Source organism: Carassius gibelio, chromosome B8, assembly GCF_023724105.1.
Source record: "Carassius gibelio isolate Cgi1373 ecotype wild population from Czech Republic chromosome B8, carGib1.2-hapl.c, whole genome shotgun sequence".
In the NCBI taxonomy this organism is placed as follows: domain Eukaryota; kingdom Metazoa; phylum Chordata; class Actinopteri; order Cypriniformes; family Cyprinidae; genus Carassius; species Carassius gibelio.
This window is the reverse complement of record NC_068403.1, coordinates 12211663-12436662: the sequence shown is the minus strand read 5'-3', so window position 1 is coordinate 12436662 and position 225000 is coordinate 12211663. Positions and strand designations below refer to the sequence as shown.

Here is a 225000-nt window from a genome sequence, read left to right as displayed (position 1 = left end):
TATTTAATCAATAATAAAGTACAACAGTGATGTTGCAAAATATTTTTACAATTTTAAAATAGCTTTTTAAACTTAAAATATTTTTCAATGTAATTTATTTTTTATAATGGCAGGTTGTTTGTGGAATAATTTTTATTAAATACTTAATATTTTTCTTTAAACTGTGATGCATATTTTCATATATGATAAATAGATTCAGATATGATAAAAAAATTTTGTTTACACTTTTGAAGAACTTCAAAGAATGCATTCTTTTTGCTGAATAAGTAAAACATCTTACTGACCCCACACTTAAGAAGTGTATATAATCATAATAATAATAATAATTTATTTATTCATAAGTGTATTAAAAATTCATGGTAACACTTCAGTGTAAGACCAATTCTCACTATTAGTTGCTTATTAAAATGCCTATTATTAAGATATTGGCTGTTTATAACTACTTAAAAAAGCACATGTTCTACAAGACCATATTCTACATCCCTAATCCTACCTAACACCTAACCTTACCTGCCTAATACTAACTATTAATACGCAGCAAATTTGGAGTTCATTGAGGCAAAAGTCAAGAGTTAATGGTTTGTTAAAAAAAGTGTGAGAAAAGTGTAATATTCTCTGTTTAAATGGGCATGGCGCTTTTGGTTTAACTGCTGCCCATTTTTTGTTAAATGATATCCTTTGATAAAGAAGTATAATTGCAGATATTCCTAAAGTCTTCCAAATATTGTTTTGAGATGTGTTCTAGGTCCAAAAAAAATAAAAAAATGTAATGCAACAAAACGCTAATGCCATCGTTTTACCAACAGTGTAGTTTACTCAACCATTCAGACACTTTTCTCTCCCATTGCCTCCATCACAGACCTTTACTCAGGCTGAGATTGCAGGGAATAACTCCTTACTGATCTCAGAACAGTCATTGGTACATCACATGGTTGTGCTGTCACCCCCCCCCCCCCCACTTCTCCATCATCTAACCCTTATCCGACACCTTCTTCTGTAGATAATGTTTTATCATTCAACTCTCGCTCTCCTCCTCAGACCATGAAGCTGGAGCTGCTTCCCCCTCCTCCGTCTTTTCCGAGGAGCCGCGTATGGCTACAGTGGATCACTCTCCTTCGAGGAGCAGCAGATGGGTGGATGACAGTGGACGAGAGAGGAGAGAGAGGAGGGGGAAGGAAAGGAGGGAATCAGGGGGAAGGAGCAGAGGAAGAGAAGCGGAGGAAGGCAGCTCCCGGTCGGCAGAAAGAAGGAGAGAGCAACAGATGCGTTCACAGAGTTTACCCGGCACGCTGAGGAGCCGAGAGGGGAGACGGAGAGAAGAGAAAGATGACGACACACTGCGAGAAAGAAAGGGAGAAGAGGAACGACACCGGGGAAGGCAAAAAAGTAATAGCATTGGAGAGCGAAGGCGAAAAGTGAAGGATGCTAGTTCAGAGAGAGAGAATGGTCTCCTAACAGACCGAGAGAAAGAGAGAGGGAGTGTCAGAAGAGAAAAGAGGGATCACAACAGAACCAGCAAAACGGAGGTCACACAGCGCACACCTTTCTCCTTCCTCATGCCTTTGGACAATGACGATGATGCAGAATCGGCTCACAGCTTCTCTGAAGTCAGTGTGTCTGCAGCCAGCATCGCATTCTCGGGGACTCAGTGGCCCCTGGATGCCATCAGCCCTCTACAGGCTCCTGGATCTCCGACAACAACCCCGGGACCCTGGCTAGTCCCCAGCCCTCACAAACTCTCTCAGGTTTTAGAGGGGAAAAGGCTGAGCCAGAATAAGGGAGAACTGTGGTCCTAATGCTATTTCTTAAAGGGATAGTTCACCTAAAATCTTAACCTCATGACGTTCCAATTCAGTATGACTATTTATTATTTATGACACTTTCACACTTTTCACTTTCACGTCACTTTATAGGAATTTACTTAATTGTGCTAGTTGCACATTTTCACGTGAATGAATGGGTACTGAAGCACCAACAATGTTTCATATGACTGCTAAACTATATTCCAAGTCTTGTGAAGTCGTATTATAGCTGTTTGTGAGAAACACACAAACTGGTTCAGGCCAATTCGATTTTTGTAAATCTAGTCAACTGATTAAAAAAATGAATGATTTATGAATCTTCGCTTCTTCTCATAGAGAGCTAGAGCAGATTTCAGTGAATAAAGGTGCTGTTGAGTGAATTTTCACTGTTGAAATCCAGTCATTTTAATAGGAATCCACACCATATGTAATTTAATGGGAGGCTAAAAAGAATTCCCTTTTGTGTATTTTGCATCGACTTCAGCTGGTCATGCAAATTTGAAACCTGCTTGGTTTGAACGTGAATTTTGTGTGAGTGGTGTTTCATACAAAGGTACACCTTTGAAATATACAATATACCTTTTTTGCATGCAAAATTTTCAATAGTGTGATTATGTGAATGCACCTTAAAATGATAGTCCATAGGATAGCCACCCCCCATTATGTCATTCCAAATCTGACTTGCTTTACTTCCATTGTATAAACAAAAATTACTAAAAGAGGGAATAGGACCCGAAACTCTTTGGTTACAAGCCGAAGAAAGAAATGTATCCAGGTTTGGAATGACATAGGGGTGAGTAAATGATGACAGTTTTCATTTTTGAGTGGATTGTCCTTAAAAAATTAGATCTTGGTCTGTTTCTATCACGTGTCATATTGACTTTTTAATGTAACATTTAATGTAATTTAGTTCTCAATTCAAATGATTGCCTTTTATGATTAATATTCACTTCGATGATCCTTTTTGAAGCTTGTCTTCAAAATTTCTCCTTTTGTGTTTCATGGAAGAAAATCATACAGAGAGTCATACAGCTTTGGAACGACTTGGGTGTTACTAAATTATTATTTTTGTACTTTTAGTGGAGGTAAACTATCTCTTTAACTTTCTCTTCTCTTCTGTCTCTTTCACTCTCTCTCTCTCTCACACACACACACTATCTCTCTCATCCAGCTTCTCCAGCTCTGTCTCTATATATGTGGTTTTCAGTACACCAACACCACCCCATCTGTTTCTCTGATGTCTCAAATCCATTATCTATAAAGTACTAGAATTGTGGTATTGGTATCATCCAGACACTCCACTCTGGCCAACCAATCCTTGACTTTATCCCCATCCAGTGGCCAAGGAGAGAAAATGATCAAATGCTGCCATTATGATGTGGCTAGCATGATAGTAACAGCAAGGTATGCGTCTATGATTCATGATGTCCTTCATAGCATATGTTTTTTTTTTCTTCATATCATTGGCATTTTTATTTAGTATATTTTCCATTTATTTTCATAAGAATGCAACAAAAATTCTATTATAAAAAGGAAGATTTATTTAAGACACGGTTGCTCGGTCAGGCCCCTGAAGAGCTACATTTCTGAAAGTAAACTAGATCAAAAACTGATCTTCAGGAGCAGGACTAAGCGATTAAAGATATTTTATTAGCTGCTTGCTGTTTGTGACTGGACTGTAACCCCCTCCCCTGCTGTGTGCGCGGTGGTCTTGCTGTTAAAAGAGGGGGGAAGGAAGATAACAGAACTAAAGATAGGTTTTATTATAAGGCCAGTGAGCCGTATCAAACCTCTCCAGGTGCCTTCTGCTTCTTTAGCCAGTGTTTACCAAAAAAGAGAAACAAATACAAGTAAAAGAACATAAGACGTAGCATAGTAGAAAGTGTGCAACACTATACTGTTCTGCCTCTTTAACATCTATATCTTTGCAAGACTTGGTTCACGAGTTGGGGGAAAATATTCTGCACACGCTCTGCGAAACTTCAGCTAAGTGAGTCAAAGTGAAAGAGAGCCATTACAAGTGCCTCATGCGATATTCCTTTATACAAGACATAGACTTCCCTCAAGCTGAAAATCAGGACCCAAAGTTTTGATTTATTATTTTTTTCCCATTGTGATGTTTGTATGCTTTCCGATTCAATATTTCAGACCCATTTCATTGCCCTCAGCATTTCTGAAAAATCGCAAAAACGAGAAAACGAAGGCCTGATGGGTCCTCGTCCCAAGCCCTCCACCAATCAGCATCGAGCATCATGCAGAATCTTCATTTCAGGAATCAAAAAACAAACAATTAAAAGAAAAAAAGAAGAAAAAAAACAAGAAGAAAAAAAGGGCATTTTGATACAGGTCTTCTATGCATTTTGTAAGACTTACTGATCAAAAATTGCGGTAGGATTTTTCTACCTAAGATATGAGATTCATAATTTTGTGTACTGTTAAAATACACAGGCAGGTTGGTGAATCGAAACCGAAAATTTCAAGGAGATCCGGTGATAATCAGACATGCTGTACCACCAGCTTATGCATTGATCTTTACCTCAGAACTGTCTGAGCAATAAGTGCTATCTCTTTCTGTTCTGTGTCACACCAAGCAAAGCTCAAAGCAAGCTCATTTAAAAGCTGAGTAATAGAATTATGCACAGTAAAATCATCTGTGATAAATTAATTTGAATAAAATGCATCCCTATATACAAACACTTGATTAAAAAAAAAATCGCTATAATATTTTGAGTATTTGAATTTCATTATTCTAAAGACAGAATTTAATCCTGCAGATTTTAAAAATAGAATACAATGTGTTTTAATTTATCACTGGAGGTCTTTACTGTGCTGTACCATATCCATAAATGCTTACTTGGAAGATCACACGCAAGTTCTGTTGCCATACCTGTAAGCATTTAGTAAATTGCAATTCGATCGATCTTAAGTGTTAAGACTTTAAATCAGGGCTTATACATGAGTATTACACAGCGCTCAGCTGTACATCCGAGGTGTCATCTGAAGTTCACAGCTCTCAGAATCCTCAACCAGCCTGGGTATTGATATTGACTTTGTACCTGATTATCGCATTGGCATCAGCACGTACTGTACAGAAACTTGGATGAGCCTTGTAAATGTTTAGTTTGGGTTTATTTTTGTGAGGGGGAGATTTTTTTCCAAAAGGTTCTTATTGTAGCATTTCCCTTACTGTAGCAGATCTTACGAGAAAACAAGCTTATTGTATATAATTATAGACCCTGGACTTTATTATTATTATTATTATTATTATTATTTGTGTTCTCAATTCCCCCAATGTCTCACATATCAGAAATATAGAGCACTGTCGAGTTATCCTGAGACATGTGCAGCATTTTAAACCGAGGTGCCCACTGGCTTGATGAGAAGCTTGATATATAAAATGATTCTTATAATTCAATCTTGCATGTCAGTAGTGAGTATAATAGTTTTAATAGCACTGGCCCTTACAATGAAATTAAATGTCCCCATGGCATGATACTGTATTCCACAGCCCATGAGGCCAATTGCAATGTTTTATAGAACATCTGTTGCCAGGTTTAAATTATTCAAATTGTTGAATCTGATCTGACAGCTTGATTGCCCCCTAGTGCCCACTGTGGTATTTGCACACTGTGGCCCTCTTTTTTTATATTCCTCTTCATGACGTCTTCAACAGCATATCAAAATCAAGATTTAGAGACACAAGGACCACAAGTGTGTAGTCCTCAAAAATAAGAATTAGCATGCCCACCGAACATTTGTCCTGCTCCATATAGGTTTCCTTGTACTGGAGACCCTTAGATGTTCAGTAGTCAGAGATGTAGTCTCAAGGACGATCCAAACTCTGAGCCAACCAATATGCAGTGATGCAATGTTTTTTTTTTAAATATTATAATGTCTGCAAGGTTCCTATCAGTGCAAATGTGCCATTTAAATGCTAATCAATGATGTCATACTCTTTCCCTCTACCAAGAGAAATCCAGATGTGCGTGTGGCGCTTTTAAAATGTCAAATCACAAACCGAGTGTTTCAGCTTTGAATTTTCAACTTGAATTTGCTATATTGGCCTTGTAAGGAGTCAGCCATTGTACAGAACAAGAACACTTTTATTTGTAAAAAGGAAAGAAAAGGAGATGTTTTTATATCTATATTCTAGAAATATAGGATAGAAGGCAGCAGGGGTGTAAAGTGCTTGAGCGAGCGTACTTCATTACTAGAATTATTATTTGAAACTATAAATGTATAAAATTACATTTGTATGAAAAAAAGGCCTTTTTTTATTACGTTGTAAAATTTAATTTGTATCTTTTAAAAAAGTGTATATTTCCCTGACCACCATGACGAAAACCTGAAAGTTAAAATAGGTCATGTAAAATGTATTTGGCCATAATTATGGTCTAATTTATATGAAATGCATTGTTGAAGACTAATATGACTGAAGCGAGAAAACAGTTGGTGATGAGTTTATAAACCAGTGTTGATGTTAGAAACTAAAACTATTAAAAATCTTTTCCTTAATTGAAATGTTGTCTTGGAAACTAATCCAAATAAAAAATTTAAATACTAAAGTTACTAAAACAAATATAAACTATATAATAATAATAAAAATTATTACAATTTTGTTTTATTCTAACAAGTTTTAAATTCTAGATTGTTTGAAGTTTGTACAACAAACTTACATAAATGAGAAAATCTCCACTGTCTCGGGATTTCATCTCGTCTATTTCTAAAACTAAGAAGTTTACTTTTACTAAGTACAATGTGCAAACTTTTGTACTTGAGGAAGTTTTGACTAGATACTGTAAACCTTTGACACCGTACCCATACTTCAGTGTCATTTCTCAATGCTTTTCACACCCCTGTGTGCCAGACTGCTCGGCCCACGATAATGAAAGCAGAGGACATTCTGTTGTATAAAGGAAGTATTGAACCTCTCTGAGGCAGCCGCCCAGTCTGAATTCTTGCATCTCTTTTTCTCCATCGGTGCTGATCCTCCAACTGGCTGGCTGCAGTCACTTTTTTGCTTTCCCCCATTCAGTGCATACGGAGGTCACCACTTACAAGCCAGCGGAAAGCAGATACAGCTGTTTCAAGTGTTCAGATGGGGCTAGAAAAAAAACATTTATGTCAGCTCCTTTATAAAGGTTGTACTTCCTTTATAGCATAAGCGTCCTCTCCTTCATTTTGACTTAGCATAGACCGGACTCTCAAGTATAGAGAACGAGGAAGCAGGCAGCAGTGTGTTGCAGATTTGTACCTGCCGGGTCTGAAGCGAGACCTCGAGTAGCCGTTATTTTAGTGGCGTCCTCTGCAGGGAAGATGCTGAGTGTGTAAATAACAGTCCGTGAGGGGACACCTTGAACACAGATGTACAGGTTTTTAATTGTTGCTCTTGATATGTATGAAGATACTGTATTGTTTTTGAATGCATCAACAGGGAGTTTTGAATTATGAATAATGACTTGCAGTTACAGAATTAAACTGAATAAAACTGAAAAAAAGAGGTTGTGTTCACTCATTTCAAATCTCTGTAGCCTGGTTCCAAAGCCTAGAGAGCTACATAGGCCACAGTTTATTTTTGTTGTGTTAGCATGTTGCTAAACCAATAGTGATGCTCATGATAAGTATAAAGTACAAAAGAAAAATCCTAAAATCTCTCTCTGAGCAGCTCATTAGGTTTTAGAATAAGGCAGATGAGTGTTATATATATTAGTATTATTAGATATGGTTACTGATGATAATTTGATTTTAATGCTAGTGTCCAATAATTATCTTTAGATTCTCAGTGGTGTTTCAACATGTCGGTTTGACTCATTAATCTGCAATATATTTTCTTTTAAATTGCTATGGAAAGTACCTATCTGAAAAAAAGCTGTCAAGCTGCTTTTTTTTACAATTTTTTTTTAGCGTGAACCACGCTAATCATTAACGAAGCGTGTGCCCTCGGAATTTCAAGGCTCTGCATTTCAACAGTACTCGCACACATCACTAAACTGCTTGGGAATAAACTCCTACACATCCAATATCCAGCATCCTACATATTTACCATCTACTGCAGAAGAAAAATACCAAACTTATCTCTCAATATCACACAACACTGGGTCCTACAATAAACAAACGCAGAGGCTTAAGATCTGTTTCAGAGCATAACGTGTATTTACTCTATGTAATCAAATATAGCTACATTACTATAAGGGGCTGTTCACACAGAATTCTAAGTTCTTGAAACGCATGATGCAGGACTGTCGCACAGAATGCATTTTTGCATTTAAAAATGCAAGATGATGGGCAGTGAAATGTTTTTTACCATTTAAATTATTTCAACTTTAGTTGCATGTTTTTAGAACACTGTGTCATCTCTAAGATACTGCAAAAGATTTAAACGCAGTGGTCAAACACATCCAACTAACACATTAATGTTATGTGTTACGAGTAAACGACCCCTCGCACAACACCCTAACAAATTAAACTGTGATTTGGAACACACACATAGTGCTCCTCACATGAAGAACAAAGCTCTCAACTAGACCCAAGTTTGGTATTAGATTGCTAAGCTAACACGTCCCTTAAAATATCACAGAAATAATGTATTTAATTAGATGGAACAATGTTTATTTCTATCATCCACCATCTTAAGACATTTTTCTTATCTCACTGCAAACTAAAATGATCTAATCCCTGAAGGATACATCCAATTATGCACTGGAAATAAGGTATCTTATTAAACAGTCTGCATATGTTGCGTAAAATGCATGGGTACCACACCGCACCTTGTGTTCATTAATTTACAATGTAAATTGTATGTTACATTTCTCAGTGTAACTGCATGAATTGGAGGACAATCCAATTCAAAGAAAGTCCAAGACTCTACTGAGTCTTGCTCCAAAAGCACATACTAGCTTTCATCAAAATACATTTGAAACTTTGATTATCACACTTTTCACTTCAGAGTGCGAGCAGGCCTGTGGGAATAACAGTAGAAGGCTTCTCTCTGCCTCTCTCTCTATTCTAATTGCTCTCACTAATTATACGCTATATGCCCTACACCATGTTAACTATGAAACGGGAGGATGAACAGAGGCTTCTGTGCCTCATATTTTGCCCCAGCATATAGGGCTCAAAACTCAGATAACATTAACAATTTGGCCATTTTTGAAAAGCAGATTTTTTTGAATCCCTTGATTTCAGCATCTCTCAGCTGATTAGGAGTCAATATCTGTGAGATCACATCATCTTATTTTTAGCCTGGGAGTGCACGACAATGTACGCCTGAGAAACCAACACGTTGTTGAGGCGTGCATCTGTGCTGTTCGGGGAAGCAGAAGGGGGCTGGATGTTGAGCACCAGGGAAATGTCATGTTGACCTTTTTAATCAGCAAGCTACAGGCTGCTTCAGTTGAGACGTGGAGGGGTTTTGTCACTCACATATGAAGTATTATCAGCGATAAGTGCGAGTCGTGTACACAATATTACAGCGTCTCTGATATGTTGCATTATGCAGTTGGCCTGGATATTGTATGTGTGTCAGTGGCAGGTGGTGGACCTAAGAAATGAGGATGTTTGTAAATTCATGTCCTATTTCCAATTGCTATTTACAATTTCCAGGTTAAAGAGTTGGCTAGCATGGTTAGCATGCTTATTTCAGGTCCTGATTAGAAATACATTTGTAGTCATAATCCTAAAAAATATATTTTAAATATATATAACACATTACATTAGAGGCTAAAATGGTCAAATTAGTACATTATTTAGCAAGGTAACAGCTTAGCCTAAAAAATTAGCACATGTGCTTAATGTGCCTCATCCAAAATTGCATTTCTGAGTAGGCATTTATTTTGTATTGTGAAAGTGCTTTGCGACTATTACTGTACTAGCCTACAGTACATCTGTCATATTGTCATTGTCGTATAACCTACAGCGTCAATTATGTTGCTTCACTGCTTTTCACAGCTCCTCTCCCGCAGCCTCATGGGATAGTATAATGCGTCCACTCAATTTGCACTTGAGAATCTCACAGGAAGTCGCAATAGATTACCGGTGTACTTTTTGCTTACTGTTTTATGAATACTTTGAATAGGGACTTTTCACGTATATTAAGTATGCATATTAGTTTGCAGCCAGGCTCTTTTTTAATTATCCAGAATAAGATGTCATCATTGTATGCTATGCTTTTGATCAGGTATTGAGGAAGGCAGATATCAATTCTGTCTGGATCTAAAAGTGTCTAATGTCTCGCAATTTGCTGTGTATTCTGACAAAATTAAATTTGTACCATTTTTTCTCCATTACCAATTACCATTTTACCATTACCAATCTGTTAAGCAGTTCAACTTTTATTTGACTTCTATTGATATTATACTTCTATTACAGTACGTGTTCTACCAGTGCCTGAGCTCATTTCCTGTTCAGCAATGTCACAGCAGCTCAGGATTGAAGTGAAGTGCTTGATCAAAACTGTGCGTTATCATGCCATCAACCTTGAAGAAATCGCACTCGTCCTCTCATCTCTTTCCATCCAGACATTAATGACAGCCTTTAGTTCAAGTTTACAAATTTACATTTGTAGTTTTGGCAGGCATGGGGTGATGGAATGTGACTTTATTAGTTTTACAACCTAACTACTGGTCCATATTGAATCCTCCCTCCTGCCCTTTGTTTAATGGAGCACTGCCATTGCTTTCTAAGCGCTAATGTCACTGTCAGAACCAGACCACATAAAGCCAACACAGCTCTACAGAGCAAATATCAGAACAACTGCAAAACCAATGTGACATGTTGATGAAGCTCCTTATATAACATGCTTCTTGTGAATGAATAGTTATAGAATAGGAAATGTTCCTAAAGCATTAAAGAGGGAATCGAAGGCTCAGTGTGAGAGAACAAACGCTGTGGTTGCCCTGTGGGGAGAGAGAGGAAGAGATGGGGAGGGTTGAAAACATGACAGTAGTTTTGAAGCTCAGATCTTCACAATGTTCTCCAGCTTTTTTATGACTGGTGTCAGAGACATAAAAGAGCACGAGAGAGATGAAAAACAGGAACGAAAGATATATAAGGGGATGAAATGAAAAGGAATAGTGAAAAAGAGGATGAAATAATAGGATGGATGGATAGAAAGATGTACATATAGAGTGAAAGACAATAGATAGATAGATAGAAAGATAGATAGATAGATAGATAGATAGATAATGTGCATATATAAAGTGAAAGACAATAGATAGATAGATAGATAGATAGATAGATAGATAGATAGATAGATAGATAGATAGATAGATAGATAGATAGATAGATAGATAGATCAAAGTCCACATAGAATTATGCAGTTGAATAATTAAGGCTTCTGTGTGGGAGAGTAAGAAGTTAAATGGATTTCTCTCCATACATGTTTTTTTTTTTCCCCTCTGCAACTCTTTTCTCCTCCGCATGCACCTCTTACATAAACAGTGGATATGCTCTATATGAGCGAAGCGTGCCCAATTCGCCCGTGCTGAGCACAGACTCTCACGCGTGAACACGTTTTTCATGAACTCTCAGAAGAGGGCACCTGGAGTTAGCCAGTGACGCAGAATTCTGAGGTAAAGATTCATCCTGGACCAGGAGGTCAGCATGGAGTGGCTTTTGTTTCAAAAACCAGTGACCTGCCAACCTAGACTGCATTTTTGAGCATTATACTTACAACTTTTTTGTAGCAATGTATCACTGGGATGTCTTTGAAATAACTGCCTCCCTAGAAAGCTGACTGAGACTGGTTGTACAACACAGCAGGCACGAGATTATAATGTGTCACACTGCAATGTATCGGTGAATTAAACTGGGAAACTGTTGACAGAAGCATAATTCTACCCTTAACGTGGAATCGTACTGCCATTAATAGACAAATTAAGCCCTAATGATAAAGCAAACCACAGCATAGTGGTCTCCTTATCCTGCATGTGCTTACCACATCCCTTTCACTCATAAACAGTTCAGCTGTGACTAAGACACAGAGAGAGAAAGAGAGGGCAGGACGTGTGGGTGGAAGGAAGAAAAAAATGGATGGTTTAATGTGGGTGCTGAAAGCAGAGAGCATGAGAGTGATTCAGCACATGGAACATCCTAAAATTGCTGTAAAAGCCAAAAGCTACTTATCCCTGTTTTTTGCTGCAGCAGAAATTATAACATCAAATAAAATATTCATACTAGGCACTTACATCATCTTAAGCTCGCATTAACCGTGCAAAGCCTGTTTTTATATTAATGTAGGCTACCTGTTGCTGGCTTAAATTTAAATTTGGACTGCAGTGAATGAACAATTGCTTCAATGTGTAAAATAAATCTATGCTGGCTTGCTTTTTCTGCAGATTAAATGCATCACACAGCCTTCGGTTTGAGTCTTGAGGTACGTGTGTGTGTAGGAGGGAGAGAGCGAGAGAGAGAAACTGCACTCATTTTGGCTCAGCGCAAAGAGCAACTCTCCCGTCGAAATGAATGTTACCGCGTTCCAAAATGGCCGACCACGGGGATACAGTTTCCCCGGCATGTTCCTCTAGCGCTACACGGTCCTACTAACGTCAGAGCTTCGATTGAAAAGAAAAATATATTCTCTCTGACTCACTCAAATGAATTTAACCCCTTCATCACCCTTTACCACGGCAAGAGGCGCTGAGCATCATCGACATGCTGCGAAAATAGCGATCGAGACACATGTGGCCACTGCGGTGAAACCAAATGGCGGCGAGGGGCGGCAGGTGCAGGGCTGTCCAGGGAGCATCAGGAGGGAATGCATGCCTGTTCAACATGTGAGCAATTCATTCATGAACGAATATCTTTAGTTACTGGCATCAACACGTCTTGACATCTGTCATATTGGCTACTGGAAGACACAACCATTCGGGGTAGTTTAATTAGTTGTCATGCAACGCAGTCTCCATAAATTGGTTTAACAAATGATAATGAAAGCTGTGCTCCATCAACATGGGTGTTATTTAATGATCTCGCGCGCACTGTCTTGACACTGTGTGGACGAGCACGCGGACGCTCTATTGCGCGTCTCAGCTGTTTCGGGACCTGAGCGCCTTTGCGCTGATTGATACACAAAGCGAAATAAAACTCGACAGGCAGTGGACATCCTGCCGCAAGGATTGTATTTCCTCTCAATTCTGTTTTAGGTGATCGGGAGGAACGCGTTGCCATCAACCGCAACAGAAGATCAATCATTTGTGCGGTTTAAACTCATAAACCTTTTGCGTTGGAACGTCAAATTTGGAGATTTAATCGACTTTGGTGCTATCGCTTTGGGACGCATTCTACACATCCCCTCATTATCGCGCAGCTGTACGCGTTGGAGATGCGCGATTGTCTTCAAGGACTGGCTGGGCAATAAGTGTGAAACCGCTCGTGAGTAAACGACAAATGCGTGCATGAAACATTAATGATAGATGTAATTATTTTACATTGAGAGATTAGTCTTCAGAAATAATGGAATGAAGGCGCAAAGAAGTAGTGTGTTATGAAAAAACAAAATATTGTGTTGAACGGACTTTGCAATGAGTTGAAATGCATCATGCGTGGGAAATTTAATTCCATGTCTTTCGATGCATAATGATGAGCAATATTAATGGCTTGAATGAAGAAATCTTGGTTTTGTAATGAGGGTGCGAAGAAGAGAGAAGGGGGAACTGGGTTGTTCTGAAAGACATGCGCACACCTCCCAGAAGCTAATTTAGTATTGCAGTGGATTTATCAGAAGAACTTTGGTCTCTCTCTCTCTCTCCGTCTCCCTCTCTCTCTACCGCTCTCTCTCTCTACCTTTCCATCTCAGTCGCCCCTGGAATAGAATGACTCCTGACGAAAATGTCTCCCAAACACTTCAGTCTGAAATATGAGTCATGAATAGACGGCCAGAAAACAGCTGCAGTACTTCAACTCCACATTTGAAAGAGAAACGGAAGAGGATGCACGCCAGAGAAATGGACGAAAAGGAAATCGGCTTTTCCTGTGTAATGGATATTTGCTGACTTGGCTTTTTGCGGTGCATCCTTACCTTGGATTTGAGGTGCTGGGAATGTTCTATAATGTCTCTGTCAAATAATTTTTTGTTCACTTGCATTAACTAATGAGATTAATGAATGGCTAAATGACTGAAGTTCATTTCCGCAAACTGGCTTTGATCTCGATTCCATGATTCCTTGGTGGCAGTGGAAAAATTGCACACTTGACAGAAGAGTAGCAATGCACACATAAACACTCACACTCTCACACCAATCGTAAACAAACAAACAAATCCAATTGTTAACATTGTCATCATCTCTTGAATGTGAATACAAATTCCCAATATGGAATTTCCTCATTGCTTTCCAGTACTGTGATCTCCAAAGCTGAATTTAACTTTGGGGAATCTCCAATTAAAACCACTGACTATTTTACTCTGGTAACTCAACTCTAACTCGCAACACATTTCCATCTCTCCCCCCCACCCGCTCCACGTGGGGGGGAGAGCTTCCTCTTTTGGGGTGATCCCAGAAGCTTGTCCCGGCTGACGGTGACTGTCAGACAAGTGTCCATCAGCATGGATGCTGGGCAGGGCAGCCCAGAGAGCCCTAACCGGGCAGTGGAGTACCTACTGGAGCTTAACAACATCATCGAGAGCCAACAGAAGCTTCTGGAAACTCAACGGCGGCGCATTGAGGAGCTTGAAGTGCAGCTGGACCGGCTCAGCCAGGAGAACAAAGATCTGAGGTTGGACCGTAAGCCCTGCCCGCCCCCACCTCCACCTCCCATCCACCCGGTCCAGCCACCCACTTCCAACGCTGCAACCTCCACCAACATATATGCCAATCTGAGCCACAACAGCAGGCCCATCCCGATACCCATCCCGGCCCCGGCTCCCCCACCCCCACCTCCACCCGTGCCACCACGGGACCGGCGCGTCAATGCCAACACGCACACAAGGCTCGGCCAAAGCCTGTCAGCTGGAGCCAATGCCATGGAGCGAGAGAGGGACCGAGACAGGGAACGAGAAAAAGACGGTGTCGGTACCAGTTTGGGAAGCTCTCTGCAGAGACAGTAAGTACAGGCCTGAGGGCTCTTTTACTGCATAACTGAGGATCTACTAGAAAACAGTTTGAGTCCACAGCCTCAATGCTGGCTGTTTAATTTTAAACACCGTTTTAAAGACTGTATGTTGGTGTGTTTGCTAACTAAATAGACTATGGTTTATGTTAAAGGAATGGTTCACTTAAAAATAAAAAGTTCTGTCATTTATGTACTGTCATGGTGTTCCAAATTGCTGGTGTTCTTTTGGTCCCCACTGACTTTCATTGCATGGACAGTTGAAACATAATTCAAATTATCTTTAGTGTCCCACAGAAGAAAGTTTGTACAGGATTGGAACAACATGAGGATGTGTAGATTCTGACAGAATTTAAGTGAACTGTCCTTTAAAGCAAGTATGAGTAAACAACTGTGTGCACTGTAATATTCACTGAAACTGGACATCAATTTGAACTACACATACTTGTGGATGTTTGTACAGAGTTTTAGTTGTTTTACATCACACACACTAGTATTTTTACAGCATTTACATTACACTAGTAATATTGGTGCAGAACTAAGTATAACAATGTTGGACTTAGGAACCAAAGAACAGAAAACACCTTTCAGAGGGTATCCCCTGTTTGCACTCTGTCTGTCTTGCAAAACTGAAATTGAGTGCAACAGTCTGTCACAATAGGACCCTTTCCAGGCCATCGGACAGGCAGCTGGCTGTGCCATCGAGCCTGAGCATTACATAAGCCGACATACTCCTGTCTGGACAGAGTCGTGCTGCTGGGCCTCTGGCAGAGTGACAGGCTAATGTCATGAGAACCTGGGATTGAATTACAGTAGCATGCTAAATCTGTCACAAATGTAATATCTTTTTTGATTTTGAGTGAGATTGGACTATGCCAGTGAAGTTTTCTGTAGAACAAGGAAGCTCAAGCAAGTTTAGTTTTGTTTTACTGTAAACTAAGCTTTTAGCTAAGATTCAGATAAGCGATTTGAAGTGCACAAACAGTATATCGATCTATCTCCTTCAAACAAGACTTTGTCTAACAGACATTCAAAGATAGTCTTGCCTTTCTACATAAATTACAGTCAGATTCTTTTTTTTTTTTAATTTCGATTTCAGATTACATCCTTTTTACTACATTTTGGAATCAATTGCAGTTTAAACCGTTAAACCAATTAATTTGTGAATGGTGTGCAACTCTGTTGTGTTTGGAATGACGTTCATTTTAAACCGATGCTATTGATGTCTTGTATGGTTTTAAAACATTTTGGAGGAAAAGAAATCTGAAAAGATTTCCACAGTGAGCAAAGCTGTCAGTAGCCTCAAGACTGTCAATATCCTTCCCAGCATGTGCTGCGTCAACATGTTCCATACAGATCCAGAGAGAGAGATGGCACCGAAGTGAAGTGGGCCACTCCTTGTGCTGCTGACAGTTAAGTTGTTTGTCTCCCTCCCTGCATTGCTGAGGAATCGACCTATCCATTGCACCTCTGATCGCTACCGCGTATAGTGTGCACTTGAGCCTGCCTCATCACAGCACACGATGCATACTGATGTGTGCTTGAGCGTGTGGAGATTAACATTTGGTGGATTGGATCAGTGTTGAGCACTGCAGTACAGCATCTCCTGTAGTTTTTAAGGCAGGCGGCTGGTGTGGTGTGGAGATTCGGTTTGTGTGTATGATCGGGCCACTGTGTAGGAGAGGTTGTGATTAAAATTCAGCGCAGAGTCAGATTGTGGATCAACTTGTGTGGGAGAGCGAAGCATAGAGTCAGAGAGAGAGAGAGAGAGCAGAAGAGGCTGCAGAATGCACTGCACCCTTTTAGTGTTGCTCACTTTCTCTATTTTGTTTCTCCAATATGCACACCTCTTATTTGTTTCTCTTGCCTTCCTTTCCAGTGGAGAGCAAACTGAATGTCCTCCGTTTGCTGAGATAAATCGAGTGCTTTCTTTCTCATCTGAGACTTATTTCTTCTTTTCCTTGAGTGTAGATACCGTACTTGGCTTCTTGCATAGTAATTCTGGTTTAACTGTAGTATATGTTATGCATGGCAATTTTGATTTATACCATTGATTTGAATCTTTTGTTTCTTTTCAAAAAAGATTCGCTCAATGATTCGATCAGTCGCTATTTGCTGAGACAAAATTACATTTTGTTTTTGCTGAATAAATGCACTTATACAACTTTGTGCACAATATGGTCTTTTTGTAGTTTTAATAGAAAAAACTTAACATGATTTGAAATTAATATTAGAGAATTTCACTGTTCCTTTTGAGAGCTTTTTGGAGAAGCTTTTAGAGGGCTTACAAATTTTCTTAGTGCAGAGAGTTTTAGTGTACATGAATATAATAAATCAGGAAGCTACTGTAGGTAAACAAATTTTTTATTTTATTTTCATTTTCATGTCTACAGATGTAAAAGATGTGACAAATATGGTTTAACACCTAGCATTTTTCTTTATAAATGGGGGGGGGGGGGGGCAGATCTAAGTGGGTTTTTTCACTCCATTTTCAGCTTCTAGGTTTGACTTTTATCAAGCTATGGAAAATAACAGTATTAAGTAATTTTTTTTTTTTTGTCTTTTCAGTAATTTTTTACATTCTTATATTAAGTTTGTCCTTGTTAAAGAAGGGAAAAAAGATTCCGGTGTCACACAGAATGATCAACATGCCCTTTTGGTTGAGTTATTGTCAGTCAGTAAATCCTCATTCAACACCTTGTTTGCTCATTTTGTTCACAATTAAAATATGTTTGTTTAGTTCATTTATGAGATTCTGTCTTGAGTCTTGTTCTGACTCGAACATTATGACAATCTTTGCTGCTTGTGTTAAATCTTTGGTTGTTGTTGTTGTTGGTGTGTGTGTGTGTATATAATGTGAAGTATTTTCAACTTGTCTGCCTTGGTGTCATCTGCTGTGCCATCAGATGATTCACATGAACTCACTAGCAGTCACATAAACAGCATCTGGTAGATGTGGCCATGTGTTTACTTTACACCTGAGTAACTTTAGGGCTGCTAGCTTTCGCTTAGCATCAACTTCACCTGAAACAATGAAGTCACATGACACTGCGAGGGCAGATGGCTTGTTTTACTGATAGATTTTGGTGTTTTACAGACTTTTTTGCCATCATTTGACTGTTTTTGAATCTACTTCAGCCATATCCATCCTTTTTATTCTCTTTCTGTCTCTCTCTTTCTCTTTAGACTATTGCCAAATTTTCCAATGCCTCGTTCACCCCCTCACCAGCCCTCCCTTGGTGTTGAGCAGATGGCACACCATCATGTCATTTGCCATTTTCTTTAGGGTCTCCTCTTCTCTTTTCAACCACAAGGGTCGTTTACAGTGCCGCCTTTTTCATGTGAGCTCTTTTTTGGTTTAGATCCGTGTATCTGCTTCTATCCCATCAGACAGATGCCTGCGAATCCAAATGACCCAACTTGGGTGATCACATTCTTGCTCTCTCTCTGGTGTAATGCTTTCGGCTAATGAACAAGTGTAACTACTGCTGTGGGGGAGCTGTTGAGGTGGGATTGTTTCTCAGAATAATTAGCATGGCCGGTGTTAATTACATTTGTCCATTGAAGGTGGCAATTACTGTCGTAGACGTGAGTCTGTGAGTAATACACTGGGTGTTGGAGGACTGACTGATAGACTTTATACAATTATGATTGAATAATTGAATGTCTATGGAGAAGCCCACATGTCAGTCAAACCCATCACCTGCTGCTTTGAAAAGATAGTCTATTTTATTAGTTGTAATCAATATTGTTATTAATTCTAACCTAGTTTAAATTAAGAGTGTTTTGCCATGCACTGGTGTCAAAAAGCACAAAAAGCAGCATAATAGAAGACGTCATGTGACCTTTTCAATATTGATAACCCAGAGTAATTCCTAACAATAATATTTAGCACTGCACATTTGTAAACCCTGGATAAATTTTCTTATTTAAATATTTCTTGGGTTGATTGGTTTCTGTGCTGGGTAGCTCTGCCACTGTGAAATCTCATTGGTTTGAAGCAGAGGTCGACTGATCAGCATCGATAGTTGATTGGAGCTATCGTCAAAAATTCCAAACTCCCGCTCGAGTTGAATCCTGTGTGTTTTGATTAGGCTGGCCGCCTGCCAGACTGTTTTAAGGCTCAATTTGCATCCCTGAACAATCTCTATGGTGTGGTGTCATTATGATTATTTAACTGCTCCCGATTGAGACGGAGCGTCCCCAAACTCAAATCGTAAATATAAACTCTTATGTGATACCCCCGATAGCCAATGAGAGCAAGCAAGCTTCACCTGCCAGATGTTGCGTGCTTCTATAGCTGAAACTTGGCAGCCACCAACATGCCATGAAAACAGAGAACATCACCCATATTACTTTTTATACTTTGTTTTTCACTGTGAAATAGAAGGTGCACCAGGGGTAGCCAGCTGACAATGTTGATTGTCTTCTATTAGTTTTCTTCTCTAGGCACGTTTGATCTTGCGAGTCTCCGTGAGAACATGTCACTGTGAAATTGTTCCTACAATCCTCAAGTGTGTGGTCTCGTGGTCTGGTTGAATCGTCTAGTGTGTGCATTCTGAGGATTATGAGGTTAAAAATTGGTTGAATTGTCTTCTTGTCTGTGGTCTCCCAGGGTTTTAAAATCGGTTAATATTTGAAGATCATATATTGTGCAGCCAGCTTTAGATAATCAAGTATTCTAAAATAGAAGAAAAATTAGTATGCATACAATAATCATATTTATGTGATTTTTCTATGTATGGCTTTTGTGTGAATATTTAAAGATAGACATCTTTAAGCATGACTTTTGTAAATATAAGATGAAAAGCTTATGAAAGCTGTAGAAATATTGTTAATTTCAACATTTACCATTACTAAAGCATTTTTACATTTGAAAGGTTCTTCTGTTAACATTAGTTAATAAACTAGGAACTAACTTGAATAACAAAGCATATTTAACTTTCATTAAGTATCCATTTTAACCAGCGTGATCCAACCTAGGTATTGTTATCAGCAAAATCCACTATCCACAAATTCTGCTCCACTTTTGTTTTAAACTGTTGTTTGTTCTGTCACTTCTATTCATGACTGACATGAATTTGTAAATGAGAAAAAAAAAAGAGTCTTTGATCAGGATTTCAAGTGGTTTAAAAAAAAAAGTTGATTTGTAATCATTCAAATTAGGGTTGGGCGATGTCTTCAGATTTGGCATCAGACAATGTCTACAGTGAAACATCGCGATGGACGATGACATCGGTGGGGGGATTGGGGGAGATGTTGGCGCAACATTGTGATATCTATCAGCCATCAGCGATGGCATCGTCTATCGTCCCAACCCTAATTCAAATCATTTCTCTGCACAAGATCAACTTGTTTTTGTATTTGCTCCATTGATTTCTATGTATTCCTTACTGTATGTGTTCAAAATATAACATTACTGACACTTCCACTTTCTGTGTATCTCCATTTTTGTTTGTCTGTCTGTCTGTCACTCTTTCTTCCACTGGATCCACCACAGGCCAAAAGGAGACCCTTCCAACAAAGACAGGTCTGTGTTCACTCTTTCATTCAATCTCCATTTCTTCTCCTGTTCTTCTTCCACCTCCACAGTGCACACTTTGACTCCTGTAGTAGCTCACGCTCCATCGAATGACAGAGGCCTGTTCTATATAGGGCAGCTTGAATGCATGTGGGACATGCCATTGCTTCTAATGACTTATTGCTTCCCCGTATGAATGAGCTCTTGCATCTGGGGCAGTTTTAGCAGAAGAACGGCACCGTGAGCAAAGTGTTAGATTATGAGGGCTGAAAAGCATTTGGAAATCGAGAATTAGCATCACTTGGCTGCAAGACTCCATGTTAGCCGTTGCCATAGTGACCAGTATGCTCAGTGTGAGTATGTTAATGGTTATTGATATGCATGTCGTTTGCATTCGTTCCCATATAAGTGAATGCCAACATGGGCATCAGTGGTTAGTCAGAAGTTACATGAGCAGTAGCCCAGCTGTGTGCGTGCATTTTGCGTGTGGGAGTGTTAGTGGGTGCAGGGAAAAAGGTCAAATGGCAAGAATGTGCTGGATTTTGATATGTTGGGAATATTTTTTTTTTTGCTACAACAAAGCCGTTTTGATGCTGCGGTGGCGTTATGACGATTCCTCTCCATGGGCACGAGCCGGAGCTCTGAAGGATAAATGATTTGGTTGTCATGGCAACACCTGTAGATGAACTGGATTGCCGAAAAAGTTGCTTGTGTAATACATAACCCGTTTCTAGTGTGTGGGTGTGCGTGTAATTGTGCACCCTACACACAGCAGAAGGACACAGACAAACGGTGCTTGAGGACAAGGCCGCGGCTGTCACGTTTGACTATAATTACTCTCCGGATGCTTTTGTCCTCTGTTCATGAGTCGCTCCCCCAATGCGGATGTGAATTTAATTGTTCCTGCATTGTTAAATCGCAGTTATATGTTCTCATAAATGTGACATTGTTTATGCGTTGGGCTATGAATCATGCTTGTTTTTGTTTGTCACCGCAACATTAATGCAAGGTTGCAATAATTAATGAAAGCGCTTTGGTATTTCTGCTCAGTCTGATTTCCTGAGCCGGCGGAGGTGTCACGTGAGCATGTGCTGTTGTTCCCTGCTGCGCTGAGCATGGAAATAACTCTCAGCAGAGGTTTGCTGCGGGGCTGCCATGAGCTTCTCTCCCACCCCAGCAGCCCCTGCAGTCCGCAGTCAGCAGCAATGCATCACTCGGCCCCTGAGGGCATCAGCCGCTGCTTTCAACCATGAGCCCTAGAGCTGCGCTGCATTTTAACTGGACTTGTGATGTAATACTTTCACACTTTCTTTCGTACAGAGCATGTGAACCAGTGTATTCCAGCAGATATTCTGTTTCAATATGGAAACAAATTTTATTTAGCTATATGTATATATATATATATATATATATATATATATATATATATATATATGTGTGTGTGTGTGTGTGTATGTGTGTGTATGTATGTGTCTTTCTGTTAGAAAACATTTTCAATACTTAATTTATTAAGTCTCATTTTAGTGCAATTTTTTTTTCAGTCACCTCTGTAAAAAAAACAACAACAAAGCTATCCGAAAAAAAAACAAATAAAATACAAAAAATGAAACTGAAAAAAAAATAAGAATATAAATAAATTATTTATATATATATATATATATATATATATATATTATTTATTCTTAAATTTTTTTTATAAATTAAGTATTGAAAATGTTTTCTAGCTTTTATACAGAAAGACACATTGTTTTGCATTATGAACTTAACACCGTTAAATAGTTGTATTTTATTATTTTCATTCAGTGTTTGCTTTTCCTCACTGCTTTCTCAGTGGGAAAATATCTGCATTGCCATGTGTCTAATGTAGTTTGGATTGCTACGCAATTGGGAGCATAATCAAATGAGCCAAAGTACTGAATAAATGAACATGCGAAGGGTGTGAGAGATGCTGTGCTCTTATTCCATGAAAATCCCTGGAGCTTTTCTTAAAGCAGACTATATGTAGACGTGCAGTTTACAATTCATCCATATATCTGAAGTTTAGTTTCTGAGTGTCTCTGAGGGGTAGAATTATATTACAGCTCTTTTCATTAGTAAAGAAGCGCTCTCAGGGATTATGTTTCTTGGAACAGTTATATAGTGTATAATAGATCTGCTTCTATTGTAGAGTGACAAAACAGTTTTTTCATGAGGGTTGCTGCTGATGCTTTGTTTTGGACCAAATGTCAACTTGTGTGTTTTGTGGATTCAGCACATGATTTTTATTGTTTGTGCAAATTGTATTATCAAACATTCAGCAGAATGCAGGGCCATCTCCGAGTGGAACAGCTGGGAACACTGTCCCAGGACATGTGGTGAGGGCAGACCATTGTACAAAGTCTGTAATTTTGTCATAGTCTCATTGAATTCAAACAACGACCCAGAAGAAAAGCCCCAAGCTGCCAAATGTCATCATGTGTGTGAATTGACTTTAACTTGACATCTGTTATGTTCAGTGCAGACTTCTTTGGATTACTGGGTTTGTAAATGTGCGAAGGATGGAAGGATGGGCTCTCATACAAGATTACATTTACATGCCAATAGTCTTTGTTAAACTTGATGTCTAAATCAGGTCAGATAAACATGGCAACTTGAGCGCATTGAAACAGGATAATTATTTGAAACCCAACACCATTTGGTGGCGTTAATATACATCTACAGCCTCCAGCTGAACAGATATTCATGCAGCTATGAATTTAATATGCACTTTCATGCCTTCAGCCTCTTAGCACTCTATCAGGTCGATTACACTTTAACTGACAGACATATTTCCCATCTGAATACTGAATGAACTGAAGAAATCGACAGAAATGCAACATCAGGAAATTAAGATGGATGTTTTTTGTTCATGACTAAACTATGCAGAGTAAAACTGACAGCCCACCTGAACAGTTATGACATTTTCCACCAGCTCAAACGGAGTGTCTAGGCGATAAAAGGAAGCGGGTGCGCCAGTGAAATTGCATTGACAAGGCTGTGCAGGCATGGTGGGGCTGCCTTCCCTGACCTTAGCTAATGTGATAGCCCTCAGCTTCAGCACTGTGAGTTCACAGTCAATAGACCTTAGTCAGGTTTAATTTTACACAGAAGGAAACAAGGCTGTGAGGGACTGAAGAACACCCTCTATGACATGTCCTACTGTACAGTACCGTTCAAACGGTTGGGGTCAGATATTTTCTTAATGTTCATGAAAAAAGTCTCTTATTGACACCAAGGCTTCCTTTTTTTAATCACACATCCAGTAAAAAGTTACACTTTGTTTTTAAAATACTTAAAAATATATTTCTGTCGAATTTCCATTAGCCATTATTTCAGAAACATCACTTACACTCTAAAAAATGCTGGGTTAAAAACAACCCAATTTGGGTTATTTGGCAACCCAGCGCTGTTAATAGACAATTGAGCAGAACACATGCTGGGTTATTTAGACCCAGCTAGTTAGGATAAATATTCTTACCTAACATGTTGGGTTGTTTTAAGTAAACCGTTGTTTAAAAACTACTACTGTATATTGTGGCTTAAAATATGCTGGAAATTAAAAGCCACACACACACGGTATTACCAGTGGCAACGGCAATAATCAAAAGATAAACCTTTATTATTAAGCAAGAACACCCATTGACATTAAGAATTGAATTCATTTGGTTGAATATGGTATAGTTTACAATGTTACAGATGCTTCTCAATAAATTAGAATGTTGTGGAAAAGTTAATTTCAGTAATTTAACTCAAATTGTGAAACTCATGTATTAAATAAATTCAATGCACACAGACTGAAGTAGGTTAAGTCTTTGGTTCTTTTAATTGTGATGATTTTGGCTCACATGTAACATCTCAAATTAGAATACTTCATAACATAAATAAAAAAATACTTTTTTAGTTAACTGTGACTTTGGTTTTCAAAAAACACAATGGACCAACACCAGCAGAACATCAAATCATCACAGACTTTGGGAACTTAACTCTGAACTTCAAGCAACTTGGGCTATGAGCTTCTCCAACCTTCCTCCAGACTCTAGGACCTTGGTTTCCAAATGAAATAAAAAACTTGCTCACATCTGAAAAGAAGACTTTGGACCAATGGCAATAGTCCAGTTCTTCTTCTTAGTCCACGGAAGACGCCTCTGACGTAGTCTGTGGTTCAGCAAATTCCTTGACACGTCTGTGTGTGGTGGCTCTTGATGCCTTTTTCTTACTCACTTTTTCCTTCCTCTCAACTTTCTGTTAACATGCTTGGATACAGCACTCTGTGAACCGCCAGCTTCTTTGGCAATGAACGTTTTTGGCTTACCCTCCTTGTTAAAGGGTGTCAATGATCATCTTCTGGACAACTGTCAGATCAGCAGTCTTCCCCATGATTGTGTAGCCTAGTGAACCAAACTGAGAGACCATTTTGAAGGCTCAGGAAACCTTTGCAGGTGTTTTGAGTTGATTAGCTGATTGGCTATTTAAACATATTTGTCACCATATTTTAATTAGTTGATATTGTGAATTGGTAGGTTTTTGTTAAATGTGAGCCAAAATCATCACAATTAAAATAATCAAAGACTTAAACTGCTTCAGTTTGTGTGAGTTTAATTTATTTAACACAGGAGTTTCACAATTTGAGTTGAATTAATTAAATAAATGTACTTTTCCACAAAATTCTAATTTACTGAGATGCACCTGAAGGCCGAGAAGAGAAGTGGTCCATGAACTGAGATACTTTGAAGGACCTATCTGATAGGTAAGACTCAAACCACTGTAGTGCGGTTGCTGAGATGTCCTTTGCCAATAGGGTTAGCAGGAGTATTTGGTGGTTAACGGTGTGAAACGCAGTGGACAGATCAAGCAAAATGAGTATTGATGATTTGGAATCCGCTCTTGCCAGTCTAACGGCTATATATATATATATATATATATATATATGTATATATATATATATATGTGTATATATGTATATGTATATATATATATATGTATATATATGTATATATATATATGTATATATGTGTGTGTGTGTGTGTGTACTGCATATATTTGTGTATTTTTTAAAGACACATGTCATGTATTTATTTATATTCATATAATTTATATTATATATCAATTTATTTAATATATAAGCATAAAATTTTTCTTAAATATATACGTGTATGTATTAATATAAACATGTTAAATCTATACAGTACACTCGCATTATGTTCACAAAAACATTTATTTTGGATGTGATTAATTCCGTATTATAATGAATAAAATCAGTATACGCCATGCAAGGCAAAAGGTGTTTCCATCAGGTGAAATGACCTCTTCTAAAACAGATTGACATCTCTTCCTTGTATGATGTGTTGTGTAAAATAATATAATTTACAGCATAGTAAAGACTTTATAAATGCAATAAAATCAATACAAATCTTTATTTCACCGAAGAAGTGTACCAGATCAGCGGTGGCGGTGCAGAGAACAGCTCTCTCCTATAGAGGACTCAAAAAGCCCATACTCTGACTGTAACTCAATCAACTTCGTCGGAACCGGTTGGGTAGAAAAAAATTACCCAATAAATTGACCCCCAACAGGCTGAACCCTGCATTTTTTGGGAATGTATAAATTTTTTTTTAAACTTGCATTGCCTAATATTGTTGTGGAAACCATGGAAACTTTAATTAATCATTAATTCAAGAAAAGAAGCATAAGTTTTTTTTAAATGTAAAATTCTTTGTCACCTTTTTTTTTTTAATTATTTCATCCTTTATGATTAAAAAAAAACAAAAACTTTTGAATGGTAGTGTACCTGGGTTATTGAACATTTCCACACATTTCTAAACTGAAACATGTGTTGTGTAAATTGGAATAAACAGTATGAAATATTATAAGGTTCAGAAAACATGTTTTCATAACCATAATTATTGTTGTATTGATTTAAATTAAATTAATAGCTTAACCAAAACTTTTTATTTTTTCACTCCCCCTCACGCTATCAGTGCACTTTTTTAAAACTTAACAGCCCCAGTCCCCATTCACCATCATTAGACGGAAAAAGAGCACCCTGAACATTTTGCTAAATTACTGCTTTAATCTTTCATGGAAGAAAATCTTACAGATGGAAAGAACAGGATGTTTAGTAAATGAGCACTAAACTCATTTAATTACATTTTAAGATCATCTGATAATGTGTCTACTCTCGACCTTTAGTCTGTGCTTGCGCAATCACTGCAGGACAGAGTATTTGGCCACAGCTAGTTTGTTCAAGCAGGTCACAAAGTCACAGAAGTACTCTCTTGTTCTCTTTTTCTCTCCCTTATGGGCTTCAGTAGAAGTGTTGCTGGGGGAACGAGGTGAGTTATCGCAAATGTGTTTGTGTAAAGAACTGTGTGGGCGACAGAGAGAGAGAGAGAGAGAGAGAGAGAGAGAGGCAAAATGGAGAAGGAGAGATGCAGAAAGAAGAACAGAGGTACTAATTGAAAGAAGGAAGGAGTGAGAGAGGAGTGATGTGCAAAAAGAGAGGACAGTGGAGCTGACAGGCTAATAAAACATGCAGGGAATTACAAAGAAAATGAGCCTTCTACTCTGCTCACACATACAAACTCACACTCCCACATCCTTTCAAACACGCAGAAACCTTGACACAAAACAGCTCCATCATTTACATCAAGGGATGTCAGAAGTCTATGTCAAAAAAGCAATGTCAAAACATTTTTTAATGTTTTTGCGGCAGTGCATGTGAATGCATGTATGCTTTTTGGTTAGAATGGTGTCTTATTAATGTAACACTGTTTATGTTAACTGAACATAGGACCAAATGCGTTTCAGAGTGTTGGACTCAACGTTAATTGTGATATAATAGACCTGAAGTTTAATAAACTGATACTGACAAGAAAAACGGACAAACCTTCAACTGAGCATTTGATTAACTGGATTTTTATAATTACTTGAAGTGAGTCTCTTATGCTAAACAAGGCTGCATTTGATCGAAAATACAGTACAATAATAATACTGTGAAATATTTGTACAATTTAATGGAACTGTTTTCTGTTTTAATTTATTTTGAAATGGGCTTTATTCCTGTGATTTGCAAAGCTGCATTTATAGCAGTCATTACTCCAGTCTTCAGTGTCACATGACATCCTCAAAAACTGTGTAACCATGTAACAGTGTTAGATTCATTTTTGAATTCTTTAAATAGAAAGTTTAAAGAAAAGCATTTAATTTATATAGAGATGTTTTTTAACGTAGTACATAATGGCTTTACTGTCACTTTTTATCAATTCAGTGCTTTTTTGGTGAATAAAAGTATTTATTTAAAAACATATCCCAAATATTTGAAAGTTGTGTTGGTAAGCTTGTTTTAATAGCATATAGTTATATTTGTGTCTGTGTGTGTGGGGTATTCAAATCGAGAAAATCACAATGTTTCTTGGTAACCAAATTTTGGTATCATGACAACCCTTTTGGCATCTGAATCTATTTTCCCCCCATGCATTTTGTCTTTATGGTATTATTCTTTTTATTTACATTATTGTTTTCTCAGTCTCAGTCCATGTGATTGACAGCAGCACTGCCTGTTGAAATCAGCAGAGAGCAGTGTGCGATATCTGCTGCTGTCTGTTAGGGGCCATGTTTCCCTCGACTTACATCAGCCCTTCCAGATAGGTCCAGAGAGACTCGCAGAGAAGCACAAGATGGTAATACAGGGTTTAGCTCTTGAGGTGCTTGTTCACTGAGGGAGATGAGATGAGGCATTCTCTCTCTCTCTCTCTATTTTGCAGTAGGATGGTGCATGACAGCTGGTTTTTGAGGTGACCACACAGGCGTGATGGGGACGGACACATGGGGACAGAATGCTTTTTTTTTGTTGCTGGGCAGCAAAACTGAGTTTTTAAAGTGCGTGTGAAAGAGAGCGAAAGAGCAGTTGAGGAGATGGCTTGTTAGAGGTCATGTACCAATACAGTCCTTCCCTTGAGAATTCGACATTGCTGTGTGTGCGTGTTCGTGTCCATTTCCAGAAACTCTCCCAGCTGGATTTGCTGCTTATACAGATACTTCCCAATAAAGGAAACCACAAGCACAGAACTGATACAGAAAGCAAGTTTCTTACTGAAACAAAAAATCATATGTGATCTGAGGAAACGGATGAAATATCTGACCACAATTCAATTTAAATGGAACCGTGTAAAGTAATTATAAGGAAACTCAGGCAATGGTTATGTTTTATTCATTCTGCCCCTCAAAATCACTTAAAAGCTGAAGTGTGTAATTTTTTTAAAGAAAATACTCTTATCCCACTTAATGTGACATTTGTCAGAGGATTTTCCCTTTGAATTTTGAAGTTGTTTGTCTCTGTAGTTTTATCAAAACATTTGTTTGTGAACCTGACCAGACAAGCACAGCAACAGGCTTAGCCAATGGAGTGAGTTAGGGGTGGGGCTATCTGTTTGGGTGACCAATGGGAGTGTTCAGGAGACCTGTTTGAAAACAATCAATATTTTTGCTTTGCTTTTTGGACAATTAGACACTTCAGGTTTACCTTTGGCACCTTTAAAAAGTGTTTTTGCACATCCTATAGTGTAAAAGTCTCTCAGAGGTCCCTGTTCACACCCACAGATTCATCCCTGGCCTTTTCACCCCAGTACATACTGAGGACTCATGCCACCTGCCTACACACTTCTACATCCTTCTCTTTCAGGCCACAATATCTATCCATCCCTCTCCTTCCTTCCTTCATCCTTTCCTCATTTCCTTTACTTATACCAGTCCATATATTCCCTTTGTTTTCTTGTCTCCGTGTCTGCTTGAGCTTTGAGTGGTGTTGAAGTGTCTGTGCTGTATTTTTTCTTTCTTTCTTAATGTTTAATGTTAGCCTGACGGACTCACCACTGCCCATCAAGACTGAAGACAAAATGAACTTTGAATCAATCAATAAATACCAGAAATTATATAATATAATAGTACTCATGCAGTTGTCACAAAAAGGAAAAAAAAAGAAAGAAGTATTCATTTGGCACATGAGTGAGGAAGCATTTACATTGATTGCTCAAAATTTATCATGTTTAATGCAACATTAAATCAAAATTGAGCATATTTACAATTCTTAGTAAATGTCTCTGGTCTTATTGGGCACAATTCATCAGGGCAAAAAAAAAAAATCTGCCTAAAATTATTTTCTGTTCTGCTCATCTGGCCAAGTTTGCCTGGGCAGGGTCAAATTTGTTAACCAATCCAATTTCAGTGTGGAATGATCATATTCCTGCCCTACATTATTTCCCCATTATTCTCTGCTCGGCTTGGAAATGCTTCACATTATGGAAGTTAATTGCATTGTGAATGTCTTTTTATGTTTAAAAGAGAATGAACCCCTCTGATTGGCCAGTAGGGGTCAGTCACACATTTTTCTCCAAACAAACCCGCAGGATCATATTTGTATTGTGACGTTCATTATTAAAGCATGAGGGTAGGTGATGCACCTTGCTGTGTTGTACAGATGAGTCATTTGAATACATACATTTATTCCATTTGTTGTTTTTGGCATGACAGAACTGCATTGTGGAATAAAACCTGATGGATATTGACTTTCATACTAAACATAAGGCACTATTCACCTCTTTACATGTGGATCTGCTTAACTGTTGCTCTGAAAACTCAGTCTTGAATTCTAGTAAAAGAGAATACATAAAGCTGCAAGTGTAATATGAAACATTTATTTTCCTTTTTAATCACATTCCCACCCATATTATAGGGTAAATTATTATTTTTTTGTATAATTTTGCTTAAAGCTGGCTAGTTGAATAATAAAGTATGTAAAATGATAACACCAGATTAAAAAAGAAAAAAAAGGTATTGTGTGGATTGATTTTGTCTAGTGTAGCTTGCACAGCTCTTGGTTAAGTTGCAGTGAAGTGGAGAACAAGTCTGCCCATCACCTCGGATGTGTCTCAGTTCACTCAATAGTTCACTATGAAGTGCACAGCCTAGAAAGTAGGGGTTAACTGAAGAATTGAAACCACAAAAGATTTTGATTCTCAGTACATTCACTTAATTACTGATTCATCACCAATGGATGGGTGGAAGTTTTTTTTTTTTTTTTTTTTTTTAAAGAGATTTTGTTTTTATTTAATCTCTTTTATGCATGCAAGGGGAAAGTCCCATAAGTATCACAGAATTAACAGTTATTGGAACAAAGAATTTAAAATACCCCAATTATTATTTTCTTTTTATTATACTTATATTTGTATTGCCTGGATGCCATTTAAGTATGTTTTGCTTAAATAAAAATTCAAGGAATATTTCATTATGGCACAAATGCTGCTGTGAAGATTGCCCAATTACATTTTCTAGTGTTGCCAATAAATCCAATTAATGCGTGACCTCACAAGGTGATCATGTCATCGCTCTCCCAAAGTTTAGTGGACCCTTGCTAGCACCCGAGTTTGTGATCTTGATATAACTATTCACAGCGTAGGGAACAAGGGGGCGAAATTAGACACAGCCCTGGTCTATACACTGTAATACTCCTCCATGCAGGTAATTTGACATAACTCTGCATATAACCATCTTAATCTTCATTAAGTACTCTGCCTGACTGCACCTAACTCTCCACAGCTCGATAAGAGTTTGCATAACGCTTCATAACTCTGCATAACGCTGCCTAACCATGCCTGTACTGCTGCTGCTAAAGTGTTTGTAATGTATGCATGTGGCTGTCTTTGTTGTCTGTTATCTTTTGTTTCTTTCTTGACTTTATTTTTTCTCTCTCTTTCTCTCTCTTTCTTCCTGTGCCTATCTCTATCTTCCTCTCACTCTCACCCTCTCTCTCTCCCCTCTTCCTCTCTTTCTTTCTCTCTGTCAGGTCACCACCCTATTCCACCTGTAGTACTTCTTCTACTCGTACCAATTCTTCCACCTCCTCTACTGCTACTCCAGCTTCTACCTCTGTCCACACCAGTCTGACCGCAAACAGCCACTCCACCCACCACCAGTACTGCTGCCCCGCGCGGCTCCTTCTGCCCAAGCCGCCCTGCGCCCTCCCCCCTGCCCGGCACGCGGAGCAGGCAAGGTAAGGGCCCGAGCCCACACTTCCCCTTTCAATAACCCGCTCACCCGATCCTTCACCACCTCAGTGTCTCCCATCCCAACCGCTCACCTCTCATTTCCAACCTTTTCAGAAAGTAACGGAAAAGCTGTGCTCTCTAAACGGACTACCCATAATTCCTTAATCCAAACTGAATTCCTCCTATGCCTCCAAGAGCAAGTGAATTATGGCTTTTTGGAGATGAAGTGACCTTGCTAGTAACCTAGCGAGGTCTTGAACCCCTGTGGTCCACATCAATTTCAGTCAGTTTGCTTTTTTTTTTATTAACCAGTGAATTAATTAAAACGGAAGAGGAGCGTATTCAAATGAGCTCTGTGATAATGTGATTTTAATTTCTTAAAGGTGAAGTGTGTAATTTCTCTGCCACTAAATGGAATTGAAAAAGAATGATATTCTCCTCTTCTCCTTTGTTTGTCAAGCCTCCAATCTAATGCTGGTCCTCTTTTGCAAATGCAATTTTATGCCACTTACAGGACAGAAATGACACGCTTCCCCTTTAAATTTGCATTAGTGTCCCTCCACACACATCTCTTAATAAGACGTCTATTCAGTCACCTTGGTCTAAATTATATCCACACACTAGTCACAAATGACACATCCTTATGCATAATCCTCCACACACACCAGCATACACTCATCCTCTCATGCCTGTTCAAATGTAGTTCCACCCCCTTCATGAATCACACAGAGGCGGAGACAAAAACACACGCAGATCCCCTCCTGCCTACACATACACACACACACACACACACACACACACACCTACTGTAATACCCCTCACACTCTGCCACTGCATGATTCACACTCGTTTATTTCCTCTTCTCATCAGTTCAGTAATTTCTCCCATGATTTCATGTTGCATGTATTTGTGCAAATTGCTTTACTTTATAACTTACCTTGATAATTTAATCTAAAATATATATTATAGAGAGATAAGATGTTGTTGAATAGCCTATTGTGATTATCTAAAAACATTTTGAACTGGAATGGGAATATTATTTTTGTTTTTACTGTAGTGCATAAGTATTTATATGTGTACATCAGGGTTGATATATTAACTGGTGACATTTCAGTTTTAGGCTGGGTTTTATTGGCAGAACTGTGTTGGATGAATTCAGCTTGTACTGCAATTCTGCCCCCTGCTGGCAAAGATTGAGAAACACAAGGTTGAGTTTCGAATCCCTGCAATCTAAAGACAATTCCTGAATCTTTTAGCCAACTCAGTCAAAGTTACTTAGTGGATTTTATGATATTTGAGTGATTTTTGGAGCCCAAGCTTGTATCCTGTATATTTAAAGAAATAATGCGCTATTGAGAATTTTATTTCTAATTACAACGGATTAAACATTTCAGTTTTCAGTGATTTTAAAATTAGCTTAACTTCATACTTGATTTGCAAATGAACTATATGGATTATTTTGACAATGAGTGCTGCAGGGATGAATTAGGCCAACCCAAGAAGTAAACATCACTTCCTTGACAAAAAACCAACAGGATATTCCCATTGGCTTTTGTGTTATTGGAAAAAAGTAAGCTCTGTGACCAACAGAAGTTTGATACATTTAGTTCATCAAAACTTAATTTGTGAGCATTATCTTGAAGCCTAGATAGAATCGGTAGAAGTAAAAAGCTAAAGCCAGACTATGAACTACCGCACAGTTGCATGATTTCCATGTAACCACCTCTAAGCTTCTGACAACTCTTTCATTCCTTATTTAAAATCTACAAGTTGGAAAGTTTGATGTAGAATATTTTACAACACCATGATTATAAACACAACAAGGCTGCAAAGGCAGACTAGTTAGTAGATTAGTTTACTTACCTGTTTTGCATGAGGATGTTTAATATCCTTAACAACCTCCATGGTCCCATTTTATCCACTTGTTAGCAACCACACCTAAATATATATATATATATATATATATATATATATATATATATATATATATATATATATATATATTAAAAAAATGAAAAGGAAATCACAAGTGGGGTGTTACTGATGTTTAATATCATAACATAACTTATTACACATAACATAACATGAAAATATCTTGATCTTGCATTAACTATAGCCCTTAATTCAAGCATTTAACAATAAAACCATTTAAAAAAATTCATTGGCTTTGGGACAATGGAAACAGTAGTGAAAAATTGCTAACTTCCTTAAAATGGTTAATGATTCATTTCTGCAGCACTCTATTAGCTAATAATAATATTACTTGATGTTCTAAACCATAAAATTTTTAGGTATTGTATTTCATTACCAAGGCCATGTGGAACTCATGCATATCTGCAAATGCCAATATATAAATCGTACCCAAGGCGAAGACTACACTCATGAATATTAATTCATGAATCTGTCTTGACAGCCTAGGAAAATTACCTACCAATGTCAGTACGAGCTAATTAATATTCATGAGCACAGTTTCCTCCGGTATTGTAATTCATTTAGTGACATCACAACCCGACAATCTTCGACTCTCAACTCATTCCAGCACTCTCATTCTAATTTACAAGCAAATGACTCCAAATTTAAATCACAACAAATTACAACACAGTGAATTAATTTATATACAACCCATCCATATCTCCATTCATCCATGTCTTCTCTTTACTGTTCTAACACACTTCTCACTTCATCTGAAACTCTTTTTTTTTTACTCTTTCACTCCCTGACCGCTTCTGCCGGACCTTAGAGAGGATGAGGACGATGACATCGCCCATCAGTTCTGTTGCCCCGCCTCTGAGTGCAGTAGCCCCTCCTCTAGGTAACCAGCAGACTTGTTGGCCCCACCCCTGACAACATCCCCCAGTTTTGCCCTGCCCACTTCAACAAGACTGTATGGGGTGAACTGAACTTGTCAATCTTGTCAATCACCTGGATGCTAGACTTGAACCAAGTGCGTCTGAATCTGCAGCCTAAATGCAGATGGTCTTAATTTAACTGAAACCGATGAAACAAAATACAAAAATATCCTTTGCACTAGCATGTCATCTGCATCCTCCCACCTCTCGAAATGGACAAATATCCTGTATGTGACTGAAACAAGCGAAAGAGAATGAAACCCATTGCTGTACAGTAGTAATAAGGGGACAAACTGGAGAAGATCTGAAGTGGAAGATCAACCCAAAGAGGTGAAGGATTAAGCGATGGAAGAAAACCGAACCGATGGTCCCCTTTTCTCCACCTCCGTCTTTCCCCCGGTTCCCCCATTGTTGCAATATCAGCTTCTCTTTGTTTTCTGCTTTTGTCTTTCCTCCATGTGTTCTCTGGCCTATGTAGCTCGTCTGCCTGTGTAACTTTAGTACAGTCTGTGATGTGTTGTGTTTGTTACCACATTTAGTGTCAAAAGAAAGGATATGTGTTTTTTCCCTCCTCGGTATCATCCTCCGTTTCCCCACAGTGAGAAAAAAGATGCTTGTCTGTCGGCCCAACTGTCAAAGTTAGCTAACAGAATTAAGGATTTACAATACTTTTACATATATATCAGACCCAGCATGACAGCAGGCCTCTCTAAAGCCATATTTGAATGTGAAGCTTCACCGACCACCATTTGTCAGTTCTTTTTGATTAGCTTTCTCGACATTTTGTGTCTCTTTGTACTGTTGTTTACTGGCAGTTCTTTATCATCTTAACAATCCAAAGGCAAACCAGTCTGTGTCATCCCACTTCTACCAACTCAGACTAAAGTTTGTGACTCTGTACATACATGTAAATGTCAATGTCTGACACATAACGCAGTGCAGGACACTTTGGACAATGTTGAGGGAGAAAAAGGCGTGGTTAGCATGTTAGCCTAGCCGTGTAGGTCAAAAACAACAACAGGGTTTAAGCGGTGCTTCATAGGCTACTCAAAGTTTTTCAACCTCTGGCCTAATTCAATGAATGAATCCTCCAAAATGACACTGATTTATCCAGGTATAGTAGTGAGATATTATTATAGTGAACTTCTTACTGTACCTCAGGTATTAAAGATACAACGTAAACAAAACGTTTGGCACTATTGTAGATCACATCGCTGTGGTGGTTCCAGTAGCTAGATGTCCACAGAGTTTGACATGCTGTCACAGTTCAAAAAACGGTCCGAGATTTTTTTTGGACTAATTATTCTAAAACGTTAATGTTTTGTTTGTAATATGTAATTGAACTGACAATATCCCGAACAGTCATACGCACATAAATGAATTGCTTAAGAAAACTAACTATTACTTTAGCATTTATGATTTCAATAAGATAAGGTATTCCTTGCCTGATAAGTTAGAATTTCAACTGAAAAGGAAGCTTGAGGTCAGATGAAAAATGAATGTAAAAAGGTGATGGAAATCATTGCATGAACCAAATATCTTTCATGGGAGGTTTTGCAACAGGACTGAGAAATGCAAGAAAACACATTAGCCAAATGTGTGACTATGAAATGCCCCCGTATTTGTGACAGGATTATGACAATGACATTGTTGCCACTTGTTCAGAGACTCAATTGCATAAACTTATAATAAGAAATAAGAAAATACAGTTTCTCGAACTCTAATGCATGTTCTAAAAAGTCATTGCTCTTTTTAAACTCTTTCATGGTTGTGACTGATATTGTTTTTATTATTATTATTATTATTATTATTGTGGAAGCTTAATTGTTTTCACTTTATGTTGTACCAGCTTTTTGGATGTCTTTGTGAGCCGTTAAATATGGAAAGAATGGAGTTTGAAGGGGAAGGCTCATAATTCACTGGTTATTCCAGAGATTTGGAGTCTCTCCTCCAGTCATTGTTAACAGCAGTGTGCTGTCACTCACAGAGAGAGTGAGATGCATGGGAATTTTAAAGGAGCCTCTCGTTTCGTGGTGGAACACTTTCATCCAGGGACGTACTACAGGTGACTTTTATCAAAATAAAACTTTTGTCATATAAAGTTATAAAATATGCAAATAAATCATCATCTTATTAAATATGCAAAATCTAGGAGTTCTAAGGTGCCAAACCTTAACTTCCTGGTGCAAATTTGCTAATTAAAGTAGAAAAGATTTAACTTTTTTTTTTATAATCAACAACTCATTGATTGATACAGTGTTTCTCAGTTATTTAACACAGTATTTAATAAATAAAAACACTAACTTCATGCATCTGAATAAATATGCTGCTATTAGACAAATGCCTCATGAAATTCTATGATCTAAAAAAATGAACAGAAATATTACACTAAAAATAATAAAGAAAAAATGTAATATTGCATCCATCTGTATGCATTATGTATGCCTGTAGTACCTCCCCTCAAACCATGCTGTGATTCACATACAGTACCGCGGCTGGAAATGACACAGCTTCACTGCTAATACGGAGATGAGTGGTGGAATCTTTCGCCTGATGCGTGCAGTCAGCGTGTTCCTGTATTTAGCGCTCGCAGCAGGAATGAATGCGATGAGTCACACATGAAAGAGCCCTTCTTTACTATTTTTATTCTCTCTCTCTCTCTCTCTCTCTCTCTCTCTTTCTGTCTCTCTCTCTCTTACATGCTGTAAATACTGAAACATCTTTCCTACTCCTTTCCAAAGGAGGTGGAACATTCATTGATATCTGTATATTTCATGACTGATAATGGATATGATATGAAACATATTACATATTAAAGAATATTACTGAATATTATAAGAATGTTACTGATGATGGTGGTGATGTGGTGGTGATGATACTTCTGATGATGATGATGATGATGATGATGATGATAATGAAAGCGACTGAATAAATGCTATTATGATCCAGAATAAAATGTGGTGTTTTTTTTCTTTCTTACTTTCCACTATAAATATTGTTTCAGTTTAAAAAAATATATTTTTGTAGAGTTTTTGTTTTATGCAATTTGAAATCAAGATTTCAAAAGATATTTTGAATAATCTAAAGTTTTTATACTTACATAATTTCTTTATTTTAGGATAATAATAATAATGATAATAATAATAATTGCTCAGTCTTGCCTAAAATATACCCAACCCCATGCCATCCAAGATGTAGATGAGTTCTTCAAGGAAATTTTGCATTTTTAGCATATCACTTGCTCAGTAACGAATACTCTGCAGTGAATGGGTGCCGTCAGAATGAGAGTCCAAAAATCTGATTAAAACATCACAGTTATACAAAGTAATCCACATGACTCCAGTCCATCAATTAATGTCTGGTGAAGTTATAAAATACTCCGCTAAAATGTGAGTCATGTGAATCAATATTGGTTTCTCCAATAAAAACTTTTTCTCATCTGAATCAAGAATAAAATATATATACACAGATAAGGCAGTTAATGATGGGTTTGTTTCTTACAAACATGCAGCTTTTCACTTCACAAGACATGAATTAATGGACTAGAGTCATATGGTTTGCTTGTGTATTATTGTGATGTTTTAATCAGACGTTTCAAACTCTCTTGACGGCACCCACTCACTGCAGAGGATCCATTGGTGAGAAAGTGATGCAATGCTAAAGTTTTCCAAACCTATCCTGAATTAAAAAACAAAGTCATGTACATCTTTGATGGGAGAGTATGTTTTAAGCAAATTTTCATTTTGGAGTGAACTGTTATTTATAACAAGACAAAATACTAACAAATACTGATGTCAGGAGTTTTTTTTTTCTCCAAAGGCATTTTCTACCATTTAAAGTACATAAGTAATAGCTGCAACAGACTGCCTGCAAGCCGTGCTCCAATAACAGACGCCTTCAGATGGCAACACTTGTATATACCTCTGTTGTGGCACCTCCCACATGTTTTCAAACACCAAGCTGATTCCCGGGGTTGAACTGGCACTGCATGACATTTTAAAATGATATGTACACACATAACAAAAGTGCAGCATCATTAAGTAAAGAGCTTGGATACAGTTGAGCTCCCAGACAAATTGTGAATGTGCTTTTTTTGTGTGAGTGCAAACAGGTGCAAGATTAAGGTAGTCTCATTTTTGAGACTAGTTGAGACTAACTGTATACTATTTTAAAGAGTTAGCTTGATTGATTGATTGTACTGTGTGGATGTGCTTCAGCGTGTATTGTGTGTGTCACCTCAGCTGGACGCAAGGTCGGGTAGGGATAATTTGATTAAAGTCTTAGTGGGAGAGATGAAGGAAGTGTCAGCGCTGGAGGGGGAAGGGTGAGAACTGGAAAATACAACCTTGGGGCAATAGAAAATGAAAGGAATGGGGAAAATCGGTGAACAAAACTCTGAACAGCACTGTGGATGTAACCCAACCTGACCAGAACATTTCCTCAACAGAGGTTAGAAGGGTTTCATCAAATATAAAAATCTGTTTCAGAAAGCATCAGTGATTTATTAGATCCAGTGTTCATTTTTGAATATATTAGTATGCAAAACGAAAAAAAAAAAAAAAAAAAACTGCACCCTGGGCAAATGTGTTTATTAGGCCTCTTGAGCACATGGAGTATTAAAAACACTCTAAAAATATTATTTGTTAAAACTATTTATCCTGAGTGTATTTATCTATAATTTACTGACATTTATCTATCATTTACTATAATGGAGAGTGAACTTCAGTTAGGAATTATCAACAAAGTTCTGTACCTCTGGATTTGCTATTGCACAGTCATCAAATCTAAATCCTGTGAGGTAACTCACATCCAAGCCAATGCTGGAAAGGGCTGGAATCTCTACTAGCATAGACACAGTCAGATGATGGCTGCATGTTTACTGCTGTCACACTTGCCACTGGGATCCTGACAGACAGGACAAGCAGAAGCAGTTTTAAATGGATGTGCCGCAGTCTCAACAGTTGGGCCTCAAGCTCACAGCAGAAGGACTGGGGAGGATGGACTTTGTGGTGTGGAATATAAAGAATCCATATTGGTAGTCAAGTGTTGAAGGACATTTGCTGCGTGTATTCTCTGAAGGAGAGGGAAAAAGAAAGCAAGTGATGTTTCTTCTGCAGTGCATCTGTCCAGACTTTTGGCCCCTGTTCTGTATGCGGTTAGTAGGTCCCTTGTTCCACAGGTATGTGCTCAGAAAAACCTTACCTAATTTCACTGGTGAAGTTCACAAAGCTCAAAATACCTCTTATCTAGTGGTTGATTTTTATACATCGCATATTAAAGTTAAAGTCTATTGTGGAAATGTACAAATTACACATGTATCGACCTGTCGTTCAGTCATTCATTTATTCTATCAATCTAAAAAATATATATATATATTAAAAACTCCAACCTTCATGTAAGCCAACATTTGAAGTTTTTACATTTTGATTTTCTGGTTAAAAAATTGGTTATGAGACTTGCTTTGAATTTCTGTTCATTTTTATTCTACTTCATTGTATTCCATTTTGAATTGCAATTCTGCATCCTCTTTGCTGATGAATTTAAAAGGTTCTCAGTTCAGAATGGTGCAACCCTGCTGTGGTGGTTATGACCTGTATGCAAACTAGAGAGACAATAGTCCAGATCTCTAAGCTCATTGAACAAATGAACCCACGCCACCCTGCTGCTCTTAAGGCAGTTTCAGGACTCGAGCTTGCTTTATTTTTGTTGGTGCCATCTGCCTGTTTGTTTCTTAATTGTATGTGGGAATGATCAAGGAGAGCTCATTATTTTAGTAAACGGCTGCATGTTTTCAAGGTTTATCACTCAAGTGTCCTCTATAGCCACAGGGAAACAGATGAGCTCAGGTAGTCACTGTGTTCCATCTAAAAGCAGCATTAACCTGTACAAGCAAAACAACCGATCGTTGCAATTGATCATAAAATGAAAAATAATGTTCAGGGTTGGGGGCTGGACTGGGGTTAAAATTTGTCCCTGGACAAATCAAGGCCATCCGGCCCAAAAATTCCCCCTTGAGTGTTTTGATGGGTCATAGGGCCTTTAATTGGAGTAAATAAATTAATACATAAAACAGGAAAGAAACGAATTCTGATAGATATTACTGAATGCACGACAAATGCAACAAACTTAATAATGGATTTTGTCACATATAAAAGCACTTGACAGTAAGGCATGGATTTTGAGCTAGACTGCTGGAAAGTTACTGTTAATAAATTCTGTTATTATTTCCTCCCCCTTTTCGTTGAGCACGAAAGAATATTTTGTAGAATGTTTTTCCAAACCATTTTTGTTACCCTTGATTTCTACTGTATGGACAAAAATTTATTGAATTTCTCTAATTATATTCCACAAAAAAAAAAAAAAAAGAAATTCACAGGTTTGGAATGGCATGATGTTGAGAAAATGACAATTTTTGGTGAATCTCCCTTTAAGGACTTTATTGATTGTAAATAATAAACACCTAAATTATATAAGACACTGATATTTATGTTTAATCAGGCCCTTATTGACTTAACATTTTACTTTAATTAAAATTCATTAGAACTACATATCTGAAAAAGAAAGAAGTTCTTAGAAGTTTGCTTAGAATCCAGAATTTAGCTGACTAGTATTAGTAAGATGGTGGTCACAATAAGTAAAACCATGGTCCTCATCACCATTGTTACATGGTTTTTAAAATAAGTAAGAATAAACTGTAAAATTTGTAGTAAAAAAAAAAAAAAAAAAAAACTAAACATGATGAAACTACAAAACACCTATAAAATTAAAATATTCCCCAAAATGTAATAACAGTTAAATTTATAATAAATACATTTCTGCCACATGTAGACTATTTGTACAGTGTTAATACCTTACCATGGTGCTGAATTGACAAGTATACTTGGCTGTTTTCAGCCAGCATCACTACAGAACCTTTAATGTTCTCATATCACATGACTGTATAACAATTCTGTCTCATCTGAATGGATCAAGCGACTTGCGCTGTTTATCACTTATAAATCATGACAGAACCGCGGTGCTGCATGGTGACTGATCCCGCTCTGCTTTGATAAGTGGCTGCGGATGCATCGGATAACGCTGCTTTAAACTTTTGGAGTATTTGCTTTATGCGGTTTCGCATGTGTTGTAATTTAAAAATGGTGCCTAATATCGGGGAGTCTCCCTCGTTTCGGCGATCAGCCCGTTACTTCTGGGCCGTATGCACTCTGTCATCCTTTCCCAATAGGCACAAAGCATTATTTTCTGTTAAAAATAAAAGTGAACAGTGGTTTTTCATGTGAGCTCTGCTGTAGTCTTAGGCCCACCCTAAGTCCTCTCATTGGTTGAGATGCGTGATGACACCCATCCCAAGCCAGTATTGATCAACATCTCACCCCTCCTGTGACCCATGGTTGGTCTGTATGTGTATTGGGCCCAGTGAGCAACCAACTTTCATAATAATAAAAAAACGCATTAATGTACGATAAAATAATTGTCAGCATTAAACAACTAATGCGTTAACACAATAATAACGTGTTAACTTGCCTAGCCCTAGTATTAATATTATTAGTTGGAAACTGTCCCTATTATTATAATATTATTCATATACTATTATAGTATTTATTAATATTGTGAATAGCTTTTTTTACGTTTTCAGTTTCCGTTTTAATTGTAGTTTGTTTTACTAAATTTGTTATGTGTAATGTGTGAAAAAATTTATTTTATATTTTTAGTTTTTAATAACAGTAACAACCTTGCCATGAGCTAAACAGTATATGAATAAAATCAAATGAATTACATATATACACACACACACACACACACACAAATTTTATTGTTGGATAATCTCTCCCTCCAATGTAATGCTTAAATCTCATTCATTTGGTTGTGTATATTTAGCCTAAATATGTAGCGTGAAGACACCTTGTACCATTGTGAACAAAAAAATAATTAAAATTTTAGTCTGCTTTATGGTGTTTTAGTTATTTATGTATTTATACATTTTTGTAAATTTGATACCCAGCAACGTACTCTCCTTTACTTTCAGTGGAAAAGATCACACAAAACAGTCCCAAATCTTTCTTTTTGTGTTCCATGTAAGCTTCAGAATAACAGGAACATTACAGAATTGTAATTTTTGGATGAACTGTTCTTTGAATGCTTTTTTGTCTGTGTGTGTGATATGTTGACGGCACAGCAAGTAGAAGTAAGCAATTATTTAGTGTAAGAATTCTTCATAACATCACTTCGCTCCTTAACCCCTGAGAATCTTTCATTCTCAGCTTAGTTTCCATCAGGTTCATCTCACCACCCCCGAATCGTCATCACACACATGCTGTTCATATCTGAGCGAAAGGTGTTGCAATCTGCTGCATTTGTCAGGCAGACAGCAAACACACAAGCTACCAAAACTGAAAATGCCAGCAAGAGCCAAACCGATTCCTAGAAGCGGACTACAGAAGTCTTTTAAAATGTCACATCACACCTTTAAAATGACAAATAAATATTTTAATAAAGCGCTATACCTCATCCCTGCATATCTTCATCGCCCCGCACCGCACAAAGCCCATACACACATGCGTGTGTGAGAGTGTGTGCATGTGCACTCATGAGTGAAGTACACACGTGGAAGAGACCTGTCAAGAATGCAGCCTTTCTGCTCCTCAGAGAGAGAGAGAGAGTGAAAGAGAGCGAAAGCGAGTGAGAGAAGGAAGGAGGGGTGGTGGGTGTGAGAGACACTGGGTAGACTAGAAAAGGGGTTATTTTTTCTCCGCTTCCCTCAGCCTGAATGGGACCTCTCTGTGGCTGCGTGGCGGTAAGCTCTCGTTCGTTTGTTCACTTCTCCATCCTTCCACTCTTTGACTCACTGCATCATCGCACGTTTGTCTGTGACATTAGCGCTGACACTTAACTAAGCGGCTGCGTGGCACAGTCTTGTGATAACAGATGTGCTGTCCGCTCACCCTGAACGGGAAATATGTTGACTGTGGGCCTTTTTACCCATGACATTTTCAAATTCACATTCAGCTAATCTGGTTTGTACTCTTCAGTGCATTTGATGCATTGTTAACTATTACTTCCTATTGTCATTTAGTAAACACTGCTGTTTCTTGATGTGTAGGACAAGCAGACAGCTGACTCTCCAGAATACAGTACATAGCCCAGTGGTGATTACAGTTTGATGTGAAGGCCTACAGAAGTACAACGTATTGCCCATTAATTCATTTTCATCACAATTGTAGTATCATGTGAGGTTGGAAAGTGTTTGTTCTGGCTGCTTTTATGTAAATGTTGCTTTAAAAATAAACCCAGGAGCCTTAGGGGACAGAGTGAAGTGTCTTATGCCTGAGTGAGACAGAACTCAATAATTTACCAGTTTGGCCTGCCTTTAGGTAGCTGGGTATGTGGTCTGTTAGTGGTTAAGTCTTTGTTTCAGAAATTGATTTCATTTTTCTTTTTTTTGCCTAAAACTGATGTCTTTGTCTTTTTGGGAGAACAAAAGGCAGGAGGAAGTGAACATCTGCGCGTGTGAGAGAGGATGTGCAGCTTCAGCACTGCTGTTACTAGGGATGTCGGTTTAAAATCTTCGATGTTGTGTGATAGAAAAAAATAATAATAATATTATTAATTATGTGATTAAAAAATGTGATCGAAAATAAACACAATTAATAATACCACTGGACCTGAATTTAAAATTTGTATGTAATTTTCCTACCACCTGACCATGACAATATGAAAAAAAAATGAAGCAATATAATATACTTCTAAGGGGCTTTCATACAAAATGTGTTAAAAACACGAGACAGCACTCAGTACTAGTAAAAGAAAATGCTGTGCAATGTTATGCTAATACCATATAGTTATCAGCCAAAATTAGTCAGTCAATATTGGATTCTCTATTACAGATTAACTTTAAAAACTCAATTTAAACTTTAGCAGATATCATAACTGTAGATTTTAATGTCATTTATACAATATAATGTAAATAGCATTTAAGCGAATTGTTTTTAAGTTTATTCATATATAATTATTAGATATTAATTTTATATTTTTGTATTAATCCTTTTCTTATAAACTTCATGTTATATCATTTTAATGTGTTTTTTAATGTATAGATGTCATTTTAGATATAATTTTTATGTTATTTGGAATATTTAAATATATTTAATATCATGTATATATCTTATTTAACCCCTTAACTGTCACTCAAATTTTTGAACATTGACTTTGTAGTGCACGATCCAAACTTAAATTTTTATACTTCATGAATGAAAATATTTTGTAACATGATATTGATGTACCATTTACGTCGTAATGCAATGTCTGATTTTAAAATGGGTTTTAAAGGATGAATTTTGAGATTGTACGTTTTCAGTCGATATATAACTTCTGATGATTTCTAAAATGTGATAGAGAAAAAGGCAACAAACAAGTCTTCTTTTTTAAACAAAGGTCAAAACTCCAGTTATAATTTAGTTTTTTGAGGATGCACTCTTGTCATAAATTAATCGATTACTTTTCCTACATAATTTTTAATAAAAAAACATTGGAAAAATATATATTTAGGAGTCTTAGACCTTTCCAACAATATATAGTTTGTCAAGATTAGATTAGATTTAATTGTAATATAGTGAAGTAAATGTAGGCGTCCCACAGAGTGGACGGGTGACAGTTAACAGGTGAAGTCTATTATTTGTAAATTTATTAAGGTATCATTATTAGATATTATTCTGAGAATTGTATTATCATTACAATAATACATTTTTTTAGCTTATTGATATTTTGGTACTAATTTTAATATTTTAATATTAGTGCGTACTTTGAAAGAGAGAAAAAAATTCACCACCGAATGTAATTTGAATGAGATGTGCCCGGACAAAAATGAAAATAATGAAGAGAAAACAAAAATAGCAGAACATCAGAATTAATACTCACATTTTAAAATTAACAAAAACACTAGAAAGTATAATTGAGAGTATTCAGACACAGCTGCTATAAGAACCTGCTCTTGTTGCTGAATATTGCTACACATTTGCTTGCCCCGCCTAACTTTTTCTGATTGGTCTAATTTTTTTAGGTATGCAGAAGTTGCGCTGCATGTCAAAAGTTCAATTAAGCATCCAGTTTTTCTCAGCAAATATTGATATATGTGATTAAATGTGATTAATAGTGATATATTACATGAATATATTTTCATATCATGTGTATTCAGTGTGTTTGTTTCATAGAGCTCAGAGACTAGAAGTGGATGGTAATAGTGTAATAGCAGTGGGATTGGTACCAGCTGTGTTGTCAGAGACAAGAGGAGCATGAGGCAGGGAGATGGATGGAAAGAATGATGAATTGACACATCTAGAAATGAAGTGACAGGTTCAAAGATCCAGAGGGAGAAAAAAAAATCTGTCAAAACCATTTTAGGAGAGGAGGGGGAAGGGTGTGAGAGAGAGAGAGAAGAAAAAGAGTGAGAGGTCATGTTTTTAATAATTAATAATATAAAGAAAAGCTGCTGGCTACACACACACACATGAATGTTCAAGTGTGTGTGAGAGAAAAAAAAGAAAGTGAGTAGATTTATTAGCTGAAGAGAGCAGGTTGTTTAAGGTTGAAGATGAATTCCACCAGAATCGTCAGATTTACGGGGCGTTTCTGTGCACCCATTGGTCTCATCTAGTGACAGAAGATTAACTGTGTCTGGTAGGAGCACTTCTGGTTTCCTCAGCCGGCATGTGCAAGGCTGATGGGTAATTTAGAGCTGTGTTCTGCTGAAGCGTCCCTCTTAATGCCTCCTGACTCTCTCAGGGAAAGTAAACCCTTACAGAAAGTTGTGTGACCATATCCTGCTACAGTGATTGTGCCAAATCGTCACAAATGGTATTTCATATATACTGTGGTACTAAATGATTATCATATAGCTTATATTTGTTTTGTATGTTTATGGTGCTCCATGGTGCTAGAAAAGACCTCCATGGAAGCACAGTTGTTTTTATGTGCAATGAAATATTATTTTAATGTTTTATATTATTGCTTTTTTCCAATGGTCAAATATTTTTTTTTACAAACGTACAAATCCATAGCTGCTCACAATCCATAGTTGCTTCTTAAATAATAAACTTTATTTTAGCTTTGATCAATATTTTGAATCATTTATTTATTTACTTATTTTGTCCTTGTGTACGTTTTATTATGAGATTATTTACCATGTAAGATTTTTTTTTTTTTATATATATATATCTTGAGCCAGTTTAGTGCTTTCCAAGCAGACATTTAATGGCTGCTCTTTTATAATAAAAAATTTTATTTTATTTTATTTTATTTTATTCATTCATTGCTCTTGTTCTCCTATCACATAGTTTTGAATAATGGCAAAGACATATAAGACAATCTATAGTTTCTTGTCATGGAAGAAAAAAACCTTTAAACTTGATCAATAAATTTGTATTTGTATGTTTAAAATATATATTTTATTTCCAAATCACAACATAAACCAGAGTGATCATAATAAATATTTTAAAATTTAGATACAATTTATTCTTATTATACAGTATACAAAGTGTAATGATTATACAAATGATTTGACAGCACAATGCTAGTTGGACAACAGTAATAATTATTTCAAGTATTAAGTGAGTCAGTGATCCCAAGCTGAGTGACGGCTGTCCAAGTTTCTCGAGACACTCGTCTTCATTAACTCTAATGATAAGCGATGACTGTTTGCGGTCATTCTGCTGCGGCGTCGTGCGACTTCAAACTGTGAGGGATTTGAGAAATTGTTAACTTGCTAATACGTTTCTGCGGGGATGACTGTGTCGGATTAATCTTGTTTGGTAGACAGCAAGTGTCAGCTTGTGGTGATCATGAAAGGGAGCTAAACGCAGATTAGTGCAAGAGCACATCAAAGGGCGAGGGTGACTTCTTTCTGCACGCGGATGGAGATTATTGGGCAGTGCCTTCACTGCTGGTTTTTACTATATTACCCTAATAAATGCTGATTATATGTGTGTTTGCATGAGAATATTTGAATGTGAATGTAGTCTGTGTATAAAAAGTGTCAATGTCTGTCCTGTGTGTTTTGAGTCCAAGACAAGGTCAAATATAACCTATGACCAAAGAGGCAGCAGGAGGAATTGCATGACTGCTTAAAACAATAAACCAGGAGAAATGGAATGAATTTTAATGTTTGGCTGTACAATGGGACACAGTCTTTCTGATTGTTGTATTTCCATATCAGGATGTTTCCCCCTCAGGTGTTTTGTTCTGAGTTCACGGTGTCCTGCTCATTTGCCTTGAAGAAAAAAAGCACTGGTGACAGCAAATACAGTGACAGAGGAAATCATTAAATTATAGATGACAGAGTGAATTATCCGAGAGGTCAAGGTTTGGCTGGTTATCATTCTCTGGTTAGTCCCTGTTGGCAGATGCTGTAACTACACCGTCTGGCTACAAAGAGCATGTTTTCCATTGACCGGCATTCAAAAGTATGAATAGTTCTTAAAAATGAATTCTTCTTAACTTTCTGCTCATCAAAGAATCCTGAAAAAAATAGATTTCATGGGTTCCACAAACATAATAAAGAGCACAATTGTTTTCAACATTGATAATAAGACAAAATTTTGTGTACCAAATTAGCATTTTGTGATTTCTGAAGGATAATGTGACACTGAAGACTAGAGTAACAGCTGTTGAAAATTTTATACTGGTTAAAAAATATATATACTTGCATAATTAGCACAGCTGCTGATTTATATTTTGTGATAAGGAATGTTATGGAACGCATAAATTCAGAAGACACATCCATTTATGTGATTTCCAACAGTCAGGCCTATATTAGACATATGCACTGCAGACTAATCCTGTCCAAATAGGGCTAGATGACTTTCTGGTATTACATTTTGGGAAGAGACGTTTCATTCACATCACAGTACTAGTGTTCATGTGATCACAGTCACGTTACCCTGCAGATAGACACCAGCTGAATCACGTTGTGGTACAGTGGCGTGCAGACGTGACTGTTTGCTCTGTGTGTGTAAATAAACATTTTTGATTGGACGTGATCTGTGAGCTTTAAGCTTCAATTTCCTTGTGTCCTTATTTGGATTCTTGATTTGCTTTGAGGTTAATTTTACACCCTAATAAAGTGTAGGGAGTAATTGCTGCATAATTCATAATGGGATAATGTGATTAAAAGAGCAGCTTATTTGTTGATCAAAAAGAGCCAGTATCATACTTTTTAGTGTCAGAAACTTGTTAAAAGTTACTAGATTATAAATTGCAGCACAGTGGAAAACCGAAGCAAAAACTTTTTTAAAGTACAAAAAAAGAAAAAAAAAGAAAATGAAGGCAAGCCTTCAATGATGTATATTTTGAGCAACATGCAATTTTGTCCACCTTTAAATTTAGTACTGTGCTGGGTTACCACTCAATGCCCATCAATTTCCAATCAAATCTAGTTGAAAACCACAGATATAAATTATTTAATATTAAAAAACAAATACTAATTCATGCTGAAAGGGAATTTCAAAGGGAATAAATGATCTGAATTAATAGTGCACCCCTATAAATGAGGTCAAGTGGCTGAATGATGATGGCTGTGTTCAGCACCATGGACAGCTCCCCACCGTCCCATTCAAGTGTGTTCAACCTCTAGATGGGACAGCTTCCTGTTGTGCATGTATGTTAATGTGTTTCAATCTCCTGTGTCCTTATAATGTTAGAATGAGTGTTATTGTAACAGTACACAAACATGACTGTATGTTCCTCGGTTTTGACCTCACAGTTCGGTGTGGTTTCGAGGCAGCAGGGGGGAAAATGAACATAATTTTTTTAAAAATTTTTATTAAACAGTGATTTACTAAACAAATTGCTCTTTCTTTAAATAAATCAACTTAAAATATATTTAATTTTATTATATGTAATTAAATATATTATTATATGAAATCTAAATTATATTATATAATTAAATTTTAATTAGATTTTAAAAAATTAGAGATCTATTTCAGCTTATTCTATAAAATAGGGAGCCCCTTTAACAATACTAACAACAGATCCCAAACTTAAATGTTATTTTTTTTAATTTTTAAATATATTAATCAACACTTTACTTTATATGCAAACAAAATTATATCCAAACATGTAAATTGGACATAATACAGTTTTTAAATGAACTACTAAATTATAACATTACTATTTGTTGTTGAAATATATTTATTTTCACAGTGGCTGTCATAAATAGTTTCATAACAGATTTATTTAAGCATACATTAAATTAAGACATCACTAGGTGAAGTATAATCTGAGTATATAGTCTTAATATGTGGACACTTATGACACTGTGTCACACCAAATAAAACAGCGTCAAAATGCCATTAATTGTCTGAATTTCCTAAAAAAAAAGACAATTTGAAAGATTAAACTTTGTTTCTTATCAAAAGTAAATGTATATAAATCTGTAAGTTTCCAATTAAGTTTCACTTGTGCAGTGGTTAAAACAATGCTGTATTTGAGACCCCTGCACAAAATCTTTGGTAGAAATATGTTTAAAGTCATACCCTTAGTGAGAATCGTTGTTGAGTCTTTCTTCAAATTAGCTGTTTTATACACACCCTTCAACGGGCAAGTGTTTAGAGATTTTTGAAAATGAATGAATTCAGCAAGTATTAAACTGATCAAAATGGACATTCAAAAGTCTTTTATAATATTACAAAGCATTCCTATTTCCTGTACAGTACAGACCAAAAGTTTGCACACACCTTCTCATTCAAAGAGTTTTCTTTATTTTCATGACTATGAAAATTGTAGAGTCACACTGAAGGCATCAAGGGCTATTTGATCAAGAAGGAGAGTGATGGGGTGCTGCGCCAGATGACCTGGCCTCCACAGTCACCGGACCTGAACCCAATCCAGATGGTTTAGGGGTGAGCTGGACCGCAGACAGAAGGCAAAAGGGCCAACAAGTGCTAAGCATCTCTCGGGGAACTCCTTCAAGACTGTTGGAAGACCATTTCAGGTGTCTACCTCTTGAAGCTCTTCAACAGAATGCCAAGAGTGTGCAAAGCAGTAATCAAAGCAAAAGCTGGCTCCTTTGAAGAACCTAGAATATGACATATTTTCAGTTGTTTCACACTTTTTTGTTATGTATATAATTCCATATATAATTCCACATGTGTTAATTCATAGTTTTGATGCCTTCAGTGTGAATCTACAATTTTCATAGTCATGAAAATAAAGAAAACTCTTTGAATGAGAAGATGTGTCCAAACTTTTGGTCTGTACTTTACATGCTGTTCTTTTCAACGTTCTAATCATAAAAGAATCCTTTAAAAAAAGTTATGCATTAGAGCATTAAGCAGCACATTTATTTTCAACATTGACAATAATAATAATAGTAATAAAATGTTTCTTGATTACCAAATCATAATATTAGAATGATTTCTGAAGGATCATGTGACACTGAAGACTCATAAAAATAGAAGTTATTTAAATTGTAATAATATTTCCTTTCAAAAACAAACAAAAAACGTACTTATCTCAAACATTTTAGTAGTAAAGTACATGGTTAGCCTTAACTGAAATAATAAAGCCAAGTTTCAACTTGTTTGGATTCTCAAACTGCAGTAAATTGCACTGCATTACCCTTTTTTAAAATAAGAATACAAATTTAATAAATAAAAAAAAATCTCATTTTGACGTTAACAGTTTTGGGAATCGTTTTGACTTTTGTCCCTAAAACAAGATTAACTCTAGAGTTTATGTTTTTATTTTTATATTGTGTATGTGGTTGTGTGCTCCTAACCCCTCAGAGGTACATGAGCCCTCCCATCTTGCGCCAAGTCCTGTAAGACAGTGTGAACCTCGGTCACCAAGGCAACGCCACTCTTGACTCTGGCTCACTGCAACCCCTCCCACATCCGTTTCTCCGCAACCGTCACCAAGCAACTCTCTCCTCTCATCCCCGCCCCCTCTCGCCTTCTCTGAATCCGCCTCTTCCAGAGATAGTGACAGCATCGAGAAGGAGGGATAAAGGGTGGAAGCAGTGTGGAGAGAGATAATGATTTAAAAAAAGAGAGAAGGAGCAGTATGTTTACAAAGAAATGAGAACAAGATGGAGAGAGACAAATGATGAGTAAACAGGATTACAGTAATGGACAAAGAGAGCAAAGCCAAAATGATAAATGGTGGGAAATGGTGAATCAGGAACAAAAAGGGTTGAAAGAAAGTGGCATGCTTTATTATTTATGGATTAAGATCACGAAAACATTTCCAGGTCAACGGTCACTACGAAATCAAAAGGAAATGTAATAAATTATAAAGCAAAATTTTATAATTTGCAAAGAAAAGGTCATGACCATTTTTAAACCATTATTTTAATGACCATTATTGTTTTATTATATTAATGTTGTTTCTCTCACTAAGTCTGAATTATTTATTCAAAAATACAGTAAAAGGAGTGATAATGTGAAACATTATTACAATTTAAAATATGTGTTTTCTTTATTTTAATATAATAATAATATATCTCATTTTTATCCATGTTGAAAACAGTTGAGATGCTTAATATTTTTGTGGAAAAGGATACTTTGATTAATAGAAAATTCTAAATAACAGCATTTATTTAAAATAGAAATATTTTGTAACCATTATAAATGTCCTTTCTTGTCAAGTATATTTATAACATTAATGACAGTTTGTTTTTTGTTTTCTTTTCTGTTTATTGTTCCTTGACTTAGGCTCTTCACATGAGTTCTCAATTTCAGATTTATGCATCATTACAAACTGAAAATATGATATGAATGTGTTTTCATTAGTGTGTTCATTATGCAGAAATCTTCATCTGAATCAATGTCTGTATTCCTCTCAGCTGTTTGCACTCTGTTTGAGTCTTTCTGGTCACTCAAATGACCTAGTTAGACTTTATTAATATTGCAGTCAGCAGCACGTTGTATCGTTGTTCTTTGGGAATCGTGAAAGGGGAAATGCGAAGAGACTGACATTGACTCCTCCCACCACGGGAGGCTGATAGAGCACAGTCATGAAGCATCGCGTCTGTCCAATCATGTGGAGATTCACATCACGTGGTGCCCTGGTGACATTAAAATAGACTGAGCGCTGCATGAGTAGTAGCTCATTGCACACTGAGATGATGTATGTCTACAGTATTTCAACAAAATTTCTATCATGCAGAAGTCATCAATGTGTGCTACAGAAACATTTAACACAAGAGGAGAGTGTTCGTGGTGTTTTTTTTTCTCAGTGTGAAAGCATGAATCTTACCTGTGCATGAGCTGTGTTTGTTTTTGTAAAATTAAGCATGGCTGTATTTTTCTTGCCATTACAGGAGGTTGGGACAGAGAATATAAATGTGCAGTTGTCTAGCATGTTCAATGAGCCACAAAGAATTGATTTTAGACCCTATTTAGGGGTATTTCCTAAAAATCCATTAATTGATCTGTCAGTTATTCTTTCAGGTGCGCTACCAATCATCTTGGGCTTTTAGTGAAATCAGAAAATAAAATGCCATTCCATTCCTCATATATATCCATTGACAATTTTTGGCAGTTTATTCTCATGTCAGATGTGTATTTATGCATGTATATTTGTATGTACCAGGAGCACCTTAATAAAAACACAATAAAAAAACATTGTGTGTTTGCACACACCTAGCAAATAAAGTTAATTATTATTCTACAGTTTATAGGCCAAAACATCTCATATAAGTTGTTTACATGGACATAATTATGCAGTTAAGCTGCATAATCCAGATAATTTTGTATTTTATTTTGAAAATGAATTGCTGTTAAAATATTTTAATACATTTCTTAATGTTATTGATGGTCTTGCCATTTGTTATCATGCATTTTTGCTAATCTCATTAATTCTCATTCATGTCTTTGGAAATAACACACAAGAGTGTGATGAATGGCAAAATGTAGGTCATGGGACTTTTACAAATCTAGGCCATAATTTTAGATTCTTTTTTTAAATGTTGATGAAAAATTTAGAATTCCCCTATAATTAATTTGGGCTGGGCATGCCCACATTAAAATGAATGTCCTCTTTTGTGGACCATAATCAAAGATGATGTCCGCATGATAAAGTGGGCATAAGCTAGTTGTTTTATAAATTAACTGTGAATTTGAACTAATTATGTTTTACTATTACATGTTCTAACATTTGTTAAACCAGTGAATTTCAATAACTTTATCAGTTGTTCATGATTTACTGCAGACTTAAATGAACCGAAAATATTTTAAAATAAATTTGTAAAGATTGCCTGGAGGATTTTAATTTGTATGTCAGGTACCAAATCTTAAGAAATATATTTTAACTGTACGTATTTGAGCAATAACCAAAAAGAAATACAGCATTCTCCATGCAGAGCATAATTAGAGGAACACAAGAACCGGCCTGGATATTACTCTCTGGCTTGAGACTTCCAGGTTTATCATGACTTTATGAACCCTGAAAAGAAAAAGAGTGACACAGGAGAGATGAAGTGAACAGAACACTGAGCAGCTTGTGCTGAAGAATGAGACAGATGACAAACATGGGGAGGAGGCATCAAAATGGTGGCTAATATGGAATATGATGAATTATATAAAGCTGTCCTGAGGCCAGGGAGAGAGATGGAGACACAGATAGAGAGAGAGAAAGGAATATCACAAATCTCTCCTGTGTTTTAACATCCATGCGAAATATGGAGGCAGAGTAGGCCATTGTCAAGAAAAGAAGGCTCACGATACAGAGAAGAGACTGTTGTCACAACAGAGTGGGTTGAAAAGTCTTTCTCTGTGTGCTTCATTACAAGTCCACAGACAATAATAAAAACATTGATTAAACTTGGATGTGCAAAATAAGGAGAGAAACAGAGAGTGTGGTCTCTTGCTTATCCACACTATTAAAGGGAAATCATGATATGGATCAATGCCCCGCTCCCTCACTATTGCATGTGAGTGTTTTGACAATCTGATCAAAATAAAACGGTCATTTCAATACAATTCATTATTAAATTGTTTACTTATGTGAGGCAGCTGCAGTCAGATCTTCATCATTCAACAAATGTTTTGGTCCCACTTTATATTAATTGTCCCTATATATGTGTACTTACATAGTAAGATGTGTACATACTATGTAACCACATTGGTACACAGTATCTAGAGCAGTAATATTTCTGTAACTACACACATATAAGAAACTTCGAAATGATTTGTGTAAGTACAAATGTGTAACAGGACATATATAACTACATTTTGTAATAACAATATGTAAAAAAGTAATTGAAATGATTTGATTCATGGGGTGGAGACGGGTAGGTTTAGGGGTGGAAATGGGATCCAGGCGTATGTAAAGTTGGAGGAGTTGGTTCTCAAGTTGGTGCACCACTGTAATACCAGTGTACTTACATGATAACGCCGCAGGAATTGTCCACTTAATATGAAGTGTAACATTCTGGACATCATTCTGGACATTAGTCCTGTTACACATTTATACTTTCATTACCAAAAAGTGTAGTTACCAATTTCCTGTTACACATTTGTATTTACACATACCATTCAGTGGGTTGTTACATATGTGTAGTTACACAAACATTACAGCTCTAGATACTACATACTAGTGTGCACTTGCACTGTGGTTACATAGTATGCACACATCTAGTTACTATGTCAGTACACAGCTTTTAAGGTCACTTAATATAAAGTGGGACCTGAATGGTTTTTACTGATAATGGGGATATTTTAAGTTATGAAACTTGCTAGATGTATTAAGCATACAAAGACTTCTTCTGTGTCAAAGGATAAAAGGAAATTTGATTTCTCATGTCATGACCCCTTAAAAAGGTTCTTTATTGGCACCTGGTTCCATGAAGAACCTTGAACATATGTTAAAACTATGCACATGCATAATTTATAGTGTTACATTGTTATTTTACTTTTTACAAATGTTTTCAAACTAAAAAAAAGGTTATTTTAAGAACTGTAGCTTACACTGTATGATTCTTGTTCTACTATGGTTAAAAAACGCCCCTTTGGAACCTTTATTTTCAACAAGTGAAAGTGGCGCGAACTGAGTGATAGAATTGACCACCAGATTGACACCATATGGTTCCCCTGGACCGCACGACGAATCGAGATGTGACTCAGATTATGTCACATGACACGCTGATTGATCTTAATGGCACCGAACAGAGCCTGTCAGATGAGTCGAGCGATGATGCCTGAGGTGGGGATCTTGCTCCGCGAACAGGAAGCGGTTTGCCAAGCTCTGCTGGCAGACGCGTTTTCGCGCCCTTACTGCTGTGTCACTCTGGCTGCACGAGCCTGAAGAGATTCAGAGGTGGGGGGGGTGAGAGATGGAACGAGAGGGGAGGAGGAGGAGGGTGGCCAAGGATGAGAGAATGAGTTTCTCATCAGCTCCTCGCTAATGACAGCACATGAAATCGCAAATCATGCCTTTTAAAGCGAATCCTTCTCCGCGCGCACGCCGTGAGGGACACTGTCAGCGCTCGAGCCAAATTAGCGATCAAATGAAATAGCGCTTGCGCATCCGGACGTGTTTCTCGCAACAATGTGGTGCATCAACTGTGCGTCGGATAAGACTCCAGCGATTCTTCATAACAAGCTTGTGTATTGGTAAGATTGAATATTGTGACTTCTTTTTTGTTACACGACTGGTTGGAATATGTTATTTGTTTCCCAGTGCTAACTGGATTTTAATGAATTTGTTGTATTCGTCTATTTAAATGGCATTGTTGTGAGGCATCCCCGGAAAAACAACATACCGTAAAAAAAACCGCGCAATATGCCTGCGCACGAGTCCTCTGTCTGTGCATTGTAAATTGAAGTGCATCTTTAGCCGCAGAGAAAACGCTTGAGGCCAAAGAGTTAGAGAAGAACAATGCTAAAAACAGCCTTTAAATGATAGATTACTACGCGAATACCTGTAATGTAAGGTTTATGAGCTTGTGCAGTTGTCTCAGTTTTTAAATGCATGTTCTTGGCAATGACTTGTAGGTCACAAGTTCCCTCAACACAGTAATGTCCTCATTTGAAAACAAGTGTAGTACTGACTAATGCTTGAATCTTTTTTCTTTTCTTTTTTGAGTGCTCAACTGTACACATGACTTTTGTATATTCAAACATATATTACACTAAATGGCTGTTCTGAAGTTGGTAGGACATGTTTGAACACACTGGTGCTCCTCTAATAAGGAGGCAAAATCCAATTTTTATTTATTAAAGTCTGGTGTAAATTAACTTTAATTAGATTTTTTTTAAATGCTGGGTTAAATGCAACCCAGCGCTGAGTAAAATATGGATAAACCCAGCGATTGGGTTGTTTTCAACCCAACAGTTGAGTTAACGTTTAGCCCAACCTTCTGGGCAGTAATCCAACCGCTGGGTCAAAGCAACCCAATTGCTGGGTTTGTCCATATTTTACTCTGCGCTAGAGTTTCTGCAGCGCATCTACCTTACATTGTCAATAAGAAACCAATATTCCATGGTAAAAAGAGGTAACCTGTAATTGTTACCTTACAGTAAAGAACTATTTCTACCTGATTTTCCCCTTAAAATGAGTTTTATTGGTATATTGTTTTTAGCTTGACTCAGTCATCATTATACTGAATTTCTGACTTGAATAAACATGTTAATTTAGCCTAGAAGTCACATTTTTAGAAGCTCTTTTTCAAGTCATTAATAAAATTTTCAAGTTTATGTGTTTTTTAATACATTCTTTTCTGTTTATCTAAAATAGTACATCTACAGTAAGCACTGAATATTTAGTATTTGGCTTTTTTTTAAAGGGATTCTTACCTGTATGATGCAATTTCAAGTTTTTCCTTCTCTTTGGAGTGTTACAAGCTGTTTGTGAATAGATAAGATCACTAAAGTTGTAAAGACTGTAGTCTCAAATCCAAAGAGATATTGTGTATAAAAGTTAAGACTTGACCACGCACTACTAAAACGGCTTGTTTAAACACGCCCCCACATGTCTACATCACGATGTGGAAAAATTTGCATAACGGCAACCAAATGTTCCCCCGAAAGCAAGCATGTCAGAATTTGCTACCTTCTATTACAACAGATGGTAGCATAATTCGGAAACAAAATCTTTAATATGTACACCTGCCCAACCCTAAACCTACCCTTACAGTAGGATAAATACAGTGTTGGTAGCATAATCTGAGGATTATTTGGTAGAACACCGTGACACGACATCACAGTGTTAAGGGGCGTAACAATTCCGTTACACGCTTGAGGAATTCAGCCAATAACAAAGCACTGGATGGCTGGGCGATCAGTGTACACCTCGCTTCTCAGACCGATGAGCTTTTTAAAAAACTACACATTTCAGAAAGGTGGGGCATAGAGGAGAAACAATAATGTACAGTATGTGAAAATAATTTGCTTTTTTTTTTTTTTTTTTTTTTTTACGGTAAACCGCATAAACACATTTCATTACACCAAATGCACAAAATAATGTTCTTCTTAGCAACATCATATGACCCCTTTAGGAGTTCTTCTTTTTGGACCATTAGTCAACCAATTCACTGTAAAACCTGCAGGTGTTATGAAAGTCAAACTGTGTAATGTAACTGAGCAGAGTGCTCACTAAAAATCTTTTTAAGTAAATTTTTCTCTCTGACATGACCTAAAGTGGTGATCCCTGACTGGTCGTTTACACCAGTATATCCAATTCAGGCCAGTTTACAGACTAATTGTGACCTTGAGAAACTGCACTGACTTTTTAATTGGCCAGTCGTAGCATATTGTGTCATATTATTTTTGTTTCATTTTTGTACTGTCAATTATTTCCTTTTTCCGAATTTTGAAGACTGCATTGCTTCCTCACAAAACACCCCTGGCTGAAGGAACATGTTGTTGTTCCATATAATGTTTCAAACTTCTTGTACTATGAAGGATACAGCATCCAGTCAGATTTGAGTCTTGTCAAAAGACTTGCTAAAACTCTTTAGTATGTTGTGCAGAAATGGGCTGCGGTGTTCTCTCTAGGCTTGCTCTCCTTTTTTCAGCTGGTGGGGGGTCTTCTGAATCCGATAGTCCTCTCATGTGAGGGGTTTAAACAAGTGCTAGAGAGATTTCAGCTGTTTCACAGACTGCGAGAGTTACAATACTGTCAAAGAGGCAGCAAGAGACGGAGTATGTGAGAGAATCACTGTTCTTCAGCAAGTGTGGTGCTAGCAAGTTGGTCTCGTAGTTTTTCTTCTCACAGTCTCCATCATGATGACTGTCATCAGTAGCAATAAGGAATTATTTATTAAGCGCTTCAGCATTCTTGATGCATGATTTTAAGTGAATGTAACTAGATGAGCTGGCTGTTATTCCTGTGCAAGGCCTTCAGATTCATACTCCAACTAGGTTCTAGTCTGATTCTGTAATGAATTATACATTGATCTTATACTGAATTATTTGTTTATCTTTCAGCATTTTTTAGATTAATGAACTTTTGAACTTTGAACATAGTGGTAGTAGCCCTCCAGCAGCATGAGTTCAAAAATGCTAAAGAAATTATCTGAGCTTCAACCTTCTCTTCCTCTCTTTCTCGCTCTAATCTCCAGCTATGTATCTTATTGTACTATCAGCCCTGGTCATTTCCTGTCTGTTTTAATGCATTGGATTTGAGCCACAGCCACAATTTTCATTTGCTTTATCATGACTCACCTTAATTCAGTTTTATTTCCGACTGTGTTTAATTTTCCTATCCATGTCGCTGTGTTTACATGCATAGTATTTTTTTTTCAATCTATTCAGGTATCTAATGTATCACATTCATTCCAAAAACATTTCTGCACATATGAAAAGTGGCATTTAGTTACCATATTGGCGAGATGCTTGTGAGTCCTATCAGAGAATGAGAGTCAGCTGACTGAAGAAGTTATGCTACTCAGCATGGAACCTCACTGAATAATTGGCATGTTTTGCTTTTCTAACATGTCTGAAAATATGCCAAGAAGGCTTTTTTCTCATATTGCTAACTTAACTTGGTGAAAACAGTGTGTTGAAGCCTTGCATAGTGTTAGGGTTGGGCGATGACTTAAAATTTGGCATCGGACAATGTCTACAGTGAAATATTGTGATGGACTATGTCATCAACAGGGTCAGCGGGGGTTTGGGGGAGGTGTGCCCAAAGCATGAGTCCTTTTAAGGGAAAACAACTAACGATTCCTATCACTGTGTCTTCACCGGATGCGAGCAGTGTGACGCAAAAAAATACTATAGAACCACTGATTTATAATAGAGATTAATCATATATAGATCAGTGTATAGAACTCATTTTGATCAGTGATGCTGTCTACACTCATGCGGCGTGGCATGACACCACAAATCCCTGACAGTAAACTGCCGCCGCTTTCTTTTTATGATGTGCTGACACAAATTTCAAATGATTTTCTATGGTCGCTTTGTTAGTGTAGACAATCTTTAGCTGATGCGGCTCCACACGACAACTTTAGCGTCCGGTGTAGACACGGTGTAAGGAGAGATGACTGAGTATGATGGCAATGATTTGCAGATCTTCAGGACCACTGACAAACATATAATCTTGTAAAATGTATGTTAAGGACTGCCGCTCCATAGTATAAATAGAGTATGTGCGATCGCAAATCTCGAAAGTCATAGTGAAACTAAAACAAAAAAACTGAAAAAGATGGCATTGTTTATTGGCCTAACCCTAGTTGGGATGTACATTATATCGTCCAAACTAAAGCTATATGCAAACAGTCCTCTCTCTTACAAGTAGTGTTGGGTATTTTGACCATAAGCGAAGGTTTCAAGTTAAACCTCTTAAAGCTGCAGTAGGTAACTTTTGTAAAAATATATTTTTTACATATTTGTTAAACCTGTCATTATGTCCTGACAGTAGAATATGAGACAGATAATCTGTGAAAAAATCAAGCTCCTCTGGCTCCTCCCAGTTGTCCTATTGCCATTTGCAGAAAGCCATCCGCTCCCGGTAAGAAACAACCAATCAGAGGTCCGGTCCGTAACTTTGTTTGTGCTCAAAATGTAGAAAAATGTATATAATAAGCGAGTACACCATGAATCCGTTTTCCAAGCCGTGTTTTTAGCTTGTCCTGAATCACTAGGGTACATCTATAATAAGTGTTTATATTCGGACTAACCCAGTACCTTTGTGATTCTTCATAGACATAAACAGAGAGAAGTAGTTCCGGCTACAATGTTCTTCCGCAAGACGCAAGCAGTTCTGTTTATTAACGGATAGAGTGTCAAAAGTTCCCTACCGCAGCTATAATGATAGATTTGTTTATTACAAACATATAGAATTTTTCAATACACAAAATATTAATAGGTGGACTGGAGTTGTCAATATACTTGTGGATTATTGTGAATTTTTTTCATTCACTGCAGAGGATCCATTGGTGAGAGAGTGATTAAATGCTGTATTTTTATATGTTCTAATAAAGAGACAAACTTTTATACTGTACATTATGGATGGCCTGTGGGTAAATACATTTTCAGCAAATGTTTGGGTGAACTATTCCTTTAAGTTTCATTGTGGTCTGACTGTAGTAATTTATATAATAAGTTAAGAACTTATAATAAGTTATATGAAGGAAGAAAAATAATGGCATCTTTCAGTTTAACCATTTAAGGTTTCTAAATGTAGCCAGACACCAGGCAAATAATCTGACTAACTCTTAGGTAGGTCTCTTGAAGCATATTGGAGACTTTGCCACAGTTTTTCTGGATTGAGTGTTGAACTCCAGTCTGGATTGAACTGTCTCAGTTTGTTCTGTTTCTTCATGGCATTCCAGACAAACCGGATGATGGTGAGATCAGATCTCTGTATGGAGCACATACTGTTGTCAGACCCCATATTTAAACAAAAAAACTCACTGGATTATTACAATTAATGGCAAAATTAATATTTGGAAATGTAAACTAAAAATTTCATACTCGGATACAACAGCAAAAGATATAAATAACTGACTTAAACCCATTTTTTTTTAGCTGGTGAAAATACTAGTGTTCTAATAATTTTGGCCACCACTATATATATATATATATATATATATATATATATATATATATATATATATATATATATATATATATATGTTATATTTGCTCCTTTTGAAGTTAATATCTGGTATGGATCGAACTAGTCAAATTATTTGCCTGGCGTTTGGCTACATTTAGAAACCTCAAATGGTTAAATTGAACGATGCCATTATTTTTCTTCCTTGAACATCCGTCTTGTTCAGACAGATCTTCAGGGGTACAAAGTAGTGTGTTACTTTGTATTTTCAGCAGTCTTGCTATTTTAAGCCTAAAATGTTCACGTTGTCAGTGTTTCTTTCATCTGTGCTGCTGAAGCTGTGATCCGGTTTGGTGTAAATGACAGGCTGCTGTAGGTTGTGTAAAAAAGCGAGACCGTACAGCGATCTGTGTCGTGACAGGCAGCAGTTTCATTCTCCAACAGTGCATTCTCAAGCTGAGCCTTTAGTAATGAATGCAGAGATGATTCCCAGGGCCACTTCAGCAGTCCTGGCCTGTGGCTTTAAACAGGAAGCGCTCTGTTACTGCCAAACACTGCATTTTGAGTGAGTGCAGAAATGACGTATGCTCTCTTTGGCTTCTGACGCTCACTGCGTGATGATTTGTTGTTTGCTGAGTGTGCAAAATGAAAGCTTCCAAAGCTATATGATCCACTCCAAAAATAGTAACATTATGTTATATTTGGACGTTTAAGCAAGTAAACAAGTGTATAGTTAAAATGTATCTAATTGCAGTATAGTAATTCATATGAATAACATGCCAAATAATTATTTATGCACTTGATTTATTAGTATATTTCATTTAAAATGACTTTGATCTTGACTTTGTTCGTTAATATCCAGTTTCATGTCTAGTTTTAAAGGGATAGTTCACCCCAAAATGAATAATTTTCTTTTCATCCACAGATGAACAGTAAAGTTTGGTCACAATTCACTGTTGTTTGTGGAAAAGAGCAGCCATATTTTTGGAGCCCCTTGTTGTTACATGCAAAAAAAAACAAAAAAGGTTTTGGAATGACATGAGCATGTTCAAATAATGACAGGTTTTTCATTTTTGGGTGAACTTTCCCTTTAACAACCTCCTGCAATGACACATTCTCTCTCTGTCTCACACCTTTACCTGCATGACAACAGAGCTGCACTTGCAGTACTCTCGAGGAGATGGTGATTCAGAGACTGTATGCTAACTTTCCATTTCAGGAGGAAACCATGTGCCTCTGAGTGTGAATTAAGTCTAAATTCAGAATCCAATTTGAAAGGTGCAGAACATCTGTGTCTGCATCAGATTTAGAGCACACTAAAACATGAAATTTCTGACATAATACAGTCATCATCCTAATTAGAAATACCACCTGAACCGCTCTTAAAGCTCTTGAGTAATAGTTCACTGAAAAATTATTTCATTATTTACTTGCATGAATAATGTATGACTTATGTTATTATGTGGGTTGGTACAAGTGTCGGCTGTTTTTTTATTTGATCGTGGATCTAATGACGTAGAAGAGAGTGGAACTCCTTCTATTAGCATTTCTCTCAGAAAAGCTCGCCTGATCACATGTTGACCAGAGGAGAGTGAGACTGTGCACATCAACACATCATGTGCTTCATCGGGAAATCGTCGGCAGCGCTGCATAGGATTTGTACGAGAATGCCTCCAAATAAGTGCATTTTTGGATGTGAGGGAAAGTTTACCGTGTTCAGCTTCCCCAAGAACCCAGCGTTACATGAACAGTGGATGCAGTTTGTTTTTCCGAGGCAGCAACAGTGTAGCAAGTGCCTTTGTGTGTTCTGGTCATTTGAGTGACGACGCTGGATTTGCACATCGGTTGCTATTAAAACAAGGATCCATCCCTGTGATAAAAGACCCCATTCTTCACATTTTACAAGTATTAATTTCTACTGTACTATTGTGAAATAGAAAAGCATGGAAATGTAGATTTATAAAAAAATTTTACCCACGTGAATTTTATTTTTCTGAAAACTAACCCTTAAATATATTCAAATAAACATGTGAATGCCACGGTCAGGCCCATCGCAAGGGGGGTGAAAGGTGGTGACGTTTATAGGGGCCCATGGCTGAGGGGGGCCCCCTGTCGATTTCAATCGACTGCTCGAAACCATTGCGTCATCACGAAAGCTTATCAGTTGCACGTGTTTTAAGTCTTGCCAATGAAAACATTTAAAACAGTGCATTCAAACACAAGACGCTGAAAAACTCAACTGAAAGTTTGCGCGCCGATTTTGGTGTCTTCTTGCTCTTGAAACAACACATACATACCAAAACTCATCTTTGCGAATATCCTCTCAAAAATAGTCAATTATGTCTTAAGTGAAAGTAAACATTTGAGAAAGAAATCAGATGTCTATCATTATACCGAATGTATTTACTAGCTGCCTAATTTACTAGCTGCTGTCAGTGTCCTTAATGTTAATCCAATAAATTAAATGGGAGAAAATCATTTACAGCTCTTTACTGAATTACTTTGTAGTTTTAACAAGAATTAATCTTAAATAATGTTTTATTTATACATTAAAGACTATGCAATGCTATTTATATTTGATTATTCAGTTTCTATAAACTGGACACCTACAACCTTGAAAAAATTTGTTTGGTTTGTTTATTTGTGCTATTTTCACAATTTCAAACAGGGCCCACACGAACAGCCTGCACCAGGGCCCCGCAAACCCCAGCTCCGGCCCTGGCCACGGTTGTCTATTTTGTGGATTATAACAAACTAAAAAGGCTACAAAAATGAGTACAATGCATTACTCTCTACATCTTTAATGAAGATCTAACTCACAACATCACTTCCAACACAATGCTACTGATAGTAGACTGATATGGTGGAATTACTGTAATTCTCAGCCTGAACTAATTAAACATTATGATGAAAATCGATAGAATTGATAATAAAATAGCTCAGAGCTGTTACGCAAGCTCCCAGCTTCTGTAGCAAACACACAAGCTCCATTCCAAAACCTAGTGTGCTGCCTACGGAGAGAGCATTTTAAGACATCACATGGCTGTTCCAGAAGGTAGGCAGCTTAATTATGCCGCCTCCTACCTTGTTTTGGTCAAATTCTAAGGCAGCATTGCATATATCTTTTATAGAGAAGGCAATTCTATATCACATTGTTATGAGCTCTGTAAAATATCTATCTTAAAATGGTTGAAGCCAGCTTATATTATCATAAAAATGTTTTTCCTGATATTAATTTTTCTTTTAGTTTTTATGCTTTGGAGTATGTGTTGTTGACTTAGCAGCATACTAGCACTATTTTTTTTTTAAATTAATTATGAAAATGTTCTCCCTTGTAATAAGCACAAAACAAAGGCAACTGCATGTTTTCTTGTAGAATATAAGTTGCTTATTACTTCGCGATTATTTGATATTTTTGGTGGATTGCTTGTGGGTTGTGGTGACACACATCAATTTGTATAGATTTACAAAGAACTAGCTGAGGAAACAATTCAACATACCCTTCTATGATCAATGGCACACACATTCGGTTTATCTGTTTATCAGACATGTGGCCTTTTTTAACAGCTAGATGTTTGCAAAACATGAAAGGTTTTAGAGGTTATTGTGGAATGACTTAAACATGATAAAGAATATAAATTACTCAAAAATCATGACTCAGTCTAGCAGAGTGGCATGATTTTAAAGTACATCATTATATAATGACAGATGAATGGTATAGAAAGTGACATTAGCATAAGCCCAAGATCATTCTATTGAAAGTAAATGGCTCTTTTAGATCATAAATGTAATGGTGCTGCTTTTTATTTCTTTGCTGTTGGTTTTATAGAGCAAGCTAAAGCTGTATTAATGTCTGTATATTTGTGTTTAATTACTCATTTTATTGTGAGTAGCATGCATTTAAAAATCTGTTTTGATTAGCCCATGTGCTTCTATCTAGTGGAAGAATGAGAAGTACTGTGTTGTATTGCTAACATGATAACATTATAATCTGAAAAGTTTGCATATTATCTGAATATTAGCATTTCCTAATTTGAAAGTGTTTGGGTGGCCATTCCTGGTGGATCCAAACATGCTTTTAAACTATATTACAGAAATGCTTGCAAACGTTTTCTGTAGTAACGCTGCCAAACGCATGTAGCAGCCTGAGTGACATTCAATTAACAGCCTTTCACTGACTCGCCTGGATTTATTCCTTCCTGTCAGCATCTGCCCACGGATGTCTTCATGAAAATACATAAGCAAACAAATGCACATGCATACTCTACTCTCAGTGCACTTTAACTTTCAGAAATGGTTTCTTATCTTCTTCTATGAATAATTTATTCAATCAAATATCTATGTGAAGAATTACAGCTGAAAGCATCTGCTTAATTGAAAATGTAATTGCTTTAATGTTGATGTTTATGTTATGTTTAATGTTGCTGTCAGTATAATAAAGTTGAATGAGGACTAGGGCTGTCATCCTCCCGAAAAAATAAAAAAATTAGCCACATGAAATGTGCACTATATTCTTTGTTCACTAGTAAGCTTTTCATTCAGATATTAACCTGCAGATTGTGGCAATATTGTTCCCAAAGATTAACTAAATTAAAGCAACATGAACATTCTATTAATCAAATAATTCTGGAAAAAAACTTATCACAAAAATATTAAGCAGCACAGCATTTTTTTTATATTGATAATACAACTTCTAATAATACTGTTTCTTGAGCAGGACTGTTTCTTTATATATATTAAAATAGAAAACAGTTTCACAATCACAAAATTGCCATTTTTCTGTATTTTTGATCAAATGCAACCTTGGTGACCATAAGACACTACTTAAAAATATTTATATTAAAAAGAATGAATAGTGTGCATTATAATAGTGATCTGAACAAGGACTGAGGTGACGTGTTTGTGTGTCCCTTTGTGTGACTTTCCCTGAGAGGTGCAGACAGCACAGTTTGCTCACACACACACACATGCACCATGTGACCGGAATCCTACCACAGCTGCATATGCGTCAAGAGCAAACACACACACACACACACACACACACACACATACATGCTCATATCTAAAGTCACTGATCACCGCAGGATTGCACGGCACTATTCCTAGAAACACATTACCAAACACAAGGCCTGATGGACAGGAGAGAAAGTTTGAAGGACATTTATTGCCATGTGTGTGTGATTGAAAGAGAGAAATGCCAGAAGTACTATGCTGCCTTTTGGTGGAACAATAAATTGTGAAAATGTGTTTTGTATGACAATCATACACTGAATGTTACAGTTTGCAGCGGTATACTATTTTAGTTGATTGCTGTAGAGCCGATTCTTTTGAAGGTTTGCTGTTGCCGTGTTGGTAGTTACCAGTTCCCTGGTGTGAAGAGATTTGTTACACACAAAGAGAGGCAGAGAGTGTATGTGTGTGTGTTTTGCTACTGTACTGCTTGTAAACTGCATCAGCACTGCAGTAATTGACAGATCGTCAATGCAGTCATCAGGAAACCCACCGGCATGATTCTGCTGATCCCAGAGCAGCACTCGCGCTAATGCATGCTCGCTATCACACCGCTGCAGACATCATGTGTGAGTTTTTGTTCAACTCCTTAGCCGTGCACTTCCACCGAAAGACTAAACTCCCGCAAAGGGCACATGCCTACATGTGAGTAAAGGACTGGAAAAAATTTTAATGAATAATGGATGTTAAATTTGAGCCTATATGTGAAGATATGGGAGAAAAGTTCAGATTGATCAATGTTCCTTTTTATGGCAAATACAAATTATCTTTAAAAAGCAGGTCATTTGGTTTTTTGAAAAATATCTAAGTTGTTAATCAAATAAAGTGCATAATAAATAAATATATTGTCTCTCAAAAGAGACAGTCGATTTAGAATTGCCTTAACGAGTCATCATATTGTCGAATCTTTTGCCTGTTGTTGCTAGTATTCGTCATACATTTGCATTATCCAGAGTCTGACCTGCCCACAAACACTTCCTTAGTTAGTGTGTTTACATCATGTTGAGTAGACGCTGTGTTCAAGGATACCACAGAAATGTAATTAGAACCTTTTGTTAGACATTGTAGACATATTTTGGTTAACAAACTATCCTTTCATCAGTTAGTCACGTTAGCACTCGATCAGATCCACCATTATTGTTTTCACATTTTAGCAGCTAAACGTTAGCTGTTGGCATGATTCGATTGCATAAGTGTTTTTGTATGTCATTATTATAAGATGGAATTGGAGCACCATATTGTTTTATGTAAAGGTGCTTTGTCAATGGTAGCACTGGGTAACTGGCTCAAGGACTCCTCTCTTTAGCAATCACAACAGGCTTGGCCAGCTGACCAATCAGAGCAGAGTAGGCTTATGGAAGGGAGGGGTTTGCTTCAAACTTGTTAGCAACAAATTATTTTGAAATCATTGGCAAATGACTCTTAATATTAAATGCATATTCTGAGAAAATGACAATGTTTTCTGACCTTAGATGCATTTAAACCTTTTCTAGGGGATTCCAACACAATATTAGGACACTTTAAAATGCCTGTGACCTGCTCTTTAAGTGTCTGATAACCAATGTAAATAAGACATTTTTCATTATTATTTATGCTCTTTGTGTAAATGATCCTCGAAATTATAGGAGTAAACATAATATGCAGAATCATAATAATAAATAAATTAGAATGATGAAGTGTGTCCAGATAAATAATTTTTGTGTCCATATGCAGCAGTTTCAGATTAGCTGTTTTCAATAACTAAAAACAAATCAGCAATTGAAAAGGAATAATAAGAATAAGATAAAATGTGACTAAAGAATACAAATTAAAGATATTAAAAGACAATATACATATATAAAATGAAACCGCAAAAAGCAAAAAATGTGATTTCCTTTATTAATGCTGGCAACAGGAAGTGAGTCATCACAGTACAGTACACCTGCTTTAGGGTGAGAGGGATACTGAAGTCTGACTTACCTTTGTAAAACATTTCCTTCTTTTTTGTTTTTTCTGTCTCTCTTTCTCTCTGAGTCATCATCGAATGACTCAGTTCTTATCATTTTTTATGCCTAGCTTCTTTCGTTGACAGTATGCCACACATGCCACTGTTTTTCCCTTCCATCTCTCTCTCTCTCTCTCTCTCTCCTTTTCTCTGTGCCTCTTTCTCTCTGTATCATGTCCTCTCTCTGTTCCTCTTTCACACTCCCGCCATCTTCTCTTGTTCCTCCCTCGTTCTCCTGTATTCCGGCCAGATGGCTGAGTCCTGACTGGGCTGCATATGGGCATTTGAAATGCTAATGTTGGTTAGTGTGCTAATATGTTTGTCTACACTGATCCGTTTCAGTGCCAAGATTACAGACTTGTTTTAGTCTCAACTTGTCAACAAATAAGACCGTTGGTGGCAGTTGTTGACCTAGAGCTCACTCTTTATCTCTCTATCTTGTTTTCTCTCAGTGTGGAGGGACATCCCCAGTGTCAGGACACGGCTAGCTTTTCCGACAGCACCTGTAGTCAGGGCCCATACCTGGGCAACTCGGAGCGTTACGGGAACATCCGAAACATTCCTGGCCCTCAGGGGCCTCCAGTGGCCCCTTCAAGCCCAGCGACCCTGGCCTGGGCGCAACGGACCCGCAACCAGCCCGCCAGCCTGGCACTCCGCAAGCAAGAGGAAGAAGAGAGCAAGCGCTGCAAAGCGCTCTCTGACAGCTATGAGCTCTCCACGGACCTGCAGGACAAGAAGGTGTGGATCTGCGTTCTTCAAGAAGTTCCCATTGCGTACTTTATCTAAAAATTAACTAATTATAATATAATATAAAGTATTGTTTTTTATAGACTAAAAATCACTCATGAATCTAAAACAATCTTTAAAAAACTAAAATAAAATTGGGGAAAATGGTCAGTGATATGATGCTTTTTTGTCCTGATAATTAATTTAAACTAACAAAACATATACAAAGATTAAAATACATCTCTTTTGTGATGAGCATGTTATGTTCTAATTTATTTTTAGTGCAAAAAGCCAAAAAAATTCAGAATGGTGATAGCATAATAAAGCAAAAAAAGCTGAATTTTATGAAAAGCAAACCTCATTGAGTAGTTTAAACTTGTATTACATTTAAAAAAAAAAAAGAAGGTAAGCAGTCTTGTAAAAATATAAATACAGTATACTTTTTTTAACTTCTGATGGTTATGACATGGTGATCTTATACTGTATATAGTGTGAAAATAAATGTATATTATATTTATGTACAATAACACAAGTGTTATTATGTAAATAAAATCATGGTGTCATCTTTAAAAAGCAGTAATACTATGTTTTAATATCATTAATGAAAGGAAATCTTCAGTTTGTCAAACACTGTTGACTTTTTTGTAGTAATTTGTGCTTAATTAAGGTTTATCCTAATTCTCCGTGGCCCAAACAGCCCATAGAAAAATATACGTATTACTAAGTGTTTTTGTTTTAATGTGCATGGAGGCCATCTTACAGGCTTTAAACTACAGTCAAGCCTCAAATGTACATAATGGCCTCCGGTCATGCTAATGTGAAGCCAAACCTCCATCATCTCACATAATGAAAGATGGGATTGCACTTATGATACAGAGTGCTGTTATGCTTTCATATTAAATACTAAGGATGTCTGCATTGTGAAAATATCAGTTCATGTAGGAGTCCAACACTCCAACATCTACAGAATTACTGCTGCCCATATCTTTCTTCTTTGAGTAATAATTGAGAAAGACTGCTGTTAAATAAATATTTTCTTAGATTTCTTAAGTTTCAGGCTTAAAGAATATAGCATTTAGATGTCTTGTATATTAGGTTTAAAGAAAGCAATGCATCACTTCTTTCTCTCTCTTTTGCACTCTTTATTCAATTATAATCCATTTTCATGTCCTCTTACTGTCTTTTTGTCCATCTTCCTTTTCATCAGGTGGAGATGCTGGAGAGGAAGTATGGCGGTTACTTCCTGAGCAGACGAGCGGCTCGCACGATACAGACGGCATTCCGGCAGTATCGCATGAACAAGAACTTTCAGCGGCTGCGTAGTTCCGCCTCTGAAAGCCGAATGACTCGCCGGATCATCCTGTCAAACATGCGTTCGCAGTATTCTTTTGACGAAAGACAGCCACAGGCAATATAACAGTTTTTACATGCATAAAAGTAGAAAATTCAGCTCGACTGTGAAATCTTAATTCTGTTTTATGATGTTAACATAATTAATATAAATTCATTTTTACAATTTATGATTCTATAGGTTCAGCCCCAGATGCCCCAGCAGCAGCAAGGTCGATATACCAGCCATCACACTTCGACTCTGGGCACAGCTAGCCAGACAGGAACCACAGACTCACAGCAGGAGTCTGACTCACCTGCACACTGTCCTTCAGACAGAGAGGAGTACTCACATACAGACGACGCTTTCAACAAACAGGTGACAGATGTGTGAACCCTTCGATTAAAGTTATGTTAAAGTCAAAATGTATTTCAATACAGGTCAGATATATATAGCTGGGATAGAATACATTTAGACTCATAGCATGATTCGTAGACATCATGTACAGTATGAAAAATGGATATCCATATTAAGATTTGCTAAAGATCTCAATAGAAAAAAGTACAATTGTTTAAATATATTTTGGCGCATTGTTTAAAATATAAAAAAAAAATGACTGGTTTTACTTTATTTTTGTTGTTCATATAAATGCAGCCTAGTGAGAGTAAGAGACTCACAAAAAACATTAACTCTTTCCTCACCAAACGAAGAATTTTCAGTTATTAATAAGATGACGTTATTTATTTTAATGTATTGCATGTTCAGATATTCATACAACAATATATTCCGGGGCCAGGAAATTTGAGTGAAAACCAGCAAAAACGCTGGCGATGGCTGTGTGCTTCCTCTCTCAGGTGACATCTCTGGCTGACTCTATGGACGACACTCTGACGTGTCAGTCTGGCCGAGAGGACTCTCAGGATGGTGGTGAGGGAGGAGGAGAGGAGAGCGAGGATTTCGGCGAGTGTGTATGGAGCAGCAAACCTACCTCCCGTAGGGGGGTCATGGGGGAGCAAGAACGTCTGGGGGTCATGCACGAGGACAGCACAGCTACCTCGTACAGCGACGTCACGCTTTATATGGACGACGGCATGCCTTGTTCTCCCCTATCCATCGAGCGGGTTCCCTCCAGCACCGACACTGAGTACTGGGGCGTCAGCAGTGGGGTCGGAGGACGCGAAGACAGCCGGGATACAGAGGGCGGCGGGAGCAATAACAGCCGGCGTAGCACACCATGCACCGAATGCAGAGATTTCCGGTTGCGGGGGTCACACCTCCCCGTTCTCACCATAGAGCCGCCTAGTGACAGCTCTGTTGACATGAGCGACCGTTCGGATCGAGGCTCCCTGAGCAGACAGCTGCTTTACGAGCAGGAGCCTACGGCGGGTGGATCACCTCAAGGGACTCTCAAACACAACCCCGTCCCTCGCACGCCCAATCCCTGTGTGGCACAGGGCCAGACACGACCCCCGGGTCGCCCCATCCCTTCCCCTATTCCAACACACGTACCACACCACACAATGATGCACCACCATCACCACCCACACCTTCACCATCCGTTGCACCACCACCCTATGCCACACATTCATCACCCCTACCCAGACCCCACATCTCCCTCACCCACTCAGCCTCCACTCACGCCACTTTCTTCCTCGTCCTCCGCGCCACTGCCCACTACTGGCCTGGAGCACTCGGATGGGGACAACGACTCAATGAACTCTACCACCAACTCCAATGAGACCATCAACTGCAGCTCAGGCTCTTCGTCTAGGGACAGTCTAAGGGAACCCTTGCCTCCTCTGGGAAAACAGACCTATCAGAGAGAGAGCAGGCATAGCTGGGACTCACCCGCCTTCAACAATGACGTGGTCCAAAGGAGGCAATACCGCATTGGACTGAACCTCTTCAACAAGTAAGAGACATTCACCAAAATAGGACTGACATTTTAATAGAAATTCCCCTTTTATACACAAAAAATACTTTTTATTAAATAATAATTTTATATAAAATATTATCAAGAACATTCAATTTTGCACAAATTAGTTTTTTTTATATTTATTGTTTTATTTAATATTTATCTAACTATATTGACTATATATAATTTTTGTTCTTTATAATGATCACCAATCCCTTAAACAGTTCTGTCAGAGCAGTTTCTTTTGTTGTTTTACTAACATTAAATGACAGAGACAATGATTAAATGATTATCTACAAATCAAGACTATCTACAGCAGAGACAGCAGGTGCTGTCACTTTAAGACCGAATGCACAGATGTAATACTGACAAGCATTCAGTTACTTTCACAGCTGTTCATGTTCTCTTAAGACATATCTGACTGCATTTAAGTGAAAACTCAGCAAGACAGACATTTTGACATATTTTTGTGTTTATTTGTCCATTTAAAAGTATACCCAAAGCCCAAAGTAGCCCAAAGTGTGTTGCTCTGTCTCGGATCACATGCACAGAAAGCTGCCTGGTGCACAATGTCTCTTTTGCAGCTCAGTATGATTTTAAAAAAAAATGTTCATCAAGTATGTCCAGCAGGAAACTTTATATTACATCTTTCACATGACATGATTTTATGAGGGAAGGTTGACAGCGAAAACCAAAAACGAATCTAAAATTCTATTAATCGCACAGCCCTAGACATGAAATCATCTTTGAGAACAAGGAGAAGAACAAGCCCTACACAACTTGCATACTTTGCATATAAGAATGACCGACACTGAATATGTCTCTTACAAGTTCATACAAACATTAACCTAAAATCTTGATGTTAGAAAAGTGTATGGTTCTATTTATTGACTGATCTATCTACAGACATCTCCTCCATATGGTTTATCACACCTGTCGTATTTCATTATTAAATCTTAATATTGAAGAGAGGACAGGCCCAGTGTGATTTCTCTGAACCTCTTTTCTGACTTAATACCGGATGGATCACAGACGCTTTACGGTAGTTTTATTTGAACACATTACTCCTGTTATAAATCATGGAGAATACATAATGAAAAGTAACTGTAAGGTTTTATGATTGCAAGATTGATGTGTTATAAATCATTTAGCACCTTGGTAACTTTTTAGCAGGGTGCTTTAGAAATCTAATTCTGACGAGGAAATGGAACTGTAAGCAATCAAATGGATTTTAAGATCAAATGGCAGAGATCAATAAAAGACAATGCAGTCAAGCCAAAGACAGATGTGAACCTAAATCCAGTTGGATACAAAGAGTCAGATGTCTATACATTTTTCTGCCCTCAGGCTATTGTTGCTATATCTATTTTTCTGTATTTCAGTTGTTCACAGTTTAAATCAAATGAATCACATCCTATCTGTTATGTCATCACTCTCCCTGTCTTCCAGGAAACCAGAGAAAGGGATCCAGTATTTGATCGAGAGGAATTTTGTCTCAGACACACCTGTGGGCATCGCACGTTTCATCTTGGAGAGGAAAGGCCTGAGTAGACAGATGATTGGAGAGTTTCTGGGAAACCGACAGAAACAGTTCAACAAGGATGTGTTGGAGTTAGTAATGATGTTTTTCTGTCTTCCCACCCCAGACTGTAGCAAAGCATCCATATGCTGTTAACACCAGCTTGGAGGCATCAGAAACAGAAACCAGACACTGGCTAAAAAAATCAACACAAACATGTTGGCAGATGAATTTAGTGATCTTTATTTCTGTTCTTCTTTCTCAGCTGTGTGTTGGATGAGATGGATTTCTCAGGCATGGATCTGGATGACGCCCTGAGGAAGTTTCAGGCTCAGATTAAGGTTCAGGGGGAAGCCCAGAAGGTGGAGAGACTGGTAGAGGCCTTCAGGTAGCGTTTGCTGTCATCTCACCCTGTGCTCTTTTCTCTGCATTTCGTAGTTCCACATGAAGATCCGCTTCTTTCTTTCTAACAGTCAGAGATACTGCGTGTGCAACCCTGCACTCGTCCGCCAGTTTCAGAACCCAGACACGATCTTCATCCTGGCATTTGCCATAATCCTTCTCAACACAGACATGTACAGCCCCAACGTCAAAGCTGAGAGGAAGATGAAGCTGGAGGATTTCATTAAGAACCTTAGAGGTGATCCAAACCAAAAATGTCTTCAGATTAATATTTGGCTTCCAATAAAAGACAAGAGAGTAGTTTTCACCTTCTGTTTCTTTGTTCGTTCTCCCGCTCTTTTCTTGGGCAGGAGTGGATAATGGACAGGATATTCCCAGGGATTTGTTAGTGGGCATCTACCAGCGCATTCAGAAATGGGAACTCAGGACAAATGATGATCACGTGTCTCAAGTGCAGGCTGTGGAGAGGGTTATCGTGGGCAAGAAACCTGTGAGTCAATCCATGTTTCACTCATGCATGTCATACTTTTGGTTGAAACCCCATATTGTTGTTCAGCTTGTGGTAAAAAGGCTGTTGGATCCTAGTTTGTTTATTTGTGTGGTTTAGTGTGAGACAAACCAAGCTGTATTTTGATATGCTGTGTGTGTGCGTGCAGGTGCTTTCTCTGCCACATCGCAGGCTAGTGTGCTGTTGTCAGCTGTATGAAGTCCCTGACCCCAATCGACCCCAGCGGAGTGGAGTTCACCAGCGTGAGGTCTTCCTCTTTAATGACTTGCTGGTGGTGAGTCTTCACTTAGTGCATACTGGCCTAATTACTGTCAGAAGATATAGTAGAGAAAAAATACTCACTTTGATTTGGAGTCATGTGCACTTACTATAATTATATAATTATCTGCGAATGTATACCAGATAAATAGGCCTACTGTTTTCATAAAAAAAAAAAAAAAATAGGCATTGAGCCTATATAATATTACTGTATTTGGAGTTACATTGTACAATTTCAGACTTAATTATCTGTATTTTTAGATTTAAATTTTTATATTTAGAATTAAAACCTTATCTTCAGGATTTATAAATATATATTCAGATTCATATAGTTTCATGTACAGTATATACATATAAAATATCTCTAGTTATTACATTTTTGTTGCGATCAAGCAATTTTTGGTCCTGACTGCAGCAAAAATTACAACAAAAATAACATATTCTTTATACATACATGTTTGACCCTGGACCACAAAACCAGTCTCGAAACTGAGATTTGAATGAATAAAGAATAACTGAGATTTGAATTGAAGCTGAATAAATAAGCTTTCCATTGATGTATGGTTTATTAGGATCCGACAATATTTGGATGAGATCACTTATCTACAATATAGAACTGGATTGGTCATGATGTCATGAAAGTATCTTAGAAAATGTAAATCAATATATTGTTTTCTGTAAATGAGTAAACAAGATGATTTTTACATAATTTAGAAAGAAAAATTCTAGGCTACAAGCTCCAGTTCTCAAAAGTCCTGGGAACCAATGTTCTGTATGTTTTTTTGCCTTATTCAAGTGATTTAACATTTTTAGTTTTACACTAACCACGCATAACATTTTTTTCCTCAAAAACACAATCATGTACATACATGCTGCTCAAATATTATTATAGCCCAGTTTGGGCTGATTACAGTGAGATTAGACTTTAGCCATTTAGATGTTTATAAGCAACTGAAAAAAGCAGAAATATCAGGGCATGACAAAACTTCTCCAGGCCCCAAAAATACCCTTAGACCTCAGGGGGTTAATATCATAAAGATTTTTGCCATAAAATAAAAATCTTGTTAAACAAAAAATGTTATTAAACAAATTAAGACTATTTTATATTTTAGTTTGTTCAAAATTGCCAGTCTTGGTCTAGAGTACGGCTATTAGACACATTGAAAAAAAACATTCAGTCATATGTACCTGAGCAATTTTGTGTTAAGAGTATGTATATGTATAATGATAATAACTACCGAGCCTAACATCCCTTATGTTCCCGCCTTCAGGTAACGAAGATCTTTCAGAAGAAGAAGACGTCTGTGACGTACAGTTTCAGACAGTCTTTTCCCCTGGTGGAGATGCAGGTTCATATGTTCCAGAACTCCTGTAAGTATATTCATCCCTCCATCTGTCTGACCATCTGTCCCTCCTTCTTTATTTATACTATCACTCCATTCCAGCTCGTTTACACACTCTGCTCTCGTCCACTCCATCTCTCCGTGTTCTCTCATTACCCTTTCCTTGCTTTCATGTAGGTGGTGTTTTGGTTTCTTAGCAGTATATGAAGGAGAAAAAGATGTCTATCTGAAAATCCTCTTCCATCTATTGTGGCTGTGCTGTTAATTGGGAACGTCTGTCTTCTATTGATCTTAATCATTATTTGTTTTGCACTTGTTTTCCATTAACAGAATATCTAAACATCTTTAAAAGAAGACAAATTAGCTTGAAGTAAAATTCCACATGATTAAGAGCATATTTTTTTATTTAAATGTATCTTTCCTACCCCATTGACATGCTGAAGTACAGTACTTGTCAGAATGAGAGATCTATAACTAATTACGAGGCACAGCACATCCCTCTTTATCTGGGTCTCTCTATAATAGACTGCATTTACCCTCTATCTCTGTCCCTCTCTCGCAGACTATCCTCACGGTATCAGACTGACATCAGCGATGCCCGGCAGCGAGCGTAAGGTCCTGATTGTGTTCAATGCGCCGAGCCAGCAGGACCGAACCCGCTTTACCAGCGACCTGCGTGAGAGCGTCGCTGAGGTTCAAGATATGGAGAAATACCGCGTAGAGTGTAAGAAATCCTTTAACGTTACCCGTTGTTTTACACACGACATATCAAAAGCTTGACATTGTTTTTCTCTTTGCAAGCTGAAATTTCAGAAATGGTTCATCATGGTAATAGTCATAGGTATAGCTAATACTCTCTTCTCCGTAGCTGAGTTAGAGAAGCAGAAAGGTGTGATGCGTCCAGGGCTCTCGAGTGGAGAAGGGGGCGGGGTTGGCGGAATGAAAACTGAAGCTGTGAACGGCACTCTGGGTAGGCCCAGTCTGGATGACACGTACACAGCAGGGGAGGGGCTTAAACGAACAGCACTTAGCTCCTCACTGAGAGACCTCTCTGAGACAGGTACAACACACATTCACACAACAAACTCCTTTCTATTTAGACGACAGCTGACCGTTTAACGGAATTGTTGCATAACAATGCATTCAAAATCAGCTAATTTTAATTATGGATGCTTCATGGATTTCTGTAGACCTATTTTGTACAAAAAATGTGCCACAATGTAAATTTTTTTTTTTTCATTTCACTCAAATATGGACATTAATTGGATTCAGTACAAATAATGTAAATTATTGTTGCCTTTTTCCATTCGGGTAAATATTTTTAAATCCACCATAGTTTGATCATGAAAGGCCTCCTGGCACAATTTGGAGGTGCTGAACTTCTATAAAGAAGTACAGTTTGACAGACACTGCCCTCTAATGGCACATCATGTCCTTACATAAGGCTTCTTGGAAAAGTGTCTGGATTTGAATAATCTTTTATTTTTATTTTATTTTTATTAATATTTTTTGCTGTTAGTATGTACGCTGTCACAGTATGCAAAATTTCTGTATGCATATAATGTACAGATGCTACATTTGTTAAGATGTGCGGTATATGACAGAGCAGACCATATCCCACAATACAATGATATTGACTTTGACCTGCTAAATGCTAAATCTGCTAAATGTGTTTTTTTCTCATTCTGTGTTTGATGGGGCTGCCAAGTGTTAACATATTTTTACACAAAACAACATAAAAAATACAAAATAGCCATTTTGTAGAGGATAACTCACAGTATTAAACATAAACAAGGTTGGTCATGTGACAAACGCTACTGTTTTAAATGCTTTCTAAACACAGCCCACATCATGTTCGGTGATGTGAAGTTGAGTTTTGTTAGTAGACATGTATTTATTATAAATGGATAATTCAGGGACAAAAACCCAGTATTAAGATGTCCGAAAATGTTTTCTGAATGACCTTTGACCCTGACCTTGCTGTTCTTGGTTGGGTACAGGAAAGCGAGGCCGTAGAAACAGCGTTGGCTCTTTGGATAGTACTATAGAAGTAAGTCAGGCTGATCTGCTAACGGCTTGCAATCATAATGAAATTGAATGATCCTGTGTTTCTAAATGCATGAGACCTCTGTGTTTATTAACAATGGCTTTGCATGACTTTTTTATTGTTGTGATGAAGTTCAGCATGTTTTAATCCTTATAGTGTAAAAAACTTAATTGGTGTTTGCTTTGCATGCAGCATGTCTAATAGGTTATGCCTGGTGCTAATAACTAATGCCTTGCTCTGGTAAATGAATGGCCCCAATCAGTATCTGAGGGCTGCTTGTGTTTTAAAGGTTTAGATGCATGTTTAAATACATGTAAAATAAGTGAGGCTCTATGAAGAGGAAGCTTTACTTTGTTATCTGACTGATTTTGTGGCTTGTGAAAGTGACACTGTCATTATTAACTTTGGTAAGTAGCTTGAAGCTGTTTGTATCTAATGCTGAAAGGCTTTTTGGGTTGTTACTGTGCAGGAGATGTGAGTACAGTGATGTTTCTGCATGTACTTTTTAGTATCAAGATAAATTGTTAAAATGTGCCGTTACAAAAATTCTAGCTGAGATCAATAAGCTGATAAAATAAAAATTATATAATATAGTAAAGCAATTAAAATTACTTATTACAAATAAAATGTTTACGTTTTTAATTCTGCAAATAAATTCAGTCATAACAGTTTTTTGTTAAATAATTTAAATATTAAATATAATCTTGCAATTTTTTAAATCTGTGTTCTTTTTACACTCAACTTTGTATGTAATAGCTAAATTAACTTGCTTTAGTCTTTTTTCCGTTTATTATTATTATTATTATTATTATTATTATTAGAAAAAAGAATGGAATTTTAATATGTATTGCTTATAATATAAAAATCATTATTTTTTTATTCATTTTAATATCGGTGTATTCCTAATAAGTAACGTCCATTATTTATTTGAAAAAAGTAACTGGGGAATGCTTCTCACTTCTACTCAGATTTCCAGTGTAATGACTGTCTGGCTTTGTGTGTTTGTGCACACTGTAGGGATCCATCATTAACAGCCCTCAGCCGCATCAACGCTTGCCCATGGGGGGCACTGTTCCCAGCTGCTATGGGCTGGAAGACTACCGGCCTCACCGCCCCATCCTGAGCCCCGGAGTAGGGGTGGGGGGTGGGCCGGGGCAACTTCACAACGCCGTAGGCAATATGGGCGGGGTCCCTGGCATCAGCGATCGAGGTGGGGGGCCGGGGAGCAGTTCTGGAGGGAGCAATTCCGGTTCCTTCCTGGGCTCCCTGTTTGGGAGCAAGCGCGCCAAACCCCCTGCTCCCCTTACTCCCCCCGGGCCACATTACCCGGCCCCCGTGCCACCTCCTACTACAGGAGGGCCGCCGCCTCCGTCCCCCTCCGCCCTCAGCCAGTCAGATCCAGGTGGGCCGTCCAAGATCCAAGCGCTGCACGCTCAGTACTGTCACAACAACTTTGGCCAGCCTCCGCCCCCTTACCACCATCATCATCGGTACCATATGCAGGCCGTCACCCCTGGCCATCCACCCGCTATCCATCATATCCTACATCGAGGGTCCCTCCCACGGCGCGGGCCACCCGTGCCTTCACACACCCAGCTCCAGCAGCACCAATCCCATCATGCTATGCAGCAAGGCCGCTACGGCAATATGGCCTGCACCCCTCCGCCTCTGTCCCCGCATTCACCCAATTCCCCTATCGCCCCTTTCACCTTCTACCACATGCATCCCAATCCCATACGCCACGTACGGATGCCCGGTCCTACCGGCAAACTTCCTCTCACCCTGTCTCACTCTCAGCCCCACCCTCACGCCCACTCCCACGCTCACTCTCATACCCACAGCCATCTCGTCCATGCCCACAGCCCACACCCCTTGCTAGATCACTCCGCCCATCCAACTCACTTCGTTTTCTCACCACCCCCTCAGGCACCATCCGCTATCACCGCCCGCTACATACCCCAGGGCGCCGCCCACTACATCCCACAGTATCCACCCCTCTCTTCCATCCCACCTCCTCCACCACATTCCCCGTTACCTCCACCTTCATCCCCACATACCCCCCTCACCCCCCTCACACCTCTTACCCCACTCTCCCCGCTGGCCCCGCAACTCCCAGGACCCATGGGGGCACAGTCGGGCGGACCAGGGAGCGGAGGAGGAGGCGGAGCCAGCAACAGCAGCACGGTCGGCAGCTCCAAATCCAAACCTATCAACCGCATCAGCACGGTGGTGTGAGAGTAAGTCACAACAGAGGGCGCAGGGGGCCATTGCGGAGGAGCCGGAGTCCAGGCAAGAGGAAGCACACCATACTCAGACTCTGTTACTTCCATATCCGCTTCCCTCACGTGTAGAGCGGGAATCCTGGCCGGCTACATGCTCATTGCTAGCCTGGATGGCCTCTTGCTGTTGGCCGCCAATCAAAACAAAGGCTGTGTAACAGCATCAAATCTCCAACTGAAGATCTAAGAAGCCTAATGGAGACAATGGTGAAGCAGTTGAAGTGTATTTTAAGAGTTTGAGTTGAAATTGACATGCATCGCTGCCAAATGAATAGGTTACAGGGAGAAAGGGGGTGCCAATTTATGTCGGACGGATGACCTGGAGTTTAAGAGACCAAGTTTGACCGTACAGAAGTCAGAAGACTAAAATGGTGAACTCTTTAAACACTCAACATGGAGACGAAACCGGACCGATGAGTGCAAAATATAAAAGAAATTGACTTTTTTCATTCGTAGTCTTTTCGGTTTTCATGTGTCTCAGATGACAATCATTTCAGGGTCGGTCAGAAAATGTTTGCTTGATACATTCCTCAAAATTGTCAAATGTATTCCTCAGCGCATAAGAAGGGCCAGCATGCACTTAGGGGGATGCCAAACAATATGTTTATCACCTTAAAGAGACTTTTATTTTGCCTTGTGAGTGAAAGGACAGGGTGGGAACTGCCGAGGAAACTTGCATCACTACACAGGAAAAAGGTTGGGGGCATAATTTTGAAACTATTTGAAGAATGTTTTATATTTTATTTTGTTTTTTTGTCTCGAAGAGGCTGGGCATCCAGTTTGCAATAAGTCTGTAAAAACCTCTTTTTTGAAGGCCTCAGTGAAGTTATGATGTCATTTGCACCAAACAGAATGTGTAGAAAGAGATTTTAAATTGTTTGGTTGATATTTTGTTCTTTTGTTTTGTGGCTATTATATTAAGACAATTAAGCATACACACCTAGATGCAAAGTACACAAAAGAGTCATGACTAATAAATAGCAACCAATAATCAGGACAAAGATCAGCACCTCCTCTACCGCAGCACATCTCTTTCCCTTTTTTAGCATCACCATTTCACTATTATTTTCAACTCGTCTGCTAAAACAATCTCCCCTGACCAATGAAACATTTATATTTGGCAATTCATCACATAACCTTAGTGCCTACTGTAAAGGTTTGTCACTGGAGGTTTGAGATCAGTGTGAAACTTTCTCTGGATGACCTGTTGGAGGAGCAGGGTGTTTGTATAGAGTGTCATTGAAATTTTGAGGTGAAATCTGTATGGGCTTGGTTTTGTACAGCTTCGGCAGTCAAAATGTGTTACAGATATCTTAAATATTTAAAAAGAACATCTGGATATGGGTGATTTTAATGGGTGACTTTATTACTATTATGATGTCAAATACTACTGAATATACAGAAGAATATAATTCTTGCTATTTTTGGTGTAGAAGCTACTACTAATATAATTCATGGATATGTTTTAGCAGAGTGCCGTGCTGAGTGTTTTCTAAGAGCTTTTTTTTAGACAGACCAACAGGCTAGGTTTTTTTTTTTTTTGGTGTACAGTTACTGTTTAGCAAACTAATTGGACTGCTAATTTCAGGTAAATGTTTTGCAGCAAGTTTGTAAAACTATATTATCCACATAAAAGCTATATGATCCGTGTAAAACTCGTTGTTGCCAGAAGCCATACACACTTGAGCAACTCGCTCTTTTAATATTGTGAATTTATGCTGAGTTGCATGTGCAATGTCAGTGCCCTCTTATTTTGTTTATATGAAAAGCGTGTTTAGGGGACTTGCATTTAAATTTCTGTTTTTGCACATACACAAGTTAAAGATCATCAGTGCCTAGGATCCAAAGCTCTAATACCATCTGTGTCCCTCCAAACAGTCCCTTTCTGTGTCTTTTCTCCCTTCTTTTCAGTCCAAATGGGCTGTTCTTTCTCCATTAAGCAGAATCATACACAGTATTACGTTAACCGATGTGTTAGTTATTTGAGTTATTTTTATACTTAAAAAATGTTAACACATTTTAAAGGTCCTACAAGGATGAAGACATTTTAAATAAGATTATTAATCTCTGCTGCTAGGCCCAGACATTTATTTCTTTTTTATTTCTTTTTCATAATTTTCTTTGCCTATATGAATTATGTTGAGTCAAACTACAATACTGTTTATTCGGGTAATGGATTCCAGTACTTCAAATCTGCTAGCATTACCCATAACTGAAAACCTTAAGGCCTTTGTAGCCAAACAGGAACTCCATGTCCTTAGTCAAAATAATGAATTTAGAGGGCCATTCAATACATTTCACTTTTTTTTTCCTATGGCCAGATTTGCTTCTCTCTCATTCTAATGCTTTGCTCTTGTGCTTGTATTAAAAGTCCTGAGTGCTGGGGCATGCCGAGCTCAAATGCAAATAAAGCAGAGGTGTGTGATGTAAAAAAAAAAAAAAAAAATTCCAGTAGTTTTTGAGATGCGTGTTCTGGTTTCTGGACATGCTAATGTCTTGTGCCACCGTGCCCCATGTTGCATGTCTGCACTTAGCTGAATGATGCTGTATAAACCTGAATGTATATATTAGTTGATATAAATATGCCATATTTACTCTGCACTGGACTGGGAAATCAATATCTGGCTGGGAATGGGAACATGAAACATTGTTTACATTTTAAGGACCTGGGGGTGGGGGGCTTGGAACAAGTTGTAATTGTAAAATTGTTATCGGTATGTGTGTGTAAGAGCAGCTCCTATATTTAAAATTAATTGTATGACGTTTTATTTGTATATATGTATGAGGTTTCAATGCAGAATTAATTCAGAGAAATTATGTGATAATTTATTGCTCTCATTCTATAAAACATGTTCTTGCTGTTGGAAAGTTGTTTTTATCTATTTCTGAGTGGGCTGTGTGTTTCTCTATTTTGGTGTGTGTGTACACTATGAATGTTTGGGTTGTGTGCATCCAAGTATGAAATCAGGTAAATTAAAGATTATTATATTAAGCATACAAAATTGTTTTATTTGTCTAAAATGTTATGTTTTATAGGGTCCCAGCAATGCACTGAAATAACCACTCAAGAACTAATGCACATTACACATTGTATAATTAGGACTATTGATATCAATCAACAGGTACCATATGAGTATAGCTGTAGATTTCTACATTTTTATCTAACACCAAGACAGAAATGGCAAATTATGCTGGATAAAGTCCTCTGGTCACATACATTTGTATACTGAGAAATGGAAGTTCTCCACTAAAGTGTATTTCTGGCATGTACATTATAGTCAAGATCATGCAAAATTAGTTGAGCTGAACAAGTGGCTCTCATCACCAAACTTAAGGCCATTTTCTAAAAAATGTTCAAATTTGTATATCATTAAATAAGAATATCCCCTCTTTTTAGCTCCTTTGCTACACTTATGTCCACCACAACAGTATATCAAAAGGTACAATCTGTTTTCATTGTGAAGCTGGTTAGATATCATAGGGTTCCAGTGTGTTTTGTTTTTCCCCTTTTGCTGGTGTTTAGTACATGTCCGCACTAGGCCACATAGGCTTGTGAAAGTCACTCCTTGACTTAGGGTGATAGGGAAAATAATTACCATACATTCAAAAATTAAAAAGCACATTGTGGTTTACATTGTGCTTTTGTCATATTTGGGTCATAATGAACAGTACAGAAGAATAGTGTAAACAGACCATCACAAACAAGCAGTACAAATGTTCAGCACCGCATCTCTGTAGGAAAGTTTAACATGATTGTGTCAGCACATGTTAAGCACTTATATGATGTTGTAATTAGAGCAGTAAATTGTACAAAAGTCTTATTGATAGGATAACCCCCCCCCCCATTATTATTGTCAATGAAAATTCAAGAGTTAAGAAATTGAATCATACTTTGACTTTTGTGCAGCTGTGAGGAATGTACCAAATTAATTACATTTGTCCAATATGTATGAGCAGATTTTGATTAAGACCTGTTTGCTTGTACAGTTTGTGGTGTATGTGTTGTGCTTGTCTGTGTATCTCCAGTCAACATTCATAATCTTTTGAGTGTCTTTGTCACTCAGCCATGTGCTGTTTTCAGTTTAAAGTCAAACAGAAATCCTCGAAAGCAGATGCTTGACTTCAGAGGAGTAATAATGTCTATTGAGAAGCAATACAACGTGACATTCATTAATCAAGAAAATCCACACACTTAAAAGTACCGCCACCTGTGAACAATTACTTGACTTTTTTACAATTTGTCTTCTGAAAAACCTAAAAAACCTAAAAATCTACATTTACTTGAGAAAAAACAATAAGACTTAAAATAATGTATATTTTAAATGGGCATGAGTATAATCAATTTAAAAACAATAGATAAGTTATCTGTGAAAAGTTTTAACTAGTGTTGCTTCTCAAGTAAATTCATCTCGTTTCAGGGACTTTAAGAAATTTTAACTTCAAGTACTTGTTACAAAAAAATTTGTTGAAATTAACAAAAGCGGTAGTTGCTAGACGTTGCTCAGCCATATTAGTAATGTAGACAGATGACCCTTTAAACTGTTTTTGATCATTTCTATTTGATAATTCAGTAAAATAAATTCTCTTCCTGTTGTCCTTCCTTACCATCCTTTCAGACTGTGGTAACAGACAGAAGAGGATTATACACCTTTGTCCCATCTGGAGAGCGAGATCCATGTGCAAGTAGCTCTTGAATGGTGATCCAGTTGTCCAGTATGCGTCGGTTGCGTTTCTTGGAGCTCTTTTTCTGACTGAGCTCCAGGATTGAGGCTGGGTTCTGTCCGGACTCCGACTGGCTCTCCTTGCCCATATCCAGACCGTGTTCTCGCATATATTCCAAGCGACTTTGCATCATAAACTCTCTGCGTCTGCGCTGCTCGCGGGCTCTCAGCAGATGTTGCTTACGCTCTTCTTTGCTCCAATAGCGACCCATCTTCATTTCGCTCACTGTGTCGTCATCAGTTGTCATTCCGCTACGCTCTTCACGGATCTTCATAGCTCGGGCTTTCAAGAGCCGGTCTCGGACAGGACGTTTGGCCACATAGCGGGTCCCATCGCTTCTTATCTTCACCTTCCACTCCATGCGTGGTGATGCAGGGGGAAGTGGCAAAGGTAAGGCCAGAGATAGCTTCACTGGGCTGGGGTGAGGCAATGACCCAAAGGTGATATTCCCATGACCCTCACCATCACTGCCGCCCACTGGTGCCTCACTTTCTCCTTCCACAGCTCTATCCAAGGGTCCGGAACTCTCAGAAAGTGAGGACCCCAGATGCATGCAACTCTGGTAGCGTTCTGGAGTGAAGCAGTTAGAATGACGGCGTCGAGTGAAGTAAGGACTTGACTCCGCGCTACGACCTCCATTCCTGATATGGCCACTCACCCTAGAATCCTGTGTCACTCCTTCAGGCATGCGACGGACAGTTCCTTCTCTTGTCAGTGAGCAGAATTTCTGGTTCATAGGGCTGTTAGTCTGAAACTTCTTGTAGCTGCTTGGCGAATATGAACCGTTGAGACTTGCTCGTCCTCTTTCACTCCAGGTTGGTCGGTCCCTGTGTCTGCTTGGCAGAGGACTTGTGGACTCATCGATTTGAGAAACTGGAAGTCGATGCTCGCTCACCATAGGTGTGCTCCTGCAGCTCTCTCCCCCGGTGTTGTAAGCACTGGTGCTGTCCTTGTCCGAACGTTCCTTCTCTGGAAGTTCGTTGATGTCAGATAGCTCATGCAGTGGAGACCCCTGAGGTTCTGCAGACGCCCGGCCAGATGTTTCTTCCTCCATCAGCCAGGCTTTTAAACAGCGTTCCCTTAATTGCTGCATCTTCTGTGCTCGTAGAATATTCCGGCACTTGAACTCAAGGTGCCTCATTTCCTCTTCCAGAAGCGCCATCTCATGTGGAGTCAGATTCTCATTACTGTTCTCATCCAGAGTCTCCTCCATATTCTCAGATTCCTCTTGTGTCTCTCCTTCTTTCTGCTCCTCTTTTTGAGCCTGCTGCACTTTCTTCATCCTCTTCTCATAGCGACACTTGATTTCCAGAAGCTGCCTGTACCTATCGCATTCCTCTTCTGTCAGGCCCGGCATTATCATCCCACTGACGGGATCGTGAAGGTACCCACCACTTATGCTTCCACAGTTCAGTGAGTCTGTGCTAAGGTGGAGCTCTCGGAGAGGGAACAGTGGCGATGGCGTGTCGCTCCCTCCTCCTCCGCTCCTGCCAGGTCTAAACTTGCGCAAGCTGCCAGGTGTGTTAGTGGCATTTGTGTTGGAGGTGCTGGTCTGCTCATCACCCAGTAGGATGTCATGCTCAGAGGATTCTTCGTTCTTTGTGCTCTCATCTGTTCGGCCCACACCACTGTCGAGCTCTTGACTGTTGCTGAGGGCTGCTAAGCTGAGCATGGGTGTCTCTGGATGTAGGGTTTCCTCAGGAATGCCTGCTTGGGGTCTCTGTTGGCGGAAATGGTAAAGGCCGGACAGATGGGAAGTATTAAGGCTGTCCACACTCATCCCTACAGGTAACTCACAGTCAATCTCCTCTGGGTCCAAATGAGTGTCCGTCTAGGTGAAAGGCATAAAGGAAGGGAAGATAAAATTTAAGTAAGAGGGAATAGTTAGAGGCTGAACATCACCAGGATTGCCTTGAAATTAAAAACATGCAGTAATGCACTTCAACACTAGATGGCAATATAAACTTTTGTTGAATTGTGTGCAACATGTTCAGTTGTAAAGCAAGAATTATGAGGCCTATTATTGTTGAACCGCAATGAGGTCTTGTATTTTCATACTTACACAAACATATATATTTATTCAATTTAATGTATCTATCCACCTTATTTTTCCAGAATGAGCAGGCATGGCCATTTGTTAATTTAATGTGTCTGTCATCCGCTACCAACCATTTTTATCTGTAGAAAACAGCTTGTTTTGCTGCTTGATATTGCAAATTGGTGTTTCTTACCATATTATTTCAATTTATTATCTTTAATATGAAAACACTGGTTGGTAGCACAAACAGTTATACTCTTTACTGCATATACTCTTTTTATTCTTCTCGTTATTTTATACAGCAGCTAATGAATCAGAAGTCTTTCACAGAAAACGGCTTACTTCCACATTAAAAAATGGACTGATAGCTGGCATTTTTAACAACGTATTATGATATATTTATCACATTGAATGTACAAGTGAATTGAACATATAGATAGTAAAAAATAAATATTTCATAATCACTGAGACTTTACCAATTAAAGAATAAAACTATTTTCTTGTGAGATACTTTATAAGTGGCACTACTACTCTGACTGTTTTTGTGTTCATTTTAATTTGTGACAATTGTTATGAATCAAGATTTATTGATGAATTACATATTTATTGAAGTATTGATTTCTTTATCCTAATTAATCTTTGTCTATATAGATGGAAGCCAATAATCAATTGCAATTATCACTTGATTATATATCAGAGTTTCATAACACAGGTTGTTTTAATGGTCTGCCCGTGACATTTCTTGAGCATATCTGTCTCTCATTCATTCCTCTTGATTTAGTCAGCTTGTAAGTCAACAATCCCTTGCTGTTTCTCTATCACTGTCTCTCTTTCTCTCTCAATCTCTTCCTCTTCTGGTCTGACAGCTCCACTTGTTTCTGGTCTTCAGTTCATCATTAATCATTCTGTGTTTCTGGGAGGGTGACTGCGGATGAGAATGAGAGGTACAAAATGGCCCCTTTTTTGTTCTGATCTTGTTAGTGCTGCGCGTTGGCTGAAATGAGCTCCCTGTTTTATTCATTAGCTGACGGCTGTGCTCATGATAGATGATTTTTGCAGGCTGCACAATAACCAACAGCCATTTTTTCAATATCACCACTGGCTCCCCAGAAATTGCTGAAAAATTGACACGGTTACAAAGTCAGTAATTCAGAGTACCATATATATAGCTCTGAAATAGGTGCTCATTTAGAACAGTTCATATTTGTGTGGTGCAAGAGGTAAAATGCTGTTAAATCTGTATTAAATAAAACAATACATTTGCTTGTGCAGACAACTTTGAGATTCAGATGAATTGCTTCTGCTGGTGTTATCAATGGCGTTGAGCTACTAAACAATAAATATTAATGCACAATTAAAATTCCAGCGCTGGTTAAGGGTTTACATTTATAATTGTACAAAATGCTAATTTGCTAATTTACCCAGAGCATAAATGTGCATGTGCACAACCTCTTGGCTTAGTTTATGTCCTTGGAAACTGCTTACTGTGGAAAAAAGCATGATATCCTTCCTTACTATAGTGTACCTCTCCATTTGCCCTCTCTCTTATGCCTTCCATCAATTCCTTCAATTACTTCTGTGCATGTCTGTCTAATGGAGCACTTTTCCCCCCATTCTGTAAGCAGCTTTGTTCCCTCTCACTCTTCATCTCCTTGTGGAACAGTGTTAATGGAACTGCCACAAATCCTTGACACCCATCACTGAGAGCGATCACATGATTGAGACATTGAGTGATGTGAGACTTCTGTTTCCCTTCGTTCAGCAAAATAAGTCATTAATTTTAGGATATGCTGTCGCTGGGGACTGAGTGGGTCCATTAAACTTTGCACGTGCCTCAAAAAGCCTATTTTTGTGTGTATGTGTGTACCATTTAATTGTTCAGAGGATGTGAGATTAGGGGGGATGATTTAATGGTTTATTGTGTTTATCTTAGTGTCTGATTTTCTAAAAGGTTTCTCCTAAAAAAGACAAAATATGGTGTTATGAGAAGCCATTTGCTCCATTTTATTATATTACTGTCTAGGTCAAATAATTGATATGTAAAATACTTTTCGTTCTATTTTGTTTGCATATAAACTCATAAATGTATGTATTTTTCCTCTTTATTCTAATGGGTTTCTTTCTCTTTCACATCCATGTTATATTTTTTTACCTCTATCTCTGGTCTGGCCAGCAGTAATGAGAAGTTGGTGCTGTCCTCACGGGTCAGGATGGCCACCGCTTCCTCTCGGTTCTGCACTTCCATCCCATTTATCTAATGTGGGACAAACAGAGACTTCATTCACAGCCATGTCCAAACACTGAAGGTCAGCTCTTTTCCCAAAACAACATAACATCAAAACTTCAGCAAAAGAGTGTTTATGTGTCGACCGAGTCCTTGGTGTTAGAGTCACATCAGAAACCAGAATAAATGAACCTTTTGAGACAAAGGCAACATGACGCACTGTCTTTGCCGTTCTGTAATTATTCTCTAGAGTAATTGTGTGGGCTGTGTTAAAAGTCACACCAATTATCTGTTTATAGACTGATTGTCTCTAGAAACGCTTGACCTCCCAGATGAACATAATGACATGATGATGTCAGTTCATCAGTGGTTGTTGTTGATGTCATTTGTTTCCAGCAGCACATCTGAGCAAAAAACATACCTGTAATATCCTGTCCCCCTTCCTGATTCTTCCATCTTTTGCTGCTATGCTGTTCGGATTCACCTAAGAATAATCACTGTTTAAATATCAACTCGATAACTTGAATAACTCTGAATACTCAGAATGAGGTTGTGTTTAGCAGTAAAATATCATTCAGCCTCATGTGGTCACTCACTTCCCCAATGTAGATGCCTTGGTCTTCCTCATCGTCTGTCCGGTAACAGACTGTTAGCCCCAGTTTATCCTGCTGACTCGACTTATACAACTCCACCTCCTGACAAAGACAGAGAGGAAGAGCTGTTTATAGTGCATAGATTAAACCCCTTGGCTTTAAAGATGCACTGGGACAGAAAACCAGCTAAAGGAAATTTATGAGGTGTTATAGGTTGGGGTAATGTGTAAGGGTTACTGGTCTTCTGTTAACCCATGTAATCCCATTTTTTCCCCTTAGAGTGAATGTGTGTTATTTATATATTGTATTATTTATTTTATTATATTATTGAATCAACCAATCTGTATTTAAAATGATTTTATAATTTTGTAATTAATTATTACTATTTTTATTTCTTTTCTTTTTTTTTTTTTTTTTTTGTAGATAGTTACAATTATTATGGACTCCTCTGGGTATTTATACCACCCAGGGTTTAAAAAAATTACCAAATAAATGGGATTTAATTTGTTAAAAATATTGGTTACTCGTGCATGGTTGAATGTAAAAGGCTATTCCGATTTTTTGATTTCCCACCTCATATTCTAATTCTTCTCGTTGGTCCACCTCATGGTTGACAACAGTGAAGTAGTCATTTGGATCACTATGTTCTTGCCCCAGAGAACCACTGTGAAAAGACATGTGTTTCTTCAGCAGGTTTTCAGCATTTGTCCATCCCACAGACACACACAGATAGTAATGAGAACTGATCAAGAGGCAGAGGACAGTGAAGACGCTCACAGTTCATTCAGCAGGTATGGCTCCACCAGCTGTGCGAGGGACGGGGAGTGTGGGGGCATGGGTGATCCACTGCTCGGGTAAGACCCTCTGTCCCCATTCAGGAAGTTCTGGAAGCTGATGTCCGTCTGGGTGCCGTTGTCCACACAGTCTGTGATAGCCATGAGCCGAGCCGTGCCAGCAGCTGTACCCAATCTCCTCCTGTGACCCTTACATACCACCTGAAGTAGGAGGGGGTCATGAGGTTCCCCATCTTTGTCCTTGGACAGGTGAGATGTCCTTCTGCCTTTGAGCTGCAGACAGTGAAAAGAATTCCATTGCATGCCCATTTAAAAAAGAATGTACTTATTGGTTGTTATTGGTTGCACTTCTAAAAGTGCTGAAGCAGCACTATAGAGAGAATGAAGTGGAGAAAGAGGGAGACAGGGATAAGAAAAATGAGAGAAGGAGAGAGAGGGAAGATAAATGCATAAATAAGCAAAACTCAAGGAAGGATGTGGTTTTGCTCCTCCTTGGTGAGAAGTAACATTGCAAAGCAGCAAAAATGGCTATTGCAAGACAAGCATGAGCTCTCCATCATCCAATCATGAAAAAAGAAACAGAAAGACAAGAAACTGCAAATATATAAAATACAGATTTTATAGAAGATTCTGCTGCTTTATCATTCAGAAGTCTGGGATCTGTATGATTTTTTTATAATTAATTTATAGTTTCTTCTGTTTACCAAAGCTGCATTTATTTAATTAAACATCCAATAAAAAAAAAAAACATAAACATAATAACTGAATTTTTATCAGCCATTATTTCAGTCTTCTGTGTCACATAATCCTTCAGAAATCATTCTAATATGCTGATTTGGTTTGAATTACTTTTGAACAGTAAGGCATTGATATGTGATAAGACAAACTTCAGTCTAAGTGGAATATGTCCTACCTTTACTTCTGCATCAATGGGACGCAGATTGTTTCCCTTCTGTGGAGAAAAACAGGGCAGAACCAGATTAAAAAGGGTTAACATGGGTAGTTTTGAACAGAAATAATAACAGCTGTGTGCTGCATTGTTATATTGATTGCTAGTTCATTTTGATTAAGGGTGATATTAATCTTTATAACAGTTAATGTTTTAGCCGGCTCTTTTTATTGCACATCATTGCTTCTTGAGTACTATGACAAACTACAGAACCTCAAAAATAGTGCTTATGTATCAGGAAATTATTTTGGTTTAATTTATGTATACAATGTATTTGGTACAATCTTTTGTTTCCAATTTCTCACTAATTTTTTTTTTTTTACTTGCCACTCAGCATGTGTCAGGTATTTGTTACAGACAAGATGTTCTAGATATAGACTGTAATGGAGCTGCAATCATGGTTATGACCCAAAAAAATGTCAGCACAATTACCACAAATTATAATGATCTATGATCTATAATTATAAATCAATCCAAAATCTATTAGACACACCAGAATAGGGATATAGGTAAATTATTGTCCCATGTCTTCAAAATCAGTGACTTATGGAATTATAGCGTACTACATGTGCTGTTGTGGATGCTGGTTAATGACTTCCAAACTATTGGTTTATTAATTGTTGTTATAACGGACAGACATCTGACAGTGCAGATTTGAATTTGTGCATTGGGACAGTTCATTCAATGACGGGCCTTACGAAGGGACAGATGAGAGGTGTTTTAACCCTTAAGAATCAATACAAGGTTAATACTATACTGCAAGTACTTTTGACAACCCCTCCTCTCTCTCTGTTTCTTTAATCCTTCTCAAAGCAGTCAAGCTACAAATAGTTGACCCATAGAGACCAGGCACCTCAATCCTTATGCTGTTTGACTGAAAGTCTCTCAATGTCTAAAAGAGGTGAAACCTATTTAATTTTCATTGTGTTTGGCTTATTATTGATCCTGTCAGTGGCTTTGATTACAAATGGACTGTTTGCACACGGGATTCAGTGTTGATGGAGCAAAAGTGATATTGGCAAACATGGAAAGATTTTCTATATGTTCCCTGACTCATATAGAAAACGCTTGTTATTGTATGATTCTGTTAATGTATTAGTGTTTATGATTTCTAGACATGAGATCATAGAGAAATTACAAGCAGTTCTACATCAGAAAGCAGTGTGTTGGAAATTTCCAAACATTTGTTTTCGTGTTTTAGAGAAACAACAGAGTGTGTCGAATTGACTGTGATGGAATTTCTTCTGCATGATTAAGTTTCCTACAGAACTCATTGGGTGATTGTGCTTATCAGTTCAATACAGGAGACAGCAATTACATCACTTTAACTCCTGATACACTTCTATTGACCTTCATCCTGTACATTTGCCCCTGCGGAATAATTGCATTGCTAATGAAGGAGATTTTGAAGGCGCTCACAGATACCTCAACATCCACACCCCAACAATCCCTATCATCTCACCGTGGGACGCCTACATTAGCTCAGAGTCTGTGATCTACCAAACATGCCGCATTGATTATGCCACTTTCAAAGACATGCAGCTGGAAGCATAAAAAAATCCATTTTGTTTTGTTGTTTTTTTAGTGAAGGGGAATGTTTAACTTTCAGAAATTGTCAATCTAGTTAGTATGGGAACAAATTCAGTTTTTTTTCTTTTTTTGATTGTTTATTAGCTTTAAAAGTATTGTTCATTTTTAGTTTGATACGCAATGCAGTTATCAAACACAAGTCACGATGTAACAGAAGTAGAAACAAGTATTGTCGTCCATATTGTGACGTATATCAGATCAGCAACAGATTATTGAAAGAGGAAGAAATATAAGGCAGGGATCTGGTTGTTGATTTCCTGGAGGCAGATCTGAAACCGACTGTAAGAAAGCGAGAGGGTTAAAGCAGATTGGAAACATCCAGCACACATAAAGAGAAGCCAGGCATTTCAATGAGAAATTATGATTATTATTAGCATTCAAAGAATTATTAGCTCAAAATAATGTTTTAAAAAAATCTAATTAATGGACGAATCCTTAACAATAAGTTCAATAAGATGCATTTAAAAATAGATCGGGTGAATTTATAATTATCTTAGCTAATATTATGATATATACTTTGCAAACAAAATATATTTTGTTGGATAATTTAATGTTTGGTAAATTTAGAGGCAGTTGTCATACTACAGTCTGTACAATTTAAAATGTAATGCCACTTTTCTTGAATGATGTCAGTTCCTAGATGCCACAATATAATGAAATGTATGTTTTTTAATAGGAATTCAATCAATTGTATGTAATAGTTTCCGTTTGCAAGCAAATACCTTTTTATTGCTTTTTGTTCCTTATAGGTTAGACATTTTATCTGCTTATTGCATCTGTAACTGCTTTAATGCATCTACTTTGCCACATCTGAGTATTAACTCTGGTGTGTATCAGTGCGGCAGTATGAGCTTTTTATTGGAGTGACAGGTTATTTGTTGTTGCATTTCCACCAACGGCCTGCTAATTATAAAACAGAAACAGAGGGCTGTTTCCCACTAGATTCCCCTCCCAATAACTATTATTTTTTTTCTGACTTTCATTTTGAAATGAGCTTGCTTCTCTCAATCATCTTGACCCAGTTAAACAAAGTGTTAGAAATGCTAAACGTCTTCTCAAAGGTTCTAAGCACAGCAGTAAACTAGGTCAACTCAGTTTGAGGTTCTAAATTGTGCCTTTTACATTGTTCCCAAACTCTATTCTAGTCCTCTCTCCCTCTATCCATCACCTTCCCCTCAGGATTTCGTCTTGCTTTTGATTAGAGTTTAGAGGAGGGAAACTCTCTCTCTCTCTCTCTCTCTCTCTCTCTCTCTCTCTCCCTCTCCGCTCTGGATTGAACCTTAACCTCCATTAATCCTAAATCCTGAGCAGTGATATATGTATGTTCAGGACAGGGCAATAACAGTTTTTGCTCATACCACTGCTCCCGATCAAGGCAGGGCAAGGGTCATGCTAGAATCCAGAGAAGAATTTAACTAAAGGTTACTTGTGCCCAAAATGTCAGTCTGGGTTAGTTTTACTTTCTTCTTTTTTCCCCCATTCCTGGAGCAGGTGAAGGGTGGACCATTTTATCTTTTTTCCTTTCATGTCACTGTGTGTTTGGAGAGACCTCCTGCAGTGTAGAGGGCACACGAGTAGATTTTGTTTATTTACATCAGTGTTTTTTTTTTCTCAAGCGACTGATTTAGTGCGCTCACCTATGTGTGTGCGCGCGTCTTCGTTGTCATTATTGCATCTACGTGCGTTGCAGTGAGAAAGCATATAAGTCTTGCTTAATGACCTTAGTTGCCTTGGCAACGGCATCCCATAGAGACAAATTTGACAGGGTATGTTAGGTAGCGGCAGGAAGACTGAGAGCGCGAGAGGGAAACTCATCAGACATGTCGTGGGGTGGGGTTAGGCAGGATTACAAAAGGCAAAGCATCTGCTAAAAGGCTCATTTTGAGAGACTCAACATGCATAGAATTTTTGCTGCATTTAAACCTTATCATAAGACTAAAGCTTGGAAGCAATTAGCAGGGATGAGCGTTGCACTGCCAAATGAATATGATGGCGTTCACGGATAGCGATTCCATGTGCTCAGATATTCCAGCAGAGCCGGCTAATGTTGTCTGGTGTGAATGGTATTATTCATGCCTGCAGCAGCTTGTCCTGAGTCCAATGAAGCCTGTCAGGATGTGTCTGCTCTTCATTATCGTGTGCCCAGCCACAGAGCAGAAGAAAGAGCAAATGCCACTTACTCAGATATATACAGAGCATGACACTGATGAAAGACTGGGTGAGAATGTACAGTGTCACTATGAGAAGCAACAAGAGGTGTATTTTATTGGGGGCTTTATCTTACAGTGCCACTTAACCCTTGGCAGCTTGTTGCTTTTATAAAACATAGTGACCACATTACAATGATAAAAGACATTCAGTCAAGAAAATGACTGGTGTTTTGGTGGTTACCAACCAGGTGATTGGTTGTTGTTTTTTTTTAAAGCCCACCAATAAGTCTCCACAATATTTCAGTCCCTTGAAATGGCTCAGGTCCCTCCTTCAAGCCTGAGGGAGTTTTCACCAGTTTCATTGACGCCAGGCAGAAAATCATAAATCCAATGGCTTACCTACTGTTCAAAATTCAGGATTCAGTATGATTTTTTAAATTTTTTTAATGCATTAAATGGACAAAAGTGACGGTAAATACACTGTTACAGATTAATTCTGTTTTGAATGAGTGCTTTTGAAATGTCTTATCTTTAAAGAATCCTAAAAAAAATTATCACAGTCTCATGAATACATAAGCAGCACAAATTTTTTCAACACTAATAATAACAAGAAATGTTTCTTGAGCACCAAATCAACATATCAGAATGATTTCTGAATGATCATGCAACACTGAAGACTGGAGTAATGGCTGCTGAAAATTCAGCATTGCATCACAGATATTTAAAAATATATTAAAACCCAAAATAATTATTTTAAATAATTGTACTGTTTTTTTTTTTATCAAATAAATACAGCTTTGGTGAGCATAAGGGACTTTAAAAAACACTTAAATGTATAAATAGATGATGGGGTGAGTAAATGATGGCAGAATTTAAATTTTTGGGTGAATATACTTTTACGTTAGAATGATTTAGGAAAATGTGTAATGCCTCATGATGATGTCATCCACAGCTTGTCATGGCTCTCATGCCAATATAATTTTGCATCACATTCTAAAGCGTATTATATATGCTTCAGAATTCCTTTGCGGTAAATCCAGGGGGCTTCCAGTGTTGGTGCAGCTGATTTGACAGGGGGTTTATGGTGTCTTTCAGCTCTCTCCACTAAAAAGTGTGCAGCATTTAAAACAGGCTCACACAGAGAGGACTCTCTGTCACTGCATAAGAAACTAGTTTAGAGTAAAACCCTCTGTGAAGAGCCTCAGGCAGTGGAGGATATGGCGGAGAGAAGATCTGGAAATTGAAGTGAGATTGAAGAGATCAAGTGGGAGATCCTCTCAGTATTAGAAAAAGCTAGACTTATCCTGGCATGACATTGCGGTCTGGCGGAGAAAGCAAATTGCTCTCTGAACAAAACTACAAAGTGGCAAACTCAAGCTGTGGAGAGGATTTTAGTCAAGTGGAGTTTAAATGTTGCAGGTGAAGGAACAAAGAGGTGGCAATGCTTTTGAAATGGGTTGCATTTTGTTTGGTAGTCTTCAGAGTTTTACATATATTTTTTTAAAGAAAATAGAAGACACATTACTGTTGTTTAGTACCATAGTATGAAAATGAAGCAGGGCTATTTTAGTTAGCTACAAATCATTATTTGAAATAACGTAAACTTTAATTAAAATAAATTATATAAAAAAAAAATACTTGCTATTTGGCAAGACATCATTCCTTATTTACATTTAATTTGACCTAATGTACTAAAATACCTAAAACAAAAAATGAATATAAACCACATAGACAAAATTACAAAAATGACAAAAACATAAAATTAAAATATAACAAACAAATACATGAAAGTGAAAACATTTCAAAATATGACTAAAGATAAATATTATACTAAAATAAAAATGTTTATATGCATGTTATTTATTAATTTTAAAATCATACATTTCTCAGTTGTTTTTATTAGTTTCTTTTGTAAAAACAAAGAGACACTTTACTGTTATTCACTACATATTTTTAAGTTTTGGTTTTTACTTTTTATTTAAATGTAAATAAATTATGTAACCACCTAAAAATCACCTATAAACACCACAGCAATGTTCTAACAACCACTCTAAACCACAACCGCATTGCAACAACCCAGAACACCTAAGAATAATAGATGTGAGTTGTACATTGACTCACATTGTAATCAGAAAACATATATAAATCAGTTAAAATTTGCATATTCATGAGCATGGCCTTGCAAAAGGCTGTAATAGTTTGTTTGCACAGGTGTCATTGATACTTTAATACCTTTTGGACCCTTAGATACTTTAATTCAGGGTGACATTACACTGCAACTACATTTCATTTGTCAGCTTTAAGCTATGTGTTCAGATCCGTGTCATGCTTTTTTATTTTGCATAGTCAAAGGATCAGTTTTGCTCTGATACACACATACTCCGCTTCTGAATTCAATAAACCTTGATTTTAGCATTCCTTTCCCATCTCTTCACACAACCACAGATATTTGACACACCTGATAGGCTTTATTATTAGCAGATCTGCCCTTCTCTCATCCTGCTCCACTTTCCAGCAGTATAAATATCCCCTAGCTATCAATCATAGTCATATGACCTGTCATGTGGTGGGAAAAATGACAGAATGGAAACTTTAACACCTCACTAGTGGAAGAGATTTCTCTCTCAGTCTATTCGAAAATCTCACCGCCATGTCAATTAAAGGATGCTGAGTAGGAAGACCTTGTGCTGTTTAGGGGATTGTGGTTTTCAACACAGGATTAAATCATTAAATTGTTTGCCTAAAGCACCACCTTAATTCAAAGGCCCCTTGACACATCTTAAACCTGTTCTGTTCAGATAAACAGTTTCCAATTTGCTGGCAGATCTACAATCCCCGTAAGCTTAGCATGCATAAACCCTGGTGTCGTATGAGACAGCAGAATGTGAGTGTTTTTTATTACTAGTGGCACAAAGCAGAACTTTTTTGTTCAGTTTTAAAAAGAAAAGGAGCCTCATTCAGAAGTAAAGGACCTTGAACCCCAACATTAAGGATAGTTATTTGAGGAACACTTCACGGTTACAGATCAAGAAATGATCATCTTACACAACATTATCTATATTTTACCCAATCTTATATTGGCCATCCAAAATAATTTTCTTTTGATATTTGAAATTCCTGTTTCCATGTATCAACATCAAATGGAAACCTTTTCAAGAAGAGTTGAAGCTGTTATAGCAAAGTGAGGACAGACTCCCTGTTTACTGCCCATGCTTTTAAAAAATGAATGCTCAGTAGCTGAAGTGCTACTTTTACATTTGATATGTAGTTTATTTAACATAAAATGCTACAACTGCTACAATATAATAAACTGTTATTCACATGTTTGGGTAAAAAATGGTTTTTGAAAGGTATCTTATGCTCACAAGGCTGTATTTGTTAAGTCAAAAATATAGTGCAAACTGTAATATTGTGAAATGTTATTACAATTGAAAACAACGGCTTCTTTTCTAGTATATTATATTTTTAAATTCAATTCAATTCAATTTTATTTGTATAGCGCTCTTTACAAAATAAATCGTTACAAAGCAACTTTACAGAAAATTATGTTTCTACAATATTTAGTAGTAGCTAGTAAAATGTAATTTATTTATATTATGGCAAAGCTAAATTTTCAGCAACAATTACTGTAGTTTTCAGTGTCACATGATCCTTCATAAATCATTCTAATATTCTGATTTGATGCTTAAGACACATTTCTTACTATTGTCAATGTTAAAAATGGTTGTGCAGTTTTTTAATTTATTCATTCATTTTGTAGAAATTGTGATAGATTCTTTGATAAATAGAAGAATAGAACGCATTCTAGCTGAATACAAATATAAAATAAAAAATTACCCTAAACTTTTTAGTGGTTGCAAATGTCACATTATAAGTATTACATTCATATTTAGGTTGCATAATTAATTTGACTACCTTGGTGAAACGTTTACCTCCTAGAATGATCCTCAATAAGCACATGATGGCAAGTGCAAAGTTACAAACGAAGAGAAAATGAATTATGAACTTGGTATTCTCACCTGAAACATGATCCTGTATTGTTCCTCCGGCCTGTTCACCACACACATGTTGCAGCCCATCGTGGCTCGTGGTTTCCTGAGGGGGTGCGATTCCTCGATGCTCTTCGCTTCCTGATTCTCCGACGAAGTTGTTGATCCCTGCCGTCCAATTACAGTAATCCCTCCCTGAGATCAGAAGTTAAGACTCTGCACTCCATGAAAGGGCTTTGATGTTCTTTTCTTTGTCTGCTTCCCTCATTCAGGCCCGGCTGCTGTTTTAATTGAGGTCCAACCCGGGAAACGGGATCAGAGACGCTGCAGCATCCAGCCGTGAGAAAGTCAAGGTTTGATCGCTGATGAATGGAGCCTCTGATGTCTGGGCGCTTTTAGTCAGCTTTGAATTCCCAACACACTCAGGGAAGTTGGTTTAATGTTTTTGGCTTTAAAACTTCACATATGATGATGCGAATCAGATATATTATTAGACAGATAATGTTGAAACAACACTTTGAAACAAGCAGCGAACAGCACGATGTGACAGGATTCAATTTACAGATCCCGCCGTGTCTGAACAATATCATCAAAGAGAGGATCTGCCTAACGTGAACTCCCTGGTGCCCCCGCCAAAGTCGTAGACTAAGACATGAATTATTAAATAAAAGATGCAATAAACAAATGTTTACTTTCTGCCACTCCGTATTCCCCTGAGAGATGCTTTCCTTCACACTCTGATTCTATTATTAGAGAGCTTGTTTCCTTCATTTACATATAACAATGCTCTCTAGGCGCAGACATGCATGTCATGCTATTTGAAGTGCTTTAAAACATGTTGCTTGAGTCTGTAACTAGTGCAGACTTTTGTATTTCCGTTCCATCATTAATTATGATTAATTTCAATGCGGATGTGTTTGGATGTTCATTAGCTGTTATTATAACTGCAAGTCTATGGATGCTGGTGCCATACCTAATTTCATATGCACGTTGTATTTGACACCTGCATATATTAATTTATTCATCTTTTCCTTGTCCTCTATAAAGTGAGGCTGTAATCCCACCTCTCATTAGCACTCACTTTTCAGAAAAGAGCCTGTCGTTCACAGATCACATCAAACCAGCCCTCTTCCTTTCTTCCCGGAATTCCAGCTGCGTGTTCATGGCAGAAAATGAATGAGAGAGTGCACCTGTCAGATCATTTCTCTCTCGCACTACTGAGGTGAGCTCAGCTCTCTCGCCGAACAGTGTATGTCAGTCTACAAGGACTGTTCTCTCCATCGCGTGATGGAAGGATGATTGAAAGGGGTGAAGAGGAAGTATCTGATCTTCAGATGAGAATGAATTGAACACTGCCCTACATCTGCCCAGCTTCCGAGAGAGAAATCCAGATTCAGCAGAGCCTCAGGATATAAAATACATCTTTAAAGCGCATATTAGTCCAATGCTAATGAGGTTCCGTTATGTTTCTGCTCCTCGAGTCTGGAGATTTGGGATGTAATCCAGCTTGCTTGAGTGTTTGAAGATGAATGAAGTGGAGCCATGCGTTTCCAAAGAGAAAAGCAAAGTCATTCAGTCTGATGGTGGGATGCTAAATCTGAAAAATCAGTTCGAGAATGTCTCAAGGCTCCGCTGGAGCGGCGCCAGCCCAGTGCGTGTACATGTGTATCTGCAGAGAGAGGAAAAGCCGCTGGGTTGGAGGAAACGTGGGGATCGGCACCACTGCACAAGCTGGAGCCCCTTACAGCTTTACAGCTGGCCCCTCCTCTCCCTGCAATACCAGCCAATATTCACCAGCCAGCTCTCATCTCTCTCTCTCTCTCTCTCTCTCTCTCTCTCTCTCACTCGCTTGCTCAGCCTCTCTCTTGTACTTACAGGTGATAGCTTCTCCCTCCCACCTTCCTTTCCTGCTTCCCTCATATCTTTTTTCCCAGTCCCTCTCCACTGTCTCTCTCTGTCTCTCTGTCACCTGTATTGGAAGCAGCTTTTCACTCGGGGTCTTTGTTGCCTGTTGTGAAAGGAGCTGAAGCTGTTGTCAGTCTCTGGCTGTCAGCACACAAACAGAATTTATGACCAGATAGACCAAGGAGCTTTGAGAAGCGTGACTCTTTCTTGTGGCCATTCTTTTTCACCTTAACGCTTGCAACCATACTGCAATAGGACAATAGGTGTGCTATATAATCACCAGAGTCACAATATAGTACATCACAGAGTGCCTTATTGCTTGTATAATAAAAAGCAATGTTATTCATTATAAAAATGCATACAAATTAAATGTAATTATTGCATTTATAATAAAAAATACATACTAAATATATTAGTAAAATACATGCATTGAAGTGAAGTAGCTCTCATTCATTTTTATTAATGAAAAAAAAATGTTTCAAACTACTTTTGTACGGTAACATGAAAACAGATAATTCAAAAAAATATATGGATTTTTCTCCCTCCACTAGATGATACAGTCCTTGACATATAAACGATAACAGATAGTTTTCTTAATGTGTTATTATTATATACACAGTTGTTAGGTAAACAGGTGTTTGGCATCATAGATTTTACTTTATTGTACATTTTTGCACATTTTGGTAAATTTAGCACTGTAATGAAAAATCTACCTGTAGGACAATGATAGAGCAATATTCAACAAGCACAGTGTAAAAAGATGTACCTGCTAGAGTCTGATGCTAAGGGGAGTCATTATTGACCTGTAGCTGTGCTGAACACCAGTGGTGTGTTCTGTAAGACATGGCATGTTAGTTATAAGGTGTGATGAGAGGTCCCTGTGTATTTACTGATAACCTGTTATCTCATGCTGTCCCTTTGACTCCTCACTGCACCATGGGTAGTCATGCAAAACCAGAGCTGCCTTTTAAAAGAGTTTATTTGATTTTGTGAAGTACTGATTTATTTAGAGGACATGGATTACAATACAAAATTAATATAAACCAACCTACAAAACCTTACTGTGATGCTGTCTCTGGCTTTATTATTACAGTCTCATGTCATTCATGCCTCTCTTTCTTTTTATTATTTATAACACAGGCTCTGGTTCATAGTGATGAAATTTTGCATTGCATATTGCATTTCTCTCTCTCTCTCTCTCTCTCTCTCTCTCACTCTCTCTCACTCTCTTTATGTGCACGAGCATGTGTGTGATTTTGATTTATTCCTTTATAACTCCTTTAAGTGTAGTATTTAGTAATACATTTAATTTATAAATTCAGAATTTGAATATTGTATATTTGCCATTACAAGGACTGTCACTGACTTCCTCTGTTCTCTTTCTCTTAGACTATGCTTCTGTGTCTTGGAGACAACCTGGCAGCTGTGATTATCCTTGGTGACACAGGGTAGACCTGTCCAGTGCATCTCTGGGAATCAGACAAGTAGGTTTATTTTAATACACTCCAGTGCACTTTGACACACAACAAAATAACATGCTGTTGACTGACATTTATCAGTTCACATGGAAACACATCTCACACTGAGATCCACCTCCCAGCCACACATGCAGAGCTCAGTGTTGTCATGTGGATGCTATATAAATAGAATTAAACAATATATAATGTTATTGTATACAATTGTGTACAATATATATATATATATATTGTGTGTATGCATTTTATATCATATCTCAAATTTTATAGTATAATAGTATAATTCAATTTAGAAACACAAAGACAAAGCATAAAAGATGGACAGAAAAAAACAGATGGGGGAGATAAGGAGAACTGAGTGAGTGACTGAGGTTAGTCTACAGTGATTACAAATTCAATATGTAATATATTTTCTATTTTCATCCAATAAAGTATGATTTTGTTGTGAAGGACAACCGAATATCAAAGGAAGTGGGGGATAAAGGGAGATGCATTCATGGGAAAGCTGGCCATTGTGTATGCATTCTGTATCCCGATGCCAGCCGCAATCATATGCCCCTATGACTTCCTATGAGTTCTTTCTGCACCTTGAATAATGTGTAATGGGCTGATCTCAAAACATTAGCATGCATTATACTAAAAGTTAGAGAGAGGGAAAGAGAGAAAGAGAGTGACTGGAGGGAATAAAAGTGCAACATGAATTTTAACAATATGCTTATTACTTATTTATACCTCTGGAAGGAGAGAGAGAGAGAGAGAGAGAGAGATTTCGTATCTGTTACTGATGCTTTCTCATTCCCTCTGCCTTTGTAACTTTTCTGTTTGATTGTTGCCCTCACTGTGACCTTCTGGTGTTTTGGTGGTCGCCTTCGTTGTTTATGAACACATAACAGCATTTCGATCTCCACATCATTAATAAAACAGTCAGAATTCTCTGGAGAAGAGCCTGCTGTAAACTGTTGGAAAAAGGTGATGTGCCAACATGTTGCTTTTAAATTCAATTGCTCGTTTGCTCTAACATCCAGCTGGTTCCTAAGAGCCTTGTTAGGGAGATCGGTTCCCCATTTAACATCTCTCACAATTATACCTAAGCCATTTGGAAATCATGCATCTCGCGAGCCTGAAAGCCTTTAAATAATAGGAAGCACAGAGGTAGAATGAGAAAGAGGTTGACGGAGAGATGTGTGTGTACTGCAGAGACCCTTCATAAACGACATGTTACAGGGACGTCAGATAGTGGAGGATTTGACAAGCAATTTTAGGAGCCAAACAAGCTCAGTGCTTTCAGAAGAGCAACAGAGAGAATAATACAGAGATGGTCCAGGAGCAGTTATTGAAGTCTGAGAGACAATGATAAGAGGTCAGCCAGCGTTGGTGGGATCTGCAGCGGAAGAGGAGAAATTACACACTTCAGGAGTGCAGCGTTATGGATTACTGCCTCAAGGATGGGAAGGCACATGTTTCTGTCTCTATAATTAAAGGCATAGTTCAGGCAAAAAAGAAAAATCTGCTATTGTCTGCACACTCTCATGTTGCTCAGAACATTTCTGACTTTATTTCTGGACTGTGCTGATCTTTCTTCACTAACTGAAGCTTTTAGGTTTCAGAAATCATAGTTTTAAAAGGCAACCAAGAAATATTTTTAATGATAGTAAATAATAATTAATGTGTTAATTTCTTTTATTAATCTTACTGTCCTAAAACATTTTTTAGCGGTAATGACGTGTTTTGATAAAACAAGATTGTTTTATTTCAGTATGTAAAGTATGTTCGTGTACAACGCTTGTGAATGTTAAGGTTCACAACTCAACATCCTTAATGAAAAGTTGTGATAAAATACACAGTTTTCATGAATCCACAGGGTCCCCGCAAACCCATAGGAGGTGTTGTTGAGAAAATTCATTAACTCATTCAGATCTCGTAAAAATTCATTATGCTTACAGCAATGAGAAAATATGGAAGCCTGTTGTGAAGAAAATTCCACCTCAATCTTAATGAAAACTCAGCCTTTCTCTATCTCAGAGGGGGAGGTGATTCTCCAGAAAATAGCCTGAGGATAAATCTCGTGCAAGCACACTCCAGTTAACATGCAAGAGTTTATCAATTTAAGTCGCAATAAATTTTGCCAGCAAAGCAAAAACAGTGAAATATATTGTATTTTTACATTCAGTTCAAAGTTTCATGGCTTAACTGAATTTATAATTAGAAGGCCCACAGCTCAGAATCATTCTAAAACTAAAAGATCTGGTTGGCCTTGGTGATATAGATGTGATATAGAGACAAATATGTTCACAGTTCATCTGAATTACTATTTCTCCATGAGAGACGCGGGCGCAGACATAACTCAAGCCTGTAGCAGAACTCCTCTGAAGATTTATATCCAAGGGAGAGAGGTCAGTCGATGGAGAGGAAGAGGATCTTTAACTAATCGCATCCTGCAATGAAGACATCACGGTTTACAATTAGTCTATATGAAAATTAATTTAACAACCAGATGGAATCTTAAACCTGATGCTTGAAGATACTGACCAGTCTTCATCACAAAACCACACTTTATATGAAATATCTGTTCCTCTCATCGCTTTTTTGGGGGGATGGGATACATGTAAGGAGCCTGGAGGTATGTGAAATGGACAAGATGGAGAATGGATTGGGGGAGGATGGAGGAGAGTGGGGGGGGGGGGGGTTGCGTGGCGAAACAAATGTGTGATTGCGGTTTTGTGGCTCAACCTAATATACTTTAGGGACAGATTGATCAGTAAAGTGTTTCTTCTTCCTGTGGATGATGCTTTGTCCATTTATACACAATTATCAGGCGAGTTTGCAATGAAAATATTGTCAAATAAATAAATATTTATGCAGATTTCATGTTCATTGGTTTGTTTCCTGCACTGTATTTTATTGAACAAAGTTGGTTCACTTGTGTGGTACATCTCAAATCAACAGAGACCTTTTGACCCAGACAGATTTGATCAATTCCAGCTCTCCTCTATTATTGAGCCAAACTGCTCGTAAATAAGGGCACCTCTCGTCTCTCTGGAGGGCGAGAGTCAATAAGCAGAACTCTGTCGGCCACCCCCAGGGCTTTAAGCCACGTCTTCCCTCCAAGGGCGGAACAGCACAGTTCATTTAATTACCCAGCATGCCCAATACATTCCCATCTCACATCTGTATGAGGCAAACTCGTCCCACTGGCTGGCAACACATTGCTTTGTAATTAATTTTTCACCCTGCTCAGCTGATGTGTGTCATTCACGTCACGTTAGGCTCTCGAATGCGTTCCAGATTGTGGAGGTTCAGGATGGAGCGTCGATTCAGGGCCTAATTCATCAAGGCCTGTACCTGTCTCATATGGGTCATAGTGGGGGAAGGGTACGTGAGTTTAGCTGCTGGAAACGAACCTTAGCTCAAATCCCCAGATGTGTATATCGGCAGAACTGCAAGGAAAGGATTGGTTCAGGCAAACTGAAATTAAAGTCACAGATTAAATAAATAGTTCATCCCAAAATTTTTATTTGTTTGAAATTTAGTAAACATCAGGCCACTCAAGATTGTTTCTTCATCGGAACAAATATGGAGAAATGTATCTTTACATTACTTGCTCACACATGGATCCTCTGCAGTGAGTGCTGTTAGAATTTGAATTCAAACAGCTAATAAAAACATCACAATAATCCACAAGTTATCCACAGGGTTCCAGTCCATCAATTAACATCCTGTGAAGTGAAAAGTTGCATGTTTGTAATAAATTCAACAAGATATTTTTAAAGGGTTTGTTTACCCAAAAATAAAAATTCTGTCATTAATTACTCACTGTCATTTAGAGAGTAGCTCAGAATGTAACCATTTACCATTGTTTACGTTCAACATACACTTACACACACACACTTTCTCTCCAAAATGGCGGAAAATGGTAACGTGGGGAGAAGAATGTTATTATTGTTTATTTTGTGAACAAAAAAATATTCTCATAGCTTCCTAAAAATAACAGTTGAATCCCTGATGTCATATGGACTATTTTACCAATGTCCTTGCTATGTTTCAGTGCATTGATCGTGGTAATATCCTTACTGTCTATGGGAGAGTCAGAGAGCGCTCAGATTCCAGCAAAAATATCTTAATATGTGTTCCGAAGATGAACGAAGATCTTAAAGGTTTGGACTGACATGAGGGTGAGTAATGACAGAATTTTTATTTTGGGGTGAACTATCCCTTTAAATTCTAACCTTTACCTCTGGTTAAAATACCATAAGCAATGTTATTATTAATGGTATTTTGATGCCATTTTATCATAATATTGCTTCATCCAGTGAAAAAAAAAATTGTCTCAACTGTATCCGAAGAGAAATATGCACAGATCAGTAACTTATAAGTAAAAAAAAAAAAAAATACTGTGTTGTTTTATAAAGTCCAGAACTTAAAAGAAAAGTAAAAAATACAAGTGTAAATGTAAGTGGAAACATGTTTCCACATTAAAATAATAAGACGTCTAGTTACTAAGGTTTTAAAGGCCAAACCCTTTTGCAGTGAGAAGTGGGACATCCAGCGCACAGCATCTGTAACTACACTTTCTCGGCTGGAGGGCATAGCTGCTGTCTAATTGCTTCATCATTTTGTGCGATTAGAAATGTATCTTCGCTTGATTTGACTGCTCTTTCTGATTGCTTGTTTATTGACAGAATAATACATAGATTATGAGGCGTTGATCATTTCTCATCAGTCTTTATGGAGAGATGTTATTTTCTGAGGTGAGTGAAATGCACCTTGTCTTCTCATTGTTCCTGTGCATTCTATCGTGATCACCATCTGAATTCCCTTGGTTTATTCACATATGACTTAATCAACTAGCCTATTATTTGATCCCTACGTCACTTGCACCCATCTGATTTTCATCCAGATCAAATTGTCATGAATCTTTGCATCTTATGACGTTGCTTTCAACTGACAGTGCAGTCACATGACATTTACAAAAGGTTTCCAGCAGGGAATGAGAGACAGCGGTCTCGTATATAGGAACTAAATTTAGACTGAGCTTGTCCAGTGTCATAAGAACAATTACCATGGAAACAAGTGTCTCACAGTGAGAGACACAGTACAACCCGAAATCAAGCATAGCAGGAGACACACCGCCCCAAAACAACATCCAGACCATGAAAATGTTTTTAATTGTGTGAGGGTAATTAATCAAAGCTAGTGCTCGATGAAAAGATTCAAAAGAATTACATGGTGCGTGACTCAGCAAGCATATTATTCTATTTAGTATATATATAAAGATATATATATATATATATATATATATATATATATATATTGTGACGAGTCAGCTGCCTCCTCCCTGATTATCACCGGCACCCCGTCCTAAATCGCCGCCCTTCACCAGGCTCCCGACTGGAGTGGGTGTGTGAGAGGAGGGGCGCTGGATGAGTCAGGGCTGGCGGCGTGTGATGGGGCACACCTGAAGGAAGTGGAGCCTCATTACCGCCGCTGTTTAAAAGCCCAACGCGCCTCTCCTCAGGAGACCGGTCTCTTCCCCGTGCATGCACGCTGGTGTCCTCGTGGGTCCAGGAAGGGAGCGTTGAGGGACTCCCGCGCCACCAAGACGTGAGCTGCCGGACCCGCGATCCGGAGGAGAACCGCACCCGTTTACACGGCCGACGGGCCAGGATGCCGGGCCGTCCATCCCCTACCAGCGCCGCGGCCAATGAGAGAGACGCGGCCGCTAGGAGAAGCCGCCGCCCCTCGCGCCCCGGACCTAGGAGGGGATCGCGTGCGGCCGCCGGACTCCGCCCCTTGCCTGGACCCTTCCTCGGTGAACACTGCCCGACCCACACAAACCCCGCAGCACAACGAGGACACCAGATTCCCTGTTATTTTGGACACTTTCCCCCTTTGGCCACTTTTATTCCCTTTGTTTTATGATTTCTGTTAATAAAAGCCTCTCTGAGGCCTGACGCCACGCCCACTGTGTCTGTCTTGTGCTCCTCCCGTGACACTGGTGGAGAATGCGGGCAAGGCGGAGCCTAGACAGCGCAGTTGGGAAACGTCTGGTGACGTCACTCCCTCTCGCTTGCAAACGTTCGTGAGAACCCAGACTGGGACGGAGGAAAACTGGGGACAGCCTCCCAACCACACAAGGGGTAAGTGACTTTTCCATTGTCATTTTACCCTGTGGTTGGTTGAGGCTGTCACTAAAACCCGGTTTCTCTGTCCCTGTTCTGGTGCGCTGCGAGAGGGAGGACCGCCCGGAGAGGAAGCCCCGCCCACTCCGACCGTTTGGAGCCTGGTTGAGGATGGTAGCACTCCCGTGTGGGCGGCGCCCTGATGACGGGGATGTCGCTTGGGAGGGGGAATGTGACGAGTCAGCTGCCTCCTCCCTGATTATCACCGGCACCCCGTCCTAAATCGCCGCCCTTCACCAGGCTCCCGACTGGAGTGGGTGTGTGAGAGGAGGGGCGCTGGATGAGTCAGGGCTGGCGGCGTGTGATGGGGCACACCTGAAGGAAGTGGAGCCTCATTACCGCCGCTGTTTAAAAGCCCAACGCGCCTCTCCTCAGGAGACCGGTCTCTTCCCCGTGCATGCACGCTGGTGTCCTCGTGGGTCCAGGAAGGGAGCGTTGAGGGACTCCCGCGCCACCAAGACGTGAGCTGCCGGACCCGCGATCCGGAGGAGAACCGCACCCGTTTACACGGCCGACGGGCCAGGATGCCGGGCCGTCCATCCCCTACCAGCGCCGCGGCCAATGAGAGAGACGCGGCCGCTAGGAGAAGCCGCCGCCCCTCGCGCCCCGGACCTAGGAGGGGATCGCGTGCGGCCGCCGGACTCCGCCCCTTGCCTGGACCCTTCCTCGGTGAACACTGCCCGACCCACACAAACCCCGCAGCACAACGAGGACACCAGATTCCCTGTTATTTTGGACACTTTCCCCCTTTGGCCACTTTTATTCCCTTTGTTTTATGATTTCTGTTAATAAAAGCCTCTCTGAGGCCTGACGCCACGCCCACTGTGTCTGTCTTGTGCTCCTCCCGTGACAATATATATATATATATATATATATATATATATATATATATATATATATATATATATATTTTTTTTTTTTTTTTTTTTTCACTTTATAATGTGTTTATGTGTGTATCTATGTGGCCTTTTTACTTTCATTGTGCGAATGAATAATTTTCAGATCGACTTTTAGAAAATACCCCACCAAAATCTATTTTTAGTGATACTAATAATAAATGTAACCAATAAATAAATATGGTAATACATAGGCTACATTTTTTTTGTATACCACGTGAGCCAGTTGTTGCTATGGTTACATCCTCGGGCGAACGGGATTTCTGTTTGCAAGTACCTAACTATTGCTTACGTGAAATACCGGTTCAGACTGATGCAACTTTGAAACAAACGGAACTAAATATGTATAAAGGCCTATTTATGTGTGAACAGTATGTGTACCCCAACCTCCACCTTTATGTTTTGAATGCCTTTAGTTGGGGAATGTTTTTGGAGGTCAACTTTGAATGTATATATTGAACACAGTGACCTTTTGTGACTGCAACAGTAAAATATAATGTAATAATATAATAAGCAGTCTCATGCATGCTACTTTAGGGTATACGGTATTATTATATTGACATGACTGTGATAACAACAAAATAAATAAATAAATAAATAAAGGAATACAAAAATTCTATAATACAAACTAAAACAACTGACATTTATTTAAATCGTTGTAGTAAAAATATATGTTGATATTCAAATGTTAGTTTATGGGATAGAATTTAAAAATTGAAAAGCATTCTTTTTGATGTAGGTGTTTGGAACCACTGCTAAAGTAAAAGGGGACTCCAAACCTCAGGCCTATATTGAGAGACAGCCCTAGCCCCAGCCTCCCAGATTTATGATACATAAACTGACTTTCTTCAATAGGCAAAACAATTCAACTCCACTAGATAATAAAATAAATCTGAGTCATTTCATCATGCCGAGGAAAACAAGGTGGAAAAAGATAAAAGAAGATGCACAATTGGAATCAAGACCTTCAAATGAATTTTGAATGGGTTTGATCAAAAATGAAAAAGGATAACATAAAAGGCACGGTCTGTATTGCATTCATATTGAATGCATAATCAGTGCATTCCCATCATAAATCACAGGCACTCGAGCACCTCCAGCGGCTCTGCGGAGGAAGTGGACACAGCACGCGGGAGTCAAGTTTGGTTGAACTCCGGGTTCATTTACACAACAGCGGTTGCGTTTCTCCATTGATGAGTCTTACAGATGTTTATGCTTGTGCTAAGGGAATGGAAAGGACACCTGGATGAGCAGGACGACACATTTCACTGGAAAAAGTCTGATCTTACTTCCGGGTGTGCCGTTGTAGTGCAGGATCCTTGTGTTCTCCTGGAGATCGGTAAGAATCGCGTGAGGTGAAGCAGTGAGGTCTTTCTTCGTAATCTTGCAATCTAGTTGAGTTGGAACAGCTCTTGGAACTCGTTCTCAAGTTCGTGAATCTTGAAGTTGAATATTTTTTTATTTTGCACGCCCAGATGCAATAGCTACATAGCCAGAAACAGCAACAAAACACGGTTTAGATGATAAACGATAAAACTGGTTGAAACGAGCTGCCCTTAAATCAGATGTGATGTAGTAGAGGTAAAGCTCGTCTCGTGCTCATATCGTGGAGCAGCATTATATACCCTCAGTTTAGGAATGAAGGGCCAGTTATATGACCCGGTTTCCATGCGTACTCTGCAGAATATCATTCCAGAATGCTCTGTCCCAGCAATAACATGTAGCATATAGACTGAACACCAAGGTTTTGTAAGAATTTCCCCCCTGCCTGCCTAGTCGGGCCAGTAGTTCAATATTTAATTTCACTGCCAATAGTTTTTTCTTTTTTGTGCCAACATGTGTTTTTGTATTTTGTTTTTTTGTTTTACCTTTGAAGCTAAATAATAAAAAACACTACAAATAATAAAATTATAAATTATTCTATACATTTTAACATTATTTTAATAATAATAGTAAATATATACAATATTCAATAATAAGTAAATAAATGAATCACATAAGTAATATTAATTATTATATGACATATGTATTCATAAACACACACAGCACATTTGCAAAGCTGCCAGAATTTGAGATTTTTTAAATTAAGTATTTTATGAAAACAGGCTGCGTATATAATCTGATCAAACACTAATATTTTTTTTTTTAAATAACACCATTTTAATGATTTATTATCAAAATAATGTCTAAATTTTTTTTACAAATATGAAATTTTGTGATTATGCAGCACTGGCAGATTAGCTTCAGTGACATTTCCATTGACTGGCCAGAAATAGTCTCACAGATTATTGTTGAGCCCTGTGATAAACCTATCCAATAATCATGCAATAAAATAATACTCTGTTATTCCTCTCTAGATCCTGTCTGTTTGTAGCGGCATTCCAGGGACATTCGGATGGATTCCTTCGGGCATGTGGAGTTCCTGCAGGCTCTAGCAGAGGGCTGTGTGCTGCCCACCGCCCAGCAGGGTTTAGAGCAGGTCTGGCTGCTTCTGCTCATCTGCCTGCTGTGTCGGGTCATCTGTAGACTAGGTGAGTCTATCATGCACAACACCAACCTCCAAACACCTGTTTAACTGACACAGTCTTCCCACAAAGGATGGGAACATGGCCCAGTTGGTTCTTTTATGGCTAACATCAATGCTTTTTGTCATGTGTACTGTAGCGAAAATCTTCACACTTGATCTTGATATATCCAACTCATGTTGGTGATTGGGTCCATCTGTTGAGTCCTGATGCGGCAGGCTAATTCTGTCTCTCTTTCTGACAGGGGTCTCATGTCACTTGAAGCACCTGAGCTCGCTGGTGTGCGGGCTGTACGTGTTGTACGTGTTCTTTGAGCTGCACATGATGTGGGTGATTATCCTGTGCCTCCTTTGCTACCTCATCCTGCTTCTCAGCATAAACTCCAGCAGCCGAGGAGTCTTCCTTTCTGTTGTCATCCTCATTTACATGCTGATGGGGTCTGTCATCCACTTCTACATGACTGCATTTTATAGATAGGGCCTAATGAACATAAAGCAAATTGGAAAAACTCATTAGGATGCACAATCACTAGCGGTCACACATTTTTGTTCATTTTTATTGCAGGGAGCTACATATGATAGATGCAGAGACCTGGCATAAGATGAGAGGTGTGTCTTCACTGAATTATTATTCATTTTAGATATATTTTTTTATATTGTCTTTGAAATAAAGTATGTCACATAATGTTCATCAAATGACACTCATCGTTGAGTCACATGTCCCATACGGACTGTTTCGGATGTGTCCAGGCTCTCAGATGGTGGTGGCCATGAAGGCCATCTCTCTGGCTTTTGACCTCGATCGAGGCGATGTGTCCTCTTTTCCCTCCCCGCTGGAGTTCATGGGATACCTCTGCTTTGCGGGAACTGTTATCTTTGGGCCATGGATCAGTTTTGCCCACTACACAGATGCAATTAATGGACGCAAAATGGTAAATACAATGAGTTTTATTATTTTAACTTTTGCATTTATTAGAAATTATTTATTCTTTTTGTAATGTTTTTTTTCCACTTCTGTAGTTGTTTTGTATGTTTTATGTAAACATTTTATTCATATGTACAATTTATTTTATCATGGTCATTGTACAAGAAAAATTTAATTTATTTATTAATGTATTACTGTATTTCTTTTTTCAAATAAATGCAGCCTATGTGAGACGACTTTCAAAAACTCACTTACTCTGAACTTTTAAATGGTATTTAAATATATGTGATGTATTTTGGAAACACTGTTTGTGGTGCTATATAATTTAAATTGTAGTTAGTTATCCTCTGTGTCAAAAAAAACACATAGAACTTTTTTCAATCCTTACTGTTTCAAAGCAGTCTTTAGAAAGTGTCTTTATAAGCTTGTGCAGACACTGACATTAAAATAAATTGAATGTGTGTTTCATGCTAAATGTTAAATGGGAAAAATAATTGATTTGTTTGAAGAGAAGATAATCTTGATTTGTTCTGAGCATGTTTCCATCAGCAGAGAGCTTGCTATACAGTAACTGTCCCTACTATCTCCTGCAGAGCATTGGCTGGTATGGCAAGATTGCTCTGTGCTTTCTGAGGAGTCAGATGTGCCTGGTTATTTCCAACTGTATTGCTCCTTATCTCTTTCCATACTTCATTCCCATCTACGGTGACGGACTTCCGCGTAGGTGAGCTGCTCTTCCTCCATTGGGATTCCATATCCAGAGGAAATGAAATGGCTAGCTTGAATGTATATTTCATTTTGTGTTTAATATTGTTTTTATTGGCCTTTTGTCCTCAGGTGGCTTCACGCTTATGAAAATGCGGTGTCCTTCCACTTCAGCAATTATTTTGTCAGCTACTTGAGTGAAACAACCACTGTGATGGCTGGAGCTGGATTCTCTGAACACAAAGACCACATCAAATGGTGCATACTCATGCCTTTTCTCTTTTGTTGTTAAATAACAGCATTATTGATATCTACTGTGATGGGTTTTTCTTTTCATTCAAAGGGATATTACAGTAGCTAAACCAATGAATGTGGAACTGCCGAGGTCTATGGTGGAAGTTGTTACCTCTTGGAATCTGCCCATGTCTAAGTGGCTTAACGCATGTATGCATGTATATTGATTAACGGTTTGTGATTCTATTATTGATGCATATATATGTTGTGCATTCATATAAATGTTCCCTGTACATTTTAACATACAGACGTCTTTAAAAGTGCACTCAAACTTGGCACTTTTCCCGCCATCCTGGTGACCTACACTGCTAGTGCGTTGTTACATGTAAGTATAATTGCCAGCCCTGTGGTTATTAACATTTTAGGAAGGTCTGTTGGCACAGAATCAGGTTCCATCTGTTTAAACAGATTTGAGTTTGTGTAAGGGTAAAAACACCTGATCCAGAAAACAGTTTGCCTGTAACATGACAGCTTGGATAAAGATGGTTTCTTATCTCAGAACACCATGACCCAGATTTAAACAGCTCTCTACAGCTGGTGTAGATAGATAATTCAATCACAGCTGCCTGCCCGGGCAGCTTATGCCTTGTCACCTTAGTAAACTGTTGTAGCTGTGCTTGTTAGCTTCTAACTGTAAGTGTGTAGCTTGGATAAAATCATTCATGCTGTATTACCAGACATTTGACCTTTACTTTTTTTTTTTATATTATGTTTTTTTAGGGATAGAAGTATATCAGAATTAGAATCTGGAAGTGTTTTTATGTATCCATGTGTCAAAATGTCCATGTTAGGGTGAGCTGTGGTTGTTTAGCCAGTCAAAAACATACGGTGAATGGGAATCTGTTTGGGTTCACTTACATGTCTGGAGAGGGTGGGTTTAGGAGAAAGGATGTGTGGTTGTATGGATGGGTGCTATTTTGTGGCTAATGCTGACAGAAATTAGCAACAAACCTGAAATCAATTTCAGTTTTTCAATTAGTGCTTAAATATATACTAGTACATCGCAGAATGGTAATCTACTGAACCACACACATCAGACACATATCAGTGACAGAAGCCCAATTCAAGGTATTGTTGTTGAGTAGAGACCTCTGCTGGTTGAAGTTGAAAATGTAATTAATTCTTGTGATGGCGAAGTATCAGTATCAGTCACTTTTCAGAGATTTAATGTATCCTCGCTGAATAAAAGTTTTGATTTACTGACTTTACTACTTACTGACCTTAAACCCTTGAATGGTAGTATATTTGCTTCTATTAATTAATGATGCATTGTTTGGCAGGGTCTCAGCTTTCATCTGGGGGCTGTTCTGTTGTCTTTGGGATTCATCACTTATGTTGAACATGGTAAACAGTCATTTTAGTTTATACATGCATGCATGCCATCAATAAAAATAAAACTGATTTAATAGAATCAGTTAATTCATTGGATTAAAAAATAGGGAAATTATATTATTTAAAACTTATGCATACGGTCATCATGGCACACATTTCAGTAGGTAGTTAATTCTAACATCTATAATAGATGTCACATCACTAGCCTTGCCAACAGGACTCAAAATACTGTCTTTGTTTCCTCTTGCAGTTCTGAGAAAGCGGTTGGCAGCTATTTTCAGTGCTTGTATACGGTCAAAGCGCTGCCCAAAAGACTGCCATCACCAAAATAAGAAGGTGATCTGTCTAGCACTGAAGAATGTTATATGTTCATGCTATGTTCATGATACAATAATGTTTTGGTTTGTGCAGTATGAGATCTGTAATTCACAGATTTTTACTGAAATTTGTTATATTTTTATACTGAGATGTCTTTTTTTCCCCTCTTGTAGACGCTGTGGGTGCATAGTGTTAACCTGTTCTTCAGTGCATTGTCAATATTCCATCTGACATATCTAGGATCTCTGTTTGACTCTGAAATGGACAACATGCATGCTGAGGAAGTGAGCGTTTTCATATGAATATGCAATTTAAACATATATACAGTTTTATTGTAATATAAACAGTCTGATAGCTAATAGTATAATAGCTACTTCTAAAAATATATTCAATTCCATTAGTTAGAATTGCTTTATCACACAGTATTTTGTTTCCACACAGGGTTACATGGCCAGTCACACCATTCAAAAGTGGTCAGAGCTAAACTGGGCAAGCCATTGGGTGATGTTTGGCTGTTTCGTGTTTTATTGGCTCATTTAAGGAGAATACTATAGTACTGAGCAATCAAAAGGAACATTCAGTGAACCTGAACATGAAAGATGGTGGATTCTTACCATAGACTGCAATTTTCAACAGTCAGTGTTACATCCAAACTTCTGTCCCTCAGCTGGAAAGGACTGTCATGGAAAGTGCCTTTTGGTTCATGTTGTTAAAAGAATCATATTCTCATAATGTGATCATACTAATTTCTTTTTTTTTTTAAATTAGTATTAGAAACAATTTTGGATTAAACAAAAGAAAAAATATCAATGTGCAGAGTACATTGTGTTATTTGCATCTCTCTTTTTTGTTCTTTCTGTACAGCTTGATATACAGTAGAAAGATAGTCTCTTTCAATGTGACCATGATATTGTCACTTTTATAAAACCTGTTTTGAACCTGTAAACATGTTTCATATTTTTGTCAAAAGCTGTTGATTAGGTCTGACAATAATATTTATTATTTTCAAATAAAAATTTGCCACCAAGACTATATTTCATGAATTACAGGTAAGTGCATTACTCAAGGGCATAAATGTACAGGTATTGTGGATAACCATGGTTTTACCGGGTCTCATAAGAATAAAAGTACCATGTAGGCCTACTAGCAAGGTACATGTAAGAAAAATACTATAAGTGCAGCATCTGAAATACAGAGGACAGTTACAACAATGGTTGCCAACCAAGTTCCTAGAGGCCCCCCACCACTGCATGTTTTCCATGTCACCTTAATCAAACACACATGATCCAGATCATCAGCTCATTAGTAGATACTCCAAGACCTGAATTGGGTGTGTCAGACAAAGGAGAGATGCAAAATGTGCAGTGTCGGGGGACCTCCAGGAACGAGGTTGGGAATCACTGCTTTACAGAGTAATGTAAATTAGTTTCTTAACTGATACCTCTGACCCAGTGGCGTGTCCCCCACTGTTCACACGATACTGTTACAATATCGCGAGAGTTCGCATCGCTCCTCACTACGTAATGTGCCGTGCTGCTTATGGCGGCGCTGGTGACAGTGCTGAAAGCTGTTGGGGTGAGTTTTTCTTTTATATTTATTAAATATTGTGATTCCACATAACTCTTATACGGCTATATGAACATTTAAGCCTCCGAAATTTTGTGTTTATACTACTCTCTCTGCGTCTTCCTGCTTGTTTTTGAACAGTTAACGTTAACGGTTTAGGGTGGGGGCAGTGTTTCCTCTGCGTGTGCTCTAGCGGTTTAGCATGTTAGCCAGCCCATAAAGCACTGTTACCGGCGTAGAGTCGTTTTAAACAATAAAAAAAACTTACTTATTAGTCTGACACATGCTTCATGGGAGATCTTTTGTAAAGGTCACTTAAGAAATGAAGCTCCTGGTAGAGGCTCCAACGCGGCAGCGGCGGCCCAACGTCACGCGACGGCCGCCGCGGTGTGCCTTTGTTGTCGGGCTGAGTGATTTATTTAAAGCCCTGCTGGATCAACGTCTATCCCTGTTTTCTCAGGACAGGAAAATAATTTACTTGCTTTCCAAACTAGTTCTTACTAAAATCATTTTTCCTATGTTCATAATAACCTGGAACTATCATGGAATTTGGTAATTTTGCACGCTTGGAAAAGTACGTTATTTAAAAAAATCTAAATTAATTTTATAGTGAATATAATTGTTTCAACTTAAACACTGCTACATAATTTTCTCTCTAAAATAAATATATTTTCGTTAAAGCAATTTTGGTACATATAAAAAAAAGTTTCCTACGAAAGCCATTTCCACAGTTTTCCAGCTGAAATTGAACAACTGATGAACAAGCTTTGGTCAAAACGGTGAAGTTCGTTTTATCTAATTTGGATTTGAAACGCCTTATCAAATATTTTTTTTTGTATCTTTCCGGTACGTTTTCTAATATGCTCGGGAGTAGCATGTGTCGGGGTTGTCTTGTCTGAAAGGGCATTGCTCGTGATTTTGTCTCTGGATGAGCTCCAGATGGATCCTCTCCCAGCTGTTGCTCAAGCGTTAACATTTCTTGCGTCAATTTAGTTTCATGTCCTCATTTTGTCATTTATGTATGCTGTAGAAATTTACAGTTTAGCTTTTTAACAAATCGTTTCTAATGAACGAAGAACAGTGGCCTTAATATACTTTGCATTTGTGATTTGTATATTTGTAACATGCGCTGTAGGCGAGATCAGATTACTTTTTTTATTATTTTTTTTTTTCACAGATTTTCTTGTTCCGTTAATGGTATATTTACACTACGAAATGTTTTTATCCATTTTTTTTAAATCCCATTTTCAATCGGGTAGTTTAGCCAAAGATTGAAATTCCATTACACTTTCATGGCAGTTTGTATTAATTTCATTTTTTGTTAATTCATTTACGGTGGGCATTAATTCTGTTAAAAAAAAAAAAAAAAAACTTTTCTATTCGGTTGGTAATTCCAAACCTAGATTTACTTCCTTTCATAAAACATACTGTTGTCATAAATGTAATTCACGTGGAACAAATGCAATGAAATTGGCTGGTTAGTAAGATAATGTCTCCATCCGTTTTAAGTCTGTTCTTGGTCCATCAGAGCAAGTATCAAGCTTTTTTCCCCCCTCCCATCTCATGCGTAATAGCCTGAAGGGAACTGAATGATTGGCATGCTGGATATCTGCAGTTGTTGACTGCTTGAATTGAATATTCCATAAATACTCTGCCAACTGCTGGTTCACACTGAGACTTGTTGATCCTCTTGTGGGTATTCAGTCAGCTGCTCTTCTGTACACGAGGCTGCTGAGGACACTTTATTTTTAGGCCTGTGTATCAACAGGAGCGTAACAAGGAGTTTTAACCCACAATAAAGGAATGTGGCTAATGGGATTAACTCGTATATTGGTGGGTGGGTGTGATTGGGGTGGGGGGTGGAATTAGTGTAATAAACTGGACCTGAAATAGTTAAATATACTCTTTTGATGAAGTAAATGCATTTAATGTATAACTTATCTGTGTGATCTAATATCCTTTTCCCCCCTCCCAACAGTATGAAGTGAAACCGAATTGATTTTTGTACCATCTGAAACCTACTTCAAGTTCAGATCATCGATCAGTCAGAAGAAACTCCAAGGAAAAAGAAAACATAACGAACATCCCCAAAACGACCCAGCGGTACAACAACTCTGAAGACCAAGACGAAGAACTGCACTGCTACAGACAAGAAAAACTAAAGCAACACGACTCAACCAAATGAGCAAACCAAAGATTTAAGAAACAGAACCAGGCCGCAACGAGCGTAGCAACCAACCATCAACGTTAACAGCGAAGGCGAGACCTGATCTGAGACAAGAAGTTTGTGCCTACTCAACAGCTTTGAAAAAGCACAAGTCCCAACGCTGCACCAAGCCCTCCTCATCCTCCCCGCACCTTGTCCTCCTCTGGGGTGCGGTGAGGGCTGCTGTCTGCTAGTCTTTTCAGTTTTGACCTTTTCTTTCTGTCAGTTGCAGACTGAATCCCTCCCTGATCTTTTTCCCCCTCCATTCCCCCGGTCTTTCTCTTGTATTTTTGTTCGCTATTTTTCAAAAGCAGTGTTTGTACACCTGCACTTGCCTTTTTATTTGAACATTTTAACTTTTAGTTTTGCTTTTTGTCCTTTATTTTGCAACTTTTTGTAATTAGAACGTGTGCCAGAGAGGCAAACCTTACAAGTGTGTGTGCGTGTGCACTTGTGTGAGCCAAGTCTGAAGCATCAATTAAGTGATTGATTGATCCAAATCATTAAAGCCTTCCAAGACAACAGTACAAGGTAAGCCATGCCAGACACTGTCCCCACTTTTTTTTTTCTTAATTTAATGAATAATCCTGATTTGTCTGGCGTATTGTTCATTTATAATATGCAATGTGACAAAACAGGCCAGTTGTCCATGCTGTTTATTGTACAGTTTCTTAATTTAAAGCTCAAAAGTATGAATTTGGTGTTGCTCTGTTCCAAAAACTAGTGAGCCACCTTTTAAAAGAGCATCCTAACTGAAATGGAATGAGTTTAGCCTTAGCATCTTGTGACGTTAGCTAGCAGTGCTAATATGTAAAATATATAAATAAAACTGAAATATTAGATAAAATTTAACCGAAAAAGTTAAATTATTTATTGTAACTGCCATTTTTCTTTCTTAGACAAGAGAAAAATATAAATATTACTGTTACATGTGATTCATTAGAATACTGCATTTGTAGTCCGCTCAGAAGGTTTTGGAGCAAAGATCATTCATATTATCATTCTCAATATGACGGAGTTAAAATTAAGAACAAATTGAGAATTAAAGGGATGGGTCACCCAAAACTTGAATTATTCACCCTCATATCGCTCCAAACCGATAAGACTTGTCATCTTTAAAACACAGAACATGCAATAAACTAGAGAATTTTTTTTTTTTTTTTTTTTTTTTTTTTTTTTTTATCAGTGGATGGACAAAAGGATGTAAGAATAAATATTTGCTTTCCTAAAATGATTAAAAGTCTTATGGATTTGGAATGACAAGTAAAATACAATTTGGTATTAACTATCCCTTTACATTTTTAAATTCTGGTGAATGTACTGTAGTTTTTTTCCTTATTTTATCCTTATTTATTCCTTATTATATTTTCTTGTTTGTTGTATTCAAAATGTGAACACTGATATCTAGCACCACTTTAATCCACTCATCCTTTACTGAAGTACAGAACTTTAATTTGATGTAGCAGAATGAAAATTTAACTTGATCAAGCTTGTGACCTCATGGCAGGGAATTGCAGTTGCTCTTTAGCATGCTTTGTACTGAGAGAAAGGGAAAGGGGTCATCGTTACATAAGCCTGCTGAGAAGAATTTAGTAGTGGTTGACTTTGTGTGCAGATGAGGCACACTTTCATGTTGTCTATAGTAGGGATGGGTATCATTTACATTTTATCTATACAGATACTGTTATTGATACTATTTGGTGCAAAAAAAGTTGTAAAATTTAAAGTTTTTATTACTGATGAACTTTAGCAACTGTATTAATGTTCTTCAGTCAAGAGCAGGGGTTTATTTTTCTCTTGTTTCCTTTTATTAACATTTACAGGAATGGTTAACACAAAAATGAAAGTTGTGTCATTTACTCACTCTCGAGTTGGTTTAAACATGAATGAGTTTCTTCTGTTGAACATAAGTTATTTTGAAGAATGTGGGGAAACTGAACAGTAGCTGGTCCCCAGTGACTTCATTTTTTCCCCCCTACTATCAAAGTCAGTAGGGACCAGCAACTGTTTGCTAACACACTTTCTTCAAAATGTATTAATTGGTGTTCAGCACAATAATACATACAAATGAATGCATGTTTGGAACAACATGACTGAGTAAATAATGACAATTAAAATTTTTGGGTGAACTATCCGTTTAATGACAAGCTGCAGTATGTTTAGTAATGTCCCTGTAAGAGATGCAAGCACCATTTCTCTCTTGCTTATTAACTTTCACTTTATACATAATTTAACTGGTTTTTTTTATATGTAAACCTTGTGTTGTTGACAGTATTAGCACAATCAGACAATAGCTGATAGAACTAAATAATCGGGTGCTGTTTGAATGACATTTTAGTGTATGGACGCACTCTGAATAAGCACATGTTAGAACAGCACATGAATACAACGTTTCACCAGCAAGGCCTTAAAGCACATGCAAATATATTTTTGTGATTGCAAAAAGGTGCAGTGTCTCATGAGTGTAACTCTACCACTGAGTTGCAGTTGGAGCTAAAGCCTCGAGACATAATACAGCGCATTGCTTGAGGTATATGTTGTTTTGTTAGTAATTGTTAAATTATATAACTTGTGTTGCCTCCTTCGTTCATTATTACACTACTGCATATATTGCATCTGATACTGGTGTCATTAGTTTTGTAACGAGAGCCCAGAAAGTCTTTTGAAAGTCTCACTCTTGCCATGATTACTGACTGCATGCACACATACAGCACATGTGCATGGATACACATGTACGTCGAGTCCCATATTTCAGTGAAAGGAAATGACAAGCAGCAGTTTCTAATTCATCGATAACATTGAAGTTTCCGGAGAGAAAACAATGAAAGTATCAATAACAATATCCTTTGTCCTGAAGCTTATCAGTACTCCGGTATTGGCCCAATTACGTACCTGTCCAAAAAAATACCGGTTCTTGGTACCCATCCCTAGCCTGTAGGGTCCTCACCCCAACACACCCACAGCCCTCGACTGACCTTATTGTGCTGCTTTGTTCACTGGCTGTTCTTGTTGCCTCTCCCTCAGTTTTTCACCGCCCCTTCCCTCCTTTCTTCACCTTTGCAGAAATCCTGAGGTGTTTTGTTGGGTGTGTAACCAAAAGGAGAGGGGAGAGGGAAGGGAGGAGCTGCAACACAACGGCTGACTTAAAAATAAAATCTTTACTCTGAACACTGCTTAATCCGATCAATCCCAGGTGTAGTAGATTTGGCCACTGTGTACGGGAGAATTATGGGTAGTCCCTGGAAAGGTTTTGTCGAGTTTACCTTGCCGGCGTCACCACCTGCAGCGTTCGTTAGTGCTGACCTGAACAGCACCTCACCTGTCGGGCTCAGCCTGTCACCCTACGACCGATCTGTAAGTTCCCTGCCATCTGTTCTCCACCCCACTCTCCTGAACTCCACTCGTTCATTAAACACCCACTGTCGCCCCTCTTTGCACTGTTCCTTTACTCGATCATCATAATCACCAGGCTTAGAGGCTGGCCTCGATCACTTGCCATAGAGACGAGCAGTGATATTCCTCTATAATAGTGGAGCGTAGATTTGTTTGAGTCAGCTGCTGTTGAACCATGTGTGATTGGCTGTAAATGGATATTAGGCTTTGTTGTTGTCAGGCGCTGATTGAATCAAAGCATTTATGGGTGTGTAAAGGCCTAGTGGTCGAGGCTGGTCAGAGTCTGTGTCATCTAACCATTTGTTGTTACCAAATAGTCTAGCAGTGCTATTCCCAGTCGCTTCATCAAACTAACCCATTCTGATTTCCCTTGAGCATGCCTCCTAGCAAGGGTGGGGCATTAGGGTAAAAGGAATAGTTCACCAAAAAAAAAAAAAACCCATGGAACAAAGATACTTTTGTAAAGGCCTGTTCGCTCTGTGTTGAGACAAAATTATTTGATTCTCAGATGATTGTTTGCAAATGAAGTATTCCAGTCATTCACATGCTTTAATTCAAAATACAAAACAATTATTCCAACCCATCATTTAAATGTAAGATTCCACTTGAATGGAGCAGTGAAAGTTTAATGATCTGATGCACTTAAATTGGAATGTACCATAGTGTAAAGATAATATTGGTGAACTGTAGAAAAAGTACAGCTGTTGTATGGATATGGTCAACTGTTGGTTGAGTATATTGACTCTCCCATGTGTCGGTTACTTTAATCGTTCTTTGGATGCTTTTATTCAAAGAAAATGCAAGCATGCTTGCCATATCACTACATTTAGACTTACCTAGCCAGACTTGTTTCTTGCTTCTATGGCTGCAAGTGTTCCTGTAAATTAGCTGCCAGTTCTGGACTTTCGACCCAAAGGCACTCATCTGATTGGTTTAGGGTTTTCATCCTTTCTATTGTTAAGATTTCTTTCTGCAAGCTCTTCTTTTGGTTTTCAAATGACGTATTCCCAGCTTCTTGCTAGCAATAACAAGAACATTATTTAAACTTTTTTTTTTCTTTCTTTTTTTTAAATATACAACCATATGTAGATCTATCATAATAGTGATGTAATGGCCTCTTTGACATGTTTCATTTGTTGCAGTCAGGGTTTTTTTTAGTTTTTAATTTTTTTGTTTTTGATGCCATCTCTTGGTTCTTCCTGTTTGGTGATCCTTTTATTTAGGTAGTGATTTTATTTTAAATATCCACTCCTCCCCTTATTGCCTTCAGTGTCCTACCACCCCTTACCTTCACCTGAAGATGGAGGCCTCTGATACCCCTGTTGCTGCCCCTTCCCCTTCCACCTCAAGCCAACCAATCCCCCGCTCCGCTTCAGTCTCATGCCATGTTTCTCGTGCATCAGGGGGCAAAAAGCAAAAGCGGACCCCCTTATATCAGCGATCCGTAAGTGGGCATGATGGGACGGTCTGTGATGGCTTGATGTCCTCACTAACAAAGAATACCTTACCCTGTAACCGCATGCTTTAAGTTTAGGAGTTGTAAAGCTTTTGGCTTTACAGGGATTTTTGAGTCAATAAAATGTTTTAGAATATCTAACTTTTGAACACATGCTTGCCAACTGTTCACGTACTGTTCACCTAATTTATGGGTGAAGTTCTACACAAAGGCCTAGTTCTAACTTTTGTGGTGACAATTGTTTACATGTATACTCTAATATATAACGAAGTCAGTGTGAAGTGGATTAAAAGCATGAACTTTAATTTTACTTTCTAGGTTTAATATGAAACTGATGGTACGTGCATTTGTATGTTCTTGGGTACTGTGCAGATTTATCCTGGTCATTTGGATCTACTTGATCAGGCATCCAGTTTAAGCAGACCAAAGGGAGAGGAGAAACTTAAACGTGTCACTGTAAATTACTGGGACAATTTTTCCTGTTTTTTTTTTTTTTTTTTTTTTTAGTTGCAGATACTTGCAGCATTTACAATCCAATTTCATTCCATTTTACCATTTCCACACTTGTGTTCTGATCTGTTGTGAAGCAGTCGGATGTGTGGAGAATGCTAGAGGTTGAAAACTGAGTAAGTGCACTTTTAACTCCTGTGTCTTATTTTTCCATAGATGAGTTTTGACCCCAGTCTGCTGCATAATAATGGCCATGGTGGCTTTGCCAATGGAACAAGCATGGGCATTCGTGAGACGGGAGTAGTTGAAAAGCTGCTAGCATCATATGGCTTCATTCAGTGCTCTGAGAGACAGGCCCGCCTCTTCTTCCACTGCTCTCAGTACAACGGCAACTTGCAGGAGCTAAAGATTGGAGGTATGAGCCAAATGGGATGGGGGAAATAGCAGGAACTAGGCCTGAATGGTGTAACTAAAATGTTTACCTTTTGATAAACTTTTTGGTCAAGCTTTATTGACAACAAATCATCGAATATTTCTGATCCAGACAAGTCATTGAATCAGCATTTTGAATTGTGCCATTTCAGATTGCTAAAACACTGCTTTGTTTCAAGGAAATTAAACCCACCCAATCTAATGCCATTGTTTACTACTGAATGCTAATGCTCTTATCTCTATTTTAAACGGCTCATACTTGAGTTTGGCTTCTTTAGGGATGCTATAGCTGAGATACAAAAATTATTAAAATTAGTGTACAAATTGCCAATAGAAACATTACAATAATGGCCAGACCTAATAGAAACCTTGATGTTGGAAACAAAATACATGTAGTATATATTAAGTGTGTTGCTATTAAGATGTATCTTAATGCAGGTACTGACTTCCATGTTTTGTCTATTCTGCCATTTTTTAGATGATGTGGAGTTTGAGGTGTCGTCTGATAGACGCACTGGCAAACCAGTTGCGGTGAAGCTGGTAAAAATCAAGGCAGAAATGTTGCCAGAAGAGCGAATTTCTGGGCAGGTGGGGCCTGACTTGCACGCCTCTCCTTTAACTGTGCTGCATGGTTTTATTCATCCAGTTAAGGAACACATTTTACTTTCATGTTTTATTGTCCTTGTCCCATTAATGTCCATAATTGTTGGAGTTTCAAGCTCATTTTAAATCCATATTGACCTGGAAAATGCATAAATCACTGGTTTCTGTTATCAAGAGTTAGAAAGCAATCCTATTAAATGATCTGATGTTAATGTTTTTTTTTTTTAATGTGGGTTCACAATGAGCTTGATTTGTCTTTGTTTTGTGGTCTTGTTGGGGGAACTTTTCATCTTCATTTAAAGGGGTCATACGACGTTGTTAAATAGAACTTTGTGTATTTGGTGTAATCCAAACAAAAAAATTCCACTTACTGAACATTATTGTTGTAAGTGAGGTGTACTCTGATTGGCCAGCTATCCAGTGCGTTGTGATTGGCTGAATACCTCAAGCCTATGACTGAAATGTTTGCACCTGTGACTGTGATAATGTGTCCCGGCACGACGAGACCAAACCCGTTACAAACAAAACCTGTACTGTGATTTTACGCATTGCCTTTCGTATTGAGCCGCATAAACTTAAACCGTGTCTGTATTTGTGATTGGAGAAACGACAAACAACAAGCACTACTCTGCTTAAAACTCTCGTTTGAATCATCAGTGACAAATTCTTTAAATATAAAAACATGTACTTCCAGACCAAGTCAGAAGTGCCAGACTTGCAAAGTTGGAACTGCGCCACTTTATAGAACAACCTTTGAGGACAGACCCATTGTAGGCTACTCTGCAGGTTCAGGAAACAGTCCTCCATATAATGTCACACTGCGGACTAGCATTTGGAACGGCCGGTGGACATGAGATCGGCACTGAAAGCTGATTGGGCGTTTCAAAGAGCAAGGTTGATGCATTTCATTAGTGTCCAGCACAGATCACCTCTAGACATGATGAAATGGATATGGTCCCCTTTTGGAAGGCCAAACAAAGTAGTTTCACTTTCATAACGAGACACACAGCATCTCCACAACATGGTGGTGGCATCAGCTACAACAATACTACATTGATAAAAAAAGTATGCCTTTCTTTGCGTGAACATTTGGGCGGTGTTATGCAAAGTGACGTAGACATGGGCGTAAACTAAGTGTTTTAGGAGGGCGTGGACAAGTCTTAACTCTTATAAAGAACATCTGTTTGGATTTGAGACTTTTATAGTCTTTGCAACTTTACAGATCTTCTTTATGCACCAAGAGCTTGTAACAAAAAATTTAAATCACATCATATGACCCCTTTAATATACAGTTATGAGAGAAACAAATCTTGATTTGTTCTCAATATGAAGTCTGTCTTTCATGTACTTAAATATTCATTTTTTGAGTGGTTTCTTGAACTCCGATGTACAAGTTGAATATGAATTTTTCTTTATTTTTTATCATTGTTATTGGTCAGCAACCAGTGGGTAGCACACAAAGCATATTACAAATCAGAATAACAACGATAATATAAACAAACGTAATAAAACCATCTATAATAAAAAAAATTTTTTTAATGATTTTTCTTATGTCTTTAGTTCAGAACATGTTGCGCATCTGTGTTCAAGGACTTTCTCTTTAGCATTTAAACATAACATGGTTAGTTGATCTTGTCTCTCACCAATGCAGTATCTAACCCCATCTTGTCTTTTTGCACATCCCCTTTTTTCAGGTAGTGTCAGCTATCCCTTCTCACTTGGATGGGAAGTCCGCACCTGGCCAAGTGCCCACAGGCAGTGTGTGTTATGAGAGGAATGGAGTGAGTGTCACTTTAGTCTATAACTTTAGTCTATAAACTTTAGACATTTGCCCATCTTGTTTACCTTTTTGAGACCATTTTGGGATGGAAACAGCTTAGCAAATTAAAATAAAGCTGAATGAATAACAGTTAATGAACTTCCTTAAAGTCTTTACGCTGATGATGCCAATTGTTGTTTCTGATTGTGTTTGAATCTTCTCACAGGAAGTGTTTTATTTGACCTATACCCCTGAGGATATTGAAGGCAATGTCAATTTAGATACTGGAGATAAAGTCAGTTTTTACATGGAGACCAACAAGCAGTAAGTGGATTTAATATCTGATTTGAAATGGGTATAATTTCAAAAGAGGAACTGTGTTTGTTTTTTGGATGTTGAAATGGTTTGTCTTTGTTTCAGTACTGGTGCTGTTAGTGCTCACAACATTGTATTGGTAAAGAAGAAACAGTCAAGATGTCAGGGAGTCGTTTGTGCTACCAAGGTAAGGATCTTATTCAAAGATGACTTTGTAGTAGCTGCTTGTCTTTTTGTTGTTCTTTGTAGACACTCTACTAAGGAATAGTGATCTCCTGCCCTCTGGTTTGGAGGGGAATAGCAAAAGACTTCTCATATCTCAACACTCTGCTAGAGTAGTCAAAGGAAGTTTTTGTGTTTTTAGCTACAGATCACATTCATAATGTTAAACAGTTTTCAAATTTTTGAATTTAAGAAGAGTGCCATTCCCCCCCAAAAAAAATATATTTTCAAATATACAATTTTGCTTTTTTTCAAATCTATAATTGTGTTCTTGCAGGAGGCCTTTGGATTCATTGAACGAGGGGATGTTGTGAAAGAGATCTTCTTCCACTACAGTGAGTTTAAAGGAGATCTGGAGGCTCTACAAGCTGGAGATGATGTGGAATTCACCATTAAAGAAAGAAATGTGAGCAATAGATGAAATGTCTCTTAAAAAGCTATACATTTGTATTTTATGTTCTATTGGTCTTTGGTTGGTTACTAATACTCAATGATAGATATGAAAGATTTCACTATCAAACAGTGAAATTACGATTCATGAAATGCATTGTATTTTCAAACTGCTTTATGAAGTTGTTTCTGTCTGTATGTCATAGGGCAAGGAAGTGGCCACAGATGTGAGACTGTTGCCTCAGGGCACTGTTATATTTGAGGACATCAGTATTGAAACTTTCGAGGGCACTGTCACCAAGGTTATTCCCAAGGTTCCCACCAAGAATCAGGTTTGTGAATCCAGCTCTTGTCATTCGACTTCCCAGACTCTGTCAGTTACATTACCATATAGATTCTGCTTGCGTGTTAAATCAAATAAGAATCCATCTGTCTCTCTCAGAACGACCCGCTGCCGGGGCGAATCAGTGCCAGAATTAATTTCACTGACAAAGAGCTGCTATTCGGGGAGAAGGACACCAAGTCCAAAGTGACGCTGCTGGAGGGTGACCATGTCCAATTCAATATATCCACCGACCGCCGAGACAAACTGGAGAGAGCGACAAACATCGACATCCTCCCTGGCACTTTCCATTTCACAAAGGAGAGTCGTGAAATGGTGAGACTGTAGAGCTTTGTCCTTGTGTTTACTAGCAAGGCTGTTTTACTCTTTACTAATGTTGGCTTTGTCTCTTTGCTTGTCTTCATGTGTAGGGTGTGATAGCTGCCATGCGTGATGGTTTTGGATTCATCAAATGTGTGGACCGTGATGCCCGAATGTTCTTCCATTTCAGCGAAGTTCTGGAAGAGAGCCAACTGCACATTTCTGATGAAGTGGAATTCACTGTTGTCCCTGTGAGTTCCCAGATATCACCAGACCTGAACCACTTTTGTGTTCCTGTTTTTTTTTTTTTTTTTTTGTGATGAACTGTTTTAGACCGTTCATCATCAGTTGGTCATCTAGTTCACTGGATATAAGAATCAGCTGTTGGAAAAACCCAGATTGGTCCACTGTTTAAACTGTGTGCAAAGTAGAAGCATATGTAAATCGTAATTATGGTCTTGCATGGACTAGCTTTAAAAGATCCCCTCTTTCCTCTCTCAGGACATGTTGTCTGCCCAAAGGAACCATGCCGTGAGGATCAAAAAGCTGCCCAAGGGCACAGTGTCGTTCCACACTCAATCTGAGCTGCGTTTTGTGGGTGTGGTGGAGAAAGAAGCTGTGCCTGCTACCACCACCAAGAGCTCCAGCCCCAGCAAGGGCAAAGAGAAGGTGGACTAAATCTTGACTTCCTGTAGCTACACTGCATTTCAAATGTTTGGGGCTGGCGAGGTGGTTTTGAAAAGTTTATGCTCCCCAAGGTTGCATTTATTTGATCCAAAACTCAGTAAAAACGTAATCTTGTTAAATGTCAATAGAACACCTTTTATTTGAAATATAATTACATTTATTGCCATTTAATTAAATTAGTGTCTTTGCTGAATAAAGAATCATAATGACCCCAGACTTTTGAAAGGTGGTGTATATGCTGCAATTATGCATTTATTTAAGAGTCCTTGAAGTACACATCTGTGGAGATTTTTTTTTTTTTTTTTGTTGTACTATCAGTCATAATTATAAAGAGGTACTTAAAAAATGGAATTTAGTATTTTTTATTTTATTTTTTTCTGCTTTCCAAATGTTTATATCCCGCATCGGTTTGTCTCCCTCTTAATTGACGCAAGCACAAAATACAGTAGCAGGCTTTGAGGTGCTATAAAATGCTACTATCTTTTGTCTGACCTTCTTTTTTTGTTGTTCCTTTTATTTTTTTATTTGAACCATGCTCGTCTTCATTAGAAAAAAGACAAGGTAGGCTGCTGTTTTCTGCATGCTGCCTTTCCTTCACAGTGTAGACCGGTAGAACTTCTGACAACATTAACTTATTGGAAGCAAACTGTTAAAGTACCCAGGATGAGATTTTACTTACTGTAATTTAGTATAGTAGTAATTTAAATTTTCTATTTGATTCACCTCCTATTCAAACATTTTATGACTGTTTAAATTAAGTCACGGATGTGTCTAATCCTCCTTATTTCTCTTTGTTTTAAGGGTAAAGTTGAAAAGGTCAGTTTGATCTGTATGTTCATGACTGTTTGTTTGGTTATGAGATCTGTTGGCATGAGCTGAGAATGATTTAACCACATTAAATCATACAGACATGTTAACCTCATAACCATACCAACTCAGCCAAGCTGTGCCACTCAGTGTGTGCATTCTTGTATGAGGGGTATAACAGTTCAGTTTCTGTCACTCGCACAGTTAATTTTTTTTTTAAAAATGGAAACCACATAGTTCATACACATTTTAACCATGGCACAAATGTGTACTAAACAGTGGGTGACAAACTGTATAAGAGCAGTTTTACCCCTTGTGTTAGTGTGTGCATGATGGCTAAATATTGTGAAGCATTAGATGTTTGAGTTTCTTTATTTACTCATTGTGTGAATACACATTTCCCCCATGCTTTGCAACTTTTTGGATGTTTATTCTGTAAGGCAAAACTAAGTTTAAAAAAAAAACTATGGCTGCTGAGATCCAGAGACACAGTCTTGTTTACACGATCCTCAAATATCTGAAGTCTGATGTGATGAAACTGGCCTTCAGCACTGACACCAATAAAAAAAAAAAAAAAACTAGGGCTAATTTCTGTACTTAATCTTGAAGGTGCACTCAGTGTTTATTTTTATTTTTTTCTATTGTCAAGAAGGTTTTTGAGTGTTCATCTCATGAGTCTATACAAGTATGAGTGCATCTCAGTTCTGTATTTGTTAAATGTTGTTGGTTCTAATGTGAATGTATGTATTTGTGTCGTCACCAGGAAGCAGAGGAAGGCTTGATTGCGTATGAAGAAAGTGGAGTGAAGAACACTCTTCCCTACTATATTAAGGACCTAGAGGGAGGTGCTTACCCACAGGTTGGAGACAAGGTACTTGCTACTTGCGCATGCTGAATATTTCCCTGGACTAGTGTTTTATTTTTTTATATTTTTTTTCTTCAACTGGATTATTTAAGTAAACCCTCATGTCTCCACTAGGTGGAGTTCTCCATCAGTGAGGTGAAACGCACCGGACAGCAAAGTGCAGTGTCCCTCAAGATCCTAAATCGTGCTGTAGGCACCAAGAGGCTTCAGGGATACATAGCAACACTGAAGGATAACTTTGGCTTCATAGAAACCTCCAATCATGACCAGGAGATATTTTTCCACTACAGGTTATTAAAGTTTCTCCTTGATGACTTTGCCTCAGTTTGTTTCTGTTTTTTTTTTTTTCTTGTAGTGTGATTTGTTGTTTAATCTGAATTGTGTGCAGTGAGGTGTGTGGGGATGTGGATAATATGGACCTGGGAGATACAGTGGAGTACACACTATCCAAGGGCAAAGGAAACAAAATCAGTGCTGAAAAGGTCACCAAAGTTGCAGCTGGTATGTTGAGACTTTTTATTGGTTTGGCATTAATGTTTCACGCAAATAACACAATTCTGTGTGTGTCAGTGAATGATCTAGGAGAAGATGTGAGTAATACAGTGTTCCTGGGGAAAGTGGTTCGGCCCATACGCAGTGTGGACCCTTCTCAGACTGATTATCAAGGCCTTATTGAACTCACAGAGGAAGGTGAGTGTCACAAGCTCTTGTTTCTTTTGTGTGTGTTTGTGTGGTACTTTTAAAATCCATCTAGAGCATTTCGTAATCAAGTTAGAAACTCTGAACTCCCATCATTTTTAGTCAACTACTGTTATCTGCTCAAACGTTTCACTAGAAGCCAGCAAGGATCAGAGTTATCCTTTCGGCATCGTTGGTATGGCCAATAAAGGTGACTGTCTACAGAAGGGTGAGATGGTCAAGTTTCAGTTGTGTACAGTGGCCCAGACAGGACAAAAGATGGCCTGCAATATTGTGCCTCAGCGTAGAGCCCTGGTGGAGTGCGTCAAAGATCAGGTAAACTTACTGATACAAGAACGTAATTACCTTAAGACACTGGCTAAGGTATCTAATTTAAGTTCCCCCCCCCCCCCCAAGTTTGGTTTCATCACATACGAAGTTGGAGAGAGCAAGAAGCTGTTTTTCCATGTGAAAGAGGTTCAGGATGGTCTGGAGCTCCAGGCCGGTGATGAAGTGGAGTTTTCAGTTATCCTGAACCAACGCACAGGCAAATGCAGTGCCTGCAATGTTCGCAGAGTCAGGTGAGACTGTTGGGTGTGAATCAGATTCGCGTGCAATATAAGCATATTATTGAGCTGTTAAATATTTTATTTATATTGGCTTTTTAATTTAACCAGATTAGTTTTTTTTAATTACACAGTGAGGGTCCAAAGCCAGTAGCAACACCTCGACCTGACAGACTGGTCAATCGCTTGAAGAGCATCACTCTTGATGACACCAACGCCCCTCGTCTCGTTATTATCAGACAGCCTCGTGGCCCAGACAATTCTAAGGTAAAAATAAAGTGCCTTTGTTGGCCATTTCTTGATTGAGTCTAAATCAAAAACTAACTTTTTGCTAATTTTTTTAACATTTGTAAACGCATTATTGCTTCTAATACTGCAGACCAGTCTACTTTCAGATATGAAACTTGCCTAAAACAATTGACACATTGAACTGTTTTGTTCCTACAGGGCTTCAATGTTGAGAGGAAACCCCGCCAACCTGGTGTTACTGACTGAGTACTGTTCACCCCTCTCCTCTTCATTATGGAAGAAACATCTTGAAGAAAAGCAATCAGACAGGACAGAGGAAGGGATTTGTGTGTGTCTGTTTAGTTCACTCTCATTTTCTCTCTCACCCATAAACACAATTCACAGAGTAACAAACACATCAAGACTTGAAAATTAGCACACACAATTCCCTTACTTTGTCACAGGATCCCTTCCAAAAAAAATCCTCATCTCATTGTCTTCATTGTATGTGTGACGTTTTTGTGTGGTTGTAATTTGAGCAAAGCCCCTCGTGTTGTCGGAGCGTGTGTTTGGTATGCATCACATGTAAACTTGTAAGGTTATGCAGAGGACATGAGGGGGATTAAGGGGTTTGTAGTTCTCACATCTTTGGATTGAGATGTGGGCACTGTTTGACCCGTTTTTCGTTTCGGCTGAAATTGAAATGCCAGGAATTCTGCACCTGCTGCTGTGTGAGTGAGTTATTGTTTTAGAGTAGCTTTGCTTGTCTGTATTTTGACCTCCTTTTATATATTCTTTATTCTTCCTGTATCACTTGAATTCTTCCCATGTTGAGTTTCTCACCCAGATGAAATCGAGATCTTGCTGGGCTCTTTCTGCTGAGAAATAAAATGACTAAGGTTCTTTTCACTCATGTTTTCCACACCAATTCCATAGGTTTTAATATGGATCTGAAAACTTAATAAACTTTCTCTCTGCTCAGAACCAGCTTGCATATGGTTTTTGATGTGTAAACTACTATTTTTGATTTTCAAATCATAATGGCTTGTTCTTTTAAAAGAGCCTTTATTTTAATTCCGGTTTTGATTTCATAAGCTCAATCTGTTTATGGGCAAGTGCAGAATTCCTAATGGCATATTGTAGCCTGCGGTCCTTTTGATATAGCTCTTTTTTTTTTTTTTTCTTTTTTTTTTTTTTCTTGCACATGTACTTCTCTTTTTTTTTTCTTGCGTTCTACTTAATGTCTGCTAATGAATAAATAAAAAGGTGCCTAAAAACAAAACCTAAAAAAAAAAAAAAAAAAATCTCCTCAAACAGCCACCAAAATATAAGAGCAATTGTTTAGGTGCCCCCCCCCCCCCCCACAACACACAAGTAGAGAGTACAGGTGTGCACCCCCCTCCCCCCCCATACCTGTGGGTTGAAATATACTCTATGTAATGTGTGCTTTTACTTGGGTGGACTTTTTGAAAACCTGAATAAAACCAATTTATGCAGGACATGAGAAATGGGGGAAGTGTAATGAGCAAAATTTAAAAACGTGCAAAGAAATTTGATTACATGGATCGAGGCTATTTGCAGTGATTCTTCTGACAAATGGAGCTACAATTGTCATGAATATTCTCTGGAGCACCCTGGGTTTGTGTTGAACCTTAAGGTTCTATATACTTTTGTTAATGGTCTTGAATGAAACAATTTAAATAAACATTTTATGAGAATCAAAGGTGTATTATGTTTATTTTTTTTATAAGCAACACACTGTACAGATCCTTTAAACATTGTGCCTTTGCACTCTTTTAAATGAGGTATCCATGAATCCTAAACAAAACCGGAGTTAAGATGTTTCAGAGTGCTTAAACTCTGGTGCTTCCCAACTGTATGGTGATTTCAGAGCGGTGAACTCTCTTATGTTTTGTCACTGATGTTGGATTCTGGCTCTGAGACCATCGCGTCCACCATTCCCTCAGTTCGTCTGGTCCACTTAGTGGAGGATTTGATATTTGGTTTGCTGAAACAAGCACATATGGGAATTTGGACTCCAGAGTTGTAACCACCCTTTGTGTTCCAGCGTCTCCACATGATCCATCTGCGGAGATCTGTATTTCTTTGACACTTGTTTGGGCAGGTTTATTCCTATCTGCTTGGATATTTTCTCCAGTGACGTCTTCATGACCTGTTTGCTGCTGGAAGTTTTTCAAGTCCATCACTTGCAGTTTCTGTTTGTACTCTTCCAGCTTAGCTTTGCACTCAGCAGCTTCCTCTTTTATCTGAAGGAATTGCTTCTGAAGGTCTCTCTCAAAGACTTCCTCTGCCTTGAGCTCATTGAGCCAGAACTTGATCTGCTCCTCTTCTTCTGACTGGAGCTCGAAAAGCTCGCTGCTAGCTTGCTGCTGCTCTAGCTCAAGGATTAACTGATCTGTTGACTCAATTTTGTGCTTTAGTTCTTGCAGACTGGCCTGTTGTTGGACAACTAGTCTTCTTAACTCTACAATTTCCTCACTCTCGGTGTCTAGATGGATTGTTTGGACCACTGCATTTAAGGTTTTTAGGTCCTCCTCAGCACCTTTCTGTTCCTCTTCCTCTCGTCTCTCACATACAGCACTCTCATCAGTGCATCTCCCATGGTTCCCAAGACAACTGATCAAAGGCTTATGTGGTGCAACTCTATTTTTGTCTTTTGGCTCCGGCGTCCCAGAGGCCAGGGAACTTTTGTTTGTGTTATCTGAGTGCCCATTTCCTTTTTTGCGCTCCTTGTCTTTCCCCTTATCTCGTCCTGATTGCTGCTTCCCGCCTCTGCCCAAGTTTTCCAACCAACCCCATGCTTCCTCCATTAGCGTTAGTGACTTCCGCTTGGGTCTCTTCGGTTCCTCGGGTGGTGGCTCGGAGTGGAGGCAGAGGCATGACAGTGGTGGGAGGCTCTGGCGGTGTAGGGCGATCGCCCCACTGCCTCTTCGCGCTCTCCCTGTTCCCTCCACTCGCCTCATTTGGGCTTTGGGCAGGTTTGTTTCTTCCTCAAGGGATGGACCGATATGCTTCAAAGTGAGCTGCACCTCCTTAGCTTGCTCACCATATTTTTCCAAGGACTCCAAGAGACGTTCATCCGGAGTCACATTACGTTCAAATTCTTTGAATTTTTCTCTCAGAGTGTATCGGCCAGTGCGACCTAAGAGAGAACAATATTAAAAGTGATATTTTTGGGACAAATACAGATGCTTTTATCCAAAGCAGCTTACAGATGATGAATCAATTCATTTTGAAGAGGAAATATAACACAAGTAGAGCTAGCAATACAAACTTTCAAACATTGTGCAGAATAGTATAATCTAGAATAAGATACTTATTTAATATTGATTTGGCTGTTTTTGGAGAGTCAGAACATAAATTTTTAATCTAAACATTAACTTTAACTATTTTACCCTTCTTTCATTCCAAAATTGTCCTCTGTGGAACTGTTTTTGTCCATATAATGGAAGCACTGTTGTCCAAAACAACTTGGACTTTAATGGTTTGGATTAAAATATCTTCTGATATGTTCCACAGAATAAATAAAAGTTGGACAGGTTTGAGACCATTTTATTTTTATTTTTTGGGTGAACTGTCCCTTTAAGAGCATTTGACCTTATGAATATTCAGTGGTTTCAGCAAATGCTTGCAGACAAATTGTATGATTTCTTCATGTACATGTTTTTGACAGTTGTTTCATTAAATAATAAGACATTAACTTACCAAGTGCCCGTGCCAAAGCGATAACCACCTCCTGACATGTTGTTTTGTCAGTGACTCCACAAACTATGCGTTGGACTCCTTCGACATACACCTTTACTTCCATTCTAAGAGAAAAATAAATCATGTGTGTTTCTTTGTATAGACCTTTCTGTAAGCCTAAAATATCACATTCTCAAAAAAAAGTCAATGCAATAAGAGGACTTGTTCACTCCATAATAAATATTCACTCCCAAGTTGTATTCACTCAGTAACGAACTACTGATCACTGGTTTATGTAGAAAAAAACTAATATAAACATTCAGCAAGCCAATGTTGTAATATAGCATTTTGAATATAAACAGAATAAATAAATTATATACAATCATTTGAGGTTGTATAAATGGTTGAGTTCATAAAATTTGATTCTGATGTACTGTACCTGTCTTGATGTTCAGAAAATTGATGCGTATTAAAATCCTTGCACTAATATAAGAGGCAGTTCGGTATATGTTGTCCTGGTGTACATGGAAAGGTCTTCTTGTCATCCTTGACTTAGCTGAACAAGTACAAACCCTTCCCCTCAGTAAACATTCAGATCAAGACGGATAACAGTCTTCGGTTGTAGATGTTGGTATGTGTGTTTGTCTGCAGTCCCTAGACATTTTTTTTTTTTTTTGGATGCTAATTATTTTGAATTCGAGTAAACATGTTAACATTTGACTCATACTGGGGCAAAAACAGGGCTTCGGTTACTAAACATACTGTATATTTTCTTGCAATCTATTCTATATCTTAAAAAAAAAAAAACAGTTAAATAATGAATATACTATATGAGCTACTATTTATTTAAAATAACTAAAGGCACCATGAACAGACCAATGATTTATATATATATATATCTCAGTAGATAAAAAAAACAAAACATTTAACTAATTTTATTTTGTAATATGAAATGGTATTTTGATGAACATTTTAAGGAATCTACATATACATATTTTATCCATTTTAAATGTATTTTAATTTATCCAAAATTTCAGAAACATCAGAGATTAGACAGAATGGGGATGAGTTATAACTCTAATAAAAATGTTTGTATTTAAACATTTCTACAGGAATGTATTGTGGTTCTCAAATGTACTTGTGGCTTCTTGATTTGTTTCTTTTAAAAGTGGTTCTGTACAACAACAACAACAACAACAACAACAAAAACACCTTAATCTTTAAAATGAATTATACAAGATACTACAATGCATAATGGAAATTACATACTGGTTACAGGGCCATAGTAGTCTAATAACATTTAGACCAATAGTATTTTGTATAAAAGCAGGCGTGAAGACTTTTAATTTGAAAACCTTTGAGACGGACAAAAAGAAAGGTCAGAAAAGTTACTTCACACATGCATTCAGCTTGAATCGTCCGACATTGTGTGACAGATAATCATGAAGATTGTAACTTGGAATATAAACGGCATACGAACGTTTAAAAATGGCATCAAGAAAATTTTGGATTCATTCGATGCAGATATAATCTGCGTCCAAGAGACTAAAGTTACCCGTAAGTTATGTGTTTTAAAGAAACGCGGGACTTTGAATCGGTAGATAAAACACATGTGCCCTATTTTTTTAACAATTTAATAACTCATCAGCATACTTTTTTTCAGGTGACCTGTTGGATGAGAAGACAGCAATTGTTGATGGCTACAATTCATACTTTAGTTTTAGCCGAGGACGAAGTGGATACTCGGGTAAAGCAGCCTACAGAACCATTCAACGACAGTGAAGTGACTTTAAATATAAACTGAAATGTTCTTAACACCGGATTCATGGTTTTTTTTTAATAAATGTAGCCTTTCATTCACCGTCTGCAATGAGCAACCTGATTTTCTCCATGACCAGGTGTAGCGACCTACTGTAAGGATACCGCTACTCCATTCCTGGCTGAGGAAGGATTGACAGGTCTGTTGGCCAATCAGGGAGAGGCTGTTGGTTGCTATGGTGACCAGGTTGAGTTGTCTAGTGAGGAGCTTCTGGCGCTGGACAATGAAGGAAGGGCTGTCATCACCCAGCATCACTTCATGTACGTTTTGGACATTTACTGGTAAGCCTAACATGTTGTGAATGTTGTTTTCACATAATTGTTTTATTATTCTCAGTGGCAAAGATGGACCACAGAAGCTGACCGTTATCAATGTTTATTGTCCACGAGCTGATCCAGACAAACCTGAGAGAAAACAATACAAGCTCCAGTTTTACCATCTCCTCCAATGCAGAGCTGAAGCCATCTTGAGCTCAGGGAGGTGAGAGAGAGATCTTACAAAAAAGAGCTAAGATGTTTATTTGCTTGATTAACCCATTCCTCTGTCACTCTTCAGTCACGTGATTGTATTGGGAGATGTTAACACTTCTCATCGACCCATAGACCACTGTGACCCAGATGATGTGGTAAGTCCTTTAACGTGTTCCTCCATCATTATTTCAAGATTTCTGTTAACTCCAGTTGGCTACGGGTGACAATTTATAAAAGTAGAAGCAGTAAAAGCAAAAATGCACTGTATAATGGAACACCGTCACAAACACTTAGAATATGTTTGCTGATTAATAAAGTGCAACAGGGCCCAATTTCCTAGTAATGCTAGTTGCGAATGTATTTTGCCCATTCTTTTTTACTTTTTAATCTTTCAATCTTAAAATCCTTAAGAGTTATACACCATTAACTGAACTAACCAGCAATGAGATAAATCAAGAGGTTACAAATTGTGATTTGAAGTAAAAAAGCATTTGAAAATCAGACCAAAACATTAAAGGGGCTCAGTGGTTCAGTGTAATGAACATCTTTAATAAGGGAAAGCACTACAAACCCAAGAAGCTCTGAAAATTGTGAGGTCCACGCAAAGGTATCCAATGGTAAATGAAGTTTTCCTTCATGTTCGGTCTTTTCATTTTATTATGAACTCAAATTCAGGTTAGAATGCCAATTATTATTGGTCCTTCATAGGATAATTTGTCTAGCTGTCTGATTATTCTGTTTAGCTCTTTAATCTTATTGAACTCAATCATTTGCATTTTCATGTCGCTCAGAGATCTTGGATTGGCCGCTGGCATACCTCACGGTCACGTACTTGACAGTCTTGGTTTTTAGACAGAGGTAATTGACTAATATTTTAGATGGCCTCTCCTATGCTTGCTCGTTCTAAAATTACTTTTATTTAGTCCCCATAGATCTGAACACACTTGAATAAACCAACATTATCTCTAGTCAGATGTCACAACCACTACTACAGTATATTTATAAACCGACCAACATTACTTTCCCTGATAGTGGCTTGGGTATAGCCATGCCATGCTTGGTTTCCCATGTACACTTAGCTTGAATAATATTACAATAAACAGAGGTTAGGCTCATCTTATTTAGGATGGTCGAACAACATCCAGTTGACCTAAATGTAAATTCCCTTCAAGCCCTTACAGTCTAAGTACACAAAGTAATACCAGGTGTTAGCCGGATCTCTAAAAATCCAGTTGGCGTGCTCTGTGCTCCATCTCAACTGGATTTTAATGTTACTAATCTGATGCAGAAATGTGGTTAAAAGGAATCAACAAAATCTAGTAGAGTTAATAATTTTAGATTAAATGGAATCGATTCAAATGTAGCAATTTATTATTAAGATAAAATGTATTATGTCAAATACATAGTCAGTTTAAAGATAATCAGTACAAGACACCAGACTCTGAAAAATAAATCTATGAGTAAAAGATGCATAGCTGACTTTAGAAAATACGTAGTATGGACACACTCCACGCTATGGACTCTTCAGGCTACAGAATCGCCTGATCCTCTTGCAAAATTTCCTTAAGTACTGCAGATCAAGACAAACATCCTCCAAATGGAGACAAGAACTAACAATTAGAATTTGGATTGATAAGGGCCTAGATGTGTTAGCACCATTTGGGCACATATAGTAATTTGCTTGAAATGCACTGGGAAATGACACACCCTCGACAGTAATTAACTTATCTCTAAACTCATGATCTCTATTACCTTTTAGTCTACTTGTAAGATCATGACCATTGTACAAGACGCATAGAGACAGTTCAAAGGATACCAAACATGACTGTAAATAATACTTGCACTGATGTAGAACATTATATTATACTATTGTATTGACCATTCTGGCTGCGCTGAGGGAAGGGAAGGAAGCGAATGAAAAGGAACTAATGCATAGGTGAGAGAGACGTTTTCCCACATATTCTCTCAATGAGATTTGGAAACCAATGTCTGTATGTTAATACACTGGGTGTGTGTATTGTCCGTCTCAGAAGATCAAAGTGAGGTTCTATATCAGAATCAAATAAAAAAAAGTTGGAGGAAATTTAAAAGTATTGATTTAAAGATGTTGATTAGATGTAGAAAATAATGATTTTGCTGTGGTTTGCTTAACAAACAATGTGGTCTGATAGCTTAAAGGGGGGGTGAAATGCTAGTTTTCACTCAATATCCTGTTAATCTTGAGTACCTATAGAGTAGTACTGCATCCTTCATAAATCCAAAAAGTCTTTAGTTTTATTATATTCATATGAGAAAGATAGTCTGTACCAATTTTTGCCGGAAAAACACGACCGACTGGAGGCGTGACGTGTGGGCGGAGCTAAAGAATCACGAGCGCGAATAGGCTTTTGCGTTGAGAGCATGTGGAAGCTGTGAAAGTACCGTGAGGGAAAACCCATCATCCAAAACAAACCATGGCTTACAGTCAGATTCAGCCATTTATTTATGATCCAGAATCAGATCCAGAGGCTGAAACTGAACGAAAGCAGCAGTAGCAACGACTCGCTCCGAGCGGGGCTCGAACCCGGGTCTCTGGCATGGGAGGGGACGCACTAACAAGTAAGCAGAGATATTTGAAGCAGTTTTACTCACCGCCTGCGGTTCCAACACACGATCGTGACCCTTTTTCCTTGGGATTGCATCATACTTAAGAAATAAACGATGTGCAAATCCGTCGTCAAACTGGGCCTTGTGAACAAACATCTTTGAAATGCAGGGAACAAACAAAAACACTTGCACAACTCCGTTGATGCTCTGTAAAAATAAACTCCATCCACTGGTCCCTTAATGCTGTTTTTTTTTTGGTAATCTGTGCAGGGTTGTCTTGCCCTGGCAACCAAAAACACACTTCTTTTGTGACTTTTCGCGACGCTCTTGCTCTGATCAGTGAATCGCTCTGATCAGTGAATGTCTGTGCTCAGTGCTCTGCTATACGGGAGCGCACGCTCTTCCGGCAGAAGTGCGTCAGGACCCATATAAGGAAATTCCGCTCCATCTAACGTCACACAGAGCCATACTCGAAAAAAACTTTCCGAAACTTGTGACAAACCGGAAGGAGTATTTTTGGAACAAAAATACTCCTTCAAATGTACAACTTAATTTTTGAAACTTTGTCCATGTTTAGCATGGGAATCCAACTCTTTAACAGTGTAAAAAACTCAGTATGCATGAAATAGCATTTCACCCCCCCTTTAAACAAAAGAATTTTATGAATTTTTTATTTTTTTGCTAATTTTTTTTTTCTATAGAAAAAACAGACATATATAGTGATGAAAGGCCAAATATTAAATGTCATGGATGAATATTTACAGAGTAATCCACTATTTTTTAGAGGGAAATTGCAAGGGGGTAAATCTGACTTCAGAAAGATGGCAGCATCATAATGTTATTTGTACACCAAGCTTAGTAAGTTTGTTAGTAAAAATCTGTTGACTTTAGCAATTACAATTGTTTTGATAGAAGCAAACAAGACCTATTAGTCTATTAATAGACCTATATAAACAGTCCTATTTTCAAAATTACTTATTCTTTAGACTTTCTGATTTAAATACAGTAAGTATTAGCTGTATTCAAAGTGACCAACACCTGGTTTTCAACCCCTAAAAAAATAGGTAAAATATTCAACAATGTGTAAATCGAGCCTCACTGAGATGCCCATATACCTGTGGCTGAACAATATAAGCCTTAATGAAGATGCCAAAAGGAAAGTTTGTTAAGACCCAATATCTGAAAGGATATTAAGCTCTTAAATACTTGAGTTACAGCCATGCAAATTTAGGAGTAAAAACGTGAAAAGTGTAATTTCTCCATTTTTGAATGGTCTCCATTGGCACAATATGCAACAAAGATTTCCAAAGTTCCCTTGTAATTTGCCATTTTGACCCCCCTCTACAAAATAGTGGATTACACAGAAAATATTCATCCATTATATATAATATTTTGGCTTTCATCACTATAAATGTTTTTCTTCAGAAAAAAAAATTCTAAAATTTGAGCCGAGGAAGTTTCTGAAATTTGTTTGATTTGACACTGAAATACCTTTTTATATAATTATATGTGGAACAGTATTTCCAACGGACCAATAAGATTTAATTATGGGTGGAGTCACCCAATGTTAAACACTAGAAATAGAAACTAGGTAACCAAATAAATGTCTTGTTGCAACTGTTGTTGCATACTAGCACATGTCTGCTCTTATTACTCTTCTGTCATTTAGGATAACTTTGAAGATAATCCAGGGAGGAAGTGGCTGGATCATTTTCTGTTTGGAAAGACAGAAAAGACCGAAAATGGAAATACTGAAGATGACCTCACAGACATCTCCCAGATTCCTGCCTCTGGTGGCAAGTTTGTTGACTCCTTCCGCCATTTCCACCCAAAGCGCTCCAATGCCTTCACGTGCTGGTCCACGCTTACTGGGGCCAGGCAGACCAACTATGGTACACGGATTGACTACATCTTTTCTGACCACTGTCTGGTGAAATCTGTCTTTATGGGCGCAGACATTATGCCGGAGGTGGAGGGATCCGATCATTGTCCCGTATGGGCACAGCTCAGCTGTACTCTCCGGTCTAGTCCCAAGTGCCCACCATTGTGCACACGTCACATGCCAGAGTTCATTGGCAGACAGCAGAAACTCTCACGCTTCTTTGTCAAAGTTTCAGAGAAAGAGAGGTTTTCTAAAGTCTCTGAAGAGAGTCTACCTGGATCACAGGATTCTGGGGAAATCCGGGAAAACCTGAATCCTGTAGGACAGGGAAACAGTGTTGCAAAGAAGAGACCTTCATGTAGAGAAAAAGATGCAAATGCATCCAAAGCCAAAAGAAGCAATCAGATGAAAACTGAAGGCAATGCTAAAGGAAATCTTCTAGCTTTCTTTAAGCCTAAACAAACATCATCGATTTCTTCTATTGTAAACTTGAGCCCGAAACAGACAAAATCCTCTAAGGATAGCCCAGGTAGTGAGAGTGAGGTCAGAAGCTGCCCTAGCGATGTGCAAACTGAGACCAATCTTTCTTTGGTAACCGAGATGGAGACTGAAAATATGGATGAAGTGGAAGCAGAATCGACATCCATAGTCAAGTCAAAGGACTGTAAAAAGGGGCCATGCACTGGTTTTTGGAAAGCGGTTTTGCATGGGCCTCCTCAACCACCACTGTGTAAATCACACAATGAGCCCTGTGTCTTACGGACTGTGAAAAAAGCAGGACCTAATTTAGGCCGGCAGTTTTTTGTATGCGCTCGTCCTCAAGGCCATGCCTCCAATCCTCAGGCCAGGTGTAATTTTTTTGCCTGGGTAGATAAAGGGAAGTAAGATCACACTGTCATCTGTATGTATACAGTACATTTCATGTTTTGATTGTATATTTTTGTTTTATATGTAACACAATTTTAAAGGATAAATAAATAATGTTCTTATGAATTTGGTTTAGTATCATACATTTCTAGCTTCAACATTGTTTGTTTTTCAGACATTCCTTTTTAAAGGTTTAAAATTACCCACATTTTTTTGTTTTTGACCGTTAAAGATAATTTACCAGATAACACATGGGGGTGAATAAAAACCCAATTCTGAACGCTCACCATTGGTATGAAATACAATAAAGCTTATTAAAGTCAGCAGATTTTGCTAATATAAATACCAATCTCTGTAAAAAAAAAAAAAAAATCTTTAGTAAACAAATCAAATATTTTAGCCAGGGAATTTTCTAACATTTGGTTTTGACACTGAATGACACAATACAGAGTTTAAAATTAGTCAGGCGAGCAGGAATTCTTAATATGAAGGTTTTGTTGTTCTGGTAAGTATAAGTGGTTTAAGTGTAAAACATTTGAGAAATAATATTGTGTCTTACAATATCTTGCATTAGTCATTTATTCATATATTTATATTTTTTGCTTTTGCCTTTGTTCATTTTTCCCCAAAATGTATTTAGTGTTCTTTATTGTTTTGTCTTTCTCCTATTTGCTCTTTTCACTTATGCTTATCTCTTTAGTTCTATTTCAGTTTGCCCTTTTCTTTAATTTCTTTAAATCTTTATTTTCCGTTTCATTACTTAATTTATTCATTCATTATTCAGCCCTTTTGCTCTGCCTCGTTTAGTTCTTTCCCTTTTTCTCATTACATTTTTTCTCCTTTCTCTCTTTTGTCTTGTGCATTCGTTTCTCCTTGAGCTTTCCTTCTTTTTTTCTTCCTTCCTTTTTTCTTCCTTCCTTTTACGGTTCAGAGGGCCCAGGTTGTCTTTTATTTTGATAAACGTATTTCCGGTTTGAGTATTACATCCTGTGAAGGGAGATGCATTCAAGTGACTTAAATTTAACGATGCGCTGACCAAAACATAGACAAAAGGTATTTCTTGAGGTGTAATGCCTACAGATATTCATGATGGAGAGGTAAGTTTATCAACTGAGTCTTCGTTTTAACAACCGTGTGTGTTCGTGTTCGATCGTGCAAGCTTGTCCAAAATGGCGAATATTTTGGTGACTTCTTGTCGCGAGCGTTTGTTACCTCAGAAAACGTGCAAAACTGAACACATTGGAAAAATAAATCAATAAAAACTCGATTGTCCTTATTCAAAGATGCACGTAATTGATGTGATAAATATCCAGAAGATGTTTAATGTCTACAGTTTTACAGTTGACGAAGTACGTCGTGTTTCTTCCATTTAATCTTCATCTTTTTATTATTATCATTAATTGAAATCATGCATTCATATGGTCAATATAGAGAATTCTACAGGTAAACATTTTTTAAATAATATAAACCATAAGCGTAAATTATTCACAAATTTGAGATCTGTAAGATTTTTAAAAATGTTTTTGGAATAAGTATTATGATCTACAATCCTGTATTTATTTGATGATAATAATAATACAGTAGAAACAGTAATACTGTATTCATCCAATATAAAAATAACTGTTTCATATTTTATTGTAAATCATTCCCAGCAGTTACTCCAGTTATCAGTGTTGCATGATCATTCAGAATCATTCTAATATGATAATCTGGTGCTCAAGAAACATTTCTTATCATTATCAAAGTTGAAATTGAATTTTTAGGTAACTGTTTAACTGTGTGTGTGTAAAACAAATTGTCTTCATCTTTTAGTGGAACAGGAGTCTATTACCAAGCAATGCCTGCAGTGGGACCCGATGGGAAAAACGTCATGAAGTTAATTCCTGTCCAGAAAGTAAATGGACAGTTTTATCAAACACAATTTAGTACTGAAAGAGACAGTCTTGATGTACAACTGAAAGCCTATGCAAAACCAGTTAATCCATCTGCTGCTGCTTCAAATCAAACACCGATCCGGCTTCCTTCCCTTCAGCCCTTAGCAGATGGACGGTATGTCCTAAAATCCCTTCCGCATGTCAGAACTGTGTCTAACGCTGTCAAAACTCAACATGGTGGAACTAATGACCCCATTATTTACAATCCAAAGCCTGTGCATGCACCACTTTCAACACAATCACTTTCCCAGTATTCAGTCCAGGTACCTCCTCAGCCCAATGGACAGGGCATGGTGGCAGTCCAAGCGCTGCCTGTTACCGTTAAATCACCTGTTCTCCCAAACGGTCATTTCCTGCAGATCCCTCCAAATGCGAAAGTTAGGACTCTGCCAGCCACTGCGCTCCCACAATCCATCAAATGCAGGATAATGAACTCTGTGAGTAGTAACACCGGTAACCTCCAAAAGGGTCCACCAACGGTTGTGCTTGTTTCCCCTGTGAACTCTGTTAAGCTAAATCCTGACCAGCAAGTCGTTTCGGTTACAAAGCCAAGTCAAATACAGAAGACCTTGTTACAGAATCCCCCTACAAACTTGCAAACACCTGTTTGCGTTCCTAAAACAAATGAAGTGAACCCTCCTTTAAAATGGGTCGTCCAGGAGGGAACAGGTGCATGCGCTCCTTGCCTTGTACCTGTAATGACACCGAATGTCAGCACTGACAACATAAAAGCAGTCAAGCATGTCAACTCAGTTGGGACGGCAAATGAAATTGTGCCAAGCAAACCCACACCACCTCAGACCAGCCAAGAAAAGATCACCCCAGGCAAAGACCATGCCCTGGTCATGTGTAACGGGAAAGTCTACTTTGTGGCCAAGAAAAATTCAGAGATCGCCAAGGATGTGATGATCAGCGAAGGTGGGAAAAGAGGGGTTGTCAGCACCTCTCCTGCCCTGCCTGCCAGCTCCGCTCTGGGGACAAACTCTTCTAACCAAGACCCAAAAAGAAATGTAAGTGAAATTATTGATCTCTGTGATGATGATGAGGAAACGTCCACGTGTCTGGGAGGTGCCCCGGGAAATTTGCCTACCCCGAGTCAAACTGAGGTGGATGAGAGCGATGAAGACTCTAATGTAATATTTGTGTCATACATTCCACCCAAGTCTGAGACACGTGCTGGTAAGAAAGTGGAGAAAGCTGCCTCTCAGAACAAATCGGAGGATGTTCAACACACACAGACGAACACAAAACCTGTCTCACAGAACGAAGGGGAAAAACCGGCACATGCAGAAATTGAAAAAGGTGGTGGTCCAAATAATCCTTCGGCCAAAATGAGTGATAAAATGGATGAGCAGATCGAGGGAAATGAAAGAGATGAAAGCAACTTGACCCGTCTTTCTGAAAACGTGAATATGGAGGCAGATAAAGACTTGGAGAGGGTCCAGAGTCCACCTGAGATGAGATGTCAAGATGATGCAGCTCTCGCTGAAACTGCCAGTGTTTTGGAAGCACCCCAGAATGCCTGTGTTCAAGCCACTTATGATACTGAAAAAGTAATATACCAAATTTAAACATCATATTTTTTAGTAATAAGTTAGAAATAACATCTTTCAATAGGCTGACATTTAATGCAGTCTTCTCTCTTCTGTCGCAGGCCTATGAAAATCCAGCCTCTGATCAACAACGGAGTCAACCCAAGACTGACAATGAGCTAAGAAAAGATTTTGGCATCACCTCTTATGTACAAATTTGCTTGCAAAGACCAAAGCCGACCGTGAAGCCAGATCGTCTGACAGAGAAACTTATCATAAACAAACGCACATTAGATGGCCTTCGTAAAGTGATCCAGGAGTCAAAGTTGCAGTCAAAAATACAGCAAATGATGCAGGCAAGTTACATTATTAATGTATCCAAATTGTGTTGTAACGTACCGTGCATGTACACATTTCCTACATCAGTGTTTATCAGATGCTATTTTAATACATTTCCAAATCACTGTTATGTTTAACTTAAACTATTAAAAAACTTTTTTTTTTAATTAAAATAAAGCTGTATTGAATGCAAATATAAATATTAGTTCAAAATATTGAACCTAAATTATAAATAAAGCTGGACAGACACAACTACAAAAAAAATAATTTAAAAATAAAATGTTTGAAATTTAAAAAAAGAAGAAAAAACGCTAAATTAAAAATTGTAATCCATGTTATAATACTATATATATATTTGAACTATTTTAGTACTATTTATATTGTAAATATTTAATGACCTAAATAGCTTTAGTTTTTTTGTATGCTAACATGTTTCTCTCTTTCCTAGCTGAAAATTATAACTTAATTGTTGGGACAAGCTATTTAATTTTTTTTTTAATAAATAAAAATTATCACGTCAACCATTTTCTTTCACTTGTTTTGGAGGAGTTACGACTGTAGGAGTAACAGCATTGATTCATTTCATGACACTTTGTTCAATTGCTAGGTTCCCTACACAAAAATGGAGGAGGATGAAGGCGTTGCAGTCAAAAGAAAAAAGCTGGAGCAGGATGGGAGTCAAGATAATCCAAACATTTCACCTGCTTCTAAATGTTCAGTTGTTCCCACTGAAAGCAGTCTAGCTCGTCAAGAAGAGGTTTGTTCACCAACAGAATCTACAGTTGATAAAGTTCTTATGCAATCTGAAATGCCAGCAGATTGTACTGGCAACACGTGCTGTTTTACTCCTTTAACTGAACAAAATGCAAAACAGACTTCTAGTCATACCCTATCCCCTTCCTCTCCGAGGAAGACCTCACCACGCTCTAAAAAAGTTAAGGTGTGCACGGCCTGTCCTTGTGGGACTGTTTTGGGGGCTGCAGAAGCCACTTCATCCCTCCATTCACAAGACCGAGCGAATCCATGTACTGCTGATGAGTCACACAAAGGGACAAGAGAAAAATGCTCAAGTATAACCCCAGAAGAGAGTCGCCAACTTCAGAATTGCCAATTAAAAAATCAAGATCCTGTTAAGAAAGCAGGGAAAACCCCATCAAAAAATCCACTTGAAAACAAAACTCCATTAGAAGGCTGTACTAGTGAAACATCACATGACATCTCACCTAATAGTTCAGTGAATATTACATCAGGTGCAGCATCAGACAACCCCAGCATCTCATTCTCCAATAAACAGCATGGTCCCCAAACAGACACATTTCCAACACAGTCACTGTACACATTGGAGACGCTGGATGCTGAGGAGATAAAACGGCGTGAGAGAATCGAACGTTTGAAGGATCTCCTGAAGGCGAAGGAGGCTGCGCTGGAGCGGATGCAGAGTATGAACATTTAGTCATGTCTGTACGCTGCATGATAGACTGAATATGACTGGGAGAACCACCAAGAAATTTCCAAGAAAAAATGTACACAGTTCGTACACAATGTTTATTTACTAACTGTTTTACCTTTTTAAAGTTTACCAGATCTCAGTGTCATATTTTTTATTCGGTCTTTGGCTTCCTAAGCATTTTGTGGTGTTTGTCTTATTTATAGTTGTTTTTAGTACGATTAAGCAGATGCCATTTTATCATTTTTTTATACCTTTGTATAATTTATGTGCCTTTATCAGGACTTTGTTTTCTGTAGTTCAATTTGTGGTGTAACAGCCTCATTTCATAAAAAAATATATATAAAAAATGTAATTAATAATTCAATGTACTTTTGGGAACCTTGTTTGCATTTTGAGGTACATTTTGAACTCGAACACTGTAAATAATTTTAACATACTGGTTGAATTGCTACATTTTTATAGTCATACATGTCTATTAAACTTAATGAAAATATTGCTTGTTATCTTGCTAAACTTCAATTTTATGAGTTTTCATGGTTCAGATTTCTTAGAATTGTTTCGTTCAGAATTGTAGTTGTTTACTTTTTAAATTCTTAACTTCTTGTTCAGTTGTCATTCTGCTTGTAACAAAAACATACTGGAGTGTTGCCAGATTCTTGATGGTGCAGATGATTTGAAAATGTATGTCAGACACTGGATTTGCCATTAACCTTTTATTCGTAGTTATAACAGCACAATTTGTGATGAAACAAAGGTCCTGTTGTGTTATAAGTAATGGTACTTTTAAATTAAAATCAACTGTAACCAGAGCTGGATATTAAAGGATTACATGTAATCTGGATTACGTAATCAGATTCCAAAACTCAAGTACTTGTAATTAGAGTAAACTACTTTTGAAAATACTCGTAATCAGACTAGGTACTTTTTTATGGATTACATGATTACATTTTATTTAGACAATAGTTGTTCACAATTGATTTATTCTCCTAAATTTCCTTTTTTTGTCTTTTTCAAAATTTGTGTTTGCAATGTAGCTTTTTTTTTTTCATTGATGCATTCATATGCACTTCTAGTGTTTTATTAGATTCAATATTTAACCTGGCAGTGATATTGCTGTGAATTTCTCAATATTTTTGTCAATATTGAGTTTCAATATTGTTTTTTGTAGTGTAGCTGTTTTCTAAATTTACTTAATTCTAAGTAATTATAAGTTCTATTCAGTTTTACTAGCAAACACCAACAGCGAGGTAATGTGTAATCTAAGAGATTATATTACTGACTACAAATTTTGTCATGTAATCTTTAATCAGTAACTGATTACAATTCATAAGTAATCTACCCAGCTCTGACTGTAACTGTGGTGGCTGCCCTATAGCATAAATAAACTATGAAGGAAAATGTTCAGGTGCCAGTCAGGTTTAAACCATGACTAAATTTTTATTAAACCAGGATGGCAAAATAAAACACCACCTGTTACAACATTAAATCACATAGGCAGTCAATAATACTTTACAAAAGGGAAGATTAATACCACAATTACCATGGCATGAGAAAACAATAAATAAAAACTTGTTTGAGCAATAAGAAAATGAAAAAAATCGGTAGATGGGGGAAAAAATGTCAAAGTAAGTTTCGGTTTGAGGTCCACGTAAGAATTGCGTCACAGTCATGACGAAACCTGGAGAGTGTAGCGGGATTTCAGACACCTGGACAGGTGGATGAGCAGCCCATATTGTCTTCAGAACGAGTTTAAGTGCAGACGATCTGGCGGTACCCCGTTTAAAAGTGATTTGGAAACTTCACAACGCACCAGACACCACTCGCATAAAAAGCAAACGTTTGAACAAGCAGCCGTCTCTCTACTTCGCAAGGTTCTCCAAACAATCACTTCCACAATACTGCACACTCGCAGATTACGCGATGACTTTCAGGTATGACTCACTTCCTTATATCATTTTCCTTCCGCTGATAATTTAAATGCTCAAGCCCAGACACGCAAAGTGGGAGAAAAAAAAGTAAACTGAAAGGATGTTGTGGGCCACGTTTTCACTGCCACACTATCACCAAAAAGTTACTGAAACACCTGTTGATGAACAAGGATTTCAGAATCTGTTTCCAATCTTGTCAATCTTAGTACAATTAAATGAAATGTCTTCTGTTTCACAATTTATTTAACATCCGTTCATTTTGCATTTCAAGTGACCAGATTGGGGGAACTGTTTTGGTGGTCAGGCAAACATACAATAGAAGGTGGTTTTATTTAGAGTGATCGTTTGAGGTTTTTCTAAAGGCACACTTGTTATTTATGTTTATGAAGCATACATGCAAAAGCAATAGTTTCTGAAAGTAATGCCACTGTATAACTGTGGTAGTCGCAGCCAACAATGTTAAATGAGTATGTCCAATAACAAATGGATAAAAATGTTGTGAAATAAAATACACTCTTTATAACTTATTCATAGAAATAAAGATGATTGCATATGGTCTTAAAGTAATTAAGCTTTATTTCCAAGTGTTTATACTGTCTCTCCAAACAAGATGCATTGTAAACAATTATTTGTATGCAATATAGTGTGCAATATTGTAAAAGCTTGCATTGTAATAGTTATTGAACACTCATATCAGTTTTTGCTAATGATCTGATATATGTGCTCTTTAATATTTTTTTGACTAATATTACATGCATTATAACATATCGTGTCGGGTGTGCAATAGACACTCATCAGCAATACTGTGCTGGTTATTACAGACAACAGCCAAAGTAATGATCAAGTTTAGCTGTCAGTCAAAAGGCTTGGCGTCCTCTTTTGGTGGAGAACAGCAATATGACAACATCAACACCTCCGTGGTTTCAGCGCTGGCTAGCTGTTTAGAATCCTGTGAATAATCCAGGCATTCATATAGATTAGTGGTATAGACCTCTCATCAGAATTCTTTCATATAGATCAATCCAGAAAATAACTCAAAGAAATCTAAAACTGAAATGAATTAATGGCATGGTAGTCTCAACAAACTATTGCATGTATATCAGCATTTCAGAATGTGGCTGCACAAAATGATGCTACCTTTTAAAGGGGTCATATGATGCGATTTCAAAAGCTCTTGGTGCATGAAGAAGATCTTTAAAGTTGTGAAGACTAAAGTTCTCAAATCCAAAGAGATATTTGTACCTCTTTCTCAAAATATCTCTTTATCAAAGTTAAGACTCTGCCACGTGCCCCAAAACAGCTCATTCAAACACGCCCCCACATGTCTACATCACTATTTGGAAACATTTGCATAATGCTGCCAAAATGTTCACACAAAGGAAGAAGCTGTGGTTTCAGTAACAGCAACACCCCCTTAGTGTTGAATCAGTCATGTCAGGGAGGTGCTGTGTGGTTCTAGGTGAAAGCAAAAGCACTATATTTGGACTACGGAAAGTAGATGCATTTAGGAATCCTTACTTACAATACAACAGCAACACATTTTATAGATGACCGTCTGTGAACATATGAGAGGAGGTTATTCTGACTTTGCTACGACAATCTGGCACTTCTGAATCAGCTACTGTATGTATGTTTTGTTATTAGTTTAAGTATTTTCTATTGAATGTGGAATATGGAGTTTTGTGCACTGTGTGTATGTGCGTGCAAGCGTGTGTGTGTGTGTGTGTGTGTGTTTGAGAGAGAGAGAGGGCCACACAGTGGAGTCAATAACCAAGCTGTCTAAACCGTCCGTGGTTTGTGTACTTTTATTTTGAAAGATGAAGCAAACGGTTATGGAAAGGGGCGTTACATTTCCGACGAGTGCTTGCGGTGATCTACTAATCACAATGCACTGGGTCAGACTGCTCTTGTCAAAAGGAGGGACTTTGTAGAAAACTATGCGTTTGAGAGAGGCAGGGCATAGAGGACCTAAAATAATGTACAGTATTTGAAAAATAATGTGGTTTTTTAAACATTAAAATGTCAACATATTATGTTACAACAAATAAACAAAATAACGATGTTTAAAAAAAGCATCATATGACCCCTTTGTACTTTGTTTACAATGTAAAAATTTTTTTTATTATTGTGAGGTCTTTTTCAAATCAGGTCAATTAAATTAACCACACAGGGTTATAAGGTCACACTTTTTTTTTTTAGAAGTTCATAGATATATTTTAAATGACAAAAGGCTTCTGCTACAAAAAAAGAAAAGAAAAAGGTTTGGAATCGGCCACAAATTAAGTTTACAAAAAAAAGATGTGTCTACTTACCTTTATTGGCTTTCTGAACCTAAGAGAAATCTGTAGAAATCTTCTAAGGTAGTTAAAATTAAATCTACAAGACCATTTCTTTCCTTTGGCTTCTGTTCACATGTGACATCTTTCACAGGACTGCCACATTCTTTCAGAATCTCATTTCTGGCTGCACAGCTTAAAAAAAAAAAGACAATACTGAATGAATAACAGAAATTCAAATCAGACATAGTACAAATGGAACTTCACTTACTCTCTCCATTTGGTGCAGTTCAGCCCTGATGGAGAATAAAACCCATGAGCACAGTCCACACATTCTGTATCTGATGCCTTCGTCCCTGCAAGCAGAAACAGAGACCAAAAATATCAGGGTTACACCTTAAAATGTTTGAAGACTTAAATATGTTACAGACTGCTAAATTGAGAAACACTACCTGGTGTTTTTGTTTCTTGTCCTGGTCTGCAAACTCTGTGTCTTTGAGCTCGACGGCACTGTGAATCTGAGTAATCAATGCAGTAATATCCATCAAGCACATCACACACAGTGTCTTTTATTGTAGTGCATTTCCTCTGGATGTAAAGGCCTTGACCTAAAAAAGCACATTTAGCAACACGTTAACATAGGCAATCAGGCAATATTACAAATTCTGAAGCTAAAAGAAACACGCAAAAAAAATATAAACATACTTTTAGCACAGTTTTTGCATGTGAAGCACCGATGAAGACCATTGGGTTGACTCATGAATGTTCCTGGAGGGCAGGGTTTGCATGTGGTACTCATATAACCAGTACAGTCACTGTGTACTACTGTTCCTACAAACAAATATTAACACACAGCTCTAAGATGACGAAGCAATTCAAGGATCTTCTAGAAAAATTCAAACTTTATGGGTCCGTGATGATGTTGATGTTCATATATATTCATGTCATTTCATAAGTTCTCCATTGTTGTACAGTTGAGGGTGGGTTAGGAGTTATACATGAATGCTTCTGGAGTGCAGGGATTGCCTGTAGCGGCAAAAACAGCAAAGCAGCCTGTTGACCACTAACCACACAAACAACACACTGACAATGACCATACAAAACTAAGATGATTTGCTGTACTTTGTGAATTCTTAGAACTATTTGGAAAGGCGACAAATAAAACTAATTAATCAATAGTCTCCTAAAAAAATATAAGGCATTTTCAATAGTTTGTTCTAAATAAACACCTAAAGAGATGCATTTACACTGATGCTATGAGCAAGATGGTAAACTGCAAATGATTTTCATATAGTGCTGTACAGAGCCTTGTATTGTAATATTTATTGTTAAAATACTATTTTGATAATAATTCCAGGTATATGTATTATTCAATAACCTGCATGATTACATACATAAAGAAATAAATGTTGTCTTGTGGTGAATGACATCAGCAGCAGTGTGCAGCAGATACATCCAGCGATTTTTATAAATCTTCTGCTTCAAAATAGCAGATGTGGCCCCAATTTCATAATTTCTGTTTACTATACTTTTGGGATATGGTGGAGATGGGAGAAAAGGTGGGAAAAAATATTTTCTTTATTATCTCTTATCATATTTACATGCATGAAGTTCATGAGTAAGCCTACCTACGTTGCACATTGGACAACATTCTCCCAAAGCAGTTCTGTATTCACTTGGACCACAAGTACTTCCGATTGAGAGAAAAGGATAAAAAACTGTAAAGACACAAAATAAACAGCACTGAACTTGTAAACTCTTAATAGGTCAAACGTTTCCCGCTCACTGTTTATTTAATGACAGCCACAGAGCACTATCACACGATTAGTTACTGCTACAATCGCCATTTCTTTGATAGCTGCATTTTAATCAGGCGACACGATTTCTGCTGCTAAACTTTACTTTATAATCAGATGATTGTCTATCACGACAACAAGTAACATACCTACTGCGTAAAAATAAAGCGTCGCCCTCATGTTCTCTGCTTGTTGGGTGTTGCGAAATTCTGCTTCTTCTTCTTGTTGGTGATTGGTAAACAAACTTTTGGTGCATTACCGCCACCACCAGAAAGAAGAAAATATAAAACAATAATATATGTACACCGGTGTGTCCGTGTGTGTGTGTGTGTGTATATATATATATATATATATATATATATATATATATATATATATATATAAACTGTACGATGTAGTATAACTTCACAACTCTCTTTCATTACAGAATTTCCACAAAAAATGCTGCAGTTCACAAAAAAATCACTAAGAAACGTTGCATTACCAGTGTATTTATTCTTTTTTTTATTGCCTTATTGTCTATTTGTTTTTGTTTCTATTGTATTGTTTGCAAATTGTTTACCTCAGTACGCTACATCTGAATGTTTTTTTTTTTTTTTGCAGCATTTTCATTAAGACTTCTAATTCATTATTTTTTTAAAGTATTAAACAGATTTTATAATATGCATACTATTCAATGGTAGTGTGATTGACCCAGTTTTAGCTAAACACAGCATCACATGACATTTAAATGTATATAATTCATCTTTAAACCTTTAAAGTTTATAAACTATAAAACATGAAAAAAATAAATGAATTATTGCTTAGATACAGCAGTGGTGCAATACACAAAAAGCACAATACATTGTTAAAAAAAATCCAAGACATAAAACAATTTTAACTGTTTTAATGAAACAATTACACAATCTTTAAATAGGGTGACATTCAATGCATTCTTCTCTCTACTGACTCAAATTACATTAACAAACGTATGTTTTAATCTGACCAGCCAATCTGACATTGGAGGTGTGTTATTTACACAGTGAAGTAAGCAGGCAAAATGTTGTTCTTAATGTTCAAACAAGATTAAGCATACTGCTGTTAGAAACAATATTGTACAAAGTGCAATATATATTAAAATTTGGGAAACTTGAGGCTGATATTTGTGTGTGTCCTTTTTCATTAAAAAGACAATAATCAAAACATACAGGTTTTGAATTTGAAGTTGTAGATTAATATCTACAAATGTGTAAAATGCAATTCACATAAAAGGAAATTACAGACACAAATGTTTACGACACTTTTACTTTTGCACTTTACTTCAGATCCACTGCACAATGTCAAGTCGGCACTCACAACCTCTCAGATCTTTTTTTTGTTTGTTTTTTAATATATATATTTTTATTAGTTATCTCCACAAAATATGTATGTTAGAGAAGTGTACAAATGGTTAACATTGTGTCACAGCAGTCAGAAAAGCAGTTCTGGGATTTTTTTTTTTTTTTTAGCTAACTTAGTAGTTATACTTGGCTTTAAATTAAATATGTACACAGTTTGGATTAAATTATAGTCACATCTTTAATTAGCATGTTTTTGTGTTTTGCTTTGGTACCGAAATTGGTACCAAGAACCATGGGTTTTCACTGGTAAAGGTACCGAATACCTGAAAGTTTGGTACAGTGACACTAGGTCAAGTAATTCAAACATACTAAGGAAGATTTATATAATGTAAAATATCAAAAGGTCAAAGTACAGATTTTCGTTTTTATTTCAGGAGTACCCTTACCAGATGTTTTGTTAGGATTCATTGGTGGATTCTGCCTTTGGAAAAGTTTAGGCTGGGAGTGTGCTGTCATAACATCAGAAAAAACCTGAAACATCATTCACCATCTAGATCATTGGTATCAAACTCAATTCCTGGAGGGCCACTGCTCTACAGTTTTTCTCCAACCCTAATACAAACACACCTGATCCAGCTAATCAATGTCTTCAGGATTAATACTGTAGAAACTTCCAAGCAGGTGTGATTTGGAGCTGTTTGAGCTAAACTCTGCAGAGCTGTGGCTCTCCAGGAATGTAGTTTGAGACCACTGATCTAGATGCCCCTTCACCACCACATCTGCCACTTGTTGGTCACAGCCTTGAAACATCTGTCTGCTAGATTGTCCATAGCGAACATAATTGTTTATATAGACACACAGCAATGTTGTACAGGAAATGAATGTATAACACTTTATCAGAGTTACTTATACATACATTTTATATTTATATATTTACATTACTGCAGTGCATGAATCAAAGTCATTTACATGTTTACATTACCATAGTGCACGTATCAAAGAAATGTATATTTACATGTATACATTATAGCAGTCCAGGTGCCGTTCTTCGTACAACGCTTATTACATTCGAGATAAAATGACATCCAAAATGATATCATCATGCTAATCAGGATCTGGCTAATTCGGTTCAACGCACCTGTTGTTGATGATTAGTATGGCTGGACTGAGTTATCTGAGATAATTGCACGTTCATGTGTTGGTTTAAAAGGGGCTATACATTGATCCTTGAGAGAGAAAAATTTAGATGATATTGTGTATACTTGGAGTAACAAGGATGGCAGTAGACGTTCTAGGATTGATTTTTGGCTTGTCTCTAACCATTTTGATGGGAACAATATTTTGGTTAATGTTTTGCCAACACCATTAACTGACCATAAGGCCATATTAATTACAATTAATATTTCACCAAACACAAATTGTAATAAGTATAATTCATACTGGAATATGAATAGTTCTTTGCTTAAATTAAGAGCAGTTAAACAGGAATTGGGTAAATGTATTAATAATTATTGCATTAAAGCTAAAAAGGAAGGGTTGTTTCGTCATAATTGGGATTATTATTAAAATTGGAAATTGGAAAATATTTGAGGAAGTTTAGTAGCACATTAGTAAAATCACGTCTCATGGAAGAGAAGGTTGTTAGTGAAATCTTAGCCATTTCTAACATTTCTATGGTGGACCTGGTAGAAGGACAGAGATTGTGTCTAACAGAGCTGCAAAATGAGCTTGATAATATGTACAATATGCGAGCACAAGGTGCTTTTATTCGATCAAGGCAAAAATGGTTAGAGCATGGAGAACAGATGTCTGCTTATTTTTTAATCTTGAAAAGTTGAGAGCTAAACTAAACTGTTTCTAAAATGAATATTAATACAGATAATGTTGACGCAATTTCTAGCTTTTGCTATGATTATTACTCTAAATTATATACTTCTAAATTCAGTGAGCAAGATATGACTTCTTTTTGTAACCAGCTTAAGAGTGTTAAAACAATTACTAAATAGGACCAAAAGTTATGTGATTTCCCAATAACTATTACGGAAATTAAGCAAGCTATTGAACATTTAAAATGTAATAAATCAGCCGGTAATGATGGAATTACTTCTGAGTTCTATAAGCAGTTTTCTGAGATTCTTGCTCCGTTTCTTTTTGAAATATACTCTGAAAGCTTACAGTACTCACAGCTTCCTACAACTATGACGCAAGGTATAATTAGTTTGATTCCTAAGCCCAAGAAAGAGTTATTGCTTATTGATAATTGAAGACCCATTAGTCTGTTAAATAATGACTATAAAATATTTGCTCAGGTATTTGCCCAAAGATTCAAATTAGTATTAGATTCCATTATTGATGAAAATCAATCTGGGTTTATGAGAAACCGTCATATATGTAACAACATTAGACTTATTTTTGATCTTATTGATTATTCTGACCTTATAAATGATGATAGCTTTATACTTTTTTTTTTTTTTAACTTTTCAAAGCCTTTGATTCTGTTGAGCATCCTTTTATTTTCTACTGTTTAAAACACTTTGGGTTTGGGGCTTATTTCTATAATACTATGAATACTCTTTATGCGGAGGGAAATAGTTCTGTGAAATTAAATAATGGCACTACTCAAAGATTTAATTTGGAAAGAGGAGTTAGGCAAGGCTGCCCAGTTTCTGTTTACCTTTCTCATTGTTGCTCAGGTGTTTTGTCACTTTATTAAATCATCCAATTTAAAAGGAATTCAAGTTGAAGAGAGAAGTGTCCTGCTAAGTCAGTTGGCTGATGACACGGCACTTTTCCTGAAAAATGTTGATCAAATTCAGTCAGCTGTCAAGATCATTGAAGTTTTTTCCAGTGCCTCAGGGCTTTGTCTTAATTTACAAAAATGTGAACTATTTACTTTAAAAAGTTGCCATTACAGAAATATGTAATATCCCTGCAAAGGATTCTCCAACTTATTATGTCATTAATAACTTACCCTCATGTTGTTCCAAACCCGTAAGACCTCCGTTTATCTTTGGAACACAGTTTAAGATATTTTAGATTTAGTCCAAGAGCTCTCAGTCCCTCCATTGAAACTGTGTGCACGGTATACTGTCCATGTCCAGAAAGGTAAGAAAAACATCATCAAAGTAGTCCATCAGTGACATCAGAAGTCAGTTAGAATTTTTCGAAGCATCGAAAAAACATTTTGGTCCAAAAATAGAAATTCAGCATTGTCTTCTCTTCTGTGTCTGTTGTGAGAGAGTTCAAAACAAAGCAGTTTGTGATATCCAGTTCGCGAAAGAAATTATTTGATGTCATGTAACCAGAGATGTATAGTAACGAAGTAGAACTACTTCACTACTGTACTTAAGTACTAAAAGGCGGTATCTGTACTTTACTAGAGTATTATTTTTTTCTCCTACTTCCACTTTTACTTCGGTACATATTTTCGCTGAGTTTAATACTTTTACTCCGATATTTTTTTTATGTGCTGCATCGTTACTCGTTACAATTATAAAAATGTTACGAATCATTCCATTACAAACCACTGCCAGAACTGTAGATGGCAGGTTTGATGAAGCTGGCACATCATTGAGCGAATCAAGCGATTAAGCAGACTACGCGTGCTGACTGAACTGCTGTGAAGAGAGAAATGAACACCGAGCCGAGCCAGATAATGACTCGTTCACGGGTCAAGAAACGGTTGCATCGGTTCTCGGATGACCAGTAACGTTAGTTCTTTCTGACAGTTCGATTCAATAAACCAGTTGAAGAAAACAGTTCACCGATTCTTTTGCGCTCGATGCAATGGCTTCATTGGCGTTGACTGCACCTGGGCCCATAACACTAGCACAGAATCAGTTCAGAATCAATCACCAAAAGAATCAGTTCGGTTTAGACGCTCGGTGTGTCGGTTTGCTTCACGCTAAATCACACATGCGCAGTATCATCAGCTCCTCGGTTCACGAATCAGACGCGTCTGACAGAAACGGTTCTTGACTCGTGAACGAGTCATTATCTGGCTCGGCTCGGTGTTCATCTTTAGTTCTCTCTTCACAGCAGTTCAGTCAGTGTACTGTTTGAGTACATGAATTACTCCGGGATATTGGTTTGTTTTAACTCCGAGGGAGTGTCAGACACATTAAACAAGTTAACAGCTTAATTCATCTGTGGATTAATGCGTATTGGAGACGCGAACCGTTTAAAACGATTCAGTTCGATTTGGTGGACTGTTTCAAAAAGATCCGGTTACATCGAATGATTTGTTCGCGAACCGGATATCACAAACTGCTTTGTTTTTAACTGTCTTACAACAGACAAGGAAGAGAAGACAATGCTGAATAAAGTCGTAGTTTTTGCTATTTTTGGACCAAGATGTATTTTCGATGCTTCAAAAAATTCTAAATGACCCTCTGATGTCTTACGGGTTTGAAACAACATGAGGGTAAGTTATTAATGACATCATTTTGCAATTTGGGCTAACTAACCCTAGTAACCGTTTTTTTGTTTACAAGAAGTTACAGTCAAAGGAATTGTGATTGTTCTTTAGGTTAATCATTTGAAATAGTAAAAACAATATGTTCAAACTTTTGACTACTTTCTTTAATAGCTACATAACACAATACTTCTACTTTTACTTTCAGTACTTGAGTAGTAAATTTTAAAATAGACTACTTGCAATACTTAAGTACAAAAAATGTTGAATACTTTAGTACTTCTACTTAAGTGTGGTGCTTAAAGAGCACTTCAACTTCTACTCAAGTCACTTTTTTGATAGAGCACTTGTACTTTTACTCAAGTATGGGTCTCTAGTACTTTATACATCTCTGCATGTAACCGGAGCTTTTTGAACCAGTTCACCAAATCGAACTGAATCGTTTTAAACTGTTCGAATCTCCAATACGCATTAATCCACAAATGACTTAAGCTGTCAACTTTTTTAATGTGGCTGACACTCTCCCTCTGAGTTCAAACAAACCAATATCCCGGAGTAATTCATGTACTCAAACAGTACACTGACTGAACTGCTGTGAAGAGAGAACTGAAGATGAACACCGAGCTGAGCCAGATAACAAACAATAGACTGACTCGTTCACTTGATCCATATTAAGGCACTCCGGATTATAATGTGCACTGTCGTTTTTTGAGAAAATTAAAGGCTTTTATGTTCGCCTTATAGTGCGGAAAATACGGTAATTAGAATACAAATGCATACATATTTCAACTGAACATTTTAACTGGACTGGTGGTGGTACTTTGTCATTCAGTGGTTTCTGTACCAAAAAAAAAAAAACAAAAAAAAAAAAAAAAACTAACAATAATACTTATAAGATGACGACGATGATAATAATAATAATAATAATAATACGAATTCTATTAAGCACATTATAAAACAAACTAAGGATTAGCAAGCTACTGGATTCCAGCCAATGAGATTGTCGTTTCACATTAGCTCCGCCCACTACCAGAAGACCTGACAGTTCTTAAAAGCTGAAACCAATTCATAGGCTAGGTTATAATGACAGGAAATTCCAAGTATATCGTTTCCATGTAGTGCATCAATTCTGCATGCAAGAGTCTCTCGCTCTCTGCTCACACCAAAGCGACGACAAGTGGTGCACCTTTACAGTAGAGTTTACGGTACGTCAAAGGCACACTGTGCATCCATTCAGATGAACTAAGTCAAAGAGTGTTTGGCGAGTGAACATATATCTGTGCTAAACTTATACTTTGTTTGCAGCTCACACACTGTCGAGTAAAATCTGAGAATTTATTAGCCATTGGCTAATATTAGACAACATTTGGTCGCCCAGAATGAAGATTTAGTCGCATATGCGAGTGATTTACTCGCAATGTCACCTATATTTATGTAGCGCTTTAAACAAAAAATATTGTGTCAGAGCTAAACAACATTAATTAGGAAAACAAAATGTAGAGGGTTGGTTCAGAAGATGAATGAAGGTCTTATGGGTTTGGAACGATATGAGTAATTAATGACAGAGTTTTCATTTTTGATTGAACTATCCCTTAAAGCCATATTTCTGTCAAATATAGCAAACAAATGTCTCTATACTCTGTAAATACCTTACAGCTGATTGAAAATATGACAGTTGCATTTAGAGAGACTGTTAGTAGAGGCAGTTGGTTACTTCTGGCCTGGACTTTCTGCTGCACCCCAGCACACTGACCTCTCCTCTATCTCTTTAATGTTCCCCATCCTACACTCTCGTCAATTCCAGTGAAAATTAATCCCCATATTGTAATAGACAGTTTCATGTATCATCTGTTGGATCCTCATTGTTTTCCTCCCTGTAAACAAATAATAAACAATTGATTTTTAGCACACTGCCACACACAATTAGGGAAATAATACTAAAGGAAGTTGGTTGTTCTTACGGTGGTTGGCCTGATGTTTTAGGTGTTTCCTCAATGGGAGACTGAAAAATAAAACAACAAAATCAGAAAAATCCTGAATGTTCTTGTATGTACATCAAAACAGACAAAAATGTAGAAAACTGAACAAAAGCCTATTAGTACTAACAAACAGATTACAATTACACCAGTTTGCCACACACACAAAAAATAAAAACGGATGATAATATGCCAATGTGGCATGAGACTCATAATGAATCAAAAATAAATTAAATTAATAAATGGCATCATATAAACAAGGCAGAGCTTGAAACTTACCTTATTTATTTTATCACCTGCAAAACATTACAAAAGATATTACATTTATAGTTTAATGTAAAACAAACATAGGAACTGTGTGCAATAAGCATTAAAACACAGCAATATAAAATAAATCGTTTTTTTGCCTTTCAATAAAATTGCTAAAAGTAAAAACCAATTCTGTATCCACTCACCATTACTGACTGTCAGAACTTCTGAGTGTATCCTTCTGTATAATGCTGCTATAACAACTGCACATATAACAGGGGGACATAAAGCTACAAGACCATATCTTTTCCTGTTCTTCTGTACACATGTGACATCTTTTACAGGACTCCCATCTTCAGCTTTAATATCATCTCTGGCAGCACAGCTTAGAAAGAAAATTGAAAAACTGAATAAACAATAAAAATTCAACCAAGACATAGCAAAAAACCTATTTTACCTACCTAAATTACCTACTTTGTCCATTTGTTGCAGTTCAGCCCAGATGGAGAATAAAACCCAGGAGTACAGTCCACACATTCTGTATCTGAGGTCTTTGTTCCTTCAAGCAGACATAGAGAGCAAGCATTTTCTGAAATAACCTTAAACTGTAGTGAGATTCATAGACTACAAATTATGTGAGGAAAAATATACATTGGCTTTGAGCATTCAGAAACACTACCTGGTCTTTTTGTTTCTTGTCCTGGTCTGCAAACTCTGTGTTTTTCAGCATGACGGCACTGTGAATCGGAGTAATCAATGCAGTAATATCCATCAAGCACATCACACACAGTGTCTTTTATTGTAGTGCATTTCCTCTGGATGTAAAGTCCTTGACCTAAGAGCACATATAGCAACACATTTACATAGACAATAATGTAAAATTATAAATTTTGGAGATTAATATATATATATATATATATATATATATATATATATATATATATATATATATAAACAAACATACTTTCAGCACAGTGTTTGCATGGGAAGCATTTATCAAGACCATTGGGTTGACTCATGAATGTTCCTGGAGTGCAGGGTATACATGTGGTACTGGAATCACCAGTGCAGTGATGGTAAACTACTGTCCCTGCAAAAAACAAATTTAAAATTAACACACAAGACTAAGGTGACAAAGCAATTCAAGGATCCCCTGGACTAAAAGTTTATGAGTCCATCTCCATGGACCAATAGAAGGCTATACCATAGTGCCCTTCCTCATCACAGACGTCAAGTAATGACGTTCACCTGCAGGGCAGGCTACTGAAGAGGAGGCGAGGTGGTATGAGGTAACGTTATCTGGAAAGATGCAGCTCTGCACCCAAAGATAATTACACACAAATGGTATCTATGAATTTTGAATTATTTTGGTTATGACTGCACCTTGTATTTAAATAGTTTAGTATATATGACATTTTGTAGGCGATTTTATGGTATTTTGTGTATTGCACACAATACGCAGAATTGTTTCTCATTGTTTGTGCTTTAAGTTACTGGTTAGTTAACCTACCCAAATTACACATTGGACAACATTCTCCATCAGCAGATTTATATTCACTTTGACCGCATGTATTTCCATATGTAAGAAATGAACAAATACCTGCGAAGATAAAATAAGTTACTCAACGTTGTACCAGAGACCTACTTTGGGCATTTGTAATGTTTTGTAATTAATTCAAATATGACCAGGTGATCGTTTCGATCAGAACATAATCGCGTACTGACCACCACTTACCAAATACGGACAAAACACTCGCTTTCATGTTCAGTCTTTCCACCATTTTGTTACTTGTTTTTTATGACGACGTTATGATTTCGTTGTCTGGTAGACTGAAGGCGCTTCTTCAATTTATGTATGTAGTCATAGCATCAAATACCGTATTTGTCCATTTGACGTATTCAATCAATCCTATACGTCATATATTCAAAAAATTCGACGTAAAGTGAAAAAAAGTGAGTGCACAGGGTGTGGTTCTTCTTCTTCTTCTTCTTCTTTAACGTTTAATGGCGGTTAGCAAACCAGCTTTGGTCCATATTCCGCCACCTACTGGGATGGAGTGTGAGGCATTGATATCAGACGTAAACAGGAGAGAAAAAAACAAAACAAAGTGAAGATTTTTTTTTATTACTACCACCTAACCTACCTTTCCACATTTTCTTATATAAATTACTTGCTTTAAAAAAAAAAAAAAGAGTTTCATATCCTTTGAAAGAACTATTAAGTATATTCTGCAAAGTTAAAGAATTTATGCCAACAGAAATTAAATTGTTTTTTTTTTTTATTTAATTGTTTCCCTTTAATACCATACAATTGATTATTACATGCTCTACAGTTTCTGGAAATCCACATTTATTGCACTGACCAGAACCATGTTTCCCTATCATTTGAAGTGATTTGTTGAGGGCAGAATGACCAATTCTTAGACGAGAAATGACTGTATCTTCCTTTCTGTTGCCATAACTAATTCTAACTAAACCAACTTGTTTTTGTATTTTATACAGATGTCGACCTTTATTTCCTTTATCCCACCTCTCCTGCCACATATTTTTAATAGCGTTTTTAATTAAACTTTTCATTTCAGATTTACCCAAAGGTATTTCTAAATCAATAACATTTTGTTTAAGGGCCTGTTTGCCTATCTTGTCCACATCCTCGTTACCCTCCACACCGAAATGAGCTGGCACCCATAAAAATACTGCTGAAAGTCTTAATTGACACAGTCTATATAGATTTTGTAAAACTTCTATTAATAAATCTTGTCTTGAATCTGATTTCCCACTTATTAAAACTAGTAAGAACTGAAAATGAATCCGAGCAATATACTACTGCGGATGGTTTAACTTCTTCAACCATCAAAATATCCACCATCTCTGCAGCATATACAGATATATTATTAGTGATTCGTTTTGCAGCTTTATAATTAGAAAGAGAGATATACATAGCTGGAGCTGTTTTTCCAGTTACTGGGTCTTTGGAACCATCTGTGTATATTTGTAAAAAACGGAAATATTCACACAGGAGATGTTCTAACAGCTCCACAGCAAACCCTTAGTGCTTGACTTTGAATTGTATCAATTTTTTTTAGCAAAGTATTTGATGCTGATCCATAAATTATCCTTCCATTATCAATCGATGAACTAATTAATGCACAAAATACTCTCTTTAGTGAGTGTCTTGTGGCACCCCAGTCCAGTCCTGCCAAACATCTCAACACATTAACTCCTTTCTTACATTTATCGATTACCTTTTGAATATGTGCTCCAAATATTAGCTTTGAGTCCATCCATATTCCCAAATATCTAATAGCAAATAGCTCTAAAGTTTGCTCATATAACTTTAATTTAACTTCAGGGGATTTCTTCTTTTTTGAGAAACAAACTACTTGAGTTTTTGCTACTGAAAGACGAAATCCCCACTGGTTAGTTCAGCTTTCAACAGTATCTATTGCTTTCTGCATTTTCTTCTCTAAATATCTTAAATTTCTTCCTCTTACCCATAAGGCTCCATCATCTGCATATAATGACCTTCCTATTTCTGATCCTATTTCCTCAAATATACCATTTATCATAATATTAAAAAGTACAGGACTACAAACGCTACCTTGAGGAGTTCCGTTATCAATTACATAGGTATCAGAGTATTCTTTACCTACTCTTTCCTGTATTTTCCGTTCTTTTAAGAAATCAATAATCCAATTAAAGAACTTCCCATCAATTCCCATTTGACCTAATTTAATTAAAAGCCCTTCATTCCATACCATGTCCATAAGCTTTCTCGATATCGAAAAATACTCCTAGGACCATTTCTTTTCTTACTTGAGCTTTCCTGATTTCATTTTCTAAGCAAATTACTGCATCTATGTTACTACGTCCTTTCCTGAACCCACTCTGATATGCATTTGATAACTTTCTAGTTTCAAAAAGATATGATAAACGTGATATAACTGTTCTTTCCATTATTTTACACAGGTTAGATGTTAACGCTATTGGTCTATAATTAGCTGAAACCGTATTATCTTTCCCAGGTTTTGCTATTGGCACCACTATACCTAATTTCCATGAGCTAGGAAGTCTCCATTGCCTCCATATTTCATTATAAAGTCTTAAAAAAACATTTAATCAATTATCTGAAAGATGTTTAATCATTTCATAACATACTTCATCTTTTCCCAGTATGTTTAACTCCTTCCAAGGCCTGCTTGAGCTCATTTAAAGGGGGGGTGAAATGCTCATTTTCACTCAATATCCTGTTAATCTTGAGTACCTATAGAGTAGTACTGCATCCTTCATAACTCCAAAAAGTCTTTATTTTTATTATATTTATAAGAGAAAGATAGTCTGTACCGATTTTTCCCGGAAAAACACTAGCGCCTAGAGGCGTGATGTGTGGGCGGAGCTAAAGAATCACGAGCGCCAGTAGGCTTTTGAGTTGAGAGCATGTGGAAGCTGTGACACAGATCCAGAGGCTGAAATTTAACAAGAGCAGCATCAGCAAAGGCGGTATGCTATGTGGTATGTACTGAAACTGTATATATTTGCTTAGCGGTTTTGGAAAATGACTAAGTTCCACTTTATGTCGTCTTTTTTTTCTTTTTCTTTTTTTTAAGCTGTACATGTGGAAAGTGCAGTTTGATGACAACATCGCATGTTGTTTACTTGATGTGCTTATGTGCTGATAGCTAAGTTAATAACACAGAGATATTTGAAGCAGTTTTACTCACCTCATGCGGTTCCCACACACGATCGTGACCCTTTTTCGTTGGGACTGCATTATCCTTAAGAAATAAATGATGTGCAATCCGAAATGCAGGAAACAAACAAAAACACTTGCACAACTCCTTTGATGCTCTGTAAAAATAAACTTTATCCACTGGTCCCTTAATGCTGTTTCTCTTTTGGTAATCTGTGCAGGGTTGTCTTGCCCTGGCAAACAAAAACACAATTCTTTTGTGACTTTTCGCGACGCTCTCGCTCTCATCATGCTGTGCTCAGCCTCTCAGTGCTCTGCTATACTGGAACGCACTTAGGACCCATATAAGGAAATTCCGCTCCATCTAACGTCACACAGAGCCATACTCGAAAAAAACTTTCCGAAACTTGTGACAAACCGGAAGAAGTTTTTTTGGAACAAAAATACTCCTTCAAACATACAACTTAATTTTTGAAACTTTGTCCATGTTTAGCATGGGAATCCAACTCTTTAACAGTGTAAAAAACTCAGTATGCATGAAATAGCATTTCACCCCCCCTTTAACATAAAAACAGCATCCATAGTACCCTCTGTTAATTCTTTTTTTATCTAACATTTTTTGATTATCTCTTACCATTTTTTCTCTTTATTCACTCATATTATCTGAAATATTGCTATTGCTATGCACCTTTACAAATGCTTCTGCCAACACCTCAGCCTTTTCTTTATTACTAATGATTTGATTATTTTCACTTATCAAAACTGGAATTCTATTAGAATTTTGTATTCCCCCCATTTTACTAATCATTCCCCATATCTCGCTAATGTTTATATTTTTTACCTATTTTGTCACAGTATTCTTTCCAGAACTTTCTTTTAGCTGCACGTATAACATTCCTTACTATAGCCTGTGCTCTTTTATACAATATAAAAACATCAAATGAATATGATTTCCTTACTTTCTTTAAAAATCTATTCCTTATTTTAATTACCTCACTACACTCAACAGTCCACCAAGGTTCATTTTTCTTCTTTAATCTACCTATACTTTTTCCTATTACTTCCTCTGCAACTTTACAAAGACCTTCACAGATTTTCACAGATAACTGCTTTTACGGGAACATAACGTAAGATACAAGGTAATCAAGCCTTTTATAAATTTTTGTGTTTCTTTAGAAATAATTAATGGACAAATGGAGTCTTTAAACACCTCAGATGTAAAGTTATTCGCTGTCAAAGTGACACCAAAATGAATGGGAGTCAATGGAATGCTAACAGCAGGTGGGGGTCCGATAGCCAATGGCGGTGCCCAGGGGTGCTTCAAAAAAATATGAAACCCTGCCCCCCTGGTAACAGCGGTTGGCAATGGCATCCACCGTCAATTGTGCATTACCGCCACCGCATTACACTGTACTGGAGTGTGACCGGAGAGAAACTTCTTCTTCTTCTTCTTCTTTCGTGTTTAATGGTGGTTGGCAACTAATCTCAAAGGTGAAAAATTAAATAAGTAAATAAATAGAAATAAAAACTTATATAAAACCTTTACAAAAGACAATTCCTTCCTATTAAATTCTTTCACTTAACCCAGTGTTTTTCAAAAACAAAATTAATAAATTTTGCATACTCCCAGATGATTTCCCTTATAAATGCTCAAGTGTAATGCTTTGTTCATCCATCTCAGTGTTGTTTTTGGCAGCCCTTTTAGTTTTAGTCTTAGTCTTTTGGACAAAAATGCTTTTTAGTTTTAGTCACTTATAAACTTGATAGTTTGTGGATAATTTTGTGTCGTTTGGTCCACAGCCCTCTCACAGCCTGTTGTTAAACAGCTGTGTCGCCTTAGTGGCGCGAAAATTTTCACGTAATCGTGCTGCTCGTTTGAGGATGTTTGCAAGGTACCAGCTGAAGTGCAGCAAGGACTTTGCAGTTTTTTAGTTTTTATGCGTTTTGCACCTCTGCCGTAGACCAAAGCGACCCTTTCCCTGCCATGTTGGTTTTGGAGCGTCGCAAAACCGTGACGCAACGCGTCCTTTTCCGTGCTTCAGCACGGTTAGCGCTCACACTGCATGCGAACCGCGCCCGAGTCCAACTGAACCGTGCCCTGGCCCACCTCTTCCAAGCGGGCAAGGGCCGGCTAATCGAGCCGCGCCCGGGCACGATTCGGAGCACTCACACTAGTCAAACGAACCGCGCTTTGGTGGCCAAATGCACTCGGGCATGGTTCAAACTGGCTAGTGTGAGTACACCCTTAAAGTTAACTGTTGTTTTATGAATTGCAACACTCGTTACAACCTGTCAAACCTAAGTCCATTTCCAATACTTTTTAACCTAAATTAATTTGTTAAAGACTACTTTTTTGTTTTTTACTAAAATTGACTGAAACTTGACTAAAACCTTTTTGTGTTTTCGTCGACTAAAACTTGACTAAAAGCTTTGCATAATAAACTAGACTTTCTCATTGATGGAGATGCAGTGTTGCCAAGCTGTACTTCATGGTCGCATTGGGCAGAAACCTTTTATCCACATATTTCAAGTTATATTTTTTCCATGCTCTTCTGCTCTTCTAAAATGTCAGCACATTGCCTATTTTCACCAGTAATCACAGTTATAAAGGAATGGTTTAAAGTTTAAACAGCAAAAAACTTTGAGCTACTACAACATTACACACAGATAAAGTGGTAACAGTGGAATCACTGTTTAATTCCAAAAAAGCCAGGAATAGAAATATTCTTACTTTGGCAATTGTGGCTTTATTTGAGAAATTGCTAAAGTGCAATGAACCATGTGCCCAAAATATAAGCTATTGAGGAACACATATGCTCTACAACTTGTGCTTCAACTTGTCTGCTAGTGCAACAACAAGATGCATATTATTTGTAAACACAAACATCATACAACCCTGTCTAATAAAAGTGACACAAACATTCAGGGATGCAAACACATGTATGGTCAAAAAAGAGAGAGTTATCGAAGCCCTCACCCCAGCAGCAAATATCACAATTTTATATTTATATATGGATGTCAAGAGCTAAGAATTGTATGTATTTATATAACCTACACTACACACAAATAATAAACAATTAAATTATGCTCATTTTAAATGTATTGTGTAGGCTAGGTATAAAAATATAGGCTTTTAATAATCTTTCAGTGCGCAAACCCATGATAATATGAAACGCTTCAAAACAGAGCGCACAAAGCGCGTATGCACATCGCGGGTGCAGAATGATGTGCTCAAAGCAACATGGAGTCACAGTGTGCTGCTCTGCTCAAGTGCGCATTTAAAAGTACGTACAACCCCGTCCCAGGTGCAGCCTCGCCTCGATCTGCAGGCTGCAGCCAGGTACTTCTCCAAAACAGGCAGAAATTATATACATTGTGAACGTCAGACTTATAATCATTTTCGTTCCGTCTCGTCTCGTCAACGAAAACTCGAAAACTTCTCGTCATGTTTTAGTCACATTAGAGCCATTTTTAGCTAGTCATCGTTGCGTTATCGTCATTAAAAAAAAGGTGCGTCGACGAAATCATTTCATTGTCATCATCGTTGACGAAAACAACATTGATCCATCTGTGCCTTTAATTCTGCCCGATCTTCTTCATATTTTTTGCATTCTAACAGTATATGCTTCACTTTCTCTTGCACATTACACTCGGTGCATAATCCAGTGGGATGTTTTCCTATTCTGTGCAATGTTGTATTTAAACCAGTGTGACCCATTCTAAGACGTGAGACTAACATCTCCTCGGAGAGAAACTAAAATGGAGACTTCTTTTTCTTCTTCTTCTTCTTCTTCTTCTTGTAGTGTTTATTGCAGGCGGCAAGGAAGTCGACCGGAAGCTGAAGTCGGCCACGTGCCGCCATCTTGTAGCAGAACTTGCATTAGCATCCCATTGACCTCCCATTCATTTTGGCGTTACTTTGACAGCGAATAACTTTACATCTGAGGCGTTTAAAGACTCCATTTGTCCATTATTTATTTCTAAAGATACACCTCAATGTATAAAGGGCTCCATTACCTTCTATGTTACATATGGCCCCGTAAAAACAGTTTTTGTAAAAATAGGCTAACGATTGCGTCATAACCACTCGACTCTCTGTCGCACAGTAGAGAAATTACCGTACAGACAGGAGGAGAAGCTCGCAGGCAATTAACTTAATATGGGGTACTGGCATTACATTTTAAAATACTATACCAAATAATTAATCAGAATACTTACTCCTGCTCACTCACACCAAAGAACTCCCTGCTCAAGCTCCCCGTCTCTGCAAGATTAACGATGGCAGTTTGCATGCACAGCTACTAGAAGATTTACATCTGTCAGACAGGTTGCTGACGTCATCAAACTTAGTTTGAGTCTGCCTGTCAGAAACGGAAGTGCTAAAAATAGCTAAAAATGGGCTTCACTTGTCTCAATTGAGTTCCAATGGGGTCCATTTCTTTTACTGTCTATGGTTTATTGGCGGTGGGCAAGCCAAGTTTTGGTGAATTACCGCCACCAACTGAACTGGAGTGTGGAGTGACAATGAGAAGCCTTAATAGATTTCTTTAATACCTTCCATAAACTTATATTAGCTATATCCTTTGATACAAATGTGAGGTCTAGCATGGAATCATGCCCATTCACAATATTTATTCTTGTACCAGAACCATCATTAAAACCCACCAACCCATTTCCATCCAATACCTCTTCAATTATTTTACCATTAGAATTTGTGCTTTCACTAACCCATAGTGTACAGTGGCTATTAAACTCTCCACACCACACTACTGTATTACCACTTAGCTCTACTATCGCTTCTAATTGTATTTTTTGTAATTTCTTACACGGATTATAAAAATTGATCACTCCGATACCTCTTCCCTCTGTCCAGGTTTCTATAATAACTACTTCAGTTTCATTAACATTTATAACTCTATAGTTTATACCTTGTTCAATAAATGTTGCCACTCCTCATCCTAATCCTTCATCTCTATCCTTACAAATTATTTCATAACCTTGTATTTTAAAATCAAGCTGTGGTTTTAACCATGTCTCTTGTATACAAATTACATTCAGCTTTTGCATCATCTTTGCATATAACCATTATGCTTCCATCATACATTGTTTTGGCATACACATTGTTCCATAATTTACTCTTTAATGCTTCACTTATCTTTAAAGGATTCTTCGATCCTGGCGATTCAAATGTAACAATGACCTTATGTCAATGAATTAAGTATTTAACATCGCTTGCACTTTAAAAAGGGGGAGGACACCGAAAGAATCACAGGTTTACCAAAGAAAACCTGCTTCCGACCAGTTTAGGTTCATAAAGTAAGTTACCATGGTAAATGACTCTATACTAATAAGTATAAGTTACCTCTCTTTCATAAATGGTCTTGACTTACCCTACTTTCTTTGGTTTGACAAACCTTCCATTCTGAAATGTAAATCCCAGAGTTTCCCTCATTTCAGGGTTAACATACTCAATGTTTTCACTTAACCTCCTTTCTGAAATGGGCCCCTGGTGTTCTTCATTCAAACAAACCCAAAAACTACATAATACAACGTGTAGATCTTGAGGTGATTCTCATGGCATTCCATGCTTCTTTGCAAAAGCTGCAAGACAAAGGAGATCCAATCGCTTCACTATAATGATGATGCAGTGTTTTCCAACTTTCTTTGAGTTCCAACGTATTTCAAGTTCAACCAATGGAAAGTGGATCATTGGTATGATATATAGCTGCTAGGGACAATAAAGACCTGCTTTGCAGTGAGAGCATACTTTATTAATCACTTCGAGTGACAGCTCTTCCATTTACCATTCACCACAGAATAGAAGCAGTAATTAGCATGAAGTTCTTTAGATTTGTTCATCAGCTGTTTATAGAGTCTTTAGGCTCTTCGTAGAACTTTTGGATTCCTTAAGTCCAAGGTTACATTTCTTTCAGTATCAGGTCACACATTGCATGCCTCCACTTGAAACAGAACAGGCAGCTGATTGATGTCAATGGCTTAAATGATAAAATCATAGTTTTGTTTAATGTGCTGCTTTAAACTTACATTTTGCTGGCGTATATTTACCTAAACAACTGATATGACGACTTTAGCTCAGAATAATTGCTTTACTTTTATGCATTTGGCAGATGTTAAAACATTCATATGAATTTCAAAGCTCTTCATTTCAAGTGAGAATAACAACCAGGGCAAGATGACAAAAATGAACCTTTAAGCAATTTGCATGACCATTAATATATATATTACTCATCTGCACCTATTATATTAGTATCAAGCCTTTACTGAAATATTCCAGCAATGCATAATGGTAGCATTCAAGAATGCAAAATCAAGTTCTTTTATTGACTTTGCTGAATTTATTCAGCTCTTTTTGCAAATAAACATATTTGACAACTGCTAAGAAGCATGTTCTGAAATTTGAAGACTGTTCTATTCTATAGAGCAAGGTTTTTTAAAAGTAGAAGGCTCTTACCTACTAGTGTTGAATATAAGAGGGGTCACTGAGTCTGGTGATGTCTGTGAAAAGTTAATGTGATTTAAAAATAACTCACTATCTACATCAAAGACAGCAAAAATCAAGCAAACTGAACTTTTTTTATCCCATAATACCATGTATGTTTCCTTGTGATATGACCCCTTTAATGCACTTCATTTTTATTTGTTTTCTTAAAATTGTAATAATAGTAATACTAATACTAATAATTAGAATACAAACAAATAGATTATTATCATGCACACGGTTTAATTTTTCACTTACTGGTTCACACTGATCACCACTCTCTGGTATTGGTACTGAGTAAAAAGTTATATCTAAAACACAAAACAAGTATATCATAACATGCACAACACCTTAACATTTTATTTTTTACATAAATTTTTGTTATAATTACAATCTTACTTCTGTCTGAAGCCTGCCTCTTCTGTTTAAGTTTGCAATAGATTTTTATCCCAACAGCGGTCATCAAAACACCACCAATGACTCCAACCGTGACTCCAACAATGATAGCAATTGGAACTGACTTCCCACATTCCACATCAGATGACATTGTTCCTGGTTTTATTTCTTTAAGGCCTTTAATCTCACAACTATAATGTATACATTATAAAAAATATTTGGTCATATTAGAATTTATTTTAAAGGGGGGGGGGGGGGTGAAATGCTATTTCATGTATACTGAGTTTTTTACACTGTTAATTAAAGAGTTGGATTCCCATGCTAAACATGGACAAAGTTTAAGAAATTAAGTTTTTGTTCCAAAAAAACTTCTTCCGGTTTGTCACAAGTTTCGGAAAGTTTTTTTCGAGTATGGGTCTGTGTGATGTTAGATGGAGCGGAATTTCCTTATATGGGTCCTAAGGCACTTCTGCCGGAAGAGCGCGCGCTCCCGTATAGCAGAGCAGAGACATTCAATAATCAGAGCGAGAGACCGAAATGTCGCAAAAGAAGTGTGTTTTTGGTTGCCAGGGCAAGACAACCCTGCACAGATTACCAAAAAAAAAAAAAAAAAAAAAAAAAAAAAACAGCATTAAGGGACCAGTGGATGGAGTTCATTTTTACAGAGCATCAACAGAGTTGTGCAAGTGTTTTTGTTTGTTCCCTGCATTTCGGAGATGCTTGTTTTACAAACAAGGCCCAGTTTGACGCCGGATTTGCATATAGTTTATTTCTTAAGGATAATGCAGTCCCAACGAAAAAGGATCATGATCGTGTGTTGGAACTGCAGGCGGTGAGTAAAACTCTATCTCTGTGTTGTTAACTTGGCTATCGGCACGTAAGCACATCAAGTAAACAACATGCGATGTTGTCATCAAACTGCACTTTCCACATGTACACCTTAAAAAAAAAAAAAACGACATAAAGTGGAACTTAGTCATTTTCCAAAACCACTAAGCAAATATATAGTTTCAATACATACTACATAGAGACGTCCTGCTGTAGTTGTTGCTGCTGCTGCTGCTCTTGTTAAATTTCAGCCTCTGGATCTGATTCTGGATTATAAATATACGGCTGAATCTGACTGTTAGCCATGCTTTGTTTTGGATGATGTTTTATTCCTCACGGTAATGTCACCAGATGCTGTCAACGCAAAAGCCTACTAGCGCTCGTGATTCTTTAGCTCCGCCCACACGTCACGCCTCCAGCCGCTCGTGTTTTTCCGGGAAAAAACGGTACAGACTATCTTTCTCTTATAAATAAAATAAAACTAAAGACTTTTTGGAGTTATGAAGGATGCAGTACTACTCTATAGGTACTCAAGATTAACAGGATATTGAGTGAAAACGAGCATTTCACCCCCCCTTTAAGACTCGAGAATCTATGTTTATCACTCACTTTGAATGTGGTTGACAGGCAGTGAAAGAGCCATTAGAGTAAGTTCCTTCCATGCAGTTAACACATACAGTATCAGCAAATGCTGTTCCTGTAAGGATATTAACATAATGACTGTATAATTGGGAGTTTATCATTACAATTATTACTGGTATTGTTCTTGTTTCTGAGTTAACATTTTTAGTAAAATTAGTACTCCTTCCACTCTATGGCCATTGTTTCTTTGTGTTCTAAAATATTTACCAGTTTGTTTGACATATTGTCCAGGGTAACATTCAGAGTGCTTCACAGCAAATCTACAGCTGTCTTCCTTTGGCTCAGTGCAGTAGAATCCCTCCAGTGGCTCACAAATAGTATCTGCAGAACGTGTGCAAGTTTTCTTTATTCTTAGACCTATTCCTGTGAAAAACATACAATTATACTAACAAATGAAGAAATAATTTCTGTATTTAAATCATCTTTTTTAAATACGTACTTACCTGCATCACACAAAGAGCAGGGAAAACATTTATCCAATCCATTGGGTTCATCAATGTAAGTTGATGGAGGGCATGGAATACAAGTTGTGCTTGTGTCTACAGTACAATGCCAATAAACATGGTTTCCTAAAAATGTTTAAAAAAAAATCTATTTGAAGGGACAATTCATGGAAGAATTAAATACAATAATTGAAAAAATATATACGTTTGGGTCACACTACACAGCTGCTAAACAATGTATACTGTACCTGGTGCACACATGGGACAGCATTCTCTATGTATCTCATATTCAGCACGAGCACATGCACTGAAACACAGTTTGTAGTTCAATGTAGCAGAAATGAATAACATGATCCCTAAATTGATCATGTTCACATAAAGTGCAAGAGAGGTTTATTTGAAAGCAGAGTCAAATGTTTCTTCTCCACACTTCATAAGCTCTGTTATGGTTTCAACAACACATTAGATGTAGTGGATTGTTGGTCATAGATACTTTGTATTCTCTCAACCTTGTGATGCCATCAAGCTCTGTAGGTTCAAAATTGAGAACAGTGAGTGCAGAAAGAAAGAAAGCAATCCACAGTAAAATCGGTGTATGCCAGGGTCCAGTTCATCAACACATGAAGGATGGTTAAGGTAATTAATGTGAACCCCTTTCATTTCCTCATCATTTGTGGAATCTTTATATTCACTGGTATACATCCTATACACCAGGATTAGATTTATTTCAGTATTAGTTCACAGGATTGCATGTCTCCACTTGAAACAGTTGAACAGGCAGTTGATTTAGGAGCTGATGTAATGGGTGTCTCAATGAGCTCCAAAGATCAGGGTTTCAGCCATGTCTCATTCACGAAATCCTTCCAGTGTACTGTAGTGTTTGCTCACTCTGCTCTTGCCCAATATGCTTACGTCACATATCTGAAGTATGAAACATAAAATGGCATAAAGGCATGAAAAAACTCAAAAAAATATTATGACACGTGATAAAAGATGTGAAAAGACCATTTTTTTAATCAGCATAAACACATTGCTAGACAAGTAATGAACAACACTTATGTTGCTGTTACGGATGAGCATGACAGTGGGTTTAAAGGACCCAAATGCAAGGTTTTATTGTGGAGCATGTTCAAACAGGTATGGTCAACAACAGCAAACAACAATGGCAGAGGCAAGGCAAAAAAAATAATCCAGATAAATAGGCGATGGTCAGGGCAGGCAGAAAACAAACGTAAAAAAAACAAACAAACAAAACAAAAAAACAAGAGACAGCCCAGAATCAATAAACATAGACAGGGCAAAACATAGACAAGGCAAGGATAGTAATGGGTCAAAACAAGGTAAGGAAAACAGGGAATAATTATCAGAAATGGAGTGAGTAAACCAGACTTTTATATGGCGAGACTGAGGCAGTAACAACATACAGTTGAATGCAACTAGTGAGGAGTCCAGGCAACTATAGCCTCTGTATAGTATCACAATTAAAATTAATTGAGAAAAAGGGCAGGGGCTCAAGCCGGAAAAAAAAAATTAATCAAAACAATTGGGCTGTGACAGTCGCCATGACAACGGGTTCAGTGTTTTCTGCTGTCAACAGCAGTAGTGCATGTGACGTCACACACTCTATAACAAAGATAATACGTATTGTATACAAGTGTAATAACAGTAATATTGCAAATTGTTTCATTTAGACTATGGCCCCATCCACACGGAGATGCATTTCTGCGAATACACATACATTTTTTATCAGATAGGTGTTTCGTCCACACGGATCCAGCATTTTGGAAGACTGAAACCGCAATTTCTTTTTAAACCGGGTCACAGAGTGGTTACATTTAAAAAAAACACCATCTTTGTGTTTTCTTGTGGACGGCGAATCCATATATTTTCTAAAACGATGACATTATCAGCCCATGTCTCGCCCCTAGTCAGACACCACTACATCACGTAACAGCAACAAAAATATGAACAAACACTGAACAATTGTCTTTTTATTAACTAACACAGATTAATAAATGTATTGTTCCATGTTCATTTGTGTACCACACGCAAGGTTTATGAGCATAGTCAAAGTCCTTTCAGGCCTCCGGGCAGCTATTTCAGAATAACAAGACCAGCTCCTATCTAAATGAATGGGCAGAGAGTCAGAACTGCACTTTCACTGGTCACCAGGACATAAAAACAGCATGTATAGAAACAGTAGTGAAATATGATAAAAATCGCTGAAAAAATTTTATGACTTTGCCCCAAAATAAGGTTTAAAATGCCTTTTTCCCCACAGGTTATACCTTTACTACGCATGTGCAAGGGTTCCTCAACTGTGCGCATACGTCAGTGGAACCAGACGATAGGCTTAAATGTTTCCCGGCTTGACTGTTAAAAGCAGATGATTGGCTTTCCAGCGGGAGGGGCGGGACATGCACACAACCGCCACATCTTTGCCGTTACGGGTTTTCCTTAAAAAGTTGATTTGAAGTTTGAGGCAGTGGCATGTCTCTTATAAACTGTCTCTGGCATAGTACATGTCTTCTCCGTTTTAAGTGCATCTCTGTGGTAGAATTACAGCGCCACATGCTGGCCTGGCATGTTTACACATACTACAACTTTTGTGGTTTTGTGTGGATGTGGATATTTTTTGAGACGAGGAAAAAAAAGATCAGATTGGGTTAGAGGACTAGAGAAGTAGAGCATCAGCCACCTTAGGGTCGTTCTCGCTCATTTTCTTTGCAGCGCCCTCAAGAGGTTCAGCGCCATGAGCCTTCACCTAGATTACCCCCTCGCAAGGACTGGGGTCCTATGCCCACCTGTTCACCAAAGACAATGCAAATGACTAGACCTGAGTTCGACGACCAAGGCCTCTTGTTCTCAGGCTCCCAATAGAGAAACACTCAGGTGTTTTGGGGCCCTATGCAGGAAAATCAAACTAATATGTCACAAGCGACTAAGGCCCCTTGTGGATTTTTTTTGCCCTATGGAGTCGCTTGCCTAACATCTCATTGTTACGCACCGTTTGACACAGTTACACCATCCAATTTTGGAAAGGGCCACCTCCTTTCACCGAGGTTCTTCCTATGATGGTACGTCCTGGGGAGGCCTCGATTCTAAATCAAGAGATTGTGTCACTCCTAGAGAAAGGGGTGTATGTATATAAAAATATTTTGTTGTGCCCAAAAAAGATGGTGGCTTACGTCCGATTTTGGACTTGTGTCGTTTAAATCTTGCACTCAAAGTGAGCAAGTTCAAGATGCTAATGATGAAGTCCATTCTGTCTCAGATCCAATCCGAGGATTGGTTTGTAACCATTGATTTAAAGGATGCATACTTTCACATCTGGATCGTCAAGAGTCACAGGAAGTTCCTCAGGTTTGCTTTCGAAAAAAGCTTACCAAATTTGTGTTCTTCTGTTCGGTCTAGCCCTGGCTCCTCAAATGTTTACAAAATGTATGGACGCAGCCTTGGCCCTGTTGGGCTCCAAGGCTTCAGAATTTTGTATTACCTGGACGACTGGCTAATATTAGCTCAAACTCAGGATCAGGCACTGTCAAAATCGAGATTTAGTACTCAATCATCTGAAGAGCCTTGAGTTGCGGATGAACCTACAAAAGAGTGTCCTGCTGCTGTGTCCGCAAACAACCTTTTTAGTGGTGAACTTGGATTTGTGCACGATGCGGCACGTCTGTCTCCCGCACGTGTTAAGTCAATACAGGCTTGTCTGAGTCAGTTCAAGACAGGGCGACTAGTGCATGTTGGCTTATGTCTCAGACTGTTGGGTCTGATGGCAGTAGCGTCCCCTGTGGTTCAGTTGGGCCTGCTCCTTATGCAACCATTTCAGTGGTGGGCAAAGAGTCAGAACACATCACCTCATTGTCATCCACTTCGCAGAATTACGGTGACACGCAAGGGCTTTCCTGCTCTAAGCCTGTGGATGAGACCCCAGTTCCTTCAAAAAGGAGTCCAGCTGGGGACATTAAGTCGTCGCAAGATGAACACTACAGATGCGTCCCTCACGGGTTGGGGGGCAGTGCATCAAGGTCATCCAGTCAGTGGGCTCTGGACGGAGGCGCACCATGGCTGGCACATAAATCGTTTGGAGATGCTAGCAGTTTTTCTGGCTCTCAAACAGTTTTTACCTCAGCAGGGGCGGATCTACCCCAGTTGGCAGCAACAAATTAAAAGTTATGGCCAATTTTAAAATTTACGAGCGTGAATCTCCAATGTCTGACTACAGTGAATGCAGCAGCATGAGAGGATGCCAGAGCGGCAAGAGACCATAGAAAGTATGCAAGAGACTGATTTGTTTGGAAAACTTTCTCAGTGCGCACGAAGCGAGGGAACCATGAGACACAGGAGAAAAGAGGTAAAAATGGATCATCTATCTATCAAGAAATGAAGCTTTAAAGCTCCAATATGGAGGAATTTTGTAATAAAATTTCCAAAAATAACTTGCACAGTGTGATATATTTCCTCCAGTTGTGTACTTACAATATCTCAAAAGTCTCCAAAGATTTTGTCGCCTCTCAGTGATGCAATGTCTGCTCTATACTTTGTTTCCGGTGTAGACCATGTGATGTTCCACCACACCAGTCAAATGTCACATGGTCAAATGCGGAAGTGGTGGTTATGTTATAGCCGCGCACATGGTTTGGTTGTTGTTGTTATGGATCACGATTACTCTTTGGCGAGTATTGAAGTGCCAGTAAAATGTAAGCGTCCATATTCGGATACACACAGACTGTATGACAAACGGAGGAATAAAACCAGGATATATCGGCCAGGCGTTTACGAGAAGGAGAGAGCTGCATGAAAATCTTGGACTTGACAGAGACTATGCTCTCGCGAGTGTATTGATTGACAGGTAAGCAAATCAATTATTATGTTGGCTTGGCAACAAGCCAACATACTGTTATGCTATTTAAACTTCTTCTTTTTCCTCTTTTTCTTATTATTATTTTTCTGACAGAAATTCTAAACGCTACTCCTCCTAGGGCTTTAAAGCCACAAGCCCCAAACTCAGCAGACACCTGCGGGATAGAGCGGTGCTGGTTGCTATATCTTTTCAGACTGATCAGACTTAAAGTTTTTTTTTTTATTAATTTTTAAATGTCAAAATACATTACCCATAGACTTACATTATCTGAGAAAAAATGCGCCCCTAGTTGCAATAACCGAGATTAAAGGGAGGAGTCGGCCGGGTTTCGTTTCACTTTTAAACCGGTTAAAAATACCAAGTAAATAATACAATTTCCCTCAAACTGACAAGCTAAACCAACATATCTGATTATTACAGGGGTCAGGGCTCATTAATAATTGATTTCTGGGCAGAGAGCAGTCAGAAAGATGAGAGAAGAATCACTGCTGCTGTCTCCACGGAGCTCACAACGAGCGAATTCATTCTTATTTAAGACCTTTTAAAACGGCGATTGCACGCAATCCACACGTTAGAACACAGCAAGAGCTAAAATCAGATGTTTCTGAACTGTTTAAAGTAATAACATGATATATTCGCGGCAGCGCAACTGCCCGCGAGCTCGTGATGTATTTCTCTGAACACTTGAAGAGAATTCACAGCCTGTCACATTAAAACACTGCAGCGAAACGGCACAAAACAATTAGAAGAATATATTATACACATGAAAATGAGTGTTTATATGTGATTGTGAGATTTTATCTGTCAGGCTGAACCTCACATCAATTATTATCCATCGTCACAACATGGTAAAGTCATTTATATATATATTTTTAAGAGCTTCTTAAAATAAATATTCCTGCGAATGCACACAATCCACCAATTAGAACACACTAAGAGAAAATCCAGGGGTTTTTGAGCCGTGTATGTGTGCAAAATGCAATATTTGACATCGCGAAGGGGAAAAAAAAGTCACATGACAGCCGCGTTTAGGGGAGAGATCAGACAAATAAATAGGCTACACATTTCATTCAGACTGACAAGCTAAACCAATATATGTTATTATTACCGGGTCAGATCTCATTTATAAATTATGTCTCTGGCCAAAGAACAGAGAGAAAGACGAGAGAGAAATGAGGACTTCATCAGCATTTTTTAAGAGATTCCAAAAATAATATCACAGCGAATTGCACTAATCCACCCATTAGAACACAACAAGAGCAGAATTCAGGTGTTTTTGAACTGTTTATGTGTGCAAAATGAAATATAATTTGACAGCGTGATACAGCTTATGAATACTGGAAGGAAAAAAAGTCACGACAGCCTTTTAACTCTGGAGTCGATTAACGCATATACGCGTTTTGAGTCATTTTCTCCTGATAACCCCGACAATTACTTAAATTACACTTTCAGTTTTAATCGTACAGATAAGAGCAATACATCAATCGAATCTGTAAAGGGTCCACATTTTTTTGGATACAAACATAATAACAACAAAACTTTGTGCACTTATAAAATAAAGATAACAAACAAGGTGTGCTGTCTCCAGCCTTGGTCTGCGCTGATCTTCATTTACAGCACGTCATTAAAATGAAGTGTAACTCCATGAATATTCAACGAAGAGACATGAGAGATATATCTATAGAACGCTTGACATGTCTACCTTTAAACTAAACAAGTGCTGCCGAACAAATATTCTGTGATAAAGTAATCCATATCAAAACAACGCGATGTCCTTTTTTCACGTCTAATGTGTATGGAAGGCCAAGAGGGTCAAATATACACGTGAATTTTAACGTGTCTCTGTAAAGGGTCTACTTTTTTTTGGATACAAACATAATAACAACAAAACTTTGGGCACTTATAAAATAAAGATAACAAACAAGGTGTGCTGTCTGCAGCCTTGGTCTGCGCTGATCTTCATTTACAAACACGTCATTAAAATGAACTGTAACTCCATGAATACTCAACGAAGAGACATGAGAGATATATCTATAGAAAGCTTGACATGTCTACCTTTAAACTAAACAAGTGCTCCCGAACAAATATTTTTTGATAAAGTAATCCATATCAAAACAACGCGATGTCCTTTTTTCACGTCTCCCTCATTATATCTAATGTGTATGGAAGGCCAAGAGGGTCAAATACACGTGAATTTTAACACGTCAACAACACGTTAAATACGTGTATTTCATGCGTAGACAACACGTATTTAATATTATTTATTTATCGGCGCTGCACAACATGGTAAAGTAATTTATATATATCTTTAAGAGCTTCTTAAAATACTATATTACAATATTAGTTAACGCGTTAAATACGTGTTGTTTACACATGAAAAATCAGCGGGTATTTAACGTGTATTTCACGTGTTAAATACACGTGAAATACACTTGAAGTACAAGTTAAAAATCAGTTTGAAGAGGTCAATGTCATTGGCTGCTGAGGACTTGGGTCAAACCACTTCTGTGAGCTTAGAAGGGTGTACCATTCATAGACAAGCAACCACCATTTAACATGCTATAGATCAGCTTATTCAGCCTTATTATTTAGTCTTTTTTCTTTTCCGTTTTGTATAGCCTATAGAAATAATATATTTAAGTTTCAGTTTTATGAAATATTTATTTTATAATAAATATGAATTAAATTTTGATTAAAATTCTTTAATTTTTCAGTAATGTGTGATAACTTAAAATATGTTGTCAGTACTATTAAAATAAGATTAAATTGAATGGTATTTAGGAGATTATTGTTTTTGCATGACTTATTTCACATTCAGCTAGACAACCCTGTCGTAGCTGTTTTCATAGCCTAGGCTTTTTATTTAAAAAGAAAACAGCAAGGGACCATGGAAAAAGACTGTCGCAGGTGTATTTTTTTATGGTATTATTTATTTTATTTTTTTGGCAGCGGGGCAACTCAAGAATGCTGGGCACACAAGTACTGTGGCTCTTTTGCCCCATGGCCAAGATGGCCAAGCCAACATCAAAGTTAGTTCACTAACTTTTAATTCTAGTTTATTTTGTTATTGTACAAGTAACGTAATAGTTACAGTAAAGATGATTTAATAGATATGAATTACACCACATGCCTGTACATTCTGTCACTGTAGCATTTTTTTTTATCAATAACGTTACCTGTGAGAAAATAACATAACGTGGCAAATGGACTGTTATATTGTTCTTTGTACTAAGGTAAGGATTTTTATCACGTGTGGTGACCAAGATTATGGCAGTACAATTAAATACAATCGGATATGTGTTGTTAAAAATATATTTAGTCATTACTTGCAAATGTTCGTTCAAATTTACTTTTAGAACGATTGGTTTGAGCACGTTAAACAACACGGCATTAACCATAAACACGTAACACTGCACAACATTAACCCAACAAATCATTTAACAAATAGCTGTAAGTTGTAACGGGATAATATATGTAATGGAGGCCAGCAAGTAGTGCTGTGCAGGTAAACCTCACTCCCCGATCTCAAGAGACGCACTAGCGACAGACGCTAGTGGCTGTAGCCATTTAGCCTCCTTGTTAGTTCGTCCGCCTCCCATGCTGAAGACCCGGGTTTGAGCCCCACTCGTCGCGAAGGCAAGGAGCGTCAGAGAGGACCCGGGAGAGAGGGGTTACATATAGTATAACATTTCACGTTCCTTGCAGTTCATTATGATGACATAAAATAATACGATCAGATATACAGGTAATAAAAAAACTTATAAATTACCTCATCCGTGATCATGATTCGTTTATCCAATTTAGATACATTGCTATGGTGAAAACGCATTAAAAACAACATCTCCCATCGTCACCTGCTTCATAGCGTCATCAAGCTTTGCCTTTGTTATTGTTGGAAATGCGCCCTCTTGTGGTCAATTACACAAATCATATATTGCAGCTTTGATGAAAACACAGACTTTGATATGATAAATAACTGACGTTACAGTGGTGTAGTCTACTAACGTTATGTGAAATGTTACCCCCTTTTAAAAAGCAAGAAGATACATAACTTCGTTTAGAGTCAGAACTTTCACACTTTCATTCATAAATTCACCCCGTCTGTGTTTGCAAAGTGACAGGGATTGAATCGCGGGGAGGAGCGCGAGTTGCGACACTAGCCTTCTGTGCCCATCTTTGATCCTCAAATTGAGACAGGCCAGGACCCCTATGTTGTTCGGGCTCAGACCTGGACCTTCGTGGAACAAAGGACCTGAAAGCAGCAGAGCACGCCTTCGTCTCCCTGAACTTCTCAAATCGCCGTCTCAATGGAAATACCGAAAAGTTCAGAAGGCGAAACCTGAGCATCGAGCAGAATCTATGAGGGCTATGGTCAAAAGGTAATTTTTGCTCAATAACCTTCAACAGCTCTACATACGCAGGGCAGGAGAATTGAGAAGACTCGGCCTCAGCTTCTTCACCATCCTCAAATATCTCCTGCTTTTCCTGGGTAAAAACCCAGCATAGCACTAACCTCAATATCAGAAAGTGTTAAAGATATAACATTATTCTGCTGTGGCTCTCTATCGTCCGCCGCCCCTTTTTCTTTTTCTTTTTTTTTTTTTTACGAGCGCGAAAGGGAAAGTCCCTCTTTAAACCATTTAGACAGATCCACCTGTATTCTCATGAGCTCATTTTCTTCCACGCCTCAGCGCGGACAGATCCTGAACTGCGGAAAACAGATGGCTGTCTTTTTTTTTCTCTTTCAGAAGAGAGACGAACGACAACTGAGCTTTTTCCATTGAACACACAATGCACGCAGATTGCCTCCTCAAAAACATTGCATGCGTGCTCTTCACCCAAACAAATGAAGCAAAGATCGCGTGTGTCATCGGATTAGAGGTCTTCACGGGTCCAAAAATTCTTGCCCGAACCCGACAGAGACCCGTAATGTACTACACCGAACCGACCCGGACCCGTCTATTATTTCAAAAGCTGGACCCGGACCCGTGTAGATCCGAGAAATGCCTACCCGGACCCGACCCGGACCCGTATATTACTTGAAATCTAGACCCGAACCCGCCGGGAAGACACAGACCCGACTGGACCCGACGTTGACATATTCCACCTTAAATTGCTATTACAAGTCAATAAACCTGTTGCGAAGAATACAGCTTTTTGTCTTACCTAATTTAAAGAGCCGTGGTCTCTCTTCCTTGTACCTGACTGCCTGTGATGCATTACAATCCTCCGACAAGAAAGTTATTCATGTTATTCCTCTCGTTATTCCAAGTCCAAGCTGAATCCACTCATTATTTCAGCTTCAAAAGTCGTCACGGTGACGGATGACAAATGCTACTGTGCACATGTACATTCTGACTCGAGTTAATTCGCATAATAACTTACACTGTTTGCCTTTTGAACTATAATAACCATCGCTCGTGCAATGCCATGGCCGCTGCCGTTATTTATTTACTATCATCTGATCTCTGTGCTCTCTGCTCTGCATCGAGTCTGAATCTGAACCACTAAAACTTTAAGATTAAACGGTTCATTTATAATATTCTAAAAATGGGAGAAAATGTAAAACGCAGTTTGGCAGTCGAAGTGTCCCTCACTGCTTGCCATAGAAACATGAAATGCGCTCGAGACTGCACATGCGTGCTAGCTGTGTCAACCTAAAATGCCTTAACGCAATTTGAGCGTAATAGAAAACATTCATGTGACAGTTCACCTCAGATTGTGTTGCTGATTTGAAATATATTAAACATGAGTGTGTCAAGTCTGCAAGCATTACCGTGTGTGCACTTGTATTAACTCTTGAGTCTGTGAGCGAGAGAGAGAGAGATCACTTTTTTTGGCTCACTCTTTTCTTTTACTAATTTTACAAGTTACAAAAAACACAAGCAGTCTTTGATAACGGCCGGATGTTCTCCGAGTCCGATGACTCCGATCGGCGATCGCACGGGTATTACACACAATGATAAACAGACCCGGGACCCGAGGTAATAGATTCGGACCCGACCCGGACCCGGCTGATGATTTAAAATATAGACCCGAACCCGTACGGGTCTCGGGTGCACTGTGAAGACCTCTACATCGGATGTCAAATAACGCCGACACGGATGCACACATCGTCTAAACGCTTCCCAGCAAACATTTGGACGTCTTTTGACCGTTGAAAAGACGTCCATCCGAGACGTCCCGTCATGGTTGAAAAATAGTTCCAAAATTAAAGTTGAACCGACGTCTTTGACGTCTTCTAGACGTGAACTGCACGTCTTTTCTGCACGTCCCTGGACGTCTAAATGTGTCGATTTCTGGACGTCGTTGTCTTCTGAATTTTTAAATGCGTTGCTGCATAGTTTAAGTGTATGTATATAAAAGCCTGCATATAAAATAATCTCACACCCACTGTGTAACATCGTGAAAGGCAATCAATTATGTCTTGAGGTTTAAAACATCTTGACAAAAGTTCAAGATCGGTCCAGTCAGACATGAACGTCCATAAAATATCTTAATCAAGAGTACATCACTAACAATAACACATTATTTGTGGACATATGCAAAAAAAGAAGTATGTTCTGATTTAGCACACTTTATTGTTTTTGAACAGTTTAGCATCTGTTAACCAAAATAAAATACTAATTACAAAATACTGAATTATTATATAAAGGGGAAATTCTTTCATTTACTCACCCTCATGTTTCAAACCTGAATACCTTTCTGTGTTCTGATGATATTGTTTTCATGTTTGCTTTAGTGGGACATTGACAAATAAGAATCTTAAAGATGATAATATATTTAGAAATTTGTTTTTCAATTTTATCTTTTTATCCATTTTGGATTCCTGAAATAAATTTACAGGCCTAGCATTTTTTTCATCAGCAATATGATTTAATGAGGGGCATCACTGAATAAAAAGGGCTGAAATACTCAATCTTAAAGTCCATTATTATTGTTCAAAATTTCTATTTGCAGTGTTTATTAATGTTTTTAATATATAATATAAATCAATATTAATTGCATTTATTTTAAAATACATTAATCATATAATATTAAGAACATTATTAATATTTGAACATGTGGCATAAACACCTAGCAGAAGCCATTGTTGTCTTGTGACATGAAAATCATAAAACACAAGACCCTCATCATAAAATATGTTTGAAATCATTGCTATTTATGAAATCAAAGTGGGGTAAATGTTTTTAAACTGTATAGTACCGACATTAATTAAAATATTACATTTCTGAGAATGTTTTCTACTAGAATGTTAAAAGATGGTTTCTTTTTATCAGTTCTTTATTAATCTTGTCATTGACTTACACAGTTGTCTCATAAACACACAGATATTTGGAAGAATGTTTGTAACCAAGCAGATCTCACAATCCATTAACTGCCACTGTAGGAAAAATTATTATGATCTTAACATAAGGGTGAGAAAATTATGACTATTTTCATTTTTGGATGAACTATCCCTTAAAAACAAACTACAGTTGTTTGGCTCATTTCTTGTAACCTCCACCCCCATCTCTTCCCGGAGCAAGCTTCAGGTGTCCATTGCTACATCCCATTCAGAGTCTCCACCTCTTCACAGCATCTGAGGGAAGAGAATACATTTCTTTTTAAAATAAATAAAATAAAACATTTGAGATAAATGACATGCACTTATTTTCAAAATATCTTTATGGTCTACAGCTAAAAAACCCTTGGACCAAGATGAATGAATCATGAATGAAACATTAGAAAAAAAGGTAATCAACAAGCATTAGATTTTATTTTTATTGTACAAAAGGTGTTATGATTTAATGTGATGCCCTTGAGAAACACTCACAGTGTAACTGTGAGAAAGTGAACAGGACATTTCTGATAAGACAGGAGAGCTGTGATGTCCCCTGAATAATTAATTAAAGCGTACCAATAAAAATCACATCAATATAAGTAACTTTTAGCTTTCTAACGTTAGCTAATTTTAGCCATACTCAGTGAATTTCAGTTGACAACGTGGGCATCATTTCTCTTGGTTCCTTCGTGTCAAACAAGTAAAACTCAAGCACGTTAATCAAATAATACAAAATGTACTTACCCCACGGTAGATTTTATGTAATTTATATCGACAAATCCCCCTCCAAGAGTCCTCTTCGAGTCCTCTCCTCCTCGTGGTGGTTGCCTGCTTGATGTACCGGAACTTCCGGAAGGGAACTTCTGGAAGAAAGCGAGATCTCGCGAGATAATCTATCCTATCGCGGGATTTTGTAATATCACGAAATACATCAGTATGTTTTGTGTCTACATCTTGGCAGCACCGTTTTGGCAATTACATCCAACTCAGACCGAAATTGTGACCGGTTATATATCTGTTTCACATGTATATGCATAGATTCAATAAAAATAATAACAACAAATACATAAAACAGGTTTAAATAATGACTAAATTGCAGCATTGCTTTGCAATCACTTAACCACACTGGGCTCTTTGTGATTATATATTTTTTAAACAAGATAAAGTGAATATATTTACTTTGTATATAATTTTTTTCCCTTTCCTCCTGTTCTTGCTTGGACATCTTTTCACAAACCATGACGAGACGTGTAAAAGACGTCAGTGGATGTCTATTCACAACCTCTTTAAAACCTCTTAAAAACTACTTGGTGCACTTTAATTAAATATTGCAGTATTAATCAAGGTGTAAGCACAGCTTTTGCATATTCCACAAGGATTTCACAGAGGGTCATGATGGACGTGTAACGCACGTGTAAATGACGTCACTAGGTGACGTCCTCTCACAACCAATTCACAACGCGGGTAAATATTGAACTACACGTATCTAAAAGTCAAAGAAACAATTATACATGAAACCCCATATAACTATAAACGTGTACAAACATATCTGAATGCATTTTTAGGAAATCTTCTGCGTTACATATTTCTACCGATTTATGCCGTCCTACCGTGACTATTTTTGTCCGGCCACACTACGTTGCCGTCGGACCAATGTTTGCTGGGTTGCTAGTTGTCGCCATGATAAACAGAGAAAGATCGCCCTTACCGGTTCTTTCAGATGCACTCTTCAAACAAAACAGTCAGTCAAGATGAAGAAGAAAATGACGTGCTCTCCCGGTGCTGATATATAGTCGCCGGCCAACAAGTTGGTTTTTTTTTCAATGTATGCTTCAGACATGGGTCACAACGAGGTGTTCCCCAAAGCGCCCTCTAGAGGACGCAGTTCGAAGTTCCCTCGAAAGGGAACTTGAGTGAAGCATTACTTAAAATTCAAAACTTTCAAGGACTAAGAGAAGGGCTACCTTGGTTCCAAATGCTGTAACTTTTGATAACTTCATGATATCACCTTAAAATGTAATTCACTTACAGCACATGTTGTAGAACATGACCAAAAAAAAATGTCTCCTACCTTATTTATCTTGTGAGATATCTAATGGCAAATAAGAGAGATATTAAAAATTTCCCTTGACCTAGCAAATTTCACTTACATTTTATCACCTATTTCTCCACATGAGAATATTCAGAGGGCAAAGATTTTTCCCCTAAAAATATAGAAAGATTTTTATCAAATGATTCCAACCTTTTGACTCTCCTTGTTACAGTTTTTGAGTTATGAGTCATCATTTTTGTGTATGTCAAAACAAAAACAATACCTTCAGCGAGGTGAAGCCTCAGGGCTTAAAGGGTTAAAACTGTTTTGAAACCGTCTATAATCAGAATAAATTGGTTGTAACATATGAGCAGTTCATTCATTCATTGGTTCTGAACTAATGAATCATGGTTCGTTGAATGTCAAAACAAAAACAATACCTTCAGTGAGGTGAAGCCTCAGGGCTTTAAGGGTTAAAACTGTTTTGAAACAGTCTATAATCAGAATAAATTGGTTGTAACATATGAGCAGTTCATTCATTCATTGGTTCTGAACTAATGAATCATGGTTCATTGAATGTCAAAACAAAAACAATACCTTCAGTGAGGTGAAGCCTCAGGGCTTTAAGGGTTAAAACTGTTTTGAAACAGTCTATAATCAGAATAAATTGGTTGTAACATATGAGCAGTTCATTCATTCATTGGTTCTAAACTAATGAATCATGGTTCGTTGAATCTAAAACAATGCACCTTCCTTGGCTAAAACTCATGCATATAAACCAAACTCTCTGCAAGCTAAATGACCGGCCTGGGGCCCACATGGCTGGGCTTAAATTGCTTTACAACCCACCACAGCACGCCATGACATTCCACACGAGTCACGCGTGCAGCCTCAGAGAGAGTAAAAACTCTCTCTCAACACACACACACACACACACACACTTTTATTTACACTCTTCATGAAAGTTATTACTAAGATGTATTTGGTATTTGATAGGTTTGTGTGTTGCATAACTGGTTAAGCCATGTTATGTGATAGTTAATGAGTTTTAGATTTATAACTTGGAAATGTTTCTCCTAATTAATGTTCTCAAGTAGAGTCATGATTCTGTAACCCTACCCCTGACCAGGTCATAAAACTTTATGACCCAACTGGGAGAAACAGGAAAGCCCAGCTCGCTGGAATTCTTGTTAGAAAAGAGAAAAGTACCTTTTCAAAATGTATTCTAAATGTATTGCCTTTTGGTGCTCAGATGTCTTCCCATATCAAACTGGAGTATCTGCAATTTTATCGTGTGTTAATCAAACTTGAAATGTGTGTAATTGTGCATATGAATATAACTTTATTTTTCCATCCCTTTTACCTGCCATTCTTGGTATCTGTTTTACCGTCTTGTTTTGACTGAACCATTCATACATAGGAAATGTATGTAAAATGTATTTATTCTGGAATTACCATCTTGCTGGAATATAACTGTTGAATTCTAACACCATAAATTATTTGAGTGGGTGTTTCCTCAGAGACAGAGGAACTTTTTCCCGCTTCAGATCGTGGACGTTCAGTGGTTGTTCGTGCGAACAGAGTCGTGAACCAGTCGCTCCATAAGAGACTGACCCAGGAAGCTCTCAATGCTTTCGTCTGAACACTTGGTCCAAACACTTTGTCTGAGAGAAAGCCTGTTTCGAGGGCTCCTTAGGGAGCTCTCATCTTCGTTTTTCTGTTCTTTTCTTTACTAAGTTTATTCTCATATTCAGTGGTGGACAGTAACGGAGTAGCTTTACTTCGTTACTGTACTTAAGTACATTTTTCAAGTATCAGTACTTTACTGGAGTTGTTTTATTTTGAGTAACTTTTAATTTTACTTCACTACATTCCAAAGCATAAAATCTTACTTTAAACTTCACTACATTTCATAAAACATATCGTTACTCCCTATAATATATCACGTGCTCCGACACGCAGAAGCGGTGTCTGATTCATCATGAATGAACTGAGTCTTTTCAAAATAAACTTTTAAATCGGATCACAAATCACACCAAACGATTCGTTTATGAATTAGAATGATCCGATTGCAGCTGTTCTGGAGTCGACCACTCACTGAATCAAATGAACCGTTTAGTGTGAGTCTCCAGAAGTAAGAACTGGGAGATATTGTGAGCCGTGTGCGTCTGATGTTGCTAAAAGTAAGTTATTAATTTCGAAATTTAGGATTAATTATTGTAATTGAAAATCATATTTAGGTCAAAATTGTCAGTTGTATGGGAACTAAATCCGCTGTAAAGAGTGATCTGTTTAAGCCCACTGAAATGCTCCAGTGCAGACGATGCAGACACATCAATCAGCGTCTCTGTGTTTTAGGTAAAAAAACACACACACCATTAAACTAACACAGATTAAATAAAATAACTCATGCATGTTCAAATTCCCGGCTGCCTTAATATTAACAGTTTTATTAAAATGCTACCATATCCTATGTGACGTCTGTTTTTATATTGTTTATCAACAGTAACGTTATATTGTTTGGATTAACTAGACGAGTAGACAGACAGACATGAATGTTTATTCATAACCGTACTGAAGTAACTAAATCTTTTTAGCTAATGCTAACTGTCTAGCTAACAAGCTTGCTGGTGCTAACTTGAGTTAATTTTTATAAATAATGTCCAAATATTTTTATTCAACCACCTATATATATATATATATATATATATATATATGTATGTATGTATGTATGTATGTGTGTGTGTGTGTGTCTGTGTGTGTGTGATGTGATGTTCATAACATGGTAACTACAGTAATTATCAAACTGGGAAGAGATGCACCCCATTTGGCCAGGGGTGTTTTTACACCACAGACAAGATTTGAGAAGGAAAAAAACATTATGAAAATATAATTATATTTTACTTAAAATGTTTTTCCTAACTTGAGGCCTTATTATCATGTCATATATAACTGTGATGTTCTGTAAAACAACAAACTTTAAAATACTTTCTTCTTTCTGGTGAAGATCAGATGGTCATCTCTGTTTTCTCTCAGGTACATCACAGTGTAAGCTTCACAGTTAACATCAATCTCATCAGCGTAGTCCATATCAACAACAAAAATACATCTTGACTCCATATAGTGGTTATTTTGGAAAAAATCCCAGGTATTTTGAGCAGTAGGATTATTAAAAAAATATGTGCTAATATAAAATTAAATTAAGTAGCCTATATAAAATTGCAAACATCTATCTTTCAGTACTTTTTTACTTAAGTACATAAAAATCGAGTACTTTTATACTTTCACTTGAGTAACATTGAAAAAGGAGTACTTTTATTTTTACTGGAGTAATATTTTACTATACGTATCTGTACTTTTACTCAAGTACTTGATTTGTGTACTTCGTCCACCACTGCTCATATTCACCTCTCCCTACACGAGGGAGCAGAACTCTGAATCATTTATTTGGTAACTTCACATTCATTGAAACTTTGAAACTTTGTGCGAATCTGCTCGCCTCAGAAGACACGAGAGAACACGCCCAGCTCCAAAAGAACGACACACGCACGCTCGTCTTTCAAGTCACAAAGAGACCAACTGCAAGTATGATTTTCCATAGAGATTTAAATGCTGCTTATATGTTGTCTATTCCCTTTTTAAGGTGATCTGATTCCTTGTCGTCTTTCAAAAGGTTACTTTCTGTGATTTTGCCATACTGGGCGATCATTCTGTGATCTCGCCTATTCTCTCTTCTCACCTTCCTCTCTCATCTTCTCTCTCTCTCTCTCTCTCTCATCTGTATTCCGTTATGTCTTGTATTTATTTTTACTGTTTGTATTGTTATACGCACATTTACTCTGTGTGAATTGTAGTTTGATGTATTATTAGTTCAATTATTAAAATCCAATATATATTCATGATTGCTTCTTTCTAAAATGCTCACATCAAGAAGTCAATGAAATGTTTGACCTTAGCTACAAAGCTTATTTGTTACTTTTCAGTAACCTAAATATTATAAGGACAGGAGAATGGTTTCATGGCCAGAAACAATTTTTCGTGGAATTATAAGAAGTGATAACTTTATTGAAAGCTGATAAGTTAATCTTAAGGCCGTTTGCTGGACAAACCACTGTTCGATTTGCATTAATTCCCAGTAAAAGATATCAAGATAACTGATATGAAGAATGAAATATTGACATATTAATGAGTAAATTACAGTGCCTTGTAAAGAGTTATTGATATATACAGATTTTTCATCTTCAATAATTTTAATGTAACTGTCATGTGAGATATATATTAATCATATTTCTGATTAATTATAAAAATTCCCTGTATATCATTTGAGTTCATTTGAATGTAGCTACTATCCAGAGCGGCTACATGGTAATAGGTCAGGTATCAAGTTTGACTGCGTCACAGCAACTTTTTTTTTAATCACAATGTTTAATTGTTTGTAAATCGACGATACTAATTGTTTTTTACAAGACTTCAGCTACTCATCAATCTGTGGTCATCATTGCTTGATTGTCCTTTTCATGATGGGTTAGGGTTCATGATGTTCAATATAAGGGACAGATCAAGTACATTCACTCTGTGTCTATGAGACCAGGCTGTTGTAGCACATGCAGAATGAGAGGTGGCATTATCTTGGTCTAATAACCATGGAATTCTCATGAAAGACGTCATCTTGATGGCAGTACAATGCCAATATAATGTCTCCATGTCAGTGTTATCCTCACAAATGCCAATCACCCATGCCTCTGACTCTGATAAACCCCCATCCAATGACAAATGTTTGCTTTTCCATCTATCACTGGTGAAAGTCTTGATGGCCCCATTGGTCTTTGAGACTCATCTGACCACAGCACACATTTCCATAGACTGTTTCAAAACTGTTTCATCCCTTTAAGCCCTGAGGCTTTACGTCACTGAAGGTATTGTTTTTGTTTTGACATACACAAAAATGATGACTCATAATTCAAAAACTGTAGCAAAGATAATCAAAAGGTTGGTATCATTTGCTAAAAATCTTTCTATATTTTTATAGGGCCCTCTGAATATTCTCATGTGGAGAAATAGATGATAAAATGTAAGAAAAATCAGCATGTTAAGAGAAATTTTTCATATCTCTCTTATTTGGCATTCGATATCTCACAAGATAAATAAGGTAGGATAAAATTTATTTTTGGTCATGTTCTACAACATATGTGCTTTATGTAAATTACATTTTAAGTTATCAAAAGTTACAGCATTTGGAACCAAGGTAGCCCTTCTCTTAGTCCTTGACAGTTTTGAATTTGAAGTAATGCCTCACTCAAGTTTAGTCAAAGTCCTAAAGAATTATACTTGTTTTATTTTACTATGAGACCTTTCAGATTACATATGACATGACTAATTGAGCTGTATGATGTTTCTGACATATTAGAGTACAACATACTTAATAAATTATGTATAGTTATATAAGTTATATAAAATATTAAATAGACAGAAACATTCAAGGTTTTACATTCTGCTAGCCAAGTGTTCAAAGGATATTTCCAACTGATTTCTTTAATTCGTGGGTTTAGGTATTATTTACACACGAAAGATGAAATGGATTGTTTTGATTTTAGATTCATTTCAATTGTGAGAATCTGCTGTAAATAATGATATGCCATTTTCCACGATCAGAGCATGTGTTATGAAATGACAAGCATGCACAATGCGCGCACTTGGAGTTTATGTATTATAATTTGATTATGAATATCAATTATTTGCATGTTTCGAGAAGTTACGAATAAAAACGCAAAGTGTAGCATTCAGCCTTTTTTTTTCTTTGCTGTGCCATATGTGCCCCTGTGGTATGGAAAGCCATATTAACTTTTATTCATTCGCAGGATATGTATTCTTGATATCAACAATTCAATTTCCACTAGTAACAATGTTAATTCTTGATATCAACAATTCAATTTCCACTAGTAACAATGTTAATTCTCTATATCAGGAATTATATTTCAACTATTAACAATGTTAATTCTTGATATCAATTATTTTTAACCTGGGAATGCCAATGCCAATGCCAACTTTTATTAATTTGCGGGATATGTATTCTTGATATCAACAATTCAATTTTCACTAGTCAAAATATTAATTCTTGATATCAGGAATTAGATTTCCACTAGTAACAATTGCTATTTTTGATGTCAACAATTACATTTCCACTAGTAACAATGTTAATTCTTGATATCAGGAATTAGATTTCTACTAGTAACAATTGCTATTTTTGATATCAACAATTCAATTTCCACTAGTAACAATGTTAATTCTTGATATCAGGAATTGTATTTTCACTAGTTAAATGTCACCATAGGCTTCCATTCAAATTTAATTGTTGATATCAAGAATTGTTTTCTTACTAGTTGAAATTCCGATTTCACATATCAGAATTCTTACTAGTAAAGACCTTTATTTTTGATATCAGTAATCGCATGGTTACTAGTACAGACATCTATTCCTGATATCAACAATTTAATTCTTGATATCAACAATTTAATTGTTACTAGTGACAATGTTCATTTCTGATATCATGAATGTAATTGTTACTAGTAATAAAAGACATTTTAGATATCAGAAATTATATTGATATCAGAAATAATTTTTCAGATATCAAAAATAACAATTGTAACATGTTGAAATACATTTTCTGATATCAAGAATTAACATTTGAACTAGTAACAAATAAATTGTTGATATCAAGAATTCACATTTTTACTAGTAACAAAGTAATTATTGATATCAACAAAGGCAGTTGATATCTGAAATTGTCCTTGCAACTAGTGAAAATAGTTTTGAATATTAATGAATATTAATGAGATTTTCGACACTCCTCCTTTTTCAGCATTGGCCAAAGATGGCAGAAGAACGTCCATGTGCAGAAACAGTTCCTCCTTTATTTATTTGTTTTGTCAGTGAAACTTGAAAATTATATTATGGCTGGATTCATTTGTAAAATGTTTGTTAATTGTAAAAAAAAAAAAAAAAAAAAGGTGTGTATTTTTGTTTTTATTACACTTTCTTCTAATACATCAAATAAAAAATACATCTAAAGGAAAAAATATAACTGATAACAATGCATCATACAAACGGTTTACTGGACTTATTTTTTTTTTTTTTTTTTTTTTTTTGGAATATCGTTGGCTACATGAACGAGTCATGTCCTAAAAGGAATAATTTTTTATATAACATGTTATCCGGTTCTTGAAGCATTGGTGGACAAGAGGAATGGTAAATAAATGTACACTGTTATACAAGCTGTATAATCACTACTTTACATTGTAGCAAAGTGTCATTTCTTCAGTACTGTCATATGAAGAAGTATAATAAAAAAACAAAACGCGAGAGGTGTACTCAAAGCCAGCCAGTCCAACAATCCCTACAATCTGTAATTTATGACTCTTGAAAAAGAAAAGTACTTATTTTTATTATATCCACAGAATGCAGCAGCGAAGGTTGTCTTCAATGAGCCAAAAAAAAAACTCTCGTTACTCCTCTCCTCATCAGGTTACACTTTCTGCATGTATTATCAAGCCTCTGTAACTAATACAGAATGCAGCAGCGAAGGTTGTCTTCAATGAGCCAAAAAAAAACCTCTCGTTACTCCTCTCCTCATCAGGTTACACGTGCTACCAGCAGCTGCTCGCATCAAATTCAAGGTACTGATGCTTGCCTACAAGACGACCACTGGCATGGCACCAACATACCTAAACTCACTGGTTAAATCTTATGTGCCCTCCTGAAGTTTGTGCTCTGCAAGTGAACGACGCCTTGTGGTGCCATCCCAAAAAAGTTCTAAATCACTCTCACTGTCCTTTTCCTGGACTTTGCCCAGCTGGTGGAATGACCTCACAATCTCTATTCGTACAGCTGAGTTGTTACTCATTTTCAAGAAACATCTTAAGAATCATCTTTTTCGCCAGCACTTAACCAACTAATACTAGAACTTTTATTTATTTTCATATTTAATAAAAAAAATAATAATAAAAAAAACTGGTTATGCGTTCTCTACTAGACTAACTGAGACTTGTCATGGCACTTGTATATTGTTGTTGTTCCCTTGTTGACTGGACTGCTTCTATTGTTCTCATTTGTAAGTCACTTTGAATAAAAGCATATGCTAAATGATTAAATGTAAATGTCAATAAAACTGAAAAAGGCTTAGAAGAATCCTTATAATCTGAAAACTTAATACCACAGCCTTAATCTTCCAGTTGAATTGGCTGATAGTTTAGAATTTGATTTTGCCAGGGGCTACTTGAATACAATGAATTATATTTACACTAAGTGAAAATAGCATATTTTATTAGCAATAGATTGTATTTACACTATTTAATAATATGAGTATTTTCTTACAGTAATAGTAGTTTGATGCTGTTTGTGCTACTTAGTGCAAGTAGTGACCAATATGTGCACCTCGTTATTGTAGTAGGCCACATAATAAAACAGTATAGGCTACAATAACATATTGAGTGTAAATTATAATTTTATTAAAAAATAATTAAATGGATGCCGCCCCTAAACTAGCCCTAACCTTATACAATATGCACGTTATTTTTAAATTTTCGATAATTTCGTTGAGTTTTATAGAAGATATATGCCTTTCCGATGTGATACGGCAGGTAAAAAGGGTGAAGAAAGAGCTCGGCAGAAGGCGGAATCGAACCCAGGTCCGTTGCGTCAAAAAAAACACAAACCGTATGCTCTACCAGCGGCACCAAAGAATACAACAGAATACTTAGGTCTTTTTATATTATTGTTTAACACTACAGGATGTTGGTAGGTGGCATTAAACAGCCTGTGCCAAAATAAAAAACTAAATAATTATTAAATATAGCCTACAGGAGCGTTTTATTTTCACGAGAGGGCAATCGAATGTGCCCATTCTCTGTTGCACTCTTTATTTTGTCATCTATTCGACATAAACATTCATAAAGGGTTGCACTCGTCATTAAATTATGCACATATCCAAAAAGGGGTTCATTGATATGCACATATCCAAAAAGGAATTAATGATATCTTAAATTACAATTTTTACTAGTGAAAATGCAATTTTAACATGTAAGAATTAAGTTACTGATATCAAGAATTAAGTGTATTACTAGTTGTAATTTCATTGTTGATATGATAAACGCATTTCTGCGAGTGATGACGTCATTGTTGATATCAAGAATACATTTCGTTACTAGTGGAAATGTAATTGTTGATATCAAGAATTCAATTGTTGATATCAACAATTCACATGTTTAAATGTTAAAACGGCGCCAAAACTATTACAGATATCAAAATGCATTTGTTACTAGTTACAATTGTAAATTCACATATCAGCTTTGTATTTCTTACTAGTAGAAATATAATTTTTGATATCAACAATGACATTTTTACTAGTAAAAATTTGAATTCTTGATATCAACAATTTAGTTGTTACTAGTTGAAATGTTAATTATTGATATCAAAAATGTAATTGTTACTAGTGACACTGTTCATTTCTGATATCGGAAAATGTATTTCTGATATCAACAATTGGGAGGGTAATTTCTGATATCTAAAATGGCTTTCTTACTAGTGACAATTACATTCATGATATCAGAAATGAACATTGTCACTAGTGACAATTAAATTGTTGATATCAAGAATTAAATTGTTGATATCAAGAATTAAATTGTTGATATCAAGAATTAAATTGTTGAAATCAAGAATAGACGTCTGTACTAGTAACCATGCGATTACTGATATCAAAAATAAAGGTCTTTACTAGTAAGAATTGTATTTCTGATATGTGAAGTCGGAATTTCAACTAGTAAGAAAGCAATTCATGATATCAACAATTAAATTTGAATGGCAGCCTATGGTGACATTTAACTAGTGAAAATACAATTCCTGATATCAAGAATTAACATTGTTACTAGTGGCAATTTAATTGTTGATATCAAAAATAGCAATTGTTACTAGTAGAAATCTAATTCCTGATATCAAAAATTAACATTGTTACTAGTGGAAATCTAATTGTTGATATCAAAAATTCAAATTGTTACTAGTGGAAATGTAATTGTTGATATCAAGAATTAACATTGTTACTAGTGAAAATTGAATTGTTGATATCAAGAATACATATCCTGCGAATGAATAAAAGTTAATTTGGCTTGCCATACCTGTGGCCCCGTCTGGTTTAATTGTGCTTTATGAGGAATATCTATCGATCTGATCGACTGATTATGGTAAATTTTTGATTTTTAATCAGAAGAATTTTCTGAAAATAAGTTGTGATTTTTCAAGATCTATGCATGTTTGGCGAAGATACGAGCTAAAACGGCAGAACTGCAACCTCTTTTTTTATATTAATTAATTTATTAATATTTTGCTCAGCTACATGTCCTAATTCATTTTTATGTATTATAGATTTATGAGAGATATCTTAGGATCTAAATGATGGTCTGAATTGTTTTTTTTTATTATTTATTTTTATTTTTTTGCTAAGCTTATGCCTCCTGTGTAGTTTTATGCGTGTTATAACTTAATGAAGAATATCTTTAGATAATGACGGATTATAGTGATTTTGGGCTCTTTTTAATCAGGAGAATCTAAATAATGGTGTCTTGTTTTGTTTTATGTTTTATAAAGTTATGAGCAAATTCATGACATTACTATTTTATTTTCATATGGGTATGGGGGTGACGACTTTCAAGTCAACTCAAGTTTATTCAAAGCCCCAAACATAATATTACTTACACATTCATTAGAGCCTAGAGATTCTATGCTTTAAAAATATTATTTTGTTATTTAATTCAGGGGTTACTTAGTATGTTTACCTGCCTCTTTCCAAAGTTTTAATTTAATTTTTTTTTTTTTTTTTTTTTGGAATGTGTTGCAGCCATCAAAATTACAATTTGTGTATATTTACAAAATATATTTAATCTTTTACATTCTTTTATTTGTACTTTTGTTAATTAAATAACAGTTAAAGATTAATTATTTTATTGCAAAACATTAACAAAAACACCAAACGATAATGTATTTGTAATTAAATGATTCAACTTTAATCTGAAACATGATGGCTTTAAGAGCTTTTAGACCTCTTCCAACAATATTAAATAAAGCAGTGTCAATTTTTCATTCTTTGCTTTATTCCATGAGCAAGCAGAGTACGAACAATGTCTTCAAGTGATGAAATCTGAAAACAGCCAAAGTCAACAAATTAAAATGGGGGAAAAAAGATACCAGACAATAAATTGATAAACAACTAGTGGCACTTCTCCGGGTGTGGGTTCACTGTGCACTTTGGATGGGTTAAATTCAGAGCACGAATTCTGAGTATGGGTCATCATACTTGGCTGTATATCACGTCACTCTCTTTTTATTTATTAATTTATTTTTTAATGGATACATATATGATATGTACTATAAATATTACTAGTCTTGATAGTTTTTGTAAAATTCAGTGAAATGAGCCATTGTTCTTATCGGAAGCTAAAAATCATATCTTTGAGGGACACGGCAAAAGTATTGAACAGGAAAGTCTTAGAATAACTTATGTTCCACAGAAGAAATAAAATCCTGCAGGTTTGGAAAGACATGAAAATGAGTAAATGATTACTCAGTGATTACATTTACATTTAATCATTTAGCAGACACTTTTATCCAAAGCGACTTACAAATGAGAACAATAGAAGCAGTCAGGTCAACAAGAGAACAACAACAGAATACAAGTGCCATGACAAGTCTCAGTTAGTCTAGTATAGAACGCATAGCCAGGTGTATATAATTTTTTTTTTTTTTTTTTTAAATTAAATGAAAAAGACAAGAAAAAGAAAAGTATTGGTGGTAGTAGGATAAGTGCAGGCGAAAAAGATGAGTCTTTAGATGTTTCTTGAAAATGAGTAAAGACTCAGCTGTACGAATTGAGATTGGGAGGTCATTCCACCAGCTGGGCAGAGTCCAGGAAAAGGTCCGTGAGAGTGATTTTGAATTTCTTTGGGATGGCACCACAAGGCGTTGTTCACTTGCAGAGCGCAAACTTCTGGAGGGCACATAGGATTTAACCAGTGAGTTTAGGTAAGTTGGTGCCGTGCCAGTGGTCGTCCTGTAGGCAAACATCAGTACCTTGAATTTGATGCGAGCAGCTACTGGTAGCCAGTGTAACCTGATGAGGAGAGGAGTAACATGAGCTTTTTTTGGCTCATTAAAGACAACCCTCGCTGCTGCATTCTGGATCATTTGCAGAGGCTTGACAGTACATGCAGGAAGGCCCGCCAGGAGAGCATTACAATAGTCCAGTCTGGAGAGAACAAGAGCTTGGACAAGAAGTTGGGTTGCTTGCTCTGACAGGAAGGGTCTAATCTTCCTAATGTTGTATAAGGCAAACCTGCAGGACCGTGTCGTTGTAGCAATGTGGTCATTAAGCTTAATTGATGATCCATCACAACTCCTAGGTTTCTGGCTGTCCTCGAAGGAGTTATGGTTGACGAGCCCAGCTGTATAGAGAAGTTGTGATTAATCAATGGGTTAGCTGGAATCACCAGTAGTTCAGTCTTTGTAAGGTTAAGCTGAAGGTGATGATCATTCATCCAGCTAGAAATGTCACTCAGACAGGCTGAAATGCGAGCAGCTACCGTCGGGTCATCAGGCTGGAATGAGAAGTAGAGTTGGGTGTCATCAGCATAGCAGTGATAAGAAAAGCCATGCTTCTGAATGACAGATCCTAATGACGTCATGTAGATGGAGAAGAGAAGTGGTCCAAGTACTGAGCCTTGAGGAACCCCAGTAGCAAGGTGGTGTGACTTTGAAACATCACCCCTCCAAGACACACTGAAGGATCTGTCAGAGAGGTAGGACTTAACCCACAGGAGAGCAGTTCCAGAGATGCCCATCTTTCTGAGGGTGGACAGGAGAATCTGGTGATTAACAGTGTCAAAAGCAGCAGACAGGTCCAGTAAGATGAGTACAGAGGATTTTGAAGCTGCTCTTGCTAGTCGCAGGGCTTCAGTAACCGAGAGCAGAGCAGTCTCAGTTGAGTGGCCACTTTTGAAGCCAGATTGGTTGCTGTCCAGGAGGTTGTTCTGTCCAAGGAACATAGAAAGCTGGTTGAACACAGCCCGCTCAAGTGTCTTAGCAATGAATGGAAGAAGGGATACCGGTCTGTAGTTTTCAAGAAGCGCTGGATTTAGAGATGGTTTTTTGAGCAGTGGGCTTACCCGAGCCTGCTTGAATGCTAAGGGAAATGTTCCAGATTGAAGAGAGGAGTTGATAATGTGAGTAAGTGAAGGTATGACTGAAGAAGAGATCGCTTGAAGGAGGTGAGTGGGGATAGGATCAAGTGGACAAGTAGTAGGATGATTGGACAGGAGAATTTTGGAGACGTCCATCTCTGAGAGTGGGGAGAAGAAGGATAAAGAGTGTGCATCAGTCATTGTGAAGTTTTCCTCAGTCTATGGTGTGGAGAATTGTTCACTGATGGATCTCGTCTTATTTGTGAAGAAAGCTGCAAAGTCGTCCACTGTAAGAGTCGATGGAGGAGGTGGAGGCGGCGGATTAAGAAGAGAAGAGAAAGTCTTGAATAGTGTCCGAGCGTCACAGCAGCTGTTAATTTTGTTGTGGTAGTAGGATGTTTTAGCTGTGAAGACATTTGCAGAGAAGGAAGAGAGGAGAGATTGATACACACCGAGGTCCGTAGAGTTTTTTGATTTCTGCCATTTCCTCTCTGCAGCCCTGAGTTTAGAGCGATGTTCACGGAGAACCTCGGACAGCCAGGGGGCAGATGGGGCAATGCGTGCTGGTCTAGACAACAGTGGGCAAAAGTTGTCCAAGCAAGATGTTAAAGTGGAGCAAAGAGTGTCCGTAGCACTGTTCGTGTCCAGAGCAGAAAACTGGGAGAATGGTGGAAGAGAGGATGAAACCACAGCAGATAGGCGAGATGGAGAGAGTGAGCGTAGGTTCCGTCGAAAGGTGACCTGCGTTGGAGTGTGTGCCACTTCAGGAGTAAGTGCTAGGTTAGCAGTAATGAGGAAGTGGTCAGAGGTGTGCAGTGGAGCAACTGAAGAGGTGTCCACAGAGCAACCGTTATCTAGGACATATGACGCAAACAGGAGGCGGTGTGCTATGGCAAGCCATGGTAACATTTAATCTATAAGCCATAATAGTATTTTTTTTCATGTTACTAGCATTTATTTTTTAGATACTAGTATCTTTTACATTAAGAATTAGTACTTATTCATTAGGTACTAGTGCTTATTCTTTAGCTACTAGTGCTTATTCTTAGGTACTGTTTATTCTTTAGGTACTAGTGTCTTTTGTAAAGTTACTAGTACTTATTCATTAGATACTAGTACTTAATAATTGTATGTTAATTGTAACGTATGTTAACCTTTTTTTTTTTTTTTTTTTTGCATAGAGCACTGGTGCAACAGACAGTGAATGTTTTTACATTAATGTCCTTTACTGGACACACTGGCGCTGCAGACAGTGAATGTTTTTACATTAATGTCCTTTACTGGACACACTGGCTCTGCAGACACTGAATGCTTTTACATTAATGTCCTGTACAGGACACACTGGCACTGCACACACTGAATGTTTTTACATAAATATCCTTTACTGGACACACTTGCGCTGCAGACACTGAATGCTTTTACATTAATGTCCTGTACAGGACACACTGGCGCTGCAGGCTCTGAATGTTTCACATTAATGTCCTGCACAGGACACACTAGTGCTGCAGACACTGATTTGTTTTACTTTAATGTCCTGTAAAGGACACACTGGTGTTGCAGACAATGAATTTTTCACTTTAATGTCCTGTACAGGACACACTGGCGCTGCAGACACTGAATGTTTCACATAAATGTCCTGTACAGGACACACTTGCGCTGCAGACACTGAATGTTTTTACATGAATGTCCTGTACAGGACACACTGGTGCTGCAGGCACTGATTGTTTTTACAAAATCCAAACCTTGTGGCTTTCAGACAAACATTTTCTTTTCTGGACTGCAGGCTGGCCATTTCAGTACCCGGATCCTCCTTCTACATAGCCATGATGCATGCAGTATGTGGTCTGGCATTGTCATGTTGGAAAATGCAAAGTCTTCCCTGAAAGAGACAACGTCTGAATGGGAGCACATGTTGTTCTAGAACTTGGATATACCTTTCAGCATTGATGGTGCCTTTCCAGATGTGTAAGCTGCCCATCCCACACACACTCATGCAACCCCATACCATCAGAGATGCAGGCTTCTGAACTGAGCGCTGATAACAACTTGGGTTGTCCTTTTCCTCTTTAGTACAGATGACATGGCGTCCCAGTTTTCCAGAGAAAACTTTACATTTGGATTTGTCTGACCACAGAACAGTTTTCCCCTTTGCCACAGCCCATTTTAAAAGAGCCTTGTCCCAGAGCTTCTGGATCATGTTTAGATATGGCTTCTTTTTTGATCTATAGAGTTTTAGCGAGCAACGGCGAATGGCACGGTGGATTGTGTTCACCGACAATGTTTTCTGGGAGTATTCCTCAGCCCATGTTGTGACTTACATTACAGGAGCATTCCTGTATGTGATGCAGTGCAGTCTAAGTGCCCAAAGATCGCGGGCATCCAGTATGGTTTTCCGGCCTTGACCCTTAAGCACAGAGATGGTTCCAGATTCTCTGAATCTTTGGATGATATTATGCACTGTATATGATGATAACTTCAAACTCTTTGCAATTTTTCTCTGAGAAACTCCTTTCTGATACTGCTTGATTTTAGGACAATATAACGTTGCAATTAAATTAATAGTCTAACAACAATTCCTTGCAACCAGGAAGTTTGGCGTGTTTTGCCTGGAACGCTACAAAGTCGTTATTCGTGGTTTGAAGTAGTGACTTACAGGCTCAAAAACCTGCCTGGAATGAAGCATTAGACAATATCCATGTGCTCACACAAAACGAAAACACATGGCCAGCAAACCAATCACAAGCCATGTGCTTGAACTAGACACAAACACTCAGCTAATAAGTAAACTCATAAGCCGCGTGTTCACAAGCAGCCAGTGAAAACCAAGCTGCGTGCAACACAGCACAAGACAAAATAGAACAAGAAACAATACAATACAACAATACAAGACAAATGCAGCGTTTCCACCGAAATTACCCAGAACATTTGTACCAGGAACTTTTTTTCCCAGGACCTTTTTCCCCCTCACCTGTTGACTTCTGTGTTTCCACCGCGATGTAAAGTACCGGGAAGATTAGGCAAATAGACTGGTGACGTAGGTCTGCGCGCGTTTCTCAATACAAAGTACCACTGATTTAAAAAAAAAAAAAAGAAAAAAAAAAAGTACGCTGATTTTGGACGTACATCCGCAGTAGTTAGTTCAGACTATGTGCATTCGTCTCGGGAGTGTGATGTCCACGACGACGCAAGTCCGGTAAATCTATAAACAGCAGCGTACTTGATAACTTCAGTCAGCTCGTCTTGGCTACTGCAATTTTCCTTACTGTATATTTACAATAAAACGAAATAGGATATAAAATACCACTGCCTCCTTTGGTTTTCATTTAAACATAATAACAGCTGCAGAAATGTACTTAGTTCAGGGTTATGTGTATATGCAGCCATTACAATGAAACGAAATATTATATAAATTTGCCTTTTTTATTTTCATTTTAAGATTAGATTAGATTAGATTAGATTCAACTTTATTGTCACTGCACATGTAGGTACAAGGCAACGAAATGCAGTTAGCATCTAACCAGAAGTGCAATAAGCAGTAAGTACAGAATAAAGGTCTATAATATGTACAATAACTATACAGGTAAGTATTATGGACATAATTTACAGATATTAAATACTATAAGCACGATATACAGATAGGTGTACTATGAACATACTATACAGATGGGCTATGTAAAAGTGTATGTACACTATAGGCAGAACTATGAACATAATTTACAGTATTGCAATGGACAGTAAAGTGCATAGAAAATATTACAATGTGCAAATGGATTATACAGTGTTCCTGGATGAACAGACAGTAGTGCAAGTAATAACAAGTTACTGGCTCCTGAAACGCCTCCCGGAGGGGAGGAGGTTAAACAGTCCGTGGTCAGGGTGAGAGGAGTCCTTGAGAATGCTGCGAGCTTGACGTAGACAGCGTTTCCTCTGGATGTCCTCAAGAGCAGGAAGTGGTGTCCCTGTGATGCGCTGGGCAGTTTTCACCACCCTCTGCAGTGCCTTGCGGTCAGCCACTGAGCAGTTCCCATACCAGACTGTGATGCAACTGGTCAGGATGCTCTCGATCGCACACCGGTAGAAGTTCACCAGGATGGATGAAGACAGCTGGTTCTTCTTCAGTGTCCTGAGGAAGAAAAGGCGCTGGTGAGCCTTCTTGACCAGGCTGGAGGTGTTTGTGGCCCAGGACAGTTCCTCCGAGATGGTGGTTCCCAGGAACTTGAAGCTGGAAACACGTTCTACAGCCAGCCCGTTAATGTGGATGGGGTCATGCGTGCTTCCATTCTTCTTCCTGAAGTCCACAATGAGCTCCTTGGTCTTATTGGTGTTAAGGAGCAGGTTATTGTCAGCGCACCATGTGGCCAGGTGCTGTACCTCTTCCCTGTAGGCAGTCTCATCGTTGTCACTGATGAGGCCAATCACCGTGGTGTCATCTGCAAACTTAATGATGGAGTTGGATCCATGCACAGGCTTGCAGTCGTGGGTGTAAAGGGAGTAGAGGAATGGGCTCAGCACACAGCCCTGTGGTACGCCAGTATTAAGTGTGATGGTGGTGGAGTGGGTGTGACCTGACCGAACATGCTGAGGCCTGTTGGTCAGAAAGTCCATAATCCAGTTGCAGAGGGAGGTGTTGATGTCCAGGTCTCCAAGTTTTGTGGTCAGCTTGGAGGGAATGACGGTGTTAAATGCTGAACTGAAGTCAACAAACAACATCCTAACATACGTGTTGTTATTGTCCAGGTGTGTGAGTGCAGAGTGCAGCACTGTGCATACTGCATCCTCTGTGCTCCTATTTCTGCGGTAGGCAAATTGGTGTGGGTCCAGTGTGGGTGGGAGGCAGTCTTTGAGGTGTGCTAGGACCAGTCGCTCGAAGCACTTCATAATGATGGGTGTGAGTGCTACGGGGCGATAGTCATTCAGGCACGTTGGGGAGGAGTGTTTCGGTACTGGCACAATGGATGTGGACTTAAAACATGTTGGCACAGTTGCTTGGGTGAGGGACAGGTTGAAAATGTCTGTGAAGACCCCTGCAAGCTGCTCTGCACATGCCCTAAGCACATGTCCAGGAATGCCATCCGGGCCAGCAGCCTTGCGTGCGTTGATCCGGCTCAGTGCAGTGTGGACATCTGAGGGGGTGAGTTTAAGGGGTTGGTGGTCTGCTGAGGGTGAGATTTTGGTGGCCGTCTCCTTGCTGTCGCTGTTGAAGCGAGCATAAAAGTCATTTAGCTCGTTAAGGAAGGAGACGTCCGTGACTGTTGGTGTGGAGTTGCTTGACTTGTAGTCACTGATGATCTGGATGCCCTGCCACATGCGTCGGGGGTCAGAGTTGGAAAAGTGTTCCTCTACCTTCAGCTTGTAGCAGTACTTGGCCTTTTTGATGCCCCTTTTCAGGTTAGCCCTGGATTTACTGTAGGCCTGAGCGTCATCTGACCTGAAGGCAGCGTTGCGGTCTTTCAGCAGAAGTCGAACCTCCTTGTTCATCCATGGCTTCTGATTAGGGTATGTTGTTATCTGTTTTTCTGTTGTTACACTGTCAATGGTGGAGTTGATGTGATCCAGTACAGAGGAGGTGTAGATATCAATGTCCGTGTGAGAGCCACAGGCAGCCTGTGAAGCAAACATACTCCAGTCAGTGTGTTGAAACCTGTCTTGAAGTAAAGAGTCTGCTCCAGTTGGCCACACTTTGATGGTCCTCACTGATGGCTTCACACGGTTGATGAGGGGTGAATACTTAGGGGTGAGAAACAAAGAAAGGTGATCAGACTGTCCGAGGTGGGGGAGGGGGCTCGCGATGTAAGCTCCATTGATATTTGTATAAACATGATCCAAAGTTTTGTCTCCTCTGGTGTGGCAGGAAACATGCTGGTGAAATTTGGGGAGTACTGTTTTTAATTTGCAGTGATTAATAGCAGCCTCTGGGTGAGCAGTCTGTTGTTTACTAATGGCTGCATGAAGTTCGTTCAAAGCAAGCTTGGCATTAGCATCCGGTGCAATATAGACTGCGGTTATTATGGTGCAAGTGAACTCTCGTGGCAGATAAAAAGGTCTACATTTAACCATGAGAAACTCTAGGTTAGCTGAGCAGTGTCTCCCAACAATGACAGTGTTCGTACACCAAGCTTTGTTGACATAAATGCACAATCCACCACCTCTTGTCTTGCCGGAGTCATCTGCCGTTCTATCTGCCCGGAGCGTGTAGCGTCCTGCTAGCTCAATAGCATTGTTGGGTACGTCGCTGTGTAGCCATGTTTCTGTGAAAACCATGACATTGCAGTCCATAAGTCTCTTACTGTGGGTGATGCGGAGTCGTAACAGCCGGAGCGGTGTTAGCTTTAGCTTGGCTCTTAGACCTCCGCGCTTCCCCCGCCTTTGTTTACGATCTCGACGCCGCCTGCGAGCACTTCCGCCCGGCCGGGTAGAGTGCGAAGCCTCGGTTGTTCTAGCGATCTCAGGGATGAGTCGAAGATTGGTGATAAAACTGCTGGTAAAGTCCTCACCGATATCCAAAAGCTCCTGTCGGGTGTATGATGTTAAAGCAAAGCTGTTCAGTACGAACAGACCCGAGATGAGCAGGAATAATACTGCAAAATTGCAAAAACTGGAGAGACGCTGAGCCTCGCGATGTGTTCGCGCCGCCATCTTGGTCATCAGATATAGATAAATTGGTCATCAGATATAGATAAATTGAATACAGACCAAAGAAAACCTGTTAGATTTACCCCGAAGCTGAATTATATTTTATGTTGAACCACTAAAGACACATCAGAGCCAGCGGCACATATCAGAAGGTCTATCCAAGGTGAGGCTGCTCTCTGCGGATACATGAGGACTAAGCTCCCGCTGATCGAGTGGAGCTCACCGTCTACGAGATCGGCGAAACACATTTTTAAATAGGCGCTGTCTTTATAAATAAACCATAGATTTGAGTTTTAAACAACTACATTCTCGCCTGAAATACTTTTAAAATTACATTTCATGACACAATAACAGTAATATTTGAAAATGATCCGAATAAATGGTGTTTGAACTCCCCTTACGAAAAATAACCATGGTTTTATTATAGTAAAACTGTAGTAACCCATGGTTTTTTGGCGTATTGACTCCCATTTGTCTAACCACAGATTTACTACATATACCGTGGTTAAACTATGGTTAATATAGCAAAACCATGGTTAATTTGTGGTTACCATGGTTTAACTATAGTAACCATGGTTTTTTGGTTTCATTTGTAGTAAAACCGTGGTTAATTTTCGTAAGGGTCAACCATTGCTGCGTGAACTCAGATCGCTTTGGCTATTGCAATTTTCCCCTCAGTATATTTACAATAAAACGAAATAGGATATAAAATACCACTGCCTCCTTTCGTTTTCATTTAAACATAATAACAGCTGCAGAAATGTACTTAGTTCAGGGATATGTGTAACGTTATATACAGCCATTACAATGAAACAAAGTATTATATAGGCTTGCCTTTTTATTTTCATTTTAACATATAGATAAATTGAATACAGACCAAAGAAAACCTGTTAGATTTACCCCGCAGCTGAATTATATTTTATGTTTAACCACTAAAGAGACATCAGAGCCAGCGGCACATATCAGAAGGTCTATCCGAGGTGAGGCTGCTTCTCGTCGTATAGATGATCACTGAGCTCCCGCTGATCGTGTGGAGCTCACAGTCTCCGAGATCGGCGAAACACATTTTTAAATAGGCGCTGTCTTTATAAATAAACTACAGATTTGAGTTTTAAACAACTACATTCTCGCCTGAAATACTTTTAAAATTACATTTCACGACACAATAATAGTAATATTTTGAAAATGTTGATCCGAATAAATGGTGGTTGAACTCAACCATAGACTCAACCAATGCTGTATGAACTCAACCAATCAGCATGTTTAGCGCCAAAGTCCCGTCCCTGAAAGTTCTGGAACTTTGAAAAAGTACCACCTCACCAGCAGGGACTTTCTGAGGGGCATTTTTTTTACCCGGAACTTTATTTAGTTCCTGGTTCCTGCGGTGGAAACACACCAAGTACCAGGCCAAAGTCCCTAGTTCCTGGGTAAAGTTCCTGCGGTGGAAACGCGGCTAAAGAGATAAAGCATGCATGCTACACCAAACGAACGCCAGCGGAAACCAAGCTGTGTGCAACACAGCACAAGACAAAATAGAAGACGCTCCCACAACATGACAGGACTTGGAACACGAGTGTCCGGTCCCCGACATGAAACCGAAACTCAGCAGGACATGACTGCCGGTGTAGCATAGATACGTAAGAGTAAATGGCACTATGAATACTAAACAAGAATTTATTTAATGCTGACTACACCACCCCTTTCAAGTGAGGGGAATTAAACACAGACACACAGGTTTGTTACCATGGAGGGCAGAGTCATGGGCATCATAACACAAAACGTTTATTAAGTTCACAACAATCAGATAAGACACTTTAAAACGACCAGACTAAGATATAACTCAATGGGTTAAACAACTACAACTCAGTACACCACATACATGGCTAGAATGACTAAGGCTTAACTGTAGCAGGGTAGACCAGCTGTAGAGTGATTATCCTTGAACCATGCGCGCACACACACACACACACACACACACACACACATAGTAAGATAAGTGATCACACACGGCAATCCACACTTTGTGCTCCAAACACCACCACCAGGGTACTAGAACTAGCCTCCCTGCTCAGAAGCCTAAAACACAAGAGAAAACAATTAATGAAATACACCAAAGTTATACCAGAGCCTGATGGGAGACATATGGCATTCTTAAAATTACAAATAAACAAGACTCAGATGAAAGTCAATTCTCACTTAAAGGAAAAAAATACACAGAGTTTATAAAAGTAAACTACAAAATAAGCTTAATCAAACACATCAAGAAACAAATCAATAAAGAAACCATACAATAAACAAAACAATACACAAGCAGACAAACTCCAAAACCAAAGAAACCACACAAGCACGCTTATACAAAGCTGGTAATTCTAGGATGGGTGAGTGAAACAGAACAAATAAACACAAAAACACACAGCAAAACAGCAACGTCGTCATAATCCTGTTTAATGAAGGAAGTGATCGCCCCAACCCCCCACAGGACAGAATGCTCCCAAAGATAGTCCTGCTAAAAACAATGATTAATTAACTCATCAAATTTACTCATTAAGAAAAAGTGAAACTATACATACCAGATTTTGGTCACCAGGAGACACAAGTTATACAGTTGCTCACAGCACAATTCTCAACAATTTATTTGAAGATGAATGAACTCAAACCTAACTGGAATGAGAGCATGGAAGTTACAGCGAGTCCAAACTCCACGCAAACACTTAAATCAAACTAAACCTACCCGGGAATAATGGCAGCCTTACACACCAGCGCAAAGCAGATGATATTCCAGCTACAATAAATTAATTTGGTTAATTGATATGCCAGAGCTCCTGCAACATTAGCCAAAGGCTAACAACATAGCTTTAAGCAGAACCCACACACACCAAGGGCGGAGCTAGCAAATGATGTATCCCAGGTAGCCTAATTGCAGCCTTTATACCAGCAGTACCATGTTCTGATAGGCTTTCGTTCTAAATACAGGGGAGGGAACCCACTCTGCCACTCCGGCCTGCAGCCCCCCCCCCCCATTTCTGGAGAGGAAGTCAGCCACAGCCATCTGAACACCTGGCCTGTGGACCACCTTGAACTTAAAAGGCTGTAGAGCCAGATATCAACAGAGTGATCCGCGCATTGGTATCCTTCATGCGATGGAGCCATTGCAGGGGGGCATGGTCCGAACAGAGGTTGAACTCCCATCCCAGGAGATAGTAGCGGAGGGTGAGGTAGGCCTACCTGATAGCCAGGCACTCTTTTTAAATGGTGCTGTACTTAGTCTCTCTCTTAGAGAGCTTATGACTAATGTACAGCACCGACCGTTCCTCTCCCTCTATCTCCTGAGACAGGACTGCATCCAGCCCCCTGTCCGACGCGTCTGTCTGCAACAGAAAGGGAGAGAAGAATTAGGAGCGTGTAACAACGGCCCACCACATAGGACAGCCTTCACTTGGGTAAAGGCCTGCTGACACGGCTCCGTCCACTGGACTTTATCAGGCGCCTCCTTTTTAGTAAGGTCAGTCAAGGGGCTGGTGAGGTCGGAATAATTAGGCACAAACCGTCTATAATATCCCGCCAGACCCAAGAACTGTCTTACCTCCTGTTTGGTCTTAGGACGTGGAAAGGTCACAACCGCGGCTGTCTTATCAATTTGGGGACGCACCTGTCCATGCCCCAAGTGGAAGCCCAGATACTTTACTTCCACATGCCCAACCGCACACTTCTTCGGGTTGGCCGTGAGTCCAGCCCCTCTCAGCGACTTCAAGACCGCCCTCAAATGCTGCATATGCTGCTGCCAATCATTACTAAATATAATGATGTCATCCAGATAGGCAGCAGCATAAGCAGCATGGGGTCGCAGGATCTTGTCCATGAGCCGCTGGAAGGTGGCTGGAGCCCCGAACAAGCCGAACGGAAGGGTAACGAATTGGTGTAAACCAAATGGCGTTGTGAAAGCTGTCTTTTCTTTGGATAAAGGAGACAAGGGGATCTGCCAATATCCCTTCGTAAGGTCCAACATCGAAAAAAAGCAAGCTGTGCTGAACCGATCAAGTAACTCTTCAACCTGCGGCATTGGATATGCGTCGAATTTCGACACAGCATTCACCTTGCGGTAGTCCACACAGAAACGGACCTAGCCATCCAGTTTTGGGATCAAAACTATTGGACTCGCCCAGTTGTTGCTGGACTCTTCTATTACCCCCATTTCAAGCATCACGCCTAATTCCGCCTGAACTACCTTTTTCTTATGCTCAGGCAAACGATACGGCCAACTGCAAACTACCATGCCCGGCTCCGTCTCGATATGGTGCTGAATTAGGTTTGTACGGCCTGGTAGGGGTGAAAACAGGTCGGCAAATTCAGCCTGCAACCTCGTGATGTCAGTGAGCTGGGACGGCGAGAGGTGATCTCCCCCGGGGGCCAGGGTGAGGGATTGCGTTTTGACACTCGCCTCTGGCCCAAGATCGTCCTCCCCACTAATCACCGTCGCCAACATCACTGGCTCCACCTCCCTCCATTTTTTAATACAAGTACTTTCTCTCCAGGTGCCAATTTGGGGAGTTTAGCGCCCCTGTTGTACAGGCGGCTCTGTCTGTCCTGGGCTTGTAACAAATTCTCCCTTGATAGCCGCCCCAAAATGTGGAGTTTTGTTCTTAAGTCCAGGACATACTGAATTTATTTTTTGCTTTTAGAGGGTTCCTCCTCCCAAGTTTCCCTCAGGACATCCAGCACCCTGCGGGGGTGTCGTCTGTAGAGAAGCTTGAAGGGGGAAAACCCCGTGGAGGCTTGTGGGACCTCTCGCACAGCGAACAACAAGGACAATTTTTGGCGTGTTCCCGGACGAACTCACAAATCTTTAATTTAAGCGTGCGATTAAAGTGTTCGACCAGGCCATCGGTCTATGGGTGATAGACGCTGGAATGAATCGATTTAATGCCCAACAATTCGTAAAGTTCTCGTAACGTACATGACATAAACGCCGTGCCTTGACCGGTGAGGATTTCTTTCGGAACCCCCACTCGAGAGATTAAATGAAACAGGGCGTTCGCAACACTCTTAGCCGAAATGTTGCGGAGGGCCACTGCTTCAGGATATCGTGTTGCATAATCGTCTATGACTAATGCAAAAATATGTCCCCGTGCAGATCGCTCTAATGGCCCGATGAGGTTCATACCAATTCTCTCGAAGGGGACCTGCATTAACGGAAGAGGGCGCAATGGCGCTTTTGGGGTGGCCGGTGGGTTTACCAACTGGCATTCAGGACAAGACGCGCACCACCTGCGCACATTCTCGTGAATGCCCGGCCAAAAAAAACGGGTCATGAGGCGATTCAGTGTCGCAGCCTGCCCCAAGTGGCCCACCATTGGATTAGAATGAGCCGTTGGAAAAGCATTTCCCTGCAGCTCCTTGGAACTAACAATTGGGTTATATCTTCTTTTGTCTGAGCGTCTTGGGTCACTCGATATAACCAGTCTTTTAAAATGGCAAAATATGGATAGGTGAGCATTTGGGGAGCATGGAGAAGCTGGCCGTCGATGGTACGGACCTGTTGGAACGCATGTTTCAATGTCTCATCTCGAGACTGCTCCAGGGGAAAGTCATCACGCTGTGAGAGACCCCACCTCTCGACTTCACGCGTTTCCCTTGAAGCAGGACTCGGCGGTCCCGGCTCAGTTTCTCCCACCTGCACCCGCGTGCCCCCGACCCATTCCTTATTTCCCCAAGAGGCATCCGTGCATATAGACCCCAATAGAGCATCGAAGGCAGGCCAATTTGTACCCAAAATTATCAGATGCCGGAGGTGCGGACTAACGGCCACCTCAACGCTATGCTTTTGACCCCGAAATTGGATAACGACGGGCTTTAGTGGGTATTCCCTTATATGCCCGTGCACACACCGTATCTTAACCACGTGTCTTGTCCACGTCCGTCAACAGCGGGTCTCTCTCCTACTCCTGTTTCTCCTGGCGTTAAATACGCTCTCCACGCCAATTACTGAAACAAGAGACAGGTGGTGATTATTTGCGTTCAGCCCGCTCACTCACCGTTTGTCTCTCAATTCTCTCTCCGGCTGCAGTCTTCGCTAAACCATACCTCCGCCTCCACAGTAATGATCTGTTTAAATGAAGATATCTCCAAATACACTCTCACTAGTTCTCTATGAGTTTGAAGATATCTCCAAACAAACAGGGACTTATTCTGTTTTTGATATCATCTTTTAATATCTGACTAGTAATTATTGCAGTAGTAACTAGTATATATTTAAATATTACTTGTAAGTATTCATTAGATACTAGTACTTATTTTTTAGATACTGGTACTTATTCCTTAGATACTAGTTCTTATTTAATAGATACTAGTAGTTATTCATTAGGTACTAGTTCTTATTTATTAGACACTAGTATCTTTTGTAATTACTACTAGTAACTATTCTTATCTTACTAGTCAGATCTGCTTGTTTACTCGTCTTATGTTATGACTAGTCCAAATGGCTACAGTAGAGTTCAATAAAACAATTACTAATAAAATAAAAAATCATACTAGTAACATTTCAAATAAGTACTAGTATCTAATAAATGTGTACTAGTATCTATTAAATAAGTACTAGTATCTATTTAATACAGTAGGTAGACATCCAAAACGGCCCTTTAACAATGCGGGTATCGCTGCCGCGGCGTCTGTAAAGTGCATTTGCAGCTTTTGCCCGCTGATTGGCGCTTTAACCACTTGAAGTTATCAAACAAGCGCATCAAAGCACATTTTCGCAAATAGACGTCAGTTTTGCCTCACCGATGTGTTACATTTGACGGCTTCAGTCAGGGAAAATGAAAGAAAAACACTAGTTAAAAAATTTAATATATTTAATATTCACAGACGAAAGTTTGGTACTTATGAAGTCATGTGCATTTCTTAGAACGAATTCAAGCAGGATGAATGTCAAGCCTGTGCCTGAGGCTGGGCTTATATTTTCTCTAATCTACGTAGTATTAAACCATATTTTAGATTTGACACATTTGAAAAGTGTGCAGTATTATTTATATTATATGAATTATGTGTTATATTATTCAAAAGAAATTGCGGTTTACTTTGCATCGGAGCATTAAAAGTGGTAGCCTATTTTAGTGAGCTAGGTTACATGGATTAATATGAAAAATGTCAATATTTTCATATAGTAGGCCTATATTTTAATTTATAAATTTAATACAATTTAATAAATTACATTTAATAAAACAACATGCATTTTTTTGTTATTCGTTACCTGTCCTTTGTATATATACAGTCATGCCCACAAATATTGGCACCCTTGGCAAATACGATCAAAAAAGGCTGTGAAAATTCATCTGCATTGTTAATCCTTTTGATTTTTTTATTACAAAAATTCACAAGAATGTATCCTTTCATTGGATAATAAGAATTTAAAACGGAGTGGAAATATCATTATACAATTAATGTTTTTCTCAAATACTCGTTGGACACAATTATTGGCACCCCTAGAAATTCTTATGAGTAAAATATCTCTGAAGTATATTCCCATTCATATTCACAATTTTGAGCACTCCAGCATGATTATAAACATGAAATTATCCAGCCAGTGCTTCCTGTTTCACAGAAATATAAAGTGGAGGGAAAACAAAGCCCAAATGCCCTTAATCATCCATCACAATCAGAAAAACCAAAGAATATATTTCTGATGTGCAGCAAAAGATGATTGAGCTTCACAAATTGGTGAAGTGGCTTTAAGAAAAGAGCTAGAGCAGTGACAATTCCCGTTTCCACCATCAGGACAATAATTAAGAATTTCCAATCAACAGAAAATGTTAGAAAACTGCCTGGAAGAGGTTGTCTATATCGTCCTAATGCATGGTGAAAAGGTCAGTTTGAGTGGCTAAAGACTCTCCAAGGATCACAGCTGGAGAATTGCAGAAAATTGTTGAGTTTCTGGTTCAGAAAACCTTTAAAAAATTCTTAAACAGAACCTACATCAACACATGTTGTTTGGGTGGATTTCAAGAAAAATTCTCCTAGCTCATCCAAAAACAAACTAAAGCATATTCAGTTATCAGACACGACTGGAACTTCAAATGGGACTGGCTTCTATGATCAGATGAAACTAAAAATGAGCTTTTTAGCAGTAAACACTCTAGATGGGTTTGGTGAAAACAGGGATAAAAAGTACCCCATGTGTACAATGAAATATACAGCTGTATTTTTGATGTTGTGGGCCTATATTTCTACTGGAGGTCCTGGACATCTTGTTTAGACACATGGCATCATGGATTCTATTAAATACCAACAGATAAAAAATCAAAAAGTGACTGACTCCGTTAGAAATCTTATAATGGGCCATGTTTGGATCATTCAACCGTACAATAATCCAAACACAAACCTCAAAAACAACACCGCAATGGGTCACTGAGCTCAAAACCAAGCTTCTGCTATAGCCATTCCAGTCCTCTGACCTGAACCCTACAGAAAATGAGAGGAGTGAACTGAAGAGGAGAAGCTGGGAATCTGAAGGGTCTGGAGTGATTCTGGATGAAGGAATGGTCTCTGATCTCTTGTCAGGTGTTCTCTAACCTCATCAGGCATTATAGGAGACAGTTTTGAGCTGTTAAACTGGCAAATGGAGGTTTAAAAAATAATTCAATAAAAGGGTGTCCTTAATTGTGGCCAATGTGTATTAGAGAAAAAACATTTATTACACAATGATATTTCCCCCCATTTTAAATTCTTATTATCCGATGAAAGGATACATTTTTGTGAATTTTTCAAATAAAACATCAAAAGGATTAACAATGCAGATTAATTTTCACAGCCTCATTTGATCATATTTGCCAAGGGTGCCAATATTTGTGGGCATGACTGTATTTGACTGTACAATGATTAAGACATTCTTGCATTTTTAATGAATTGTTTCCATTTTAGTAAAAAGTGAAGAATGTATAATTTAGTTTCCATTATTTAGGCCTAATTAGACTAAAACAAGAAACGCATAAAATAAACCTGCACGATTTAACTAACTGAAACTCTAAAGAATGGACAGATTAATAAGTTCTCTCATTATAATCAACAAAATATATTTATAATACATTATAATCAAAAGACGACCACTGGCACAGCACCAACATACCTAAACTCACTGTTAAATCTTATATGCCCTCCAGAAATTTGCGCTCTGCAAGTGAACGACGCCTTGTAGTGCCATCCCAAAGAAGTTCAAAATCACTCTCACAGTCCTTCTCCTGGATTGTGCCCAGCTGGTGGAATGACCTCCCAATCTCAATTCGTACAGCGGGGTCTTTACTCTTGTATTTTAATATATATATATATATATATATATATATATATATATATATATATATATATATATATATATATATATATATATATATATACATACAAAAAAAAAAAAAACCTGGCAATGCGTTCTGTACTAGACTAACTGAGACTTGTCATGGCACTTGGATACTGTTGTTGTTCTTGTTGACCTGACTGCTTCTATTGTTCTCATTTGTAAGTCGCTTTGGATAAAAGCGTCTGCTAAATGATTAAAGGGGGGGTGAAATGCTCGTTTTCACTCAATATCCTGTTAATCTTGAGTACCTATAGAGTAGTACTGCATCCTTCATAACTCCAAAAAGTCTTTATTTTTATTATATTCATAAGAGAGAGATAGTCTGTACCGATTTTTCCCGGAAAAACACGAGCGCCTAGAGGCGTGACGTGTGGGCGGAGCTAAAGAATCACGAGCGCCAGTAGGCTTTTGAGTTGAGAGCATGTGGAAGCTGTGACACAGATCCAGAGGCTGAAATTTAACAAGAGCAGCATCAGCAAAGGCGGTATGCTATGTGGTATGTACTGAAACTGTATATATTTGCTTAGCGGTTTTGGAAAATGACTAAGTTCCACTTTATGTCGTCTTTTTTTTTTTTTTTTTTTTTTTTTTTTTAAGCTGTACATGTGGAAAGTGCAGTTTGATGACAACATCACATGTTGTTTACTTGATGTGCTTATGCGCTGATAGCTAAGTTAACAACACAGAGATATTTGAAGCAGTTTTACTGCTTCAAATATCAGACTCGTAGAGTTTGCGTCATCAGATATCATCAAATATCAGACTCGTAGAGTTTGCGTTTTTCACTGCCAATTGCAATATCAACGTAATTATTAAGTTAACTGCTGCAAAAAGTCAGTCTTTCTATTGACATCTTTGCATGTCACAAAATGTCTTTCATCACAAATTGCTGATCGCCATTTTGTTTTTTCAAAATGGCGGTGGGTGAGACAGGTGTGCTTGCAGCTCTCTTGCTGTATGCTTTATTATCAAGCCTTTGTGTAAATCCATCTGATAGAATTGAAGTTAATCTGAACAGGAAAAATATTTCCTCCCAATGCAAAGGAGTTGAAATCCATATTAGTATAAGTTCAAAAACAACTGGCACAGGGTATAAACATTTCGGCTTTGGAAGGGGTGTAATTTATACCTGCGTTTGGGCCAAGTCTCCGCGCACTGGGCAAAAGCATAAAACCGTGAGCAAACGCCAAAGTAACAACGGTTTGATAATCTCACTGTACTTGCTGCTATCTGGCGATATACACCAATGCCCTGGTCCAGAGGCTGCACTCAGAGGAAACCTTCCAAAAAAGGCACAAATAGAGGAAGCGATCAGCCACCTGCAACTTGCTGCTGTCGAGAGCATGGACCTGGTGGACGGGCTGTCTTTGGGTCTGCTGGATGCGGCTAACGGACACGGACAGCTGCAGGAGTCACAGCGGGAGGTGTCTGGTGTGAACGCGGCTGTAAACTCAAGAACCAGCGAATATCGGGTGCCGAGGCGGACGAGTATGCGGCTGCAGTGTGTTGCTGAGGCTGAAATACCTAACGCCAGTAGACACCAGGCGCTGGAGGGGACGAGGACGGGAAGGCTGCGGGCAACGGAGTCTCTGGCACCTGGAGGACATACAACACTGACGGGTCTGCTACCCAGGGGAGGTGAGGATGTAAGAAGTAACAACTTTGTCTTCACTGAGGAACAAATATCCGTTTTTGCATCGAATGGTTTGCATTGTTTTCATTTAAACATTCGCAGCCTATTGCCAAAGATCACGGAGGTACGTGAGCTGGCCAGGAATATCAAGGCAAGTATACTATGTTTTTCAGAAACATGGTTAGATTCTTATATTACTGACTCCGAAGTTGAAATTGAAAACTTTGTTATCGTTCGCAAAGACCGGAACAGACAAGGGGGTGGGGTTTGCATATTTGTGAGGTCAGATATTGATTTTAATATAAGGCAGGACCTGGTCAATGTTAACCTTGAAGCTGTGTGGATTGATATTTTGCTTCCAAAAAGCAAACCAATTTTGTGTGGTGTTGTTTATAGACCTCCAAATCAAAATGACTTCATCCAAACCTTGGAATACGTTACTGCCGGCTGTCATGATTTTTTAAACCAGGAAGTAATTTTAATGGCAGATAATAATATTGATGTTTTGAATATAGAAGGTCCACTATACAATGGTTTTTGTGATTTTCTAAAAATGCATGGTCTAACTCAATTAATTAGCGTTCCAACCAGAATAACTGAGCATAGCCAAACTGCTATTGACCACATCATTGTATCGGACACAAGTAAAATCCTACAAAGTGGTGTCATTGTGTATGGATTTAGTGACCATTTTTTAACCTACTGTACCAGGAAAGTGAAGAGAGCTCAGATTAAATGTCACAAATCTGTGAAGAGCAGAAGTTTAAAAGGGTATAATGTTAAAAATTTTCAGGACATACTTAATAATATCAACTGGATGGAAATTACTAACATATGTGACGTTGATACAGCATGGGATTGTTTTCAATCTATTTTCTTGAAAATACTTGACAAGATAGCCCCATTAAAAGAGACCAGGATTAAACAAAGATCACAGCCTTGGATAAATAATGATATTTTGGACACCATTTACTTGAGGGATAAAATCTTAAGTGAGTTTAAAAGAACGAAACTGCCTGTTCTTTTTAAAGAATATAAAGTTCTTAGAAATAAGGTTCAGCGAATGGTGGATAAGGCGAAAAAGGATTTTTTTATGTCTAAAATTGAGGAGCATAAAAAGGATCCCAAGAAATTATGGTCAACTCTTAGGCCTTTGGGGATAAAAGAGAACCCTAAGCAAAAACAAGGTAAAATAGGCCTAGATATAAATGGGTCCATATGGTATGATAAAAAAGTGGTGGCAGACATTTTTAATAGTTTTTTCACAAAAATTGCAAGTAATCTGGTGCAGAAGCTTCCATCTGCGTCAGGTGTTTTTAGTGATCCACAGAGAGTGCATAAATTTTATGAAGAAAAGGGAGTTCAGCCAAACACTTTTTATTTCAAACAAGTAACAGAGGAGCTAGTACTAAAAAAACTCAAAGGCCTAAAGCTTTCCAAGGCTACTGGGTTTGACAACACCCCTGCTAGATTTCTTAAGGATGCGGCTGAAATAATCACTCCTGTTATAACTTATCTTATTAATTTATCTATTAAAAAAAATCATTTCCCCAGTAAATTTAAGGTGGCAAGAGTGATACCTTTATATAAAAAGGGGCCCAAATCTGATCCTGGAAATTTTCGCCCTGTATCTATCTTGTGTTCAATATCAAAAATTGTGGAAAGGATAATTTATGAACAAATAGACAGTTATTTAGCAGAACATAACCTTTTATTTGATTTCCAATCAGGTTTTAGAAAGGCCCATTCGACTGATACCTGTCTGCTTTATCTTACAGACTTTATTAGGAAAGAGGTAGAAAAGGGGAATTATTGTGGCATGGTGTTAATAGACCTTCAAAAGGCCTTTGATACGGTTCAGTATGATGTCCTTTTGAACAAACTGAAAGCCCTAGGATTTTCTCCTGCATCTCTTCATTGGGTAAGGTCTTACCTGGTGGGCAGAGAACAGGTGGTAGATGTGGAAGGGTGCTTGTCCTCACCACTTAAATTAACTTGTGGAGTCCCCCAGGGGAGTATTTTGGGTCCTCTTTTTTTTCTATTATATGTCAATGATATTTGTTTATTTGTTTATTTATTTGGGTCCCCATTAGCTTCCACAATGTGGTTGCTAGTCTTCCTGGGGCCCATAATGTGCTGAAACGTATGTACAATTAAAAATACACAAATATAATATACATATAACTTACATATAACATAACCACATGTATACATTTATCCACATATACACATTCACACACATACAACATTTGAAAATGTCAGTACCTATATAAGTCACAAATTAACTGGTGTAATGCTATTAATAATAATCTGTTTTAGAGTCTTCTTAAAATTACATATGTTGGATATATACCTTGTTCTTAAGTCCAATTTATTCCAAGCAGATGACGATCTAACTAAAACTGTTCTTGTCATACAATTGGACCTTGCGGATGGAACCACTAACACACCT

At 37.9% G+C, this 225000-nt stretch overlaps 11 protein-coding genes across 33 annotated transcripts in view; 6 read left to right on the top strand and 5 right to left on the bottom strand.

Annotated features, from left to right (window-relative positions):
* Positions 1-7302, top strand: part of magixa (MAGI family member, X-linked a) — a 41724-nt gene extending 34422 nt beyond the window's left edge. For 2 of the 3 annotated variants that reach the window (XM_052563804.1, XM_052563803.1), the window contains exon 17: positions 1039-7302. In XM_052563804.1, coding sequence (XP_052419764.1) covers positions 1039-1796 — 758 coding nt within the window. In that variant the 3' untranslated portion in view covers positions 1797-7302. The remainder of the gene's footprint in view (positions 1-1038) is intronic. The other variant, XM_052563805.1, reaches the window with a different exon arrangement.
* Positions 7303-12230: 4928 nt separating this feature from the next.
* On the top strand, positions 12231-83456 carry LOC127963675 (IQ motif and SEC7 domain-containing protein 2). Of its 3 annotated transcripts, XM_052563701.1 has the most exons (16): positions 12231-14840; positions 20347-20376; positions 68714-68999; positions 70195-70395; positions 70519-70695; positions 71172-72229; positions 73682-73843; positions 74017-74139; positions 74225-74391; positions 74504-74643; positions 74810-74935; positions 76191-76290; positions 76825-76986; positions 77131-77322; positions 78263-78312; positions 79327-83456. In XM_052563701.1, the coding sequence occupies exons 1-16, from the start codon at positions 14344-14346 to the stop codon at positions 80542-80544; spliced, it is 4689 nt and encodes a 1562-aa protein (XP_052419661.1). In that variant the 5' UTR covers positions 12231-14343; the 3' UTR covers positions 80545-83456. The 3 variants fall into 3 exon arrangements, with proteins under 3 accessions (XP_052419661.1, XP_052419662.1, XP_052419663.1); XM_052563702.1 differs by lacking the exon at positions 20347-20376 and having other exon boundaries at positions 12232-14840; XM_052563703.1 differs by lacking the exons at positions 12231-14840; positions 20347-20376 and adding an exon at positions 55443-55878.
* Positions 83457-84421: 965 nt separating this feature from the next.
* Positions 84422-102731, bottom strand: pdzd4 (PDZ domain containing 4). The gene is made up of 8 exons (XM_052563704.1): positions 99668-102731; positions 91873-91911; positions 90943-91232; positions 90739-90829; positions 90169-90267; positions 89994-90056; positions 89501-89602; positions 84422-87141 (listed from the first exon to the last, which is right to left on the bottom strand). The coding sequence occupies exons 1-8, from the start codon at positions 99725-99727 to the stop codon at positions 85201-85203; spliced, it is 2685 nt and encodes an 894-aa protein (XP_052419664.1). The 5' UTR covers positions 99728-102731; the 3' UTR covers positions 84422-85200.
* A 9749-nt stretch (positions 102732-112480) lies between these two features.
* Positions 112481-117217, top strand: porcnl (porcupine O-acyltransferase like). The gene is made up of 12 exons (XM_052562997.1): positions 112481-112623; positions 112862-113054; positions 113182-113225; positions 113367-113548; positions 114135-114265; positions 114379-114504; positions 114590-114690; positions 114789-114865; positions 115821-115884; positions 116123-116208; positions 116364-116474; positions 116632-117217. The coding sequence occupies exons 1-12, from the start codon at positions 112488-112490 to the stop codon at positions 116728-116730; spliced, it is 1350 nt and encodes a 449-aa protein (XP_052418957.1). The 5' UTR covers positions 112481-112487; the 3' UTR covers positions 116731-117217.
* A 383-nt stretch (positions 117218-117600) lies between these two features.
* On the top strand, positions 117601-135179 carry csde1 (cold shock domain containing E1, RNA-binding). Of its 10 annotated transcripts, XM_052562991.1 has the most exons (22): positions 117601-117765; positions 119735-120493; positions 124626-124799; positions 125478-125676; positions 126172-126338; positions 127991-128077; positions 128282-128379; positions 128476-128557; positions 128870-128998; positions 129189-129314; positions 129425-129640; positions 129736-129876; positions 130127-130294; positions 131114-131128; positions 131883-131990; positions 132099-132274; positions 132373-132485; positions 132555-132674; positions 132820-132998; positions 133080-133243; positions 133363-133495; positions 133676-135179. In XM_052562991.1, exons 3-22 carry the CDS (start codon positions 124656-124658, stop codon positions 133721-133723), a joined length of 2613 nt encoding a protein of 870 aa, XP_052418951.1. In that variant the 5' UTR covers positions 117601-117765; positions 119735-120493; positions 124626-124655; the 3' UTR covers positions 133724-135179. The 10 variants fall into 10 exon arrangements, with proteins under 10 accessions (XP_052418951.1, XP_052418954.1, XP_052418956.1 ...); XM_052562994.1 differs by lacking the exon at positions 124626-124799; XM_052562989.1 differs by lacking the exons at positions 117601-117765; positions 119735-120493 and adding an exon at positions 123092-123316 and having other exon boundaries at positions 126172-126281.
* Positions 135180-135195: 16 nt separating this feature from the next.
* On the bottom strand, positions 135196-137404 carry rassf11 (Ras association domain family member 11). The gene is made up of 2 exons (XM_052562998.1): positions 137183-137404; positions 135196-136619 (listed from the first exon to the last, which is right to left on the bottom strand). The coding sequence occupies exons 1-2, from the start codon at positions 137304-137306 to the stop codon at positions 135310-135312; spliced, it is 1434 nt and encodes a 477-aa protein (XP_052418958.1). The 5' UTR covers positions 137307-137404; the 3' UTR covers positions 135196-135309.
* A 1109-nt stretch (positions 137405-138513) lies between these two features.
* apex2 (APEX nuclease (apurinic/apyrimidinic endonuclease) 2) lies at positions 138514-144911 on the top strand. Of its 2 annotated transcripts, none has more exons than XM_052563677.1 (6): positions 138514-138718; positions 138825-138908; positions 139060-139240; positions 139317-139460; positions 139536-139605; positions 143706-144911. In XM_052563677.1, the coding sequence occupies exons 1-6, from the start codon at positions 138604-138606 to the stop codon at positions 144801-144803; spliced, it is 1692 nt and encodes a 563-aa protein (XP_052419637.1). In that variant the 5' UTR covers positions 138514-138603; the 3' UTR covers positions 144804-144911. The 2 variants fall into 2 exon arrangements, with proteins under 2 accessions (XP_052419637.1, XP_052419638.1); XM_052563678.1 differs by having other exon boundaries at positions 138692-138718; positions 138825-138939.
* A 320-nt stretch (positions 144912-145231) lies between these two features.
* Positions 145232-150536, top strand: lrif1 (ligand dependent nuclear receptor interacting factor 1). 2 transcript variants are annotated; one of them, XM_052563675.1, is made up of 4 exons: positions 145232-145290; positions 146598-148272; positions 148374-148607; positions 149198-150536. In XM_052563675.1, exons 1-4 carry the CDS (start codon positions 145271-145273, stop codon positions 150041-150043), a joined length of 2775 nt encoding a protein of 924 aa, XP_052419635.1. In that variant the 5' UTR covers positions 145232-145270; the 3' UTR covers positions 150044-150536. The 2 variants fall into 2 exon arrangements, with proteins under 2 accessions (XP_052419635.1, XP_052419636.1); XM_052563676.1 differs by lacking the exon at positions 145232-145290 and adding an exon at positions 145717-145882.
* Positions 150537-152526: 1990 nt separating this feature from the next.
* LOC127963407 (tumor necrosis factor receptor superfamily member 14-like) lies at positions 152527-156322 on the bottom strand. Of its 4 annotated transcripts, none has more exons than XM_052563303.1 (7): positions 156190-156322; positions 155873-155962; positions 154950-155075; positions 154697-154852; positions 154516-154600; positions 154281-154439; positions 152527-152917 (listed from the first exon to the last, which is right to left on the bottom strand). In XM_052563303.1, exons 1-6 carry the CDS (start codon positions 156218-156220, stop codon positions 154283-154285), a joined length of 645 nt encoding a protein of 214 aa, XP_052419263.1. In that variant the 5' UTR covers positions 156221-156322; the 3' UTR covers positions 152527-152917; positions 154281-154282. The 4 variants fall into 4 exon arrangements, with proteins under 4 accessions (XP_052419263.1, XP_052419264.1, XP_052419262.1 ...); XM_052563304.1 differs by having other exon boundaries at positions 155877-155962; XM_052563302.1 differs by having other exon boundaries at positions 156194-156316.
* A 589-nt stretch (positions 156323-156911) lies between these two features.
* On the bottom strand, positions 156912-165995 carry LOC127963405 (tumor necrosis factor receptor superfamily member 14). 5 transcript variants are annotated; one of them, XR_008154810.1, is made up of 10 exons: positions 165734-165995; positions 165509-165598; positions 164963-165088; positions 164678-164833; positions 164473-164557; positions 164205-164383; positions 164029-164045; positions 163735-163775; positions 160331-163647; positions 156912-160151 (listed from the first exon to the last, which is right to left on the bottom strand). XR_008154810.1 is itself a non-coding variant. In XM_052563299.1 (9 exons), the coding sequence occupies exons 1-9, from the start codon at positions 165777-165779 to the stop codon at positions 163611-163613; spliced, it is 777 nt and encodes a 258-aa protein (XP_052419259.1). In that variant the 5' UTR covers positions 165780-165995; the 3' UTR covers positions 156912-163610. The 5 variants fall into 5 exon arrangements, 3 of the variants coding, with proteins under 3 accessions (XP_052419259.1, XP_052419258.1, XP_052419260.1); XR_008154809.1 differs by having other exon boundaries at positions 156912-160586; positions 163527-163647; XM_052563299.1 differs by having other exon boundaries at positions 156912-163647.
* Positions 165996-174437: 8442 nt separating this feature from the next.
* LOC127963406 (tumor necrosis factor receptor superfamily member 14) lies at positions 174438-181009 on the bottom strand. The gene is made up of 8 exons (XM_052563301.1): positions 177745-181009; positions 177497-177622; positions 177261-177416; positions 177021-177108; positions 175587-175774; positions 175446-175498; positions 175161-175204; positions 174438-174684 (listed from the first exon to the last, which is right to left on the bottom strand). The coding sequence occupies exons 1-8, from the start codon at positions 177863-177865 to the stop codon at positions 174678-174680; spliced, it is 783 nt and encodes a 260-aa protein (XP_052419261.1). The 5' UTR covers positions 177866-181009; the 3' UTR covers positions 174438-174677.
* Positions 181010-225000: the final 43991 nt, after the last annotated feature.

Excerpts from the sequence above, each read along its gene's own strand:
- LOC127963405 (XM_052563298.1), bottom strand. The coding sequence starts at position 165,779 with ATGGTGGAAAGACTGAACATGAAAGCGAGTGTTTTGTCCGTATTTG. Across the intron at positions 165,599-165,733 it reads GAGTGTTTTGTCCGTATTTG|GTATTTGTTCATTTCTTACA; the intron begins GTAAGTGGTGGT and ends TTATCTTCGCAG. Across the intron at positions 164,558-164,677 it reads ACAAGAAACAAAAAGACCAG|GAACAAAGACCTCAGATACA; the intron begins GTAGTGTTTCTG and ends GTCTGCTTGAAG.
- apex2 (XM_052563677.1), top strand. The coding sequence starts at position 138,604 with ATGAAGATTGTAACTTGGAATATAAACGGCATACGAACGTTTAAAAAT. Across the intron at positions 138,909-139,059 it reads AGGACGAAGTGGATACTCGG|GTGTAGCGACCTACTGTAAG; the intron begins GTAAAGCAGCCT and ends CTCCATGACCAG. Across the intron at positions 139,241-139,316 it reads ATCACCCAGCATCACTTCAT|TGGCAAAGATGGACCACAGA; the intron begins GTACGTTTTGGA and ends TATTATTCTCAG.
- pdzd4 (XM_052563704.1), bottom strand. The coding sequence starts at position 99,727 with ATGGGCTGCAACATGTGTGTGGTGAACAGGCCGGAGGAACAATACAGG. Across the intron at positions 91,233-91,872 it reads CCATTGATGCAGAAGTAAAG|CTCAAAGGCAGAAGGACATC; the intron begins GTAGGACATATT and ends CACTGTCTGCAG. Across the intron at positions 89,603-89,993 it reads AGGGGGACAGGATATTACAG|ATAAATGGGATGGAAGTGCA; the intron begins GTATGTTTTTTG and ends GTCCCACATTAG.
- csde1 (XM_052562987.1), top strand. The coding sequence starts at position 123,191 with ATGGGTAGTCCCTGGAAAGGTTTTGTCGAGTTTACCTTGCCGGCGTCA. Across the intron at positions 123,317-124,625 it reads TGTCACCCTACGACCGATCT|TGTCCTACCACCCCTTACCT; the intron begins GTAAGTTCCCTG and ends TATTGCCTTCAG. Across the intron at positions 133,496-133,675 it reads GTGGCCCAGACAATTCTAAG|GGCTTCAATGTTGAGAGGAA; the intron begins GTAAAAATAAAG and ends TTGTTCCTACAG.
- porcnl (XM_052562997.1), top strand. The coding sequence starts at position 112,488 with ATGGATTCCTTCGGGCATGTGGAGTTCCTGCAGGCTCTAGCAGAGGGC. Across the intron at positions 113,226-113,366 it reads GACCTGGCATAAGATGAGAG|GCTCTCAGATGGTGGTGGCC; the intron begins GTGTGTCTTCAC and ends GGATGTGTCCAG. Across the intron at positions 115,885-116,122 it reads CATCACTTATGTTGAACATG|TTCTGAGAAAGCGGTTGGCA; the intron begins GTAAACAGTCAT and ends TTCCTCTTGCAG.
- LOC127963406 (XM_052563301.1), bottom strand. The coding sequence starts at position 177,865 with ATGATCAATTTAGGGATCATGTTATTCATTTCTGCTACATTGAACTAC. Across the intron at positions 177,109-177,260 it reads ACAATATGTCAAACAAACTG|GAACAGCATTTGCTGATACT; the intron begins GTAAATATTTTA and ends ATATCCTTACAG. Across the intron at positions 175,499-175,586 it reads GAGGCAGGCTTCAGACAGAA|ATATAACTTTTTACTCAGTA; the intron begins GTAAGATTGTAA and ends TTTGTGTTTTAG.
- lrif1 (XM_052563675.1), top strand. The coding sequence starts at position 145,271 with ATGAAGGTTTTGTTGTTCTG. Across the intron at positions 145,291-146,597 it reads ATGAAGGTTTTGTTGTTCTG|TGGAACAGGAGTCTATTACC; the intron begins GTAAGTATAAGT and ends TTCATCTTTTAG. Across the intron at positions 148,608-149,197 it reads AAATACAGCAAATGATGCAG|GTTCCCTACACAAAAATGGA; the intron begins GCAAGTTACATT and ends TTCAATTGCTAG.
- LOC127963675 (XM_052563701.1), top strand. The coding sequence starts at position 14,344 with ATGGATGCTGGGCAGGGCAGCCCAGAGAGCCCTAACCGGGCAGTGGAG. Across the intron at positions 69,000-70,194 it reads CGGACCTGCAGGACAAGAAG|GTGGAGATGCTGGAGAGGAA; the intron begins GTGTGGATCTGC and ends CCTTTTCATCAG. Across the intron at positions 74,392-74,503 it reads TTTCATTAAGAACCTTAGAG|GAGTGGATAATGGACAGGAT; the intron begins GTGATCCAAACC and ends TTTCTTGGGCAG.
- rassf11 (XM_052562998.1), bottom strand. The coding sequence starts at position 137,306 with ATGATTTATTTTTCTCTTAGAATGGAAGTAAAGGTGTATGTCGAAGGA. Across the intron at positions 136,620-137,182 it reads CGCTTTGGCACGGGCACTTG|GTCGCACTGGCCGATACACT; the intron begins GTAAGTTAATGT and ends GTTCTCTCTTAG.
- LOC127963407 (XM_052563302.1), bottom strand. The coding sequence starts at position 156,296 with ATGCACCAAAAGTTTGTTTACCAATCACCAACAAGAAGAAGAAGCAGA. Across the intron at positions 155,963-156,193 it reads CGACGCTTTATTTTTACGCA|TTTTTTATCCTTTTCTCTCA; the intron begins GTAGGTATGTTA and ends GTGTCTTTACAG. Across the intron at positions 154,853-154,949 it reads ATGCAAAAACTGTGCTAAAA|GTCAAGGCCTTTACATCCAG; the intron begins GTATGTTTATAT and ends GTGCTTTTTTAG.